At 33.4% G+C, this 288358-nt stretch overlaps 11 protein-coding genes and 1 pseudogene across 11 annotated transcripts; 11 read left to right on the plus strand and 1 right to left on the minus strand.

The window, feature by feature from the left end:
- Positions 1 to 13955: 13955 nt before the first annotated feature.
- On the plus strand, positions 13956 to 14612 carry LOC147072705 (uncharacterized; the record flags this gene model as incomplete). Its single annotated transcript, XM_085945951.1, has 1 exon — positions 13956 to 14612. A coding segment is annotated over one exon (657 nt), but the record flags the coding sequence as incomplete, so codon positions are not given.
- Positions 14613 to 16465: 1853 nt separating this feature from the next.
- LOC147072706 (uncharacterized) lies at positions 16466 to 20362 on the plus strand. Its single transcript, XM_085946259.1, has 2 exons — positions 16466 to 16471; positions 19595 to 20362. The coding sequence occupies exons 1-2, from the start codon at positions 16466 to 16468 to the stop codon at positions 20360 to 20362; spliced, it is 774 nt and encodes a 257-aa protein (XP_085802385.1).
- A 6632-nt stretch (positions 20363 to 26994) lies between these two features.
- LOC147072707 (larval cuticle protein A2B-like) lies at positions 26995 to 27588 on the plus strand. Its single transcript, XM_085945949.1, has 2 exons — positions 26995 to 27061; positions 27149 to 27588. The coding sequence occupies exons 1-2, from the start codon at positions 26995 to 26997 to the stop codon at positions 27586 to 27588; spliced, it is 507 nt and encodes a 168-aa protein (XP_085802075.1).
- A 2907-nt stretch (positions 27589 to 30495) lies between these two features.
- Positions 30496 to 42963, plus strand: LOC147072708 (uncharacterized). The gene is made up of 4 exons (XM_085946260.1): positions 30496 to 30507; positions 30972 to 31538; positions 36450 to 36971; positions 42835 to 42963. The coding sequence occupies exons 1-4, from the start codon at positions 30496 to 30498 to the stop codon at positions 42961 to 42963; spliced, it is 1230 nt and encodes a 409-aa protein (XP_085802386.1).
- A 5635-nt stretch (positions 42964 to 48598) lies between these two features.
- Positions 48599 to 49365, plus strand: LOC147072709 (larval cuticle protein A3A-like). The gene is made up of 2 exons (XM_085945948.1): positions 48599 to 48610; positions 48838 to 49365. The coding sequence occupies exons 1-2, from the start codon at positions 48599 to 48601 to the stop codon at positions 49363 to 49365; spliced, it is 540 nt and encodes a 179-aa protein (XP_085802074.1).
- LOC147072710 (cuticle protein 8-like) lies at positions 48889 to 55054 on the plus strand. The gene is made up of 2 exons (XM_085945946.1): positions 48889 to 49402; positions 54540 to 55054. The coding sequence occupies exons 1-2, from the start codon at positions 49366 to 49368 to the stop codon at positions 55052 to 55054; spliced, it is 552 nt and encodes a 183-aa protein (XP_085802072.1). The 5' UTR covers positions 48889 to 49365.
- Positions 55055 to 61671: 6617 nt separating this feature from the next.
- Positions 61672 to 62307, plus strand: LOC147072711 (uncharacterized). The gene has a single exon (XM_085946261.1). The coding sequence runs from the start codon at positions 61672 to 61674 to the stop codon at positions 62305 to 62307; it is 636 nt and encodes a 211-aa protein (XP_085802387.1).
- A 7214-nt stretch (positions 62308 to 69521) lies between these two features.
- On the plus strand, positions 69522 to 71649 carry LOC147072712 (cuticle protein 7-like). Its single transcript, XM_085945950.1, has 2 exons — positions 69522 to 69533; positions 71221 to 71649. Exons 1-2 carry the CDS (start codon positions 69522 to 69524, stop codon positions 71647 to 71649), a joined length of 441 nt encoding a protein of 146 aa, XP_085802076.1.
- Positions 71650 to 80208: 8559 nt separating this feature from the next.
- LOC147072713 (cuticle protein 7-like) lies at positions 80209 to 80643 on the plus strand (the record flags this gene model as incomplete). Its single annotated transcript, XM_085945952.1, has 1 exon — positions 80209 to 80643. A coding segment is annotated over one exon (435 nt), but the record flags the coding sequence as incomplete, so codon positions are not given.
- Positions 80644 to 87952: 7309 nt separating this feature from the next.
- Positions 87953 to 89721, plus strand: LOC147072714 (cuticle protein 7-like). Its single transcript, XM_085945789.1, has 2 exons — positions 87953 to 87964; positions 89278 to 89721. Exons 1-2 carry the CDS (start codon positions 87953 to 87955, stop codon positions 89719 to 89721), a joined length of 456 nt encoding a protein of 151 aa, XP_085801915.1.
- A 2390-nt stretch (positions 89722 to 92111) lies between these two features.
- LOC147072715 (uncharacterized) lies at positions 92112 to 233305 on the minus strand (annotated as a pseudogene).
- A 3701-nt stretch (positions 233306 to 237006) lies between these two features.
- Positions 237007 to 238206, plus strand: fd102C (forkhead domain 102C). The gene has a single exon (XM_085946262.1). It carries the CDS (start codon positions 237007 to 237009, stop codon positions 238204 to 238206), a length of 1200 nt encoding a protein of 399 aa, XP_085802388.1.
- The last annotated feature ends 50152 nt before the right edge of the window (positions 238207 to 288358 follow it).

The following is a 288358-nucleotide window of genomic DNA, read 5'->3' on the forward strand; positions in this document are numbered from 1 at the left end:
CCTAGATGCCTTTATGGATACCTCGCATTTACTATCGAGGTTTATTTAGGGATTTGGCACGAAACCTACTCTACTTGATGCTAATCAAATGGAAATTGTGCCGGCTGAGAAAGACGTCTTATTAAAAACAATTCACCTAACTGTATCGGGTATTGATAATTTAAATTCGTCCAGGGCTTATGAAATCACCTTGCAAAACCCCTGGAAAATTCTTTGTAGCGCAAAGCGGTGGTGATTCCGATGAATATTTCGTCGTATTCATTGGGAACTGAGAACTGCGATTTATAGCAGAGTTTTTCACGTGGTAAAAGCAATGTCGCAAATGACTAATATTCTGAGCATTGGTATACTTATCCTAACTTATATGACTGTAATCACTGGATGTGAAACGCGTAAATCATTATTACATGTCACCGTATATTATTTTGATTCTTTTTATTACATCAATACAGAAATTAAAAAGTACATCTCTTCCGGCCTCGTTTGCCATGGTCTCCGCAAGATTTATTTGGAAGATAATAAAACAAACAGTGGTCTAAGGGGTCGGAGCACACCAGGGTGGTGCTCCGCAGTGACTTCCCGTAGCAGTAAGCAAGTTGATGCGTTGCTTAGGGGCAGCATTAAATGAATTAAAGCCAGAAAATGAAGAAACGAAGATTTAATTTGATTTCCGCACGTATATATTAATAATTTAGTTGCTAGGACCACCCCCTTAGCAACCAATAATAGTAGATTGGATTACGGATTTCTTCCGAAATAACTTTTCATACAAAACAAAATTAACTGAAAATGAATTCAATTCTACTTAAAGATTGCTAAAAGTATTAAAATAATGCATTAATAGCTTAAACGATCAAAAATATTTGTACTTGATATGTCATATTGATTTTCATAGTAACGCACGTATATATTAATAATTTAGTTGCTAGGACCCCAGACCCCTAGCAACCAATAATGGTGTCGAAATAACTTTTCATACAAAACAGAATTAACTGAAAATGAATTCAATTCTACTTAAAGATGGCTAAAAGTATTAAAAAAAATGCATTTGCATCGTGTTCTGATATATTCTAAAAGTTTCAAATATCTAGCTAGTTGGGAAGTTAGTTAAAAATCGATTGCAAGATTTGTACTGGATAAACAACCACCGGACAAACAAAAATACGAGCTAAGAAAAACGTGGTGATTAAGGGATTCTAAGTCTGTTTAACGCTTTCGCTGCTGAATAGATAATGAGATTTTAATTGCCCCCTTTAAAATGCACGTTAATTACATCGATCGGCCGCCTGGTCATTACGCACCGTGTGCGTCTTCCGCGTCCAAAGTATTAAGGGCGCCACTCTAGCTAGGGACGTCACTGTTGATAACCACTGTATTATACACAAGTTCACACAATTAAAAATTAGGAAATTCCGTCAATCCAATTTTCTATTCGTCATGATGCCGAAAAACCTTGACTCCTGGTATGTAAGTATATTTTTTGGAAATTAATCATAAAAAATTTGAAATATTTTAAATTCCATTCGCTATTCACTGAGTCAACTTCTGATTATTAATTTTGTACCTAATATACCTGCATTAGAAATATTATGAGTGACCTATGTAACTACAGAGTGATTAATGTTTTTTTGTTGTTGTTTAAGGTGATTCTTCCAATTTTTTATTACTACGTTTTTCTTAGCTCGTATTCTTATTTGTCCGGTAGAAATCTTGCGATCGATTTTTAGCTAACTTCCCGACTAGCTAGACATTTGAAACTTTTAGAATATATCAGAACACGATGCCAATGCATTTTTTTTAATACTTTTAGCCATCTTTAAGTAGAATTGAATTCATTTTCAGTTAATTCTGTTTTGTATGAAAAGTTATTTCGACACCATTATTGGTTGCTAGAGCTCTGGGGTCCTAGCAACTAAATTATTTATATATACGTGCGTTACTAAGGAAATCAATATGATATGTCAAGTACAATTTTTTTTGATCGTTTAAGCTAGTCAAGTCAAGTTTATATGACATATATACAGAAAATTTAAAAACGTTGTATATAAAAAGTTCTTTTTATCTTGTAATTATTAACTGCTCAGTGCTACCAACTGACGTTAAAGTTAATGACCCCACCAAACTACACCCGATTTTAATCGGGCTATCATGGGAATCAACGTTTGGCTGAAAGGCATCATTTTTTTATGACTGGGAATGTTTCAAGAGCAGTTACCCAAGTCTTGGGTGTTTGACTGAATTTACATGACTTTAAGTTAACAGTACCCATAGGAGAGATGAGCACGTAGAAGCAATATTAAAAATTGTAGTAAGTAACCAAAGCTAATACAAAACTGCCGAATATTTTAAGTCAAGAGATCTTCACTTTGGCAGTATGACGCCGCAAATTTTCTAAATACAATTGGCCTTTGTGGCGACCAGGTCGGATGGTCCAACAGCTGGTTGAACCGACTCAAACACCTCTCTCCTTTCTGTACACATTTTAGGACATTCCGAGAGGATGTAGTTTGCATTCTGTATTTCTCCGCCACATGGACATGTTGAACGGGTACTGACAACGTAAAAATAAGCTGGTTGGCAGAAGTAGCTTCGTCGGTAGAGCACATGGGCGTGGGTTTGTATCGCGTTGTGCATTGTATTTTTTTCAAGAAGATTTTTTCTAATAGTTATATATTACACTGAGGTGTTTTCAAATTATGTATATTTAATATAGAATGTTACATTCTTAATCTTGTGAAATATTCATTGAATATAAAAATAATCATCATTATAGGTACCTACATTTTGTTGTTTTCATGTTACCAAAAGTTTTCAAACCTAAAATTAATACAGGTACAAAATGCATTTCGGTATCGTATGTTACATTTAATTTAATGCTATGTTAGGCCAGCATATTGATTTTCAAGCAAATTAGTCGTAATGTTCTAGTTTTCTATGAAAATTTTGAAGCTTTTTGTGGTGTCAAAAAAAACTAGAGTTAACGCTATATTATTTATTATGCGTATTTTATAAGCTAGATGCCAATTAAAAAATGCTAAATCTGACAAGAAAAACGTTCACAACGCTTTCACTGCTAATAACGAAAGGTTAACATAATATAATGGTAGTTTGAATATTTTAGTAATGTGTGATAGCTATTATTATAATATTTTAAGAGAAAATATCATTTAAACAGTGTAAATCTACGGTAAAATTCATTTAATAACTTATTGTACTTTTCTAGGTTATTTGTGTTGTTTATATATATTTAATTTGTAAGAACCCCTCTTCGGGTGAAGGCCTCCTCCAAAGTGTTAATCTATGGCCTCTCTGGTTTCTTTCTCCATACCAGTTTGATTTCGTAGCTAATAACACATAATACAACCATAGATAGATATATATACATAGTAGATATATTCATAGGAGATATATTCATAGGTTTTATATATATATATATATATATTCATTAGATATAGTCATTTAACTGTCATTCAATTTTGTTTGTAAATAAAAAGGCTTTTTTATTTATTTTGTTTATATATATTTAATTTATTACATAAATTTCAAAAACTATTTAATTTTGAAATAGTTAGTTGAGTTACACATTTAAAACAATAAAAATATTCGTTTGTCATGCTCACTATTTTATTACTTAGATATACAGCGAATAAATGAGATGAATCCCCTTAATATCATTTAGTTACTCACGTTAGGCTGTTTCATCAAGGTGAGGTAAAGGAAAAAATCTAGACCGGATACAACATGGTGGAAATGAACTGAATTCTAACCTTCAAATTTATATGAATGACCTGTTAAGTTAGATTAATCGTTATATTAACTATTTCTTATAATCTAACTTAGGTCCTGCAGTACCTAACAATTGTATTCAGTCTCTTTTCAATAGAATGAGCTACAGGCTACAGCATAGATTAGAATAAGCGCTCGCTCTATGCTAACTCATTAGCAATAATTAAAGTGCTGATGGTTGAATGAGTAGAAGTGATATAATTAAACAATATAGTTGTGGCTAGCAAGGGTGCCTGTTGAAAAATAGGATGTAGTAGGTAATTGAAAAAGTCCTAGGAAAGTCTTGTTTACAGGACTTGAATTTGAATCTTTATTATTTTACTGAATAACAAAAAATTACATTTTACCTTTTTTTTATTTGGGGTTCTCGCTGTAAAAATGTAAAGGGACGAGACCGCTGTATGAGGTGTTCAGGAGTTGATATGAGACGTCAGATTGGTAGTTGCTTTGATGAATGGAAGGGCGAGTTTTCATTGCAGCATAAACAGTCCAAACAAGAGTATGTTACTGGTCCGAGGTCCGAAGCTTGGTGGATAAGATGCTGTGTAGAGTGATACAGAGAATAACACGAAGATTACTGATCGGACTGAAATTAAACAGGTATGAAAGTAAACAGTGCAGGGTACAAAGCGGTGAGATATACTCAGTCCGGGAAGTTATGATAGAGTGTCCTGGTATATTGATAAGACTGATGATGTTAAAGGGCTGGGATTACCGAACGGACTGAGATTAAAGTTGATACTAAGGATAATCCATCAACTATGACCAGCTATTTATATACATGACTATTCAGTAAATTGCGAGTTTGCAATTGGGAAATCTGGTGGTCTCTGCATTATTGCAACTTCGAGCGTTTCCATCGAAGAATTTCACACGTGTAGAATGTGCTGACTGTAGATGCGACGATTATTCTTATGTTGTTTAAATAATGGTGACAAGGCCCGAGGTCATTGACCGCAACAGATATTACAAGAAAAAAGACATCAGGCAATGCGAACGCTACGCATGCACTGCGATGTGTTCATCTAGCGTACGAAAAATATGCCCGAATATTGACAGGGCTTATGAGATACAACACATGTTATGTTCAAAATGAACATAACTAACTTTCATACCGCTGGCAACCCCGACGATTATCTATGGTCACGTCGATGGAGCGTACGCGATTTGACAGATGTCGCTGATGGAATTTCCGGCCGCAACGGACGTCGCGAGGTGTGGAACAAGCAACTTGGCTTTTTGATTCTGACTGTCGTCTAGTATAGTCGTGCTCTGCTTGAGTTTACCCAACATTTATCATGGACGTCACTTAACGGAGCACGATTGAAGCCTCTGCTCGTTCCAGTTTGGTATTTTAAATCTATTATTTGATTCACTACTCTTCCAATGTTTCTTTTCAAACTTAGCTGCTTGCATTTATTTTAGTATTTCCAAATTTAAATATCGAGCCGCTTAATAACCTTTTAATGTATTTCTAATTTCTTGCTTTTGCTATAATATAGTTTCTGTCAAGTATATAAATTGCTCTTTTATTTATTGTTCCCACTTTATTCCACACTGTTAAATAATTATAATCTTTCACGGTTTCAAGATCGTGTGGCGTCCAGGACTTTATTATGTACATCTTAAATCATAGATTGCACGTGCCTTCAGCCGTGTAATTCTTTGTTTCTAATTAAATTTACAGTTGTCAGTTGCGAGGTTGCAGAAGTAATTATTGTTCGGCTTGAAAAAGATCAGGTAATCCACGGCCCTTGCTTATGTCTCATGCTCTCTTTGCTTTTAACTATACTTTACTTTATTCTATTCTATTTAGAAACACCTTTTATTTTGTGATTGTGACGACAAAGATCACAATCACAAAATATTAATATATCACACATCTATGAAATTCTCCTTAGGTTGAGTGTTTCTATGAGTCGTATGACCACTGTATCTATGGCTCGTGATATTATGGTGTAGTATAAAAAATAGCTAGATATAACAAACTGTAATATATCGTTTTATTTCGTAGCCTTCCGGCAAAAATTAATATTGAAAACGTTATGATTATTTCTTTTAATATTTTACTGAGTAAGTACCTACTTAATAATTCATTTTAATTGATTTCCTGTGTATTTAAATTAATTGATCCAGTTACTGTTAAGTAATAATATTTATCATTCAATATATTTAAAAAAAACCCATTCGATAATAATATAGGCATTTAATACGATGTCATTTATTATTATGACGGACAGTTTTAGATACCTGGGAATGAACATCGTGGGTTATATTATAGGTTATAACACTTCTGGAAGAGAGCTCGTTATTCGAATAGGAATCACCAGAATCAGGGGCGCGCCAAGCGGGGTCTTGAGGAAACAAAATACACGGGTGGCAGAAATCAGAATAGGATGAGTAATAAATAAAACGTTTATGTAATAAACACATTAATTGAGCGTAGTTATACGCAAAGCAGCCAGTCCACACAAACCTCAAACAGAGATAGAAGCACTTTTATGTAAATTGTGTTTCCTTAAATCCACAAAGCCTCTGTATACTGTTTATACTTTTTGATTGATAGATATTATATATATGATTTTGTGTAACTTATGAAGAGATAAAAGCATGAAATCTATGAAATTTTGGTGTTTTAGCAGTCCAGGCTATTTTGTGCAAAATGGGTTTTTTAAAATGTTCATTCTTGAACGCAGCCAACTCTTATTTTTCTAAGAAAAATCGTTATTTTTGCATCTATTATCTTAAAAAAACCTTCTAAGTTATTCAAGTATTATGGGAATTACAAAGTTCTGAAAATAATTCGAAAATCTTGTAAATTATACATTAATATTTAGCTGCCTGGCACTAATTTTTACGTGAAAAATCTATATAATATTATATTATATTTATAATAAAATGAAAACATATAATGTTATTGAGAAAATAATGTTTATTAATTGAATGTAGAAAAACACACCTTAAGGTTAGGATTTTAATAATTAGGTAAGTACATAATAATATCATGTGGCTGCTTTTTGCAGATCAAATATAGCATATTTTTAGAACGCATTTATATTACATTTTTTATGACAGCAGCTTGGTTGCTTTATGCAGATCGAAAATGTCATATTCTGTGATTTGCAAAATCTTTAAAACGCATTTATATGAGATTTTTGTATGACAGCAGCTTGGCTGATTTGTGCAGAATGTAAAACAAACGTGTGAGATTATGGAAATCACAATAACTCATTTTTTTCATAATTGTGGCCTGGCTGCTTTGTGTATAACTACGCTCAATTATTCGTACGACAAAGGGCGTCAGAAAATAAAGTGAGCCACGAAGATACATTTGAATAAAAAACAATTTGTCTTATTCAAATTCAAATTTAAATTTATTTATTTTTTACATACACATTTTGAACATTACAAATTATAAATTTAAGACGTTTACAATATGATATTTAAAAACAAAGCAATACCTAGTATCTATTCAACAGTGTAAAGAAGACAAAAATGTATGCAGTATCACAAAACAGTACGGAAAGTAAAGTAAAAGGTACAAAAATTATAAAAAATATAAATTATAAAGCATGGAAGCACACCGAATGAGCTAAGTGGATCATATTTTATGAGCTTGTTTCTCATATAGTAAGAAAACTCGCCTGCGTTGCAATTATATATCATTAATTATCATTAAATAATATTTTAATATAAAATGTGCTCGATTCGATTTTACTAAATAGTTTCACGATATACTTTAGAAAGTTATATATTTGGGTAAAATGTGACATATTTTTTTAAATATTATTCCAATAAGTTGTTTATTTGGGCAGGGGGTAATTTTCTGCTGGTAACCTTGACGCGGTCCTGGCTGGAGCATCATTCAACTCAACGAGGAATATATGTGGCTTCCAGTTACACTCGGTCAGAACAAATTATCTCCTGTGCATTACTTAACAGTAGCGAGCTATAATACATTCTGGAGACTTAGAGCCATTTCACACGGGACACCTGTGTCAAGGCATCGGTGTGTCGAGCGGCTGCATTTACACATAACTGACTGGACGCGTTCAGACGGGTACACGCGAGTGTCGCGTTCATTTATATTATGTAAATGCGGCATTTCGACACACCGGTGGCTGGACACAGTTGTCCCGTGTGAAACGGCTTTTAGGGTAGCAATATACTGACTGCAAGCCAAGCGACGAAGTTGGGGTTGCCGCAGCACCCAGGTTTTAAACACGATCCTCAGTCATGAGATTCTGACCAAGAAAAAGGAGAATGATGCTAAAAAAACAACTTCATCAATGATTATGGAGTATTTACGTTATTTAATTTTTTCTAAGATAGTTTTTGTAGCCTTTAATTTAGTATGCAATGATTTCTGCTATTACATACATACTTTTCTTTTCTGACGTTTGATTCCCTTTTTAAGATTAATGTTGGTGTTATGTATACCTAATCTAAATTTAGTGACATTCTTGAGTAAGCCACACTTTATTAAAAATATAATAATTCATTTGTTTTACTTTTTGTCAAATTCGAATTTTCTCATGGGATTTTCTTTTGTTTATTATTAAAATTCGTACATGTAAATCTACACTCTTTTGTTGGACTCCGAAAAAATAACAACTGATATATTATAATATTCTCACTTCTCTTATGTGTTAAATATGTTAATTCACAGTGGATTATAGTAAAAGAATAATATTATATAGTAATGAATTGGTTAATGGAAAACCTATTGACAATATACGATATGCCGATGTCACATGTTTGTAGTTTAAAGAGTTTTCATCAACTGGTAGAAAGGGATAATGAGGTCAGTAATTCTTATAGTTTAAAAATGAACCTCAAGAAAATAAAACTATTGCTAGTATCAAAAATAGAGACACCAAACACCAACACAAGTTTTGTCATTAACAGCAAACCAATAATTGAACGTTACATGGGGCAATGAGAAATGGAACCAGTCTCAGTAAATAAAAACTAAAATTATTGAGATCGCAAGGAGTGTCTATCTCAAAATGAGACGCTTTCTTAAGAATCGAGACCTTAACTTAGGTCTGAGACTGCGTATGGTATGTTGTTATGTTCTCTCAATTATTTTAAATGGTATGGAAGTATGAACGGGAAACGAAGAGATATCACGGAGAGTTGAAGCTTTCGAGATGTGGCTGTATAGACGCATCCTCAAAATTCCTTGGATTGAGCGGGTGACAATTAATGTTAAAGATTTCAATCTAATTGGAAAGAACTGAGAAGTTCTGCGTAGTATCAAAACCAGGAAACTATAATACCTCGGCCATATTATGGCAGGACAAAAGAACAGCAATCCCCAACTTGTCATTCAAGGAAAGATCAATGGTAAGCGTGGCAGATGACGACGCCGCATTTCGTGGGCTAAGAACCTCCGTGATTGGTACGAGTGCAGCTTCACTGAACTGTTCCGGGTAGCAGATGACAAAGCTAAGATCGCTTTGATGGTAGCAGACCTCCGCTAGGGGATGGCATAAAGAAGAATATATTATTTTATTACCTAAAACACAAAATATAACACTGGCAAGGGAAAGAAATGTATGTGAAAATTTGGTAAGAGCAATTGAATTATTCATAAGTTATGGTTGTTTTTAATGAGTCAGTAGGCACATTTTCTCTGGAATATATTATAATATTATATATATATGTGTTGTGATTTAATAGTGAAGAAACATTACCATGATCGACAGTGTCGGGCTTAGGGGCTTAGATGCCTGAGTTACTTAGTGATTTTGAGGCCCTTCATGATGAAAAAATATGAAAATCATTAATTCCTACTGGCAATATTTATATAGTAAAAATAACAACGTCGTCTCTTTCCTAGAATCACATCCTGTAACTAAAATCAATAATTATTGTTAAAGAAGACACATAATAATATTAGTGGGTTATTTTTATTGTGTTGGGTGTTTTGTGTAATATATTATAGTTTCAATTTATTAAAAATACGTATCTTTTAATATTTTTATTTATGACTGATTGGGACTGTTTCGACGCCCTCTTTAAATGTTAAACTTATCGTGTCAAAGAAAATCGCCACTGACGATCGATATTATATGTTGTATAATATGAGCTGATATTTTTCAAAATTCAGTTATAATCATTGTAATAATAATGACGTTCTGTGTCTGTTCTATGTTTTGAAAACTTTATATTATGCAGTGTCGAAGGGTGGAGGTAGGCTGTTAAGATCCGACATAAATAGTTCACGCTAAACTGTGTCAGTCAAACGTATTTATTTTTATTGAACTAAGACTATAATATTGTGTAGTGTGGATAGTGTTCGTCAGTTTTTAAAATTCAATTGAGCCCCGCCTACTCCAAGTCACGATAATAGTCAAAAAATATTCTTTTATCTATAAAAAATCTATAATTATGGCAGATATTTTATAGACAGAAGAAAATTTTTTGTCGATTATGGTTTGGTGCCTAAACTAAAAAAGGAAAAAACTAAAAGACGCCATATGTAACATTATGTACTTATTCTTAATTCAACAAAAACAAATAAATATGACTGAAAAAGTATGCACTATTTTTGTCGGATCGCCCATAGCATACCTAAATTATTATGGTTTGTTTTGGGCTGGGTTTAATTTAGTTTTAAAAACTAATCAGCACCATCTGCAAATTGTATTCTTAGTTTAATGAAAACAAATAATTATGACTGACAAGTTTAATGTGCACTATTTATGTCGAATTTTAACAGCCTACATCCACTCATCGTCACCAATATTATGTATATACCTATGTATATTTTCTATTTGATCAGTATTGTAGTATAACTAATGACTAGTATAACTAATGTAAGTTTTAATATATTTATTTTTTTAAAACCAAAGATCAAAGGACAATTTGTAAAATGGCGATAATTAATGGCATATTATGATATTAATTATTATTTTTTACGAGGAAACAGCGCGCGAAAATGTAAAACACAGGATGTGGGTGAATATTAATATTTTAAAAAAGCTTTACCTTCGCGAATATTCTGCAAATGACCAGTGTAAAACAATCGACATTTCTCGCTATGCATCTGATCAGAAATGCGAAAGCCGTGGAGGGAGGCTGTATGCAAAAGTTTTCGATATAAAAGGCTCGATTTCATTCATGTAAAGCACAGTTTGTCTCAAACAGTTATCGACAGAACACAAAATGGCATTCAAAGTACGTTTACATAAGATAATAATATTATTATATACTAGTATAATATTACATATTATTATGTACTAATTAATTTATAATTTACGTGTTTATAACGGACTGCATTTCAAGTGTTATTTAATTTAATGTACCTAATATAGAAATTTATTCGTTATGTGACATGTGATTAACGTAGCAAAATCGCTATTAAGGGTAGATAGAATAAAGACGTCCAAAAACGGATGTTGAATATTTTCATACACTTTTATGGCGAATTAAAGTTAGCTATTTTCCCAGTGCATTGGGTTCAAGCACTGGATTATTCACATATTTAAAGACAACATAGGTACTTATTTTGTCGATTCGTGGGATTAAAACATAGGTTCATAATATACGGTTCCTCTACCTATTAACTAACCATAGCATTTTTTTGATCTCTAAAAATATAATTAGTTAACATGTTAAATTTAACGTATCGTAAAATGTATTTTAATTTAACTATCATCCTATGAAGACCCACGTCATAATGTTTTTTTTAAAGTTTTGTTCGTTTAGTGTGGTTTTTTAAATTACTGACTGGTAGAACGATGCTGTGCAATATAATATTAATACATTTATTTAATTGTAGAAAACTGATCACAATAATTATTAGTACATTAATATATTTGTATCGTAAATAAGCAATATTTATTTTTGCCAATTGGGTTGGATTTATAACGCACAAACCTGTCTCCAAAACTAAAAAATATGTTTTGAATGATTCAGGCATGGAAATTGGTTACATGAAAATTCTACGTAATACATTTCACCGTAGCACAGTTCATCATGAGCTATCATAGAAGAAAGAGATAACCGTATAGCATTGAAATAAAAAAATACGCGTTGTTCATAGAACATTGCATACAGTAATGTTCAAATTGGATCAGAATAAATAAGAACCTTAATAATTTAATAGGCACGACTTGTTACAAGCTACCAGAATTTTATTTAAATTATACAATACGATTATATTTCTAATTTACTTACCTACATACATAATTTTTCTTTTGTCTTTCCCTCGTATTCGCGTGATATTTTATTACGTATTTTGTATTAAGTGTTTTATTTAGTCAAGAATTTGATCTCAATACTATACAGCTATACATTTCCAATACAATATTACATGATAAACTGTCATACGTATAAACGATATAACTTAAAAGGAGGCAGATCGAAAAATTCCGCTTTTTACCTTAATAACTTCGATAAAATGATTTAAAGTATGCATATTAAAAATACTTAAAATTATTAGAATCAATTAATTACAGATAAAGAAAATTCAAGCGTGCATAGTATATTTAAATTATATTGTACCTATTTAATTGTTTTTTTTTTTTATAATTGAATACACCTTGTATTACCTTTTATAACAATTACAAGTTGATGCATATTATAATATATTATATAAATGGTTTTAAATGTCGACAACTAGGTTGCATAATACAATAATTGTTTTATTTAAAAACAAGTACTTAATATTTATGCATCAATAACTACTTCTTCGCCAATATTTTATGAACATAATATTATATGCATACATTAGTCAAATAAAATAATACACGACTTAAATTAGTACTTGTTTCATATATTAAAAATAATGATCAGGATTACATAGAACAGTAATTCATGTTTACGTACTACCAAATATTAAAATTGTTGATAAAGCAGTTTTGTAAAACTATTGAAAATCAGCAACGTACCTAACTGAAATAAGTTATTTTTAGTAAGTTTTTTTTTGTTGTGTGAATAAAATTTTATTTAAAAACTTGCAGTTCTCTGCACTTGACAAAGTGTATTGACAAAATAGTTATAATTTTTATTCACATGTGCCACTGTTAATATTTATTATAATAATATTAAACATAAAATTTGCCCTGCTAAGTAAAAAGACAGTGTTTTTGGTTATTGTAAGAGATTTAAATTACCTTTTATGTTATATTAATTTTAATTTTATCTCTAAATACACACTTCTCTATTTAGAGATTACGTCAAAACAGTCCAATAATTTTACATTATATCAGAGGAAATGTAGTTCAAATCTCTGATAAAAATTTCATTAAAACCAAAAACACTGTCTTTTTTACTTAGTAGGGCATACAAGTTATAGTATGTAAATTGAAAGGTTGTCATCATGCATTTAGGGCTCCATTTAATATTCCCCCATGACAAATTATGCATAGCATTTTATAATAATATATCACACGTAGGTCTCCCGATAAAGTAGCATTTATATTATTCAAACAATATCGATGCAGTATACTATTACAATACCCACGGTAGCCGCGCGGCTTAAGCGTTGGACTATCACGGCGTCTCGTCTCAGGTTCGAATCCTGGGTCTGGCAAGTACACATAATATTGTTTTTCAATTTGTGTGTCAGTCAGGGTATAGACCTAATAGGTTGAGCAAGTGGCTAACATCAATTTCTCGTAAATAAACAAAATCTGTTAATACAAGCCTCTACTCTGTGGAGCCCCATATGATCCTATTAGGATCAGACATGGTAGAAAAAGAATACTATTATTAATATTGTATGAATATAGTATAAAGTCTTTTAATTGATAAGTTAGGTTTTATTAATTGGTTGCATTATAACGAAGTAACCTCATAGCTATTAATATTTTTCTTGATTGTTCTAATGTTATTATTTAATATTCATCATTTTAAAAGAACATGATGCCCAAAGCTTTAATTCTAATTGTAAAATAACAACTTTTAAAAACATTACATTTTTGTGATGAACCAATTCAGTAAACAAACGTTAATTATTTATCCAATTAAATATATCTTTAAACGAGGAAGTGAATTTTTTTAATACGTTTATACTGCATTCTTTTAAGAGTGACAGGACAAAACTAATGATAATTATTGAGAACGGAATCTATTTACTCCTCTATCCCTCAGTGTAAACAATAATTTATGATATTATTTTTAAAAATCCGTAACTGAATAACAATATAACTATTTTTTTACAGATCTTCGCCCTCGCTTGCTTCGTGGCTGTGGCCCAAGCTGGAGTCATCGCTCCAGTCTCCCACTACGCTGCCGCCCCAGTAGCTCACTACGCAGCTGCCCCAGTAGCCCACTACGCTGCTGCTCCAGTAGCCCACTACGCAGCTGCCCCAGTAGCTCACTACGCCGCTGCCCCAGTAGCCCACTACGCCAAGGTTGCCGCCCCCATTGCTCACTACGCCTCCGCCCCAGTTGCCCACTACGCTCCCCAACATGAACAATACGCCGATGGCCCCGCCGAATACAACTTCGAATACTCCGTCCATGATGAGCACACCGGTGACATCAAGAGCCAACACGAAACCCGTCACGGAGATGCCGTCCAAGGATCATACTCCCTGATCGAAGCTGACGGAACCCGCCGTACCGTAGAATACACCGCTGATGACCACAACGGATTCAACGCGGTCGTTCACCGTGAACCCACCCAGCATGCCGTCCCCGCTTACAAGCCTGTCGTCAAAGTTGCTGCCCCAGTAGCTTACGCTGCCGCCCCAGTAGCCCACTACGCCGCTGCCCCAATTGCCCACTACGCTTCTGCCCCAGTTGCCCACTACTCCGCTGCCCCAGTCGCTCACTACGCTGCCCCAGCTCAGTCATACTACCATCACTAGGAACAACCACTGATTAACGCATACAAAATCCTAGTTTTAAGTAGCAATGCTGTAAATAAATTATTTGAAGCCTAAACCTTTCATATTTTTATTTTAAATATTACCTTATGTACATTTTATATTGTTATATTATTATGCAGTAGCAAAGAGTACCTGTTGGAGGTAGGTAAGCAATGGGTAATCGAAACAATCAATACACACTTGAACAATCATATCCATGGAACTTATTACAGTTTTATTTCATCTTCAGAATTTTACTGATTAACATATTAATAAATCCGTGTCTGGAAAACTTTCCGTATACAGTTAGCAGTATCGCGAACCAAAGACCATAAAGTATTGAAAAGAAAGAGGAAAATAGGTAAATAAGTCAATTAGAAGTTAACGGCCCACGTGTGCCACGTAGGTCAAAATTGAGATTTATGGTATTTTCAGAGCATAATCCTGGACATTCCTTAAACGTTGTGGATAATCTATTTATATAATGTTGTAGCCTTATTATCCTTTAAGTATATTTATTTGATCTGCTTTAACATTTGATGACTGCTTAAAGTATTTTTATTACATAAAACAGTATTCTTTTAAATCTCTCGATCTAATGTTTTAGAATATGGTCATATTTTAGTCCATCCATGTACAGTGGTGTTAAGATTTTTTCGATTAATTAATTTTTAAACGCATTTATAATACCATTAGTAAAATTAATGTTAACATATAGTGAAATATTTACGATAAAAAAATATATTTTATAATCTCTGTGATCCCAAATTTGACAAGAATTAGGCATTTTATTATTCAAAAAATGGGCACGATTAACACATTTGAAGATAATTCTAAAGAAATTGATTAGTCTTTGAACATTCAAATGATTGTTTTATAAAAAATATTGACCTAAGAATAAGGTAGTATTTTTTTGAAATACACCATTTCTATTGGAATTTCCCAGTGGTTAAGCTACAACATACGGCCGTAGCCATAAATTGACAAACCATAAATGAAGTAGGGAGTAAGATCATGTTAACGCGCGTGTTTGAACATGCACCGAACCGGAAAAAAACGTTTTTTTATTATAAATATAATAATGTCTACAACGTTTAAGGAATGTCTAGGCTTATGCTTTGAAAATACCATAAAATCTCCATTTGGACCTACGTTGGGCATGTGGGCCCGTAATAAAATGTCTCATATTATAAAATTAAATTGTTTTTAATTCTATCATCATCATCATTAGTCAGAGTCGATTCACTGCTGAATTAAGACGTCCCCTAGCTCCTTCCTCGGTACACAATAATTCATCGCTGCCAAGCAGATCCGCCGATAGTTTTGATCCCAATTTGTTTTTCAATTATTTCTAGTTAGAACTATTCAATAACAGTTTTGGAAATGAATCCTATTTTGGTTGATCTACTGCTGGATGAAGGCTTCCCCTAGCTCTCTTCACTCTTTTCGGTCCCTAGTTCTTATCTGCCACGTATACCCACCGAACGTTCTGAGTTCGTCTATTCGGCAGGTTTTAGAGCATCTCTGCAGTCAATTAAAACCGTTTGGGTACCACAATATGATTACATTTCTCTAAAGGCTATCCATTCGCCGAAAAATATATCTGACACATTGGAATTTCATCATTTCAACGACCTCTATCACATTGCGTATATTTGTCTACCTCACATAAGAAATAATTTTATGAAAAAAAATTACCTCTATTAAAGAATTCTTGGAAATTCATGAAAAACATTGCCCGTTGAATAAGAATCAGATATTAATTTATTAGACGCAAAATGACATGATGAGTGTTGTTGAATTGTCACATATCAAAGAAAATATAAATATGTAACTGCTTTATCGTCACAAAAATGAAGGTAAGTATTGTACGTCTCTTAAAAGAATGTAGGTCTGAATAATTTGATGTATCTAAATATCAGGTAGGGGAAGGTACGCGGCGATTTTCTTTAACGCAAATAACGCAATCGATTCGTCAGAAGATTTAAAAGGGGCCTCGAAACAGATCAAACTAGTCGTATAATTATTAAATTATACGGAAATCTTAAAAAGATGCGTAGGACCATTTCTCACAAATTGAGTAGACAGTATAAAATATTACCCAAAGCATAGAATCCAAAAAGACAACATTTTCAAAGGACCTATATAACCACTCTGTCAAATACGAACATATTTACCAGGAAAATTCATATTTTTTAAATTTATTGATGTATATTATAATATATATATATTCTTCTCTTAATACTACAACTGGCCATGACGCCAAATGACAGTTGTGTGGTGAAACAGTAATATAATTAGTAATAGAAGTGAAACAATTTCAAGTAGGTACCCAGGCTTTGAAAAAATCATATAAATATTGTGATCTCACCAGGTATTGAACTTGGAACCCCCGGATGAAAGGCAAGTTTATACGTCATCACTGTCGCTTTCAATATTAATTGAATGGGGAAAAGATACATGGATGTTTTTAATAATTGTTTGTGGGGTGCCTCAAAATCAGTCAGTGCCTCGGGCCTCCAAGTTTCTAAGCCTGTCATCTAGTAGTATTTTTAAAAGCTCTGATGTGATGATGATGCACATCGAAAGTATTACGGTGATATTAAAACTAGATATGTGGTTTTTACAATTATTAATTATATTTTAATTTTGGTGATATGTAAAGCGTTGCCGGGCTTATTAAAATATGTAAGATAATTTTTCTTGGTGATTGTCATTTTGTTTTGGTAAAACCACAGAACAGATAATAAATAGAATACCGATAGGCTATATTCAATACGCCGCATGTTGAAGCGGGGTTTTGAATGTATGAGTGTCCTACGAAAATGAAGCACGCATTATGCACGTGCAATAGTGTGTGTAATACACCAACATTAAATGAGCATACATGCATAAACCGAGAGCAGTTTTCAATATTCGACGTAAAATATAAAACGTATTCTTGACACGTGTGTAAGTTTAACGCAGATTCTCCCTTACTCGAGTCGGTTATCTGCTATCGCCTTACCCGTTATGTATTTCAGTTCCCATCATTCCCTGGGTAAAACTTTCTACGTTGTTATCTACATCCTGCAGCCATGGGGTCACTGATTTGATATCAAGGATACTAAGAGCATACTCGGCGTCGCTCTAACTACGTCATATTTTCTGTCAAAAGTATCGAACTTCACGCTTATGTGGTAAGTTTATAATAAATAATTACAAGATAAAAAGAACTTTTTGTACACCATATTTTTAAATTTTCTTTTGAATCATATAAACTTGACAATTCTATGTATTATTAATTTATGACAAATAAGGCAATTGTCAACAAATCATTTTTTTGCTATTTTGCAACAGACAAACAAACAAATATAGAATACTGAAATGTCATTTTGATTTCCATAGTAACGCACGTATATATTAATAATTTAGTTGCTAGGACCACCCCCTTAGCAACCAATAATAGTGGATTCGATTACGGATTTCTTCCGAAATAACTTTTCATACAAAACAGAATTAACTGAAAATGAATTCAATTCTACTTAATGATGGCTAAAAGTATTAAAAGAATGTATTGTAATCGTGTTCTGATGTATTATAAAAGTTTAAAATGTCTAGCTAGTCGGGAAGTTAGTTAAAAATCGATTGCAAGATTTGTAATGGATAAACAACCACCGGACAAACAAGAATACGAGCTAAGAAAAACGTGGTAAAATTAACAGAATATGAAACAAAGTTGTTACAAAAGTGTGACATTGGAGGTTTTAACAGCTCAATGATGTTATGGTTAATAGCTTAAAGCTGATAAAACATAAAAGAATTGAATAATCGTCATATTAGTTAATTATTGTAATAGGTAACCCCTGATCTAGATAAATAAACCGAACTTAAAAAAAACTAATTAATATCAGCCGTTATTCATTTATAATGTTTCGGTATAAAATTTTATATCTCCCCCTAGGCAAAATGTACAAAATATAACCTAATACTACACCGGACGTTGGTGAATATTTCGAAAGGAACATCGACCTTTACCTTCAAAACTGTTCTAAAAATTAACAGCGTAAAACAATTGACTATCACCATGTGTTTGTAAAGAAATGTTCGTGTCAGGGTGGGAGGCTGTAATCAAAAGTTTTTAATATAAAAGGCTCTGCAGAATTTGTGAAAAGCACAGTTTGTTTCAAACAGTTATCGACAGAACACAAAATGGCTTTCAAAGTACGTTTAAAACAATATATAATTGTTCCTCCCTTATTGCGAGTATTTGACTAGAATATTATTGTTCGAAGTATAAATTAATGATAAAATATAATATCTTATTTACTTCTATTATACATATTTAATTTGAGTGATCGTGTTTAGTTATTTAATGTTTTTTTAATCGTGTGATATTACATCTGTGTCAGCTATTATAGACTGATTCAACGGAGAGTCAATGGCGGGCCATGGCTACCCTTTTGAATGAATTTACATTACAAAACAAATATATTTTTAATAATTCTGAATTAACTAATATTAGTCACAAATCAAGTTAATTATTAATGTTTTAATCATTTAAAGCGATAATTCAGTAGCTGTATTCTCAAATTGTTTACAGTTTTTTGACGAAAATGTTCCCGTTTATTTTTCTTATCGCCTGCGGCGCAATTTTGTTCGGATTTAATTAATCTTAAATGCAATAATTATTAGTATCTCGTTCTCTCAGAATTATTGAGTTTTACATTATTAAAGCAGCCCTAAACGCCAAAAATGTTGGACACTACATCGCTTTTAAATTCAGGCAAATATTTAAATCAGTCCCTTCTAAAGAATTTCTAGTACAGTTTGTTTACTACATATACTTTGAGGTAGATACAAGTCAATGTTGCATATTTTTTCATTAAAATGCATTCTGTATTGTATCTGAAGTATATTTTGTAAGATTAATGTATACAAAATGGTTGTTACAGAATATAATAAATTAGTTATTTTTATTAATAATAATTTAATTTTTATAGATCTTCGCCCTCGCTTGCTTCGTGGCTGTGGCCCAAGCTGGAGTCATCACTCCAGTCTCCCACTATGCTGCCGCACCAGTGGCTCACTACGCAGCTGCCCCAGTAGCCCATTACGCGGCTGCCCCAGTAGCTCACTACGCTGCTGCCCCAGTAGCCCACTACGCCAAGGTTGCCGCCCCCATTGCCCACTACGCTTCCGCTCCAGTAGCCCACTACGCTCCCCAACATGAGCAATACGCCGATGGCCCCGCCGAATACAACTTCGAATATTCTGTCCATGATGAACACACCGGTGACATCAAGAGCCAGAAGGAAGTCCGTCACGGAGATCAAGTCCAAGGATCATACTCCCTGATCGAAGATGACGGAACCCGCCGTACCGTAGAATACACCGCTGATGCCCACAACGGATTCAACGCCGTCGTCCACCGTGAACCAACCCAGCATGCTGTCCCCGCTTACAAACCCATCGTCAAAGTTGCCGCCCCAGTAGCCTATGCTGCCGCCCCAGTAGCCCACTACGCCGCTGCCCCAGTTGCCCATCACTACGCTTCTGCCCCAGTAGCCCACTATGCCGCCCCTGCCATCAAAGTCGCCGCTCCAGTAGCTCACTACGCTGCCCCATCTTACCAATCCTATGCTCATGCTGCCCCAGCTTACCAATCCTATTCTCATGCTGCCCCAGCCTACCAATCCTATTCTCATGCTGCCCCAGCATACCAATCATATGCTCATGCTGCCCCAGCTCAGTCATACTACCACCATTAGAAACAACCACTGATAATCGATAAACTCTAGTTTTAAGTAGCAATGCTGTAAATAAATTATTTCAAGCCAATATTATATTTTTTAATCAAATCTTACCCAATTGTCAAAAACTACAAAAGTGCCCTTGAAAAACGGCAGTTTCTACGTTGGAAATGATTATTTTTTTCCTTATATAACGTCTGAAAAAAAGTATTCTAAAACGTTTTTAGTAAGTATCTATTGCATTAATCTTTCACGTTATTTTACGGTTTAGTCAACGCCAGTGTTAAATCTATCTTTAATATTACATTAAAATATTACGTCTAATCCAGACCAATATAATATTATTATATAATTATTTTACCTACATACAAATTATTCAATAGTTTGTAAGCTTTACATAACCATTCATTTGAAATTTAACACATTCCACACCTGGAAATATTGCCAACAAATTAAATGCTGTTTTTACAAGTTCACATCGTAACAACTTGCGCCCTATCAAAATAACATTTAACAAGACCGCACGTTGTTATTTCCGATGAAACAGTGCAGATATTTCTTCAATATGTTTTTCATTCTTGATGGAAGTGTCATTTGTATAAAAAAAAACAATTTTACACATTTTTTATTGTTTATTGCAGAATGTATTTGAAGTTCTTAGTTTCGAAGTCGGTAACCTTCATTTTTACTATTTTAATTTTTTTCTAGTCTTTCTTAAAGACCATGACATTCTACGTCCTACGACATGCAAGGTCTGTGGTCACTGGCAGACTTGTGGCATTCATATATTTGTGATACTGTCTGTGGGGCATGTAATGTTTTCTTTAACATCCCGATGTGGCATGTCTAAAAGATTATACACGCAAAATAGATGGTGTTTATTAGTTAGTTTTCAAAATTAACAAATACTGAACAAAAAATTATTACGACTAAAGCACACAGGAAGCGGCGCGAGGGCCGCGAGGCGCTCTTTTCCGCCACGCGCGCCACTCCCAGTGTCTTCGGCCCTTAGAGATAATATAGATTATTTTAAATATTTAAAATTAAATATGATTTAACGGCGTAGAAAAATCTTTTTGAAGTTATACTTCTTTACGGGCGTTTGGTAGAGAGTGAGATTGAGAGTTACGAAAGTGCGCGACAGTATGAAGTTAGTTGCGAATCAGTCAGCTATATACAAATGCTCATTTGATAGTAGAATTGTTCCGTTGTTGCCTAGGCAAAGACTTTATTGTTGTCGGCCATTTGCTATTCCTTGCGTAAACAAACGATTAAACGTCAGAGTTAGAGAAATAATTATATAATTTAGTAATATAAGTTAAAGTGTATAGAAATAAACCAACGGTGCTCCAATAAGCGGCCCAATTTCGTGAATGTGTAATTTAACAAGATAATTAAATAATTAAGAGCTAGTCGAAGAATCTAGTTTATCACAAGTTTTACACCGATTTTTTTAAATAATGATCTAACTTTTAATTATTTTTTTGACAGCTGGTAATGAAAAGCTGCCCCCCTCTCTACTTCCTCTAAATAAACACATCGAAATTTTCAATAATAAAAAATCGAATTTAAAATATATAATATAATATATTATTATATACCTACATATTTCTAGATAAGTTTTATAATATAGTATGTCTGTACATATTCCTGCGTTAGTATTGTGAATGGTACTGTCGTAATGTGGAGTGTATTGAAAATTAAAATTTAGTTATAGGTTGTTACGGGAACCAGTGAAAATCAGCTTAGTCGATTTGTTATCTACAAGAAACCAAGGAATTACGGAACAAACGGTCATCTCTATTTTCATAGCCGATTTTGGCAAAATTCATGAATTCAAGAATGAAAACCTAACCTAACCTAACCTAACAAAAAATCCAGTAGGTATCGGCTGTTTTTTTAATTTTTTTGCCGCTGGCTTCCTGTAAACCGACGAGAACCGTGTTTCATTTAAACATGATTTTTATCTCAGTACTATGAGACCCAAAAAGACGGTCTTTAATATACGACCATTTATATTTCCGATACAACATTTGACGGTGATGTGTGATACGGCGAACTGCATACGTATACATTTCCGGACACGAGTTTTATGGTGGTTTTTCTTATTTTTTTGTTTTTTTTTTTATTTTCTTCGACTTCGTTGTTTTATGGTGTACCATGACATGAAAACAAAACTGAAAATAATTTAGGCCATCCTCTAAATTTGGTCGCATTTGTGGCACATTTTGCTGTTTGTCTGTGTGTTTAATCTGTCATTGTATCCAGTGCTCGAAATGAACCGGTGTAGACTGGAACGCAGCTTTGGTTCATCCTCGAGAACATCGCTCCGTTTCGTGGAAAATTGAGAGAAGTGTGGAGATACACAGTGCAATGAATAATAACTTGATCATGACTGTAAGCTGTTGTCATAACAATTATCTGATATTAATTTAACTTCGAACACTAAGAACACATAAGATTTCCGTTACATTTTATTCAATAAATGACGAAAGAAATGTTATTTTGCAATGTTTTTATTAGGTCGTATTCTTATTTGTCCAGTGGTTGTTCATCCGGTACAAATCTTGCAATCGATTTTTAACTAACTTCCTGACTAGCTAGACATTTGAAACTTTTAGAATATATCAGAACACGTTGCCAATGCATTCTTTAAATACTTTTAGCCATCTTTAAGCAGAATTGAATTCATTTTTCAGTTAATTCTGTTTTGTATGAAAAGTTATTTCAGAAAAATCTGTAAAAAGTAAAAGACTATTATTGGTTGCTAAGGCGGTGGTCCTAGCAACTAAATTATTAATATATAAGTGCATTACTATGGAAATCAAAATGAAATGTCAAAATGACATTTCAGTAATCTATATTTGTTTGTTTGTTTGTTTTTTATTTACTTCAAATCAAGTACAAGTTTGGGCATATTGAGCATAATAATTCAACAGAAAATTTAAACACATTGTATTTAAAAAGTTCTTTTTATCTTGTAATTATTTTTCAATTTATTCTCAGAGATATCGTGACATATTCATTTACTCTGTCTCCGTATAAATGAAATGATCCACCAGTTTTTGTTTATTAAGAGCTTTGCGATAGTTTTATATAACGTCCACAGATGGCAGTGTAATAATTAGATTTCGTTTAAAATAAAATAATTTATAACCCGTAGGTATTTAAAAAAAAGTAAGTATATAAGTAGTACCTATCCATAAATTGTTAATAGTATTTATTATTATTCACATAGCATGTCAATAATTATTCAAATGGGACAAATTATAATAATAAATACATCATGTCGTATACCAACGGCATATTCTTCTTGAGAAAATTAATACATAAGAATTTTGGATAGAGTTATGTACTAATAGATAGTTACCTTCATAATATTATAGGTAGGGTGAACATCAATTGATTTATAATGTCAAAATGGTACCGACTTTATACCCGTAAATTTAATGATACCGAAATGTGAATGCAAAATTAATTAGACGTAAGAAATAAACACACGAAAAGTCGAGTCATTATAATATTATAAATATTTTATTGTTTGTCCTAGTATACAGTATCATACATAGATGTCGTTAACATTTTATTCTTAGAGCTCTACCTATGACAAATATTTATTTAAAAAATTATCCGAACAGTAATTATTAATCTTATTAAAATTTATAAATTGTATTAGGATTAGGATTGGGCACTCACTACAAAGTAAACACGAATAAAAATTAATAAAAACACTTTTATTTAAATTTATATAACAATAATAGTATATTTTTACAATAATTAGTCTTATATTTATTTGTATTAGGTAAGTCAGGCCATAGATCGAATCTGTAATGGCTCAAATAGACTCTATGACGATAGGTCATATAGTCTATTCTATTTGAACCTTAAGTTTCGATGGTAGTGCTAGTTATTGATCATACTTCGAATGCAATGACCTTTTCAATCATTCATCAATTTAATAAAAACGTTTGTCAATTACAAACAAATAATATGGGTGGTCCCGTTTTAGTATTCTCAGAAAAAATAATAAAATTTAAAAATGATAAAATACTTAACATGAAAGCAATGAAATATCGGCAGTGGAATCAGCTACATTTTGCGAGAGCATCGATTTTTAAATTTACTTTTAAAATCTTATATCGATGGATAAATAAATCTATCTAAATGTAAGTGTGTAGGAGAGAGCGAGACAGGAAGAAGACGTATTAAAAGAGATAAGGTGGGAGAAAACACGTAAGCGCAAATTTCTAAATTTGAAAAATAAACTGACTTGCAAATAAAAGAGTCGTTTTTTTCATCGGATCGTGAAAGAGAACAAACAGCGCAGTACTTGCAGATTTAGTTGGTATGTAGAAAGTATTAAATGATATTAAAATTAATTAAATTAATGTGTGATATAAAACAAAGGTATACAAAAGTATGGTGTCGGTTAGGAAACATGATTTTGAAAATGAAAATGGAAATATAAATGTCTGCTAGAATATGATGAATTCAAATTTATGAGATTTTTTGAGTGGATACACAGTTGCGTTTAGATAAGAAATAAGCTACTTAATAAATAACAGAGTTTGAGACATATCCAAGAACATTGACAGGTGGCGCTGACACCTGGTATTTTTTTCGGTTTTCATTTAAGAGCGTACATAATTGAAACAGCAAATAATTTTCAACAGTATGTGGAACGAAATTTCGCACTCGTCGCCAATCGGACACTGACAGTCGAGGTGTGAGCACGTCAAATTATTTTGTGATGGCGTTGGAGGAATGTATTCTTAAATCGTGTAAAGATGACTAAATACGCTCCGCATGTACTTGAAAAAGAAAACATGTCTATGAATATACTATTATTATTACGAATATAATAATAAACATAACATAAAAGGACGCATGTTGAATTTTTATGACAAATTATATTTCGTTCGGCTCGCGTTATTTGCACAATCCGCGCATCGCCTAGTCACGTTCTTTTTAGACCATGCCTCAGCTGAAGTACCTATAGCCTTAGATAACTACACAAGTTTGCTGGTAACCAATAAGCGAAAACCAAAAGTTGTTTTTTACTTTTTTATCCACATTACGTATCAGCTGAGTAAGTGTTCCTTGAGATTTTATAAAATATTTTAAATGTTAATCTAATCAAAAATCTTAATAACCACTTTGATACACATTAAAAAAATGTACTCAAAAGAGACATTTTTATCACACAAAAAAAACGTAAAACAAACATTGTTAAACAAACACGAATAGTGGTTACCACGAGATTAGATCATGTTTAATTAATGATTCTTTTTAATTATTAGGAAAAATCACTTAAGTACTTATTTTTTTTCTCAAAAAAAATGAAATCACTCATATTTTAAAGGGTAGTTACATGATATAAACTTTTCTGGAGAAACAGTGTACTCAAAGATCTTTTCATTATTATTATAACAGCTATATCTCTTATATCAGTTACTGATACCCACTAATTTTTTTAAATAAAATAAATATACTTTTCTACAGGTAAGTAACTATCTGGGTATTTATTTCAATAAACTTTATTTAAAATCTAAATAAAAGTATACGTAAAATCCAAGGTATAATTTATTGCATACAACTTTCATAATACACTTGAGAGCGAATAGAGATGAAATATAGTTTTTACTACTTAACAAGTTTTTTAAAAAATTGCACATATAATAGACTTTATAAAAATATGGATATATTTAAAAAAAAATATTTTATAAATCAAGAAAAATCACTATAATATTTTTATTTTTAATTATAGCACAATTTATATATTTAAAAAAAAACCTAAAAAGAAAAATTTAAATTTCAAATACCTAAGTATAATATTTTCTCGTTGATGACTTTTTAAAATTATGGATCGATTTAATTTAAAGATATAGATATTATTTTATTAATCTATAAAAATCACACGCGTATAATATTTTTTTCATTGATGACTATTTGTTTGAATAAACTTTATGTAATATTGAAATCAAATAATATAATTATTATAGTTTGCTAACACCAGTGTCACCTTAGACGTGATTTGACAAAATGATTTTCAAAAACAATAAATGCTCCAGCGTAAGTTACTCACCTTCAGTCATGTTCGGGTAAAATTAAAGAGGGAGGTTACCTGAAAAATTAATTCACTATAAAAGACAAAGGCGTTCTCTCAAAAGATACAGTTTGTCTCAAACAGTAATCAACAATACATCAACATGGCATTCAAAGTACGTCACATACAGTTTATTTACATACAGTGCTAACCTGAATGGGATTAATAATATTTGTGAAGTTTTGAATTAATACAAATTTATAAACTTGTGTGAATATTCAAAATAACATAAAAATTTGTTCAGACACAATTTATTTGATGTCGTTACAAAATCATTTACATGATTGAAGACATCACTTGTACCTATAGCATATTTTGGTTATTCTACAGAAATAAAAAAACAATTGTTTATTTTATCTAATAATGAAAAAAATATTATTCAATGTGTGTTTCTAATATATTAAAAATTAAAATATTATACTTTTCATCAAATTTAATAGAAAATTTGCGTAATTTTACATCGTAGCAATATTAAACATTTATGTCAATAAATCACAAAATATGCCATAGGCTATATAGTGTTCGGATGACGTTTACGAATTAAATGTTTTATATTTTTCAGATCCTCGCTTTCGCTTGCTTCGTGGCTGTCGCCCAAGCCGGAATCATCGCACCCGTAGCTCACTACGCAGCTGCCCCAGTTGCCCACTACGCCGCTGCCCCAGTTGCCCACTACGCTGCTGCCCCAGTTGCTCACTACGCATCTGCCCCAATTGCCCACTACGCCCCCCAACATGAACAATACGCCGATGGCCCCGCCGAATACAACTTCGAATACTCCGTCCATGACGAGCACACCGGTGACATCAAGAGCCAACACGAAACCCGTCATGGAGATGCCGTCGAAGGATCATACTCCCTGATTGAAGCTGATGGAACCCGCCGTACCGTAGACTACACCGCCGATGACCACCATGGTTTCAACGCCGTCGTCCACCGTGAACCCACCCAACACGCTGTCCCCGCTTACAAGCAAATCGTCAAGGTTGCTGCCCCAGTCGCCTATGCTGCCGCCCCAGTTGCCCACTACGCCGCTGCCCCAGTTGCCCACCACTACGCTGCTGCCCCAGTCGCCCACTACGCCGCTGCCCCAGTCGCTCACTACGCTGCCCCAGCTCAGTCTTACTACCATCACTAAGTAGTTGACTCAACCCAATCGACGACGGAATGCAATTTAGTTTTAAGTAGGAAATTAATAAAATAAATTATTTCAATGCTCAAATTGTTGTATTATTTATTACCTGAACCAAATGATATTATAAAGCAATAATGTAAAGTAAAACGAAGCAAATCTTTTACAACGAACAAACAAAAATAATTGTTGTTATTACGACAACGTGTAATCTATATTCTTTTAATTTTGGTATTGAATAATATAATTCAAGTAGTTATCTGAAGACTATTCTGAGGTTGGTTGTTATATCGTGGAAGCAGCCCTCGATATAGAACATTTTACGAACCGGAGTGATTGACAACTTCCAAAAATATTAAGTTGTAATTGAATTCGAATGATCTTTTTGTTAAACGGGTCGGACGGACAAGTACAGTGACAGATCTTAAACATCTGACATGCTTATCCACTGAAAGTTATGGTAACGAAGAACGCATACCAGCGTTGCAGGCGAATAGTTCTACTAAATATCTTTTTTAAAAATGTATCATTATAATATTTTCTTCGATTATCTACCGCTAATAAGGAGTGCATGGTTGGCATACCCCATGGTCACTAATTTATACTTACCTATAATTATTATATTAATGAATAGAAGTTGCATCAAATATATATTTCAGAAAAATGACATGATTACTTGTAAATATATTATGATTTTTTTAGAAAACGAAAATAGATCTAGGACACTTGAATGACTGAAGGGCCGCATAGATAGAGAATATTATTTTTACATTATGAGAATGGGTCGCCAAATAAAACAGGATTTTTCAGCAGAAGCAATTAAGCTAAATAAAATATATTGGCAAAACAAAAAATTAGACATTATAAGAAATAAGTAAGTTAACGATAATACAAATTTAAAAAAATACACATGTCAGTCATTGAACTATAAATAAAATTTGGAGATGGAGCCAGTTTGTTTTTGAAATGCAATTAAACCATGCCTGAACCAAACCATTGTAGTTTATATTGTATGCTATGGGCGATCTGACAAAATAATAAACACTTTTTCAACCATTCTTATTTATTTTCGTTGAATTATGAATACAAATTACAGATGGTGTTGGTTGTTTTTTTTTAAATTCATTAAGGCCTGTCTAACCGAACCATAATCAATAAACATATACTTCTATCTATAAAATATCTAAAATGATGTATGATTTAATGTCATAATTTAAGATATGTTATATATAAACGAATATTTTGTTGACTATTATCTAATATGGCTTGGATTAGGCAGGCTTTTATTCAATGAAAAACTAACAAACACTATCTACACATTTTTGACAAATTTTAGTGTGCACTACTTGTGTAGGACCTTAACAGCCTACATCCACCCTTCGCCACAGGAATGTACACATTCAATTCGCTTTTGATCATCGCATAAGTAAAATTACAGCACACAGCAAAATTTCACATGACTTGTAAATAAAACAATGAAAATATATAGGTTAAATAACCGTCTAATCATTGGTTGGTTATTATGTATTAAACAGCTTTCTATTAAAACAAATGCATAATATAATATATACTTATTAATAATATGATTGTTGGTAATTAGTGAGCGAGCCCTATTTATTTTTATCCATATTAACATTAAAAAAAATATTTAAAAGATACATTTTTATCACAAAAAAACCGTAGATCAAATTAATGATGTTAAATAAACACAAATACAACATAAACATCATATTTTATTACTGATAATTTTAAATAGTTTTTGATTATTAGGTAAAATCACTATAATATTTTTTTATCTGTAAGTAAAATTTTTTAATAATAAAATATAACTATATGGTAATTATTTTTTTTAAACTACTAGCATGTTAAAGAGTAACTAACACACATTCATAAATATTAAAAAATATACTTGAAAGATACATTTATGTATCACACAAAAAAGTAGAATAAACATTGTTAAACAAACACGAAAACTGGTTACCACAAAATAAAAATAATATTTGAATAGTGAAGTTTTTAAATATTTTTTGATTATGAGAAAAAATCATTTCAATATTTTTTATCTATATGTAAAACTTTTTTAATAATAATATTACCTTTGTGTTAATTATTTTTTAAATGAGGCACTAATATTTCTACGAGTACATGATTTAAACTTTTCTGTAGAAACATTGTACCGAAAGATCTTTTTAATATTATTGTAACTAATACCAACTAGTTTTTTTAAATAAAATAAATATACTTTTCTACAGGTAAGTAACAACCAGGGTATTTATTTTAATAAACCTTATTTCCAATTTAAATGCAAATACATTATGTGTATTCCACGGCATATTATATACGTCATAGTATAATTTTATTGCATAAAGCTTTCATAATACACTGGAAGGCGATTAGGGTAAACTGTAGTATATATATATATTTTTTTGGCACATAGAATAGACCGTATACGAACATGGATATCACACTACATAATTTTTATTATTAATAATTATTGCACTTTTTATATAAAAATATATAAATTTAAAGTATTAGATTTTTTATTGCACATAGAATAAACTTTTTAAAAATGTGGATCAATTTAATTTAAAGATTATTGTATTAATCAAGAAAAATCACACAAGTTTAATATTTTTTTCATTGATTGACTATTCATTTGAATAAACTGTATTTAATATTAAAATCAAATTAATATATAATTGTTTGCAAGCCCATACCAGTGTCACCTTGGACATGATTTGACACAATGATTTTCAAAAACAATAAATGCCCCAGCGTAAGTTACTCACCTTCAGTTATGTTCGGGTAAAATTTAAGAGGGAGGTTACCTGAAAAATTTATTCACTATAAAAGACAAAGGCGTTCTCTCAAAAGATACAGTTTGTCTCAAACAGTAATCAACAATACATCAACATGGCATTCAAAGTACGTCACATACAGTTTATTTACATACAGTGCTAACCTGAATGGGATTAATATTAATTGTGTAGTTTTGAATTAATACAAATTTATAAACTTGTGTAAAATTCAAAATAATATAAAAAATTGCTCGGACATAATTTATTTGATGTCGTTACAAAACCATTTACATGATTGAAGACGTCACCTGCGTGTAACATTTTGGTGATTCTACAGAAACTAAAAACAATTGTTTATTTAATCTAATAATGAAAAAATATTATACAATGTGTGTTTCTTATATATTGAAAATTGAAATATTATATTTTTCATCAAATTTGATAGAAAATTTGCGTAATTTTACATAGTAGCAATATTAAAAATTTAAGTCAATAAAGCACAAAATATGCCATAGGCTATAGAGTGTTGTTCGGATGACGTTTTTGATAATTATAATTTTGGTTGAAATTAAATGTTTTAATTTTTTTCAGATCCTCGCCTTCGCTTGCTTCGTGGCTGTCGCCCAAGCCGGAATCATCGCACCAGTAGCTCAGTATGCAGCTGCCCCAGTAGCACACTACGCAGCTGCCCCAGTAGCACACTACGCAGCTGCCCCAGTAGCACACTACGCCGCTGCCCCAGTTGCTCACTACGCATCTGCCCCAATTGCCCACTACGCTCCCCAACATGAGCAATACGCCGATGGCCCCGCCGAATACAACTTCGAATACTCCGTCCATGACGAGCACACCGGAGACATCAAGAGCCAACACGAAACCCGTCACGGAGATGCCGTCGAAGGATCATACTCCCTGATCGAAGCTGACGGAACCCGCCGTACCGTAGACTACACCGCCGATGACCACCATGGTTTCAACGCCGTCGTCCACCGTGAACCCACCCAACACGCTGTTCCCGCTTACAAGCAAATCGTCAAGGTTGCTGCCCCAGTCGCCTATGCTGCCGCCCCAGTGGCCCACTACGCCGCTGCCCCAGTTGCCCACTACGCCGCTGCCCCAGTCGCTCACTATGCTGCCCCAGCTCAGTCTTACTACCATCATTAAGTAGTTGACTCAAACCAATCGTCGACAGAATGCAATTTAGTTTTAAGTAGGAAATTAATAAAATAAATTATTTCAATGCTCAAATTGTTGTATTATTTATAACCTGAACCAAATGATATTATAAAGCAATAATGTACAGTAAAACGAAGCAAATCTTTTACAACGAACAAACAAAAATAATTGTTGTTATTACGACAACATGTAATCTATATTCTTTTAATTTTGGTATTGACTAATATAATTCAAGTAGTTATCTGAAGACTATTCTGAGGTTGGTTATTATATCGTGGAAGCAGCCCTCGATATAGAACATTTTACGAACCGGAGTGATTGACAACTTCCAAAAATATTACGTTGTAATTGAAGTTGTATTCGATTGATCTTTTTGTTAAACAGGTCGGACGGACAAGTACAGTAACAGACCTTAAACATCTGACATGCATATCCACTGGAAGCTATGGTAACGAAGAACGCATACCAGCGCTGCAGGCGAAAGTATTATAGTTCTACTAAATATCTATTTAAAAAATGTATCATTATATTTTTTTCGATTGTCTACCGCCTATAAAGAGTGCATGGTTGGCATACCCCATGGTCACTAATTATTACTTACCAATAATTATTATATTAATTAATAGAAGTTGCATTAAATATATTTGCAGAAAAATTACATAATTACTCGTAAATATATTAAGGATTTACGACATGAAGTAAATAATGTAAAATTTTACTTGCGTTAAAAAGTGTAGTAACTTGATAAAATAATTACAAGATAAAAATAACTTTTTATATAGAACGATTTTTAATTTTCTGTTGAATCATATAAACTTGACTAGCTTAAACGATCAAAAAATTTTGTACTTGACATGTCATATTGATTTCCATAGTAACGCACGTATATATTAATAATTTAGTTGCTAGAACCCACTTAGCAACCAATAATATTCTTTTACTTTTTACGAATTTTTCTGAAATAACTTTCCATACAAAACAGAATTAACTGAAAATGAATTCAATTATGTTTAAATATGGCAAAAAGTATTAAAAGAATGCATTGGCATCGTGTTATGATATATTCTAAAAGTTTCAAATGTCTAGCTAGTCGGGAAGTTAGCTAAAAATTGATTGCAAGATTTGTACCGGACAAAGAACCACCGGACAATACGAGCATACGAGCTAAGAAAAAGGTTGTAAAATAAGTTAGTCGTAACATGAGCGAAAAAAACTGAACTTGACACCGCATGCCTGCTACGATTGTCGCAAGCTATATACGTGTGGATACGTAAGCAAAATAGGGCAACAATGATATTATGAAAATACTCGCAAAACCGTTGTATAATGTAAGCAGATTTCAGTTTCAGTTTTCACCTGTTTATGAAATAATGAAACTTGTATGAGCAGGAGAATTTACAAAGTCCCTCTTATTCTTCAGAAGCTATATCCGTTAGTAACTAAATTTGTATTAAACAATTTTGTCATAATTAGGTACGGTGCACTACTTAAAAATAGTGGAACACATTGACCAGAATTTGATGGATGCGGGTTCAAGTACCACCCTGCTGCAGTATTTATTTTTAAATATTTTTTTCGAATAAGTATGTTCTCGTAAATTATCGTAGAACAACAAAAATACTTCATTCAAAGATAAAAATAAAATAAAAATAATTATTGTTGACGCTCGCCACGATCGGGCGAAGGAAAAAAGACAGGTTAACATAATATACAGGTATCCTCTTTTCAGCAATGACTAAGGAGCTACCAATACTCAGTTTGATGTTTCCAAAATTATTGAACCAATCGTCCTTGTGAAGATAGGCTTATATTATCTCAAAAATATGCGATATGTGTTACTAGATTTTCAGATAATAAAATATTAACAAAAGTCCTATTAAAAAAACATTTGTTTTTTTTCGGTTTTCAGAAGAATTTTAATAAAATTAAAATGTTATGTCGTGAATTAAAAAAAATGAAAGCTCGTTTTGGTATTGTGGGGAAAAAACAATGATGAATATTAAAAAGACAAACTTTATAAGCTCTATTTACCTCTCACAGCGAAATATCAAATGAGAATATTGACAAAAAATTTCCTGATTTTTTAAAATTTACTTTTAAAATCTTATATCGATAAATAAAATTCACAATAAAAATCAAGCACTATAAAAAAAATAAAGCTACCCAGTATGCGAAAAAAATACTAGATTGCTACTCTCATGCGATATTAAAATTGTGAAAGTTAGACAATTATACAAAAATGCTAGATAGTATTGATGAAATGAGCAAAGTTATAGGTAGTTTTTTTTAATGATACCATATATATATGGAGATGTCGAGTATTGATACACAACTTTTTTTACTATAAAAGCAAATTATTGATGTGTGTATATCTCACTTATCTGGTCGTCTCGCCTCGCCGGGCCCTTCTGAGCCCGGGCCCCCAGGCTAGAGCCCTGTCAGCCTCCCCTCCTTGTGGGGGCCATGGCTATGGGCGATCTGACAAAATATTTAACACTTTTTCAGTCATTCTTATTTATTTTAGTTGAATTAGAAATACAAATTATTACAGATGGCGTTAGTTGTTTTTTTATTTAATTCATTAAGGCCTGCCTAACCAAACCATAATCGATAAACATATTCTTCTATCTATATAATATATAAAATGGTGTATGGTTAAATGTTATAATTTTAGATGTTATAGATAAACGAATATTTTGTTGACTATTATCCACTATGGCTTGGATAGGCAGGGTTTATTTAAATTAAAAACTAACAAACACTATCTACACATTATTGTCTTAGTTAAATGAAAAAAAATGTTTGATTGACAAAGTTTATTGTGCACTACTTGTGTAGGACCTTAACAGTCTACCTCTACCCTTCGCCACAGGGATGTACACATTCAATTCATTCGTGATCATCGCATAAGTAAAATTACAGCACACAGCATTAAAAATATTAAAAATTTCACATGACTTGTAAATAAAACAATTAAATATATTGGTTAAATAACCGTCTAATTATTGGTTGGTTATTATGTATTAAACAGCTTTCTATAAAAACAAATTCATAATATAATATATAATAATTAATAATATGATTATTGGTAATCAGTGAGCGAGCCCTATTCATTTTTATCCATATTAACATCAAAAAATATACTTAAAAGATACATTTTTATCACAAAAAAACCGTAGATCAAATAATGATGTTTAACAAACACAACTACTGGTACAAATACAACATAAACATCATATTTTATTACTGATAATTTTAAATAGTTTTTGATTATTAGGTAAAATCACTATAATATTTTTTTATCTGTAAGTTAAACTTTTTTAATAATAAAATATAACTGTATGGTAATTATTTTTTTAAACTACTAGTATGTTAAAGAGTAACTAACACACATTCATAAATATTAAAAAATATACTTGAAAGATACATTTATGTATCACACAAAAAAGTAGAATAAACATTGTTAAACAAACACGAAAACTGGTTACCACAAAATAAAAATAATATTTGAATAGTGAAGTTTTTAAATATTTTTTGATTATGAGAAAAAATCATTTCAATATTTTTTATCTATATGTAAAACTTTTTTAATAATAATATTACCTTTGTGTTAATTATTTTTCAAATGAGGCACTAATATTTCTACGAGTACATGATTTAAACTTTTCTGTAGAAACATTGTACCGAAAGATCTTTTTAATATTATTGTAACTAATACCAACTAGTTTTTTTAAATAAAATAAATATACTTTTCTACAGGTAAGTAACAACCAGGGTATTTATTTTAATAAACCTTATTTCCAATTTAAATGCAAATACATTATGTGTATTCCACGGCATATTATATACGTCATAGTATAATTTTATTGCATAAAGCTTTCATAATACACTGGAAGGCGATTAGGGTAAACTGTAGTATATATATATATTTTTTTGGCACATAGAATAGACCGTATACGAACATGGATATCACACTACATAATTTTTATTATTAATAATTATTGCACTTTTTATATAAAAATATATAAATTTAAAGTATTAGATTTTTTATTGCACATAGAATAAACTTTTTAAAAATGTGGATCAATTTAATTTAAAGATTATTGTATTAATCAAGAAAAATCACACAAGTATAATATTTTTTTCATTGATGATTATTCATTTGAAAAAACTGTGTTTAATATTGAAATCAAATTATATAATTGTTTGCAAGCCCGTACCAGTGTCACCTTAGACGTGATTTGACAAAATGATTTTCAAAAACAATAAATGGTCCAGCGTAAGTTAGTCACCTTCAGTTATGTTCGGGTAAAATTTAAGAGGGAGGTTACCTGAAAAATTAATTCGCTATAAAAGACAAAGGCGTTCTCTCAAAAGATACAGTTTGTCTCAAACAGTAATCAACAATACATCAACATGGCATTCCAAGTACGTCACATACAGTTTATTTACATACAGTGCTTACCAGAATGGAATTAATAATAATTATGTAGTTTTGAATTAATACAAATTTATAAACTTGTGTAAATATTCAAAATAATATGAAAAATTGCTCGGACATAATTTATTTGATGTCGTTACAAAACCATTTACATGATTGAAGACGTCACCTGCGTGTAACATTTTGGTGATTCTACAGAAACTAAAAACAATTGTTTATTTTATCTAATAATGAAAAAATATTATACAATGTGTGTTTCTTATATATTAAAAATTAAAATATTATATTTTTCATAAAATTTGATAGAAAATTTGCGTAATTTTACATAGTAGCAATATTAAAAATTTAAGTCAATAAAGCACAAAATATGCCATAGGCTATAGAGTGTTGTTCGGATGACGTTTTTGATAATTATAATTTTGGTTGAAATTAAATGTTTTAATTTTTTTCAGATCCTCGCCTTCGCTTGCTTCGTGGCTGTCGCCCAAGCCGGAATCATCGCACCAGTAGCTCACTATGCAGCTGCCCCAGTAGCACACTACGCCGCTGCCCCAGTTGCCCACTACGCTGCTGCCCCAGTTGCTCACTACGCATCTGCCCCAATTGCCCACTACGCTCCCCAACATGAGCAATACGCCGATGGCCCCGCCGAATACAACTTCGAATACTCCGTCCATGACGAGCACACCGGTGACATCAAGAGCCAACACGAAACCCGTCACGGAGATGCCGTCGAAGGATCATACTCCCTGATCGAAGCTGACGGAACCCGCCGTACCGTAGACTACACCGCCGATGACCACCATGGTTTCAACGCCGTCGTCCACCGTGAGCCAACCCAGCACGTCGTCCCTGCTTACAAGCAAATCGTCAAGGTTGCCGCTCCAGTAGCCCATTACGCCGCTGCTCCAGTTGCCCACCACTACGCTGCTGCCCCAGTTGCCCACTACGCCGCTGCCCCAGTCGCTCACTACGCTGCCCCAGCTCAGTCTTACTACCATCATTAAGTAGTTGACTCAACCCAATCGACGATGGAATGCAATTTAGTTTTAAGTAGGAAATTAATAAAATAAATTATTTCAATGCTAAAATTGTTGTCTTATTTATTACCTGAACCAAATGATATTCTAAAACAAGTGTAAAAAAAACAAATCTCTTAGAACGACAAACAAAACTCAATGTTTTTATTTCGACAAGATAATAATAAATATGTGGCATGCATACTCACGGAAAATTATAGCAGAGAAAGCATGTCAGCGTCGCAGGCGAAAATATCAAATTTCTACTAAATCGATATAAAAAAATGTAACAATATTTTATTTTCAATTATCTCTCACCCATAAAGAGTGTATGATCCGCATACTCCTACGGATATCACTGATATTTACTTATAATTAGTATACCTATTAATTAATAGATATTGCATAAAAAAAATTGCAGAAAAATAACAGGAAAAGCTCATGATTGCTTGTAAAAATATGAATTTACGTAAAGTAATAAATAATATTTTTTACTTCCGTTAAAAGAGTATATTAAACTTTATTTAGAGAAATAAAAAATAATTACAAGATAAAAAGAACTTTTTATATGCCACGTTTTTAAATTTTCTGTTTAATCATATAAACTTGACAATTCTATGTACCTATTAATAAAAACTTTTTATTGTACTTGATAGAAATACTGAATAAATATTATAGAATACAGAAATGTCATTTTGACATGTCATATTGATTTCCATAGTAACGCACGTATATATTAATAATTTAGTTTCTAGGACCCCCTTAGGAACCAATAATAGTGTTATACTCTTTACGAATTTTTTCCGAAATAACTTTCCATACAAAACAGAATTAACTGAAAATGAATTCAATTCTGCTTAAAGATGGCTAAGAAGACAGGTTAATGAAGAATGCATTTTCGTCGTGTTCTGATATAATATATTCTAAAAGTTTCAAATGTCTAGTTAGTTAGTTAAAAATCATGGACAAACAAGAAAAAAAATGTACTGGACAAACAAGAATACGAGCTAATAAAAGCGTGGTAATAAGCTAGTCGTAACCTGAGCAAAAAAAACTAAACTTGACAAATAAATACGCAAATTGTCAATATTATATAACCTCGATGCAATGTAGGCCGAGTTCATTTTTCATTAACAATATGTAATCTGTTTTCACCTGTTTATGAAAGAATGATTCTTGTATGAGCAGGGGAATTTACTTACTTAGTAACTCAATTGGTATTAAACAATTTTGTCATAATTAGGCACGGTGCACTTACCTCAAAATAGTGGAACACATTGACCAGAATTTGATGGATGTGGGTTCAAGTCCCGCCCTGCTGCAGTATTTATTTTTAATTATTTTTTTTTCGAATTCGTATGTTCTCGTCAAGTATCGTAGAATAACAAAAATACTTAATTCAAAGATAAAAATAAAATAAAAATTATTATTGTTGACGCTCGCCACGATCGGGCGAAGGAATGAAGTCAGGTTAACATAATATAGGTAGGTATCCTCTTTTCCGGTAATGACTAAGGAGCTACCAATGTTCAGTTTGATGTTTCCAAAATTATTGAACCAATGGTCTTTGTGAAGATGGGCTTTTATTTCAAAAATATGCTATAAGTGATACTAGATTTTCAGATAATAAAATATTAACAAAAAATTCTATTAAAAAGTATAATATGTTCAATTTAAAAAAAAATGTTAATTGAAAAAAATAATAAAAAATATAAAAGCTCGTTTTGGTATTCTGGGGAAAAAACACTAATGAATATTAAAAAGACAAACTTTTAAAGCTCTATTTACCTCTCACAACGAAATATCAAATGAGAGTATTGATGAAAAACCTCCTTAATTTTTAAATTTACTTTTAAAATCTTATATCGATAATTAAATCAAGCCTTACAGAAGAAAATAAAGCTATCCACTATGGGAAAAAAATACTAGATTGCAAGCCTACATACCATAATATTTGTACAAGTTAGATAATTATAAAAAAATGCTAGAAAGTATTGCTGAAGTGAGCAAAGTTATAGATTGTCTTTTTTTATAGATACCTACCATAATTGAGTATTTGGTTTTAATATTTTTGAAAACGAAGACAGACCTAGAACACTTGAGTGACTGAAGGACAGCATAGGGAATATTAATATAATATTATAAGATAGGGCCACCAAATAAAACAGGATTTTTCAGCAGAAGCAATTAAGCCAAATAAATTATATTGGCAACACAAAAAAATAAATCAATATAATAAATAAGTAAGTTAAACGTTTACAATTTTAAAATATATGAGTGTCAGTCAAGATCAACTAGTTGAAGTTTTAGAATTCTACAACAATTCATAAAAGCTTACGCAGAATTTTTCAGAAACCTGTCACTTTTTTAAAAATGAGTACAGATGTGTTTTCACTTAAACGATGATAGCATAGCAGGTAGGTTTACTTTATTCAAGGCGTTCAGTCCGATGATCGCATGTGATCAGCGCACAACTAAAATCACTGCCAATTGAATGTATCAGTGGCGAGGGGTGGAGATAAACTGTAAGGATTCGACATAAATATTGCACACTAAACTTTGTCAGTCATACTTAAATTTTGTTTTCATTGAACTAAGATACAATTTGCAGATGGAGCCAGTAAGTTATTAAAATTCAATTAAACCCTGCCTAAACCAAACCATAATAGTTTAGGTACCTATGCTATGGGCGATCCGACAAAATAATGAACACTTTTTCAGTCATTCTTATTCATTTTCGTTGAATTATTAAGGCTATACTTCAGTTGAGGCATGGTCTAAAAATATTGTGGCTAAAGCCTCAATTACATTGAGCTTCTTTACGAGCTGTTTGTTGGCGAATTTATAATCTGCCTGTAAAGTCGCCCAGTGCAATCATCGAACATGTTAGCTTGTTCGATGGTTACACTGGGCGACTTTACAGGCAGATTATAAATTCGCCAACACACAGCTCGTAAAGAAGCTCAATGTAATTGAGGCTTAAGCGATGCGCGGATTGTGCAAATGACGCGTGCCGAACGAAATATAATTTTTCATAAAAATCCAACATACGTCCATTTAATGTTATGTTTATTGTTATATTACTAATAATAATAGTATATTCATTGACATGTTTTCTTTTTTAAGTACATACGTAAAGTTTTTTAGTCATCTTTACACGACTTAAGAATATTTTCATCCGACGCCATGACAAAAACAAATCGGCGTGCAGAAATCTCGACTGTCGGTCTCCGATTAGCGACTACTGAGAAATTTCGTCGCACCGTTGAAAATTATTTGCCGTTCCACTGAAGTACGCTCTTAAGCAAGAATTTATCAAGCCCTGCTGAACCAAACCGCAATCGATAAAAATATTTTATAGATGAAGGAATATTTTTCAACTATTATCTACTATGGCTTGGATTAGGCCGATTTTAGATGAACTTGAAAAACTAACAAACACAATCTACACATTGTTGCCTCAGTTCAATGAAAACAAATATGTTTGACTGACAAAATTTAGTGTGCACTACTAGTGTATGATCTTAACAGCCTACCTCCACAATTTGCCACTGGAATGTACACATTCAATTTATTTGTGATGATCACATAAGTAAAATCACATAATACAGCATTGAATATATTAAAAACAAGACTTGTAAATAAAACCATGAAAAATTTACTGATTATATTGGTAGGTATTAAACAGCTTTCTAAAAAAACAAAGGCATAATTTATATATTATATATACTAATTAATAATATGATTTCTAGTAACCAGTGAGCGAGCACTAAAAGTTTTTTTATCATTTTTATCCATATTAAACGATGTTTATCCAATGAAAAAAATTAATAACACACATTCATAAATATTGAAATATATACTTGAAAGAGACGTCATGTTCATCACACAAAAGAAAACGTAGAACAAACATTGTGAAACAAACACGAAAACTGGTTACTACAACATAAAGATAATATTAATTTATTAGTGAGATTTTTAAATATTTTTTGATTATTAGCAAAAATCACTTAAGTACCTACTTATTTTTTTTGTAAGTAAAACTTTTATACTAGTGAATTTTATTAATAATAAAATTAACTTTATGTAAATTGTTTTTTAAATCACTATTATTTCAAAGAGTAGGTGCCTATATCATTATTAACTTTTCTGAAGAAACAGTGTACCGAAAGATTTTTTGAAAATAAATATACTTTTCTACAGGTAAGTAACTACCTGGGTATTTATTTAAATAAAATGTATTTAAAATTTAAATAAAAGTATACGTAAATTCTAAGGCAGATACGTCATAGTATATTCATTTATTCCATAAAACTTTCATAATACACTAGAAAGCGAATAGAGTGAACTGAAATATAGTTTTTAATAAAAAGTTTTTAAAAAAATGGCACATAGAATAGACCTATAAAAATATAGTTCATATTATATTTATATAAAAAAAGATATTTTTTAAATTTTATTTTATTAATCTAGAAAAATCAAACTACAATATTTTTATTATTAATAATTATTGCACTATTTACATGTTAAGAAAACCAAAAAAAATAAAATATAAATTTAAAGTATTAATATTTTTTCATGGCACATAGAATAGACTTTTTAAAATTATGGATCGATTTAATTTAAAGATATAGATATTATTTTATTAATCTATAAAAATTACACGAGTATAATATTTTTTTCATTGATGACTATTTGTTTGAATAAACTGTATTTAATATTGAAATCAAATTATATAATTGTTTGCAAGCCCGTACCAGTGTCACCTTAGACGTGATTTGACAAAATGATTTTCAAAAACAATAAATGGTCCAGCGTAAGTTAGTCACCTTCAGTTATGTTCGGGTAAAATTTAAGAGGGAGGTTACCTGAAAAATTAATTCACTATAAAAGACAAAGGCGTTCTCTCAAAAGATACAGTTTGTCTCAAACAGTAATCAACAATACATCAACATGGCATTCAAAGTACGTCACATACAGTTTATTTACATACAGTGCTTACCTGAATGGAATAATTAATAATTGTGTAGTTTTGAATTATTACAAATTTATAAACTTGTGTGAATATTCAAAATAATATAAAAAATTGTTCAGACACAATTTATTTGATGTCGTTACAAAACCATTTACATGATTGAAGACGTCACCTGTGTGGAACATTTTGGTGATTCTACAGAAACTAAAAACAATTGTTTATTTTATCTAATAATGAAAAAAATATTATATTCTTCATCAAATTTAATAGAAAATTTGCGTAATTTTACATCGTAGCAACATTAAAAATTTAAGTCAATAAAGCACAAAATAATTATGCCAAAGGCTATAGAGTGATGTTCGAATGACGTTTTTGATAATTATATTTTTGATTGAAATTAAATGTTTTATATTTTTTCAGATCCTCGCCTTCGCTTGCTTCGTGGCTGTTGCCCAAGCCGGAATCATCGCTCCCGTAGCTCACTACGCAGCTGCCCCAGTTGCCCACTACGCCGCTGCCCCTGTTGCCCACTACGCCGCTGCCCCAGTTGCTCACTACGCATCTGCCCCAGTTGCCCACTACGCTCCCCAACATGAACAATACGCCGATGGCCCCGCCGAATACAACTTCGAATACTCCGTCCATGACGAGCACACCGGTGACATCAAGAGCCAACATGAAACCCGTCACGGAGATGCCGTCGAAGGATCATACTCCCTGATCGAAGCTGACGGAACCCGCCGTACCGTAGACTACACCGCCGATGACCACCATGGTTTCAACGCCGTCGTCCACCGTGAACCAACCCAGCACGTCGTTCCTGCTTACAAGCAAATCGTCAAGGTTGCCCCAGTAGCCCACTACGCCGCTGCCCCAGTTGCCCACCACTACGCTGCTGCCCCAGTTGCCCACTACGCCGCTGCCCCAGTCGCTCACTACGCTGCCCCAGCTCAGTCTTACTACCATCATTAAGTAGTTGATTCAACCCAATCTACGACGGAATGCAATTTAGTTTTAAGTAGGAAATTAAAAAAATAAATTATTTCAATGCTCAAATTATCGTATTATTTATTACCTGAATCAAAGCAAGTGTAAAACAATTGAAATATTTTTCAACGAACAAACAATAATAATCGTTGTTACAATTATTGTAGAATACACTGGCTAGAATTTGATGGATGCGAATTCAAGTCCCACCCGGCATCCGAATTTCTTTTAAATCTTTTTTTTCGAATTTTTCTATTCTCGTGAATTAACGTTGAATAAAAAAATTGTTTTATAAAAGATAAAAATCAAATAAAAATAAATAAAATTGACGCCACGACTGCGCGAAGGGAAGTAAACAGGTTAACAGAATATATCCTCTTTTTATGCGATATCATGGGAGCCACAAATGTTCAAATTGAGTTTCTGAAATTGATCGATCCTATGGTCATTGTGAAGGTTGGGTATTTTATAGCCCTGTCAACATAAATAGATAGCACAGATATTGGGAAACAGTAAAAATAACTTGTTATAAAATCATTATAAATGAATTATTCTTCCATGTTAATTCGTTTAATCTGCCACCAGGGAAGATAAAAATAATGAGAAATGCTTAGTGTGGTAGAATAGGCTACGGATCCCGACTGTAGAAAAATGTGGACTAAATTTTAACACGACTAAAATAATATTACTTATATGTTATTTCAATAGATACTTATTTATCATAATAATATGCATTCAAATTTGTCACTTGAATATAACGCATTTTCAATATTTAGGGACAGTCAGCGCACTTTGATTGGGTAACTGGACAAAACAGAAAATGACAAAACAGAACAGTGACAAAACAGAACAGCCAGATGAAAAAAGAAACATTAATTTTTATGAAATCTATTAAGGTTAGGTTAGGTTAGGTCAGGTTAGGTCAGGTTAGGTCAGGTTAGGTTAGTTAAGTTAGGTCATTATTTCGTTGTACCTAGTCCTAGAAATTGGGTATATAATTTGATTTATTATGGCGTATTGAATATGTGTGCTATTAAAAATCTATCAACATAATAGAGATAGGACAATTTCAATATTAAATTTATATTTTTCCTTAAAGGTCATAGTTATATTTATCGTTGCTCTGTTTTGTCACTATTCTCTTTTGTCATGTTCTGTTTTGTTACTGTTCTGTTTTGTCACGGAACCCTTTGATTGAATGGTTTGACCATCATAAAGTACAGTGCTTCATAACCTTGGTCAATGGTAATGACTTTTACATTTCTAACTTATTAATCTGTACTGTGTTTGATAACTCATTAAAAAAAACATATCGAGAACATAACAGATTATTTATTCAAGGCGTTCACAACATGACGTTTAGAATGAAAATAACAGATAAATTAAGTTAGTATAAAAACAAGTGAAGACATTTACTAATCTTATAGCGAAAAAAAATGAAAAACAACAATGGACGACAATTTGCTAAACAAAAATAATTCAAGAAAAAATGAATTATACATAACACGTGGCGCATTACTAAAAAAATGTAAAGGTCTCTAGGAAGTGCATTGACCAGCCTGACAGCCACCGCTATTGGTGCTTTATAAGCCTGACATGTGTAAACAGTTGTCATATAAACGTGATCATGGCTGCGCTGCGACCACGCATGTAATTGACGGGTGCATTAAAATTCAAATTTTCCAGAAAATCAGGACTATAAACTATACTACGCGAGACCAGGAAAAAATACTTTAAGAGCAAAAGTGTCATACGAGAGCTTCAAGAGAATGAAAGGCGAGCATGCGTTGTAGAAAGCTATTCGGAAAATACTCGTTTGAAAGATTATCAAATGGAAAATAGTTATATACAATGAAATATAAATTTCTTCTGGACACGTTCTAAAACCAGCTTATAGAAAACCTCATAAGAACTTCAGAGAATGGAACCATATTCTAGAATACTACATACTGTACATTTTAATTGTCAACATTAATTTAATACATGAGTAATATATTAATTAAAATAACTGTAATATGTACGATTTACATAATTATATTATATATTACCAGGGCCTTTTTTGTAATGTAACGCGGTGGAACGGCGTTCCGGCACCCTTTTTCACGGATTTTTTTAAGTTTCAAAAGCAATTAGATGAAACATTGTTCGCGATTACATAGTACAAGTTAATTTTCCTGAATCATCTCATATGAAAAGACATATCGTGAAAAACTATCGCGTTTGATATGTGCACTGAATTCTATGATCATTTTTTCAAGTGAATGTGAACGCAAATTTTCGCAAGTGAATCTAATTATAACCATTAAGAGCTTCGTTGAAGACCAAAACAGTTTCGGCACTTTTGGTCATCAAACTCGTCGGACAACATTTGCCACTTATCATTATTCAAAATACATTGATTGGTGGTGACTCAGTGGAAAAAGACATTCGGTCATAGACTCTAACTATAAGAAAAGGAATCGAGACGATTTGTCAGACGAAAATTTGAATGAACTTTGGAAATCACCATGGCCCCCACAAAGAGGGGGCCGACAGGGCTTTAGCCTGGGGGATCGACTAAATAATTGAAATAACGCACATTACAAATTCGCTCTAATTGTAAAAAAATCGCCTGCGGCGCTAATTTCCTTCGGGTGTATTAACGTTTTAAAATATGTCGTTGTGTGATTGCATTTTTTTGTTAATGTTTGTTGATACACTGAACACCTTTAATTTTACCTCGAACACCATTTGAAAAACGATACTATAGAGCAGTGATACTCAACCTGCGGCCCGAAACACATTTATTATCAGGAATTTCGTATATCTTGAGATTGGTTTCGACTTTGACGCACAGATAATGACACCCGAAGAGGATTGTCGTTATGATCCACATCAGATCTGGTATAAGAGTGTTGCTATTGCACACGATTAATTTAAAAAACACGCAAAATTTTTAAAATCTCAAAAATGTTTTGTAAAAAAGGGGGATTTTCAGGATTTTTTTCGTCACACCAGTAGTAATGCGGCCCGCGTTACTTTACAAATATATGTATTTGGCCCAAAGAAAAAAAAGGGTGAGTACAGTGACGTCCCGTGGGGGTAGGCAGATTGAGCGTCGCTTGGGGACGGCAGTTACTCGAAGGGCGGCAAATCGAGGAGAATCATTAGGTACATATAGAAATAGGTCCCTAAACATAGCAATGACAGAAATATCTTTCCTTTAAAAATCCCACTGATTTGAAACAAAATGTATGAAGGTTTAACAGGACTGTATTTTTTTTCGGGTTTGCGATGTCTATTTTACTTCCGTTGTCCTTGGACGTCACGTCCTTGATGACCAGCAATGACACGTGTAGTTTTGCGAATTATATTTGAATTATAGGTAGGTACAACCTTAAATAATTCGTTTATACAAATATTTTTGCCAGTCACTCGCGAGCTTTGAAAGGTGTCAGGTGTATTTTTAAATGTATCTGAAACCGTGGACTCGCAATATTGTATATATTGAAGTAGAGGTGGCATTTAAATTAGACCTAGTGGTATAAATTCTGTTAGTAATGCACCCATATAACACATTTCTTAGATATTGGAGCCATGAAAGGATGATAAAAAATGCGGCGGCATGATGCCTTTAACCTTAGTGATAGGTAAGGGGCCTGTTTCAGGTGCCATGAAAATCACTATAATATACTTTTATTCCAATATATGACGTTTTTACAGTAGGTGAATTGTCTGGCAAGAAGTGAGTTCCGGCACTTAAAAAAAAACCCCTGTATATTACATATTGTGTAATTTGTGGAAGAATAATTTAATTGAAAAAAAATTAAATTGTGATTTTTTCAAATCACTAAACTTAAAAAAAATGGTTCTAACGATAATTCGCCACTATATATTGTACTATAATATTATGAATAAAGTACTGGCGAGGGGTGGAGGTAGGCTGTTAAGATTCGAAATAAAGAGTGATACCGAACATTGTCAGTCATACTTATTGGTTTTCATTGAAATAAGAATAATATAATTAGCAGATGGTGCTGGTTAGTTTATAAGATTCAATTAAACCCTGCCTAAACCAAATCATAATAATTTAAGTATGCTATGAGCGATCCGACAAAAATAGTGCACACTTTTTAAGTCCTACATATTTGTTTTTTTTTTAATTAAGAATATATATTACATATGCCAGATGGTGTTTGTTAGTTTTTTAAATTTATAAAACCTTGCCTAAACCAAACCATAATCGATAAAAAAAATATTCTTCCATCTATAAAATATCTAACATGACGTATAAATAGTATCTATACTAGCATTATTTTAGATATTTTCTAAATAAACAAATATTATTTGTCTAGTATCCAGGGCTCGAAATGAAATAGAGCGCACCGGAGCGCCGTTCCGGTTCGTAAAATTCCCAAAACTACCGCTCCGTGTCGTGAACATATTAATTTGACCGTATGAGCTAGATATGCATATAATATAAAAATCTAACACAGTTTTTTTATAAAATACACATACAATTAGATAACTATGTTAATATTTTTGTATAATGATCGAGCGCTCCGATTCGTAAAATATTCCAATTCGAGGGCTGCTAGTATCTACTATGGCTAGGATTAGGCAGGGTTTAATTGAATTTAAAAAAAAACCTAACAAACAAACACTATTTACACATTGTGGTCTAAGTTCAATGAAATCAAATATACACGTTTGACTGACAAAGTTTAGTGTGCACTATGTATGTCGAATCTTAGCCGTGTCCAGAAACTATACGTATACAGTTTGCCGTATCACACTTCACCGTCAAATTTTGTATCGAAAATATATGGTCTATATTAAAGACCATCCAATTCTTTGGGTTGTATAGTATTGACATAAAATTTATGTCTAAATAAAACACGGTTCTTGTCGGCTTACACTTTACAGGAAGCCAGCAGCTAACAAATTTTGAAAATAGCCGATATACTGTATTATTTGTTAGGTTAGGTTAGGTTTTCATTCTTGATTTTATGATTTTTGCCTAAATCAGCTATAAAAATGAATTAATAGTCATATTGAGTCTAATAAAATTAGAGACCGTATAGTATACGGTAATCTCTTTCCGATAAGAAAGCTCACGGCGAATTGTGCCACGGTGAAATGTTTTACGTACAATTTAATATGTAATAAATCTTAACAGCTTACCTACACCCTTCGCCACTGGAATGAAGTTATTAAAAACAATATTAATGACTTATTTTACTTGTGTTTTGTGTAGTAGATGAAAGAAGTTTTTTTTTCAAACCGGTAAACTTCGAAATAATATGCACCTATCTAATATCTGATAACATATAAGCGTTTTTTGTATTAGATACCCAGTAATTTCTTTCCAGTTAAAATCTAGATAATAATTCATTTGAATGATCTTTGTTTACTGTTAAAACTATAACTATTTAACCCCAATACTAATGTCTCCTTCGACATGAATTGACAAAATAAATTGCCATGACAATAAATTCTCTGGCATAACTAACTCACCTTCGGTTCTGTGTAAATAAAATTTGAGAGGGAGGTTACCTGAAAAATTAATTGACTATAAAAGACAAAGGCGTGCTATGAAAAGATACAGTTTGTCTCAAACAGTAATCAACAATACATCAACATGGCATTCAAAGTATGTCATACTATTAGTAATAAATATGTTTTGTTTTTACAAAGTTTTTTACTAGCTAAATCAATGTGAAATAATTTATCGTCAATTAATGTGAATGTTATTTAATTATAATTACATTATATTTTTTAGTAAATATCTACGCATTTCGAATTATGTACATACACGTTTGAAAACTTTGTACAAGAATATTGTGATTAATAATTATTATTTTATTTGTATCTTTATAGATCCTCGCCTTCGCTTGTTTCGTGGCTGTCGCCCAAGCCGGAATCATCGCCCCCGTAGCTCACTACGCAGCTGCCCCAGTTGCTCACTACGCTGCTGCCCCAATTGCTCACTACGCATCTGCCCCAGTTGCCCACTACGCTCCCCAACATGAACAATACGTTGATGGCCCCGCCGAATACAACTTCGAATACTCCGTCCATGATGAGCACACCGGAGACATCAAGAGCCAACACGAAACCCGTCACGGAGATGCCGTCGAAGGATCGTACTCTCTGATCGAAGCTGATGGAACCCGCCGTACCGTAGACTACACAGCTGATGACCACCATGGTTTCAACGCCGTCGTCCACCGTGAGCCAACCCAGCACGTCGTCCCCGCTTACAAGCAAATCGTCAAGGTTGCCGCTCCAGTAGCCTATGCTGCTGCCCCAGTAGCCCACTACGCCGCTGCCCCAGTTGCTCACCACTACGCCTCTGCCCCAGTCGCTCATTATGCTGCCCCAGCCCACTCTTACTACCATCATTAAATGTTTGACCCCAACTTATTTGACAAAATGCAATCTAGTTTTAAGTAGGAAATTTTAAGAAAATAAATTATTTCAATGCTCAAATTTTCGATTTATTTTTTTAACGAACCAATGACTTGACAAAAGAAAAAAAACAAAAATATATTCTTGTTGTAATAAATTTGACAATTCTATGTAATCCCACGGTGGCCGCGCGGCTTAAGCGTTGGACTATCACGCCGTGGGTCTCAGGTTCGAATCCTGGGTCTGGAAAGTACACATATTATTTATCAATTTGTGTGTGAGTCAGAGTATGCACCTAATAGGTTGAGCAAGTGGCTGACATCCATTTCTTGTAAAAAACAAATTCTGTTAATACAAACCTCTGTGGAGGCCCATATGATCTTATTAAGATCGGACACGGTCGAAAAACAAAATGTATCTGCATTAGATAAAATAAATATCCTTAAAGGACCCTTGATTTCTTTTTGATAGATCCTAAATAAGGATTATAATCCCGGGAAATCCTGGGATTACGGGTAGGGTAGGATATACACTTAATTAGTCATACGCTTTTTAAAAGAAAAAAAATATTACTATATAAATATTCATTAGAAAATTGTAAAAGACATCGAATCAGTCGTTATAAAATTTGAGTATGCGTGTACAACTCTATAACGGGTTTAGGACAATTCGGTGCCGGGACAACTAGGCGCCACGCAATCGAATGAAATTCGGAAATAAATAGACGCTCATAAATTTTAGGTATATACTTTTACAATATATATTTAATATTATTATTTATATTTAAATTATTATTCAATTAATTATTAACATATTGTTAATAATGGTTTAATTGTGAATATTATGTTAGAAGAGTTATTTTATTTTTATATAAAGCATCAGGCATGATAATTCTCAATCCGTAATAAAAAAACATTATGTTGAGACCAAAATGAATTAAATCTTCTGAGTGGTATATAGAAACTGATTAAAATGCCTTGTCTACTTTCTGTATAAAATCGTGGCAAACGTCTATGTATTTCATTCGACAGTACAGTGCCCAATTGTCCTGGCGCCCAGTTGTCCCATTTAATCAATAACCATTATTACAATGATACGCCGCGTTAATTAAGCCAGAAACAGATGGGTTCACAGATACTTGGCCCCCGGACAACAAGATGCAATGTATTTTTACGTACTGTTTAAATATGTCATAATTATACTAAAGTCACCTCGCGCTTGATAGAACATTTTTATATATAAATTTACACATGACATTTTCCAACTCACGTATCTTTATTGTTAGTGGTTTGTTCTTATTTTATGCTGTTTTGGTTCCGTTTTTAAGTGGGCGAGCTTTTAATTGAAAAATTCACGGAGAAAATAAATTCTTATAATCATAGATTATCTGTTGATATTCCGAGTTATTAATCAACAATAACAGAAAATACTTCAAACGGTACACGAAAACAGATTAACAAGATAAGATGACTCGCTCGACCAAATAACCAGATGAACTTGCCAGAGGATTTGTTCAGTTCAGGTAGGTATCACATTTGATAACTAGATACCACACTTATCACTAGAAATGAATCTCGATAGTGTAAGGTGCTTAACACATTGACTGCTGACTAGATAATTACTTTTTAATTACCACATTTAAAAAGCATGCTAATTATAGCGAATGGCTAGTCAAATGTATTTGTATACATCTAACTAAGACTGCAAAGTGTAGGTAGTGTTTGTTAGTTATTAAAATTCAATTAAGCCCTACCCTATTCAAGCCATAGTAGATAATATTCAGATAGTATACATCAACTATTAAGGGCCCACATGCTCAGCGTAGGTCAAAATGGAGCTTTTATGGTATTTTCAGAGCACAACCCTGGACATTCCTTAAACGTTGTAGATAATCTATTTATATAATTTTGAAGCCTTATTATCTTTTATATATATTTTAAACATTTGATGACTGTATTAAGTATTTTTATCGCATAAAATAGTATTTTTTAAACCTCTCGCTCTAATGTTTCAGAATATAGTCATATTTCAGTACATTCATGTGCAGTGGTGTTGCGATTTTTTGGATTAATTAATTTTTAAACGCATTTACAAAACCATTAGTAAAATTAATGTTAATATTATATAGTGACATATTTACGATAAAAAATTATATTTGATAATCTTTGTGATCCCAAATTTGACAAGAATTAGGCATTTTATTATTCAAAAATGACCACGATTAACACATTTAAAGATAATTCTAAAGATACTTATTATAAGCTATGTCTTTGACCATTCAAATGTGATAAACATCCTACTAATAATAATTGCTTTATAATAATAATTGAACTAAGAATAAGATAGTATTTTTTTGAAATACGCCATTTCTATTGGCATTTCCCAGTGGTTAAGCTACAACATACGGCCGTAGCCATAAATTGACAAACGAAAAATTAAGAAGGGAGTAAGATCATGGTAACTCGCGTGTCTATGTCGAATCTTAACAGCCTACCTCCACCCCTCGCCATTGATAGATGTTCACTAAAAATAGAAAAATGGTGATTGACATAGTCTGCCACTATAGGAACAATTATTAATAGTATATTGCGATTATTTTTAATTTACGAAGTATACAAATATGTCGGTGTTATTTGACGTATGTCGAGTTATTCATAATTTTAGGTAATACACAATAAACTTTCAATACGCCCTACGTCGATTACAATTAAGTAAATGTTGGCATTTGCAATTATTAATTGACCACAGCGCTGATTGCCTCCTGATTGGCAGAATATAAAGTACCTAAGTTAAAACGTAGTCGACAGCGTAAGGTGAAAAAAGATACCCGGCAAGTGAAAGAGTCCCACTAGGTTCAACTATTTTTCTAAGATTTTTATATAGTATCTAGTGGTTTTTTTTTAATTACAGTCGAACTTGGTTATTGAGATCAAGGAAATAGCGAGATCTCGGATGTAATGAGGAAACATTCGTTGAAATGATTTTCTCCATACATTTATTCACTTTTATAACGATCTACTTCTCGGGTATACCGAGCAAGACTGTTAATGTGTCGATCGTTTAAAAACAACATTTTCGACCCTAAGCAATAAAATCTGACCGGGCAGTTAACTAAACCGATGCCGCCGGGTTTGGATTACGTTTATGACACTAGATGAGTGTCTAAGTACCTAATTAGTGTTTTCGCCGACAACATTGAAAAAGTATCCGCGCATATGGTTGAAATTGCATGTAAAAATCCAAGCTTTGTGAAGTCAGTGGTACCTACCAGCGCCGGCGGCTCAGCACTTCATTACAATAAACGACTTCTTTTGTAGTTTATGAATGCCATGCTTGTTTCGGGAATTTTTACGATGGTTTTCAGATTTTTTATATTATATGCTTAGATAGAACTTGGCGCGAAAAATGTTATATAACGATATAACGAGTAATGCTTATAACGAGCAAATCCAATCGGTCCCATATTCCTCGTGATGACCAAGTTCGAGTGTATGTTTATTCTCTAAGTACTTAATAAAAATAATTACAAGATAAAAAGAACTTTTTATATACAACGTTTTTAAATTTTCTGTTGAATTATTATGCTCAATATGCTCAAACTTGTACTTGATATGAAGTAAATAAAACACAAACAAATAAACAAATTTAATATAGAATACTGAAAGGTCATTTTGACGTTTCATTTTGATTTCCATAGTAACGCACGTATATATTAATAATTTAGTTGCTAGGACCACCGCCTTAGCAACCAATAATAGTCTTTTACTTTTTACGGATTTTTCTGAAATAACTTTTTATACAAAACAGAATTAACTGAAAATGAATTCAATTCTGCGTAAAGGTGGCTAAAAGTATTAAAAGAATGCATTGGCATCGTGTTTTGATATATTCTAAAAGTTTCAAATAGGCGGGAAGTTAATTAAAAATCGATTGCAAGATTTTTACTGGACAAACAAGATAATGAAAACGTTGTAAAATAAACCTTGTATATATTTAATATTAAATAAAAATTAAAGTAATTTAATTATTAATTTAAACATATTTAATTTTATTTTAAAATAAAATGACCAATTACCTATTTCAGTATCAATCACCTTCGATATGAGTTGACAAAATAAATTGCCCTGACAATGAACGCTGCATATTAACTTACTTACCTTCGGTTACGTGTGAATAAAATTTGAGAGGGAGGCTGCATGAAAAATTGACTATAAAAGAAAATGACGTGCTCTCAGAAGTTACAGTTTATCTCAAACAGTAATCAACAATACATCAAGATGGCAATCAAAGTACGTCACATACAGTTTATTTACATACAGTGCTCATATTGTACATACATTATGTTTATTTTTGCAGTTTGGAATTAATACCAACTTATAAAGTGTGCAAATATTCATAATAATATTTTAAAAATGTTTATTAGGACGAAATTAACTTACATTTTTTTACATATTAAAATTGTTATCAAATTGCGTTAATTTAATAGTCTTTTCTGTTTTAAATCAAGGAATCAATCAAGTACAAAACTACGACGCTCGATGGGACATAATTACGTATCCAATGGATTCGTGCCAATATGCTTTACAAATGTAGCCACGGGTTTCCTATCTAATTACATCGAAATTAACTAGTAACTTTTTACATACTATTGAAATGCTTATCAAATTGCGTTATTTTATCTATCGGCTATTGTGTTTTAAGCCAAGGCATCAATTAAGTGCCTTATTAGCTATTACAATCTTTGAAATAAATATGATACCTGACAGGACTTGAACACGTATCCAATGGATTCACGTCAATGTGTTTTACAAATTAAGCCATAGGTGTCCTATATAATTACGACGAAACTAGCTAATAGTTTTTAGACATTGAAATTGTTATCAAATTGCGTTAATTTTGGGTATCTGTTGTTGTGTTCTAAAGCAAGGTATCAATAATTATGTGCCCTAATTACTATAATATAAGACTAATTATAGAATAAAATAAATCGTTTATATGGTGTTATGTTTGAAAATATTAATTATTCGAAATTGTTACCTAAGTACATAATATGTTATTATTGAAAAGGTTTATGCAAAGGTTTAATGCAAAGCCGAATATTGTGTTGACAATTATTTATTTAATATGTTTACAGATCCTTGCTTTCGCTTGTTTCGTGGCTGTCGCCCAAGCCGGAATCATCGCTCCCGTAGCTCACTACTCAGCTGCCCCAGTAGCACACTATGCCGCTGCCCCAGTTGCTCACTACGCATCTGCCCCAGTTGCCCACTACGCTCCCCAACATGAACAATACGCCGATGGCCCCGCCGAATACAACTTCGAATACTCCGTCCATGACGAGCACACCGGTGACATCAAGAGCCAACACGAAACTCGTCACGGAGATGCCGTCGAAGGATCATACTCCCTGATCGAAGCTGACGGAACCCGCCGTACCGTAGACTACACCGCCGATGACCACCATGGTTTCAACGCCGTCGTCCACCGTGAGCCAACCCAGCACGTCGTCCCTGCTTACAAGCAAATCGTCAAGGTTGCCGCTCCAGTAGCCTATGCTGCCGCCCCAGTAGCCCACTATGCTGCTGCTCCAGTTGCCCACCACTACGCCTCTGCCCCAGTAGCCCACTACGCCGCTGCCCCAGTAGCTCATTATGCTGCTCCAGCCCATTCTTACTACCATCATTAAATAGTTGACCTCAACTCAATCGACGACTGAATACATTCTAGTTTTAAGTAGGAAATTTTAAGAAAATAAATTATTTCAATGCTCAAAAATTATACTGTCTTATTTTTTACATTGAACCAAATGAAACCTATATTAGTAAAAAAAAAACACTGAAAGATTGTTTATTATATTTTTTGAGATTAAAATTCAACCTAAATAACAAAGAATAGGATAGGTACATTTATAATTATTTTTATTTAATTATAATATCAAAAATAATTGTGAAAAAACATAAATTCAAAGCAATATTACATAATATAACTTCATTTATTTTATATTTCTCAACGTCATCGTCAAAATTAGTATTCCTGAAAATGTCTTTTAACACCCTAAAATAATAATATACTTACTTTACTGTTTTAATTCTATGAAGAATACAGAACACTGAAGAATTGACCATTCTTTGTGATACATAGTTCGAAACCTCAGAAATATACTGATAAAAAAACTATTTTTATAAAATTTTGCTGTTGAGCGGGACACGAAACCCTGCCCGGATAAAGACATCTTATTTAAAGATTTTGACCCATATAAAAATAGAAGGTGGTAGTCAATTTCGAAAAACATAATATAATATTTTATTACTATTGTTTTACGGCCTCAGGGTGAGGCAGGTTAAAAAATCTATTTGTATTCTGGATTTTTAAAACCGGTATTTTGGTATTTATAAATACTGGAATACCGGTTTTTAAATACCGATATTGCGATCCCTAGTTATAATTTACATTAATTACAATTTACAATCATAAAGTTAAAGGAAATCAATATAGTGGATGTCACTATTTTTTAATTACCCAATATATACAGACGTATTTGAGTTGTACCTACTTCAATACCGTATCTGGAAATTTTTACGTACCTAAGCAATTGGCGGTATTGAGATTAAATCATCTCTAAAATTTAATAAAACACTGAAAAGCACCGGAATACAAGGAAAAGACAGAAGAAAATTATTAGAAATACAATCATATCGTATATATAAAATCCTGGAGGATGCTCGTAAGCATCAAGTTGTACCTGTCAAGACAGAGTTAATAATGTCACATATTTGATACCAATCAATATAAAATTAATGTTCTTTTTGAAACTAATAAAATTTGAACTTTACTATCAGCAATGCTTCACGAACGACACTATTTTTTTATCTCAATGCTACACGGTTTTCTCTGCCCGGTAAGACGGCTCACAGTAAACTGTGCTACGGCGAAATGTAATATATACAATTTACACGTAATGGTCGTGGTCATTCTGAAATGGAGTCATCTTTTGAGCGATCATTACTCCTCACAGTTCTTTCCTTCTATCAGGGCAGAGTAAAAGATACCCTAGTAAACTCGTTTACTTAGTCACTCTAGCATGCCGACGCGTTTCCTCTGCTTCATTTTACTGAAGGTCACTAAAGCCGCCAGTTTTTTTTGGCTTTCCGGTCGACGGCACGACGATCGAAACGTCCAAATAAATAATGTGTTTTATACATCGTCTCTGTTCTGGCAGAACACACTAACTGGAGAATACTAGTTTTGAGTATTTGACTTTGAAGTTGTTAAAATGTTTGAAATAATGGTCTATCATGTGAGTTTATTAAGTAATCAATATTAAGTAATTAAGTAAAGTAATGAAACTTTAAAATAAAGACTGTTTCTTTATTAAAAAGGTTTCCAGACGGTAAAGTTTGAAATAAGGAACGTTTTGGTACTAACTCAATATGTCATTTTTTCGAATTAGTGTTTTCTGCCAGAACAGTGACGACATATTTTTGACACTAATTCAGTAGCTTGCAATTGAATCTCTGTATGACGATTAATTCGTTGTATGCCGTATCGAAAGAATTCAAAGCATTTACTGCCAATACCATATATTTTAAAGGTATTTTGCCTTGCACTCTCTTGGTTTCAGGGTCCTTGACTTAACAGCGTATAAAAAAATTGACAACAATAGCAATAAAAGATAATATATTTATAATGTAAGTAGGTATAAAATATTAATGAGAAACTACAAAGTGGGTTACTGATTACTGTCCATAGTTACTAGTCAAAGATAAATCAAAATTAAAGGTATAGAAATCATGTTTTTCCCTATTTTCATAATACACATAATCGGATTGTATTAATTGAATATTTTCATATGATTAGACTGCGTCAATATATAGAAGAATTTGAGGTTTGTAGTTACCTGCTACCTATTCATAGTTATGTATCCTATGTTCTAATTTATAAAATCGACCTTGTTTAGGAAAAAAAGGCGTAACCCACACAGAAAAAATTTTACAGGAGAGGCAAAAAACATTTTTTGAATGATATTGGTTAAATATTAATAAAAAAAAATAATCGCAGACATTGGGTGCATGATGATTGACGATTTGGTGTAATATGTTTTCGATCTACTAATAATTAAAGAAATCATTCACAGAAAAATCATTCAAATTGAGGGTAAATGGTTTTTTCCTTAAATTAAAACTTAATTAAAGCTCAATTAAAACCTGAATTTAGATAATAAGTCGGCATTTTTGGCTTGCTTTCTTTTTACAGAACGTCTATTTAGTTGTACACATTGTTAATATCTAATAAAAGCACTTTTCGAAAAATCGAGGGTTACGCCCTTTTTCCTAAACACATTCGAAATGCAAATCAATTAAAAATGTACTTACCTATAACTTTAAAATTGTATGCAAAAGTTTATGTTAGCTTATTATGAAAAATCTTCTCATTTATCATTGTTTTTTTTTTTTTTTTTGATAAATCAGAGCTCGAGATGGACCGGAGTGATCGGGAGCGCAACTCCGGTTAATGAAAGCTTAAATAATATGTAAATTTATTTAGATGTCTACTTTATATATATATTTTAAAGTTTAATAAGAAACTAGTCGAACTCATGATAAAAAAAAATTATAACGCGTCGTAAACTCTGTTTTTTGCCTGCGGCGGTGATGAAATTTGCATGCCCTAATATTACATACTACAAGTTTATAAACAGGCATTCAATTTAAGTTAACCATCTGAGCTAGGTAAATATTTAACAATACACTTTAACTTACTTATTTTATTTTACAACGTTTTTATTAGCTCGTATTCTTACTTGTCCGGTGGTTCTTTGTCCGGTACAAATCTTGCAATCGATTTTTAACTAACTTTCCGACTAGCTAGACATTTAAAACTTTTAGAATATATCAGAACACGATGCCAATGCATTTTTTAAATACTTTTAGCCATCTTTAAGTAGAATTGAATTCATTTTCAGTTAATTATGTTTTGTATGAAAAGTTATTTCGACACTCTTATTGGTTGCTAAGGAGTTGGTCCTAGCAACTAAATTATTAATATATACGTGCGTTACTTTGGAAATCAATATGACATTTCAGTATCATTTCTATCAGTACATTTTTTTTATCGTTTCAGCTAATCAAGTCAAGTTTATATGATTCAACAGAAAATTTAAAAACGTTGTAAGTATATAAAAAAAGTTCTTTTTATCTTGTAATTATTTATATAATAAAACACAGAATCAATGCAAATAATATGTTTATATTTTTGGAAAACTATACCGCGCTATCGAGCCCTGATAATCCGTCTGTATTAAATAAAGTATAAAGAACTACTTTATTAAAATGTATTTTCTTATGAATAAATATTACACTGTTCATACAAACTTTTGCATTGTGAATGTATTTCATCAGACTTTTCACGAGAATTGGAGAATTAGAATCGCACACATGGGAGTAGGTGGGAGTTCGGGTCCGGACCGGACAGCTCACAATAACACATAGGTGAAAACCTTTAGTTATACCTTCAGGCTAGGTGTTTATTGCTAGACTCAAAGTGTGAAGTGTCTGAGTATGAAGAATGTAAATGAGTGCTATTCCGGACAGTCGGCGAGGTAAATAATATTATGAAACTCAGTGATGCCTGCTAGATTTTGTTATTTTTTTTTTTAAATATTTTTTCAAAATGAAACTCCTACCCCAAACCATTTTTTTGCGTGCGCACCTGATTTGACTCATTGGTTGCACGCATTGCAGTAATCATATAATTTTTAAATTTATTGAATAAATAATATAAGATTTTGAGGTACTGTGTACTGTTCGGTTATCAGGAATACAGCAGAAAACACATTTTGAAAATACCCGATATACTGGATTATTTGTTAGTTTGGGTTAGTTTAAGTTAGGTTAGGTTGGGTTAGGTTAGGTTAGGTTAGGCTAGGTTAGGTTAGGTTAGGTTAGGTTAGGTTAGGTTAGGTTTAGTTAGGTTAACCTAACAAATAATCCAGTTTATCGGCTATTTTCAAAATGTGTTTTCCGCTGTATTCCTGATAACCGAACAGTACCGATTTTGATATATCTGAGGGATTTGATCCCATTACCTATATGTCGATTAGCAAAGAACACAGTCGCTAGCCAACTGTCAGCAAAAATAATTTGTTTATCATTTTCGCATTGAAATAAGATCATTAAAATAATACTCTCATAAGCTCGTTGCCTTCAAGATCAGTTGGCGATTTTTTTTAAATGTCAAATATTATAATCTGACAGAGCAAGTAGTTATACTTTCCTCCAGTCATATAATATGTATGAAGAAAACCAAGAGGGAGGTTGTTTAAAAATTGCTTCAGTATAAAAAGCAACGGTTTGTTCTAAACAATTACAGTATATCTCAAACAGTACTAATCAACAACATCAAAATGGCATTCAACGTACGTCATAATTAGTTAATTATTAATTTAACCTATAAATGTCCATGCCGTTTACAGTGTTCTTTGGACGTGTACCTTTGTAAAGTTTTAAATTATAACATGTGTAAAAATAAATAAAGGCGTCCCCGATAAAGGGGTCTATATAATACATCATGTCAAAAAGTGATTTTATTGATTAAAACGGGTCTAAAGCATTGCTCACGATATTAGAAAGTTTTATTATTTTAACTACCAATTTTTTTGAGATATTAGCAACAATAAAATGTTTAACGTAGAAAAGGGGTCTATATATGATTATTTTATTATCCAAAATACAAAAATAAAAAAATTGTCAATGATAAAGAGTGTTTTCATGTACATAATTATAATCACAGATATATTCAAAAGTCCGCATGATCGGATAAAACGTTTTTTTTCTCTCCTGAACAATTTTGTTTTTGCATATAGACCTCTTTTCCGGGGACGCCTTCAAACATTGATTTTAATTCCATAATAATATTATCCCCATATACCTACACTATTTTCAGTAAAATTTTATTGTCGTACTCGATTTAATATTAATTACTATGGAAAATAAATAGTGAAACCCCGTTTTTAAGTTTTTGAAGGGATTGTGAAAAAAACGTAAATGCCGGGAAAATTTAGAAAATCATTCAAAATATTGCTGCTTTGTATATTAATATTGTATGTAAATATTGATGCATGCTTATATTTATAAAACTCTTTCAATGGGTATTACAAATTGATCAGTGTTTTTTTTTTAAATATTATTTAAACGAATATAAACAATAAAAAAATAGTAAAAACACAACTTAATAACACGTAAAACAATGCGACCATAAAATTCGAGACAAACCGGAAAATGTCAAAAAAAATCGTTCACCAACTGCTTTGTACAAACTTGGCATTGTGCACTGCAGCCGCGTCTATAAAAAAATATTCGCATATACCTACATCTGCAACTTTAAATGCCAATGATTGCCGTACTTTTATGTACATACAAAAGTATGTTTAGCAATCATACTACTCAGTATTAAATGAATGACACACTTTAATATTTAGGTTTTGTTGTTAAAACAAAACATTAGAGCAATAATATTTGTCAGCATTTCATCAAACATAATAGGATCAGTAGTGTTTGTTTTGATTGATAATTACGACAATATCTATAGTAGTATACCTATGTAGGTGCTGCATTAGTATAAATAAGAAGGACAATCTATGAATCCTCACTCAACTCATCGAGTCGATCACGAGACGTACTACTATTGTCAAGAATCCTTCACTCGACATAGTAATCTCTTAATCATCTCGATCTCACCAGTACTTACATCATTACCTTGCGATTATAATCTCACCTTTATCATCCTTACTATTGTATTCAGTGTATTTTGTATCAATCAATAAACTCTCAACTCAACAACCAAGCAACTACGACCTTGTATCACCTTCATATCGTTAACTTCCAAATATGACTATGTTAAGTTAAATTTAATTTTGGCTTTTAATTGAATTTTGACTAATATGTATTTCAGACACAAAATGTTGGAAATTAAAACGAAAAATCGGGAAGTAAATAAATATTACTGCAGAAAACAAGCGTAAATAGCGGGAAAACGTGAATTCGGGGCACTCAAAATCGAGGTTTCATACTCACAGTAATTACATAGTAATTTATAAGTTATATAGTTCCTCGTATAATCCTATTACGGATACCGTAGTATGACTTTTTTCAAAGCCATATTTTATTAAATACTAAACGAATTCATTCTCGATTCATTTTCATATAATTTATAACTAAAGTCTCCTTAATATGTTTAAGCATAAACTATTCTGTGAATTTCACTAAATGATAAGAGTAAAAAAGTTATCTTTTTATCATAAAAAAAATGTTAATCCTTATAATTTATAGACAACTTACAAACAAACATTTTTTATTACAACAGATCCTTGCTCTTGCTTGTTTCGTGGCTGTCGCCCAAGCTGGACTCATCGCCCCCGTAGCTCACTACGCAGCTGCCCCCGTAGCTCACTACGCAGCTGCCCCCGTAGCTCACTACGCAGCTGCCCCCGTAGCTCACTACGCAGCTGCCCCAGTAGCCCACTACGCATCTGCCCCAGTAGCCCACTACGCATCTGCCCCAATTGCCCACTATGCTCCCCACCATGAAGAATATGCCGATGCCCCCGCCGAATACAACTTTGAATACTCTGTCCATGACGAGCACACTGGTGACATCAAGAGCCAACATGAAACCCGTCACGGAGATGCCGTCGAAGGATCATACTCCTTGATCGAAGCTGATGGAACCCGCCGTACCGTAGATTACACCGCCGATGACCACAATGGTTTCAACGCCGTCGTACATCGTGAACCCACCCAGCATGTCGTGCCTACTTACAATCCCGTTGTCAAGGTCGCCGCCCCAGTAGCTCATCATTACGCCGCAGCCCCAGTAGCCCACTACGCCGCTGCCCCAGTAGCTCATTACGCTGCCCCAGCCCATTCTTACTACCATCATTAAATAGTTGACCCCAACTCAATCGACGACAGAATGCAATCTAGTTTTATGTAGGAAATTAACAAAATAAATTATTTCAATGCTCAAAAATACACTGTCTTTTATTTGTCTTTCAATCAAATGTAACCAATCTAGAAAAAAAACAAAACATAAAGAAAACGCCATTACATTGTTATGATAAACAGACATTTATAATATCATACCAATGAGGATTACATGTAAATTGTACGTTAAACATTACACCGTGGCACAGTTCAACACGAACTTTCTATGGAAAGAAATGACCGTATTGGTACTATACGGTCTCCAATTTTATTAGATTCAATATGAATATTAATTCAATTTTCATTGATGATTTTGGCAAAATTCATGAATTCAAGAATGAAAACCGAACGTAACCTAACATAATAAATAATCCAGTAGATATATCAGCTATTTTCAAAATTTCTCAAACTCAAACTGGAGTAACTTCATTAGATATATAAATATTTTTTTTAATTATTAATATTATTTTTTAATTTATGATTTAATACAATAGAACCTCGTTATAACGGACTAATACGGATGAGGGGGTGTCCGTTAAAACCGGAATTCCATTACATAAAAACACAAACAAAATCCTGTTCATTCGTCTTCAGATGATGGGTACATGTAAATTGTACGTACAAAAATTCACCGTGGCACAGTTCGCCGTGAGCTTTCTTATCGGAAAGAGATGACTATACGCTCTCCAATTTTATTAGAGTCAATATGAACATTAATTCAATTTTCATAGCTAATTTTGGCAAAATTCATGAATTCAATAATGAAAACCTCACCTAACCTAACCTAACAAATAATCCAGTATATTGGCTATTTTCAAAATTTGTTTGCTGCTGGCTTCCTGTAAAGTGTAAACCGACAAACCGTGTTTTATTTAGGCATGAATTTTATGTCAGTACTATACGACCCAAAGAGGTTGGACTGTCTTTAATATACGGTACAATATTTCCGATACAAATTTTCACGGTGAAGTGTAATACGGCGAACTGCATACGTTCAAGTTTCGGGATACGATCAAAGAGGTATAAATGCCAGATTTTCTTTTTTTACTTTATTTAAATAACTTAATATTATTTACTCTTCTAACGCAATGACTAAAGATCTCATGCACAGAATGTCGACATTAACTCTGAAACTTGTAAACGAATTACGAATGCTATGCATTGATGAAAGCGAATAATAAGAGATAGCAAAATAATCACTATAACATTATTTCGTGTGATTGCTGCCAAAAGTTGGTAAGTCGATAATTTAGATATTTAGAGTTAAGTAAGACATTATCTGTATATATTATATAAATATACTTATATGCTAGATAAAAAATCAAGGTCATCCGATAATTATTATAAAACATGCGTAGACAGTACAAAGAACATTATCCCTAATTTTCGAAGGCATGTCAAACATTAAAATGCAATAATTACGTTCTTACTCCATATAACATGATTTTGAGATTTACCAACTTTAGAAATCCCACGATTTTTAAATATTTCGCAAACTATAAGAATATTTTACCACGTTTTATTAGCTCGTATTCTTGTTTGTTCAGTATAAATTTTTTCTTGTTTGTCCAAGATCTGTATTGGACAATTGAAGATTTTTAACTAACTTCCCGACTAGCTAGACATTTGAAACTTTTAGAATACATCAGAACACGACGACAATGCATTGTTTTAATGCTTTTAGTCATTTTTAAGCAGAATTGAATTCATTTTCAATTAATTCTGTTTTGTATGGAAAGTTATTATTATTGGTTGCTAAGGGGTCCTAGTAACTATATTATTAATATATACGTGCGTTACTATGGAAATCAATATGAAATAATCAAAATGACATTTCAGTATTCTATAATATTTATTCAGTATTTCTATCAAGTACAATAAAAAGTTTTTATTAATACATATAATTGTTAAGTTTAGATGATTCAACAGAAAATTTAAAAACGTGGTATAAAAAAAGTTATTTTTATCTTGTAATTATCCTAATTGACATTCAATGGTAAAAGTATGAAACAGAATATATTAAAAATTGTAAATTAAAAATGAACATTCTCAAATAATTAAATAGGTAATGTAAACTCACACATGGCGGATATAATCTACGAGTTGGAATTGCAATAATGATATAATTTACAAAAATAATAATCAATTTATGGATTAACTGCTTGGAAGTTATTCATTCCTGTGAATATGATTGGTTTTATTTTATTATTTTATTTTGTCCAAAACTATATTTACTACTTATGTTTACGAAACGTACTAATTATTTGACGGCAGCTGTCACTTTAGTTTCAATTTAGCCGCCAGGGGTGCCACCTGTTTAATATTATGCGCTATTTCTAATAATTTATCCTAAAATCGACTGACTAAGGGCCGTATGTATGAGATTCCGAAATTATTTATAAGCTATTTAACCGATTTTCCACCATATAGCATATAGCACTGTTTGTGACGTATGCAATCTGACGTCACACATCATTCAAAATGGCTGCTTTATAATATGTCAATTTCAAATGTCATTTTAATAATGCATTAATTACAATAAACGTTTGCTTGAGGCCCTCGTTCATTTTGTAGACTCTGTAAAACATTTGCGAACTTTAAAAACAGTTCCTAGTCGTGCTGTTTATTCATTTCATTCATTCATTTATTCTTATTCCGTTTTGACATCTCATAATAGAAGTGATTGAAGTGAAGTTAGTCATAATATAACTGCATTTATTGCCACCAAATGGAAATGTTTACTAGGAATACTTTATCCTTTCGTACAGTAGAATGATAAAATAACTGATAAATTATTTAAAGTTCATAATAATTATTAAATTTATATGGTACCGTTCGCACACTTTCAGGCACATTTACAATTTCAAAATTTTAAATTAATGATCGGGGAATGAAATTTTGTAAGTTTGCCATTATATGGATGCCATGACACATTATGACGTCGCTAACCAACGGATTACATTTGCACTCATGCATACAAATGAGCAGTACGCCTATAAAGTATTTGGGAATCTCATGCATACGACCCTATCGCATGAATAAATACTTATTACTATGCATTACACCCCAATTGACTCATAAATACAACAAATAGTGCAAAAAATTATTAATGTCAATGTTAGCAATAAATTAATTTAATATAAAGTCTAAAAAATACATCAACGCCAATCTTAAACTCGTAACTAGCATTGAAATACTAATAAGGTAATGTACTTTTGAACCTGAATTATTTTAACAGCTATTTATTGGCTAATCGCACAACGAATAAAATTTTGGAATGTTTTAGATAAGTACTTATTTTTTTTATTTACGCATGCAGCTTAGGGTAAAAATATAATGTTTAAAAAATAATTGAAAAAAACCTCAAAAACATCTATTTACTTTCGTTAGTTATAAAGCTGTGTGGTCGTTCTTTGGCGGATTTTTTGCATACGCCGATTATAGATTCATAAAAAATCTCACCAGTCAATTAACGGTGTGAGCATGAACGCGTTGAGCGGGGATGTTGGGAGCGCGCAGCACTCGTGCGTCATGTTTTAGAGGGCGGCAAAATCCTCGAAAAATATATTTTTTATAATTTTAAGCATATCATAGTCGCTTTTATTCATATTATTGAATATTATATATCGACACCCACAACGAACAAAGCGGTAACTGACTTTTGGTCTTTGAGGAGAGCAAAATGAAATTTTGAAAAATTCTCATGTCGAAATGCAAAGAAGAAAATATCTGGTAATAGGGTTAAATATTATATTAGTATTTTCGTGAGATGATTTAAAATAAAAAAATATTTTTTCATGGAATATTGTTGTAACTTAACTTTAAAACCCTCACATCATATGAGTACATACAGAAAACTACTCTATTTTTGTTCTGACCACTGCAATTATCAGAATAAAATACAAACGATACACCGATGACTTGCAAAAATTTTGCCGCAGAATATAGTTGTAAATCGTTATACAACTTTTTTACATGTATGCAGTTCAATATTGAGAACTGATAAAATGGAGTAATTCAAGTAACTATTTTCTTACAGGATAAAATGCAAAAAAATAATAATTACAACCTTTTTCGAGTTCATATATCTGCAACTGGTATACATAGAGGTACAACGTTACTACAGGCAGAAAGAGTATTTTTTTCTTAGTATGATGCGCGATGCGTAATGCGTAACTCAAAACAGCCATAAAGTGAGTTACTGCTTTGTTCGTTCGGGGTGACAATATGAGACAATTTTTGTTCAACTTAATATTATGTACTTTTTATATTTGTTATCAGTGACCTAATCAATACTTTCTTTGCTAAAGTGTTTTCAAAATTATGTATGTTAAATAAATAGAATGTTACATTCTTAAATCTTATGAATTATTCGTTGAATTAAAAAAAAATCGGTGTGTACTTATGTACGCGCATTAGAAGCTATACTTCTCTGGCGTAACAAAACAAAACTAGATTCTTTCACTAGATTATTTTTTATTTGTTAAATTAGCCGTTGGTTGATTTCTATACAATTTAATTTATATTACTAAATTATATAATTATTTCTCGTTGTTTTTATTTTTAAAGTAACAACTGTCACTCTGACGTTTAACCGTTTGTTTGCGTAAGGAATCGCAAATGACCGACAATAATAAATTCGTTGCCTAGGCAACGGAATAATTCTATTATAAAACTTGCGTTTGTATACAGCTGACTAATTCGCAGCTAACTTCATATTGTCGCGCACTATCGTAACTCTCAATTTCATATTTTACCAAACGCCCCAAAAGAAGTATAACTTCAAAAAATTGTTACTTAATTAAAAATATGATAATAAGTAATGCAAACTATTTACGGAAAACGTTGTACCGACGTCTTTCACTGTTCGTTTATGGACGTAGTAGATTTCTCCAAACGGTAGGCCTATCGTGGAATTATCTTCACTCCAAGCCCGTAAGGTAAAACTGGCCGTGTATACCAGGCTTTATTACGGAGCATGTCTAATACTGCGTAACCGTTTTTTTTTTAAGTTTTAATTTGTGCAATATGCTTTAATCTCTAAATAAATTACGATCAATGATTATTTAATACACACGACTTGTATGTGCGTCCTACTTAATTTAAATGTCACCATTTTCGGCAGTTTTTTTTAGTTAGCAGCCATTTTAATTACAAGAAAAAACTGTACAGTTTGTTCATACTTTAGCTTTCTATATTAATATAATATTTTTTTATAAGTATTTTAGAATTTATAAGCTTAACCTTGAAATTTTGCTTCCCTATAAAGAAAGAACCTAATAACCGACAGCCACTAGCATCAAAACGCGGTCAATATCAACCAGAAAAACTCGTATATAGTTAGCAGACGCTAAAGAGTAATTAGAAATTTAATAGTATAAGTATATATTATTATAACCGTGCTTTTCCCTCCACACCCGTTATGCAGGCGTATACCGTAACGCAACGAACGTTAGGCGCTGTTCAAATTTGTGCCGAAAGTGTCCCAGGAGCAACTGTATTTTTGGCGACTTTTGTATTTTGGAATAGGTAGGTACATCTATTCAATTGAATATGGAGTTAGTGTCGAGTATCGACACAATAATCAAAAATTGCATCGCACAACTTGTTTTTCCCTCCACCAACCGCCACGTCTCCACATCCGTTATGCAGGCGTACACCGTGGCGTAACGAAAGTTAGGCGCTCTTCAAAGTTGTGCTGAAAGTGTCCCATGAGCAACATCCCATGACCTTGGTTGGCGTGCACTAGAGTGTGCGTGATCTCTACTTTGATATAATGTATTACGGTCAATTCTCGAAGAGAAAAAACCTTCTCGCTCGCCGTAAAATGCCGCAAACTTATTAAAGACTGAAAAATTTTCCCTCGTAGATACCAAGTCGCAATGGCCGACCGGTCCAACTGAGGGTCGAACTGACTTGAGAAGCTCTTCCCTTTCAACCGACATATGGGGACACTCTCAGAGGATGTGATCGGCATCCTACAATTCGCCACATTATAACCATTAATAGGTTTGAAAAACAGGATATTACAGTTTTTATTCGTTTTCGAAGCATATGTATATAATATAGACGAAAAGAAATTAAGTATGACCAGTGACGTCATCAGGAAAAGTGCCGCCCTTAAGGCGATACCTCTACCTACCAGAGGCACCTAGCGGAAAAATACGAAGTTTACAATTTGAGACATTTCTTTGATAATTTACAATTTAAACCGTATTAATTGATAAATATGTATCTGAAAACATTTAAATGAATAATATTTTTTATTTTAAGTCAAAGATAAACTTACAATTGTATTTTTTTTTTAATAAACTGTGAATTTGTTAAAGCCGCGTTGACACGGTCCAAGTACGATCCAAGTAGACTTGGACAGGAATAATTAGTTTGAAGATGTCTCATCCAAGTGACAGCTTCATACTATTTATTCCTATCCAAGTGACAGCTCCATACTATTTATTCCTATCCAAGTTAACTTGGATGAGTAGGACGCGGTCCAAGTAGCTTGGATAGGAATAATTAGTATGAAGATGTCACATACGAGTGCACTTGGATAGGAATAAATAGTATGAAGCTGTCACTTGGATGAGACATCTTCATACTAATTATTCCTACCCAAGTCTACTTGGATCGTACTTGGACCGTGTCAACGCGGCTTTAAGGAACCCAACTCATTATTATATATATATTTTATGGTCATAATGTATTATTAAAATTTAGTTTATTAAGTTTTATATGTTTTGTCGTAGAGATTTTTGACGAATACCTAGTTTTAATATATTTTTTTAAATTTATTTTAAAAAACATCCACTTTTATAAAAATATAAATGTGTATAACTTGAATTTAGTAATAACATTGTAGTTTACTAAGCTTGTTTGAAGCATGAACTTGTTGTACTATACACCCTGTATCTTCATGATTAATTAAAGCGAAACTTGTCTTTGTACATACACTGTACAAATTTGAATAATAATTAAAATGTATTGAATCACAGTACTGTCACACGTAATGACATCTAACATAAAAAAAGCTTATCTGCCCAAGGCGACTGAAAGCTTAGATTTGCGACATAGCGATTATCATTGCTATAGTGGGAATTACTTTGGTATAAAAAGAGTTGTAAAAATTGTCAACGGTACAGTTTGTCTCAAACAGTAAATTATACATCAATCAAAATGGCTTTCAAAGTAAGTGACCAGTGAAATATATTATATGTAATCGAAAAGTTGTGACTAATTTTATTCAGAATTACATTTTTTATGGCTACCTGTTTAATTTAATTTAATAACAGCGATAGCCCACGACTTTGTTCTCGTAAAATACGAGAAGAAAAAGTAGACAAATTATGAGGTCGATATTTCTTATATTTTTCTATTAAACCTACCGATACCGATTTACTAAAACTACCGAGCTCTATGTACACTTTACAAAATATCTGTGGTACTACTAACAGAGTTCTATCATAATCTAAAAAGATCCGTCAAAAAAAAGACTATAGTGTTTTACAATAATTGTGGCTCAGTGGCGAAGGGTGGAGGTAGGCTGTTAAAATCCGATATAAATAGTGCATACTAAACGTATTAAACAGTTATACTATATTTGTTTTCATTGACTGAGACTACAATATTTACAGATTGTGTTGGTTTAGTTTTTAAAATTCAATTAAACTGCGAAAACTGAGCTATAATAAAATATTCGTCTATCTCTATAAAATATCTATAATTATGACATTAAATCATACATAATTTTGGATATTTTATAGATGGAATAATATTTTTAAATATTCAAGGTCAAAATGGAGATTTTCTAGTACTTATTTTCAAAGCATTAGCCTGGACATTCCTTAAACGTTGTAGATAATCTATTTATATAATTTTGAAGTCTCATTATCCTTTATATTTATTTTAGATATTTGATGACTGCATAAAGTATGTTAATTACATAAAATAGTATTCTTTTAAATCGATCTAATGTTTTAGCATACAGTCATATTTCAGTACATCCATGTGCAGTGGTGTTAAGATTTTTTATATTTATTAATTTTTGAACGCATAAAACCATTAGTAAAATTGTTGTAAGCATTATGTAGTGAAATATTTACGATAGAAAAATATATTTATAATCTCTGTGATCCCAAATTTGACAAGAATTAGGCATTTTATTATTTATAAAATGAGCACGATTAACACATTTGAAGATAATTCTAAAGATACTAATTATAATCTATGTCTTTGATTATTAAAATGTGGTGAAACATCTTACGAATAATGATTGTTTTATAATAATTATTGACCTAAGAATAAGGGAGTATTTTTTTTAAATACGCCATTTCTATTGGCATTTCCCAGTGGTTAAGCTACATAACATACGGCTACAAAATACAGCCATAAATAATTGACAAACGATAACTGAAGTAGGGAGTAAGATCATGTTAACGCGCGTGTATGAGCATGTACCGAACCGAAAAAAAGCGCTTTTTACGGTTAGATTCCCTCTAAAATTTAGCACAGTCATTACACATTACAACAAAATTATTGTAACTGTTACAATACATGCTTATACTTCGATACAATAATATGAAAAACTACCCTTGATAGCTGCCGATAGCGACCGATAGCAGTCGTCTGTATAGAATAGATGCGCAGAAATATACTAGTAAAATTACAATATTATTATTACCTATGACTAAAAAGACTGTAGCAATATTTTTAGCCATTATAAAATACAACGTATATAAATGTGAACAATATAACATACCTACCTACTTAGGTTTATACTGGGGAATAAACATTATAAAACACAGTTTACAATTCAAATTCCTTCTTCTGTTTAAGAATATTTTTGTACTATTCTAATGGTTTGTTTATTATCCAGGTCCTCGCTTTCGCTTGCTTCTTGGCCGCCGCTCAAGCTGGCATCCTGGCCCCAGTTGCCCACTATGCCGCCCCAGTCTACAAGGTTGCTGCCCCAGTAGCCCACTACGCCCCACACCACGAGGAATACGCGCCAGCCGAATACAACTTCGAATACTCCGTCCATGACGAGCACACCGGTGATATCAAGAGCCAGAAGGAAGTCCGTCACGGAGACCAAGTCCAAGGATCTTACTCCCTCATCGAAGCTGATGGATCCCGTCGTACTGTAGAATACACTGCTGATGATCATTCCGGATTCAACGCCGTCGTACACAATGAACCTGGACAGCATGCTGCCTACAAACCAATTGTCAAGGTTATCGCCCCAGTAGCTCACTATGCAGCCCCCGCCCACTATGCTGCCCCTGCTCACTCCTACTACCATTAAGAATACATCCCCTGTTAGCCCACTACGATGAACATCCTATTTTAATTAGATTTTAATAAATTATTGTTTTAATTAAAACTCATGACTTTTATTACTTACTAGCTGAAGTATCCAGCTTTGTTTCGTTGATTGATATTTTTTTGAGATGTTAGTTTCAAAGTCGGTAATATTCATATTCCGACATTTTGAGATAATCGCAAAAAATCGGCAAGCACAATTAGGACTACAAATAAAATATTTTCTTTTTTGAAAACTTAATATTAAATAAATAATTTAAAAAAGCGAATAGCAAATTAAATGTCTTTACCATGGAAGTCAGAAATAATGGGAACTGAAATACCTAAAGGGACCCGTAAACGAGTATCAAAAATTGCAGATTGCCGATACAATTGTCAAAAAAAATGTTGCAAGTATTGCCCATTGCTGGGCAATGTATGACCCGTCATCAGTGTCGGGCAAGTGAGGCTGATGTATTTTGTGCGTACACGTGACAACAGCGGCCGGCAATGAAGTTTCTGCACCATATCTCGTCCTAAATAATCACATAAACAAATCTAAAATAAAATAAGGATTTGGATCGGGTCCTACTTAAACGAACGCGAAACAATAAGTAATATAAACGAGAAATTAGTTATTGATGATTATTTATTTAAAAAATTGACTTTTAGTAGGTATACAATTAGTGCGAAGAAAAAGAAAGTAGATACAGTTATGAAGAAAGCAACACTGATTACTATTATACTGCCAGTCACTCTTCGACATTTGCCAACTGAAGAATGTGGCATAAACTTAAACACGTGTCAATAATACGTCATATTACGTCGAATACTGACAACTGCTCTCGGTTTATGCATTGACGCTCATTAATTAATATTGGTGTATTGAAGGTTGCAACACACACTATTGCACGTCCATAATGCGTGGTTCATTTTCGTAGTATACTTACTCACACATTCAAAACAATGCGTCAAAATGTAGTGTATTGGAATATCGCCTATCGGAAATGTATTTATTAATCTGTTTTGTGGTCTCTAACGTCATTATAATGAATAAAAAATATGTTTAAAATTAGTCATACATTATTATAAAGATGGCAGCTGATGAATAAAAGCGACTTTGCAATCAAATGGAGCTAAATTTGATATTTTATGGATATACATTCGATTAAAAGTACTAAGTAAGTATAATATTATACTAATTAGGGAAAATATTAAAAAAGGCCTCCAACTTAGAAACTAATTGCCTAATTTATACAATTAAATTTTCCATTATGAAAGTTACTGTAGGTAAATCTAGAGTTGACATGCAATAAATGTCAAAATGAACTAGTGTAGAACTGTAGAACTGACAGCAGTAAAAGTCAAACAAAAGAACAATTAAAATCGAATCCAAAATAACCAAACTTTGTCCAAAATACCTACTGATATTTTCTAATGATGGAATGATCCGATAAAAGTAAAATAATAACAAAAAATTGATATTAAGTGGATGTTTTTAAAATAAATTTTATTTTTGAGGTTTTGGATCTAATGACGGAATTCTGGCCTGAAAACAATTATTTATAATGAATTTCGGTATTGGTACCGATATTCTATATTATAAAATACCGAAATACCGGTACCTATTGATGTTTTCATTCGGCATTGCAATCCCTAATAAAAAAACACGGAGTTTCTTCAAAAAAAAAATCAGACATGGCTGCTTTCTGCAGAATGAAGATCATATAATTTTCATGTTTTGTAGAAAGCAGCAGCCATTAAAATACAAATATATCTTAAATAATTCATTTTATATCATTGAAAGTTCTATAAAAATCTATAGATAAAGAAGTTTTCCAAATGGTGTACGCGGTAAAATTAATGTGTACATTTGGTGTTTTTTGTATATTTGAATACATCTATTTCAATTATGGAGTTAACGTGTATCGATACACAATAAAAAATTGTATCGTACAACCACATAATTTTAAATAATAATAACAACGAAGATAAATAGCGCCGCAGGCGACTTTTTTTACTATTCGAGAGAATTTGTGATGTGTGTTTAAATCACTTATTTGGTCGATTCGCCACGCCGGGCCCTTCCTGAGTCCGGGCCCACAGGCTAGAGCCCAGTCAGCCCACCCTTTGTAGGGGGCCATGATCTTAGGTATATATTATAATATGTATCATTCAAAAACAAAAATAGTACATATTATTATACATTGTGTAGAATTAAATAACCACATGTAACACAAAGTGCTTATATCTCAGTTTGTGGTTTGCGTGGAATGTCTGCTTTCTGCATAACTACGCTCAATTGTAGATGGACGCTCTTCATTGTCTTTCATTAGTAACATTCAAAATTATTATAGAAATATTTGCACCGAATGGAGACAATCAATGAATAGAGATATTTCGACGATTCGGCGCCACCGGTTAAACGCCGGATAACTGGACAACTAGACAATATGTGGGCACCGCTTCACTTGAATGGATTTCGTGAAACAATTATATCTCAACACAATTTTATACAAGAAGTAGACATTCTAAAGTCTAATATAGTTTTCAGTGTTTTATGATAGCATTTGATATAATTTTTATATCGGGATGAGCAATAATTATTATGTTTAACACTGTTAAAATATAAAAATAATCAAAATTTAAACACCCACGGTGGCCACGCGGCATGGGTCCCAGGATCGAATCCTGGATTTGGCAAGTACACGTATTGTTTTTCAATTTGTGTGTGAGTCAGGGTATGGACGTAATAGGTTGAACAAGTGGCTGACATCCATTTATCGTAAAAAACAAAATATGTTAATACAAACCTCTACTATGTGGAGGCCCATATGATTTTATTAGGATCGGACATGGTAGAAAAAAATAAAAGTATAAAACTCACTCCCCTCACTGGAATTCAAAAATATGTGCAATTGGAACATTGTTAAATTTCCGTCGTAGCCAAAACCAAATTTCAAAGAAAACTGTAACCTAAAGATGGACCATGGTATCTAATATAACACCAAGATTGTATGAGCTTTCAAAATTCATTCAACACTATAGTTGCACTAATAATAATATGAAAATGTTGTTACTAATATAAGTTCTGCAAAACATACTTTTTGGTTTTGTTGACTCGCCAAACCTACTCGAAAGGGTGTGTTTCCACTGTCTATCACGATTTACGCGAAACCAACAGGGAACTCAAAAATAAATTCTTTTCTGTGGAAACCAAGCTTTGTACCATGTTAGGCGCTCTTCTTTAAATTGCAATATGTCTTTCTCCACCGTTGATCCTTTCTGTAATACATCTGTTTCGTTTAAACGCGCTATCTCCAAAATTTTGTATAATGGATATTAACCAAATTTAAATGTATATATTATATAATATTATAACTTATTTTTGTCTATAATTTTATTATTCCTCATTTTTACTTTCTCATTTTTTATTCTTGTTAGGCCTAACAATAAATTTTAATTTATAGATGGAAACTTTGTTGGTTGCAATATAATTTCACTATTATTTTTTAAACATAGTTTTGTATTCAAAATGTAATTGTTTGTTTCCTTAATAAATAAATAAATAAAAAATAAATATAATATGAAAATGCTAAAATCTTTATTGTAAGTCTTACGTTTTCGAGATTCAGTACACAAGTGCTAATGTGGTGACTGGTGGCAATATATTGCAGTAAAATGTTAGTGCAGTATGCACTGTTTTTATAATAGGTCAGAAACCTTCACCAACAGAATCCTAAAGAGCGGTTTCCCGATTGAATATAGACAAAATGAGTGATATTACTTAAATTTTCGAGAGAATAAAACGTAAACAAAATAAAACATTATTTTACGCCATAAATCTGAAATTTCTATTAATAGAGATAGAGAGGTTTCAGGTAGAAATATACAAAACATTTTTTCAAGATAATGGAACTTCGACATTGCAAATTCAAATTCCACCAAGTACCATGGCAGGGTCGATAGCAGGGCAGGGAACACAGAATTAATGGGAACTGAAATTCAAATTTCAAATTTATTTATTTTACTTATAATGAACATGACAAATTATAAATTTAAAGCGTTCACGACATGACATAACATAAGTGTTAATACAATAAGTAATACAATAAAATAAAAGTATATGGAAGCACACAGAGTGAACTTTGATAGACCCTATCTTAAAAACTTATAAAATAACATCCACCTGAATTCACTCTCACGTAAGTGGAATATATCAATTTCCGAAGAGATTTCATTAAACATGGTTATTGCCCTCCCAATTGGCATTACTAATGGCAGGTTAGTTCTGCACCTTGAGAGAACAAACAACGGATGCCCTCGATTCCTAAGGTTATAAGAGACACGCAAGCCAACACCAACAAGAATGGCAGAGTTCACATTTACGCCGCGTATAAGTCTGAAAAATATGTAGCTAAATAAAGATCCCTTCTAAATTTTAAGCTACAATATGTAAGCATACCTAAGAGAAAGTCAGTCGGATAGAGCCACGGATAATATCCATACAGCTGAAAGTAAAGAAGTCTCAAAAATTTCTTTTGGACTCTCTCCACCACATGGCCGTACTTCAACTGATGCGATGCCCAAACGATAGACACACTCTCAAGTCTGCTTCTTTGTGGGAGGGCAATAACTCTGTTCAACCAAATCGCTTCGGATGTTGATATATTCCATCTACGTGAGGATGAGTATAGGTGGACGTTATTTTATAAATTCTTAAAATAGGGTCTGCTTAACTCATCCGGTGTACTTTCTTGTACCTATATACTTAATATTTTTTGTATTTACACATTTATTATTTATACTGTAGAATATATTATAATTACAGTATTACATAATACTGTTTTAATAATATTTCTTTGTTTCTAAATGTCATGTTGTGAACGTCGTAAACTTATAATTTGTAATGTCCAAATATGTAAAATAAATTGAAATTGAAAATTGAATCTCTTTCCGGTAAAGCCGCGGTGACACGGTCCAAGTACCATCCAAGTACACTTGGATCGAGTGCCATCCAAGTGACAGCTTCATACTATTTATTCCTATCCAAGTGCACTCGTATGTGACATCTTCATACTAATTATTCCTATCCAAGCTACTTGTACCGCGTCCTACTCATCCAAGTTAACTTGGATAGGAATAAATAGTAAGAAGCTGTCACTTGGATGAGACATCTTCATACTAATTATTCCTATCCAAGTCTACTTGGATCATACTTGGACCGTGTCAACGCGGCTTAAGCAAACTCACGGCGAACTGCGCTACGGTGAAATGTTTTACGTACAATTTACATGTAACCCTTATGTTAATTACTCTATCGATCTAATCGAATATCTGTCGGGAGATATATGAACTAGTTAATTTATTAATGTTACGAGTCGCAAATTATTACTCTAATCTGGGTCTCAGATCCAAAATTGGTGATATACCGTGCTCTAGGTAGAGTGAAATTGTTTTTGCACACACAATGTGTCAATGTGAATAATAATTAAAACGTGCCAAATACTTACAGTAGTCAATGTTACGTGTAATGGACATTTAACGTAAAAAAGCTTATCTGCCGTAGGCGAATGAAAGCTTATATTTGCGACATAATGAATATCATTGATATAGTGGGAATTACTTTGGTATAAAAGAGTCATAAAAATTGTCAACGGTACAGTTTATCTCAAACAGTAAACCATACATCAATCAAAATGGCTTTCAAAGTAAGTGATTTAACAGTGAAATATATTATGTAAATATAGTGCGATCGAAAATTGTGACAGCATTATAAGTTTGATAGCTACATATTATCTACGAGTATCTAAATTAATTAATATTGTGTTTTAAAAGTGTGATTTAAAGATTTATATAAATTTAATAATTTCAATTAATTGAGTTAGCATTTACTTGGTAGAATTCCATTTTAAAAGAAATGAAAATATAATTAATACTAAATTCTACAGGTTTTTTAAAAAGGTTTTCGATAGCTATTTCGGTTGTAACACCATTATCACCATTCGGTTGTAACACATAGTCTTGATAATGGTGTTACAACCGAAATAGCTATAGACAAACCTTTTTAAAAAACCGGTAGGATTTAGTATTAATTATATTTTCATTTCTTTTAATAATTTCAACATAATATTATTAATTCACTATATTTGGCCCACAATGGCTGAGCGGTTTACGCGTCGGCATATATAATGTCGTATGTGCCAAGTTCAAATCCTGGATCTGGCAGATACACATATTGTTTTTATATATGTATTTGGAGTCAGACTATGGACCTAACATATGTCTATGTGGAGGCCTATTATAATCTTTTTGAGATCAGACATGGTCAAAAAAAAATATTTGATCCTAAGAGGATCATAATATTATGATGGGCCTTCACAGAGTGGAGGTTGTATCAACAGATTTTTTTACGACAAATGGATGTTTGCCACTTGTTCAAAACACTAGTTCGTTTTTTTTTTAATTAGGTACTATAAATAATTACAAGATAAAAAGAACTTTTTATATAGTAACGTTTATAACGTTGACTTGACTAGCACGATCAAAAAAATTGTACTTGATATAAATAATACTGAAATGTCAAAAAATAGTAACGCACGTATATATTAATGATATAGTTGCTAGGATGCCAGACACCTAGCAACCAATAATAGTGGATTGGATTACGGATTTCTACCGAAATAACTTTTCATATAAAACAGAATTAACTAAAAATGAATTCAATTCTACTTAAAGATGACTAAAAGTATTAAAAAAATGCACTGGCATCGTGTTCTGATATATTCTAAAAGTTTCAAATGTCTAGCTAGTCGGGAAGTTGGTTAAAAATCGATTGCAAGATTTGTACCGTATAAACAACCACCGGACAAATAAGAATACGACCTAATAAAAACGTTGTAATAACTACATGCTATATTATTCAAAATACAATTGGACTTAATTAGGTACGCTATAGTGAAAAACAAGCAATAGGTAGTAGCATATCAAGAAAGCACTTGTAAAAATTAACGAATTAAACACAAATATATAAAGGGGTATAATCTTGTACCATTCTTCTGTCCGAAACAATAGAGAGAAGATGAATTCGTATCAATTATTAAGCCTCTAAATGTAACGTTTTATACTGTATTTCGTGTAGCCGAGATACTGTCGTTTCCTGGTTTTGATGCTACGCATAAGTTCTCTGTCCTTTTCAATACGTCTAAGTATCACCCTGTCAGTCTATGAAATTTAGAGGGTACGTCTACTCTCCAACAAGAACTTCTTGGCTACGTGTTAACAACTAACTAGCTCCTCCCATTTTTAACCGCACTTCCATTATAAACTAACAAGCTCCTTCCATGTAGTCGACGACAGCGACTTTGGCTTGTGTCTAAATCTTCTTGATGGACAGTATACAGCCACATCTTGAAGGCTTGAATTCTTCGTGATATTCCCTAGTTTAACCTGCATACCTCCATGGTATAATTGCATATCTATCGAAATGACCAAATATTGGAAAAATGTAAGTGGTTTCGTTCGCTTTAAGCCTACTATACCCCAGAAATAGTGAACTACCTATAAAACTATTTAATTACCACGTTTTTATTAGCTCGTATTCTTGTTTGTCCGGTACAGATTTTTTCTTGTGTGTCCAGTATAATTTTTTTCTTGTTTGTCCAAGATTTGTATTGGACAATTGAAGATTTTTAACTCACTTCCCGACTAGCTAGACATTTGAAACTTTTAGAATACATCAGAACACGACGACAATGCATTCTTTCAATACTTTTAGCCATTTTTAAGCAGACTTGAATTCATTTTCAGTGTTAATTGTGTTTTGTATGGAAAGTTATTGTTGTTGGTTGCTAAGGGGGTTCTAGCAACTAAATTATTAATATATACGTGCGTTACTATGGAAATCAATATGAAATGTCAAAATGACATTTCAGTATTCTATATTTATTCAGTATTTCTATCAAGTACAATAAAAAAATTTCAATATTATATAGAATAAAATTGTCAAGTTTATATGATTCAACAGAAAATTTAAAAACGTGCTAAATAAAAAGTTCTTTTTATCTTGTAATTATTTTTCGTATAACTTACAAATTAGAGTATGAAGGCATTATTATTTCAATCTGACGGGACTATTTACCATTGCGCAGTAGTTTTAATGAAATAGTAATAAATATATTATAATGTCTGGTACATAAACTGAGTAGCGGTTTATAGAAAATAAACCAAAGAAATATTGTAATATTAATACTATCGACCGAAGATACTTGATGTATTTTGAATTTAAATTCTAATGGATTAAAGTTTTATACTGTTCCATTGAGTCGTTTTTTAGTATTATAGTTACAGTGACAGTTGTCAGTGTGTATTTACCTTTTGGCAAAAACCGGGTCGCAATAAAACGGCTCAAATGGAATAGTACAAAACTTAAATCCATTATAATTTAAATTATTATAACACGTAATTTTTTTCGATAATGAGTAAGTGACGAAATAAATAGTCTAGTTCGTCTTCTTAAAACTTATATGCCTGAGAGTTGTCATTCTGATGGTTTAAAATTCTTTTCCAGATCCTCGCTTTCGCTTGCTTCTTGGCCGCCGCTCAAGCCGGTATCATTGCCCCAGTTGCCCACTATGCTGCCCCAGTCTACAAGGTTGCCGCCCCGGTAGCCCACTATGCTCCACACCACGAGGAATACGCGCCAGCCGAATACAACTTCGAATACTCCGTCCATGACGAGCACACCGGAGACATCAAGAGCCAACACGAAACCCGTCACGGAGACGCCGTCCAAGGATCTTACTCCCTCATCGAAGCTGACGGATCCCGTCGTACTGTAGAATACACTGCTGATGATCATTCCGGATTCAACGCCGTCGTACACAACGAACCTGGACAGCATGCTGCCTACAAACCAATCGTCAAAGTTATCGCTCCAGTAGCTCACTATGCAGCCCCCGCCCACTATGCTGCCCCTGCTCACTCCTACTACCATTAAGAATACATCCCCTGTTAGCCCACTATGATGAATGCCCTATTTTAATTAGATTTTAATAAATTATTATTTCAATTAAAACATGAGCTTTATTCCTTAAAACACAATCTTCATAACATAGTTTGCTGTAATGTCATGATTAGGGATGGCAATAGCGAATGAATATATTATCAATACCGGTATTTCGGTATTTCTTATTGAATACCGGTATTCGTCAAAACATATTATACAATAACTATAACTAGTATAATCTATTTAAAACGCTATTTTATAGCAACCAAAAGTACCTACCTACATTTACTGTATTGACCTTGTATAATAGATCATAATATATTAGAAATGCCAATTGTTATAAATACAATAAGTTTGGGTACAAGAAAATCTCTCTCAAATTCAACGTTTGTTGGATGTACCTACTATCAATTTTGGATCAATAGTTATACCTAGAATAATTGGAAATATTTACCACGAATATTTTCTTTTTCGAAATATGTCAATTCATGGCGACAAGTATATTTAAGGGTTTTTATTTTAATATTATTTGGTGTTTTCAGTCAATATATTTGCGTTTTGGCTGCGTAAAACTTAAACAATAAATTAAATATACAATAATAGTACTAAGTAATGAAAAAATTACATTAAATTCATTTTCGAAAAACATAAACGTGTAATCTCAATAACGAAAATACCGGTTTTCTGGATTTTTGAAACCGGTATTTCGGCATCGATAAATAATTGAATACTGGTTTTTAAATACCGGTATAGCAATCCCTAGTTCTGATATCTATCAATGAATAAAATGCTGGTCAACACAAATTTGCTCTAATTGTAAAAAGAAGTCGCCTGCAGCATAGTTTTACATCAAGCATATAAAAATTGTATGTAGTCATGCGGGTTTCCAGCCATGATGATTGGGCGAATATTAAGATTGAAAACGAAATCAGTGGAGAGGAAAAAATTCGTCGCGGTGTAAGACAGGGATGTATATTGTCACCTTTGCTATTTAACATGTACTCGGAAGCTATTTTCAAGGAAGCCTTACAAGGTGAATCGGTGGGTATTATGGTTAATGGCAAACACATTAACAATATACGATATGCCGATGATACTGTGCTGATTGCTGATAGTTTAAATAGTTTACATCAATTGGTAGAAAAGGTTGATGAGGTCAGTAATTCTTATGGTATAAAAATGAACCTCAAGAAAACAAAACTATTACTAGTATCAAAAACAGCGACACCAGACACCAACACAAATTTTGGCATTAACAGCGAACCAATCGAACGTGTGACCCATTATAAATATTTAGGTACATGGGTCAATGAGAAATGGGACCAGTCTCAGGAAATAAAAACTAGAATTGAGATCGCAAGGAGCGCCTTTCTCAAAATGAGACGCCTCCTTAGCAATCGAGATCTTAACCTAGGTCTGAGACTGCGTATGGTACGTTGTTATGTGCTCTCAATTCTTTTCTATGGTATGGAAGTATGGACGCTAAACCAAGAGATGTCACGGAGACTTGAAGCTTTCGAGATGTGGCTGTATAGACGTATCCTCAAAATTCCTTGGACTGACCTGGTGACAAATGTTGAAGTTCTCAATCGAATGGGGAAGGACCGAGAAGTTCTACGTGGTATCAAAACCAGGAAACTACAATACCTCGGCCACATTATGAGAGGACAAAAATACAGCATTCCCCAACTCGTCATTCAAGGAAAGATCAATGGGAAGCGTAGCAGAGGACGGCGCCGCATTTCGTGGCTTAAGAACCTCCGTGATTGGGACGAGTGCAACTCCACCGAACTATTCCGGGTAGCAGACGACAAAGATAAGATCGCCTTGATGGTGGCCGACCTCCGCTAGGGGATGGCACAATAAGAAGAAGAGTCATGCGATTCTCAAGTCGGTTGATCCTCAGTTGGACCGGTCGGCCATTGCGACTTGGTGAAGGAAAATTTCTCAGCTTTTAAAAAGTTTGCGGCATTTTACGGTGAGAGAGAATGTCTTTCCTCATCGAGAATTGACCGTAATACATTATATCGAAGTAGGAATTACGCACACTCTAGTGCACGCCAACCAAGGTCTTGGGATGTTACTCATGGGACACTTTCGGCACAACTTTGAAGAGCGTCTAACTATCATTACACCACGGTATACGCCTGCACAACGGTGGTGGAAGGAAAAACAATGGACATGAACATGTAGACATTATGAGAGTCCTCATAGGTATAAGTCAATGCAGATAATATAATAAATTGTGCAAAACAGTAAATCTAAGTGATATATTTTCTAGTATAATATTTTTAAATCGTTTGAAGCAGTAGATAATATCTTTTGGAACCTGTAAAAAATATCTAAGATGAATGTGACAAATGTGTGCTAGATAAACCAATATTTGGGAATAGCTGAATTAGAATTTTATTTATAACCAAAATAAAAATTATTAATTAAAAAAAATATCTCAAGAAAGATTATTCTACCTTGACCGCATGAATATTTTGAAGTGCGTGTCATTTCTGTATGAAAAAATTCTTACCAACAAAATTATCATACGTAATTTTAAATAATATGTACCTACTGTAATTTAAAATGAGTTTGGCTAAAAAAATCTCTATTTGATATTAACCATAGCAAATTAAATTCTCTGCCACAATGAGACATATCATTTCCAATCATCGTATATTTATAAGCGTGAAATCATTTTTGATTAATTATTACTTCAGGTTGCATGCGGATCGCACAATTCACCGTGAGCTGTCATACCGGAAAGAGATGGTCGTATAGCATTGAAATTAAAAAAAAAATACCCGTTGTTCATGGAGCATTATAGAATTTTCCGATTTAATTAGATTCAATAAGAACATTTGTTTGGTATTTGATTGGCACGACTTGATACTTACTTGCGAGCATCTACCAGAATTTTATATAAGTACTTAAATATTATACGTTATGATTGTATTTTTATTTTTCATACATACCTATTTCCTTCTATCGTTCACTTGTACATATTCCAGTGGTTTTTGTTACGCAATGTTAAATGTTTATTTAGAAATAAATTCTATCTTAATACTATACGGCCATCTTTTTCCGATACAACATCTTACGTCCACGGTGAACTGTGTTACGGCCTACGGCCAACTGCATACCTTCATATTTCCGGACACGATTCTAGGTATACTACTTAATGATAAAATTGAAGTAGTGTATGCAATGATGTTGAGTGTATGTCTTTGATTTCAAAATATTTTCATTTTGGGTATTTCTTATATTGAAGCGCACAATACAGTTTTTTTAAGTTTTTTAAGTTATACTTCTTTGGACGCGTTTGGGAAAACAGATCAGAGTGTATTTTTGGCGTGTGACAAAGTTGCGCGCGCCGATGTAACACATAATTTATTAATATGACTATATTTATTTCAGTCTCAATGGTACATGCGCATGCGCATAGTGTCATTTAGTTAGTCGTTCAATACAACCAAGTAAACAGCACGTGTTGTAAACGTAACCAATATTGTGTCATAATAAATATAATGTGTGTTTATAAACAAATTTCTGTAACATTCGACACTGTTAATTTATATTCATAAAATTTTATTTATATTGAAGTGTATATTTATTATTCATTGTAAAGATTGTTTATCAAGATTTGAGGCTATATTTATGTAAGTATTAGTTATGGGTAAAATTATATATCAATAAATAAATAAATTTTGTGAATCTTAATAATTCAAAAAATATAATTCATCATGGGCTTCGATTCATCATCGATTATAACCGCTGTATGGCAAAGATGAGTTTTGGTCCAATACAATAATTAAATTACAATCATGTGCTATATGAGACACAGATGAATCGCGGACGTTTTCATCAACGTAATCCACTGTAATATTAATAGACTCAGGTAACGGCTTATTTTGTCTTGTTACGCCAAAGAAGTATAACTTCTAACTCGAGAACATAAGTACACACACTTTCTTTATAACTTAGTAGTTAAAGTATCAGGTTTTGTACGAGGTCGGGACTTGGATTCGAACCCGGGATCCACGACATTATAACCCAACACGTTACCGGCAAGTTAACCGATGATATTTCATGGATTACTTATTGCAGGTCGAAACTGCTATCTGCTTTCAGACCAAGTAGGGCTTGAGATCGAAATTTGTAAATAATGAGAAAGTATTTCACTTATGTCGTGTGTGTTCATCACACGTAGGCTCACTATGTTTTTAAATGTTTCATGTCATGTTGTGCATGTCTTAAGTTTGTAACTGGTAATGCTAACACTTGTAAATAAATAAATGAATTCTCCATCTTCTAGATAAGGTTTTTTTCAACATCTTTGATTGGGCCGATGTAAAATAATAATGATTTATAACCTTGTAGGCCACAAGGAGCATACCTTCATAAGTATTTACAATGTAAAGCATGTTTCATAATTAATTTACTATTTAAAAATAATCACGTAGGTATGTTACATCACAGCGCTCGAAATTGATTTTTTCACTAGCTGGAGCGCTCGATTATTTTCTGGAAACATTTAAGTATGTTCGATTTTTTTTTTCTCTTATAAACAGTGGCGCGAACCGAAAAAACCTTCAAAATAAACTTTATGAAGAAAAAAAATCATCTGCGGCGCAATTATCTTTCATGTCATTCAATGTTTTTTAATAAAATGTGCTTCCGTACTCTATAATACATATTATCTATCGATTTAGGTCACTGTCAATGATAATTCAGAATTAACTATTTATTTTATTCAACGAATAATTCATAATATTTAAGAATGTACTATTCTAATTATTGAATATACACAATTTTGAAAAACACTTCTGAGAAAATATATTATAACCAATAGAAAAAATCTTTTTGAAAAAAGTAAGCCACCCGGCTGGAATCGAACCAGCATCTTTTGGGTTTACGCCCCGTCCGAGCATTATCCTCTATGCTACAAGGCAACGTACTAATTGCGACAAATTTTAAGTCTTGGCCTTTTTAATACCTGCTCATAAGCGCTCTTCGAAATCAAGCTACTTTGGCAATCGGTTTTTGCTTATTAAATCAAAGTAGGTACCTACTACTTTAATTACTAACCGACGTCACGGCTTGTACCAATATTTTTATGATGTAACTTAATTGAACTTGCTAATAATTTTTAATTAACTATTTCTTTTATTCAACGAATAATTCACAAGAATTAAGAATATACCATTCTTATTATTGAAGATACATAATTTTTAAAAACATTTCTGAGAAAATATATTATAATGGCTCGATGACATTAAGCTACTTTACAAGCTGCTTGTTGGCGAATTTACAATCTGCTTGTAAACTCGGCCAGTGTCATCATCGAACAAGCTAACAAGCAGATTGTAAACAATCTACCGATAAAAGTTGAATGCCGGGCTACTTTACACGCTACACGCTAGCGTGTGGGCCGATCTGCGTCTGCGCAGTAGAGCAATAGTGGCAAACCAGCCGGTAAAAATGAACTACTCAATACGTCCTGTCAAAATAGTACAAAAAATGATGGTTTCAAATCACTAGCTTGTTGGCTTCTGAGAGAGTGGAAAGTTTTGTGTGTCATCATCAGAATCGCACTAGCTGACTCGCCCGTTTTTAAACTCGCCGACAAGCAGCATGTAAAGTAGCTTACTGTCATCGAGCCATAACTGATAGAAAAAAATCGTTTTTTTATTGTTACGAATTTATTATTATTGGACAAAATAAAATAAAAATAATGAGAAATAATTAGGTCTATAATTTATTTAGTGATATAAGTTAAAGTGTATAGAAATAAGCCAGCGGCACTCCAATAAGCGGATATGGGGCTATTAAAACGTCAATTCTATCGAATGTCATACTTTATTTTTTGACAAATCTGAAACTGAAACATGACCATAGTGACTATAGACTTTAGTGAGTAGGGATTATTTTGCTTGGTGAAAAATATTGTTTTGCTTTGTGAATTGTAGGTACTTCCTTTTCTATGCGATTAGCTGTCGAAACTATGCTTTCTTATATTTCTAATTGTGATACGTACGTTTGGTATTAATTATTAGTTTATGTGAAAACTATTTTCTAAAATTTTTGAATATTTTTAGTTGATGTGAATTTTGACTAACGCGGTGTGCGATTATTTTGTTTTCGAACGCCAAAGAAGTATATCTTCTAACGCGCGTACATAAGTACACGCACCAATTTTTTTAGTGATTTTTAACGCGGCTGTCGGGGGTGGAGGTTCCATATATATCCCGCATTTTCCGGATACATTCCTCCTACCCAGACACTTTTCTTTTTGATTATAGCTATGAATACTTCTTCTTATTGTGCCATCCCCTAGCGGAGGTTGGCCACCATCAAGGCGATCTTATCTTTGTTGTCTGCTACCCGGAACAGTTCGGTAGAGCTGCACTCGTACCAATCACGGAAATTCTTAAGACACGAAATGCGGCGCCGTCCTCTGCTACGCTTCCCATTGATCTTTCCTTGAATGACAAGTTGGGGAATGCTGTATTTTTGTCCTCTCATAATGTGGTCGAGGTAATGTAGTTTCCTGGTTTTGATACTACGTAGAACTTCTCGGTCCTTCCCCATTCGATTGAGAACTTCAACATTTGTCACCCGGTCAGTCCAAGGAATTTTGAGGATGCGTTTATACTTAGCCTACAGCTATAACTACGGCTGCTTTACGAGTTATTGTAACCTATCGCATGGTAATTAACGACTATTCGAAAGCAAAATCATCCGAGTCACGATCCTCAGACAGAAAGTGTGATGGAAAAGAAGATGTAATATTTTATGCACCTGAATAATTTGTATTTTTCGGTCCTGGGGAGATCCGGACCCGAACCCTCGCCTTGTGTGAGCGCCTGACCGGTAAGCTCTGATCCATTTCTAGCCCTGGGTATGTATGTTAAAGTGTTTGATTAAGAAACTGCATTCAGTACTTACTACTTATTAATAAAATCTCTTATCTGATTGAAATGTGATACCGATTTTTTTAAACATTAACATTTGGTATTTAGTATTCCCAGCTGGGTCAAGGTCCATATAAATTAATTCAAATTTGAGTACCTAGGCAAGTAAAAGTGTCACGCATTTTGTCAAAATTGAAATCATGTCTCGCCATGATTGTGATATAATTCGTAATAAACAGTACTTTAATTGCCGGAGGCTTTCGAAAAATGTATCAAATTGAAAGCTCAAAGTCAACTATATAACAAAATATAAGTGGGAGAGCCTTGTATAAAAGGCTTGTAATAATTGTCATCAAGTACAGTTTGTATCAAACAGTAAATCAAAACCTACCAAAATGGCATTCAAAGTAAGTAACTACTGTGATGATTAATTACTAGTTTCTCGCTTACCCTTATTTTGTAATAAGTGTGGGTCTATTCTATACTTATCGACGGCTAAAGTGATAAAGTGATAAATAGTATCAAACTTAGGGTAGGTTTGTATCAAAATATTAGCACTTCACTAACAATTACAATAAGTTGGTTTTTATTTTTGCAATAAGTGCTATATTTTAACAGCACCTATCTTGCTGCTGTTAAAGTATAGCACTTATTGCAACTTTGATACAAACCCACCCTAAGTTTGATACTATTTATCACTTTAGCGGTCGATAAGTATATAATAAACCCACTGGTCTTTCATTTTTAAGTCACCAAATACCAAAATAAGTTCAGTAGTTTTTGCATCATTTCATGTAGAGTATTTATACGTTTTATAACTATGCACTTTTTACTACACTGATACTCCTCTTTTCCTGATTACCTCGCATAAAATTAGATCAAATGATATTCACATATTTATATATGTATTAATAAATAAATAAATAGATATTAAATGTAAAAAAAAATGAATATATTACATAATTTTCATCTTAGCGCCAGAGCGCAGAGTTATGAAGCATATTATTGTACTCTACTCTGGATCAGTAACTCAGAAACAGAATGTAGATATACATAAACCTAAATTTAATGTATCTATTCAAAATAATTACAAAATATATCAATAATTAATACATTAAAAAATCAAAAATACAAAATTGAAAATAATATTCATAACACCTTTTGGGTTAATATGTTTATCTATAATATTAAATATGATTTATTTTAAGTAACTGATATTATATTCGTTACGTATTTAGTGAATTTTATTATTACAGTGCAGTGCGTCGGGCGCTGGGCTTCCATCTGGGAGCTCTGGGTTCGATTCCCAGTGAGATCAAAGAATATTTACATAATCTGATATGTAAATTCCTCAAGCCTGGGAGTTTTGTCACAGTAATTGGGCTTCAAGGCATTGGGCATTTACAGAGCTTTTTCCCACTTTACAATAAACTAAATAAGATTAATTTGAAAACAAATTTTAGCTTTGTATATAAAATCGAAAAATTAATTCAATTTAACTTTAAAAGCTCACTCCCTAAGATTGTAGGTATTGGTTTTTGCGGTAATTGATATTAAAAAAAACTCTTCGATATGGTTTTTGTACTTTTAGGATTGGAGTATCAGACCTTTATATTATGACCTGACATAATATCGAAAATTTGTTTTTTTTTTAATTACCATGTCTTTCCATCAAGTTATTGTTTGAAAAAACTATAATATTGTTTAAAATTTATTACAGATCCTCGCCTTCGCTTGCTTCTTGGCCGCCGCCCAGGCTGGCATCATCGCCCCAGTAGCCCACTACGCTGCTGCCCCAGTGGCCCACTATGCTGCCCCAGTAGCCCACTATTCCGCTCCATCCCACTACGCCCAAGAGGCTTACGCACCAGCCGAATACAACTTCGAATACTCCGTCCATGACGAGCACACCGGTGACATCAAGAGCCAGAAGGAAGTCCGTCACGGAGACCAGGTCCAAGGATCTTACTCCCTGATCGAAGCTGATGGATCCCGTCGCGTTGTCGAATACACCGCTGATGAGCATGCTGGATTCAACGCCGTCGTCCACAACGAACCTGGACAGCACGCCGCCTACAAACCAATCGTCAAGGTTGTCGCTCCAGTGGCACACTATGCTGCCCCCGCCCACTACGCTTCCCCTGCCAATTCTTACTACCATTAAGAAATACCTGTTATTTGTCGACAACCATGCAAGTCCCTATTTTAAGTAGCATTATTGAATAAATTATTATTTATTTTAAAATCAAAATCTGTATTTTTTATAAATACCCATATTATTATGATAATGATACCTTTCTGCGATACTAAGGCACGTTTGACGTCATAATATTACTATATATCACACTCATAATTTATTTTTCAATTTGAATTTATTTATATTTTAACATATCGTGCACATTACAAATTATAAGTTTAAGACATTCACAACATGACATGAAACATTATTATAAAGAAGAAAGAAAAAGAAAAGTAATAAAAAGGGATAAAAATGAAAATATAAAAAGACTACATAATATAAACATACATAAGCAGTGAAAATACAATTATACATTTATAGAAGCTCAAAGAAGTACACCGAGTTTGCTAATGAGACCCTATTTTAAGAATTTATAAAATAGCGTCCATCTAAACTCACCCTCACGCAAGTAGAATATATCAAAACCCGAAGAAATTTGGTTGAACATGGTTATCGCTCTCCCAATTGGCATTACCAGTGGTAGGTTGGTTCTGCACCTTGCGAGAATAAATAAATGATGGTCTCTATTTCTAAGATAGTTATCAGGGACGCACAGGTCAACACTGCCCACAATGGCAGAGTTTTCATTTATACCTCGTATAAGTCGAAAAAAGTACGTAGCTAAATAAATATTTCTTCTAAATTGCAGACTGCAGTAATGTATGTAAGCATACCTAAGACAAAGCCAGTTGGATAAAGACACGGATAGTATCCATACAACCTCAAGTAAAGGAGTCACCTGTATTTTTCAACCTTTATATAATATATGCGGACTGGTAAAAATAGGAGAAATATCTCTCGGATCATTAACGCAGAAAAAATAACTATTAGTAATGCATACATTCATACGTGCATACATATGTAGCGATCATGCTACTCTGCATTAAATTGGTGGCACACTTCAATATGTAAGTTTTATTATTAAAACAAAACATTAGCAATAATAATTGTCAGCGTTTTCTCAATCATAACTAGACCAGTAGTGTTGGTTTTGATTGAAAATTACAATGATATATATGTACTGAATTTAATATAAATAAAAAGAACCATCTATGAACTAACACTCAACTCGTCGAGTCTGTCACGAGACGTAGGTACTGATCATGAGTTCTGCACGCGACATATACTTCCGTTATTCCACTCCAATCAAGTCTTTCGGTGCATTCTTATAATTAATCTCTTGATAATATCGATCTCATCAATACATAATTACCTCATGATTATAATATCACGTCATCATCCTTATTATTATATTCAGTGTATTATTGTATCAACCAATAAACCCTCATCTCAACAACCAACCAACAACGGAATTTCCATCTAACACCTCACCATAACGCTAAGGACATACATACATAAGTGCATACATATTACGTACATACAATTTGCCCGGAACAGCCATAAAAATGCTCTCGACATCGATTTAGAACTATTTTTTTTTAATTTCCGAGCTAAATTTTTTGCCGGAAAGAGCTAAAAAAAGTTCTCGCCTTTCAATCTGAGTGTCTTAAAATTTTTGATGGATTCCTTTGGGCAGGACATAATTGAATTTTAATTACTAATTAATACCATCTGCAATATTTTGTATTCTTAGTTCAATAAAAATAAATAAGGATGACTGACTGAAAAAGTTTACTGTTCACTATTTATGTCGGATCTCCACTGCCGACCTCCACCCTTCGCCACTGATATTATAATATTATTTCAATAAACCGCTTCTTTTATCCAACGAATAGTAAAATCACAAGATTTGAGAATGTAACATTCTAACTTATATTTAACATACATCATTTCAAAATATCTTATGCATATAACTACTAGAAGAAAATCCAATTAAAAAAAAAATATTATTAACGCAATTTGATAAGGACTTCGTGTAAAACTACTAGTTAAAATTGTCGTAATTAAGTATGATGCTCGTAGCTTAATTGGAAAAGTACACTGGCGCGAACCCAACGGTTATATTATGTCCCTAGGATTTCTTTTAGTGGTGCATATACCCACTAGAAAAAAATCCATTTTAGAAAAAATATTATTATCATGTAAGAACTACTAGTTAAAACCGTCGTAATAAGTAGGATGCCCGTAGCTTAATTGGAAAACCAGACTGGCGCGAATCCAGCGGTTACAGGTTTACGTCCTGTCAGGTGCCGTATTTCTTTCTAAAAATGGATTTTTGAGATGTTTTCAAATTAAGTATGTTTAATATTATTTCAATGACTTAATCATTTTTTATGTATGTAGGGAGTTTTAAAGGTTTTCAGTAATAAATATTACATATTGAAGTTTCAAATAATTTATTATATATTTACGTGCTACTTAAAACTATGGATCATGGTCGTTTTGTGGAAGGCAATAGCTTAATGATGGTAGTAGGAGTGAGCTGGGGCATGATGGTAAGCTGGGGCAGCATAGTGGGCTACTGGGGCAGCAGCGTAGTGGTGGGCTACTGGGGCAGCATGGTAGTGAGCTACTGGAGCGGCAACTTTAACCACTGGTTTGTAGGCGACGGCGTGTTGGGAAGGTTCACGGTGGACGACGGCGTTGAATCCACTGTGCTCATCGGCGGTGTATTCGACTACACGGTGAGTGCCGTCGGGTTCGACGAGGGAGTAAGATCCTTGGACCTGGTCTCCGTGACGGACTTCCTTCTGGCTCTTGATGTCGCCGGTGTGCTCATCATGGACGGAGTATTCGAAGCTGTATTCGGCTGGGGCATACTCCTCATGGTGGGGGGCGTAGTGGGCTACTGGGGCGGCATAGTGGGCTACTGGGGCGGCATAGTGGGCCACTGGTGCAGCGTAGTGGGAGATGGGAGCAATGACTCCAGCTTGGGCGGCGGCCACGAAGCATGCGAATGCGAGGATCTAAAAATTTAATACAACAACAAACTTTATATTATATTAATTTAATTACCATTATTTTTCTCTATGATAATTTCTAAGCGTAAATTCATCAGACTATTACGAGAATTGAATCATTTATTTATCCAAAGCCCTTTCTCTAAGAATCCGAAGCCAACAAATTATATTACTAACCTAACATTGGTGATGACAATTGGGAAGGCAGTAGTTGTGTTCGAATATTTATATATACAGTGAAACCCCGATTCTATGGTTTTCAAGGGACCCTGAAAAAAATTATATTTGCGGGATATACCTACCTATAAAAAAAAACAAAAAAAAAACTCGTTTTTCTCATGGATTTTTTTCGACGTCTTGAATTATATTCAATTTATCAGGCTAGAGTTTTAGTTTTCCCTCACCTCACCTCACCAATCCACCACTACTATTTGATCACTTTACCTAGAGCGTTATTTTAGAGAAGTTTTATGTTAATTACGGAACCTTTTGAGATATCAAGATGGAGGTCTACTTATTTGTAATGTAGACAATGTAGTAGATAAGCTGTGCAAGCCAAAATATTTTTTAATTATAGGTAATGCTTATTCGACCATGTCCGATCCTAATAAGACCATATAGGCCTCCACAGAGTAGAGGTTTGTATTAACAAATTTTGTTTTTACAAGAAATGGATTTCAGCCATTTGCTCAACCTATTAGGTCCATACCCTAAACTCATACACAAATTGAAAAACAATATGTGTACTTGCCAGACCCAGGAATCGAACCTGGGACACACGACGTTATAGGGCGATGCTTAAGCCGCGCGGCCATCGTGGGTGATCGGTACTGCTTAGTTATCAAAGAAAATAGTCAAAATTGTCATCAAATGATAAATATTTCGAAAACTTTTTATTTGGAACTAGCTGAATTACGAGGTCGCTTCATTGATCAAAATTATTCATTTATGTTACTTAACAAAATAACACACAATTACATTATTCACTATTAAAATATTTGTATGTAGGCATACATGTCAAAATGAAAATAATAAGAAAATAAGAAAGCTTACAGCCAAGTCAAACAAAAGAAATTAAAATCGAATCCAAAATAATATGAAAACTATATCTGCCATGAAAATTCAAATTTCGAATAGGCAGGTGAGGTTAGTTTAATAAACAATTTTTTTTTTTTTTATGTAGGTGTCATTGAGATTAAGTAGGAAAATTAAATCAAAAGAATATAATATTTTCTATGATTTCACTAAGTGACTCAATAAATTCTACACAAAAATTTGATTTGATTGCCTTAGATAATATATAAATGAATTATAGCCGATTTGATGGTCCATATATTTAAAATGTAGAAATTATTTTTGTTCCACACATCTCGATAAGCACTAAACACTTTTTTTTTTAAATTAATTACAAACAGTAAATAATTAATCAAATACCTCGAATGCCATTTTGTTGATTTACTGCTGCCTGGTAAAGTAATCAGAGCTTAACTGTGATTAAATAAACAAATCGAACTGTTTTTATAGTCACACGGTTGCAACCCCACCCAGTTTACCCTGTACGAGGAGTGACATTTTTTTCCGTAGGACACATTATCATTATTTTTTAATGACAGTAAAAAAGTTGATTTTACTCTGCGGTCGGTCGAATGTTGGGAGACCTAGATTATTCTATGGCATTGTTATGTTATGACATTTATATTAATATGAGAATTGGGTGAATGCACAATAAAATTGTATACAATATAATATTATATTATGACATGTCATTGAATTTACCTAAGAGTACAAGCGATGCTGAATATTTGTATGCTTATAGCGCCTGTACACATGCATGGAATTACTGTCGGAAATTGTGCTTATTTTAAAATGTCATGACAATAACTGTTTACACGTTAAAGTGCTGACAGTCTCTCCAATCTCATTCTTCAAGAGTAAGTGAGGCGCGATGTTGTCATTTTATACTACTATCTGACAGGTCGTATTGAAAATCGGAGCTCAAAATGAGTAATTCGTTTTTTTACCGGCAGGTTCGCTATGATCGCTGTACTGTGCAGGCGCAGATCGAAAATAATCTTACTGTCGCATTGGAAATTCAGAATTTTCCAATCTTGTTTGATTTATGCACGCAATCTTGCCAACTGCAGAATAATACATGTTTCCCCATACATTTTCTTACTGTGCACAGTACATCCATGCACGTGTAAACGGGGTATTACGCTTTTATGCCAAAGACCTAACGGTAGATTGTTTTACGTATAATACCTCGTTTACATGTGCATTGATTTACTGTTGACAGTTAAGTTGTGATCAAATTGAGGTGCATGTTGCATACATGTCGCCGCGACAAATTTAGTCTATGGTTTCGTCATTATGCAGAGTATTTTGAACGATCACCATCTCTGTAAATTCACTGAAGAATGACACTGATGAAGAGTGCCAACTATAATGTATTAGTAATTTGAATTATCATTAATTATTATTATGCATGCTAATTTCAATTAATTCTAACAGTTTCTACGTATGCGTACGTTAAAATTACTTGCAACATTGACATCCATATATAATATTTTGAACAGAACCCAACCTGCAGACCATCGATAATAGAGAACATTCTTATTGAAAATACATAGTGCCAACCGCTAAAAAAAACGTGATTTTGATATGACAGTCGAAAAGTGTATGCATGTAGAATATGATAAAAACGTTCATTGAGTCATGCAGGTGTCAATGCAGTGCAGTTCAACGTGAGATGACCTCATTATTGTTCTGGTGATTTCGGCAGATTTTGCTAACTGACATGGAAGCATCAGTCTAAAAAACGAACTACGAACAAATTTTCAGATTGACCGATTTTCACTAACTGCCAAATAGTACGAAATAGTACCATAAAACATTGCGTCTCGCTCACTCTTAAAAAATGAATTGGAGAGACAGTCAACACTTTTACGTGTAAACATGTAATGTTTACGATAGTTTAAACTACTCAATTTTGCTGCCAGTAAATACATGCACGTGTACAGGCGCTATAATGCCCACTATACATATATCCATACATCCTTGTGCAACTCTTAATTTCTGGATTTCTTGTTACTATGACTACGTCAGCATTAGAAGTTCACATTGGTTAAAAACCCTGCACTTGAGGCCATGGCCCCACATCCCGAAGCGGACCCCCAGGCTAAGATCTTTGGCGGCCCCCCCGACCCATCGCTATGGATAAAGGCAGTGTGACGCTCTACAGTAGCGTTTTCCAAATGGTGTAGGTACGCGGTAAAATTAATGTGTACTTACCCATATCTAGTGTTTTTTTGTATATTTTAATATATCCATTTGAATTATGGAGTTGAACCGTACAACCACATAATTTAAAATAATTATATTATAGGAAGGAAAATAGCGCAGCAGGCGACTTTTTTTACTAATAATGCAAATTTGTGATGTGTGTTTATCTCACTTATCTGGTCGACTCGCCTCGCCGGCCCCCCAGGCTAGAGCCCTGTCAGCCCCCCCCCCCTTGTGGGGGCCATGCTTGAGGCACAATGATACATTGCTCTTGACGTTCAGTGTATATATATATTATAAGCATGATGGAATTGCATGAAAATTAGTATTTTGTAACCTATAAGAGGCTTCTTCATATTCACTATGTTTATCCCTGTATATATATGTCAGTGGCGAAGACTCCATTCTAGGCGATTATTTAAAGTCTACCTTCTTAAGAAAAATATTTTTTAATTTGATATTGACGTATTTAAATAATCTTTTATATTCTATAAATAATTTATTTTCCAACCATACCTGTCGTATATGTGGGAATGTATTATAAATAAATACAGATCACAGCACCATTTGTTTCATTTAGCGCTGACACCGCGACTGGGGCGTTACGTTACCTGGCCATTCGATATAATTAACATGCTATTTAAATTAATAATTGCAAATTAATTAACTGGTCAGCAGTGATTGTGTTGAAGGTTTAAAAAAGATGCCACAGCTCGCCATTTGTCTTTAACATATTTATCGAATTATTCGTCGAGGAATGGTGATGTTTATTTTGTATGGACTCTATGCCACGTGACCTTAGCATGTATATAGCAATGTATGCAAAGCGATAGGCTCAGATACGTAAACCTAAAATTTTTGGGTATAAAATTATTGTCTATGACTGCAACTTTGTCCAAAATAATTAATATTTAGATAATTTAAAAACATAATTTCTATGGCATTCAATCACATGTAAATAAATAATATAGATTGTTTTAAAAACAATTTTATCTTATGATTTTTGATGTGTATAAGAAGTTACACAATTTAAACTCATCGCTCAATTTTAACTAGTCAGTGAGCTATTGAAATTTCGTCGAATTGGTGTATTGTTATCATTAGTAATTGTCCTCCGAAATAATAGAGCTAACCTGCCACTTAGGAAAGCAATAACTGAATCTAACCAAATCAAATATGATTATATTTTTCTTCACTTGCATGAGGGAGAGTTTTTACGTGTTTATTGTTTTATAAATTATTGTTATAGTATCTCCTACTATAGTACTCTTCTTTGTAATTTTTGTGAATTTGTATCTTCTTCTCATTAGGCGGCCACAGACGGACAGTTCTCGTAACAGGTTGAACATGGCACAGACAATAACTGTTCAATAACTGTACGTTGGTGGCCACACCACAGATCAGTTTAACTACCCCATTTAAATCTGTCCAACTGTCAACAGACGTGCCCATATACGTACAGTTATTGTCTGTGGCAGATCAAGTGTCAAAAACTGTGGAGGTTATGTTCGCGGAGATCATACACAGGGGTACCTACCTAGTGTTAAATTAGTTTTAAGTATGGTATATTGAACGATATTATACGAAGTTGGCGTCTGTTTCCAGACATATTTTTGTATTTAAGTAGTGGAAAATATTGTTTGCGGTACCTAGTTGACACTTCACAATATTCGTAATTATTTAATATGAGTAGCAAAAGAACTAATACGCAACAAAAATAATATACTTCTTATCGAACGAACTTAGAAGAATGACAGAACTGTCAAAATTTGCCGCCAAATCGCGCCAGCTACTCCTACTTTACGACACAGCTAGCTAACGTCACCCGAAAACTTTCGGCTAGTTGAAATTTCAACAGTTTTACAAAAACACGGGAGTGGGGGGTCGCTGGCAGTTTGAACCTGGCACACATCTGGCAGGTCGAAAACTGTCCGTCTATGGACGCAGCAGATTATCTACCAAAGATAACTGTATGGCCGCCATTACGTATTAACTGGCATGTTCAACCTGTTACGAGAACTGTCCGTCTGTGGCCAGCAATTGTGCCATACCCTAGCGGAGGTCGGCCACCATCAAGGCGATCTTAGATTTGTCGTCTGCTACCCGGAACAGTTCAGTGGAGCTGCACTCGCACAAATCACGGAGGTTCTTAAGCCACAAAATGCGGCGCCGTTCTCTGCTACGCTTACCATTGATGTTTCCTTGAATGACACGTTGGGAATGCTGTACTTTTGTACTCTCATAACGTGGCCGAGGTAATGTAGTTTCCTGGTTTTGATACTACGTAGAACTTCTCGGTCCTTCCCCATTCGCTTGAGAACTTCAACATTTGTCACCCAGTCAGTCCGAGAAATTTGAGAATGCGTCTATACAGCCACACCTCGAAAGCTTCAAGTCTCCGTGACATCTCTTAGTTTAGCGTCCATACTTCCATATTAAAGAAAACAATTGAGAGAACATAGCATTGTATGTACCATACGCAGTCTAAGACCTAGATTAAGGTCTCGATTGCTAAGGAGGCGTCTCATTTTGAGAAAGGCACTCCTTGCGATCTCAATTCTAATCGAGTATCTCTATGTTTTCATTATTATCATGCTGATTTTTGTTTAATTGTCACTAATGATACGTATTTCCCCTCATGGCTATACCACTTTGTGAGAGTCTTGAATTTATAATTTTAATGTTCGCTTCGTTCAATGTTATTAAAATACTTTGGACGCGGAAGACGCACACGGTGCGTAATGACCAGGCGGCCGATCGATGTAATTAACGTGCATTTTAAAGGGGGCAATTAAAATCTCATTATCTATTCAGCAGCGAAAGCGTTAATAAAAAAATAACAATAACATACGAATTTAATCTATCTATGTATATAATTCAAATCAAGGCACACCGATAGGCAGCCGATCGTTGGGCTATATTGTTATACATTATTTAATAAGCTCTGATTCCCCACGTGTCGACCCGTTTCTACAAATAACTACTGCACTTGGATTACCAAAAAGTTGTCTCGAAACTCAATCGCGTCTTATCTGAATAATCTGGTTTTTACAAAATTTACTTCGGTAATAATATGTTTGCTCCATTTCACCCAAAACAGGTTTTTCGCGTGGCGACAGGTTTATTAAGTAACCATATTAACTTCAATCAATACCACCTGACGGAGGCATACCTGTTACCCCCGCGGTGAAGCTATGCAACCTGGAATACGCCAGTTTCGCTGTCCTGTTCAACAACTCAATCGAGGGCATTCAAAAGACAATCTACAGGTTGCATGACAACTCATCTCGCGTAGAAAACCAACGTTTTGTGTAATATCATCACCTGCCCTGATTCCTCTCTGATTAGCGACGGACAAAACATCGAGAGCATCGACAGCTTCAAGTACCTGGGGGTACACATCACGGGAGATGACATTTTGCAGAGAGAACTCGCTATCCGAATGGGAATGGCTGGAGAAACATTCTACTCGATAGTGTTTGAGACCAAATGCCGCCTATTCGACGATTGCATTCTGACGGTGCTGCTTTACGGTAGCGAATCATTGCACTTTACGAAGGCTCAGAGCAACCGTATACTGAGCTTCAAAAACAGATTTTCGCGACGGATACTGGGTGGTATGACTTTATGAGCAACGAGGAGATAAGAAAACGCACCAAGCAGCCTCTCATCACGCTGAGAGTGAAGAGGCGACGTTTGACCTGGAACGAAGCAAGAAAACTGGCGAGCGACAGGGATTCTTGTAGGCGCCGCGTTGTGTACCCTCCAACTAAGGGGTGGATATAGCCGAAGAAGATATTAACTTCACTTATTATTATTATATACACCTACATTGTATATTTTATCTAATGCATTTTTATGAGTAAACATCTTATCTTACTCCTCCCCCCTACTCAAATCTCACAAAATGTGACAAAAATCCGAAGGAAAATACGTCATGCGCATCAGCTAATTTAGCATAGGTATAGAAATATAGAAATAATAAAATTTGTCGAGCATAATATGTTGGATTAAAGGCACCATTTCACACTGTCGCTGCACTAGCAGGAGAAGAAGCAATGTGACAGCGATTCGCAGTCAAAGCTTCGGTGTAAACAGCTGTAAAGCATCAATATGATAAAATATAACCAAAATAACAGTAACCAAATATTTTTCTTCCAGACGGAGCTTTCTGTGGTTCTCCTATAAAATTACTGAAGCATGTTCCAGCTTGAATTAAGTGCAATTTTAACCCAAAAATATTTTTACTTTTCCGAGTTTATGAAAATGAGAGGTCATTTTATCCAATCTACAGAGAAGTTTTTCTCCAACACAAAATTTCTTCAAATATATTCGACTCGAAATTTGAGAAGAAATGAAATTTATGGTAATTTTTTATATATTCTTTTGTATATAAACCTCTGAATTGTTTTTATTTCTCTACATATGGCGGTAATTATATTCATATACATATTAGTTACGATTACATTACCGACAATGTCATACTATTTATATATCGTTTGTTTCTCAAGACTAGTGAACTCAGAAATAATGGGAACTGAAATACCCAACGGGTAAGGAGAAACAGGCAACCGATCTCGAGTAAGGAAGAATACGGGATAAACTCAAACACATGTCAAGAATACGCCACACTTTGAATACTGACAACTGCTCTCGGTTTATGCATTGACGCTCATCTAGTATTGGTGTATTACACACACTATTGCACATCTATAATGCGTGGTTCATTTTCGTAGGACACTCACACATTCAAAACCCTGCGTCAAAATTTACTGTATTGGTATATATAACTTATCGGAATTCTATTTACTATCTGTTCTATGGTCCAGCGTCCATACCAATTGAGGCGTCTAATTACAAAAAGCGACAAGTCCACAATTCGATATTTTCGGGAAACAACGTTTTTATGTTTCTAGCTTCAATTATTTTTTTTAACGTGAGATTTTTTCCGTTGTATTCTATGTCGAAATTAGAACCAAATGGCAATTTGTTTCAGCCAATAAACTCTTAAATGTAATAAATATAGGCCAAATAAAATTGGACTTAGCGCTACTTGTACTTCACTTTTTAATGTATCCCGCATAAGGCACATATTTCCGTGGCACAATCATAAGTTTACCAGATGCTACAGCACGGGAGACGCCCTTTTCAATATTGAACGTTCCCTTATTTGTTGACTTAAGCACGCGCGAAATCAACCAAGCTTTAAATAATATGAAAAACGGACTTGGCGCTTTTTGTAATAAATCGAGACTTAAAATATTTTTTTTCGTAGGGTTATGTCGCGTTTTTGAGTTTATAGATCAATACATATTGTGTAAAATTATACAAAGAATACGTGCGTATTTTTTTCTCGATTTTGACCAAATGTGGACTTATCGCTTTTTGGAATTAAAGGCCTCAATTTAGGTTTCTGTCCATAAACTAATTATATAATAATTGTTTGTAAAGAAACTTCAAGAATGTCTACAACTGCAAACATATTTATCGAATTCAATATATTTTGGACAGTTCACTTCGTATTATTTTGTATAAGTGAATTTGTTTATCATTCACAGTAGAACCGTTTTAGTAAAATATAATTTTTGTTTATAAGTAGAATGATGTACTTATATCGGTTTGGACTAAGTTTCAGATAGTAACCTTATTATCTACTAATGGAATAATAAATAAAATTGAAGGTTAAATTTGTAGTAATTGCAATATATTATTATCATATTTCGCAAATTTTGGTGTTATTAAAATTATTTTTTACAAGTCAAAATTTCATCACTGGATTCTTATCACAAACCATCATTTAGTGCGAATTTTCTTCATATTTTCTTCAAATGTTGGTACGTCTGTCCGGGGAAGACTTGGGCGCCGGTTTTAACCACAGTCGGAGCGTAGGCAACCGTGTGCGACGGCGGTTCACGATGGACGACAGCGTTGAAGCCGTTCTCTTCATCAGCTGTGTATTCCACCACGCGACGGGTTCCATCGGCTTCGAGTAGGGAGTAAGACCCCTGCACGTTGTCGCCGTGGCGAACTTCTTTCTGGTTCTTCACGTCTCCTGTCTCTGCATCGTTGACTGAGTATTCGAAGTTGTATTCGGCTGGTGCGAAGGTTTCCACCACATGAGGGTGTACTAATGTGTTGACGTCGGCGTGGACTGCAGCAACAAACACCACCAATACAAGAATCTGAAACAAACAGACAACGCTTTGAAATTAAACATGTAGGAAAATCTGTTCTGTTAGACTAGTCAAGATTAGTGACATGTTGGCGTGGTTACATGTAAAATGTACGTAAAACATTTCACCGTGGCACAGTTTGCCGTGAGCTTTACCGTCTACTATATGGTATCCAATTTTATTAGATTCAATATGAACATTTCAATTTTTATAGCTGATTTTGATAAAATTCATGAATTCAAGAATAAAAACCTAACCTAACTTAACAAATAATCCAGTATATCGGCTATTTTCAAAATTTGTTTACTGCTGGCTTCATGTAAAGTGTAAATCGACAAGAACCGTGTTTTATTTAGACATGAATTTCAACTCAGTACTATACGGCCCAAAGAGGTTGGACGGTCTTTAGTATTTTTTTTTTTTACCATGTCCGATCCTAATAGTATCATATGGGTCTCCACAGAGTAGAGGTTTGTATTAACAGATGTTGTATTTTACGAGAAATGGATGTTAGCCACTTGCTCAACCTATTAAGTCCATACCCTGACTCACACACAAATTGAAAAACAATATGTGTACTTGCCAGACCCAGGATTCGAACCTGAGACCCACGGCGTGATAGTCAAACGCTTATGCCGCGCGGCAACCGTGGGTCTTTAGTATACGGCCATATAAATTTCCTGTACAATTTTTCACGTTGAAGTATGATACGGCGAACTGCATACGTACAAGTTTCTGTACACGGGTTGGCGTCTGTGTTATAGGTATATAGGTAAATGTACCGCTAAATGTAATCTTATTTGAAATAGGTATGCATTACTTTTTTATGATATTTATATTATGGGGGCTAACAGTGGCGAAGAGCACCTATTGAAGAAAGGTAGGCTGTCGTAGGTAACTAAAAAAAGTTAAATTTTGTTTCATCTTCAGTATTTTACTAATTTACTGAAAATATTTCAAGATATTTCACTAAAAAAACAAAATGTAATAACATAGATATTTTACTTTTAAAAAGATAATTTCCAACCGAAAATAGAACTTGGGCTAAAAAAATCTACGGCTTCATTAGTTGGGTTTCTTATCCAATAGGCCACCCGTACTGAGTCAACTGTACGTAAATTAGCACAGTCATATACATACATAATATGCGCAGAGATAGGTGCATTCTTTGGAAGCAAAAGGCATAAGGCATTAGGCAGTGATAAGATCGGGTTGCAAAAAACGAATTTTCAAATATAATAGTACAAAATACAGAACTGAGTTCCCTGGTACAAAACTTAAATCCATTAAAATTAAAATTTAATATTAAAACTACCCTTGGTCGATAGTATCTATAAATATTATAAATTGTATATACGAAGTGATTTTATGTCTAATTTACATATCTATCTATTTTATTTCCCTTGTATTCCGGTTTTTTCCAATTTTTTGAAGCGTTATATTTTGACATGAATTTGATCTGCATACTATACGCCCATATATTTCCGATACAACAAATCACGCTGAACTATGATACTGTCAAGAGAACTGGGCTCCAGGACAATTGGGGTCCGCACTGTCGAATGAAATAAATAGACGCTCGTTACGATTTTAAACAGAAACTAGACTTGGAATTTTAATCAGTTTCTATCTACTACTTAGTAGTTTTAATTCATTTTACTCTTAACATAATGTTTTTTTTATCGTGGATTGAGAATTATCGTACCTGAGGCATTATATGAAAATAAAAGAACTCTCTTCTTGTTAGAACTTAAACATAATATGCACAATTAAATCATTATTTACGTGTTTACATTAAAATTCTCACGAAGTCTAAGTGTGAAATAATAACATAATAATTTAAATATAAATAATACTTAATATGAAAAGTACCAATAATTCACGAACGTCAATTTCTTTTCGAATTTCATTTGATTGCGTGGCGCCCAGTTGTCCCGGCGATGAATCGTCCTGGACCCTACGGTCAATTGCATTCGTATAATCTTCCAAACACGGTTATATTATTTAACTGACTTGTTAGACTACTTAACTTATGCTTTTCAAACCTACATTTTTGTATTTCGTTTATATGTACCTATAGGTACGTAATCGGCGCATATACTTTACAGTGGCATAATATATTATGCGACATAATAATATATGAAACTAAATATGGCTTTGGAAAACACCTAATAGGTTGAGCAAGTAGCTGACATCCATTTCTCGTAAAAAATCGGTGTGTTTACTTATGTGCGCGCATTAGAAGGTATACTTCTTTGGCGTAACAAAACTTGGGATGATCTAGATTCTTCGACTAGCTCTTAATTATCTTGTTAAAGTACACACTCAAGAAAAAGGGCCGCGTATTAAAGCGCCGTTTTTTTATTTTTATACACTTTAACTTATATTACTAAATTATTTAATTATTTCTCCTTGTTTTTATTTTTAAAGTAACAACTGTCACTGGCATTTAATCGTTAGTTTACGTAAGGAATTGCAAATGGCTGACAATAATAAATTCTTTGCCTAGGCAACGGAACAATTCTACTATCAAACTTGCGTTTGTATACAGCTGACTGATTCGTAGCGAAATTCATACTGTCGCGCACTTTCGTAACGGTGTGCGCGCGCAGTTCTCAATTTCACTCTCTACCAAATGCTCCAAAAGAAGTATAACTTCAAAAACAAAATCTGTTAATACAAACCTCCAATCCGTGGAGGCCAATAATGATCTTATTAGGATCGTACATGGTCGGAAAGATGTCGTTTTAGTAGCATTGGTGATATCAATAACTAGTGATTGGTGAGCAATGTGTCAATTAATTCAGTAAATTAGACTTTTCTACCTCTTACGCAGTTCACAATCATCAAATATATACCAAATTACAGAGGTAAGGGTGGGAGTCATAACCACTTCCTGTTTTCGATTCTACCTTTTCTTTTAACTGAGTCTTTGTGAGGTTTGGAGGCATTTCCTGGCTTATTATATGTCTAGGGTTGGGTACCTTTTCCACATGTGATTTAGCTAAGTATTGGCATGGTGCTATGAATTTGTATGTGTACTATCGGCTCAAGTACACGGATCACAAAAGAAATAACGTCTCTCTATTTATGGATACGGAATCGCTTAAGGGGGAGACGCATGCCAGCAGAGAACCTAGCGGAAATATACGAAGCTTGCAATTTGAGATTTTTTTTTGTTAATTTACAATTTCAACTGAATTATTTAATAAATATGTATCCGAAAACATTAAAAAGATTTTTTATTTTTTTTTTAACTTAAAGATAAACTGGCAATTGTAAAAAAATGTAATAAAATGTGAATTCGTTGCAGGGTCAAATCTTATTATTGCATTATATTTTATGGTCATAATTATCATTAAAATTTAGTTTATTAAGTCTTAGATTTTATGTGGTGTAGATTTTTGACTAATTCATCGTTTTATTATTTTTATATATATTTTAAAAAACATCGATTTTTATAAAAATATAAATGTGTATAACTTGAAATCCTTTATATGAAATCCTTTATACCTAAAATAAAATTTGATATAAATAAAAAGGATTTCAAGTTATACACATTTATATTTTTTTTTAAATCGATGTTTTTTAAAATATATATAAAAAATATTAAAACGATGAATTAGTCAAAAATCTACACCACATACAATCTAAAACTTAATAAACTAAATTTTAATAATAAATATGGCATTAAAATATAATGTAATAATAAGATTTGACCCTGCAACGAATTCACATTTTATTACATTTTTTTACAATTGCCAGTTTATCTTTAAATTAAAAAAAAATTAAAAATCTTTTTAGTGTTTTCAGATACATATTTATTAATTACTACAGTTGAAATTGTAAATTATCAAAAAAAAATCTCAAATTGCAAGCTTCGTATTTTTCCGTTAGGTGCCTCTTTTCGCCTCTGATAGTATAAGCATCCCCCTTAATCATTTTGGACTACATGTACAATTTTATGTAGGTAGGTACTTGTGGCGAGGGGTTGGAGGTAGGCTGTTAAGATTCGACATAAATAGTGCACACAAAATTTTGTCAGTCATACTTATTTGTTTTTATTAAACTAAGAATAAAATCTGCACATGGTGATAGTTAGTTTTTAAAATTCAGTCAAACCCTGGCTAAACCCAACTATAATAGTTTAGATATGCTATGGGCGATCTGACAAAAATAGTGCATACTTTTTCGTTAAATATAAAATACATATTACGGATGCTGTGGTTAGTTTTTTTTTTAATTTCATTAAGCCCTGCTTAATTAACAAAACCATAATCGATAAAAAATATTCTTCTATCTATAAAATATCTAAAATGATGTTTATATATTTTTTTATGGATAAACGAATATTGTTTGACTATTATCTATTATGGCTAGGATTAGGCAGGGTTTAATTGAATTGTTAAAACTAACAAACTCTATTTACACATTGTAATCTTAGGTCAATAAAAATAAATACGTTTGAATGACAAAGTTTAGTGTACCCTCACCACTGATAGGTATGTACTAAAACAAGTCATTTTATTACAACGTTTTTATTAGGTCGTATTCTTATTTGTCCAGTGTTTTTTGTCCGGTACGAATTTTGCAATCGATTCTTAACTAACTTCCCGACTAGCTAGACATTTGAAACTTTTAGAATATATCAGAACACGATGCCAATGCATTTTTTTAATACTTTTAGCCATCTTTAAGTAGAATTAAATTATTTTTTAGTTAATTCTGTTTTGTATGAAAAGTTATTTCGGAAGAAATCCGTAATCCAATCCACTATTATTGGTTGTTAGGAAATAAATTATTAATATATACGTGTGTTACTATGAAAATCAATATGAGCGTCAAAATGACATTTCAGTATTATTTCTATCAAATACAATTTTTTTTGATCGTTTAAGCTTGTCAATTCAAGTTTATATGGTTCAACAGAATTTAATAACGTTGTATATTATAAAAAGTTCTTTTTATCTTGTAATTATTTAAATCTAAATTATATCATGTTTTTACTATCTTGAATTAATGACATGCAATGTCAAATGTTCAAATAAATTAATTAATGAAAAAAAAAGATCCAAAATTATTTGAATACAAGGTTAATTTGAATTTAGAATAGATGTAGTTTTTAACTGTAATGTCATTTGACTTACCTTAAACATCTTAAAGATTACAGAACCAACTTATTGTCAGATGAAGAATAAAAATTTAACTGTGCATTAAAAGATGCACTGATGCGCTTTTATAGTAGTCCATAAAACTTTAAAAAGTGGTAAATATAACCAGCGGATGTATGTATGTTCATGTATCATTAACTTGCACGGTAACCTGTTACACGCGTAATAATTTCAAGTTACCCTTCAAGAAGTTAACCATGACATTAAATGGTTAACAAAAGACCAAATTTACTCATATTAGTAGTCTGTATATATTGTTTTAACTTGTTGTCTGCTAGGTTCTCCCACAGACACGAATTATTTCGATGAATGGAATATTTCTTATTCTTTCTTTTCGTCATTACATAACTCATGACTGAAGACCGTGACCCAAATAATATCGGTTCCATGACAAAACAGAACAGTGACAAAACAGAACAACGATAAATAAACTATGACCTTTCAGGAAAAATATAAATTTAATATTGAAATTGTCCTATCTCCATTATGTTGATAGATTTTTAATAGCACAGATTTTCAATACGCCATAATAAATCAAATCATATACATAATTTCTGCATTCCTAATCGCTAGAAAGCCTCAAATAAACGGGACTTCGCCGGCACGCTTAAGATATCTCATCTTAATCAATATAATATTATGTTCAAAATGATTGGGTGACTAGGTACAACTAAATAATGACCTAACCTAAATAGATTCCACAAAAATTAATGTTTCATTTTTTCCATGGCTGTTCTGTTTTGTCCGGTTACCCTGAAGAGTGGAGGTAAGCTGTTAAAATCCGACATAAATAATTGTACACTAAACTTTGTCAGTCATACGTATTTGTTTTCATTGAATTGAGATTACAAATTGCAGATAGTGTTGGATAGTTTTTAAAATTCAATTAAAGTCTGTGTAATATTCTTCTTTATAAAATACCTGAAATTATGGCATTATATTAGGGAATCCAATCTCGAGCCATAATTCTGATCCCGGGATTTCGGAATTACAATTTGACAATCCCGGGATCCCGGGACTGGTCCCGGGATTGGAATTTTTTCCAGTGTTAATAGAAACATTTTATATTTACAAATAACATTGATAAAATCGGTCAAAAATAAATCTAGTATAATTTATACTATTTAAGACATTTATTGTTAATATTGTATACGTTCAATCTTGGAAATACATAAGTTTAATGGAGTAAATAATATTGTAATATAAATGATAGTGAAGACTTAATGAATGGGTTAGCGAGATTTTAAATAGTAAAGCAAATCATGGTGTACGTATGGCCTTTCCGCTTCATAAATCTAATTAGTCAGCCAAATATGAAACTAACGTAAAACTTTTGAGATCATGGTGGAATTACTTTGTTTATAGTGCGAAGCATTGTTTTTTCCAATCTTTCTCATTTTTATTAATTTATGTGAAAAAATAAAATGAATCGGCAACTTACACATGGGGATAAATCAAACTTCATTCAAACTCAGTTTATTTCTAATGTAGTTATTTGTTATTAAAAGTATTTTTTCTGTTTTATTTTCGTTTTTATTTTATTTTCCATAAAAATTGATAAAAAAATAAATCCGGATTCATAGGTATCGAAAATAGCTTGGGATCCCGGGATTGGAATCCCTACATTAGATCATACATTTAGATAGAAAAATATTTTTTATCTATTATGGTTTGGCTTAGACAGGGCTTAATTAATTCAATAGCATACACAATCACTGCTGACCTTTTGATTACCTTAAATAACACGTTAATTATATCTAATGGCCAACTGCTCCAAACGCGCCGGTCGCGGTGTTAGCACTAAATGAGAAACGCTTCAGAGAGTATTAAAAGCCATTAGTTAAAATTTGTCGCAATAATTAAGTATGACTTCTTTAGCATAGTGGTATATGTGCGTCGGCATGATACCCTGGAGATGCAGGTTCGAATCTTGCTTGGTGTCTTACTTTTTTCAAAAAGATTTTTTCTATTGGTGATAATATATTTTCTCAGAAGTGTTTTCTAAATTATGTATGTTCAATTATATTTGTATTAGCAAAATCTGGAAGACCCAGGTGTATGACGAGGTAATTATTTTTTTTTCGACCATGTCCGATCCTAATAGGATCATGTTATGGGCCTCCACATAGGTTTGTATTAACAGATTTTGTTTTTTTTACGAGAAACGAATGTCAGCCACTTGCTCAACCTAGTAGGTCCATACCCTGACTCACACACAAATTTAAAAACAATATGTGTACTTGCCAGATCCAGGATTCGAACCTGGGACCCACAGCGTGATAGTCCAACGCTTAAGCCGCGCGACCACCGTGGGTGTCTTTAATTGTTTATTTTTTTAATTATTTTATTATTTACTACAACTTGCAACACCGTTCACATAATACGATAGTTGAGCCGAATCAGCAACTTCATTGTTTTAATTACGTTTGACATAATAAAATGAACATTTGCAATGTGGAAACATTAAAAAAAAAAAAATAAGTACGCTCTAAGAAAGAATGCCGGCTGTAAAATTTTGATCTTTAAAAAGCATAATAAATATTTATATTATAGATTGGAATGAATAGAGTGGGCACATAAAGGTATCGCCAATCGGTAACATTAGCAATATTAATTACCCGCCTGGTATTAATTTCGTTTTTATTTTAAACGACAATCGATATGCTTACCAATGCTGTAATGGATATAAAAATAATAATTTTGTTCCATTTCTCCAAACTGGTTTCCTTACGCGCCGACATACCGTTTCGTTTGGTCACTTCTGTCATACGTTGACCACACATTGAAAGTAAGTGCGCCGAAGTACGTGAAACATGAGTTAGTATAACATTTTATCAAATGACGAGTTCTTCGTTGAACATTTCACCGTGGAATACATTTGTACGTATCTGACAAAATGCGGCGAGAGTTTGCAAATAGTACTGTTCCAATTAGATTAACCCTAACCTAACCTAACCTAACCTAGTAAAGACATCTCATAAAATTCGCCACATGTTGTAGCATACGTACAAAATTTGTATATTTAATATACTCCGCGGTGAAATGTTCAACGAAGGATTCGTCATTTGATTAAATGTTACACGAACTCATGTTTCACGTACTGCGGCGTACGAATAAGTGTTCTGCGGTGAACTGTTTACGTACAAATTTCCGGATACGGAAAGTAAGTAACCAAAATAATCAAAGATGTTGGCAAAAAAACATTCTTCTATAGAGATGAGAATAGATATAAGCATATAAAAGTAAGAAAGAACTTGGACATGCAACGACTAAGGTACATACGTAGGTATCTGAAAATTTTTATTTTGAATTTGTATTTTTTACGACTTATGCTAGGAACACATTACACAAAACGTCAGGTGAGCTCATGTGCTGTGCTAATTAGTGCTATCAATCAGAACATTCAATAATAAAAACTGACAACCTACAAAACATAGTGTCAACTATTTATTACCTGTAATTTGTTAGCTCCCTTTCAAACAACTTAAAATAAAAGGTACGTGAAAGCACGTGACTCGAAAATGTGTAAATTTTCATGAAATAGTGATGTGATATGACATTAGTGTGTTTATGATAGATTTACCTAATATCTATTATGGTTTTCTTAGGCAGGGTTTAATTGATTTTATCGCGTTTTTATTAGCTCGTATTCTTGTTTGTCCGGTACAGATTTTTTCTTGTGTGTCCAGTAGGTACAAATTTTTCTTGTTTGTCCAAAAATTTTAACTAACTTCCCGACTAACTAGACATTTGAAACTTTTAGAATATATCAGAACACGACGACAATGCATTCTTTTAATACTTTTGGCCATCTTTGAGCAGAATTGAATTCATTTTTCAGTTAATTCTGTTTTGTATGTTTCAGAAAAAATCGTTAAAAGTAATATTTACTACTCACTATTATTAGTTGCTAAGGGGTCCTAGCAGCTAAATTATTAATATATACGTGCGTTACTATGGACATCAATATGGTATGTCAAAATGACATTTCAGTAAAATTTAAAAACGTGGTATATGAAAAGTTCTTTTTATCTTGTAATTATTTAAAAACTAACCTATACCTACAATATTCTTAGTGCAATTAAAAGAAATAAGTATGACTGATTGAGTTAACTGTCCACAATTTATGTTCAATCTCCACAGCTTATTATATATCGCATATATTAAGTAATGTGATTAGTATGGTATAGATTGCTCAATTGGTAAATCAGATGTGCCAGAATATGATGGATAGCAGATTCAAATCCTGATCGATAACCATATTTTTTCCAATTAGTCCAGTTTTTACGCTAGTTTTCTTATCGATTTATAATTATTGATATTTATAAATAAAAAAAACCACACGTGCCGCTATTATGGTCACCCTAGTCTATTATGCAAGTGCAAACCGTATGTAAGTACATACGTGAGAATTTCTCAGACAGGTGGACACTGATAACGAGGTAAGTAAGCATAATTGCTCGGTTATAGAGTAACTCACGATACTTGATTGACTCATGATAGTTGGTAGAACGGTTATCTCTGAAGCCATGACTCGTAGGTTTGATCCCACGATTGGCTAAATCACATATTGGTTTTTAATGTGTGTTTGATCTAGACTCAAAGATCGAATGGGTTGGGTGAATTGATAATAACTACTATTCCACGCAAGAAAATGTGTTAATTAAGGCTATACTTCAGCTGGGGCACAGTCTAAAACGATCGTGACTACGCGACGCGAAGATTGTGCAAACGACGCGTGCAGAACAAAACATAATTTATCATAAAAATTCAACATGCTTCCATTTGTTTTTTGTTCTATTACTAATAATAATAATATTTTCATTGACATGTTTTCTTTTTCAAGTAAATGCGTAACGTTTTTTAGTCATCTTTACACGATTTAAGAATTAATTCCCCCGACGCCATCACATAACAAATTGACGTGTTCGCAGCTCGACTTTCGCTCTCCAATTGGCAGCCAGTCCGAAATTTCGTCGCACCTATAGTTGATAATTATTTGCCGTTTCACTGAAGTATGCTCTTCATAATCTCTATTTCGTGAAAAGCCATTGCTTATAACGGCTTATATTAATATGTTCAATAATTACAAAAATATCTAATAGTTACGATTACAGACCCAATAATCGCATAGTAGAGTTGCCACTTCATAACATTGCACTCCGGCTCTAGGATGAAAATGATGTTATATATTATTCAGAAAATATTTTTTTGTCCATATAATAATACTATCTATTCATTTTCATATGCAAGGTAATCAGGCAAAGATGCGTATCAGTGTAGAAAAAGTGCAAAGTTATAAAGCGAATAATCTACTTAAAAATGTCGCTTGTTCTCACATAATATAGAATCACACAGCTCGCACCATTTTTGGCAATCACTTTGTGTGTATCGTGCTTAGAAAATTTTTATATCAAAATTAATTTCCAGTTCAAATTAACGTCAAATGATATATTACTATTGAGGTTTCTTTGCTAGTTTAGTACCTATACATAATTTTGTTTTTGCATAAATCTTTCTATATAATTACATAATCTACTTTATTGTTCTATTTTATTGTTTAATTTGTTTTTTTTTTAATTATTGTTGTTTTATATTATTATTTTTTTCTATAAAATTATTTCTTTGCTTTGGTTTTTTTTCTCCACCTTGTTTTTTCTCTAGTTGATTTACTTGTACTTTTTATTCTAAATGTCATGTTGTGAACGTCTAATTATTAATTTGTTATGTGTTCAGCGTGGTTTTTTTAAATAAATAAATAATATAATATCTAACTTAATAAAATTGGAATGTCTTTCTGTCCATTTCCGTTTATTCAGTTAGGTATACGTCAAAAACTACTTGACCAATATTGATGAAACTTGCACAGGTTATAAACCACATTTTTTGTACAAATTTAATAAGTTGAGTTTTATCTCTATGTATGCGAAAAACGGTTCAAAGTTACATGCTAAAATTTCACTAAAATATGCACTATGTTAAGTGATCAGATAGCAAAGGTGGAGTGGTTAGATGAAGTGCCAATAGAGGGACACCAATTATTATTGATTAGAAAAATTGAGACTATTTCTTCTGTATTTATATTTGTCTAATTTAATTTGTAATAAATTAAAAGTGATCGATCAACTCTTTTAATTAACTTTATAAATGGTCTGTTTTTTCGCAATCCGAAGGTTGTTTATTTGACAGTATTTTTTTCCGATACATATTCGATATTGCTCGTTTATGGAGCGGTCACTTGATGTAACTACTTACCTGCATAATACCTATGTACCTACCTGGTGTCTGCCGACCCAGACATTAAACGCATTGTATAATCATCATCAACCTGTCCTATGTAGCTACATACATACATCAATAAAGTCATTATCATCGAAAATAGGTCAGTCAAGGTAGATGAATTAATTGTATACACTGACTACCCTATTTAGTGTGGTTGGTCAATATTTTCACCGCCGTTCAAGTGGGCAGGACATGTCCATTAGGTATATGAGAAACACGCGGGTTCCAAAATATTCGAGTGGTGGAAACACAGAACAGAATTTGATAATAAATAGAATACCGATAGGCTATATTCAACAATTTTGAATGTGTGGTGTCCTACGAAAATGAACCACGCATTATGCACGTGCAATAGTGTGTGTAATACACCAACATTAAATGAGCGTAAATGCATAAACCAAGAGCAGTTTTCAGTATTTGACGTAATACGTATTCTTGACACGTGTGTAAGTTTAACACGGATTCTTCCTTACTCGAGTCGGTTACCTGCTATCGCTTTACCCGTTATGTATTTCAGTTCGCATTATTTCTGAGTTCCCTGGGTGGAAAGCTAAGTGTGAGAAGTCTACAGCTCTGGTTGATTAGTTTTATTAAGGAGGAACGCTTTGGAATTTTGTAGAAGGACAATTTTTGAACAAAGCACTATGGCCCGTTGCGCAAACCTACTTCGAATAAGTACGCGAAATTTTATATTTTCTCAACCGGCACTTACGAGTGCAGATGGGATTGAACTTCATATGCTTTGATGGTAGAGGCCCTCGCAATCGTCGGTTTGACATAATATATGGTAAACGTCAGATTTTTAATGTCAGAACGTAATATAGAAAGGTTGTTTATCTATTACATGTCTTTTACATAACTATTGTCGTTGAAAGTGTTATTTTGTGTTTAAATTCTCATTTAAGTATTTATTGTGATTATATAATACAGAATCATATATGTTTGGTTGTAAAATACATCGAAAATTCCGTTCACATTACATTGTAATGTTGGAGACGTAACTAGCGTCTAAACATTAATTAGCTACGTACTTTAACAATGAATCGTTTAATCAGTGACGTCCCGTGGGGGTAGGCAGATTTAGCGTCGCTTGGGGGCGGCAGTTACTCGAAGGGCGGAAAATCGAGGAGAATCATTATGTACATATAGAAATAAGTCCCTAAACATAGCAATGACAGAAATATCTTTCCTTTAAAAAATTCAGCTCACTGATTGGAAACAAAATGTATGAAGGTTTAACAGGACTGTATTTTTTTTCGGGTTCGCGTTGTCTAGTTTACTTCCGTTGTCCTTGGACGTCACGTCCTTGATGACCAGCAATGACACGTGTAGTTTTGCGAATTATATTTTAATTATAGGTAGGTACAACCTTACCTAATTCGTTTATACAAATATTTTTGCCAGTCACTCACGAGTTTTGAAAGGTGTCAGGTGTATTTTTAAATGTATCTGAAACCGTGGACTCGCAATGTTGTCTATTGAAGTAGAGATGGCATTTAAATTAGATGTAATGGTATATATTGTGTTAGTAATGTACCTATATAACACATTTCTTAGATATTGGAGCCATGAAAGGATGATAAAAAATGCGGCGTCATTTTGGCTCTGCTGCCTAGGTGCGGCATTTTGTCTTGGGACGTCACTGCGTTTAATAATGCAACGTTAATTATAATTATAAATTAAATATGATGCCATTACCAAAATGGATAAAAAATGTTATTTAATTTCCATGAAACAACACAAAAGTCCGTGTTGACATGTTTCTTCCGTAAAAATTCTATCTTACTCTAACGCATAGAGCGGAGGTATAAGCGTGCCAAATGCTTACTCACTCGCACTTATGGTTCATTTTTATTCATGCATCGATACCATTCGAAGTGCAATATTTCCTATAAAACTAAAAATTTCACCTACTTTAATCGAAGTAGCCGCACAGAAGTCGATAATTTAGGTATTTAGAGTTAACAACGGATTGTCATGTGTCTATATTATATAAATATGTATGCTAGAAAAAAATTAAAATCATCCGATATATAGAACATGCATATAAAACATAAAGGAATTAGCATTATGCCTGATTTTAGAGGCTCTGCCAAACTTAAAATTGCAATTACTTACTCCATAACATGATTTCATGACTTACCAACTTTTGGCAGTAACTCATGAATATTATGTACGAGTAGAAACAAATTGTTAAAAAAGTGTACGATAATATTATCTTTTTTACTAGATTTAAAAGGTAATGGAATTGAATCTTGCAGCACACCAGTTTGGAAGCTCTGGTATACTTAACGTATTGAAAAAACTACCACACCTACCTACTAATACTTGGGAAAACACATATTATACTATATAATATATATATACATTATACACACAAAATGTGTAAGATGTGTATCAATCTTAATTATAATTAGACGCGTGCAAATTGAATTTATTGATTTTTTTTATATTAATCAAAACACAAAAGTTCTGTCAGGCATTTGATTAACCTAAATCAACAATTGAGTGGTTATAAATTTCACAAAAAAAAACTATGACATTCATGGCGCTCGGGTGATAGCGATGGTAAACAATCGAAAACGATATTTTGTTTTACTAATATTTGATTTAAAAATTAATCTAATTCTCAAGAATTAGATTAACTACATACCTACATACTACTACAAACATACCTACATTATTTTTGAAAACACTTGTGAGAAAATATATGTTTTAACCAAGAGAAAAATATTTTTGAAAAAAGTTAGAAGAGGAATCAACCTGCATCTCTCGGGTATCGCGCCCACGTACATAGTCCACTATGCTAACAGAGTCATACTTAATTTTGACAAATTTGTGTCATTATGCCTCAAGTGCAGGGTTTTTAACCAACGTGGGCTTTCAGTGCTGACGTAGTCACAGTAACATAAAATCCGTAAATGAAGAGTTGCACAAGGTTGTATGGATATGTGTACATTGGGTATAACACCTAAAAACAAAAAGAGCATGAAATAAATAAGGCAGCAAACGTAACGGAACGGCGTAATTTAGTATATATTCCCAACTTTTAAATGGAGATAAACCGGACACATAGTTAATAGACAAGTTTGATAATTCAGTGGTACACAAGAATAATATAATATCACCGAAAAGCTGCCGAAAAGCTTTGTACCTTGGACTAATTTAACCCGTTAAAGTTCCCACCACCACCAGTCATATATGCACAGCCGTGGATATGCACGGCCGCTTTCTATGACGCTTTAAACGTATCTAAAAGAAGTGATTTTAAGTTCTCATTCCGTCCCGAGACGGAGCCGCACGGGACTGATGCTGCAACCATGCACCGTAGTGCTTAGAGAAGAAGGTTAAGAAAGAATTAACTAGAAATATAAATTTTCGGTGGATCCAATAGTCGATCCTAAGAAGATCATAATGGGCCTCCACGAAGAGGAGGTTTGTATTAGCAGATGTTTGTTTTTACGAGAAACGGATATTAGCCACTTGCTCAACCTATTAGGTCCATACTCTGACTTCAAGTACACATTGAAAAACAATATGTATTAACCAGATCCAGGATTTGAACCTGGAATCCAGAATATTAATGACACGCGTTAGCCGCTCGGCCAGTGACGTCCCTAGACAAAATGCTGCCCCATTTTTTTTAAACAATTTTTTTATCATTCTTTCATGAGTCAAATATTTCGTCACTGTTCTGGCAGAAGGCACTAATTCGAAAAAATGACATTTGAGTTAGTTATACCAAAATGTTCCTTATTTCAAACTTTACCGTCTGGAAACCTTCTTAATGAATAAACAGTCTTTATTTTAAAGTCATAATTTTTACGATTACTTAATAAACTCACATGATAGACGATTTCAAACATTTTAACAACTTCAAAGTAAAATTACTAAAAACTAGTATTCTCCAGTTAGTGTGTTCTGCCAGAACAGAGACGATTTAAGAAATGTCTTGTATTAGATTACATTACTAACAAAATATAATTACCACTAAAACTAATTTTATTTAAATGCCATCTCTATTATTCAATGAATAGACAATACAGCAAGTCCACAGTTTCAGATAAATTTAAAAATACACATAACAACTTAAAAAACTCGTGAGTGACTGGCAAAAATATTTTTGGATACATTTTAAATTAGGTAAGTCTGTACCTACCTATAATTAAAATATAATTCGCAAATCTGCAAGTGTCATTGTTGGCCATCAAGGAAGTGACGGCCAAGGACAACGGAAGTAAGCTAGACATCGCGAACACGTCAAAAAATACAGTCATGTTAAACCTTATATGTTAATTAATACATTTTGTGTCCAACTAGTGAGCTGAATTTTTTAATGGAAAGATATTCCCGTTATAACTAAGTTTGGGTGGCTATTTCTACATATAGATACCTAATGATTCTCCTCGATTTGCCGCCCTTCGAATAACTGCCGCCCTCAAGCTTAAGCGGCGCTCAATCTGCCTACCCCCACGGGACGTCACTGCGCTCGGCCATTGAGGGCTTACCAACATCAAGTATTATATCTTACTAAAGCATATACAAATTAATTTTGTGTTGCATCAGTAAAATATTGTGATGTTCTAAATATTACGTTACACGAATAATTTATTGATCAACCGAAATGTGTACTGTTAAAAAAATCTTTGGTTCGGTTGTTGATTGTTGAAGATATCTGCAAAATAACTATATAGTATGACAAATAATCAACTATTTTAAATTGGTTACCTACGTTAAAAAAATGAAAGTCACTCGACTTAGTTATTATATTAAAATCAGCATGTAAAAGACGTTTAATTTTAAATAAGTAGGAAGGTATTTATTTATTCTGACCATGTTAACTTAGCGCTGTACATTGGCGGGTTTAAGGACATGGAGTTCTGATACACCGACTGATTTTGAGCTCCCTCCACGATATTTAACCAAAAATAAATATTATTGAGGATGGATCACAGTGATAAGTAATATTAGTGGCTTATTTTTTGTGGAATTACGTATATGTTTGAGTGGTTATGTTATGGGTCCCTAAGATGTAATTTGCAGGGATTTTCTATGCGTATACATAATAGTTTATACTCAAATAAATATTCAGATAGTAAATATTTTTAATATTATGGAATAATTTATTAATTGTATGACCGGTTTGAACTGTTTCGATGCTACTTTTAAAACATTGTGACGAATCTATTGCATCATAATATGCGTCACAAAAACTTTTCACTGTGTAGGTAAAACGTATCCTATCTTTTAAAAGTAGTAAAAAACTAAATAATGTTTGCTTCTCATATGGCATATGGAAATTCAAATAATTGAGGGGTACAATTCGGTTATGAGGATACAGCGGAAAACACATTTTGAAAATAGCCGATATACTGGATTATTTGTTAGTTTGGGTTAGTTTAGGTTAGGTTAGGTTGGGTTAGGTTAGGTTATGTTTGGTTAGGTTAACCTAACAAATAATCCAGTTTATCGGCTATTTTCAAAATGTGTTTTCCGCTGTAGTCCTGATAACCGAATAGTACCGAATATAAATATACGTCTCTACTAATACCTATTACCAGCCTTTCTTTTACAAAATCTTTTAGGTGTTGAAATCATCCCTTGAATATACCATGTAAGAACAGTACCGCGATAAGGGTGGATTCTGCCCAGGTATTGTACAATAATAAATCGATTTTGAATGATTAAAACACAAAAGGTTGAAATAATAATTTTCATCTTAATATTTATATTAAGTTTAACCAAAATTTAACTCGTATTTTTTTAAAATAATAATATGAAGAAAGATTTGCCTTTTTTACTATCCATGAAGCAAATTCATGCTATAAAATGCATAATATTTATTATAAAAACAAAGGTATATTATTAAGATCTATTTCCTGGTGCATTTTCCGTACAAAAAATACATTTTATTCTTATTATGTTAGGATACTGACCCATTCTGTGGAGACTTTGAGAAAATGCTTTTCAGTATTTTTGTTTAAAACTGCAAAGAATTACCTATAGATCGGAGATCTCGAAGTCATAAATAGGATTAGATTTATTCTTAAATAAATTTGCCACTCATTGGTAAGTATCACCATCCGTCCGTGGGCAGCATATAGGTAATTCATATTGCCATGATCATCCACTGATGGATGAAGGCCTCCCATAGCTTCTTCTACTCGTCTCAGTTTTTAGTTCTTCGCATACATCCGTCGAGTTTTATGGATTCGACAATCCAGCGGGTTTTAGGGCGGCTCTGTGGGCATTTAGTGCCTCATGGGTACTACTGTATGACGCAGTAGTAAAGGGTGGAGGTAGGCTGTTAAGATTCGCCATAAATAGTGCACATTAAATTTTGTTAGTCATACCAACGTATTTGTTTTTATTGATCTGAGGCTACATACTTCCATCCATACTTATTTGTTTTCGTTGGATTAAGAATACATATTCATATTACACATAAGGGCGGACGTGCTCAGCGTGGGTCAAAATGGAGCTTTTTTTCTATTTTCAAAACATGATCCTGGACATACCTTTAACATTGTAGATAATCTATTTATATAATTTTGAAGCCTTATTATCCGTTATATTTATTTTAAACATTTTATGACTGCATAAAGTATTTTTATTACATAAAATAGTATTCTTTTAAACCTCTCGCTCTAATGTTTTTGAATAAAGTCATATTTCAGTACATAAATGTGCAGTGGTGTTAAGATTTTTTACATTTATTAATTTTTTAACAAATTTATAAAACCATCAGTATAATTTATATCGACATTATTATAGTAAAATATTTACGATAAAAAAATATATTGATAATCTCTGTGATCCCAAATTTGACAAGAATTAGGCATTTTATTATTCAAAAAATGGGCAAGATTAACACATTTGAAGATAATTCTAAAGATACTCATTATAAGCTATGTCTGTTAACTAAACTATAAGTACTATAAAACCTAAACTAAACTATAAATAGATGAAAAAATATTATTCTAACTATAAAATATCCAATGTTATGTGTGATTTAATTGCATAATTTTAGATATTTTATATATAGACGAGTATTTTTTGACTATTATTCATTATGGCTTGGTTTCACAGGTTTTAATTGAATTTTAAAAACTAACCAAACCCGTCTGTAAATTGTAGTCTAATTTCAATGAAAACAAAAACGTATGAATGACAAAGTTTAGTGTTCACTATTTATGGCGGATCTTAACAGCCTACCTCCACCATTCGCCACTGATGACGGCATTTTTCCAGCAGTTGTCCACTCGTCCCGTAATTTGTGATACCTATCACATCGCGTACCTTTGTCTGCCTCTTTATCCATTTGTTTATTTTGTGGTCTTTTCGCAATATACCCAACATGCACGGTTCCATAACACCTTATGCTACTCGTATTTTTTTAATATCTCTTACATTAAGGGTTCATATTTCCCATGCACACGTGAGCACTGGTAGTACACATTGCTTACACACTTTAAGCTTACAACACTTTGGGAGATCACTTTTGAAACTTCTTTTGAGGCGTCCAAATACGCTCTATGTTAGTTTCGCCAATTATTGAACCGTATCCGGAAATTTGTACGTAAACAGTTCACCGCAGGACACTTATTCGTGCGCTGCAGTACGTGAAACATGAGTTCGTGTAACATTTAATCAAATGACGAGTTCTTCGTTGAACATTTCACCGTGGAGTATATTTGTACGTATGCTACAACATGAACATGTAGAGATGTCTTTACTAGGTTAGGTTAGGTTAGGGTTAATCTAATTGGAACAGTACTATTTGCAAACTATCGCCGCATTTTGTAAGATACGTACAAATGTATTCCACGGTGAAATATTCGACGAAGAACTTGTCATTTGATAAAATGTTATACGAACTCATGTGTCACGTACTGTGGCGCACGAATAAGTGTCACATGATGAACTGCATACGTACAACTTACATGTAACCTTATTGAACATGATATTATTAAAAATTGATTTTCCATGTATTTTTCCACCACCTGAAACCTGCAGCCTTGGCCCTAAGCACTTCCACGCTAGGTTTGGCCCTGCACACGTCGTATCAAATATTGACATAAATCTATAATAGCAGTTATAAGAGGAGGGGGTGTAAAGTTAGGGGTAGCAACCGCCTAGAAGCCTAAGGGTGGTTAGAAGTTAGCAGCGAGTCGGCGAAATAAAAGTGACGATAATAACAAATAACTCGATTGCTTAGTGCGGAGCCATTTTTCGGGCTATCGAGTGACTAACTCACTTTGGCCATTTGATATAGGGAGAAGATGTAGGGGGTGTATTATATGAGGGTTGATTTTGTTTTGATAAAGCACTGAATTCAGTGATGTTACTAAGAGTAGCACAACGATGCATAGTAAGGTGCATGATGGGAATCTCGTGAGATGATCGCAAAAGAACCTTTTAAGTAAACCTACTAAAACTAAACACACGGTCTTAAAGTACCATGTTCCGGCTACCAGAAACACCTAACGAAAAAATATGAAACTTTTAATGAAACATTTTACATTTTAAACGATTGTGAAAGTGGTTGCTATGTATATTTAAATTCCAATCACACCCCCCCCCCCCATTTTATCTAAGTCAACTTTTTTAATATGTCGAAAGTTAGGTACGATTTTTTTCTAACAGAACTATAGTAATAATTTGCTTAATATATAGGTATCTACCGGAGAGACGCACGTGCAGGATCCCCGACCCGTGTCCAAACCGTCCCTGCACTGAACACCTGACTCACAATAGTTGTCATGTACCTACGCGCTGCCGAAATAATAAAAGGCAATATTTTTTCCATAATCATTTCGGAATTGGACTGACTTATTATAGTTATGCTCAGATTTTTACTATAATATCTATTAATACCGATAATTTACCATTAAACAATTTATTGTTTAATGGTAGTAGAGCTGTACTACAATTATTTGTATATCCCTAGATTGCGTGATATGGTTCCAATATGGAAGCTCGATTTGATATAAATAAAAAGGATTTCAAGTTAAACACATTTATATATTCATAAAAATCGAGGTTTTTTAAAATAAATATTAAAACTATGAATTAGTCAAAAATCTCTTCATTACAATATAGAAAATTTAATAAACTAAATTTTAATAATAAATATGTAAATAAAATAATATTAATAGTTAATAATATTAATAAATATGAAACATTCTGACGAACAAAGCTCATTATTTACTATTATTAATTAATTGATTGATTTTATTGTAAGTCGAAATTTCCTAATATTCGTGCACTAAATTATCAATCAATGGAAGTATTAAAAAAAATATAATATTCACGTAATATTATTATTGAATATTTTTTGGTCGAAATAATAATAACTCGTTCATTGGCCAAACAGAAAAAATATTATATTTGATTCGATTATATTATTTTACAGCGACATCTTTTGTCGATACACAACTCTAAGCTGCAAATTATAGTTTTCCAATAAAATTGGTTCGGATCCAAATTATAGAGGGCCGAAAGCAAGGGTTACTATTTTCGATGTGCGTTTAATATAATAAATACTAAATATTCAATGATGGGGGCTATTTTGTATAAACACCGAGGGAATTACACTACCAAAATCAGGACAAAAAATATTGATTACTGTATTCTGATTTTTCCTATTATATTTAGAATCTATTAAAATAATATGTTTGTAATGTAATACATAATACGTATGTAAATAATAAACGATATTGAAAAAAGCTTGTTCTATAGAAATGGAGTCTAAATTAATGTATGAACTAAGGTTATACCTCAGTTGAGGCATGGTCTAAAAAGATCGTGGCTAGGCGATGCGCGGATTGCGGGTCGCGGGTGCAAATGACGCATGCCGAACGAAATATAATTTGTCATATAAATCTAACATGCGTCCATGTAATGTTCTGTTTATAAATTTGCAGCGTCGTATGGGGAGCGGGATAGTCCCGACTCTTCTGTAGACTCATCCATTTCAATTCGTGACACTCAGTATGCGGGTACACAAAGCGCTTAACGTCAGCGGACAGCAGAGCCAGTCCAAAAAACAAAAAAAAATCTTTCTTAGCTTTCTTCTTTAAGCACTACGGTGCATGGTTGCAGCATCAGTCCCGTCGGCTCCGTCTTGGGACGGAATGAGCACTGAAAATCACTTCTTTCAGACACGTTTAAAGCGTCATAGAAAGCGGCCGTGCATATCCTCGGCTTTGCATATATGACGGGTGGTGGTGGGAACTTTAACGTAGTATCAATAGTAACGTAGCATCACAGCAGAGCCAGTCCAAAAACAAACATTTTCTTTCTTAACTTTCTTCTTTAAGCACTACGGTGCATGGTTGCAGCATCAGTACCGTGCGGCTCCGTCTCGGAACGGAATGAGCACTAAAAATCACTTTTTTCAGACACGTTTAAAGCGTCATAGAAAGCGGCCGTGCATATCCACGGTTGTGCATATATGACGGGTGGTGGTGGGCACTTATTTATGTTCTATTAGTAACAATAATAATATATTCATTGACATGTTTTCTTTTTCAAGTAAATGGGCAACTTTTTAGTCATCTTTACACGATTTAAGAATTAATACCCCCGTCGCCATCACGAAAAAAATTTACGTATTCACACCTCGACGTTCACTCTCCGACTGCCAGAGAGTCAAAAATTTCGTCGCGCCTATAGTTTAAAATTATTTGCCGTTTCACTGAAGTATCGTCTTAAGCAAAAAAAGAGTTTTAGTTAGCTACAAGTGACTTCGCATTACAGGTGTTTCACACTACTGATATGACAATTATTCGACAATTTGTGGGCCGTATAAAGACAATCCGTCAGAATAAATAGATAAGCATCCATTTTTCGGCATTATCATTTATTTGATTGAAAAATTCTGTAAAATTTGTGTGAAACCATTTATAACTGCAATTGAGTAAGTGATCACAATGAACAATATTTGGTGGAGTTTACCAACTTAAAATTTCATAACAGAAATAACTTAAGACTTCTTATATTTTTATAGTCCAAAATCGTTGGTTTAAGATGAGGTGGAGGAGATAAAGTCGTTGTTGCTTGGATGTTTCGAGGAGACAGTTTATTAATCATTACAAGAATAAATAAATACAGTAATAAAGATGACTGCGTGGGGTTATAATTGCTAAAGACTGGACTCGAGTGCAATGACGGTTGGCTATACCTATATTACGAGTATATCGAGTGACCGGACTACATTTGAGAGTTGTGCATCGAGTGACTGACTCGATGAGTGAGTGAGGATTTATGAATAATTATTGTCCTTCTTATTTATACAAATGCAGTCCATATATTACAATAGATATTTTCACAATTAACAAATCATAATAGACCCTACTGATCTAGTTATGATCGAGGAAATGCTGACAATCGTTTTCGCGAAAAAAAACATAGGTACATATTATTAAAGTCACCCATATAATTCTGAGTGGTATGATTGCTACAAATAAATTTCTATGCTTCTTGCCCTTAACGTATATTATTTTGTTTTTATATCTTTTCATTAAGAATTTATTGATAGGTGATTAAAATAATCATAAATAGTAAATGAGCCTCGAAAAATAGATATTAATTTTTTCAAAGTATTATTTTTCCAGAGAAATTTAGACCATTAAAAGATATACTGAATATACCTAACACTGCACTAGAAATAGGCAATTTTACAAACCGAAAAGTATGCTAATTTTATGAAAATAATTAAGTGTGTCCAATATGTTTATTGTTATACTTATTTTAAATTAGATGGTAGTGTTTAAAAATTTGACATTCATAATATGTATTATCTACTGTAGATTTTACAGGCAAAGTTGGTGAACATCGCAACCGACAAAATCTAACCTTTACGAAATAAACTGTCAAAAATTGCATTATTCTCTGTTCTTCCTTTATCTGTCGCCCATAAGCAGGTATGTCTAGTCCAACGGAATGTCACTACTTTGTACTTATCTCTTCTTGGTTGTTCCCTCATGGCTGAGGATCGTGGCCATCTTTGAATTTTGTCATCTTTTAAACGACCAAGACTTACCATCCCTCTCGATCTTCTGCTTCTCTGAGGGCAGAGTGAATGCTGCCCCAGTCAGCTCATTCACCTGACCAAGGCGAAGCAGAGGAAAAGTGGGCCACTCAAAACCAATATGTCTCCAGATTGTCTGGTCCACGTCGAATAATACGTCCAAATAACTGAAGAATGCGTCTCAGACATATTATATATTATCATAGTCGAGAGCTGTTCCTTTATCTGCAGTCTCTGCATGATTAACTGATTCGTCATGAGCTTTGTCCAAAAAATACGAAGCATTCAGCCATTGATAAACTACTAGATGAGGAGTTCCCATACAAGTGTCATTTTAAAAATGTACCACAAAAGAAGATATTACGAATATCGTCTTATAATATTTCCTTGTAGGTATAATGCGTTAAGACCGTTATTAAAACAGTAAGTTTTAACACTGGCCGAGTCGCTGAAAATCAGGCGTCATTTTAACCGGTTAAGTGCCCAAAGCGTCTTTGGACGCCCTAATTACACCAATTCTTATGTTAATTACTATCAATTAACTAATTGCGGCATAGAAATGATTAAGAAGCATATGATTCATCCAGTAGTATATCAATGCATTCAGCACATCTCGAAGGCATCGAAGGCTTCAGGCAGTGACGTCCCTAGACAAAATGCCGCCCCATTTTTTATACAGTATTTTGTATCATCCTTTCATAACTCCGATATCTAAGAAATGTATTTTATGGATACATTATACATTACTAACAAAATATAGTTACCACTAAACCAAATTTTATTTAAATACCATCTCTGCTTTAATCGACATTATTGCGAGTCCACGGTTTCAGAAGCATTTAAAATTCACCTGATAACTTCCAAAACTTGCGAGTGACTGGCAAAAATATTTTTGGATAAATTTTAAATTATGTAAGTATGTACCTATCTACAATTCATATATAATTCACAAATCTGCACGTGTCATTGACATCCAAAGACAACGGAAGTAAACTAGACATCGCGAACCCGACAAAAAAATTACAGTCCTGTTAAACCTTTTATGTTAATTAATACATTATTTTGTTTCCAACCAGTAAGCTGATTTTTTAATGGAAACATATTTCCGTTATTACTAAGTTTGTGTAGCTATGTCTACATATACCTAATGATTCTCCTCGAATTGCCGCCCTTTGAATAACTGCCGCCACCAAGCGACGCTCAATCTGCCTGCCCCCACGGGACGTCACTGGCTTCAGGGACCATGACTCGACACCGTATAAAAATATGGAGAATACTAATATTTGCACAAGCATATTTTTTATGGAAATTCAAATTTTCCGATCTCCCAGTGGTAGGTGTTAACAAGAGTTGAGGCCAAGCAATAAGTACTCACACAGACGCATGGTTTACAAAAAGTATTGTCCTCTTTTCGCTATAAGCGCAATAAGTAGGCGTAAGCAAGACAAACGGCTGTTTCTCGTAGACGTTGTGCAATGCCCGTTGCCTCAGAAATGCACTAATACACACAATCTGTCGTATCTATGTTCACACCAACTCTGGCTGAGAGACCTACAAGAGCTGTCATTTTTATTTGAAAAATTGTTACCACTGATTTTCGCTTTGAATTTATAATTTGTAATGTTCATTATACGTAAAACAAATAAATTTGAATCTCATTTTTCGTAATCTGTGTGCGCCTTCTAATTTCTGCTTCACATCCGTCTTTTCCAGTAATGGTCTATCCCAGATATACAAGCTCGTCCACAATGTTTCGAATTGTAGCATTCTTAAGGTGGAGAGGCATGCCAGCAGAGAACCTAGTGGAAAAATACGAAGCTTGCAATTTGAGATTTTTTTTTTGATAATTTACAATTTCAACTGTATTAATTAATAAATATGTATCTGATAACATTAAAAAGATTTTTTTTTTTTTAATTTAAAGATAAACTTACAATAGTAATAGTAAAAAAATGTAAATAAATTTGAATTCGTTGCAGGGTCACATCTTATTATTACACTAGCTGACCCGGCAAACGTTGTCCTGCCATATAAATTATTTCTAGTGAATATTTTGGTTGTTAAATAAAAAATAACGAATGTATCGTAAGTGTGTGGGGATGGGATCTATGACAGAAAGAGGAATAGAGCGCTGTAGACGATGACCGCCGATAAAAACAAAAAAACATCAACCATTCATTTTCTCAATTCAAAATGACTAATGATGTTCATAATGAATGAATTACCTGTGACAGGATCTCGTTATTTAATGTTTATGCAATATCCGTCTTGTCCCTTCCAGAAAATTAGCGGATATTGGAGAGCGTCGTATGAACGGTGTGTGTCAGCGATGAACTCCAGATTCTTGTTTCTTCTTCGAATCACGATTTATCGCGTCGATGTGCGGTCGCCAACCATGATTCCAGCAATGTCGTCAACAACAGGCGCATTGAATCGACGCACGTGCTCTCCAGCTGGTGTTTTATCAGTATTGATGACAATTAATAGCGTGATTGTCACTTTGCAATTCGTGCATGTGTGCTTTGAAGAATTTCAATAATTCATTGTGCTCATTCAACAGAGCGTCCAGTTCGCCGACGATGCGCCTGGCATTAGGCAAATTGAGGCCATTGTAGACGCAACGTGCATCCACATGATTGATGTCCTCACCGCCCATGAAGTAGATTTGTAAAAATTTATGTGGTTCGTTTGGCATTGGCAGCAATGAGCCTACTTTGTGGTATACTTGGCCTTTGATTTTGAACGTAGAATGGAATTGTTGACCATTTGCCGCAGTATTGTGAACTATTTCTGTTGCTCCGAACGAAGTCATTTGGAAGCATGAATTGAATGTGCGAATGGACTTCAGGAACAGGTTTGAATCTGGAACTGTGCCGATGAGCAAACCGTTCAATGGTTCTGGTGGTATCTCAATTTCTGGTAGTTGCACTTTTCCTGATGCGCAACACATCCCGGCTGACTCATGTTTGAATTTGAGCGCATGACAATGGGGACATTCTTTGTCCATAGCACAAATCAGCACTTTCGGATGAGTGGAATATTCAATATCTGGCTCGTACTCGAATGCGAGACGAAGGAACGAAGCGGATATAAATGTTCGATGTACTTGTTGGCGTTGTCGGTCATTTGCTCTGCGTGTGTTAACTACGAACCGGCGCGCTTGGCTCCGTTCCAATTGTCGTTGTTGATTTTGTTCAGCTCGTGCCTCTTGTGATTGAGATGCACGCAATTGCGACATGCTTACACGCACATTTTTGTTATCTTGTTGGATTTGTTCGTCTGTTCTTTCTGCTCTACTATTTTGCATGTTTGTTGCTTTATTCGTTTGACGGCCCAAATGGCACCCCTTGCGTCTTGCTGGCATTGTGACTTTGATACACGCACATAAAAATAGATAAATTTAAATAAAACGTACAAAATTTTGCACGCACTGCGTTGTGATATGCCGAATGAAATGTCAAAATGACGCGACGCTTCTCTTGAATTCTTCTCGGACGTAGCGCTATCTGTCATTCAACAACATAAATAATTTCGTTCTGTTTGAAATACGAACGACGGTTAAATTTGTTCATACAAAAATACTATAATCGCGATTAAAAAATGGAAAGGTGGAGGTAGGAGGATGAAAATTTGTAGTTATAGGTATTTTTTTATGCCAAATAATAAAAAAAATACAAAAAAAAATTGTCAAAAAAATAAAAGAAAAATTTTCTGGATAGAGATACCCTAATCACCTAGCGGTATGAAATATACTTGTTGACCTATTCTCATACCTAACAAATATACATTAAAAAAATCATAAAAATCGGTCGAGCCATTTCGGAGGAGTTCGACCACAAACATCGTGACACGAGATTTTTATATAAATAGAGATTATATTTTATTGTCATATTTATTATTAAAATTTAGTTTATTAAGTTTTCAATTTTTCATCGTTTAGATTTTTGACTAATTCATCGTTTTAATATTTTTAATATTTATTTTAAAAAACATCGATTTTCTTCGAATCGAATTGAAATTCTTATTATTTTATTTTATGTATGGTCCCAATATTGAAGCTCGATTGGATATAAATAAAAAGGATTTCAAATTATACACATTTATATATTTATAAAAATCGATGTTTTTTTGGCGTTCCTCTCCCCCTTAACCACCAATCTTGAATAGAGGTAGTTTTAAAGTAGATAGTATTTTAGTATTAACGTTTCTCTATAAAAAGCGTCAGTGATTAACCCCTGCAATATTTTGAACAGATGACAATCCCGCTTCTAATGGACGGGTTGAAAATATTATTGCGAAACCTTTCATGTTTATTTTATTATTCGCTCGTAATAATATTTGCAAAATAACAAAGCCATGTAAAAACATCGAAGCATATAGCATCGTAAAATAATAGTTTATCGAACACATACTATTATTTTGAATATACACAATAATTAACACATATTACCTACAACCTATAAAATGGTTGTATAGTTCCAGATACAAAAAAATCTTCTACCGTGTCCTATGCGAGAGATGAAACTAAAGTCAATGAAAGGGAGTGACCATAATCTTCATGAACCTCCTCCCTTGGATCTGCCTATAATTATGACCGCATCAATGATAGTAAAGGTGGACGCAGTTAGTGGACAGACCATCACGTGGTCCGCGGTTTTCTCAGAATAGTAGTTATATTATATGAGGCCTCTAATAATAAAAACCGATAAGTTATCAATTCAACAATAGTGAGAAACTAAGTTGGTTTTATGATGAAGAGCAATATGCATATTTTTTTCCGACCATTTCCGATCCTAATAGGATCATATGGGCCTCCATAGAGTAGAGGTTTGTATTTACATATTTTGTTTTTTTTTTACGAGAAATGGATGTCAGCCACTTGCTCAACCTATCAGGTCCATACCCTGACTCCAATGACATATTAAATGGACAACTCACTTCATATCGGCGCGCACGAAAAAGTGTGCATGAAAGTCATTCACAGATGTATAGGTAGACGTCACGTGACCATATGACGTATCCATTTCCATTATGCGATACAAGCTTCGAGAATTTATAGTAATATAACCTTTATTGTAATGGCGTATTAGTGTCATTACTCATTGCGTTAGAAACAGATTCTAGGTTACTTACGACTTCTCGGAGATTAGACGTTGTAGATTGTATGGGCAGACCCAGCGGTGTCGCCAGACCGCTTGCAAGCAGAATGTTCATTTGAGCGTAGGATACCGATATTAAAATATGAATTTCGCCATCCGGCAGACCCGACACAAAGTGAGTGTCATTTTATTTTCCAGATGCTTCGTCCATAATGTCATTGCCTGACTCACACACAAATTGAAAAACAATATGTGTACTTGCCAGACCCAGGATTCGAACCTGGGACCCACGGCGTTATAGTCCAACGCTTAAGCCGCGCGGCCACCGTGAGCATATTTTTAATACCTGAATAAACCCTTTTTGCAATAAATCTATGAAAAATAAAATACGGCGTGGCCACTTTAAATAATCAATTTCTATAAATGGCTAGGTTAGGTTAGGTTAGTTAGGGACAGTATTTTTTATAACTTAAAATGTGCTATAACACTAGATAAATGAACTCGTCAAATTATTAATGCTTTTTGAAACATACCTACGCGCAACTTTACAAAATAATATACCTACATTGTTTCCAGCATTTCCAATTTGTATTCTATAGTATTGTTATTGCGTTTATAATAACAATTATATTATTTTACATTGAATGTGCAATTTGTTGGACATATTTTCCGTAATCAATGACATTTCACAGCTAGCAGACGTGTAAGTAATACGATAACTCTGGCTTAGCACACTGCATGGTGACGCTACCGTTACTATGTTATGTTAAAATAATTCATTTTCCAAATTTCTACATACCAATTATTGTTCTCTGTTTTGCTCTAAGCAGGTAGCACAGCTGTCCGAACCCACGTTAAAAACAGCTACGTCTGACAGTTCATATCCCGGGATAATTAATAAATCTCTCAGAATACGACATAGCACATTTATAACTTTTTAAATCGATTTTGAATTTATATGACATTTTGGAATAGCCCTGCAGTTAAAGATATATTATGTGAACTACTTACATTTCAAAAAACAAACGGCACGTCCACACTTCTCTCAAACAATAGAATATTATTACGATGAAAAGAATCGATTATCTGGTATCGCTGTCGTGTCATGTCATAATATTCCGTTCCGGACGTCCCGGTTAAAAGCGAGCACCGGATAATCCCGGTTGTGTGACGTATCGCGAACGTGTCCTGCGAAATTTACAATAGACTCTCTGTCCCGTTTTAGGAAGGTATTCGCTGGTCGCGTGCATTGCACACGTGCCTTATGGATAGTATGATCATGTTTGCATAGTGCCAAAATCAAAGAGATTGGACTACAACTAGAGGTAGTCTTATATATTTTTGTATTACAACACTTGTGTTCACAGCTTTCAGCTCAGAGTTCAAATTATAAGTTGAAAATCGGTAACCATAGAAACAAAATAGACGTAGGTATTTTAAACATAAATATTATAATTATTACCTTAAGTTGTGATTATATTTAGATGCACGTCGTGTACTATCACGCGACGTCACAGTAAGCTACCGCTAAGAAAAAAAAGTGTGTAATATCGTTTTTCTTCGTGTTAAAAATGTTATAAGACTGATGCTCCCATCCCGTAGCACATTTTGAACCTTTAAAGTTTAAACGAACACTGTCAGTTAGCAAAATCTGCCGAAATTACCAGAACAATAATGAGGTCACCTCACGTTGTACTGCACTTCATCGACACCTGCATGACTCTATGGACGTTTTTTACCATTTTCTACATGCCTACATATTTTCGACTCACGTCAAAATAGTGTTTTTTGTTTTTAACGGTTGGCACTATGTAGGTATTTTCTATAATAATGTTGTCTATTATCTATGATCTGCAGGTTGGGTTCTGTTAAAAATATTATCCATGGGTATAATATCGCAAGTAATTTTAACGTACCTACGCACACGTAGAAACTGTTAAAATTAATTGAAATTAGCGTGAATAATGAATAATAATTCAAAATACTAATACCATAGAGTTGGCACTCTCCATAATTGAATTTGCAAAGGTGGTGATCGTTCAATATATTTTGCAAAATGACGAAACCATAGACTAAATTTGTCGCCGTGACAGTGTGCAAGTTGACTGTTGACAGTAAGAAAATGTATGGGTAAACATGTATTATCCTACAGTTGGCAAGATTGCATGCATGAATCAAACAAGTTTGGAAGCTTCTGAATTTTCATGTTATGGTATTTTTTTTTCGATCTGCGCAGTAGAACGATAGTGACGAAATTGCCAGCAAAAAAGGTTTATGTTGACCGATTTTCACTAGCTGTCAAATAATACGAAATAGTGCCATAAAATGACTACATCGCGTCTCGCTCACTCAGAATGAATTGAAGAGACAGTCAGCACTTTTACGTGTAAAAAGTTATTGTCATGATAGTTTAAAAATGCACCATTGCCGCCAGTGAATCCATGCACGTGTAAAGGCGCTATAATCGCAACTTTAGAAACCTAGACAGGGAGAAGACGTACAGACCTACAAACTAATCTGAAGAATAGGATGGGGGAGCCACTGTCGAAACCTACCCAATCAAGACTCGTAGCTGGACAAAATCTTACATTCGTATGAAATTTTCAAAATTCGTTCGTAGTTCTATTTTTGGCCATTCTACAGATAAGTTTGTAGGTCTCTAATAAACATTATTCACTTACACGTAGGTATATATTATTCAAATTCTAAATTTAAAAAAAAATGACGAATCATTTATTTTCATCGGATCTTGAATGAAAACAAAAGTTCATAATAAATTTGACAGATGCTTACAGTGCCGTTATGGTGCCGTTATATCTAGCGATTTGAGTGTCGAGATATTATTGTGTTTTCCAAGAGATTTAAGGGTAATTATAATAAGGATAGGGTGCTGTAACCTATTGTAACCTTAGGCAACATACACAATCAATAAAAACATAGAAACATTGTGGATGAGGAAGAACCATCAGCTAATCAACGCCGTTTGACAAATGAAAAATTTCAGGGATGGCGTGCTCGGCAAACTCTACAAAGAACTCGACCAGACTGTTGCAGCACCTCACAGACTAATAAATTGAGTTACCGGAACAAAGACAGTAAGACAGAGCGTACACGAAACGTATGTGGGAGTAAGAGATAGGGAGAATAATGTCGACAGATGGTACCTACTACCTACCTACTGTCACCTGGAAATATTTGTCAGTTGTCAATATGTACCCATACAGCCACGATGGCCGCGCAGCTTAAGCGTCGGACTACAGCGTCGTGGGTCCAAGGTTCGAATCCTGGTTCTGGCAAGTACACGTCATATTGTTTTTCAATTTTTGTATGAGTCAGAGTATGGACTTAATAGATTGAGCAAGTGACATCCATTTCTCGTAAAAATAAAATCAGTTAATAAAAACCTCCACTCTGTAGAGGCCCATATGCATGGCCCCCACATCTTGAAGCCAGGCATGGCCCCTACAAGGGGGGGGGGTCTGCCAGGGCTCTAGCCTAGGGGCTCGGCGTGGCGGATCGACCAGCCAAGTGAGATAAACACACATCACAAAATTGCACTAGTAATAAAAAATGTTCAAATTCACTTCAAGCTTACTAACATTTCAAAATATCGAGGGCTTAGTTTCAAACAACACTATCTACAAAAGTGCAACTTTACAGGAGAGCCAAAAATCGTTATTTTAGATTTTTGTAACTCAACAAGGGAAATGTTTATTTAAAACCTAATATTAATATTTTATAATTTATTGTGTATTGTACATTTATCTTGCTTATGATAATGTTAAAATTTATAGGGATAGTTTTTAAAAATATGAAAACAAGGGTAACTTATGTAGTTATCTTTAAACTTTATTGACGATTTAATAAGAAATTAGAAAAGATTGACATAACGTTGTTTGACTATCATGTAGCCATAAATGTTAAATAACGTTATCTCAAAAAAAAAACACTTTTTCGTAGATAACGTTGTCTGACTTTAAGCACTTGATATGTACTAGTGTAATGCAATTTTTGATTATTGTTTCACAATTCAAGTGGGTGAATTAAAAATACAAAAAATCGTAATAAAATACCCTAAATTTTACCTTGAACACTATTTGTATTACACAACTCTAGATCGTCACACTGACTTTAACCTTAGCGATAGGTAAGGAGCCCGCCAAAGATTCTAGCCTGGCGGCCCGCTTCAAGATGTGGGGGCCATGCCCCCAGGCCAGGATTTTTGGCGGCCCCTCTACCTTTCGCTTGAGTTAAAGGCAGTGTGTCGCTTTACAGAATCGTTTCCTAAATATTGTTTCTGGTAAAATTATAATATAATAAAATCGTAAGTTGTATAAATCCACTTGAATTATGGAGTTATTACGACACACAATAATCGAAAATTTTATCAAGGTACTAGACATTTTAAAACGATTAGACTATAAAATATTCCTATTAGGGCAAATTTGCGATGTGTGTTTATCTCACTTATCAGGTCGACCCGTCATGACGGCCCCCCAGAGCCCGGTCCCTCAGGTTAGAGCCCTGTCAGCCCCCTTCCTTGTGGGGGCTATGCCCATAATATGATCTTATTAGGATCGGACATATTAAAAAATATATATATATATACCTACCTATTTGCATTCACGAGATTGATTCCAGAACAAAACTGACATGGAGCGCATTTGGGAACCTAGTATATTGCCGAAGGTGCAACCAATGTATCCTACTAGTGCTGACGTATGCATATTATGAAGCTTGGATCATTAATATAAGGAAATTCTAAAGTTACATGACTTGATTTTTCATTTTATCCATTTCTCATTAATATAGTGACCATAAAGTAAGTCAGAAATTGCAAAACATCCCGACATGCAAAATAAGTTAGTTTTACACACGGTATGCGGCGTCCAAAAATCTGTGAACCCAAGGCCTGAACAAAAACTAACCATAAGTGCAAGTGAGTAAGCATTCGGCACGCTTATATCTCCGCTCTATGCGTTAGAGTAAGATAGAATTTCTACAGCTGAATTTAAAAAAATTGATAACGTCGCCGGAAAAAATTGATTTGGCTTATTACATACATTAAAAACTGCGAGCTGAATTTATTGTTGTTGTGTTAAATATAATGTTAGTGGTAATTATGTGTAGTTATTTTAATAGAACATATTATTATAGTTCACTATGTTGTGTTTAAATTGGGCTGTTGTACTGAGAAGCAACACAATGGTATAACTTTTATAGTTAAGTTGATAATAATAAAATCGTTGGTCTACTGTGCGTTATACGCTAGAAATACGGCTTCATTTTGCCGAAAAAATAGGCCCTATCTATATTACATCATTACTCTGAGGTGAATGAATCCTTTAGAAAACTATGTTGGTACAAGATAGTCTAATATTTTGAATCAGTTTAGCTCAGCGATATCACTTATCTCCCCGATATAATCGATATCCAAGTGTTAAGCCAAGTATTATATTCCGCCTACTGACTGCATCCGCCCGCCAAGGTGTTATGGACACTCTAATCAGGGCCAGGATACGCAACCTGAGACCCGCCCACTGCTACGTCGAACCCGGCATTATCATCCATCGACGATCATCGTCATTGAGAGGCTCAATTGGATGCAGACCAGATAATTTCAAGACGAATTATTTTGATAACGGGTAGAACTGATAAGAAAAACCTTCTTCAACGTAGGACACTAAATAAAATATAGTCGCCCCAAAAGCAAAAGGGTACTTGTGCATAAATTGGGTTTTGAGAAAAACGCATTTTAAGTGTTTTTGGAGTGAAAAAAAATTGTGGAGAAGTTATTACTTAATATTTTTTAATTAAATTTGGAACACATGTGACCTAATTACTCAAAATTGAAATGCAGAATTTTTTTTTTTTTACAATTTTTCAATTTTTGATTTTTAAGAGGTTTTAAGTCACATGTTACCTTTTTCCTATATGCATTTATGAATAGCTTTATCTTCATCTTTTGATTTGCGAGCGTCCACTTTACGCTTATTGTGATCTTCCAAACTATTTATATGGGCCTCTTTGTCCGCTGCCAACATGTTTTTAAATTTTTCACAAATTTCACAAGTGCCCCTTTTCTGCAACGAAATTATTTTTTTTGTACAAAGGCCCTTACTCACTTTTAGATAATTACACTTGTTACCCTTTTCCTATATTATTTTTGTAAACATTGCACATAGTTCCTAAAATCGTGTACATGTTACCTTTTTCCTATACATTAAATTAAGATCAGTTTACAAATACACAAGTAACCTTTATTTTCTTTGCTCAATTGTGAATTCATGGGTTTTGCTTCACAAATGCCGTTTTTCCCATAATGTAGAAAAAAAATTACGAAGAAAACTGTATTCATAACTCAAAACCGTCAAAATTGCACATGTGCCCTTTTACTTTTGGGTCGACGATTATATAGAGAGATGTTACCATTATCATTTATTTATCATGTGCATTTATGTCATATAATATGTCATATCAGTGTGCGATTCTCGTTGTCCAATACGTTTGGCAAAAAAATGCGGCATTATATTATTACGGACGCGAAGATCTTTTCACTTAATTTTTGTATTTCCGTATTGTTTCAGCCAGAGCGTTGGAGCGGAGCTCGGATCAGGACCACGGAGCACTGGAGCAATGAGATTTAACCTGGAGCACGGAAAATTTGTAGTGCTCCACTGCTCCGGATGTTTTTTTTTATTATTAAATTTTCGTCCTAAAATCCAATGAAAATAGTATATTTCGACACTTTGCAATACTGGAATTATTTGAAATTTGGCAACAATGCCGAGGAGTGATAAATAACCTCACTTTTTTGAGAGAAGAGGCAAATAATGAGAGACAATTTGCTGCAGGAAATTTGTTTAATAGAATATATAATGAAAATGACGATTATTTTAAAACTACTTATTTTTTATTTTTTTAACATTTGTATACATACAATACTTATTAAAACTTTTTACCCGGAGCGGAGCAGACCCTGAAGCGGAGCCGGAGCAAGTATTAGGTCCCGGAGCTGAGATGGAGCGGAGCAACTCAAAAAAGGGTCTGCTCCAACGCTCTGGTTTCAGCTTCATCTTTGTATACGTAATAATATTTATTAATAGAATCATTATTTTCGTTAGTTCAGCGTGGACCTCTCTCCCGTGGGCATTTTTTTTAGAAAATCAGTCAAATCACACTTTAGTGCGTTGCGACCTCAGTACATCGGTACCTGTTCTTGAGATATTCCTAGGCGTAAAAAAACTGCTGATGCTTCACACAAACGTAGCGCCTCGTAATATGCTCGATAAAAACCGAGTGTGGTGTGGGGCGGATTGGTATGGAGAGGTCTATGTTTGTTTTGTCATAGTTTCACTGCTGCTACTACACTATTGTAATAATTAAGCCTCGTGGTATGTTGTATCCGCAAAATAGATTAATAAGAGAGCTAGTCACAATTGACCAAGGCATTGACCAATTGTGGTGTTTTTATTAAAAACGGTCAGACCATAAAACGCGAGAAATACAAAGTCCGCTGAATTTCTTCAAATATTCTAATATTGAATACGTATTTCGTTTATGTGACAAACAGTTAATCCGAGTGTGATACCTCACTGGTGAAGGTACGAGTAGCTTGTTACAGCCTTACCCAGAAGGTAACCCACTTACCTACCTGTTTGTAATGATAAAAAGAGAACAACGTTGCCGCGCATCACACAGCTACGTGCATCATGTAAGTATTTATAAAGCACAATGTCGGTTAGTAATTTTTAAATGAAATTTTATTTTTAGTGTTACTATTAGGTTTCTACTGCATTGTATTTTATGTTGATAAATTGAAATTGTAGATTTTTTTTCTAGTATCAGGCGTTGCGCAAATATTCTACCGAGCAAATAATTAAAACGGAACATTAGATTTACAAAGTAGAACGTCTTACTATTATTTAGTAAGATGATAAACATTTTCCCTTATACCTATACTATTATAAACGTCAGAAATTTTCCCGTAAATGGAAATATCGGTATATAATATATTGTAGACATCTGCATTACCGACCGATCGCAGACATTGATTCGTCTATTCGCCGCTAGGGACGATTTGGCGTTGCGTCACTGAGCATCATTACGAGTGTACAACAATATAATTCTGGGGTTGCCATAATCGAGACGGATGCAATTAAATGAGAAACGCATGGATAAGCCGCTGTAAGGGTTGATGGCCATGGGAAAATATTATTTTAAACAATTATAATCTATATTTTATAGCTACCATTTTTGACATCTTTAGTAGTTGCTTTAATGTAAATAATAACATTTGTGAATTTCTTTTATTTTATTATTTTATTTTAATAAAACGCAATTTTTTATCATACTTATTCCAGTATTTAGCTTTTATTTGCTAAAGATGGTGTCTTCTTCTTTTAATCATTTAAGTATATTTAAATAATCATTCTTTTAACATCATTCAATTTTTTCAAGCCCTACATTTGAATGGGAAATCTAAAATGTTGGATAAACAAGAAATCCGAAGATTAATAGGTATAAATTTATGCCTAATTCTAAATAATTGTTGAATGATCTATTGAATTGTGTGTCCTCTCCGTTACTGTATGTATCCTATATAATAATGGGGATTGTCTTATTTATTTAACATAACTTCATAGATTGTGCATTATTTATTAACTTTTGACTCATGATTTTGTTAGATTTAATACTGCCACCAAGTGGTAATGTATTATTAAATTGTAAAATTTTATAAACGAATATCAATAAAATGTATTATGTTAATAAAAGTGAATTAATCAAAATTATTTGTTTTGTGACTTATTAAATGTGTTATTAAGTAATTTTAGCGTTTATTGCTTTATATTTTTGTTTTATGTTAATAATTATGAATGTTTAGTTTTAGCTGGCTCTCATATCTAAGTTGTGTGTCCTAAACTAAAGTGTACTTTTAATGAGGTATTATTAAATATGCAAATTATTTATACTTCAATGTATTGGTTGATTGTTTTGGCAATTTTTCAATTTATTAGTATAAATGCCTGTGTGTTGAATATTCATTAGTTGAAAATGTCCCTTTGAGGTGGATGAAACCGGTAAATAAATAAAATTAAATAAAAGTGGAATAAGTAAGTACTATAAAAAATTGTGCTTTAAAAATTATAATAATACTCCCGAAGGAGCTTTACTAAGTTTAGAAGCTCTAAGAAGAAAAATAGTACTTAAGAAGTGTTTCAAGATCAAGAGACGTTCAGATAAAAAATACGTTTTATTAAATTAAATTAAAAATAGAATTTGTCTACCATACTGGCTATAAAAATGTTTGTGCCAGTCTAAGATGCTGAAATAAAACCTTCTTTTAATTAATGGGATTTAACTGTATATGTATTTATATGTCATTTGTAATTAAAGCAAAAAAGACATTTGGTCTACTTATTAAGTTAGCCACAAGTGACTTTACATTGCAGGTTCATTTGAGGAGAACTTCACACTATGACATGCACCGATTAATTAATCTCACAGGTACGTAATTCAATGTGAAGGTGAAACCTTGAATATATATAAATTCATAGGATTGGATAGTGTATAATTAAATTAGACTTCAATTTCTATATTTCCGTATGAAAGCAGATATTTAAATATAAAATATAGCTATCAATATCTGTGAAAAGCCAATAATTGTAAATAATAATATTATTATACAGGCAGCTAAAAACAATACATTAAGCATAGCATTAATAATCACGTAAAACATCTGATAAAGGCATACGTATGTCATGTATACAAAACCAGAAAATGAGCTGCCATTTTATTTTTGGAGCTGCCAATAGAATAAAAAAAATGTTATCAATACATCCACACGCACAATCGTTGGATTCGAAAATCAAACTGCCTTCAAAATTTAGGATACAGTATGCGTTGAAGACTAATAATTTTTCTGTCTAGAATCAAAATTCTTTGGTGCAAGTGGAAATTTATTCCACATGTTTACGAGGCTTCTTCTGTATATACTAAGACAAGTAATTTTCTGGCTCCAGACGTCACCTACCTACTTGATTCTGATGGTGTTACCTATTCTTCAAGCCAATCGGATTCCAACGTAAGTATGCTGGTATTCTTGGTGGCACCAGGCGAGCACACAAGGGGAGGGGGGAGTGATTTCGGGTTAGAGAAGGCTCAAACCCGTACGATTTTTATGATAAACAGCGATATTAAATGAGGCAGCCCTGTTATAAACTAAGTTGTGTTTATGTCGAGTTGTTAACGTTTAGGGCAGGAAGGCTCGTCGGGTTGAATCCGGACTGACTTCCGAACCCGCACAATTATTTATCTTCGACTTGCAGACAACAAAACGGATCGGAAAATAAGAGATCAAACAAAAGACAACAATTTACTTTTGAGGATCTTTGGATTATTATTTCGGTCTCTTAAACCTTAAACCCAGACATAGATATTTATAATACAATTGAAAAAATACATAGATAAATCTACACTGTTCCAGGACTTGAAATGGACCGGAGCGCAGTCCAGGTTCATGAAATCCCTTTCTCGTAAAAAAAAAAATGAATTTGACTGCTTGAGATATGTAGGTTATACAACGAAAATCTGACATACATATTTTTATAGGGAGGTAGGAGTCGTCGATGTGAGGGTCGATGGTGTTGTAAATGAAAGACAATCATGGTTTTTCATGATGATGGAGGAGTGAGAGTTTATTTATGGTTAGATGTACAAAGGTGATGTAGGGAGTGTTCTTTTATTGTTAGGTTTTACTATGATCAGTTTATCATATTTTATTCTGACTGTATTGCCTTTCTCTTTCTCTATGATCATTTGCTGTTGTAATTCTTTTCTTTTTTCTAGAATGTGTGAATCACCTGAAAATAGCCCCCTTCCACAAAACGATAGAAACATTCAAGCCACCAAAAATAACAAAAATAACAAAACGCTCCAACCACAGACATCTTTTCGAAAATCAAATAGCCTATCTAAAGGAGCCCCGAAATCGGAGTATGCTGGACTTCTTAGTCAACAAAAATACCAACATTATAACAAACAACCAAGTCAATAAAGACAAGAACACAAAGCAACCAACCCACCCCTCCCACGAAGATCTCATACATGAACATATTATAACAGGAAGCAAAAACCATCTTCCAATACGGCTGGTCACTGAGGAAGATCACGACCATAACCCTCCAAAGAAAAATACAACCACGCTAACAAACCTTGCATCTATCCCACCACACCAACCAAGTTTTACATAATATTAACCTACAATAGAACAAACGCCAAAGTGGGATTTCTTATTCTTATCTTATTCTTATTATATCTATCTTAAAAATAACAATAATTAATATTATATAAACTAGATAATAAGTAGATAATACAATCATAGATAGATAGATATATATATGTACATAATAGATATAATCATTAGTTATATATACATTAGATATAGTCATTTACTTTTTTTGTTTGTAAGAAATAAAATGGCTTTTTTATTTTATAAGTACAAGGGTACAATCAGTACAATAATGTAAATAAACTGACAGTACATAAACTGAGATAGTAACGGACCAGGTACTTAGATTCGATTGACATGGCCGATGAATTATTATTCGCTATTTATACAATCAAAATAATATCTACCCATTATAATTTAGGAAATAACTAACTTAATCGAGTCAGCTACTTACTGTCATTTGCGTCAATGGAAATACGAATAGCTGACTATTTTATGAAATATAGATATCGCGGTAATTACTTATTGTACTATAATTTGACACTGCGGAAATGCATATTAAAGAATTTGTATTTGCGGTGCAGTTTATAATATCGCCAATCAATCTGCTAACAGAGGTAATAAGTTGTTTATCGCCATAAATTATATATAATATTTTCTGAAAATTATCGAGCGTTCCGGTTCGTAAAATTTTCCATTTCGAACGCTGTTCTTTTTTGAACTATCATTATAGTATAATAAAATATTTTTTTAAATATTCAACGAATAATTCACAATATAAGAATGTGACATTATATTATTGAACAAACATAATTTGAAAATACTTCTGAGAATTAATATCTAACCACCAGAAAAAAACTTTTTGAAAAAATATGACACCCAGAAGGATTCGAACCTGCGCCCCTCGGGAATCGCATCCATGTCCACTAACCACTGTGCATAATAATTAAGTCTTTTCTTGTTTATGATTGTATTTCTAATTTGCTTACCTAACTATTTTCTTCTATCTTTCACTTGTATTCTGGTGGTTTTTATTACGTGCTTATTTTGACGTGAATTTTATTTTAATACTAGGTACATGGGCATATATATCTGACACAACATCTAACAGTGAACTGTAATACGGTCAACTGCATAAGTACAATCTTCCTGAGACGCTTATATTTAACTAACTTGATGAATTATTTATTTCAAGCCTACATTTTATATTTCGTTTCTTGTGTCTACATAAACGGTGCATACACTTTACAATGACATAATATATTATGCTACACAGTGGTGCACTCAGGATTTAAAATTGGGGGGGGGGGGGCAAGGAGAATATAAATTAGTCCCATAGGCTCTTTTTCTTCTTCATATAATTATTTTTAAATATTTTCTCCTAGTTTTTTAAAAAAATTGGAGGCATGTAACCGTTGAGCGTGCGAGATATTTGGCGGGCCCCCTACCTACCGCTAAGATTAAAGGCAGTGTGAAACACTACATTAACGTTTTTCAAATTGTGTTTTAGTTCAAATTAAGGGTAGGTATCTACTTATACAGTGAATTATTGGCGATTTTTAATACATCTACTTTAATAATGGAGCTGTCGAGTATGCGCGGCATAAGCGTTGGACTACAAAGCCGTGGGTCCCAGGTTTGAATCCTGGGTCTGGCAAGTACGAAAATTGTTTTTCAATTTGTGTGTGTCAGGGTATGGACCTAATAGGTTGAGCAAGTGGCTGACATCCATTTCTCGTAAAAAACAAAATCTGTCAATACAAACCTCCACTCTGTGGAGGCCCCATATGATCCTATCAGGATCGGACATGGTCGGGGGATATTGCAAAATTATAAAATTTAATATGGTTATGGCTATGAAGTATAATAGCGTCGCCGGTGACTTTTTTTACTATTAAAGCTAATTTATGATGTGTATTTATCTCACTTATCTGGTCAACCCGACACGCCGGGCCCCCCACAGCCCGAGCCCCGAGGCTAGAGCCCTGTCAGCCCTAACCAGCCATGACCTACACTACTCCGGAATACGGGACGGGTGAACACCGAGAATTTTTTAACAGTTCTATTAGGGATTGGGTTTCTAAAAAAACCCGACATCAGTGTTTCAAAATTTTTCTAAAAAAGGTGCTGGAGAATAATTACAAATCATTTTTTTGCCGTGTTTTTATTTGTCTAAGCCCAAGGTACAGTTTATTGCCTTTCAATTTCAAATCATTCTGATAATTTTCATGTTTGGGGGGTGCCAGGGCTCCTTGATCCCCCCCCCCCTGGGTGCACCACTGATGCTACATATTATATGAAACTAAAGATGGCTTTTTAGTAGCATTGGTGATAACACAGTGAACTGTGATACGCGATTGCATACGTACAAATTTTCGACCACGAAGTAACAATGTTGTGACCCGGAATCAATAAAATGTATTTACATATTTTGTCGGATTCTTCGAGAGCTTTTTGTTTTGGGGTTAAAAATAGGGGTGAGCTACACGGTTTTCCCTCTGAACACATTTGTCATGACGAATTTTCACAGTTTACCGCGCACCCTTACTATTTGATGACTTTATTAGCTAACAAACGAGGTTTACTAGTGAGGATCGTCTTTCTAATTGTTACATAATTTATATAACGAGGGTGACATGTAAGAAACTAGTGTTTTTGGACGGTTAACACGAATACGTTATAATGAAATTTTTCACCCCTGGAGGAAATTCCAGTAAACGAAATTAGTTATAGATAATTCAATACACAACTGAATAATATGTTACTTTGAATATGAAATTAATATTATTATATTTATACTTATATACTTATACATCGGATCGTTAGGTATAGATAGTTATTATAGGATCGGGGAATTTCGATTGCCACAAAAATGATGCTTGTGCAAACATTAGTGTTCTCGATATTTCTATACGGAGTCGAGTCGTGGACCCTGAAGGCAAGAGAACGGAAGTCAATTGATGCCTTTGAGACGTGGTGTTGGCGCCGAATGCTTCGCATTTCTTGGACGGAGCACAGGACAAACCAGTCAATCATCCAGAGATTGAATATAAAGGAACGGCTCTCGACGATATGTCTGAGAAGAATTCTGCAGTTTTTTGGACATATTGTCAGGCGCGGACCGGACAAGTAGTTTTGGGTAGCCTCCAGGGAAGGCGAAGCAGAGGAAGAGCGTCTGCGCGATGGAGCGACCAAGTGAAAGAGCTGACTGGGGGCACCATACATTCTGCCCTGAGAGAAGCGGAAGATCGAGAAGGATGGAAAGTCTTGGTCGCTCAAAGGATGGCGAAATTTAATATGGTCACAATGTGGTCACGATCCTCAGCCATGAGTGCACGACCAAGAAGAAGAAGAAGACTTATACATTAGTGGTTGGGCCATTTATATTCGCATCCATCCTTTCTTTCCACCAACCTCAAATCCCTAATTATTGTGACAAGACCACCACTCACGGGTCATGATCGACTGTGATGAAAGCTAAGACCGTTAGAAGAGTCTGTATTCTATAAGTTTGCGTGCACGTCACACGGAAAACATTGTGCCATCGCGTTCAACTGTTGCATGTTTTCAATGGGAGAGAACGAGATGGATGCTGAAGCGGGGGGGGGGGGAACCGGCACGCAGTTTATAGAAACCAGACTCTAATGGTCTTAGCTTTCATCACGGTCGATCGTCGTTAACTACCAAGTGACTCAAAACGTATCTGTTCAACCTTTCTCGCACTAAACCTGTTACGGTTTGAGTGAACGTCGCGTCTGTATCATCCATCCTGAACTTTTCATCATCATTCATCAACCTCATATATCATTCATCAAAAGTGTGTCGTCCGTTTAGCAGTGCGTGAGTGCGTGAACACCAAAGCGGCTCCAGCGCGTGCCAGCCCCCTCAACTTAAAGGTCAGTGTCTGGCATCCTGTGTAAACCCCCCCCTAGATCCGTTATCCACCAACCACCAGCATCACCTTCAGATTATAGTCCACTGCTAAAACGCGCAACCAATTAGTTTAATTGATTATATTCTTTACTGGCCAATGACTTTGCCCGCGTGTACGATACCAGCACTCGAAATAGAAAAGTTTATGAACCGGAGCGCTGATAATCGTTGAAAAATATTAGTGTACCATATTAATTTATATACTTACCTTATATACTTACATAATTACCTTAGACGTCACATGCAATAAGTCTTTAGACATCCGGTACAAAAACAGACGAAATACGCTGTAAAAATTGTAAGTAGCTCTTTTTCCTCATTTTATCTGCTGCTTATAAGCTATGCATGGTTTACCTACCATCACGAGATGTCACTGCGTTAAACTTACTAATAATATTCATAATGTCCAACAATTTAATTGGTAATATCATACAATATCCAGTATCCACAGACATTGATGGTGTCGGAAGGCAAATCCTGGAATACTAAACCCAAATCATATGAAATGATACAAAACTCTCAATAATTAATATGAAATTATGTTCTATTTAGATTGTCTACAAACTTTGTAACAAAACAACACAAAATCTTATTCTTGTTCGTAGAAATAAGTGGGTATAACATATTGGCGAAGGGTGAAGGTAGGCTGTTAAGATCCGACATAATAATGCACACTAAACTTTGTCAGTCATACGTATTTGTTTTCATTTAACTAGGACAACAAATTGCAGATAGTGTTAATTCAATTAAACGGATAAGAATAGTCAAAGAATATTCTTTTTTCAATAAAATATTATCTAAAATTATGTCATTAAAGCCTCAATTACATTGAGCTTTTTCACGAGCTGTTTATTGGCGAATTTACAATCTGATTGTAAAGTCGCCCAGTGTAATCATCGAATAAGCTAATAAGCAGGTTGTAAACACTCTACCGAGAAAAGTTGAAAGCCGGTCAACTTTACACGCTACACGCCGGCGTGTGGGCCTACTGCGTCTGCGCAGTAGAGCGCAGTACCAACCTCCCGGTAAAAAAACGAACTACGTTCTGTCAAAATAGTCACTGGCTTGTGGCTTCTCAGCGAATGGAAAGTTTTATGTGTAACCATCAAATCGCAGTAGCTGAATCGCCCGCTTTTAAATTCGCCAATAAACAGCTCGTAAAGAAGCTCAATGTAATTGAGGCTTAAAGCATTACATAATTTAAGCTATGTTATAGATAGAATAATATTTTTTTATCTATAATGGTTTGGTTTAGGGCGTTTAGGCAATTGTTGTAGTAAGAAACAAAAACTAAAAATGAAACTGCCGAACTATCCAAGTGAAGAGATCTTCACGTTATACAGTATATATAATATGGAGAACATTTACTCAAATTCATGGATGTATTTTTTAAAAATTGGTGCATGTACGCGCGTTAGAAGTTATACTTCTTTGGCATTATAAAACAAAATTATCGCACACCGCGTCAGTCAAAATTCACAGCAACCAAAAATATTCAAACATAGAAAATAGTTTTATCATAAACAAAATAATACCAAACAAAAGTAACGTACCTAGCTATCACACTTAAGTAAGCTTAGTTTTGACAGCTAATCACATAGAAAAAGTAGTACAATTCATAAAGCGAAACAATATTAATTTTTCACCAAGCAAAATAATCCATACGGTCTATCTATGGTCACTATGGCTGGCTATGATCACGTAATCATTGCGCGAGACGTCATGTTTCAGATCTGTCAAATAATGTATGATAGATAGAATTGACGTTTTAATAGCCCCATATCAATAAAAAACTAGAATAAAGGAGTGCCACTGGTTTATTTCCATACACTTTAACTTATATCACTAAATAAATTGTATATTTATTTCTCGTTGTTTTTATTTTATTTAGGCCAACAATAATCAAACTTGCGTTTGTATACAGTTGACTTATTTCCATCTATATTCATACTGTCAATTACTTTCGTAACGGCTCTCGATTTCACTCTTTACCAAACGCCCCAAAAGAAGTAGGTATAACTTCAAAAATTCAAATTAGATTATTAACCTTTTCTATGCCTCACGATATATATATTACTATGTTACGTTGGACCTTCACTAAACGTGCAACTGTAACAATAAAGTAACATAATATCTGCGATTTCGTCAACATCAAGATTCAGTAAAATAGAAATGCCAAGACTAACTACATGTTATACATTGTTTGAAAGAATATTAATAATCCACAAAAATTGGGTAATAATGTAGTATGGCTTCATCAGAATAATATCTACTTCTTATGAGATTATTTCTCAAAATATTCCAAGTCGTATCTTATTTATTATTTTCGTTTCTATGGCAAAGTCTTACAAGTTATTCAATGATTAGCATGTACACCCTCGACGCGGGCTTTCACCAATGAATTCCTCTACCGGAAAGGGCGTAAGTATTTAATTTTCCAATAGTAATAAGATCCTGTACATTAAAGCTGAAAGTTCAATATTTTGCAGGAGAGCCGATTTAAAATAGTTATGTAATCTAATCTAGTTAAAACACTCGCGTTTGTTCGGACTAAAACTCCGTATGTTTGACTTTTTGCAATTAATCTTTTTACTCATGTGACATTGGACTCTCAATTTTTCAGCATTAACACAATCACTGTTGAAGTTTTAATTACATTTTTATTAGAACATTTCAATAACACGTTAATTATATCGAATGGCCAACTGCTCCAAACCGGGCCTAAATGAGTTAAGGCTATACTCCAGTTGAGGCATGGTCTAAAAAGATCGTGGCTAGGCGATGCGCGGATTGTGCAAATGTGCGTGCCGAACGAAATATAATTTGTCATAAAAATCCAACATGCGTCCATTTAATGTTATGTTTATTGTTATATTACTAATAATAATAGTATATTCATTGACATGTTTTCATTTTTAAGTACGTACGTAAAGTTTTTTAGTCATCTTTACACGATTTAAGAATATTTTCATCCGACGAAATGACAAAACAAATAGACGTGCGGACACTTCGACGGTCGGTCTCCGATTGGCGACTAGTGAGAAATTTCGTCGCACCTACTGTTGAAAATTATTTGCCGTTTCACTGAAGTACGCTCTTAAGAGAACGTGAATACAGATTTAAATCTGCATACCTAACTCAGAAATGATAAAAATGTGACTTCCGCACTTTCAGCTCTAAGGCTGTTAGCTCCATTTTACTATGGGCCTGTACAGGGTTGAGGTTTGTATTAACAGATTTATTTTTTTACGAGAAATGAATTACTCAATCTATTGAGTACTCTGACTCCAAACACAAATTGAAAAACAATATATTGTGTATTTGCCAGACCTATAATTAGAATCTGGAACCCACGACATTACAAGCCAACGCATAAGCCGCTTGGCCATCGCGTGCGCATTCAAATGCCGAGTGAATATTTTTTTAAATCATAGCAACATGCAACACAAAAAAATGTTACGAGGGGTGATCCATTAAAAAAAATATTCATGAATATTTATTATTATTTTTTTAAGAGAGCGAGAGAGGGCATGGTTAACAAAATCTAACAGGTCATACTGATTTTCGTCTTTACCTCTCCTACTGATTATTATAGTTTCTCGACAATTTAACTGTGATTTTCTGGGTACATTCCCCATATTCAGACACTTCGTTATTTGAGTCTAGCGATATATACCTAAACTACAACTATAACTACGCTCACTCATCTAGAAGTTATTGGGACCTGTCGCATCCATAATTGGTTATCAAATGCACGTGGCCTTACTATCATAATTAATTATCAGGATAGTTAGTATCCGTTTATGTCGCCCGCGCCTGTCATGTTTTTTTTAACATGTCGAGTCAGAATATTTAAGCAATTCTTGGATGCCCCAGATGGTTCAGCAATTCATGAGTGTCTCGGGTCTTCTATTGACAGGCTTTAGATGTAGTTGAACCCGTTAAAGAAACTGTTTTGAAATTATGTTGGTCACAATTCTGACTCACGTGAACTCAAGTGAATTTATTGAGTAATACATAAAATCGCTAAAAATACACCGAATACCCTTTATTTTAACAGGAACACCATTTGAAAAACGTTTTTGTAGAGTGTCACACTGCTTTTAACGCCCGCTTCAGGATGTGGGGGCCATGCGTTAACATGATCTTACTCCACACTTTAGTTGTTTTATCGCAACACATCTGGTGTCTTGAGCCTTGGCCTTTGGACTCTTATACTCATTTATTTATTTATTTATTTAAGAATACAAAACATTGTGGACATAACAAATCTAAATTCAAGACGTACACAACATGAGATTTACATTATAAGTCAAACATTACCCTCACAAGAGAGAAGAGAATATAGAAAAAGAAATATATATATAACAACAATAATAATAACAAAAAAAAAATATATAATCAAAACATACTTAAGTATATTTTAATACAGAAAAATATAATTTTTGAGAACGGAAAATATACAATTTTATACAGAAAAATACAGTTTCAAAAATAAAATGCAAAGTACATCATTGAAAATGTCTATGTCTTTAGGGAGCGCATTTACTAGTCTTGCACCCCTCGCTAATGGTGCCTGATAGGCTTGACGCGAGGAAACGGTTCCAATCCAGAATAAATCATGACTGCGACCACGTAGGTAATTGACAGGCGCATGTAAACTCATAAACCGTTGGTTTCGGAGTATGGCCCCATGCTATCATGCAAATACCATAATTAATAATATTCTAAGTACAAATAAAAACTTTTAAAAATTAATCACTCGGATCTGAACGGTAATCCGGAAAAACGGTTATTTTTTCGGAATGAAAAACCGAACTGATATTATTTTTTTACTTGGACCGAAACGAAAACCGAAACGAAAAAATAGCAGTTCGAAACCCTGTATTATAATTTATTGTTATTATGTTTTTAAAAGCAAAAATTGTATTTGTAGAGTGGTGAGTTTTTGTATCAAAATAAAATTTAATGGAAATACTAAACTTGAACCAATTTGGAATTAGTTCTTTCAATTTACGAAAATTCTTTTTATTTAGATACAACATTTAATAACAATCATTGTTTTATTGACTATGCCCTTTCTGCAACATCTTATAATATTGTCAGCTCAATACAACAGATAAAATAATACTAACGCGCAAAATTGCGGTCTTTACTTTTATCCCTGAAGAATTGGATAACATCTCTCCGTAAGAATGGCACAACACCCTCGCAATATTTCGTGCGATTATGAGCTTTACAAATATTTTACGTAGGGGTTGAATTATAAAATGGGAATGCGGGGATCGGGAGCTTTATGACGAGGCTTCAATCACAAATTGGCGGGCACCCTGGGGCGAATCGCATACACGTATGTAGAATTGGAACCCTACTTTTGTAATGTTTAGGTATTAGATGCCGAACGAAAGCCAGTAAGTGTAAATTCGAATACATATTTTTATTAACTAATAATTATTTTTAAGAAAACAATAAAATTATAATTAGAGATATTATAATAACAGTGAAGTATTAGCATCAAATAAACGTTGTATAGTATTTCGGTTAAATATTTCATCACGATTCCAAGAGATGGCAGTATGTGCACAATATATTACATTGTTTAAAAAAATCGACTCAAATGAGTGTCGTGATAGTATAGCGTGTAAACACGCTAATTTTTTATGGCATTCGGTTAAGTTAATTGCTATGTTTGCTCTTTAACGAAACATATGGGCCTCCACCAGTGGTGTAGTGGAGTTGAACGCGTCGGTTCGGCAACCTGGGATATTTTTTAAGGATGCAGTGCACTTCTGCTCATTCTCAACCAATTCTCATCAATATTATGTGACACGTTTATAGAAAAATAAGTCTTCGTTATTTTTTACATGCTAAAAATGGGAGAAATATAATATTGTGTTAACCAGTAAACTAGGCATAAATAATAAGATAAAAAGAACTTTTTAAATACAACGTTTTTAAATTTTCTGTTGAATTATTATGCTTAATATGCTTAAACTTGTACTTGATATGAAGTAAATAAAAAACAAACAAATATATAATACTGAAATGTCATTTTGACATTTCATTTTGATTTCCATAGTAACGCACGTATATATTAATAGTTGCTAGGACCACACCCTTAGCAACCAATAATAGTCTTTTACTTTTTACAGATTTTTCTGAAATAACTTTCCATACAAAACAGAATTAACTGAAAATGAATTCAATTCTGCTTAAAGATGGCTAAAAGTATTAAAAAATGCATTGGCATCGTGTTCTGATATATTCTAAAAGTTTCAAATGTCTAGCTAGTCGGGAAGTTAGTTAAAAATCGATTGCAAGATTTGTACTGGACAAACAACCACCGAACAAACAAGAATACGAGCTAATAAAAACGTTGTAAAATGTAAAAGAAGTTATTAATCGGTCCAGTTTCGATGTAACATTTATTGCTCGTTTCACTTCAAGCAGTCAAATGTGATCTTTAACACTCCTCTCCAAATTTCGGTACCTATCTATTCGTCAAAATATTGGAAAATGTGATTTAGAAAATAGTGGTCTTGTTTATCAAGATTTTTAAACACAGTGACCCGGATTTTTTTATTTAACACTACACCAGCGCTCGAAATGGAAAAGTTCATGAAACGGAGCGCTCGATAAGTTTCCGAAAATATTAAAGTGTTCGCGTTTTTTGTTATATGCCTTACTTACCTACATAACTAACTAATTTAGACGGACAAATTTAATAACAGTCTATCTAGACATCCGATACGCAGTACTACTAAATATTTGGGCAGGTAAGGCTTTTCAGCGCCGCAGGCGAAGAAAAATAACTTTTGCGAAATATTCTACCAAAAATGATATTATTATTATTTCTTCCTTTATCTGCCGCATGTGAGCAGTGCGTGGTTTATTATCCCTCTCCGCAGGACTTCACTGCTTTATACGTATAAACTATGAATAATATATTATTTACCATTATTAAATTAATTCAATTAGTAATATCATACAATATCCACAGAAAATGAAGATCTCGGAAGGCGAATCCTGAAATAATAAACTCAAATCCTATAAAATGGTACAAAACTCTCATTAAACAGAATTTATGTGATATTAATATTGCCGAAGAACTTTAAATAAAAATAACACAAAATGTTATTATTATTATTGTAGAAATATATATGTACAAGCTTATTATTTAATTTTATTAAAAAATATGAATTAAAATTATAATTTTCATAATCACTCCTTAACCCAGTGACGTTCCTAAACAAAATGCCGCCGCTGGGTAGCGCCATAATGCCGCTCCATTTTTTATACAATATTTTTTATCACACGTGATCGTGTCTTTTCTGGTCACCAAGGACATCAAAGGGCAACGGAAGTAAACTAGACATCGCGAACCCATCAAAAAATTACAGTCCTGTTAAACCTTTTATGTTACTTAATACATTTTGTTTCCAACTAACCGGTGAGCTAATTTTTAAAAAAAATATATATATTTTCGTTATTAAGTACTCGATTTAGATAGCTATTTCTATATATACCAAATGATTCTCCTTGATTTGCCGCCCTTCAAGTTACGGGACGTCACTGCCTTAACCGCAGCGCAATTTTCAGCGAGACGGAACGGTAGTCTCAAGGATTTTACTAACCGGAGCGCGTTCCGATTCATTTGGAGCGCTGCACTACACTACTGAATAACACGTAAATAAAATAAACTTATGACTGTCGATAGATAGATACATTTTACTACCCCTGTCAAATGATATTCAACTAACTAAGCATTTAGAAGGGTGCCCGAGTTTAATAATGTTATTATTTGCGCTTACTCTTTGAATCCCTTTTGTACATGTTGCTACTAGCGATTTTCTCCACGCCTATTCACAGTCCCAATAACTAGAGTTAAAACCCACCCCGAAATATCACATACAGATATAACCAGTGGATTAAACTTGGATATCGAGCTTTGAGTTATTGCCTGGTTTAAATGAATAGGGTGCGACTTAGCAGCTATTATTCGCATAATCAAGAAGCATTTAGGGGTATTTATTTACCGCTTACGTTTTGTTCTGTGCTTCTGTGTGGGGAAACAGACGCTATTCTGAGGGTTGCTTTAAGTTTTGAGTGTTGAATTCTAGCTTTAAAAGCTGCTGTATTGTTTGGCTAGATTTCGAGTGTCATTCTGTGGTGATAAATAATTTACAAGTATTATTGAAAGGTTTTATTTATCAATTTAGGGTTTAGGTACAACTGTTTAAATCGCTATATTAATTTTGTTGGTGCAGATGATGCAGTTTGACGATCAAAAGATTGGAGAAAACCGTGAACAGGCTCCTCGCAAACTCGAACCGTGTAGGTTTTCATCTGAATGCGGTAAAGATCAAATCCATGTGCAGTGCTGCATGCATTGACGGCGACTCTTGTGGACACTTTGCTGGTGAACAGGTTCAAACACTTAGGTGCCACAGTTACCGACGATGGCAGTCTTTCTAGGGAACTTGGAATCCGCATGGATGTGTCGGGGTCTGCATTCAGCTAACTTGGAGTCAAAAGGAGATAAAGGCTGTATTTTGTGAGGACTTAAATGTTATTTGGTCATGGTATCTTACCAAGTTTCAAAGGTTTCGACTTTGATATAAGTAAATAAAAGGATTTTAAATTATAGCCATTTATTTTTGTTTATAAAAATCGATGTTTTTTTTTAAATAAATATAACAAATATTAAAACTATGAATTGGTCAGAAATCTCTTCATTAAAATATAGAAAACTTAATTTTAATAATATATATGACTTAAAAAAAATATTTTTCTTTTTAATGTTTTCAGATACATATTTACAGTTGAAATTGTAAATTATCCAAAAAATGTCTCAAATTGCAAGCTTCATATTTCTCCACTAGGTGACTCTGGTAGAAAGGCTAAGTAAAGACCCTTGAATAAAAAATATTTTACTTTTTAATATTTTCAGATACTTACATATTTATTAATTAATATAGTTTAAATTGTAAATTATCAAAAAAAATCTCAAATTGCAAGCTTCGTATTTTTCCGCTAGGTGCCTCTGCTAGGTAAAGACTTCGCCTTAAACCATGTTTGTGAGTAAAATGTATACAACAATATAATAGTGAATAATAATTGTTTGAATGCATGTATTTATTTGGAAAATTATATGGTGATTTTTTTATCGTAGAGAGCCTCAAAATCAGTCAGTGCGTTAGGCCTCTACGTCAGTAAATACGTCACTGCCCGTATATTCAGTATTTAATAAATGGAATTAAATATATACGTACATTATATTAATACCCCGCTTACACGTAGGTACATGGATTTACTGCTGACAGTACGTATTATCGTATAAATACGTATTATCGTGCAAATTGCAAGATTGCATGCATGAATAAAATATAGTTCAGAAGCTTCTGAATTTTCACGCGACAATTGGACCGTGTAATATTTGCGCCTGGGCAGTCAAAAGATAAAAGATAAAAGAACTACACCACGCAGAGGCTCATTTTGAGGTTCACCAATAATATCGCGTCTTGCTTACTCTTGAAGAATGTGATTGGCGAAACAGTTATTATTGCGATAGTTTAAAATACATACAATTGGTGCAATTAAATCCATGCACTTGTACAGGAGCTATAACAGAAAAACGATAGCTTTATTCCATTATAAAAAGCAATATCTACAATGAAAGTAGTGTAAGCCACTGTTCTAATACCTATAATATAATATCTGAAATACAAAAATTAAATTATGTGTGACACTGGATATCAAAATATTATTTATTCATGACGTGATTTTGGCGATTTCCCGCGGTTTTTGATATCGTTATTTATTTGAAAAACGAACTCAGTTTTGCCACGGATAATGTTGTTACAAATGCTGTCAGTACTGAGGAACATTATAATATGTATGTACAATGTTTCTATGAGTAGGTGCAATGAACATGTAAAGCGAATGGCGTACGTTAGTGCAAATTTTTAAATTGTGCGAGCATACAAACTAAGCGATATAAATATCATAATTACATAATATGCAGAGATGTTAATATTATTTCACCGTATTTAATATTGGTGTAACGAAACATCTTGTGATATGTATATACCTACAGTCGAACATGGTTATTGCGAGGAAGATGGGACCGACTGAATTTTCTCGTTCATATCAGAGAATAGGTATTTTTAAATGAGCGGTCACATAACACAGAAAGTCGAAAATAAAAAATCTGAAAACCATCGTAAAAATCCCCGAAACAAGCAAAGCATTCATAAACTACAAAAGAAGTTGTTTAGTGTAATGAACGCTAGTAGGTAGGTACCTACTGACTTCACAAACCTTGGATTTTTTACTTATTTCAAACATGCGTTGATACTTTTTCAATATTGTCGGTGAAAACACCAATTAGGTAGATACTTAGACACTTAACTATTGTCATAAACGTAATGCGATCCCGGCGGCATCATGTCCCGTTAGATTTTATTGCTTAGGTACCAAATGTTTTTAAACGATCGACACATTAACAGTTTTAAGAAAATTTTTGACGATATTTTAGCTCGATATATCCGATAAGTTACTCGTTATAACAGTGAATAAATGTATGGAGAAAATCAATCAAATGTCAACGACTGTTTCCTCATTACATTCGAGATCTCGCGATATCTGTTATCGTAATAACCGAGTTCGACTGTAATTATATATGACGACAAACTGGATATAAATAAAATGGTACAAGTCTGTTTACTGGAAGGCAGGTGGAAACAGCGGTAATTTGTACAGCTGATTTCAGCAAAATTCATTAATTCAAGAATCCTAACCCAACCTAACAATATCCAGCTATTTTCAAAATTTGTTTGCCATTGGCTTCCACAAAACAGACAAGAATCAATACAATTTTAATTAATAATGTGTGCAATTTTAACGTATCCAGAAATTTGTACGTAAACAGTTCACCGCAGGACACTTACTCGTGCGCTGCAGTACGTAAAACATGAGTTCGTGTAACATTTAATCAAATGACGAGTTATTCGTTGAACATTTCACCGTGGAGTATATTTGTACATATGCTACAACATGAACACGTGGAGATGTCTTTACTAGGTTAGGTTAGGGTCAATCTAATTAGAACAGTACTATTTGCAAACTATGCCGCATTTTGTAAGGTACGTACAAATGTATTCCACGGTGAAATGTTCAACGAAGAACTCGTCATTTGATAAAATGTTATACGAACTCATGTTTCATGTACTGTGGCGCACGAATAAGTGTCCTACGATGAACTGCATACGTAAAATTTACATGTAACCCAATTTTAATGGTCTGTATTTTACGGATTTATGTGATAAACGCGTTGTGTATTTGGAATGTGGTGAAATGTATCACTGATAATATATAATTTTCTAATTTAGCATGTCTACTGCTTTCTGCAATCCGGCTAACTTTATTATTTGCACAAATTGTTCAGGAAGGAGAAAAAAACATAACAATTTAACTATCGAGCAGAATTTAACAATAAATTCGAAAAATACACTTGGAATTATTTTTTTTACAAATAAGCAGCACTATAAATAATTAATACACTAGTTTACAACGTTTTTATTAGATCGTATTCTTGTTTGTCCGGTGGTTGTTTATCCAGTACAAATCTTGCAATCGATTTTTAACTAACTTCCCGACTAGCTAGATATTTGAAACTTTTTGAATATATCAGAACACGATGCCAATGCATTCTTTTAATTCTTTTAGCCATCTTTAAATAGAATTGAATTCATTTTCAGTTAATTCTGTTTTGTATGAAAAGTTATTTCGGAAGAAATCCGTAAAAAGTAAAATACTATTATTGGTAGCTAGGGGTCTGTGGTCCTAGCAACTAAATTATTAATATTAACGTGCGTTACTATGGAAATCAATAATATGAAATGTCAAAATGACATTTCAGTATTCTATATTATTTATTCAGTATTTCTTTCAAGTACAATTTTTTTTGATCGTTTAAGCTAGTCAAGTCAAGTTTAGAACAGAAAAGACAGAAAGTACAGAAAATTTAAAAACATTGTACATAAAAAGTTCTTTTTATCTTGTAATTATTTGATTTACTTTTATAAATAAAAATTTATATAAAGAGCGGAGTTGTTTCATTTACGATATTGGAAATTTGGCACCTGCAGTTGGGTGTTTTGTGTGAAGAACGATAACGCATTTATTTGTAGATTTGGGAGTTTAACATTTTGTGTGAGCATAGAAAACATTCTTTATAACAAAATGCCATCACAATCTCATTTTTGGTCAAAAGTGCAGTTGGCTGGTTTGTAGATTAAGCAATCGATTTGATTTCCGCACACATCACAAACATAAAACCAACCTACCCCGCAACACAGTTGATTTTAATCGAGCATATCACGTGACCTTAAGTATGGATGTAGAGCATTACGATGGTGCAGATCACAAACCTTATATGTCAAATTTTATGATTTTGACTTTATGGTATCAAAAAATCAACAAAAAATTAACCGATCTGTTGAACTTTACCTCCTATGTCAAAGAGAAAAATAGCCGAGTTTATTGATCTTTTAATCAACTCCTATGTCATATTCATCGTATTATGCTGCAAATAAATCAGTTTTAACCTTCCCCTGTAAAATCGTATTTTTTGAGAAAGGAGGTTTGTGATCTGCACCATCGATTAGCAGTTTACGCCTGGAAATGTCTCAAGAGCAAATACCTAAAAACTCGATGACATTGAGCGAGTTTACAAGCTGCTAGTCGGCGAGTTTAAAAGCGGGTGAGTCAGCTAGTGCGATAATGATGATGACACACAAGACTTCCTACTCGCTCAGAAGCCAACAAGATAGCGAGTAAATAATATGTTGTTTCTTTGGCAGTAACCATGTTTAATGAAATCGCATCGGATATTGATATATTCCACTTACGTGAGGGTGAATTTAGGTGGACGTTGTTTTTTAAATTCTTAAAATAGGGTCTGCTTAACTCATCCGGTGTACTTCCTTGTACCTATATACTTAATATTTTTTGTATTTACACATTGTGTTATGTACATAAAACTGTTTTAATAATATTTCTTTGTTTCTAAATGTCATGTTGTGAACGTCTTAAACTTATAATTTGTAATGTCCACAATATGTAAAATAAATAAATTGAAATTGAAAAATTGAAATTTAATTTGCGGAGACGGAAATGTAAATAAAAGTTCATTGAGATTTACGCCAGACCCCAATATTGAAAGGGTATAATATACTATATAGGATATACTGTATGTATCTTAAACGTCAATTTTGGTATTATTTGACAGGACGTATTGAAAATCGGTAACGTCAAAATGAGTAGTTCGTTTTTTTTTACCGGCAGGTTCGCCACTATCGCTCTACTGCGCAGACGCAGATCGGCACACACGCCAGCGAGTAGCATAGATTGTTTACAATCTGCTTGTTAGCTAGTTAGATGATGACACTGGGCGAGTTTACTAGAAGATAGTAAATTCGCCGGCTTGTAGCTTGTAAACTCGCTTAATGTCATCGAGCCTTAAGATTGAGGTTTTCACGCAATCAAGTGTGCTTTAACTGAATTTACAGAGTATTTTTAATAAAAGTGTCCATGGGAGAGAGGACCACGTTGAGCTAACAAAAATAAATGATTGTAAAAGAGTCTGAACCCCGCTGTATATAATATTATTATCTTCTTCGTCTTTTTTTGAGCATATTGGGCGCGCACACAGAAAATTGGCATGGAAGAACATATTCTGATGGCTATATAGCACATTAGCTGATGTGACGTGATGGTAATATGTTTCGAGCATAAACCTCGTCATTTTGTCTACGAGTATGTTACCGTAGTCGACAAATTAGACTCTAACGTCTCTATTTGACCCCTTTGCAATTTCTCCGTTTAGCACGCCACTGATATCGTAGCTACAGAGAGCTTTGTCATTATCAGCAGAACAGTAGCATTAAAGCCACACAGTCAATGTGTATTATTTATTCAATGCACATTAAGCAGCATTTGTGCAACGCGAGTGCAAACTGCGCGCAACTGCATTTTGAAACTTTGGAAACAGCTGTACGCACTTGTATATCTACGAAGCGCAATTCGCGGTTGAATACAAAGACGGAGTTACCTTACTAAATTAACAGAACTGATGGGGCCCATTTACTCATCCAAATTTTCCTCTAGATTTTGTTTTAACCTGGCTAATTTGGTTTTAACATGATCTCTGACGGGAAAATGAGAGAATACGAAAAACTAAGTTATATTTTTATTTGAGGATTTTTTTATCATTTTAACTGTTTACTACTCAGTGCCCAAAAATGGAGGTAGGTTGTTAAGAACCGACATAAATAGTTCACACAAAACTCTAATGCCACTACGCCATGCATTATTTTAGATAGTTTATAGATGAAAGAATATTTTATACACCATTTTTAATATCGTGAGTTGCTGCCAAAACTTGGCAAGTCGGTAATTCAGGTATTTAGAGTTGAAAACGGATTATGTGCTCGAAAACAAAAATTTAAGGTCATCCGATATAACAGGGGGGGGGGGCAAACTGCGGGCCGCATGTGGCCCGCCGGGTATTTTTTTGCGGCCCGCCATCATTAATTGTACTTCTGATTACGAATAACTTTTTTATAATTTTTAAAAAAAATTTGACCATAGATTAAAATTTGAAGAATTTGTTGTTTCGTAAATGTATTATCTCAGTACATCTCCTTGCGTCTCGTCTTACACTATGTAACCACTATTTTCTACATTGAACATCGATTTCAATAGATATTGATAGTGTGCCGACAGAGCTACAACTTGATATTATTGATCTGCAGTGTGACACTGATTTAAGAGAATTGCATCGTCGTGAAGAAATCTCCAAATTTTACAATGCCCTTAATTCAGACAAATTCGACCAACTTAAAGATTATGCAAGAAAAATATTCGTCATTTTTGGATCACCTATATATGTGAACAAACATTTTCGATCGTGAACCTCAATAAAAATTCTTTACGATCAAATATCTCCGATGCCCATTTACAAGCAGTTTTGAGAATAACAACTACAAAATTAACACCTGAATTTAAAAAAAGTTCAAAAATGTACAACAGTTTAATTCTTCACATTATTTTTTTGTAATGTGTATTATTCGTGATAATAAATAGTGTATATCTAAAAATGGTATTTTACTTGCGGCCCGCCGCTCATTTTGATTTCTTGAATTTGGCCCTCCATCCAAAAAGTTTGCCCCCCCTGCGATATAATATAGAACATACAAAGAAATCAGCACTATGCCTGTAATTTTAGAGACCATGTCAAACATCAAATATCAATTACTCCATAATATGATTTTTGAGACATGCCTACCAACATATTCTTAATTCAACGAAAACAAATAAGTATGACTGAAAAATTGTGCACTATTTTTGTTGAATAGCATACCTATACCAAAACTATTATGTTTGGTTAGGCAGGGTTTTATTGAATTTTGACAACTAACTAACACTATCGGCAAATTGTAGTCTTAGTTCAATGAAAACAAATATGACTGACAAAATTTTGTATTCACTATTTATGTCGGATCTTAACAGCCTACTTCTACCCAATGCCACACTGTTTTTTTTTTTTTTTTTTTTATTAGGTCGTATTTTTATTTGTCCGGTACAAATCTTGCAATCGATTTTTAACTAACTTCCCGACTAGCTAGACATTTGAAACTTTTAGAATATATCAGAACACGATGCCAATGCATTTTTTTTAAATACATTTAGCCATCGTATTAAATTTATTTTTGGTTAATTCTGTTTTGTATGAAAAGTTATTTCGGAAGAAATCCGTAATCCAATCCACTATTATTGGTTGCTAGGAAATTATTAATATATACGTGCGTTATTATGGAAATCAATATGAGCGTCAAAATGATATTCCAGTATTATTTCTATCAAATAAGTTTAAGTTTTTTACGAGAAATGGATGTCAGCCACTTGCTCAACCTATTAGGTCCATTACCCTGACACACACAAATTGAAAAACAATATGTTTACTTGCCAGACCCAGGATTCGAACCTGGGACCCACGGCTTTATAGTTCCACGCTTATGCCGCGCGGCCACCGTGGGCGTAGGAAAATAAAAAAATACTTTTAGCCATTTTTAAGTAGAATTAAATTCATTTTCAGGTAATTCTGTTTTGTATGAAAAGTTATTTCGGAAGAAATCCGTAATTCAATCCACTATTATTGGTTGCTAGGGTCCTAACAACGAAATTATTAATATATACGTGCGTTACTAAGTGTCAAAATGACATTTCAATATTATTTCTATCAAATACATTTTTTTGATCGTTTAAGCTAGTCAAGTCAAGTTTATATGATTCAACAGAAAATTTAAAAACGTTTATATAAAAAGTTCTTGTAATTATTTTTCTTTAAATAGGGCCCCAAAACCGTGCTTCAGGGGCCGGGAAATTTTCCACGCCACTGCAGATAATAGATTTAGTAGTTGACTACATGGTTTGTGAAGGTTTAGAAACCTGCTGATTGATAATGCCGTAATTACTATGCGAGCAGACAGTAGATAGACAACTACACACTGTCAGGCAATGCAAATAAATTATTATTTGTTATAAAGGTAATACCTACTTAGGTACATAAAAAAACGTCTGGATAGCAAACAAATATTTGTTTGTTAAGATTACATAATATTATCTTATAACTACAATTTATTAATATATGATTTTAAGGGCCCACATGCGCCACGTAGGTCAACATGGAGATTTTATGGTATTTTCAGAGCATAAGCCTGGACATTCCTTAAACGTTGTAGACAGGGCCCACACAAGGGGGGGCTGACGGGGCTCTAGCCTGGGGGCCCCGCCTCATTAGGGGCCCGGCGTGGTGACTCGACCAGATAAGTGAGATAAACACATATCACAAATCTGCTCTCACAGTAAAAAAAGTCGCCTGCGCCGCTATTTTCCTTCAATAGTGTTATTATTTAATTATGTGCTTGTACGATACAATTTTTAATTGTGTACAATTTAAAAAATAACTAAATATGTATTAATTTTACCGCGTACACAATTTTGAAAACGCTACTGTAGTGCATCACAGTGCCTTTATCCTTAGCGATAGGTAGGGGGGCCGCCTAAGATCCTAGCCTAGTGGCCCACTTCAGGATGTGGGGGCCATGGTTGTAAATAATCTATTTATATAATTTTGAAGCTTTATTATCTTTTATATTTATTTTAAACATTTATGACTGCATAAAGTATTTTTATTACATAAAATAGTATTCTTTTAAACCTCTCGATCTAATGTTTTAGAATATAGTCATATTTCAGTACATCCATGTGCAGTGGTGTTAAGATTTTTTAGATTTATTAATTTTAAATGCATTAATTAAACCTTTAGTAAAATTGTTGTTAATATTATATAAGTACTTAGAGAAATATTTACGATAAAAAAAATATATTTATAATCTCTGTGATCCCAAATTTGACAAGAATTAGGTATTTTATTATTCAAAAAATGAGCACGATTGACACATTTCAAGATAATTATAAAGATACCAATTATAAGCTATGTCTTTTACCATTGAAATTTGATAAAACATCTTACGAATAATGATTGTTTTATAATAATTATTGACCTAAGAATTAGGCGTATTTTTTTGAAATACGCCATTTCTATTGGCATTTTCCAGTGGTTAAGCTACAACCAATGACATTAATATGTCATTGGCAACAACATACCATTTTTTTTTAAATTTATAACTTAGAAACACTTTGGGCCCACGTTGGTCGCCAGTTATAGTACCTATATTTAAGTTATAAAATAGAAACACTTCCGATTTTGTATGTGTGAGTTCATAGAGATTTAATCAATAATAACAGAGTATACTTCAAACGGTACACGAAAATAGATTAACAATAACTAAGATAAGATGACTCACTCGCTCGACCAAATATCCAGATAAACTTGCCAAAGAATTAGTTAGGTTTAGGTAGGTATCACATTTGAAAACTAGATACCACACTTATTACTAGAAACGAATCTCGATAGTGTAAGGTGCTTAGTCTCAAAATATAGGACCTGTATGATCAAAAGGGTCATAATTAAACTAAACTAACTGGCTGTGAGAGATCTTTGAAAGATCTATGAGAGATATCAATTTCGGAGTCAACATAGAGTTAAATCTTAATTCATCTACATTGTGCTTGTACAGTCAATAGGCAGCACCATCTATGGGTTTTTTTTGAAGTTACGTCACTGTATATAAATTTAAATCCTAATCTGTCTACATAGCGCTTGTGATTTATTGTCAATGCGCCGTCTATGGGTCTCTTTTCGAAGTTATGCCTGCTATAACTTTACATTTTCTAAGGCCTGAAATGCGCACAAGCATTTTGCGTAGTTCCAATTTCAAAAATAATTTATTGAATGAAGTTAAATGATGACAATATTATGACAGTTGAACAAAACAAAATCGCATTACCGTCTTTTGCATAAGTATGACTGAGGATTATCAGTATTATCACCTGGATGATTTGGCTGCCTGACCACACTCCTCTCAGCATTCTACGATACACAAGACCTGTGGCCACTGGGAGACCCGTGACACTCATATATTGGTACGACTATCTCGGGTATACAATGTTTTTTTTTTTTTTTTTTTGTGATTTTACCGAGGCTTTGACTGCGACTCGCTGTCATATCGCCTCTTCTCTTCTAGAAGGGGATCCTTCGATCAGGTCCTCACTCCTATTCTGTTAAATGGCTTTATAATTATTTTGTCTAGCTCTTCCGTCTTTCTTTCTTTCTTCTTTAGACGCCAGTGTTTTATGCACCAGAATCGCTCTCCTCCGTATCCATCCCTTCTGTATTTTCGATACATCGTGTAATCATTGAATTTCAGATAGTCTAATTCAGACCTCAGCCAAGTCTCTGAGATTAATGCTATTGAAATTTTTTGTCTTATTAAGTAGAGTTCTATATCATCCTTTTTTTGCTTCATACTTCTGGCATTCCATTGTAAAATCCTAATTTGTTTTTTATTATCCATTTTGCTCCAGAACCTCCCCTAGAATTTCCTTTAAGTGTCCTTCTTTGAATTGTTTGCATACCCAGTCCACTGCTTTAATTATTAGTTGTTTAATGATCTGCTGCCAGTCTCCCCCTTTCAGCAAGACTTTCATAATTTCTCCCATCACGTTAACCTCTGTCTTCCCCTTTGAATTTTTCTTATTTTTTGTAGGCTTTACGCTACTACCTGTAGATATTATTGTTGAGCCTGAAGCTTCTACCACCGCTTCTTCTTTCTTTTTGTTTTCCTTAGTTTTTTGAATTGTTTCGCTTTCATCTCTTCCTACGATTTTTTTTTGTTTTAATATGTCAGCATAGCTATTATTTAACATATTTTTTTTTGCTTCCTTGAAAGGTATGTTCATTTTTTTCATTGCTTCTTTGCAATTCTTTTCCTCTTGCCACTTTGGGCATTTTTGGCTGTTTGCCGCGTGGTTACCTTTGCAATTGATGCACGTAATTTCCTCATTTTTTTCACAGGTTTTGTGGTTTTCACCACACTTAGGGCACGTTTCTACTGTACGTCCGCAATTGTTCGCGATATGCCCATATCGCCAGCATTTGTAGCATTGCATAACCCTGAATACATACGGTTCTACAGCAAAAGAGACTCCATATATGTAAATTGTTCTCGGCAATATTTTCTCCCCAAATTTAATACTGACTGACGAGGTCTTTGTCAGCTCTCCTGTATCACCTTTTCTTGTCAACCTCTTAAGGTTGATTACTTTTGCATCACTTTTGATTTCCATTTGCAGTTCTTGGAGGTCCATATCAATATCGACTTTTCTTATTACTCCATAAGAGCAGGAGTCATTCTCTTTGGTCACAAAACCGAGATCTTTGAGTTCTCCAGCTTGTTTCACTTTATCTGCTTCTTTTTCGTCTTCTACTTGGATGTACGTCTTTAAATTTTTATTGTAAATTTTCTGTACTTTTACTCCTGCCTTATGCAGCATCTGCGCTATTTTCAATTTTAATGGAATTTTACTTCCCGTCGCTGTCATGACGATGTTTTGGTTTCCCTTTGGAGTGACCCCAGAGTCTCTTCTGGGTTTTTTTCCAGAGGTCACCGTCTGCCATTCTTCTTCTTTTTCTCCAACCACTTCCTCTTCATCATCGTTTCTTTTCTTCTTCGTTTTTTTGGTTTCATTCACTTCCATCGTGGTGTTTTCCATTTTATTGCTTTTGCCGTTCACGCGGTCTTGGAATTCGCGCAACAGTGTGAACAAAAAACAGTGTGGACAACCCCTCGCTTCACAGCGTTTGACGCACTCCCCGCACAAAGTGCACTATCCGTGCAACAATAAATATTTTTCACTTTTTTTCAAGCACTGGCACTGATTGTCAAAATCACATGGGACCACACATGTTGAGTTTATTGTCAAATTCATTTACAAACAATATTATTTTTGTTGTATCCCGTATTTATAACCGTTCGCGAGTAACCAGGCGAATAGCGTCCCGAATACGCAAGCGAAGTTGTACAACCTCACTCCACCGCTGTTGGTTTCCGACTGTATACAATGTTTGTTTTAATATACCTAAAACACAAAACTGGGACGGCATTCTAAGTCTGCTTAAGGGTGGCACTTTGCCTAGGGACGTCACCTGCTTCTTACAACGTGGCCGAAGAATTAGACATTGCTCGATGTTCTTCGATGCTAATCAGGAAACTCAGAAATAATGGCAACTGAAATACCTAACGGGTGTGGAGTAACAGGCAACCGATCTCGAGTGTGGAAGAATATGGGATAACCTTAAACACGTGTAAAGAATAAGCTTGCCTTATGTTCTGACAACTGATTTCGGTTTATGCGCTGACGCTCATTCAATATTGGTATATTTGAAGGTTGAAACACACACTATTGCACGTCTATAATGTGTAGTTCGTTTTCATAGGACACTCACACATTCGAAACCCTTCGTCAAAATGTAGTGTATTGGGGAATAACCTATCGGAATTCTATTTATTAATCTGTTCGGTGATGCTATCTTCCAGTACATAATACCACATCTCGAACGTGTCAAATCTTTCTCCCGTCGGATTCTCTGAAAGTCGAGGTTTTAACACCGTATAGGAAGGTTGAAAATATTAACGTTTTAACTGGTAATTCAATTATTAGTAAAAAATATTACGTTTCAGCTTTCATATTTTGTCGCTAGTGGGTTTTAAATTACAAACATAAAACTACATAGGTACATAGTAAATACGAGATATTATTACCACGTTTCTCTTAGCTCGTATTCTTGTTTTTCCGGTGGTTGTTTATCCAGTACAAATCTTGCAATCGATTTTTAACTAACTTCCCGACTAGCTAGACATTTGAAACTTTTAGAATATATCATACCACGATGCCAATGCATTCTTTTAATACTTTTAGCCATCTTTAAGGGGGGACATGCTCGTCGAAGGTCAAAATTCAGTTTTTATTGTATTTTCAAACCATGATCCTGGACACTCCTTAAACGTTGTAGATAATCTATTTATATAATTTTGAAGCCTTATTATCTTTTATAGTTATTTTACACATTTGATGACTGCATGAAGTATTTTTGTTACATAAAATAGTATTCTTTTAAACCTCTCGCTCTAATGTTTTAGAATATAGTCATATTTCGGTACAGAGCTGTGCAGTGGTGTTAAGATTTTTTACATTTATTAATTTTTAAACGCATTTATAAAACCATTAGTATAATTTATTACGAGATAATTTTTGTAAAATATTCACGATAAAAAATTATTTTGATAATCTCTGTGATCCCAAATTTGACAAGAATTAGGCATTTTATTATTCAAAAAATCGGCAAGATTAACACATTTGAAGATGATTCTAAAGATATTTATTATAAGCTATGTCTTTGACCATTCAAGTGTGATAAAAATCTAATGAATAATGATTGCTTTATAATAATTATTGACCTAAGAATAAGGTAGTGTTTTTTTGAAATACGCCATTTCTTTTGTCATTCCCTAGTGGTTAAGCTACAACATACGGCCGTAGCCATAAAATGACAAACTATAATTAAAGTAGGGAGTAAAATTATGTTAACGCGCGTGTTTGAACATGTACCTAACCGAATTTTTTTTTATTTTTTTTTAAACGGTACATGTTCAAACACGCGCGTCAATATCATTTTACTCCTTACTTTAATTATAGTTTGTCAATTTATGGCTACGGCCGTATGTTGTAGCTTAACCACTGGGGAATGACAAAAGAAATGGCGTATTTCAAAAAAACACTACCTTATTCTTAGGTCAATAATTATTATAAAGCAATCATTATTCATAAGATGTTTATCACACTTGAATGGTCAAAGACATAGCTTATAATAAATATCTTTAGAATTATCTTGAAATGTGTTAATCTTGCCGATTTTTTGAATAATAAAATGCCTAATTCTTGTCAAATTTGGGATCACAGAGATTATCAATATAATTTTTTATCGTGAATATTTTACAAAAATTATCTCGTAATAAATTATGCTAATGGTTTTATAAATGCGTTTAAAAATTAATAAATGTAAAAAATCTTAACACCACTGCACAGTTATGTACCGAAATATGACTGTATTCTAAAACATTAGAGCGAGAGGTTTAAAAGAATACTATTTTATGTAACAAAAATACTTTATGCAGTCATCAAATGTTTAAAATAACTATAAAGGATAATAAGGCTTCAAAATTATATAAATAGATTATCTACAACGTTTAAGGAGTGTCCAGGATCATGGTTTGAAAATACAATAAAAACTCAATTTTGACCTTCGACGAGCATGTCCCCCCTTAAGTAGAATTGAATTCATTTTCAGTTATTAATTCTATTTTGTATGAAAAGTTATTTCGGAAGAAATCCGTAATCCAATCCACTATTATTGGTTGCTAAGGAGGTGGTTCTAGCAACTAAATTATTAATATATACGTGCGTTACTATGGAAATCAAAATGACATTTCAGTATTCTATATTTGTTTGTTGCAAAATAGCTAAAAAATTAAGTCAAGTTTATATGATTCAACAGAAAATTTAAAAACTTGGTATATAAAAAGTTCTTTTTATCTTGTAATTATTAATACTAATCTTTACTAGTCATAATAAACCAACAAACAGTTATTTTATTACATTATACGTATTATTCATAAATCAATTTATTTGTAAATCGATAAATTCTTGTTTTTGGCGACATATTTAACCCTCTCTTTGTCGTACAAAGCCAACCGTAATTCACTTAAAGGGTATTTATTTACAAAATAGAATATATCAACGATACAAATGGCTCTTTTATTGTTCCCTGGTAGCCATTGTGGCCCATGTAATCCAAAGCTTTTATTAGACGTGAGGTTTATAAGGGCGTCTCGTAATATATTGTCAACGAAAGGGTTAATTTATTTTGCTCATACATAAATTGGAAAAAACAACCAATTTTTTTTATTGCAAATATTGAAAAATTATATTTTATATCATTCTATTATAATTTCAAACAAACAGCTACTTACATATTATATTACATTGAGAATTATACCTATAGAGAAACAATACTAACAATAATAAAAGAGTAAAACAAATTAAGTGATTAAAGGTGTAAAATTAAACGATATTAATACAATATTATAAACCAAAAAAATGATTATTATAAAACTATTGATATAGGTATAATATAAATAAACAAAGTATATAAAACACCTCCTCCAGTCCCCTGGATACCTCAAGAGTACCTAAAACAGCAACTGCATTCACTTTTTGAATGCTTTGCTAATTAACTATCTCAGGCAATAGCGGCTTTTCCATGAGGTCAATTGGTCAATGACCCCCCAAAAATAAACATTTCACAATCTATGTAGGTTATAATCTAATATGTAGGTACAAGGTATTATAATAATTATCGGCTAACACGTCAAGGCGAGACGCACATGGACGGACGAACTGTGTGTATAAAATTCAAACAAAAAAAATCCGCTCGGTCGCTATACCTTGGGTCATTTGGAAATACGCCGGGATAAAATATTTCTAAATATTTCTCTTTCTCTCTCATTTTCCATATGTGAAACGGAGAAAGCACACATTTCGCCAGTCTTTTTTTAATTTGTTTTGACGCAGCATAGGCAAGATTTTCGTCATTGTCCGAGAAAGAGATAACAATACATTTTTCAGTGTGTTAAAGGAAACTGGTATAAAACGTTGTTCTGTTATTAATTATTATTGCCTCGTAATTTCATCGAGTATGTGTTGTATTACCTACAAGCATTGTTTTAACTATCTTTTAATCTAACTATCTAACAATTTATAGCACTTCTTTTATAATGTATAAAAAGCCAATTTGCTATACGTCTTTTAAGTGTACAACGAAAAGACAAATTAAAATAATATAAAATTATTTAAAACTGACCTCCCAAAATATCGAGCAACGGCCGCCAATGATCTCAGGTACTCAGTTGAACGACACTCACCTGTTTTATTAGTCAAGTGACGACCGATCGCAAACACCGTCTTCAAAGCAGATGGTCCCCAGGGGACAGACAATATAGTGAGTGACAGCTTGGCCCACACAAGGAGGGGCTGACATGGCTGTAGCCTGGAGGCTCGGGCTCAGAAGGGGCCCGGCGGGGCGAGTTGACCAGATAAGTGAGATAAACACCCATCACAAATTTGCTTTAATAGTGAAAAAGTCACACAAAGATAATGTTATTATTTAAAATTATGTAGTTGTACGATACAATTTTTAATTGTGTACCAATACTCGACAACTCAATAATTTAAATGGAGGTATTAAAATATACAAAAAAACACTAAATATACACATTAATTTTACAGCGTACACCATTTAGAAAACGCTACTGTAGAGCATCACATTCCCTTTATCCTTAGCAATAGGTAGGGGGCCCCGCTTCAGGATGTGGAGGCTTAGAATTAGCTAATAAGAGGATTAGAATCATCCAAAGGAGCTACTGAACCTGACGATTAAACTGATTTATTCAGGTGAGATGCCGCGAATGTATCCACCACAGTAGCATCCCAAACCATAGAAACATTTCTGTTCCCTCCATGGCATCATCAGACCGCTTGCCATATTGTCGAATTATTCTATTAGAATATTAGATCGTTCCATAATTAATGAAGAAATTTTAAAGTGTGTGAAATGATTCCAAGAATGATTTTAAGTTAAATCCAAGATATATTTTCCATTATTATTTTAGACCATTTTACCAAATTGTCTTTAAATATTCAATCCCTTGACGAAAGAATTCTCTCGGTTTTAAGTAGAATGATAAATCAAACAAACGTAATTTGCAAATCTTCCGTACAAAAATTGCCTTCGAAGATAATCAATGACACACTACCATCATAATTCTTAATTCAGTGTCACGGCCTAAATATAGTCAGCCTTGCTTAAAATGATTAGTTGACAACGTGTATTTAAGTATATACAAAACCGATCCTGCGCTTCTATTCAATACAGAAGACCGCTTCCGGCCGCTACGGCAGCTATCTAGTGTAGGTTTGTATCGAAGTATTAGCACTTATTTCAACAATTATAATAAGTTAGCTGTCTAAACAGTCAAACTGTCTATCTCGCTCTAAATTTTAGCATAACCAAAAGAGGTGCTGTGAAAACATAGCACTTATTGTAACAATTACAACTAACTTATTGTAATTGTTACAATACGTATTAATAGTTCGATACAAACTTACCCTAGATAGCTGCCGTAGTGGCCAAAAGCAGTCTTGTATATACGAGGGTGGGTCAATAAGTCCTTAGAAAAGCCGACAGGTGGCGCGACTAGTACTGTAAGCGGTTTGTTTTCATGCAACGGCACTACCGATTCAGTATGCTGCGAAGTTTCAATCAGATTGGTCGGGTTGTTGTTTTTTATTTTCGTACATTTAAAAAAAAAATTGCTTGTTTACAAAAATGGAGAAAATTGAGTTTAGAGCTGTTATTAAATATTTTAATATAAAAGGGTTAACAGCAAAGGAAATAAAAAATGAGTTGGATTTAGTTCACGGCATATCTGCTCCTTCACTTGCAACTATTTATAACTGGTTAAATGAATTTAAACGTGGTCGTACATCAACAAAGGATGAACCACGCTCAGGACGTCATGTAGAGGTGACTACACCAGAAATGATCAATAAAATCCACGATATGGTGTTAATTGACCGAAGATTAAAGTTGAGTGAGATAATTGAGGTTACAGGGATCTCAAAAGGTAGCGTCATTTCTATTTTACATGACAAATTGGGCACGAAAAAAGTTTCTGCAAGATGGGTGCCGCGTTTGCTCACAGTCGACAATAAACGCAATAGGGTGGTGGCCTCTAAAGCCCTGTTGTCGCTCATGCAACGCAATCCGGATGAATTTTTTCGTCGCTTTGTGACTGTAGATGAAACATGGATACACCACTATACTCCCGAGACGAAAGAACAGTCAAAGCAGTGGATTGCGAAAGGCGAACCATGTCCAAAGAAGGCGAAAACCGTAAAATCAGCTGGTAAGGTTATGGCTACTGTATTTTGGGATGCACGTGGAATTATTTTCGTTGACTATTTGGAAAAAGGAAAAACAATAACAGGGGATTATTATGCATCTTTATTGGACCAGCTAAAAAACGAAATTGAAGAAAAACGGCCTCATTTAAACAGGAAAAAAATCCTCTTTCATCAGGACAATGCCCGTGTTCACACATGTTTACGATCAATGGCTAAAATTGAAGAATTGAAGTTCGAATTGGTCGACCACCCACCGTATTCGCCAGATTTAGCCCCCAGTGACTTTTTCCTTTTCCCAAACTTAAAAAAATGGCTAAGTGGACAACGTTTTTTTTCAAATGAAGAAGTCATCGATCGGACAAATGCTTATTTTGAGGACCTTCCGAAAACTTATTTTTCTGACGGTTTAAAAAAAATTGAGAAACGTCTAACCAAGTGTATTGAGCTCCAATGAGATTATGTGGAGAAATAAAAAAAATACAAAAATAAAAACTGTTTTAATGCTTTTTTCTAAGGAATTATTGACCCACCCTCGTATAATAGATGCGCAGATCGTTATTAAAATTAAAACTGTACAAACTATTTTTTATTATTGAACGTTTTTACTGGATACATTAATATAAATTATATTTACTAGTATGTCTTGATAATTATTAAAACGTGTCAAATATAAAGTTGATGTAGCTTTTTTATCAATTAAAAATATTTTATTGTTTACACCACCACTGCATTCCGATAAGTAAGTAAGCATTTAGGTTCCAACTATACCTACTGCGTGTAATACGATCCACAAAGGGAGACATGCCACTGGATTAAATTTAACAATTTAAGCCGCAAATGAGTTTATCAAATATTTACTTCAATTGCACACTACCGTAAGTATTTGCCTGTTTTATGAAGGCCTCGATGGGCTTATCGATTTTCAACAAGATATAATAATGAATACATAGAATAGTTTATAGAGAGAAATCATTATGAATTTTAGTAGGGGGGTAGACGGAATTTTTAGTGGTTACATGTAAGTTGTACGTATGCAGTTCATCGTGTGACACTTATTCGTGCGCCACAGTACGTGAAACATGAGTTCGTATCGGTGGCGCACCCAGGATTTAATATTGAGGGGGGCCCAAGGAGGAGAATTTCTTCTTCACAGCCTAATATCTCGTTTATCGGTATTTTGTCTATTGCACTCGGTGTACCTATACCATGGACCCCACATCCTGAAACGGGCCCTCAGGCTAGGATATTTGGAGGGCCCCCTACCTACCGCTAAGATTAAAGGCAGTGTGAAACACTACATTAACGTTTTTCAAATTGTGTTTTAGTTCATATTAAGGGTATTTATACAGTGAATTATTGGCGATTTTTAATACATCTACTTTAATAATGGAGCTGTTGAGTATCGACACATAATGATCAAAACATATATTGCACAATTATGTAAGTAAGTAATTGAAAATGTTCATGGCCATGAAGTATAATAGAGCCGCAGGCGACTTTTTTAATATTAAAGCTAATTTATGATGTATGTTTATCTCACTTATCTGGCCAACCTTACACGCCGGGCCTCCCACAGCCCGGGCCCCCAGACTAGAGCCATGTCAGCCCTCCCCAGCCATGACCTACACCACTCCGGAATTCGGGAGGACACCGAGAATTTTTTGACATTCCATTAGGGATTGGGTTTATAAAAAAACCTGACATTAATGTTTCGAAATTTTTATGTTAGAAATTAAAATCTAAGAAATTTTTCTAAAAAGGGTGCTGGTGAATTATTACAAATCATTTTTTTGCCGTGTTTTTATTTGTCTAAGCCCAAAGGTTATAGTTTATTGGCTTTCAATTTCAATGTTTAAAATCATGAAAATTTTCATTTTTAGGGGGTGCCAGGGCCCCTTGCCCCCCCCCCTCCCTGGGTACGCCACTGGTTCGTATAACATGTTATCAAATGACGAGTTCTTCGTTGAACATTTCACCGTGGAATACATTTGTACGTATCTTAATATATATATATATTATTATAGCGATCATCATCATTTATTTATTTATTATTTATCAGTTTATCACCATCTGGAACATTGGACCCATTGACCATAAAGTCTAGTTTGTAACCCCAAACTGTTTATTTGTAAGATCGTAAGTTTAAAATGGTATTTCTTCTCATTAAAGTTTTATTTTTACTAAAACGCATGTTTTCGAATAAATATAGGTATACTGTTTTCAACAGAAAATATCTCATAAACGGTCAGAGATAGAAAAAAAATATATTTCACCAAAAAAAAATAGAAAATTTAATAAGCTTTAAAATTATATATAATAATATTTTTGCTACGACTAACCGTTTTTGAGATATAAGCGAAAAACAAAAAAAAAACCCAAAATTTTGCGGTTTTCCGAATTGGCCAAATCGTTTTTTTTAGTCATTATCATAATTGAGTCGCTTAGAATCATAACTCACATATTGCAATTTTGTCGTTTTTTAGTTAAATATGCCAAGTGATTCTAAATGAATTAATCTATATACCGAAAAATAGTTGAGTATTAAAAGTCAATTTAAACCATGTGAAAATCGTTGACAAAGTTCATTGTTGGTGTAATATGTCGTATATTTCAAAGAATAGAGTTTTGTCACCAACGCCTTCCTAACCAATCGGGGAGCTCTATTTCTCATAGTATGCTGTATGTCTGCAACGTTAGGAGTATTAGGTATATATATTTTTTAAAAAAAAAGTTATTCGACTCTCTCACTCATTAATATTCTAGTAAGTTCAATACTGTTCTTCTAATTACAAAAAATAGTGCTCTGTTGGTTTTTAGCGATTATCTCAAAACATGATTTTTGGAATATGTGAGTTATGATTCTAAGCGACTCAATATATACTAGTACGAAAAAAAAAATCTTCTACCTCACTTTTTGCAACCAAAAAGTACAGATTGACTGGACTAATTGCGCTAATTTGTGAAAAGTCACACGGTTGGAAACATCACTGGAACGCACCTAACAGCACCTTTCGTGGCTGTGTTAACCTTTGGGCGAGATAGACAGTTTTAACAGTTTAGGCGGTCAACTTATTGTAGCAATTATAAACCTCAATACATAAATATGATAAACTACCGCCGATAGCCGCCTTGTGTATAGAAATGACGCACAGTAATAGATTTTATTGAAGTTATACTTATTTTGGGGCGTTTGGTAGAGAGTGAAATTGAGAGCTGCGCCACGTTACCGTTACGAAAGTGCGCGACAGAATGAAGTTAGCTGCGAATCAGTCAGCTGTATACAAACGCAAGTTTGATAGTAGCATTGTTCCGTTGCCTAGGCAACGAATTTATTATTGTCGGCCATTTGCAATTCCTTACGTAAACAAACGATTAAACGTCGAGACATAATTATATAATTTAGTAATATAAGTTAAAGTGTATAGAAATAAACTAACGGCGCTCCAATAAGCGGCCTTTTTTCTTGAGTGTGTATTTTAACAAGAAAATTAAGAGCCAGTCGAAGAATTGTTTTTGTTTTGTTTCGCCAAAGAAGTATAACTTCTAACGTGCGTACACACACCGATTTTTTAAAATTTTATTATTAGCCTAAAGAAATAACTTGAAATGGATCATTCTTACATGATATGACTAACAATGAATGGGTTGAATAATAATTATCTATTGTACTTACTGATTGTCATGTAATTTTGCTTGTAGGTACACAACATTTAAGTGATTAATTCAAATTAAGACATTATTTTATTTATTTTTTCTTGGCGTTATAAGTCAAAACAATAAAATTATTTCAGTCTAATTACATTAAAACAGCATATGCTTTTAAACCCGTTGTCATCCAGTGGCGTAGAATATTTTATTTTCAATATTGTTGAATTATTTTTTATATATATTTCTGAAATAACTCGGTAACATACCTATAAGGGCGGCTCTTGTGGTGCAGTGCGAAAGGCGCTTACCTTCCACTCGAGAGTTCCTGGGTTCGATGCCCGGTCAGGACAACACAATATTTATGTGTTTTTCTCAAAGCCTGGGTGTTTGTGATTGTTCAAAATTACTAATAACCACCTACCCGAAAAAGCAAGGATATGGTTATTAATAATTCTAAAAAAAAAACATACCTATAAGACATGCGTCGCTCATGTACGACTGGCTTGAAACAGTCGTACGCCAGCTTTTATGCGCATTCGGTAGGCAGGTCATGCATTGCATAAAGGACGGCGAATACAAATATTACAAAATTATAAAATACGTTATAAAAGTATAACGTATGATAACGGCATTGCAACGTTTTTAGTTCCAGAAACGGCCACAGTGACAAGTACGTCTCGATATAGAAGTCGAAGTCGAATATTTATTCAAAGAATCTTGGATTGAGCGGGATTCGGACACTATCTTGGCAAGCGCTTATGCCTTATACCGATTAAGCTATTGACCCAAGTACTATTCGCAGATATATTCTTATAAGTACGCATCTGAGATGATGTTTTTTTATTAAGGTCAACCAACATTCACGAAAGCATATAATATTTATGAATATAAGATATAAAATAAATGATTACGATGATCACCGATTATCATGACAATGACCCCCACATCCTAAAGCGGGCCCTCAGGCTAGGATCTATGGAGGGCCCCCCTACCTATCGCTAAGGTTAAGGGTAGTGTGATTTTTTACAACAGTGTTCCCCAAATGGTTTCCACGGAACTTTAGCGTTAAGGGGATTCCGCGTATTTTTACCGATTTTTAAATAGATCCAGTTGATTTGTTGAGTTGTCGGCACTGAGCATATTATGAAGCACTGATCGTGACCTCATTTTGTCGTAGGTACCTATCCAAGTAACATGGAGCCCTTCGCCATATATTCGCCAGAAAATACAAAATAATTATATAACAAAATTCTACGCGTGAATTATCATTTAATTATATCAATCAAAATATCACATCAAATTATATCGCACAAATACATATTTTTAAATGTTAATAATCATTTAGGAAAATAGCGCCCCAGGCGACTTTTTTTTACTATTAGAGCAAATTTGTGGTGTGTTTTTCTCATTTAACTGGTCGGCTTGCCACGCCGGGCCTCCAGGCTAGAGCCCTATCAGCCCCATCTTGTGGGGGGCATGCTGACAGGGGTCTAGCCTGGAGGCTCGGGATCTGAAGGGGCCCAACGTGGCGAGTCGTCCTGATAAGAGAGTTCATCACAAATTTGCTCTTATTGGAAAAAGTCGCCTGCGGTGCTATTTTACTTTAAGAGTATTAATATTTTTAAATATCTAGTTTTGTGATACAGTTTATAATTATTTTATGTTGATATCTGAACATTACAATATAATATATTCAACTTTTAATTCAATCATATTCAACAATAGAAAATAACCCCTAAAAATATGTACATCACACTACCTTTTAGCCTAGCGATGGGTAGAGGGGGCCGCTTCAGGATGTGAGGTGCATGAGTATGACATTATATTTATATCTAATTTCTAATAATAACTTACCCACAGTGACCGAGTGGCTTAGGCGTAAAACCCACTTAACGCAGCAAGTGTGGCTCGCGCGCAAAATTTCACAAGTGGCGCGTAAATCAACGAAAATACAACGTAATCAAATACGCCAGCGCCCACTGGATTTGACGACGCATTATGCGCGCCCGCTCCATGAGTCATCGTTTTTTGGCTTCTCGGTGATACGTATGAACGAAAATACAATGCAGTCCATTCATTGAACGCGGTGAGCAAAATCACACTTAGGAAGCGTCGTTGATCGACGGGCGAGAAGCCATTATTTAATAACAGAGAACTCATTGTTTAATTTTATTGCGTGTCCGATTTTAATTACAAGCCCCGAGAAATGTAATAATATTTTTATTGCTTTGTTATGACTGTTATGAGAGACGCTGATAATAATAATTATTTTGTGCTGCTTGAGCCCCTTATTACATAGGTGAAGGGTAATGCGCGGGTGGGAGGGGGCCTACTCAGTAGTGAGCGCGTCCAGCGCTTTTTTGGTGGGCTTTATGCCTTAAGCGTCGGCCTATAATGTCGTAGGTCCCAGGTTTAAATCCTAGGTCTGGCAAATACACATATTATTTTTCAATTCGTGTTTGAGTCAGAGTATGGACCTGATAGGTTGAGCAAGTGTATGACATCCATTTCTCATAAAAAGAAAAATCTGTTAATACAAACCTCCACTCTGCGTAAGCCCATTATCATGATCTTATTAAGATTCGACATGGTAAACAAATCTAATTATTATTATTTGTACGCCACTGCCTTCAATTAAAACAGTAATTTCGCAGTGACTCAGAACAAAACCCTAACAATAATACAAAATCAACAAAAATAATAATTTATAATTACTTAATTGGCTATAAAAATAATACTTACATATAAAAAGTTACAACTCACTCAAACTAAGTGTGTTTTATGCAAATGTCGATCTGATAAAAAGCGCAAATGTTTGTTGCCTTATTTTTAATTCAATTTTTATTGTGTCAGAATTTTAGTTAACAAGTTCCCATGGCAACGATAATTGTTATTGTTTTTGAAATGTTAACATGACAAACAAGAAACAAGAATGTTGTTTAAACAGTGACAGCCACAATAACTGCGCTTCGTGAATACGTACAATATTTATTTCTATGTTATTATTCGCACCATGTCAGTGGTGTGCCTTATTAATAGCCCATCTAATATATTATATGAGTGAACAACTATTTTTAAACGTAATATTTTAATAACACTTATTATCTATATTTCAATAATCTTCCAGACAAATATATACAATACCTGATATTTCAATTAACTTAATTTACTATTTTTTAAGTATTGAAAATCGTCATCTCCTTTGAATCCTAAGGGTGCGTTACAAGATCATGACATGATGCATCACTTGACCGTTAAAATTCTTACACCTAGAGTATCCAAACCGGTTTAAAACATAACCGGTTAATCGGTTATCCGGATAACCACGCGATTCTGAACTGACCGAAAACCGGGTAATTTTACGCAGTCAACCGACAGTATTTGTACGACCAAACAATACCGCATACAAACACATACAAATTGGTCATTCCTATACCGATTCGCCGATCGCCGCATCCAAATATCTATACGTTTCGAAGGTTACGTGCGACTGTCGATAGGTAGATGTCGATAGATAGATAGGTAAGATGCAAGTAGAGTAGTTTGCGTGCCAAAGTCCTTAAGAAACCTCGATAGTAAATGGGAGGTATCCATAAAGACATCTAGAATAAAAAAAAAACACCGGATCGACATTCTTGGAAGGTTTGATTTATGGCTGTGCGGCAGATGAAGCAAGTTTAGATGTGAGAGCCGGCTAAATGTTTTTTCAAACCAAAAAGTCGCGTTCGACCAATCTGCGGAACTCCATTTGGGTGGGTTTTGTGAATCACGATGACGTCACATCGATGTATTCGACACGTTGCAGACGGACGAGTTTTGATGTGAGAGCCGGCTAAGACTGCAAAAGCACTGACAATTATCAATAATTTATTATAATATAGTCAAACGTTAAATAATGTTGATAGTCGTGCATGATAAAGTTTATTATGTGAGCAAAACACGTGTCGTACATTAGCTTTTATAAACACTGTTAACATGTAAACACTTGAAAATATTTGCATATATGCATACATATTATATTAAGGGGGAGAGGCATGCCAGCAGAGAACCTAGCGGAAAAATATGAAGCTTGCAATTTGAGATTTTTTTTTGATAATTTACAATATCAACTGTAATGATTAATAAATATGTATCTGAAAACATTAAAAAGTTTTTTTGTTTCTTTTTTAAATTTAAAGATAAACTAACAATTGTAAAAAATGTAATAAAATGTGAATTCGTTGCAGGGTCACATCTTATTATTAGATTATATTTTATGGTCACATTTATTATTAAAATTTAGTTTATTAAGTTTTAGATTTTTTGTCGTTTAGATTTCTGACTAATTCATCGTTTTAATATTTTTTATATTTCGTCCTTTACAAAAATCTAAAGGACAAAAAATCTAAAACTTAATAAACTAAATTTTAATAATAAATATGACCATAAAATATAATATAATAATAAGATGTGACCCTGCAACGAATTCACATTTTATGACATTTTTTTACAATTGCAAGTTTACCTTTAAATTAAAAAAAAAATAAAAATCTTTTAAATGTTTTCAGATACATATTTATTAATTAATATAGTTGAAAATGTAAATTATCAAAAAAAATCTCAAATTGCAAGCTTCGTATTTTTCCGCTAGGTTCTCTGCTGACGTGCCTCTCCCCCTTAAGAGCGTACATAAGTGAAACGGCAAATAATTTTCAACTATAGGTTCGACGAAAATTTGGACTCGCTGGCAATTGGAGAGCGAAAGTAGAGCTGTGAACACGTCAATTTGTTTCGTGATGGCGACGGGGTATTAATTCTTAAATCGTGTAAAGATGACTAAAAACGTTACCCATTTACTTGAAAAAGAAAACATGTCAATGAATATATTATTATTGTTACTAATAGAACAATAAACAGAACATTAAATGGACGCATGTTGAATTTTTATGACAAATTATGTTTTGTTCTGCAGGCGTCGTTTGCACAATCTTCGCGTCGCGTAGTCACGATTGTTTTAGACCGTGCCCCAGCAGATGTTATAACCTTAATGTTTATTTTGTCAGCATTTATTATTGTTGTAGGTATTAAAAATATATATATTTTAATCTCAAGGCGAAGTTTGTACCGGTGTTTATTGATTAATTAGTATGCGCTGAGGCATCTGTTGAAAGCGGTCCGAATTAAAATGAATTAACACTTCTCGTCGTCTCAAAGCGGGGGGTGGAGAGACAACCTTAAAACTTTACCCAATGGTTCGTGACGTTTGATAAATAATATTTCAAAACAAGTAACGAGGCTTTGGGTACAAATAAATAAAATACTGCGACGATTTTAGGCGTTTTAAAATATATTTTTTTTTAACTCTAACTTCTTTAAGCACGGTACACCTAATTTTCCAGTAGACTGTATGCAGGTGAACAGTAAGTTATGAAAAGGCAACAAGGTTTAACTAAAAAATGACAATTAATACAGTATGCTATGCGGGGCAGTGCTATGGGGAATGGGACAACTGGACGCCAGGACAATTGGACGCCGCACTGTCGTAGATACGTAAACAGAACGTAGATGGTGAATTTCAATCAGTTTCTATCTACTACTTAGTAGTTTTAATTCATTTTACTCTTAACATAATGTTTTTTTTTGCGGATTGAGAATTACCTTGCCTAAGGCTTTCTATAAAAATAAATAACTCCTTTTTCGTTGGAACTACACATATGCAGGATTAAATCATTATTTACGTGTGCATATATAAATTCTCACGAATTATTAAATCATAATAAGTATAATAATTTAAATATAAATATTAAATCTTTTTTTTAAAGTACGTATAAGTACATAACGTCTATATATTTTCGAATTGCGTGGCGTCCAAATGTCCCGGCGCCAAATCGTCCTAGACCCGTGTTCGATTCGATTCAAATGTGTCACGCTGGGTTAAAGTCACATGCATTCTGTTTGGAATTTTTACCTATTGGAACCAATAATAGTGGATTGGATTACGGATTTCATCCGAAATAACTTTTCATTCAAAATAGAATTAACTGAAAATGAATTCAATTCTACTTAAAGATGGCTAAAAGTATTAAAAGAATGCATTAGCATCGTGTTCTGATATATTATAAAACTTTCAAATAGCTAGTCGGGAAGTTAGTTAAAAATCAATTACAAGATTTGTACTGGATAAACAACCACCGGACAAACAAGAATACGAGCTAAAAAAACGTGGTAAAAAATTGACGTATTTTATTATGTGTTATAGCAAAAATCAATATTTTTAATCAAAATCAATAAAATCATATTTTGCTCAAGTTTAACGTTTAACGTACATGTCATGGTTTAAAGCACATCGGCATGTAAAAGCACACCATAGACTACTCTATCGTCGCTAATTTTCTACAAATATATCTATTATTTGTAGAAATCTCAATTTTTGTCAGTTTTGAGTTGTTTGATGTAATGAATTCAGAATTTGATTACGCACATATTCCACTAACACGTATCTCAAAACATATTTCACAACATAATAGATTTAGAGAAGCAATAAAAAACTCGTATCACAATAAAAGACTTTTATAAATATTATAAACTCGTACCTTGAGTTACGTGTTTGTAAGTATACAGAATACTGAACTCCGACAGATAATTGTACTGAAGCTCTTTCTCGTAAGCCAAGATACGTGTTTGCTGCAGTAATATACACAGTAAAGTTGCAACGCATTCTCGTATCTCCGACAATATGACTGATCGGTCAAAAGTATAGTGCGATAAATTGAAGAAACACAACATTTTTTTCATGAAAATATGTGTAACTATACTAAATGGATATTTCCTAGAAGACATTTTATTTCTAAATTAAAAACTGAGAGAATAAAGTTGTTATTTGCCTCTCTTGAAAAGTTGTGATTTTTGAGATACGTGTTTGTAGAAAATTACAGACGCTATGGCATAGAGCAGGGTTGGTAAACATTTTTACGTACGTGTGCCAAAATTTTCCAAATATTAACTGTTTGACGTGTCGAGCAATTATAACGAAATAATAGTTTTTAAAAATTCTATTTAAAAAAAATGCACATGCACATAGCACACATATAAATTTATCACTTTTTTTCAATTACGCCATACATAATTATTATTATCGGACCACCAATTTTGAAACTATCCATCAGAATAATTACTACTACTTCACCAAGTTTTTGTTCCTTATTTGGTGCGGTAATTTTTTGTAGGTAGAGATGAAATCGTTTATTAATTAATGTATTAATGAGTTTGGTTATCGATGCACAAATTGACACCAGAATTGCTCCAATCAGATGATGCATTCTGTCGCTACAGTGACCTCAAGCAATAATTGTAAATCGATGAAAATTAGAGGTTCGCGGTGCGGCATTCCCCACCGCCTGATGAGGTTAGTGTTATAATATTATATGTGACGCATAAAGTCTAAGGACCGACCTATTCAATTACGTATATAAAAGCTCACGGAAGCTCACAGCGAACTGTGCCACGGTGAAATGTTTTACGTACAATTTAATTTTACCATCACTCATATAGCGAGAATCTAACAAAAATACGTAGGTACAAAAATATCATTTATATGCCATTTCACACAATTACCTTATATTATCAAACAACATTACTTCAAAAACCCAACGATAAATTTACAGAAACCGATCACTTAAAGTGATGTACATATTATGTACATGTTAATAGTATGCTAAATTTAATTTTTCATATATTTGTTGCAAAAGTGTATATATCACCTAGTAGGAATAATAATTACTAGATAAAAATAACTTTTTACATACAACGTTTTTAAATTTTCTGTTGAATCATATAAACTTGACTTGACTAGCTTAAACGATCAAAAAAAATTGTATCATTCATATTGATTTCCATAGTAACGCACGTATATATAAATAATTTATTTGCTAGGATCCCAGACCCCTAGCAACTAATAATAGTGGATTGGATTACGGATTTCTTCCGACATAACTTTTCATACAAAACCGAATTAACTGAAAATGAATTCAATTCTACTTAAACATGGCTAAAAGTATTTAAAAAGTGCATTGGCATCGTGTTCTGATATATTCTAAAAGTTTCAAATGTCTAGCTAGTCGGGAAGTTAGGTAAAATCGATTGCAAGATTTGAACAGGATAAAAAACCACCGGACAAATAAGAATACGAGCTAAGAAAAACGTTGTAAAAATATACTTATCTCACTTATTTTTATAAAATATACCTGCCTACTTACATATTATAATTAGATACTTAACTATGTTAATATTTTCGGAAAATTATCAAGCGCCCTGGTTCGTAAAATTTTGTTTGCAAAAGCGCTGTTGTTATCGCTTTTATTTTTTCTTCTATATAAAAATATGGCTTAAGGTGTAAACAGACACAATGACAATCTGGCACATATATGCTAAGAGCGTTTTAGTATCTATAATCATATCTATGCCATTCTGACATAATATACATGTATATTATATGACACAAATGACAACGTATTTACAATGACACAGGATGCCAACATAAGAAACGGATTTTTCGGCATATACCTAATATTATCTGCCAGATCGTCGTTGTGTCTGTTTCAACTATTACTAATAACTTCAAAATTATTTGTAACTACACAGTTTTATAAACTATTTCTATTTTCGGATAACATTGTTCAGATTCACAGAAATTGCCTGTGAAAACAGTGAATTTATCAAAATTAAATTATCCAAAGTCGCACTGCGCGGTGCTGGCCATTCGGCGCACTTTCTCCGTCGGTATTTATTCAAATGGCATTTCGCTGCCGCCGGCAATTATGAGAAATTTACATAAATTTTATTTCTCCCATTTACCCCACGCGAGCGGATTGCCCCCGCCTACCCTGTTTCGGGGAAAAACATAATTAGAGATGCCGCACCGCGCACTGTTGCAAACATTCGGTGGTCATTTTGTATCCACGCTATTTGCAAATAAATAAAATGTATTCCGACTAAATTAATGAATACTTAGATACATATAGAATGGATACAGAAAAAAATGAGGGTTACCAAATCAATATTTAGTAAGTATATTGAAAAATATAATAAATATTCGTAATAATATGATTTTCCCAGCAACCTACCCCGTTCTACTCATTACGAATTACCTTATAACAGACTTGGTCAAACTTTTTGGATGAAGGGTCACATTAGGAATATAAAATGAACGGTGGGCCGCAAGTAAAATACTAGATATAAGCACATTATTTATAATCATTAAAAAATACTTTCAACACAAAAAATAGATAATTTTCTCTAATAACCAACAATTTAAAGAGAAGAATGAATGAATTAATTTCAGGTGTAAATTTTGTAGTTGAAATTCTTAAAACTGGTTGCAAATATACATCGGTGAGCTTGATCATAAAGAGTTTTTATTGATATTCATAATTGAAAATGTTTGTTCACTTAATGGTCGAGCAGAATCTTTAAGTTGTTCGAATCTATCCAAATAAGGTTGTTGTAAAATTTGCAGATTTTTTCTCGACGGTGCATACAATTATTCAAAATGAAAGTTATCTATTAAATTGTCTCATGTTCCTCTGGTAAGCGACGTATTCACAATAACAAGCACATAATTCTCTATATCCACGTGATTCAACAATACTGTGCGTAGATAATGATGAGAACTGTTTTAAGAAGTGTTGAAGCGAGCTCTGTCCTGAAAAAATACCCTCCACTACACCACTGGTTTAAACTCGTTTTTTTCTTTAAATTATTTTTTATATGTTGGTAGTTACTATCCTTTACTAGGTCCTCAACTACACTTCTGCAGTGTATAAATAATTAGGTACAAGATAAAAAGAACTTTTTATTTACAACGTTTTTAAATTTTATGTTGAATCATATAAACTTTACTAGCTTAATCGATCAAAAAAAATGTAATTGATAGAAATAATACTGAAATGTCATTTTGAAAATCATATTGGTTTCCATAGTAACACACGTACATATTAATAATTTAGTTGCTAGGACCCCAGACCCCTAGCAACCAATAATAGTGGATTGGATTACGGATTTCTTCCGAAATAACTTTTCATACAAAACAGAATTAACTGAAAATGAATTCAATTCTACTTAAATATGGCTAAAAGTATTTAAAAAATGCATTGGCATCGTGTTCTGATATATTTTAAAAGTTTCAATTGTCTAGCTAGTCGGGAAGTTAGTTAAAAATCGATTGCAAGATTTGTACCGGATAAACAACCACCTGACAATAATAAGAATACGACCTAATAAAAACGTTGTAAAATTGACACCAATTTTATTCGGTTTACTGTCGTTGGCCACCCTTTTAATCATCGGTAGACACAAAGCATAGACAATAAACCTGTATGTGCAATTTCCGATAGCTGGTCGAATTTTGTTTTTCGATTGTCCGTAATTAAATTTGTTTAACGTTGGTGTTTTATACGCCATGCCACGTGCGCAAAATAAAATACATCCAATGTCATAATTATTTTATTTACTTAAAATCTTTGGTGAAATGTAATAATTATTAAGTATTTATGACAATCGCCTTTGGCTCCATAACCTAAGTACCTACTCAAGTAGTTAACTCCGAATTCGACGTTCTGTTGCTGTCAACCATCATCAATTCTCTTTGACGCAGATGATGCAATCGATTCGTCAGAAGTTTTAAGACTATAGTTGGTTGAGGCATGGTCTAAAAAGATCGTGCCTAGGCGATGGGCGGATTGCGCCGCGTGCCGAACGAAATATAATTTATCATATAAATCCAACATGCATCCATTTAAGGGGGGACATGCTCAGCGTACGTCAAAATGAAGATTTTATGCTATTTTCAAAGCATAACCCTGGACATTCCTTAAACGTTGTAGATAATCTATTTATATAATTTTGAAGCCTTATTATCCTTTATATTTATTTTCAATATTTGATGACTGCATAAAGTATTTTTATTACATAAAATAGTATTCTTTTAAACCTCTCGCTCTAATGTTTTAGAATATAGTCATATTTCATTACGTCCATGTGAAGTGGTGTTAAGATTTTTTATATTTTTTAATTTTTAAAAGCATTTACAAAACCATTAGTAAAATTTATGTTGACATAATTATAGTGAAATATTTACGATAAAAAATTATCATAATCTCTGTGATCCCAAATTTGACAAGAATTAGGCATTTTATTATTCAAAAAATGGGCAAGATTTACACATTTGAAAATAATTCTAAAGATACTGATTATAAGCTATGTCTTTGCCATTTAAATGTGATAAACATTCTACGAATAATGTTTGCTATATAATAATTATTGACCTAAGGATAAGGAAGTATATTTTTGAAATACGCCATTTCTATTGGCATTTCCCAGTGGCTAAGCTACAACATACGGCCGTAGCCTTAAATTGACAAACGATAAATGAAGTAGGGAGTAAGATCATGGTAACGCGCGTGTTTGAACATGTACCGTTTTTAAAAAAATATTTTTTTTTCGGTTAGGTACATGTCCAAACACGCGCGTTACCATGGAATTTTTAGTCATCTTTACACAATTTAAGAATTAATTCCCCCGATGCCATCACAAAACAAATTGATGTGTTCACAGCTCGACTATCGCTCTCCGATTGGCAGCCAGTCTGAAATTTCGGCGCACCTATAGTTGAAAATTATTTGCCGTTTCACTGAAGTACGCTCTTAAGTAGGTACTTAAAATCTTTGGTGAAATGTAATTATTAAGTAATTATGACAATCGCCTTTGGCTCCATAACCTAGGAACTCAAGTAGTTGACTCCGAATTCGACGTCCCTTTGCTGTCAACCATCATCAATTTTCTTTGACGCAGATGATGCAATCGATTCGTCAGAAGTGTTAAGAAGAGAATCCACATAAAACTACTCGTACAATTTTTAATTTATACCAATATATTAATTTCTCACAAAACCCAAAGCAAAGTATAATCCAAGCAACTAAGATAATATAAAAATAATATACCTAATATTAAACAATATATATACCTATATATTACATATTATTCTTTTTAACACTACAACATGCCTTGAGCCCCAAATGACAGTACATAGTGTATTTTGTAATGGAAGCGAAATAATCACAAACACCCAGACTTTGGAGAAAATTACTTAAATATATTGTGTCCTAATCTGGATCGAACCTGGAGCTCCCGGCTGAAAAGCCGGCGCCTTACGCACTACACCACTTGTACACAGATAAATAATATACTAAAATATTATTATGTGTTATCACTGTCATTTTTAATAATAATTACTTTTGGTTACAGGATGTGATTCTAAGATAGAGTTATTAAATTATGGTTTTTATTTTATTTTTTATCGTAAATGCCTCAAAACCAGTCAGTGCCTCAGGCCTCATCGTCTCTTAACACGCCATCCCGTCTACAGTACCCTCGAAATTAGTCAACGACAATGGCATTACATGTGCTTTACACCGTCACTAACATAAGCTCTTCGAAAAGCTCTAGGTATCTACGCTTAATTGGTAGCTTTATACACCTATGTTTTTGAATGGAGTAACAAAATAATTTGTCATAGGTATAGTAAAATTCCTAAACTCAAACTGTCAATACTATAAGCAAATCTGTTTCCTCTATTAACAATATTGTTCGGATTGCATACACTGAGAAAAAGTATTATTATTAATTGGCAACATTTACAACTTAATAAATACAATAAAAGGATACGTGGACTAACATGGATACATGATCATTTCCTTTACATTGTACACTAACCGGAAACGCGGAATTCGAGACGCACGTCAGATGGGCCAGTATAAAAGCTTCTCGCTTTAATTGACCACGTGGCGCTGTTACCGAGATTTTATGTATTGTATCAATACAATTAAGTACTCAGAATGATGTAATTTAGATATTTACAATACCTACTCGTGACAATAACTATGACCTTTCAGTAAAAATATAACATTTTATATTGAAATTGTCGTATCTCTATAATGTTGATAGATTGTTAAAATTATTTATTAATAATATACATTCCTGTTATTCATCAGCTGTCCAGGTCAGACTAGTCCTTCACACAAAAACCGGTGGTAATATGGATTTTCACATTGACAAACGTCCTAGTGTATTTACTATTTATTACCTATGATATTATAGACAGAAGAAGTTTACTTACTTTGATCATCACTTCCAATTATTAATAATACAGAACCACTAAATCAGATGAACTCCAAGGTCTCCAAGATACGTTAAAATAATCTGAAAGATATCTGAAACTAAGAATACTCTGACAAGTGAACACGACAGACGCGTCAGTATGAGCACTCTATAGACAATGACAGGTCATCCATAGACAACGGGAGGGGCGGAAAGGTAGGACCAGTCGTCAGTGTATCGGCTTTCTCTTCAGTCGGCAATGCCAATGCCTATACAGGTCACCTTGAAGTTATAAAGAAAAAGTGTAAGACCCTTAGTAATCGAGTGGCAACAGTAAAGTTGTGCATGATTATCAAAATCAAACAGATAAATTGAGGTTTTTACGCCGAATAGCCAACATGCAGTGATTACATTATAAAGTTCTATATTATATAAAAAAAATCATTATTTTCAAATAACGGTTTTGTAAAAAAATGTACCTATATATACATAATAAACAGTTGATGATTTCACCTAAAAATTGAAAAATATTAAATATGTATACCTATATATCGTTTAAAAACTTAAGTTTTATAAGTATTTAATTAATAAATAGATAGGTACGACAAAAGTGAATGTTTTATTTTTCCTCTGGCTGTTCTGTTTTGTCATATTCTGTTTTATCATGTAAACTAGTACATCTCAAAGAGAATATAAAAAAACATATTGCTTGCCTTATTACTCAAATGCATAAATCACTCAAATGCATTTGTGTTATTTTTTTTTTGTTAATTGTGTTAGTTTTATTCCCCAATTCCTAGCTGCTACAAAAATTTCACTCATACTATTTTATTAATAACCATAGCTAAGCTTTCAACATCATGGCACCCACAAAGGGGAGGCTGACAAGGCTCTAGCCTAGGGGCCCGGCGTAACGGGTCGACCAGATAAATGTGATAAAACACATCTTAAATTTGCTCTAATAGTTAAAAAAAATCGCCTGCGGCGCTATTTTACTTCGAAATTGTTGCCATTTCAAAATATATAGCTGTTGTGACATGTTAAGTAATACTCGACAAGTCCATAATTCGATGTGTTAAAAAATCCCTAAATTACACTGAATTTTATTTGGCCTCGAACACCATTTGATAAACAACACTGTATAGCATCAGACTGCCTTTAACCATAGCGATAGATATTGGGGCCCGCCCAAGATCCTGGCCTGGGGGTCCGCTTCAAGATGTGGGGGGCCATGTTCAACATAATTCATGCTTTTAAAGTTTAAAAATATGTTACAGTATCTATAAATAGTTTACTGATTTGTATCCTGGACTGGACCAAAAGTCTAACTTTGTAGGTACTTTGTATTGAAAACTAGTCTTATGTATCACTGATGTTTGATATTATTTTAATACAAAATTTTGCAACACGGCCAAAGGTATTGTATGACACTATTATTGTTAATACAAATAATATACTCGTACATACCACATTTTTTTCTTTTGCGTGTCTTTGACCAATGTCCAAGCACAAGCGAGGGCGATCCCGAACCCGATCCCCCGAGATCGTAATCTGAAGCGTTTACCCTTTACTCCACTATTCATTATTGACACGTTCCAGTCGAATATTTTGATTTAATCTTTGAAAATAAAGCACCTATTTAGATAAAGTTTCTTGATAATAATTATTGTGTTAAACGCTGTTATTTAATTTTATCTTGGAGAGTTTTTTTTTTCATAAAATTTCAAAGAATAAATAAATAGGTAGGTATATATTTACGTATTTAATATTATAATATCTGTGGGTCTATTCTATACTTATCGACCGCTAAAGTGATAAATATTATCAAACTTAGTGTAGGTTTGTATCAAAGTATTAGCACCTCTCTTGCTGCTGTTAAAATATAGCATTTATTGCAATAATTACAAATATCTTATTGCAATATTGTTATAATAAGTGCTAATACTTTGATACAAACCTACCCTAAATTTGATATATAATATTTATCACTTTAGCCGTCGATAAGTATAGAATAGACCCACAGAGCAAAAATATATATGTCATCATCATCATCAGCCTGAATCTATCCACTGCTGGGTGAAGGCCTCTTCAAGCTGCTTCCACTTCTCCCGGTCCTGTGCATTGCGCTGCCACGTACTTCCGTAGAGCTTTATCATTTCATCGATCCAGCGGCCTCTAGGTCTACCTTGCGGACGTTTTGTACCTCTTGGATAACACTGGATGCCTAAATTTGTCCAGCGATTGTCTCTTCTTCGAGCTATGTGTCCAGCCCATCTCTATTTGATGCTTTTAATGAACTCTATTACATCGCAAACCCTTGTCTGCTTCCTTATCCACTCATTCCTCTTTTTTTTCGCGTTATGCCCAGCATGCACCTATCCATACCACGTTGTGCTACTCTAAATTTATGGATCTCTCTTTTACTTAGGGTTCATGTTTCACACGCATATGTTTACCCCACCAAACGCGGTCTTAATCGAGCGTATCACTGCCACCCGACAATAGTGATTTAAAATCAAGTAGGTACCTACAATTTATTAATAGAAACAATTACCTATTGCTTAGCAGGCGACTTTATTTGTCCTCCAGAATTTAATTTATATATTATATTATGTCTATACCTACTTTTATATTTGTGTTTTTTTAATTCATAGTTATTATTGACTTTTTTTAAATACCAGATGGCAGTGCCACTGGTCATCATTCTTAAGTGAACTCATTAATTTGTCAAAAGGCGATGCTTAGCTGATGGTTCTCTTCATCCATAATGTTTACATTCTTTGATTGATTGTGTATTGGATGACATAAGTTCTAATTTATTATCTAAACGCCGCTTTGTAGATTTTTTACACTTTATTTTTGATTTATCCAATCTCAAAAAATAGAAATTGACATTTTCAGAAATATATAATTTTCAAAATCCTGTTTCCTATCCGACACCATACTTCTTGATACCCTTCCGTCTGTCACAAATCAATTGTAATATTGTTTAATACTGTCTATAATATCTCTATATACTATCACTGCACTGTGAACAACTGTCAAACTGTTATGAGAGTATTGAACCATTTGTCTTTTTACGACCTGATTAAAAAACGATTACTATATTTGCGTGTCAGCTGATTTTTCAAATTTAGAATTTGTCTTTTCCCTCACGTCTTCTGCCTGTCTCGCTCTTGTGTACATACTTTGATAAGTTTTCTCTCATGCGTTACAGACAGATAAATCAAGACAAATATATATAACGTAATAATACTCGTACAATATTTGCCAAGAGTGTTCAATTCAGGAATATTGAATATAAACGAAAAATATAATATATTAAAAGGTAGGGGCTGAATTATTAGATATTAAAAAAAACACTCAACTTATACCAACAGTATTCGTAACGAAAATAAGCATGGATCGGGCAGTCGATTGTACGAAATTCTCACTCTATTTTATAACAATGTGTTTTCAAGAACCCACCCACTTAAATTTGCAAAAAAAAACACACATTAGGGATAATTTTTATTGTGTTATTGCATATTTTATTTTTAACATTTTTTCGATTAACCACTGAAAATATAATAATATATACCCTGTACTTGTATTACAATATACAATGGATATATAGGGGATTAATAAATATAGCCCTAAATCATAAAGGGCAAACCATTGGTTGCTTTAAAATTAACAATAAAGTAAAATTGGTACTAGTCGGTTATCCTGGATACAGCGGTAAACACATTTTGAAAATAGCCGATATACTGGATTTTTTATTAGGATAACTTAACCTAACCTAAACTTACAAATAATGCAGTACACCAGCTGTTTTCAAAATATGTTTACCGCTGTATCCAGGATAAACGTATAGAATTGTAAAATTAAATTTAAACAAGTTTACATGGGCCAGTGAGACTTATCAGTAGTTAAAAATAAAAACTGGACTTTCCCATATATACCTAAAATGGAGGCACAGGAACAACTGGGCGCCAGGACAAGTGGGTGCCACACTGTCGAATGAAATATATAGACGTTCGTAACGATTTGATACAGAAAATAGACGAGAACTTTTAATTTAATAAGTTTCTATCTACTACTTAGTATTTTTAATTCACGTTGCTTTTAACGTAATGTTTTTTATTGCGAATTGAGTATTATTATGCCTGACGTTTTATATAAAAATAAGAGAGCTCTTTTCTAATTGGAAATGAACAATTGCACAATTAAATCATTATTTTCGTGTATATATTTAAATGCTCAACTAGTATTAAATAATAATATTATAATATATAAGTATTAAATATATATTTTAAAAGTACCTATAATTCTCGAAAGTCTACTTATTTTCGAATTTCAGTCAATTGCGTAGCGCCCAGTTGTCCCGGCGCTGAATCGTCCTAAACCCAAAATGAGTTATTAGTGGAAAATAATTTTAACAATACACACATCTAGTTGACTTTCAACAATAGACAAAAAATATCTATTATATATTGGAAAGAGGCTTAGAAAATGGGATCACAATGAGATATCTCCATTTCAGCCAATGTATTTAAAAAATGTTATTTAGGTACGTAAGTATATTATCTCTAGATCATTTTATATTAAACATTGTGTTTATTACACCATTTGGGGAAAATCGAATTACAGAAAAGTTAATTTGTTTTTTAATGTTCAATAGTGAACACGTCCAGTTTTGATTAATTATTTTATACCTACATACTGTGCGTGGACGGTGACTACGTTTGGTTGTTTTGTGACTATCACTGTCACATTTTAATGGCAGAATTGAGCAACGCAAGTGGTAGCTGTCAAATCGAATCAAAAATATATACAAACGTAAATAAATCTGAAACCAATAATTATTATAGTTGGTATTGTATTTTGTTTGAATTTAAATCAAAATTCTGATTCCTCTCATTTTTCGTGTGAATGCTGTTCAAATTTGGCAGTTACTCTCTAGAACCTCATGACTGAAGATGATGATTTAGCTATCAATCAGCTTTCTCAACAGCTTGACCCCACTGCTCTCAGCATTCTACGATACGCAAAGCCTACGTCAATGGAATATTCGCGGCACTAATGAATTGCTGCAACCATCTGGGGCATCCAATATTTGCTTTAATATTCTGACACGGATTGTCTAAAAAACAAGACAGCGCGGACGACACAAAGGGACACTAACAATCCTAATTATTATAACTGCTATAATTATTATTTAGACATGGGTTTGATGTTCCTAATACTATACGGTCATATATTTCCGATACAACACTCACGGCCAAGCGTGTTACGGCCATCTGCATATTTATAACATAACCTTACACAACTCATTAATAATGTTAGATATGGTTGTTTACCACTGTCCACACACTTCTACTAATAACATTAGGGCCGCTTTGTTGTGACATTCTCCACAATTTCTGCATTGTCGCCATTCATGGGTGCTTATGAAAATATTTAATGTTTCCATTCTGTTTGAGGAGATTTCAGAGAAACGTGGCGGAAACCGTTCCAGGTAGCCATACAGTTGCCACCAACATTGTTTTCGAGACATAGTCCCACTCAAACTGGAGATAATCCTATTTGACACGTTATATTATAATAAAGATAAGTAAGCTATAATCCAGTGGTTCTAATGCTATGAGATTTATATTGAAAATAAATAATATCCACAATTAATGCTATTAGGTATCTGACTTAATAGAATTAGAATTTAATTTCCAATTTTATTGATTTAAGGGGGGGACATGCTCAGCGTAGGTCAAAATGGAGCTTTTATTGCATTTTCAAAGCATAATCCTGGATATTCCTTACACGTTGTAGATAATTTTTTTATATAATTTTGAAGCCTTATTATCCTTTATATTTATTTTAAACATTTGATGACTGCATAAAGTTTTTTTATTACATAAAATAGTATTCTTTTAAACCTCTCGCTCTAATATTTTAAAATATAGTCATATTTCAATACATAAATGTGCAGTGGTGTTAAGATTTTTCACATTTATTAATTTTTAAACGCATTTATAAAACCATTAGTATAATTTGTGTTGACATTATTATAGTGAAATATTTAGGATAAAAAAATATATTGATAATCTCTGTGATCCCAAATTTGACAATAATTAGGCATTTTATTATTCAAAAAATGAGCAAGATTACCACATTTGAAGATAATTCTAAAGATATTGATTATAAGCTATGTCTTTGACCATTCAAGTGTGATTAACATGCTACAAATATTTTCGAAAAAGAATGGAGCCCTGCTTGGACCATTAACTTTAAAATATTATTTATTGACTTTTCAGATATTCATTGCCTTTATAAAGTTAGCACTTGGAAAATTGTTCTTTTAAATAATATTAAACAATCTTTCCGACACACATATTGAGAAGCATTCAGAAGTTTATTGAAAAAATAATCTTGCAAATTTCTTTTCACTCCTTGATTTATTAAGAAGGTCTTAATTTTGTAAATACTCATGTTAAAAATATTGACAACAAAGCGTACTTCCAGAACATAATTCATTATTAAGACGAGATAAACACTTTTTCCTTTATTACCATAGAGAATTTTGTAAGTGGCTTAAGATACTATTATAGTGGTACTAGCCAACGTTTACAGCAGTCTCAAAGTAAAATTAAATTCACGTGATTGGTATGTTCAAATATAGTATTTTTCAAGCATGATCAATCGATTGAAAAAGAGGGATGAAAAATATTAATAGGTATGAATTATGTATTCAATTTTAGGAGCAGGCTGATACCAGTGGCAAAGGGTGACTTTTGGAAAGAGGTAGGCAGTGGATATCTGAGAAAAAGAGCAGGCATACTTACGGGAAATTACGAAATGAGAAGATAATACGATATTACTACTAATGAATAGGTTAACACATTAATGACAGTGACCAGTGATGCCAACCGTACTATAATTATAGTATAATACTATAATTTTGATTTCGCGAAAAATGTAAAATACTATAATTTTACGCCAAATATACCAAAATACTATAATTTTGAAGGATTCAAGACGAAAAATGTTACTGTACTATATATTTTTCGGAAATACTATAATTTTTACGCCTTTGTACTATATCAGCATAGAAAAATATGGCAACACTGACAGTGACACACTAGTTCAATGAAAATTCAAAAACTCACTGACGACATAAAATTGATCGATGAGTTTATATTACGTATTTCGTAAACATTTATACGGATCAAAAATCATTACATAAAATTATTTTAGCATAGATACATGCTTTTGGGCGGATTCGTTACGAAAAATCGTACAAGCGTAACGAAACATAAAATCACAAAAGTAGCACGGCCGCGAGAGACTCCAGTCAGCCGCGATCGGCGCTTCGGGAATAACGTGTAAACCCGCGCCCCGCAATTTATTTTATATTCTTTCGAATTTGGACAACCAACATACAGAGAATCAGTAGGCAAAGCATGTTTCTATGTTTAATAATTTTAACCGTCAGGATCAAATTTTTTACACATAGTATTAGCTCTATTTTATTTATATTTATGTAGGTATATTTGATTAAATGCAATAGAAACATATTTTTTTTAAATTATCTAATTATTATATATTTTGGACAACATGACAACAATATTATACGCAAAGATTTTAAGCTTCGTGGTAGAAGTCTACCATATTTCATACAATGACCTCAGGACTTGACGTAAAGTCCATACGAAAAAATATCACAATTCCTTGACGAATAATCCGACATTCATTTACGTTAACACAGATGGCGCGCCGTAATGTGTTTTTAAACATTGGCAGATTGTTTTGTATATCTGTACATTCTTACATATACGACAAAGTATCGTTGGTAAATTAAATTATTTTTATAGAATATAAAATATTCAAGTGATTCTATAAATACGTCGATATGCAATTAAACAATATTTTTCTTAAAAAGGTCGGCTTTAAATAATCACCTAGTATGGAGTCTTTGAACTGGCTGGTACTATTATATTATAGGTAGGTATTTACTGAAATTAAAAAAAAATGTATATCTTTTAATTCTTTAATGAAAATTGCACTATAGACTAAATACGAATAATCCAAAGCATTCATTAGCGTTAGCATTCATTATTCAGAAAGTATGTCACTTAAGATAAATCTCAGAGAACATATTATTATTATCGATTAGAAAAATAAAAAATTGAATAAATATAGAATACGACTCGAACCTCATATATTTCACTGTCCGGGTGACTGCTCATGTTTTTTGACCTATTGGTATGTTTATTGCCGCATTCAAATAATTAACGTTTCAAGAGGTTACGTGCGATTGTCGCTAGGTAGATTGCGCGGTCTTCATATGCAACATCGAAACGAGGTTCATAGAAGGTTTCATTTATGGCTGTACGGCAGAAGAGGCGAGTTTATATGTGATACCCATGGGTACATTGGTGCGACCACGTTACAAACATTCGAGTTCCTAGTACCAATTTTATTTATTATTCTTTGCCCTACTGCATAAAGTGCAAAGTAAGCAAGGCAAAAAACTATTTTTTTATTTGAATATAGGTAAGAATAATTGTTAAGTGCTTTTGCTCTATTAAACAAAAGTTAAAAATTTGTAAATTTACAACCTGTGAAAACATTTAAACTCCAAGAAAAACAAAATCACAATAGGAACAAAAGAAAACAAATGAAAATATGAAAGGTTTACATAAGTATGTACTTAACTCCTTTCTTATAAAATATATCCTACTGGTTTTACACGTTCTTACAATAAATAAATTGAAGGTGTCTAAATAAAGATTAATCTATTGAGGTACCTAGCTACATATTTTTTTTAATTTGCTTATTTTTTTTAGACAGGTTGAAGTAAGAATACACCATACTGAAGAAGTTTTAAATCACAAACTAGTGAATTCATAATATTGTTATGCTACCAGCCAGAAAACGGTACTTGGTAACATGTAAACTGTACGTATTATATATTTTCACCGTAGCACAGTTTACAATGAGCTGTCTTACCGGAAAGAGATGGCCGTCTAATATTTTCTTGTATTTTTAAGTGTTTTATTGATACATGAATTTGATCTTTTTACTATACGGCCATCTAATTCCGATACAAAATTTCACGATAAACTACCCCCTCCCCACCCAGGATGGTGACTCTAATGACTGGTTGTCGAATGGCTTTCTCAACGGGTTGGCGCCCCCCCCCATTCGGCACTTTACGACACATAAAGCATGAGTCAGTAGAAATCATGAATTTGTCCAATCATGAGATGCATCCAATATTTTCTGTAATGGACCGAATGCGGCATGTCCAAAGACAAGACAGCGCGGACGACACAAATGGATCCTAATAATCACTAGCATTCAATAATAAGTCTTGGATGCGACCGGTCGCAATAACACGTAGCTGGAAGCCAACTGAGAATTGCTATACTCAAAGTGAGGAATGTCTGGGTATAGAGAATGTACTCGGAAAACTACGGGGGGTTCACGGTTGCAGCGACGAGAAGCTGTACCTACGTAGAAGGAGGGGTAAGACGACGCGCATTCGATAACCACTTGTGCATGAGACAGGTCAAAATAACATGTAGGCAAGTGAGCAGAGTTAGTTATATATGTAAGTCATGTCGTCTAGATGCAAAATGCTGAGTATCTGGGTATGGGGTATGAACCCGGTAAGATGCAGGGGTCCGTGGCTTAAGAAATGAGAAGTTATAAGTAGTTGGATTTGTAAATGCGGAAGTCAGTGCCTCCCGCTAGGTTTGTTAACTCTCCCACCGCCTTAAAAAAACAATAATAAATTATTATGGATACTCCCACCCCAAACCATTTTTCTGTGCTCCTGATCTTTTATTATTTCTAATCAAAATAGTACTAAATTTTATCGCTGGATGACATCCTAATCTAAACCTGAAAATATTTATTTAGGTAAATCATGTGACTCAATATTCAATATTTAAAATATAAATATATTATTTTTTCTATATTCACAAATATCTTGGAGAGGTAGATAGAAGTATCTTATAACAATATTTTCTTTGATCGTCACACAATGGTTTCAATAAATTCTAAAAATGGCCGAAATCCGATGACATAATTGTTAATTTATTCCGAAATTGCGAGGTGTTGATTTACCCCATACAAAAGAACTGAAATGTATCAAAGATAAACAAATTTGTCCACAAAGGCGTGCTCGAGATTTTCGATAAAAGGTGTTTTATTAGGATCTAATTTCACGGGAGCGACCCCCTTGATCAATAGAGATATAAATGTGTCAAATGGCGTAAATGGATGTGCCAATTTACGTCATATTTCCATTCAGTAAAATCTTTTATCATATTTTATTGCACTTGAAGGAAAAATGAGGTTAAGAATTTGCCATTTAAATCTTTTTTTGTACCCGTATTATTTATTATACATCATTATATTTAAAGCGACAAATTTTAAGCGAGATAAACATTAACTGAAAATGTTCTTATGATGTCGTAGGTCTCGAGTTCTGATCCCGTGTCTGACAAATACACATGTTGCATTTTAAAGTCTATTTATGCCAGAATTGTAGACCTAATATGTTGAGAAACATCAAATTCAGTTCAGATTAGATATTAATAATAATTTGACGAATTATGGCACAAAGGCTCAGAGCAACCGTATACTGAACTTCGAGAACAACAGCTGATGTATGACTTTAGGAATAACTAGTAGCCGAAAATGACGAGGTGACGTTAGACCTGGCTCAGCCACGAGATGCGGATGCCAGAAGAGAAACTGAACCTGGCGTACCTGTTCTTCAAGCCAACTGGGTTCCATTGTCATGGAATACTGCTAAATACTACCAGCGTATACGGTAGAGCTACAGGATGATTATATTACTTGGAATGACGTCAAAAGACTGGCGAGCGAGTTGGATTCTAGAAGGCACCGTATGGTGTCCATGTGCTCCAGCTAAGGAGCGAACATTGCCAAAGAAGTTGGTGACTTATCTTGTCAAAAACATAGATGAGTGTCTGCCTATAGCGTCGTGGGTACCAGGTTCAAATCCTGGGTCTGACAAGTACACATATTGTTTTTCAATCTGTGTATGAGTCAGAGTATGGATCTAATAGGTTGAGTAATTGGTTGACATCCATTTCTCGTAAAAACAAAATTTGTTTCTCCTCCACTCCACTCTGTGGAGGCCCATATGATCCTATTAGGATCGGACCTGATCGAAGAAGAATATGCCAAGACGATTTTTAATTAATTAATAGTTCTTTTAGCCAACGTAATATCTGTGCCAGGATGTATTATAAATTTTATAATATAATCCCCCTATGATATCAACGGTTATAAATCCGTCTAACTAAAGTATATCAGTTTCTTTTCACTGGCCATACAGCTTTATTAACAAACGTGCTTAGATTTTCCAATCCCGCCCACAAAAAGGCTCTCCCGGTGAAAATCTCGCTGGGTAAGATTTTCCGGATACCGCGGCCTCGGAGGAAATTCGATTTCGGGGAGCATTACACCGGCTTATTGAGTTTTCATAAGCGATTTTCCAAAATTCTAAAAAACTTGCCAAGCGGATAGGCTTTCATACCTACATAGATGATAATAATAATAAAAGATTTAGTCGGAATATTTCATAATGATTCTTATATTTATTCATAATAATATTAAGCTTGGGTGTTTACTAAATAATACATTTTTAATTAAAACGACAGTTGGAACAAGCAGTGGCGCACCCAGGATTTAATATGGGGGGGGGGGCAAGGAGGAGAATATAAATTAGTCCCATAGGCTCTTTTTCTTCTTCACAGCCTAATATTTCATTTATCGGCCTTTTGTCTATTGCACTCGGTGTACCTACATCATGGTCCCCACATGCTGAAACGGGCCCTCAGGCTAGGATATTTGGCGGGCCCCCTACTTACCGCTAAGATTAAAAGCAGTGTGAAAGATTACAATAACGTTTTTCAAATTGTGTTTTAGTTCAAATTAAGGGTACTCATACAGTGAATTATTGGCGATTGTGCGATCATGAAGTATAATAGCGCCGCAGGCGACTTTTTTACTATTAAAGCTAGTTTATGATGTGTGTTTATCTCACTTATCTGGTCAACCTGACACGCCGGGCCCCCCATAGCCCGGGCCCCCAGGGTAGAGCTTTATCAACCCTCCCCAGCCATGACCTACACCACTCCGGAATTCGGGTGGACACCGAGAATTTTTTGACAGTTCCATTAGGGATTGGGTTTCTAAAAACACCCGACATTAGTGTTTCGAAATTTTTGTGTTAGAAATTAAAATCTAAGAAATTTTTCTAAAAAGGGTGCTGGAGAATAATTACAAATCATTTTTTTTTTGCCGTGTTTTTATTTGTCGAAGCCCAAGGTATAGTTTATCGCCTTTCAATGTTTCAAATCATTCTGATCATTTTCATTTTTGGGGGGTGCCATTTTCATTTTCAGTTAATTCTATTTTGTATGAAAAGTTATTTCGACACCATTATTGGTTGCTAAGCGGATGGTCCTAGCAACTAAATTATTAATATATACGTGCGTTACTATGGAAATCAATATGAATGTCAAAATGACATTTCAGTATTATTTCTATCAAGTACAAATTTGTTTGATCGTTTAAGCTAGTCAAGTCAAACAGAAAATTTAAAAACGTTGTATATAAAAAGTTCTTTTTATCTTGTAATTATTTTTAAAACTAGTCAATACTTTCTTATGAAGCGACCGTATCATCTGCGTCATTGAAAACTGCCACTGCTCCCAAATACTGTGATGTTTGTATTTGTTCATTCATTCTGCCCTTTATAATGTGTCGCCTCTACGCAACGCATGACCTACCTAGCCTCTTCAGGATGTCACTGGCATTGCATTGTATTAATCAGTATTATTCAGATACGGTAACTTCTCATTATAAAACTACTGTAGTAGGAAGGGGATTATTTGGATGCTGGGATGGGAGGAAGGTTAAACAGGGATTCTAGGCACTAACCTTTAATGTCGATAAGGCGGGAGCGCTGAGCTGGCTCCATGTTCCCGTACGCTCTACTAGTACTATCACTCTCGCGCGATAATTTCTTGTTGAGTCACTAATTGTGTCGCGGTGATCGACGCTCAAAACTTATGCCACTAATGATGACCACTGACTAAATTGTTTATAACATGCCTGGACGCCTGGAAGGTAGGTTAGGAATTTGTATGGGATTATTGCTGATTTGAGTTTCCCCATCTCCACCTGCCATGTATATGCAGCCGTGGTTTGTGCTAGGCCGCCTTCCATGACGCTATAAACGTGTCAGAATGAAAAGATTTTTGTGCCACACTTTCTTGTCCCGAATCGATGCTGCACAGGACTGTTGTAGCAACCATGCACGTTAGTGCTTAATGAAAGAGTGCCGTCATTTATTTTTAATGACAAGTGTCTTCTGTTAGTACCCGTGTACTGAAACTCTGCCGAAACAGAGGAGTCAGGAGTTGAAATTGATGAATCTAAGGAGGGATCGGAACTATCCCGTCATCCATATGACGCTGCAAATTTTTCAAATACCTCAAAGTTGGCCTTGGTTGATATCAAGTCGTGTGATTAGGGCTGCCATAATTGGCCTCAACAACTACTTTTTTTTTTAAAAAATATATATATTAAATTCACTTGCATAAAATTAATATACCTAACATAAAAATTCGCACATTCCAATTAAATTTATTAAACCGGAATAAAATGAGTTTTTGAAGACCCCAAATACGTACTAGCACAGAACTCTTCCAAGTATAAATCCAGTCCTGCTGAAGAGATTTGGACAAAATTTTAAAAGGGTTTATGAAGTGTAGTTTAGTATTTCACCAGGAATATTTTCAATCCATAACGTTTTGGTAATGTTTCCGATTAGGTACTAAACGTTACTAAATAAAGAATACGTGTATTAATTAAGGCTCTAAGTACCAAAAACAAAAAAACTGACATTTTTATAGAAAAGTGTTCTACATACTAACGACAATAACTTCAACTATAGTCTAAATGCCTCAAGCAAGTCAAAAAAATACAGCAAAATATTTAAACCTGTTGACGTTATAAGTCCGTTGGCCTGTATTATTTATAATGGTGTAAATAGCACTACAGTGGTCAACCTCATTCAATATAAAATGGCTGACGATGGTGTGTTGACACTTGCGAGTTCTTAATACCTAAAATTATAGAAGCTGGCGTGATTGCTTCACACTGTAAATTCACATTTTTCAAAAGGTCCTCTTCATGAAATTTTACTGCAATGACTCGGTATTTTGTAACTACAGGCAATACTACTTTTTGGTACTTAGAGCCTTATTTAATACACGTATTCATAGTTATGTATCTACTAATGTATTATATTTTGAGTAGATAGGTTACGAGCAAAGTAAATGTTGCTTACCTAGGCCACGTACCTAATAGCTTGAGCTAGGAACTGTTTTGTAAGCAGAATCACAATCTCCGATCCATATTATACAATAATGCAAGCGTGCAAATAGAAAGCGACTATATTTTGACGTCATTGACGATTATTAGTATTTATTATAACAAATTATACTCAACTATTTGTTTTATTCAAATAATAATTCACAAGATTTTAAGAATGTACCATTCTAATTATTGAACATACATAATTTTGAAAACACTTCTGACAAAACATATTATAACCAAAACAAAAAATCTTTTTGAAAAAAGTAAGACACCCGGCAGGATCGAACCTGCGTCTCTTGGGTTTACGCCTCGTCTGTCGCATTTACCAATATGCTACGCAGTGACATACTTAATTGCGACAAATTTTTACTATTGGCCTTTTTAATACCTGCTCACAAGCACTCTCCAAATTCAGTTATGGTAGGCGACAGGTTTTTGTGTTCTAAATTAAAATATTTATTACTTTAATTACTAACCGACGTCACGGATCACTCCAATATTTTCTGTTGTAACTTACTTGAACTTGCTAATAATTTGAATTAACTATTTCTTTTATTCGACGAATAATTCACAAGATTTTAAGAATGTACGATTCTAATTATTGAACATACCTACATAATTTTGAAAACACTTTTTTAATATAAGTATAATAGAAAAATATTTTTTATTGGTTTATTTTTATTTTTATTTCTCCGAAGTGTTTTCAAAACTATGTATGTTCAAATTACACTCATTTAATAACGAAGGTTTGGACATATAGATAGGTAGATCATGTCTTTAAGTTGAAGATACATAATTTAAAAACATATATCGTGCTATTTTTAATCTGGACACAGGATATCGACTCCTGTGGCCTATAAGCAAAATTAAGACCAGTGATGCCAACAGTCATTTATAAAAATATGCAAGATAGCAGAAAAAAATTTGGGTTTTCTGAAATATAAAAACATGTTTGTTGATTTATTTAGAAAAAGAGTATTATGACATTCAAAACGAATGCGTCATAATACATAATAAATACAAAATTGATTTAATTACAAATAACTACCTAGTACCTACTATCACTCCCCTCCATTTTGGTATGAGAATTTCTCAACTGTCACTTTTATTTTTAGTTTCTGGTTTATCGTCTGCGTTTTAGGATTTGGAGGTAGATAATTGATACACCGGAATTATGATGGAAAGCGGCGAGTTTATTTACGTTAATATACTATATGGTTACATTTTTTAATAATTTTATTCTACGGAGGGCGAAATGTACGCGTTCGCGATTTTGCTGCTTGTCGCGATCTCCGCGCCATCTTGTGATTTTTTCCAACGAGAGCCGTTGGCGAAAGAAGGCGACGTTGCAAATCGTCAACGGTTAAAATTATGGCATTGTTGCCAGCAGATATTCAACATTATTTATTTTCGTAATCAGCGCTTTATTATTTGCTGGCTTCGATACCGATTCGGGCGTCTCCAGATACGGGACTATACGGGGGTGTCACACTACATAGTACGATGATAAAAACAATTATAAATTTAACCTGTTTAACACATCCACGAATATTATTTATAGAACATACATAATTTGAATACATCTAATGCATACCTATACACACTATAAAAAATCTTTTCTGTAGAAAAAAATACTGCTGGATTCGCGACAGTGTACTTTTTCATTTTCGCAATTTGATAAGCATTTCTTGTAAGAACTACTAGTTAAAATCGTCATAATAAAATAGGATACCCATAACTTAATTGGAAAAGCACATTGGCTAACAAGTTCAAGTCTTGTCGGGTATCATAGTTTTTTTATAGTGGGTTTATGCATAAGATGTTTTCAAATTATGTAGGTATGTTTAATATACAGGCGGAGTTCGGGAGTATGCCAAGAGTCCAGAAGTCTCACCACAAAAAGTTTGTGCCTGGATCCATAATTATTGTATATGAACTCTACTCCACAATCTAAGTTTCCTCAAATACAGTCCACAATAGTATAGCCATAAAATTGGTACTTCGAGCCGGATTAAAAATTCATGTATGCATGTATCTAAGGCAGGGGTTCCCAACCTTTTTGTACTCTAGAGCACATTCTAAAATATCGGTAGGGTGGCGGGCACCACCTATTTTTAATCGACAAACTCCTTCCATAACTTCTTCTTTGCGTGTGTCAGGCTAGCGTGAAAATTCTGTTTCTGTCGAATAGTGGCGGGGACATACGAATCGTTCCGCGGGCGCCATGGTGCCCGCGGGCACGGAGTTGGGAACCCCTGATCTAAGGTATGTGATTATAATCGCGGGTAATGATGATGTACTGGTGAGATCGATGTGATAAAGAGATTGGCTATATTAATGAACTGAGAAGAACTCGTGACAATAGTAGTGCGTCTCGTGACGGACTTGGTGAGTTGAGTGAGGATTCGTGCATTGTTTTTCCAATTTATGTAGTACACATATTACAAGAGATATTGCCGTAATTAACAAATCAAAACAGACCCTACTGATCTAGTTATGATTGATGGAATGCTGACAAATATTATCGCTATATTATTTTGTTTTGACAACAAAACATACGACATATTAAAGTGTGTCACTCATTTAATACTGAGTGATATGATTGCTACAATACCAATAGTCTATAATCTTGCAAGTTTCATCAATATAGTAATTGTAACCGAACAAGTGAGAATGAACAGAAAGAAGATAGGTATTGATATAGAAAAGAGCTTTTTTTGTAATGTATCAAGAGCTTTCAATTTTCTTAGGTGAACGTTCTTACCGAGATATCTAATATTGCCTTCAGAGCTTCACAGACCAATAATAGGTACGTAGCAACATCTTATTTTGTACGCGATTCCGTACAAGTTCGCCCTTTCAACAGAAATATTGTATTGCAGAAAGAAATGCCATATACAAAAATATTATAGGTAGTTTACTTACATTGATATAGTACAGTGGCAGAGACCTAGTACAAAAATATCATCCAACGAATATACTGCCCTTATTAATGATAATTTTGAATTATTGAAAATAAATAACATGGAAAATCCTTCGAAACCAAGGCCTGAACAAAAAAGCTAACCATAGGCTGGCTAACCACGAGAAAGGTTTCAGCATGCATATTATTTCCGATATACCCATTAAAGTAAGATAGAAGACATATGCATAATTGATTTAGTGCAGCTAGAAGTGAAGCCGGTAAATATTGGTTTGACTTATATGCTTAGGGCAAAACCGGGGATAGGTACGTGTAGAGTTGGGTTTCGGGAATTTTCGAGAAATTTTTGAGATTTTCAATCCCGAATCTCGAGAGTTGAGATTTTTAACATTTCGGGAAATCCCGGATCCCGAGAATCTTTTCTCGAGATTCGAGATTTCTTTATTATAAAATATTAATTGAAAAAAAAAAAACGATTTTTCTATATGAAAAAAGTACACAGAAAACAAAAACGTTCAAAGACTGATCGGGGCATTTTACACAATTAAGCCAACTTCAACTCAAAATGAGCGCAATTTTCAACATCAGGGAATTTTGTGTCTCAAAAACGTACGCGATTGTCAGACGCAGCGATTGAAAGTCTGAGTTTTTTGAAATTCTATTTCGTATATTATTAAGTATTTTTTTGAATTATCTTTGTTTTCTTACTTCTATTTGTTGTTCTTCTTACATAAATGAAAAAACATATTTTTTGGAATTTGTCTGTTTTTACACTGATTTTAGGATTTTTTACAGGCTTTTTTTAAATTTCCCGAAATCTCGAGAATTCTCGAGAATTCTTTTCTGGAAATCCCGAATCTCGAGATTGAGATTTTTTCAAAAAATACCCAACTCTAAGTAAGTGTTGCTGTTTATGCGAAACATAAAAAAGATTGTTAACTGTATTACTCTCTACTTTGCGTCATACGCGAAGAAAACAAACTTTTATATAGACGGGCAATAGGTACCCTCCCTTTTTGGTATTATTGCTCTGAGTCTAAAACATATTTCCGACATTCAGGCAATAATGTCATATCTGATATTTATATCGGAATTGATATTTAGATGAATAGGTAGTTAGCCAATCAATGTAACGTGGATGCTCTTTATCTTGTCTTGAGAATCTTCAAGAAATAATCAGAAAGGTGGATCTCGTATCTCAATATTAGTAAATTTTTAGGACATTCTGAAGGTTTTGTATTTCTCGAGTTCTAATGGCCTGGCTGTCAATAAATCATGGCTTCACATCTCTATCGTTCAGTGGTGGTGTTTTTTACTCAAATAAAGCAACCAATTCGTTATAAAAATTAAAAGGGTGTCTCCAAATATTAAAACTACTTAAATTCTAAAATAGATGCATGTGTCTAACGGTATTGAGCTCCAAAACTTATGAATGATATTAAAATGGTATGAATATGTATTTTGATTTATAAAGAAAATAAGTCTTTGAATTAATGTCTTTAAATGCAATCAACCAATGTTTAATGTAATTGATACAAAATAAAAATTATAAATCGTTTGAATTAGGGATTCCAATCCCGGGATCCCGAGCTATTTTCGATACCTTTGAATCCCGGGATTGATAAACATAATCCCGAAACTTTCGGGATTGATTTTTTTTATCAATGTTTATAGAAAATAAAATAAAAACAATATAACAGAAAACATACTTTTAATAACAAATAACTACATTATAAATACACTGAGTTTGAATGAAATTTGTTTTATACCCATGTGTAAGTTGTCGATTCATTTTATTTTTTCATATAAATTAATAAAAATGAGAAAGATTGGAAAAAACAATGCTTCGCACTATTAACAAAGTAATTCCATCATGATCTCATACGTTTTACGGCAGTTTAATATTTGGCTGACTAATTAGATTTATGAAGTGGAAAGGCAATAAGAACACCATGATTTGCTTTACTATTTTAAATCTCGCTAACCCATGCATTAAGTCTTTACTATCAGAAACAGCAATCGCATATAAAATTCACATTATTATTTATATTACAATATTATTTACTCCATTAAACTTATGTATTTCCAAGATTGAACGTATACAATATTAACAATAAATGTCTTATATAGTACAAATTATATTAGATTTATTTTTGACCGATTTTATGTTGTTATTTGTAAATATAAACATTTTATATTAACAATGGAAAAAAATGGCAATCCCGGGATTGTCAAATTGTAATCCCGAAATCCTGGGATCAGAATTTTGGCTCGAGATTGGATTCCCTAGTTTGAATGCATGGATTTATTTATAAATTAAAATTTTATTATTAATTTGTGTATAGTGGACCTCAAAATAAGTCAGTTCGTTGTGAGTTTACGTTACTATACACGCCACTGGCGTATCACTAACGCAATAAACTAAGTTTTATTTAAGGTTTAAAATAATAATAACTGGCAGAACAATGCACCTTGTAATGCTAATTTCCTAAATTTCTTATCTTAAATCAATAAACCTCAATATAACTGCGTCCTTTTGACTTGTTACCCTTAATATATTGATACTAGACTGGCATAAAGCATTGTACAGTATCAGGGGGACATAACATGTAAGGGATGAGAGAGTTAATAATTCCCAAAGGACATTAGGGCTTATGCGTCCCGCTTTTCCCCTCAACAGTTTTTAACTCTCCGAGCAGGATGTAATTAAACTTCCAGTCGCATATTGTACGACACAATAATATATCTCCTACTCCTACTGTATAAGTAATAGAATTTTTCATACCTACCAACTCTTTCTGCTAGCCTAATACCTGGATATATTTAACATTGATAACTATTTCTGTTAGAGTGGCCGCCACCCAACCTTGCCATTTGGAATAGATTTTTTGGTACTGTTCGGTTATACGGAATACAGCGGAAAACACATTTTGAAAATAGCCGATAAACTGGATTATTTGTTAGGTTAACCTAACCAAACCTAACCTAACCTAACCTAACCCAACCTAACTTAATCTAAACTAACCCAAACTAACAAATAATCCAGTTTATCGGCTATTTTCAAAATGCGTTTTCCGCTGTATTCCGTATAACCGAACAGTACCGATTTTTTTAATAAAACGTGAGTAAACCGTGCTTGGAATTTACTAATACAATTATACGGCGTACGTGAGTAAGCCAATCAAGTGCCTGGGTTTCACTAATACAATTATACGCTCGCGTATACACACAAATCCTTGTCACTGTGTACAATAGCAAGGTTATCCGGAGGATACTATATTTCATTATTTTCTCAGATACAAAATATAACTGTACCCATGACGCTGAAGCCGTGGTATGCGTGTTTGAATCGTACCACGCCTAATAAAACGTACATTAGAAGTCGGTTTATACTTACAGGAAGCCAGTTGGGAACCGCACTAATTTTCATAGCCGATTTTGGAATAAAAACCTAACCTAACCTAACCTAACCTAAGGGTGTGGAATCACAGGAAACCGATCTCTAGTGTGGAATAATAAGGGGTAAACTTAAACACATGTCAATAATACGCTTGTCCTTCAATTCTGACAACTGCTCTCGGTTTATGCACTGCCGCTCATTCAATATTGGTGTATTTGAAGGTTACAGCACACACTATTGCACGTCTTTAGTGTGTGTTTCATTTTTGTAGGACACTCACACATTCATAACCCTGCTTCAAAATGTAGTGTGTCGTGTCCGGAAATTTGTACTTGGTATGCAATTCTACATACCACACTTCACCCTAAAATGTTGTATCGGAAATATAATACGGTCGTATAAAAGACCGTCCAACCTCTTTGGGTCGTATAGTACTGAGATAAAATTAATGTGTAAATAAAACACGGTTCTTGTCGGTTTACAAGAAGCCAGCGGCAACAAATTTTGAAAATAGTCGATATACTGGATTATTTGTTACGTTAGGTTAAGTTATGATAGGTTAGGTTAGGTTTTCATTCTTGAAGAATTATCTGCAATGCTCCACCAACAAACGCGTATTTTTTTCATCTCAGTGATATAGATATGACCCATCTCTTTCCGATAAGAAAGATCACGGCAAACTGTGCCACGGTGAAATGTAATACGTACAATTTACATGTAACCGTAGTGTATCGTGGTAAAGCCTATCAGAATTAGGTAAGTATACATATTTATTAATCTGTTCTGTGGAAATTACGTATTGGGTTGAGCGAATGGATAACAACCATTCTTCATTCAAATAGAGACCATCAGTTGTTTATTCTCCCAAGGTGCAGAACCAACCTGCCACTGGTAATGCCAATTGGGAGGGCGATAACTATGTTCAACGAAATTGCTTCGGGTGTTGATATATTCCACCTACGTGAGAATGAGTTTAGGTGGACGTTGTTATATAAATTCTTAAAATAGGGTCTGCTTAACTTATCCGGTGTACTTCCTTGTACCTATCTAATTTATCTACTGATCTATCTCTTTTTTATGTAATACTGTTATATGTATATATCTTTGTTTTTAAATGTCATGTTGTGAACGTCTTATACTTATAATTTGTAATGTCCACAATATGTTTAAAAAAATTGAATTGAATAAAGTAAGCTCCGATTAGGAGTGATAATGGTAATTAAGTACAACTTCCTATAGAAATGCTGGAATTAATAACTATAGTAGAAGTAGGTATTATTAATTTACCCATTGTATTTCACATAGGTATTCATATATCATTGACTTTGATATAAATAGCAGGTACCGTCTTGTTTATTTCAATCAAATCACATGCATATAATTTCTAAATCATTTCTTTTGTGAAATAGGTAGAAAGTAGAATAGGAAGAAAGAAGAGTACCTAATCGATGAGGTATCAATATATTTGCTCATACGGTAGATTCTCAATGACATACAACTACCCCAATACCATAAAATCAAAATAATATGTAAGTATTTGTTTTTGAGTTCTTTTTTTAAATCATGATAATCATTTTGGTAAAGACTATCAAATCCAAAAATAAACAAGGCAACTGTATATTTTTTACAACGTTTTTATTATTTTATTAGCTCGTATTCTTATTTGTCCGGTGGTTGTTCATCCAGTACAAATCTTGCAATCGATTTTTAACTAACTTCCCGACTAGCTAGACATCTTAGACATTTAGAATATATCAGAACACGATGCCAATGCATTCTTTTAATACTTTTAGCCATCTTTAAGTAGAATTGAATTCATTTCCAGTTAATTCTGTTTTGTATGAAAAGTTATTTCGACACCATTATTGATTGCTAGGGGTCTGGGGTCCTAGCAATTAAATTATTAATATATACCTACGTGCGTTACTATGTAAATCAATATGACATGTCAAAATGACATTTCAGTATTATTTCTATCAGTACAAATTTTTTGATCATTTAAGCTAGTCGAGTCAAGTTTATATGATTCAACAGAAAATTTAAAAACGTTTTACTTATATAAAAAGTTATTTTTATCTTGTAATTATTTTTAAACCAACTTACTTAGTTAAGGGTTGTTAAATAATTTTCGAAAACATAAGCGCAAATGCATCCGTCGGCGGTAAAAATGTATCCCTTACATTCATTTTTTTTTTGTTGTTTTCTTATTATTTTGTTTCTATCTCTGATGAGGATGCTTTATTATTAATACTTATTTGGTATATAGTTCTAATTTCAATATCGTCCCTATCAATGGCGTAGAATAAAATGAAGATGGAGCCTAAATATATGAAAAAAGATCCAAATAGTTTTGACTACTAACTAATGATTATAATATTTGCTGCGACTAGGGATTGCAATACCGAATGAAAATGTCAATAGTGATTTTGCGGTATTTATTATTGAAAACTTACCAGTATTCGTTAACATATTTTAAAAAAATAGTAGCACTTATCAGTAAAAATAGCTATTAAAATTTCTTTGAAACATTATTTTATAGCAAAAGCCTACCTGCCTACATTTATTATGTTGACATTTAAAAAAAGTATTGTAGAACTGGTGATTTTACAACGTTTTTATTATCTCGTATTCTTGTGTGTCCGGTGGTTGTTTTTCCAGTACAAATCTTGCAATCGATTGTTAACTAACTTCCCGACTAGTTAATATATACGTGAGTTACTATGGAAATTAATATGAAATGTCAAAATGACATTTCAGTATTCTATATTAAGTTTATTTTTCATTTACTTCATATCAATTATAGGTACGTACGAGCATATTGAGCATAATAATTCAACAGAAAATTTAAAAACGTTGTATATCAAAAGTTCTTTTTAGTAATTATTTACAAATAATTTCAATATACTAATTGATAATTTTAACCAAAATTTTCAATTAGAGGGGCTGTTAAAAGATAGCACTTTTCGATAGTTCAGACGTTTAACATATTACAATAGTTAACTGCCTGAATACATAAAGTGCTGAATGTGATATATTTATCACATTCAGCTCTTTATGGATGTTGAGTGATGTTAGAATAAACTAGCAAATGCAAATAAGTCTGGCTGCAGAAAAAGTTTTTAAATTTAATGCTTGTACAGTCATCAATAATCAAGGAATCAAGGTTAGTAGGTACCAGTGGTGAAGTGTTGAGGTAGACTGTTATGATCTGACATAAATATTGCACCCTAAACGTATTCATTTTCATTGAATTAAAACTACAAATTATTGCAGATAATGTTGGTTAGTTTTTAAAATTTAATTAAACACTGCTCAAACCCAACCAATAGGTAATAGTTTAGATATTTATTAATGAATTAATATATGTTTGAAACTAAATAGTAATTAATTTATTAGATAACATTCACTTGTCTATTTTTACAAATTCTACATATTACGATGTGTTTGGATAATAAGCCGACTTCATAACAATGTGAAGTTGCCGACGGCTACTACAAAATAGGTATTAAAATACTAACACAACCCGATTGTTTTTCATCTAACTTTTATTGGTAATACTGAATCTACATATTAATATGAATTGATTGGGTCAAGTTATGTATAATTCAATTATAATAATTTAAAAATACATGGACTAGTATAAAATTTTGGTAAGTACCGTTGAACGCGGTGTAGGTATAGGAACAGCTCCCGGGAAAAAGATTCAGAGTGCTACAATTGCCAAAATGCTACTGTTTGCATTCCAATATGTATGTTATTTTTAACAGAGTTTTTTGACCGTTTGTTATTCATCACTATCAGACTCTACTCAGTAAACACGCGCGTTACTATGATCTTACTCCCTACTTTATTTATCGTTTGTCAATTTATGGCTACGGCCGTATGTTATAGCGTAACCACTGGAAAATGCCAATAGAAATGGCGTATTTCAAAAAAATACTACGTTATTCTTAGGTTAATAATTATTATAAAGCAATTATTATTCGTAGGATGTTTATCACACTTGAATGGTGAAAGACATAGCTTATAATCAGTATCTTTCAAATTATTTTCAAATGTGTTAATCGTGGCTATTTTTTAATAATAAAATGCCTAATTCTTGTCAAATTTGGCATCAAAAGATTATTAAATATAATTTTCTATCGTAAATATGTCACTATATAATGCTAACATTAATTTTACTAATGGTTTTTTTAATGCGTTTAAAAATTAATAAATGTAAAAAATCTTAACACCACTGCACATGGACGTACTGAAATATGACTATATTCTAAAACATTAGATCGAGAGGTTTAAAAGAATACTATTTTATGTAATAAAACACTTTATGTAGTCATCAAATGTTTAAAATAAATATAAAAGATAATAAGGCTTTAAAATTATATAAATAGATTATCTACAACGTTTAAGGAATGTCCAGGGTTATGCTCTGAATATACCATAAAAGCTCCATTTTGACTTACGCTGAGCATGTGAGCCGTTAAGGAAAAAATACAGATTCTACTTTTTAAATAAATATTTCTTTATTTTATAATGTATTTTATTAAAATTTGCAGCTTTCCCTTCCCGTTTCGCTGATAAATAGGAACTGGCCATAATTTTAGGAAAATATTGATGGTGAGTGAATAATGAGCATTTCCGTTCACCAAACCATACTGCTTAATTGCAAAGACAACTTTTGGCAAGTAAATATTTCAGTTATCCTGTATAGGGTTTAAATTGAATACGAGATCTGAAAACGTTCTATCACCCCGTTTTACCATACCTAAGTAGTTTTTTGTGCTCTTCATTTTCCTATACAGAAAATTGTACGTATTCAAGATATGCATTGGCCGTTTACTGTGAGATATTGTATCGGAAACCGTAGGCAGGTCATGCGTTGCATAGGGGCGGAATATTATGAAGGAACGAATACAAATATTACAATTGTCAAGAAAAGTGGTGGTTTTCCATGAAGCAGACAATGCGGTCGCTTCATTATAAACTATTGACATCTTAGTATACCTACGATTAATCGAAGCATAATGCTAACAACATAACTATTGTTGTATTTAAATATGATTGTAATGATTGTTGTACAAGGGTGCCTCCAAATCATCGCCACAGACTTCCACGTACCTAGAACTACCACTGTTTTAGAGTGGGTTCCGTGGAAATGTTCTAATTCTCGGTAGGTATATGATGTCAATTTAAAGATTTTTTATGTAGGTATTTGCCTGTTTAAGGTGACCGAAAATAACTTAAGAGCATACTTCAGTGAAACGGCAAATAATTTTCAACTATAGGTGCGACGAAATTTTGGACTCGCTGGCAATCGGAGAGCGAAAGTCGAGCTGTGAACACGTCAATTTGTTTCGTGATGGCGACTTTTAATTCTTACATCGTGTAAAGATGACTAAAAAACGTTACCCATTTTTTTGAAAAAGAAAACATCAATGAATATATTATTATTGTTACTAATAGAACAATAAACAGAACATTAAATGGACGCATGTTGAATTTTTATGACAAATAATGTTTTGTTTTGCACAATCTTCGCGTCTCGTAGTCACGATCGTTTAAGACCGTGCCCCAGCTGAAGTATAGCCTTCACTAATAAAATAAGTAAGTGGGTATATAGGTAGGTACCTTAACGAATTTGCAGATAATTTGAAACCAAACATAAAAGGGGACGGTATTCTAAGTTTGCTTATGACGTTACTGCCAATAGCAGTACGCGGGTCTAGGACGATTTGGCACCGGACAACTGGACGCCACGTAATTCGAAAATAAATAGACGTTAGGTACTTATAGGTACTTTGAAAAAAATATTCAGTATTATTATTTATATTTCAATGATTATATTTTGATTTAATAGTTGGTGAGAATGTAAATATGCAGACGTAAACAATGATTTAATCGTGCATATGTTGAAGTTCCAACGAAAAAAGAGTTTTTTATTTTATATAAAGCATTAGGCATGGTTATTCTCAATCCGCGATAAAGAATACATTATGTTAAGAGTAAAGTGAATTCACACTACTAGGTAGTAGATAGAAAATTTAAAATACTTCGTCTACACGTGTCTACGACAGTGCGGCGTCCAATTGTCCGGAGGCCAGTCGTCCCATTCTCCAGTACGGTGTGCGGCATTGAGATCAAATTCATGTTTAAATAAAATCCAACTTAAAATACGTAATAAAAACAAACGGAATACAAGGGAAAGACAGAAGAAAATATCTACACAGGTAATCAAATTAGAAATACAATCATATCGTATATATATATTTATATAAAATTCTGAATGAATCAAAAGTGGATTAGCAAGTATCATGTAAGTATCGAGTCGTATCTACCTATCAAATATCTCATAATAATGAGAGCGTTATTATCAAACATAGGTATTTATATTTGATACCAATCAATATAAATGTTCTTATTGAATCTTATAAAATTGGAACACTGTCTGCAATGCTCCATGAACACATGAACAAATTTTATATGATATTAATGCTAATAATGCTATACGGATATTTATGTCCGGTAAGACGGCTCTCGGTGAACTGTGATACATAGAAATTTAAAACATATAATTTACATAATTGTGTCGCTACATTTAAAAATCAACCAAGTCCACCTTTAGGTATTTTTACCTAAAGAACTACTGCTTTCTAACATTTATGTATTATCAAAATGTGGAATTTATTAATTTTAAATATTCTTTACTCGAAATAATATAAACTTCACCCTTGTGACTGTGTATTTGAGAAAACAAAAAGCTGTTTTTCTCTTATTCATCTATTATGGACTTGGCTGATTTTGAAAATCTACCGATACATATAACCTGGTGGAGTGACACCATCAAGAAAGCGACTGAATCAACAATAACTGAAGCAAGAAGATTAGCACAGGATCGGTCTAAGCCGGCTCTCACATCAAAACTCGTCCGCCTGCAACGTGTCGAATACCTCGAAGTGACGTCATCGATATTCACAAAACACACGTTGCCAAATGAAGCTCCGCAGATTTGTCGAATTCGACTGTTTAGTTTGGAAAAAAACATCTGCTGTTGCAATCGACAAGTTGCACGCTTCTCGAAGACTCCAGGACGCATACAAACACCTATGAATTGGTCATTCCTATACTGGCTCGCCGATCGCCGCATACAAATATCTATACGTTTCGAAGGTTACGTGCGACTGTCGCTAGGTATATCTGCGCGGTCTTCATATGCAACACCGGATCGATGTTATTGGAAGGTTTGATTTATGGCTGTGCGGCAGACGAAGCAACTTGTGAGTGTGAGTGTAGTGTGAGAGCCGGAAGTGGAAAGAGATTTCTTGGCAACAGTATTTTCAGTGATCACCATCCTCAGTAATGAGGCAAAGGATATAAGTGTTATTCACTGAATTATTTAAACTTTTGTCTTGAATATAATAATCACCGATTGTAGTCAAATTTTTAAAACATTTTCTGTATTTTCCACAAAGAAAAATACGCTTACCTAATTGGAAAAAATATTCTTTGTAGAAAATTTGTATAGCTAAACAAAGGATATTAGATGTGTTTTTATGGGCAACATGCAAATTTTAAATGAAAAACATAATGGGAAGCTATTCTCTTGGGGCTTATTAGGTATTCAGGGACGTACATCTATTGTTTTCTCTAACATCAAAGCCTCCGTCAAAAGAGATTTCATTTAGCGGGGTTACTGAGGTGGATTGAGACATTCTATAAATTAATTAATATAAAACTTGTTTTATTTTTACCTTGTTAATAAAAAAAAATTCAACACAATAATTTTACGTAAGGACGAATTAAAAGTTGTTATCTTCCTCGCCATGACTGTAAATCGTGATCAATCTAGAATATTGACAAATTCTTGATTAGCTTTCTCCATCCTCGAAAGAAACCTTGGCTTATTAAATGACGATTTTAGTATAAGTCAAATTAAAATTAAAATAATTTTAAACGAAAAATACTAATAAAACCATCATAAACACATTATCTTCTTACTCTTCTTAGATAATCGTCATTGGACGTGATATAAGTACCTACCTACCGTTTACCAAGACATAAAGTATGAGATGGGAGCAAAGAATATGTTCTTTTATTCCGTGGTTTCACTGCCAAACTCACTGAAGCTTCCAGTTTAGTGTAGGTGTCAAATTTGTATTGATACGCAGGCGCGCACAAGAGGTTAATTTTCGACTTTGGACCCCCCCCCTTTCTTCTTCGGGATTTCGTTACTGATGATCATGACCTGGATAATTTTTCTATCGAACTGTCATCTAAAACGGTTGGCTTTACTCTTCTTGGCATTCTACGACACGCAAGGCTTGTGACAGTGAAGACCCATGCTCATAGCTATATTCAAAGTGCGGAATATTTGAGTATAGGGAGTGTAACTACCATGGCCCCCACATCCTGAAGCGGGCCCCCAGGCTAGAATCTTTGGCGGGCCCGCTGCCTATCGCTAAGGATAAAGGGATTGTGATGCTCTACAGTAGCGTTTTCCAAACGGTGTACGCGGTAAAATTAATGTGTATATTTAGTGTTTTTTTGTATAGTTTAATACATCCATTTGAATTATGGAGTTGACGAGTATTGGATACACAATTAAAATTTGTATCGTACAACCACATAGTTTTTAATAATAATATTATTGCAGGAAAATAGCGCATATAAGTTGTGATGTATGTTTAGCTAACTTATTTGGTCGACTCGCCTCGCCGGGCCCTTGCTGAGCCCGGGCCCTCAGGCTAGGGCCCTGTCAGCCCCAGTCTTTGGGGGACCATGGTCTACCCATAAAAATGCGGGGGTCCTGTAAAAGTGATAGATTTTGATACACACTATACCCTCCCGCCGCCTTAAAAATCAATAATGAATTCCCCTTTTGGCATTTTACGATACGCAAGGCTTGTGACAGTGAAGATCCATGGCACTCATTAATGGATAGCTATATTCAAAGTGCGGAATGTCTGAGTATAGGGAGTGTACCTAACCATAAAAATATGGGGGTCCTGTAAAAGTGATAGATTTTGATAAACCCCATACCCTCCCGTCGCCTTAAAAATCAATAATTAATTATTATGGATTATCTTTTAATGTGGAACCCCCCCCTCCCATATTATCATTTTACAGTGCCTGGAAATAAGAAACATACAGCCTGAAAACCCTTAAAGTTTTTATGAAAATTAGAGGTCCAGAGGTCTTAATTTTGCTTCACTTTGATACTGTTAGGTTTCATTTATATTCAAGAAGGTTTAAATTTTTTAAATATTTTTATATGTTGTGTTTAAATACCAAAATGATGGAAATATTTTATCTATAAATTACCAAGTTGTACCTATCACTGAATGCATAATCTCTTGAAAAGATTACCAAAACTTTTCAAAACCAATAAAAAGAAATCCACATTCGACTGTGTTTAGGAAAAAATGCGTAACCCTCGATTTTTAGAAAAGTGCTTTTATTAGATATTAACAATGTATACAACTAAATACACGTTCTATAAAAAGTAAGTGAGCCGCAAATGCTGATTTATTATCTAAATTCAGGTTTTAATTGAGATTAATTAAGTTTTAATTTAAGGAAAAAAGCATTTACCCTCAATTTTAATGATTTTTCTGTTAGTTAATATATTATAATTATTATTAGATCAAAAATATCTTACACCAAATCATCAATCATCATGCACCCAATGTATGTGGCTATTTTAAAAATAATATTAAACCATTCAAAAAACGTTTTTTGCTCCTCCTGTAAAATTTGTTCTGTGAGGGTCGCGGTCGATATTAATTGATTAATTCGAAATATTATGTGCGTCTCAACGAACCAACCTTCCTCTTTGTGTAGTACATAAGTAATTTATTTTCATGAAAAACTTGGGTAGAAGAAAACGCGTGCCTCATTGCTCGTTCTTTGTTGTGAAAAATATTTTCAAACCCAAATCTATGAGGAAAATAATCGCTCCTCCATTATGAAAGTTGGTAAACTTGTCAAAAGCTACCAACCATCTTGTTTCAGACGTTTTAAGAATATAAAGAAGACGTTTAGAGTACATACTTCCAATAAAGGTAAGCTATAAAACATTTTTTCCATAAAAACATTTTCATTTTAATATAAAATAAAACAGGAAAATTTGAATGTCAATTGAATGAAAAAATATTATGAACTCTGTATATAAAAATTTATATATAAATATCTAGATACATGATACCTATAATATTATGAAACCACATTTGTCCGCAAGTATGATAATAACCATTAAGACGTTATTCTATTAATACTATCGACCAAGGGCACTGTTTATCGTGTCCGGAAACTTGTACATATACAGTTCGCCGTATCACACTTCACCGTGATATATTGTATCGGAAAAATATGGCCGAATATTAAATAATTACAAGATAAAAAAACTTTTTATATACAACGTTTTTAAATTTTCTGTTGAATCATATAAACATGACGTAACTAGCTTAAACGATCAAAAAAAATATATTTGATAGAAATAATACTGAAATGTCATTTTGACACTCATGTTGATTTCCATAGTAACAACGCACGTATATATTAATAATTTCCTAGCAACCAATAATAGTGGATTGGATTACGGATTTCTTCCGAAATAACTTTTTATACAAACCGAGTAAATGTGGGAAAGACCAAGTATTTGAAAATGACAAGAGGCATTGAACCCTCTGGAAACATTGGAATAAGAAACTCCTCGTTCGAGAGAACCTCTCTCTTCAAGTACTTGGGCTCCAACATTACCTCTAAAAATGAAATGTCCCTAGAGCTCTCTGACCGACTGAGAAGTGGAAATGCAGCGTACTTCGCGCTGAGTCGTCTGTTCAGGTCCAAAATGCTGTCCATCAAAACGAAATTCCGGGTGTATAACGTGGTCATCAAGCCAATCGTCATGTATGGATGTGAAACGTGGGGTTTAACAGAAAAACAAGAAAAGGCGCTCCAAGTGTTTGAAAACAGAATCCTCCGGAGAATACTTGGACCCGTCAATGAGAACCACCGGTGGCGCATCCGCACAAACGCTGAGCTCTTCGACCGATACCAACCTAGAATCACTAATATTCTGAGGTCAAGAAGGCTCAGATGGGCGGGCCACGTTGTACGATCTGAACGATCTAGAACTCTCTATAGGATTTACAAAGGCACACCAGCTGGCACTCGACCTCTTGGCCGCCCTCGACGGAGATGGGCGGACAACATTCAAAGGGATGCGGAAAGGCTGGGGATAGTCAACTGGGAAGAGAGAGCGCTGGACAGAGATGCCTGGAAAAACGTTGTGCAGTCGGCCATGGACCTGAACGGCCCCTAGCGCCAGTTTAATAATAATAAAATTAACTGAAAATGAATTTAATTCTACTTAAAGATGGCTAAAAGTATTAAAAAATACATTGGCATCGTCTTCTGATATATTCTAAAAGTTTCAAATGTCTAGCTAGTCGGGAAGTTAATTAAAAATCGATTGCAAGATTTGTAGCGGACAAACAACCACCGGACAAATAAGAATACGACCTAATAAAAACGTTGTAATAAAATCGTCCGACCTCTTTGGGTCGTATAGTACTGACATAAAATTTATGTCTGAATAAAACACGGTTCTTGTCGGTTTACACTTTAGAGGAAGCCAACAGCAAACAAATTTTGCTATATGAAAAATATACTGAATTATTTGTTAGGTTATGTTAGGTTACCATTCTTGAATTCATGAATTTTGCCAAAATCGGCTATGAAAATTGAATTAATATTCATATTGAATCTAATAAAATTAGAGATCATATACCTGCCTAGTATACGGTCATCTCTTTCCGATAAGAAAGCTCACGACGAACTGTGCCACCGTGAAATATTTTACGTACAACTTATTCATTCGTCATGTGCACTACATCTCAATATGGATCTTGGTCGCATCCGAAACATGACCTCCACTTACTTTCATCTGCTTCAAGTTCCTTCCATTACCTTAGCATCATCAATGAAGAGTCTCATTTTACATACCTTTCTACCGTCATCCTTTTCCTTTTTGGTATATTACAGAGGTTCCTCATCATGGCCCCCACAAGGGGGTATCTGACAGGGCTTTGGCCTGGGGGCCCGAGCTTAGGGGGCCCCGGCGTGGGGGTTCGACCAGTTAAGTGAGATAAATAGGCACCAGAATTTTTGCTCTAATAGTGATATTATATTATATTTTAAAACATATGGCTGTGCGATGCTATTTAATGAGGTATTATTGATATCTCGAAAGATTCAAGTCTCCGTGGCATCTCTTGGTTTAGCGTCCATACTTCCATACCATAGAAAAGAATTGAGAGAATATAACAACGTACCATACGCAGTCTCAGACCTAGGTTAAGATCTCGATTGCTAAATAGGCGTCTCATTTTGAGAAAGACGCTCCTTGCGATCTCAATTTTAGTTTTTATTTCCTGAGACTGGTCCCATTTCTCATTGACCCATCTATGTAAATATTTATAATGGGTCACACGTTCGATTGGTTCGCAATTAATGACAAAATTTGTGTTGTATAGACGCATCCTCAAAATTCCTTGGACTGACCGGGTGACAAATGTTGAAGTTCTCAATCGAATGGCGAAGGACCGAGAAGTTCTACATAGTATCAAAACCAGGAAACTACAGTACCTCGGCCACATTATGAGAGGACAAAAATACAGCATTCAACAACTTGACATTCAAGGAAAAATCAATGGGAAGCGTAGCAGAGGACGGCGCCGCATTTCGTGGCTTAAGAACCTCCGTGATTGGTACGAGTGCAGCTCCACTGAACTGTTCCAGGTAGCAGACGACAAAGATAAGATCGTCTTGGTGGTGGCCGACCTCCGCTAGGGGATGGCACAATAATAAGAAAAAGATTGATATAATTAAATGAGAATTCACGTGTAGAATTTTATTTTAAAATAATGTGTTTCCTGACCAATAAAATGGGTATTTATCGAATATACGGAATGTTTCTTGGCTTCCATAAAAATGGATTGCGATCAGTGCTTTATAATACAATATCGAGTGCCAACAACTCATTAAGTCAAGGATTTATTGAAATATACAAAAAAAAATCTGGGGTTCCTTGGAATAACCATTTTGCGGAACTCTACTATATAACATCAAACTGCCCTTAGCCTTGTCGATAGGTCGGGGGCCCGCCAAACATATTGGCCTGGGGGGCCACTCCAGGATGTGGGGGCCATGTTCAGCATAATGTTTGGTTGAGTATCATCCATTATTAAGACACACCTTGCCCAACAGTCATCTCACTTTCACGTATGAGATACCAGAGGAATCACAGCTTTTGGTATATTATATTATTATAGTTTCATGGCTCGAAATGACCGGAGCGCCGTTCAGGTTCATGAAATCGATAAAATTATCGCTCCGTCTCGTGGAAAAAAATGATGACCGTCTAACTAACACACTTTTATAAAATACACATAAAATTTGATAACAACGAGTACCTATATTAATAGCTTTTCCATTTCGAATGCTGTGTAGTTTATGTTTATGTAGTTTATTTGTGTCACATATCTACGGCTCCAAAGACCTTCTCGATTTCTTCGTTTAAAAGATATTCACATTCCTATCATATTTTTGTGATATGGCCCAATGGCAATTTTCTTTGACGCAGATAACGATTTATTACCATATTTAAAAGGGGGCCTCGAAACAGTTCAAACCAATCATATGAGTAAAAATAATAACTTGATAATATCTAGTAAGTAGGAAAATATACTTAGGTAATACTAAATTGCCTCGATTCCGTTGTTTTAATTAAATACCTCCATATCAATATCCACATATGTGCCCCAACGCACCGGACGTCACTGACAAACTGCATATTCCAATACCCAGTAAATACCTACCTGGTCATGAATAGCACAGCCTGTATTAGTATTACGACATGATTTTGATATTATTTTTTGAATTTGATATTTTTATTGCAGCGTTCGTGATTTTTTGAATTGCCTCAAATAACAAAACCCTGTGTATAACTACAGCTGGGAGTGGCAAAACTAAACCGTTTAATATTTTTCCACGCCCTTAATATTCTCGTGAATACTCAATGACGACTCGTGGAGGTCAAATAGCAAAAATGATTTAACATATTATTTCGAATACAGGTAAATATAATCTACTTGCTTTTCCCTCCACCATTCGCCACATCTCCACACCCATTATGCAGGCATATACCATGACGTAACGAACGTTAGGCACTCTTCAAAGTTGTGCCAAAAGTGTATCTTAGCCGGCTCGCACATCACAACTCGACTTGTGTGCCTGACGGCCATAAATCAAAACTTCCTAGACCCGCCGGTCAGTGTTGCATGACACAACCTCGGACATCTCTAGCGACTTCGACATTCGCCGCATTCGCGCATAATCTCCCGAAACGTCAAAATATACTCTAGCTAGACGACGCCATTGCGCAAATATGTCATCAGACGCGGAAACAGCGATTATTATGTATTGGTACTGGATACATTTAAGGAGAAGTCTCGCGTCTGCCATTTTTATTGTGTTGATTGTATGAACAAACGTCAAACGCGGTGATCAGCGATGAGCGATGAGAGACAGAAATGGCCGATTGTGCGGCTGTGCGCATGCGCGGAGTCGACATTCGTCGACATCGACATGCAGGCTCTAGCAAACGCAACTCGTCGCATGCAGGAGCGTCGCAGCGTCGTAGTTGCATCGGCCAATCTGCGAAGCTCCATTTGATAACGTTTGTTTCTTGGTTTACGATGACGTCACATCGACGAATTCGTCGTAAGACGCATGCGGCGAGTTCTGGTGTGCAAGCTCTCTTAGCGTGCACTAGAGTGTGCGTGATTCTTACTTCGACATAATGTATTATGGTCAATTCTCGACGAGAGAAGACCTTCTCGATGCCGCAAACTTTTTAAAGGCTGAGAAATTTTACCTCGTAGATACCAAGTCGTAATAGCCGACCGGTCCAACTGAGGGTTGGACTGACTTGAGAAAGTCTTCCCTTTCAACCGACATATGGGAACACTCCCAGAGGATGTGATCGTCATCCTGCAATTCGCCACGTAACCAAGTCGGAGTTACACCAAGCTGACAGAGCTTTTAGGCAAAACCACCTTATCCGCTTAAGAATACAAAACACAAAATAAATCAAGTGGATTTACAATGAACGATTACTTAATTACCTACAATACTTATTACCTAATTTAAATTAAGTACATATAAATTGCATTTAATATTTCTATATGATTTTTTATATAGATAGACTTCGACTTCTATATAGACATACACGTAGAGTTGGGTTTCAGGAATTTCCCGAAGTGAATTCTCAAGATTTTTTTCTAGATTCTCCATCCCGAATCTCGAGAATTTAAATTTTTAACATTTCGGGAAATCCCGGATCTCGAGAATCTTTTCTCGGGATTCGGGATTTCTTTATTATCAAATATTAATTGAAAAAATGATTTTTCTATATGAAAAAAGTGGACAGAAACAAAACGTTCAAAGACTGATTGGGGCATTTAACACAATTAAGCCAAAGTCGACTCAAAATGAGCGCAATTTTTCAACATCAGGGAATTTTGTGTCAGACACCAGCCATTGACAGTCTATGTTTTTTGAAATTCTATTTTAATAAGTAGGTAATGTTTTGAATTATTTTTGTTTTTCTACTTCTATTATGTTCGTCTTCTTACTTAAATTTAAAAAAAACATATTTTTTTGGAATTTGTCTGTTTTTACACTGATTTTAGGATTTTTACAGGTTTTTTCAACTTCCTCGATATCTCGAGAATTCTATTCTGGAAATCCCGAATCTCGAGATTTAGATTTTCTCGGGAAATACCCAACTCTACATACACGTCGCTGCGGCCGTTTCTAGAACTAAAACCGTTGCAATACCGCCACCATGCAAAAAGCTCGTGGCCTAATACTTAAATCACAAACAGCGCCATGACATAGACGTCAATATTATATTGAAGCCGAACTGTACTCAACTGGCTCTTTAAATAAATTGTACCACTATTTTCTTAATACCTTAGAAGTACTTACATTAAAAATCATTACAGAAAATTGAGTACTAGGTATCTAATACGTTACGAATTATGAAAGATAACAGTGAAAAAACTATTATAAGTCAAAGTTATATTCATAAGTGCATTGAAAACTTGCAAATTTGCGTATTTCACCCACGTACCCTCTTAAATAATGTAAAAGCGCCTGTACACGTGCATGGAATTACTGTCGGCAATTGTGCTTATTTTAAACTGTCATGACAATAACTGTTAACACGTAAAAGTGTTGACTGTCTCTCCAATCTCATTCTTCAAGAGTAAGCGAGACGCGAGGTTGTTATTTTATACTTCTGACAGGTCGTATTGAAAATCGGATCTCAAAATGAGTAGTTCGTTTTTTTACCGGCATGTTCTCTATCGCTATCTCGCTTTCTATCGCTCTACTGCGCAGGCGCAGATCGAAATTAATCTTACTGTCGCGTTGAATTTGGAACCTTCCAATCTTGATTGATTTATGCACGCAATCTTGCCAACTGCAGGATAAAACATGTTTCCCCATACATTTTATTACTGTGCACAGTAAATATATGCACGTGCAAACAGGGTATAACGCCACTGCGCATTGATTTATTCACTGATAAATCACAATAGTTACTTACTTACACAGGGGACCTACCTTCAAACTATTATATACAGCCCTATAGGTAGTTATAAAATGCGAAGCCATTATTGGCATTTAATATAATAATTTTATTATTGTGTAGAATAAGAATAAATTTAGCATTTTCAAAGCAAGGAAAAACATAAATATATTGTATACTTTATACAAGGGTGGTACCTACCCACTTAACTATTTATTTATTCAACCAACTACCTTCGTATATTTTTAATCGGTAGATACGAGTATTATGTACAAATGCGTATTACATAGCCATAGTGAGAATGCGATGAAAAATCCAGCAGTTTTATTTACATTGCGGTTTTTTTTGTAATAATCAATAAATATTTTGAGAAACAAGTAATATTCTCTCTAATTTTTCTATTATGTATAGTCAGGGAACTCAGAAATAATGGGTAAGGCGAAGCAGGTAACCGACTCGAGTAAGGAAGAATCCGGGTTAAACTTACACACGTGTCAAGAATACGTTTTACGTCGAATACTGAAAACTGCTCTCGGTTTATGCATTTACGCTCATTTAATGTTGGTGTATTACACACACTATTGCACGTGCATAATGCGTGCTTCATTTTCGTATGACACTCACACATTCAAAAAACCTGCATCAAGATGCGGCGTATTGAATATAGCCCATAGGTATTCTATTTATTACATGTTCTGTGTGTTTACTGTATGTAGATCATAAACTCATCCGAGCAGTAAATTTTGTACAAAGAGAATACACCAGGAAACACAGAATTAACGGCAACTGAAATACCCAACCGTTGCGGAGTAACAAGCAACCGATCTCGAATGTGGAGGAATATGGGATTAACTTAGATAAACATGTATCAAGAATACGGCATTCTATGCTTGCCCTTCATCCTAACAACTGCTCTCGGTTTATGCACTGACGCTTATTCAATATTGGTGTAGGTACTTGAAGGTTGCAACGCACACTATTGTGTATTTCATTTTCGTATGACACTCACACATTCAAAACCCTGCTTCAAAATGTAGTTCATACCTATATAAAACCATTCTAGGTTACAATAATTATTCAGCTTCTCGACTCTGCAGAGCCCTAAATCTTCACAGTGATTGAATGGATCTGTTTTGTTCTCATGCTTCTTTCAAATTAAGTTGCTCTAAAATCTAGGACTAATTGCATCTTGACGACTGCTTTTTTATTATATTTTTTTTCTAAATTACCAGTCCTATCTACCTATACTTTTTTATGTTTTTTTCTTCTCTATTTTTCTTATGATTATTAGGTACCATAGATCCACCAGTATAAGTTGTCCTCTGATGAGCTTAGTTCTAAATTTGAACACCTGACGATATAATTACGATGGTACCTATATCAGCTTAATGTGTTGTCTCCAATTATTATATTCATTACAGCTAATATTTGATCGAATTTTATTTTATAATAAGTTTTTTGTGTCCATTGGGACCATCACATACTTATTAATTTATTCTATAAGTACTTAGTATTATTAGATACTTATTATATTTATTTTCTGTGATTGATCCTGTTGGTTGATATAAATTAACAAAAAAAAAATACTTATGAGATTGTACGTGACTGTAAATTAATTGAACACATTTTACAACATTTTTATTAGGTCGTATTCTTGTTTGTCCGGTACAAATCTTGCAATCGATTTTTAATTAACTTCCCGACTAGCTAGACATTTGAAACTTTTAGAATATATCAGAAGACGATGCCAATGCATTTTTTAAATACTTTTAGCCATCTTTAAGTAGAATTAAATTCATTTTCAGTTAATTCTGTTTTGTATGAAAAGTTATTTCGGAAGAAATCCGTAATCCAATCCACTAGTATTGCTTGCTAGGAAATTATTAATATACCTATACGTGCGTTACTATGGAAATCAATATGAGCGTCAAAATGACATTTCAGTATTATTTCTATCAAATACAATTTTTTGATGGTTTAAGCTAGTCAAGTCAAGTTTATATGATTCAACAAAAATTTTAAAAACGTTGCATATAAAATGTTCTTTTTATCTTGTAATTATTTTTCTTTGAAGTTAGTCAGTAGCCTACCTGACTTGTTACTTATTTCTAGAATAAATAATGAATCCCATATTCTATCGACGATTATTTTTATTTCATCAAATTAAAAAACGATCCACTAAATAGAAAATCCTTTTCCTCAAGTGGAAATTAATCCTGCAATCTTCCGTTTTCCTGAATATCTTTAATTTCTCAAAGGAATCGAAATGTGAAACAGCAATCAAATACAACAAAGATGGCTCATATAATGGGCGTTGCACAAAACATCGCGGGCTTTTCACTAAATGTATCGCTAACTCATTTTAACAGGCGAAATTTGTATAATTCTTCACCCTTCTAACGCTGCCGAAGAAGACAACCTGGCGGGAAAGTGTCTGTCTCTTTTTGGCTGACGGGAAAATGTATTCGATTGGATAGTTCGGTTTCAGTCGTTATGGGATTGTTTATCGTTGGCGCGAATGTATTTTTCTCTTTCTGGCGTACTGTGAGTGATATACTGATTTTTCATTCCGTTTCAGACTACATCAGTGATTCAAAATCAAATTGAATAATAAATATGCAATTATTAGTAATTCGATTTCATTGAACAATTTGAAATCTGGGACTATCAAATGAGTGAAAAATATTAAGAATTTGGACTCTAGATAGAAGACGCATTCCGTTAATTTGAAGACAGTTTGAATTGAATCATTGTATTCATGGCCCTCACACCCTGAAGCGGGCCCCCAGGCTAGGATGTTTGGCGGCCCCCTACCTATCACTAACGGTAAAAGCGGTGTGACACGCTACATTAGCGTTTTCCATGGTGTATGCGGTAAAATTAAGGTGTATTTTTAGCGATTTTTTGTATTTTTAATATGTATATCTATTTGAATTATGGAGTTGTCAAGTATCGGCAAACAGTTAAAAATTGCATTGTACAATCAAATATTTCAATTATTAATAATTATTGAAGTAAAATACCGGCGCAGGCGACTTTTTTTTACTATTAGAGCAAATTTGTGGTCTGTGTTTATCTCACTCATCTGGTTGACTCGTCACGCCGAGCCCTTCTTGAGCCCGGGCCCCTAGGCTAGATCCCTATCAGCCCCCTCCTTGTGGGGGCCATGATTGTATTAGTAACAAGTTCATTATTTTTCTTCTTCTATTGGTAGCCCCGAAAACAAAATGGCGACTCCGTTCGTGAAGAATTTTGCTTTATTTACATAACATATGTATTTTACTGTTTGTTTACGTATACCTACTTATATTCAAATTAAAAATACTCAATTGCTTTGGGATGTCTGACATAAATTCACCATATGATATTCTTTCATCTACAATCCTATGAATATATTAATATTATTAATATATATGTAAGTACCTATTCAAGTTTTGTTTAGCAATATCTGCATTTAGGTACTATGTAATTACATACAAGAGGTAGTTTATTAACTACCTACCTAATTGGGTGAATCTATAATTATAGCATAATGTCATTGTAGAATTAGTGTAAAGTTCTCTTAGGTAAAATGAATCTGCAATGCGAAGTGCAAATCTAACTAAAATAAGAGACAAATTATTAATCCGTTGCTTTTTCAACGTGTATGTTTTTTCAATCATTCAAGATCAAATTGGTTATGTCTGTTTAAAAACTTCTTCGGATAGTTGGTAGATATTTTTTGTAATGTGTTCATTTTTAAACTAACTACTTTTCGCATTTTAAGTTCGTATAAGCGCTAAGTGAATTTTAAATTGAGGAACATTTAATATTATTATTCAAACTAGATTTTATCGGTTATGTAATAGGTAGATAACATCATTGACGTAGGTACCTATTAGATATTCTAAATTCAAATAAGGTGCATTATTGATGATAATCTGCTTTCACGTCTTCGCGGCATTGTTGTCGTATTCTGCTATCGGATCCACAATAAAATGTTATAATATATTTATATATTATAATAAAAAATTAACTAGGTACATTCCAATAATGGTGATAATTGCAGATGCTTTTGACCTATTTCAGGAAACTTGTCCACTTTAATATTGTGATTTTGTATATCGGTGTGTATAGGTGCAGAGCTGAATTATTAACATAATTCGGCCTTGGGTGCAACGCTTGAAACGGAATATTTTACGAAGCGGAGGGATCGATTATTTTTCGAATAACTATAAATATTAAAAGGGGTCTGGTTATAGATTAAGAAAAAAATAATGTAAGTATTGTAAATAAATTAAATAAGTATTTTCTAATAATAATAATTAACGTACCTGAATGCAATTTATATACTTTCCACAAGACAGAGCGATAGTTTCGATGGTTTCGTGGACCGGAAATAAGTTCCAGTCCACTCCGGTTCACTCCAGTCCATTTCGATCCCTGCAATAATGTGTGTGTTTATTGTGTCGTTGACAAGCTGCTGCCATATGAATAATATATACCTACTGGTATTCATCGAGTTTAACCTTTGGCAGACTGACAAAGTTGATTGTGCAATTGTGTTTTTTACGCGAAATATTGACCTTAAATCCGATGCCTTGTATGGTACGCATGCCAACCGTTGGCCACTATCGAGGTGGGATGTGACACGGTAGATTTCCCCGTTGGCTTGTGTGAGTTTGTGTTGTGAAGTTGTGATATCTCCAAATAACAGAGGAGCGCTTTTACTTGTTCGAATCCCAAGTTATTTGCAACAATTTCTTTTTCACGGCCTGGCTATAAAAACATAAATAGGTTCTTACATAAAGGTATCAAAATCAACAATTTTAAATTCTATGTTCGGTATTTATTTTCTTTTCTTGTGTATTCTTGTCTTTTCTTTCATTGTGATATTGGTATAAGATATTAGTGATGATAGTTATTGATATAAGGTACTTATTGAAACAAATTATTATTATAATAATTTACTTATTATAATCTAAAAAATGACTTTTCGCCTGATTATTTAATTTATATTATGTCGCCTCCCGGGGGGTCTGAACTAAAGCCCTTTTAGCCCTATCGTAAATCAAAACCTGGCCAAGTCAAGGAAATGATTTAACAAGAAATTGACCTAGTTTTAGGACGATTAGACCGATTGGGACCAACATGACATCGGGCGTCGCAAAAAAAAAAAACGAAAAAAAAATTTATGTTACATTGAAGTAACTTTTTAATAGCTATCAAATGTTTGAACGCAATGCCTTTGTGTAGTAGAATCATATTATTATAGACCTTAATGCATACACACAAATATTACCAATACAGATGAGAAGCAATTTTAGTGTACAACAATGTCTCTGTAGAGTGTTTTACCTATACTTACCTAATTCCTGGGAAAATCGAGTAGATTCAAATAAAGCTATTCAAGAACTAAATTTTCAAAAATCTAAAATTATTCTGTTAGTGAAAAACTTAGAATATGTTTAAATTTGAATAATTTTGTCAAATTTTCCGATAAATAGGTAAGAAAATAACACCTTGATTAGGTAGGTAGGTATTATCAAAATGCCCTTTAAATTTTTATGTAGGTCATTTGTTGATTAAGATTTTCAAAAACAGGGGTTTCAAGTTAATAAACACACTGATAGATAAAATGGTTACCTACATGTAAATTGTACGTAAAACATTTCACCGTGGCACAGTTCGCTGCGAGCTTTCTATCGGAAAGAGATGACCGTATACCCACAATTGACTATACGGTCTCCAATTTTATTAGATTCAATTTGAACATTAATTCAATTTTCATAGCTGATTTTGGAAAAATTCATGAATTATTCAAGAAAACCTAACCTAACAAATAATTAAGTAGGTATATCGGCTATTTTCTAAATTTGTTTGCTGCTGGCTTCCTGTAAAGTGTAGGTACCTAAACGTAAACCGACAAGAACCGTGTTTTATTTAGACATGAATATTATGTCAGTACTATGCCACCCAAAGAGGTTGGACGGTTTTTAAGGCTATACCTCAGTTGAGGCATGGTCTAAAAATATCATGGCTACGCGATGCGCGGATTGTGCAAATGACGCGTGCCGAACGAAATATAATTTGTCATATAAATCCAACATGCGTCCATTTAATGTTCTGTTTATTGTTCTATTAGTAAAAAATAATAATATATTCATTTAAGTACATGTTTTCTTTTTCAAGTTAATGGGTAACGTTTTTTAGTCGTCTTTACACGATTTAAGAATTAATACCCTCGTCGCCATCACGAAACAAATTGACGTGTTCACAGCTCGACGTTCGCTCTCCGATTGCCAGCGAGTCCAAAATTTCGCCGCATCTATAGTTGAAAATTATTTACCGTTTCACTGAAGTACCGTCTTAATATACGACCATATATTATTTCCGATAAAACATTTCACATTTCATTTTTCTACTTAGTTATAAATAAATAAATAGATACCTAATATATGTAAAACAAATATTATCCTTAGAATAATATATTACATCATTTTCATCCTAGCGCCGAAGTGCAAAGTTATGAAGCATAGGTATATTATACTCTACTGAGAGCTTTTAGATATTCACCCCGGCGCAATATTCTTAAAAATATTTTTTTATAGCCATGCCCTAAAACAGAAACCTTTCGACATTGTACCAACCTCCCTCTCCACCCCATCGCTCGAATTCACCCCCTTCTAAAAATCCCCCTCCCCCCTCCAGCTCGCAAAGCAGCATCATAGACTGCTCGTCGCAAGTAGTCATCTAAACAAAAACATGTATACCAACAGAAAGGCGCGTCGCCATTGGCCGGCGTTGCGCCTCGTCCGTCCCACCGAAAGCTTTTCAAATATTTCTCAACAAATAAGTGTTGGCTTGTGTGCTCGAATAGTCATCCCGCCGCGTACCAAGCGAGGGTCTACTTCTCGTGGCTTGGCTGACGCTATGGTGCGACTGCCTACGATGTCATTGTACAGTATTGAGGTGACTTCACAAGACTTGATCGATGAAAAATAACAATAATTATAACCAGGAGCGGCTCTATCTTAAGGGTCCATAGGGACCATCCCCACATCGTTATCATGTCAAAAATACACGTCCGATATTTGTTTTATTGTCATAATATACCTACCTACTTACTTAATTACATGATTGAATGAACTAAGTATTAATATATTTTATCCCTCTAAACCCGTCGTATTTTATAGAGATATTTATTATTATTATTATTATTATACAAATAAATAAAGCAATGATTGTAAATTATGTAATAGCATGATAACGCGATATTAAAATAATTAACTAAATTAAATATGCCCTATTTCACGGTTATACCTACGGACAAATTAAGAAAAGCTATGGCGTCTATTTTTCGCTGATCGGGGTCACTCAGTCTCATCCTATCACCGCGGTACACATCTCGTTCTACAAAGGATATGAATGCATTACCGTTAGTATACGCATACTGGGGAGAGAATCAAATGACCCCTAGGTGAGTAAAAACGCTCGCTGTATTTTGTTCTTCAAACCTGATGATGGTAAATCTATAATAATCATTATTATTAATTAAGTTAATATTTTAAAGCATGATTTTAGGTGTGATTAAGTAACTCAGATAATCATATTATTTATTCTGAAAAAAATACTCATTTCCTCATTCATAAAATTATATTATTATAAGCAGCTTGGTACATAATGTATAATATGAGATAGTAGGTAGACGTATTTCGTATTTTTAATAATTAATGGCTAAACCCCACCACCTAGAAAGTCGTCGAGCCATCACTGATTATAGCGATAGCTCTAGTACACGTATGTCCAACTTCAAGTAGGCTGTGATCTATTGTAACTATCCTGTAACTGGCAGCAATCCACATTCTCTCGTTGTCATTCTCATACTTATTAAGCTTTTCTGCGGCACTGCGGCATCTTTAACGGCCCACGTGCTCGTCGTAGGTCGAAATTGAGTTTTTATTGTATTTTCAAACCATGATTCTGGACACTCCTTAAACGTTGTAGATATTCTATTTATATAATTTTGAAGCCTTATTATTCTTTATAGTTATTTTAAACATTTGATGACTGCATAAAGTATTTTTATTACATTAAATAGTATTCTTTTAAACCTCTCGGTCTAATGTTTCAGAATATAGTCATATTTCGGTACATAACTGTGCAATGGTGTTAAGATTTTTTACATTTATTAATTTTTAAACGCATTTATAAAACCATTAGTATAATTTATTACGAGATAATTTTTGTAAAATATTCACGATAAAAAATTATATTGATAATCACTGTGATCCCAAATTTGACAAGAATTAGGCATTTTATTATTCAAATAATCGGCAAGATTAACACATTTGAAGATGATTCTAAAGATATTTATTATAAGCTATGTCTTTGAACATTCAAGTGTGATAAAACTCTTATGAATAATGATTGCTTTATAATAATTATTGACCTAAGAATAAGGTAGTGTTTTTTTGAAATACGCCATTTCTTTTGTCATTCCCCAGTAGTTAAGCTACAACATACGGCCGTAGCCATAAATTGACAAACTATAATTAAAGTAGGGAGTAAAATTATGTTAACGCGCGTGTTTGAACATGTACCTAACCGAATTTTTTTTTATTTTTTTTTAAACGGTACATGTTCATAACTAATAACTAATCAAATAACTATAAAGGATAATAAGGCTTCAAAATTATATAAATAGATTATCTACAACGTTTAAGGAGTGTCCAGGATCATGGTTTGAAAATACAATAAAAACTCAATTTGGACCTTCGACGAGCATGTCCCCCCTTAACAAAGAAATACTCAATTTTTCATTCGTCGTAAAATGATAAGTAAGTTTTAATCTTCTTTTCGGCAATCATTTAACTTATTGTCAAACTATATGCTCAAAATACCATGTCTTTACTTATCACTAGCGCTACCTATGATGTAGAGGTGTAAGCTTGTTGGCTTGTGTTGTCTATGAAAGGAAATAAATTACTTCTCTTTTTCATCTTGACAGCCGAGCACGTTGTTTCTATTCATATAAAATTCTAGTAAGTGCTCGTAAGTATCAAATCACACTTATCAAATCATATTTATTCATCAATCATCATACATCAATAATAGTCTTATTGAATTTAATAAAATTGGAATATTAATTACTGTCTGCAGTGCTCCACGAACAACACTTTATTTTTTGAACATGCATAATTTGAAAACACTACAGAAATATATAACTAATAGAAAAAATCTTTTTAAAAAAAATACGACACCCAGCAGGACTTGAATCTGCGTCTCTCGGGATTCGCGTCCACGCGTATTGACCACTGTACTATAGGCATCTTATCTAATTGCGACGAATTTTAACAACTAATGGTACTTACAATACTCTCTGAAGAGCTTTCTAAATTAAGTTAGGTACTATTGGGAATTGGCTTTTGTATTTTAAATCAAAGTAGATATTAAATTACCTTAATTACTAACCGACGTCACGGATAAATCCAAGATTTCTTGTCGTGTTTTGCTGTTTCTTGTGAATTATTCGTTAAATAAAAAACATAGTTAATACTTTATTTTTAACTCAATGCTATACGGTCATCTCTTTCAGGTGAGACTGTAATAATAATATGGTGAAATGTAATGCGTACAATTTGCATGTAGGTAACCTTTTTATCACTCACCTCTACTCATGTCAAGTATGATCGACGTAACCAGGCTAGGAAAAGTAAATACACTCCCCAGTTCACCTAGGCCTGAAGGCAGTGAGAGTTTGTGAGCAGTTTTGGGGTGGTCTCCAGCCTCTAGTGGAGTGGGGGCTGTAGGAGGTTCCGCACCATGATTTATGGCTCACGCGACAGAGACACTCTGCCTTCCATCACCGGAGGCTGTGCTTTCGCGGATCTGTGATTTATAAGCTTTTCGCAACCCCGTGTTTTTCCGACGTCAAGTCAAGCGATTTGAACTTTTCACATAATAATTAATATCAGCTGATTTAAGTGTAAAGTGTCGTGTGTGTTATTCATTCATAAATCATTTCAGTTGAAGTTTCGATAATAAAAAATGTGTAATATCAACAGTCATGTTTTTAAAAATAAATACATCTAAGCACTTAGTTTATAACACATAAAAAATAATTGATTAAATTTATAAAAAGACAAAAGACTTTTAAGTATATTATTATATTGAATGAACCAAATAGTTTGTTAAACCAGTGAATGAATTGTTCTAAAATTGTAGTTACAATGGTTTAAATAAGTTCTACTAATAGATACCTACTTAATATTTTATGAACTTTAAATATGACACCAATAACAATGAAACATGAATAATAAATTAGACACTTGCAAATTTAATTTAATTTAGGAGATACCTACGTACTTAATATTTAAGTATAAGTATATATAGAAAAATAATTGTGAACAATCAGTGAATTGAGGAGAAGAGTGTTTATATAAATAGCAAAGATGTGTAGTAATGGTGACAGCCCGACAGGGCCTGGAACAACGGTTCTTCCGTATCCATTGGCATCTTTAGCCAAGCCAAACCCTGGAGGAAACACCGGATCAGGATCGACGGCGCCTTCGTTACCACCAGGACTTCTACCGCTCGACCAGTACCGTTTACAACTGTATAACTATGCCATGGCTGAAAGACTTCGTTTTTCTCAGCTGCACCATTACCCTGGACCTGTTCCACTGTGTCCTGCATATCCAGGACCATACGGCCCTCGACTGGCGTTGTCAATGTCGCTTTTCCACCACAGAGTTTTACAACCAGAAGAGCCAAAACCTCAGCATAGTTATATCGGTTTAATTGCTATGGCCATTCTCAGCTCACCAGATACAAAATTGGTGTTGTCTGATATTTACCAACATATTTTGGATAACTATCCGTACTTCAGATCACGGGGTCCAGGATGGAGGAATTCAATCCGGCATAATCTGTCGTTGAATGACTGTTTTATAAAAGCAGGAAGAAGTGCTAATGGGAAAGGACACTATTGGGCGATACACCCAGCAAATGTTGATGATTTCCGCAAAGGTGATTTTCGTAGGAGAAAAGCTCAAAGAAAAGTTCGAAAACATATGGGATTGGCTGTTGATGATGAAGGAAATGATTCTCCTAGTCCTCCGCCATTGGCTGTGACACCACCTCCAGGGTTGCCAACCTTGCCACATTTCTGGCCACCAACCCCAACTGCAGTATTCGCCCCTCTTCCCGGTATCACAAGAAAGCGCCAGTTCGACGTAGCATCTCTACTTGCACCGGACGATGGTCACATGCGTCATGAAGAAAAAATACATAAAAAGCAGGCCACTTACGCCAAGACGTACTTCAACAGCAGCGGAGACGAAGATAACGGTGATGAAGATATAGATGTAGTTGCGAGTGACCAAGAAGATAAAGACCTTTCTTTAGAGAACTCAGAAAAAGATGTCCACCAGAATAGATTCTCAAATGATCAACCAGGAAGTTCTCCGCAGGGGTTACAGTATCCTCTGCTGAGTCATTGGGGAGTGTTTCCAGGATTGGCGATCGATCAGGCGCTCGTTGGAAGGTATTATGAACATCTTGCGGCAAATCAGCCACTACGACGTGGTCAACCGCTATCTAGTCCCAATCACCATCACACAAATGATATTGCAAATAACTCTGAGTTATAGAATAATATTAATTTTAATTAGAATGTTTAATAACATCAATAATTTAACTTCAACTAGAAATCATTTTAAGAAAGATAGGTATGTTGGTAATTAGGAAGAAAAATATTAATTGATCAGTTTAATTGAATGGGTATGTATTTTTTTCTTTCAAGCAACCCTTATAGGTACCTACATAAATTTTATATTAATTGTAAATATTTACCTACCTAGTAACTACATTATTTTTAATGTAATTATGTACCTACACTCCTACACATATCTTGAATATTACATAAGTAGGTACTTACCTACTTGAAGGTGTTATTTTTACTTTCTTATTGAAAAGAGTATTTTTACGATCATTCTAAAATCTAAGCACTGAATAAAATACTGAGGTATCTATTTGTACCTATAAATAATTAATCTCTAACGTAGAACAGCGATGATTCTTTGAGCTTATTAAAGCTTGTAGATACTTTGAAATAATTCCTACCTACCTGACCGTTTATATAAAAAAACGATTATTCCAAACACAAAATACCTACTTACCAACGTATTTATGTATATATGTACCAAAATAAATTCGAATAATAATGCAGAAAAAATAATCTTGAAATAGGACTTATTGCCTACTTTATTTAAATAAAATTTGTTCTAAATAATTGTGTAAGTATCGTTAAAAAAATATTTTTAAAACAAGGTATTTTTTCGATTGTTTTAATTTTAAGAATAAATACTAAATTACGAAAATACCTACTTACCTATTTATTACTGACATCTGTAAACGAGTGTCTATCGATAAAAATACAGGAAATAGATTTTAGCATTGCAATAACTATATTATATAGAATATTACATCTTTTGTTTATTATAAATTATGAAACTGAATAAAACATTCCAAATGCGCTTAATCGTACAGTTCGTATTGGATTATGTATTGTTATATCACTAATATTGTGGTTACTTAGAAAATATTATAATAACGAAGAATTTTGGACACATCGGAATGGGAAGAGAATTAAGTAAACTCTACTCTACATAATAATTGATGTTAATTTTACCCAGACCGCAGGATTTGAACCCTGATCCTTCTTATAGAGACCGCAGTATGCAAGCTTTGTATTTTGGCGGAAGTATTGTAAAAATGTGTACCTTACTTAATTTTATTTGGTAGAAAACAACCCTTAAATTAATATACTTAATAATAATGTAACCGTTGTTGTAAGTAGAGAAAAAGTAATAATATGTAAATAATTGAGTCCGGAACATCTTTCGCCCACAATTATTATTATCAACATAATATTCTTATTAGGTATTGAAATAAATATCTCTGATAAATGTGACGCATTTCCAATAAATTAAAATGACATTTTTGTGGACAGTTTTACGTTTGTTTATTTTCTGCTTCTTTTAAGTTAATTGTTGTTTAAAATGTAGATTTATAATCTGATGTTTACTCCTATTTTACAACGATTTTCTTAGGTCGTATTCTTATTTGTCCGGTACAAATCTTGCAATCGATTTTTAACTAACTTTCCGACTAGCTAGACATTTGAAAGTTTTAGAATATATCAGAACACGATACCAATGCATTTTTTAATACTTTTAACCATCTTTAAATAGAATTGAATTCATTTTCAGTTATTTATGTTTTGTATGAAAAGTTATTTCGACACCATTATTGGTTGTTAGGGGTCTGGGGTCCCAGCAACTAAATTATTAATATAGGTATACATGCGTTACTATGGAAATCAATATGACATGTCAAGTACAATTTTTTTTGATCGTCTAAGCTAGTCAAGTCAACTTTATATGATTCAACAGAAAATTTAAAAATTTTGTATATAAAAAGTTCTTTTTATCTTGTAATTATTAATATGTAAATACCTAATGTTTTCTTGAAAAGGGGTTGACACTCTTCATCTTGTAGACGAATTTAACCCAATAGTCTGGTAACGATATTATAATCCGTACCCCAATAATTATCATATAATTTAGTAATAATTTGCGTCAAAAGTTAATTTTAATTAATTTCAGCCATGTTTAAAAACCAATCCCAACATAATTTGACTTGATTCGTTTTGAAATGTTTACCAGCACAGTACAGTTTACTGTGAACCTCAATAGTAGATATACATTTAAAATGTTACTCAATTTTTCCTACATCTAAATTGAAACGTTTGTTTAATAAATTCACTTTGTTTTTTTAAACTTCATATTATAATATAGGTACCTACTGCTCTACAATACTTTCATATCCTTGCTTAGTGACATAGAGGCCCGACTAATTGACTGATTTTGAATCCCATTCGAAAAAGTAAAAACTATCAAATTTTAATTTTCCAAATACAATGCATTCAAACGATTAATTGTTTTTTTTTTATATACATTGTATACTTACTTAAATTACACAAACATTTGACGGGTTTCGAAACGAAAACGGCAATTTCTATTTTCGTAAAATATTAACGACTCATTAAAAATGTCTCATATCTTTCTTATAGGTAAAATTTCTGAAAAAAAAGTATTTATAAATATTTTTATATAACTAATAATAATATATAACATTTTAGAATACATTTTTTATAAATTATAACTCTAAAAGAGATACGAGAAAGTTGAGTTGACTTGCCAATATTTTTCATAAATAGGAACTGGCTTTTTTGTTTCTAGAGCTTTGATTTTATTAAATTTACTCGCATAAATAGACGCATTGTTTTACAAGAGCTTTCTACCAATCATTTATTGTTAAACAGCTTTCATGAATTTATATTCTCAGTTCGTGATTAATACCTAGGTACGCATTTTTTTTTGATTTTGGTATAATTTAATATCTTTATGACTATTTTGATCTATTTGGAGGCTCCCTTTCAATTTTCAGAGTCATTTGCGTTAAATAAAATCGTCATTGTCTACACGGCTTTCAAACACACCTACCGATACAAATTGTGGTCGAAGAATGTTCCATATTTGACTCATAAATAATATAAATGCAAATAGTAATGTAATAATATGGGTACAGAGGAACACTTGTAAGATGTTATTTTGTTTAAAATATCATTTTAATAACTGTGAAAACTAATAATCCTTAGTGTGTAATAATCATTTGTTAGCCAGAATAATAAACATATCGACTTATGTATGTACATGTTAATGCTAATAAAAGCTAATCCAAAAGCTTTGGTATCAGGATTTCAGAACTAAAGAGAGATAATCTGGGATTGCAAGCCTACGTTTGTGAAATCAAATCCGGACATATATCAATACTACACTACAGCACACCTCATCCAAGATACAACACATAATATCTGTATAATCATGCATTAATAATTATTACTGGCAATTCTCACCAGTACCTACCAGCGGCGAAATGTGGAGGTAGGCTGTTAAGATCCGACATAAATAGTTCACACTTAACTTTATAAGTCAAACGTATTTGTTTTCATTGAATTAAGACTACGTGTAGAAAATGATTGTTAGTTTTTAAAATTGAATTAAACCTTGTCTAATCTAAGCCATAGTAGATAATAGTGAAAAAATATTCATTTATCTATAAAATATCTATAATTGCATATAGTTTATTGAAGATTTTTTAGGAATATTATTTATATTTGGTTCAAGCAGGGTTTAATTAATGAATTAAAAGAAACTAAACAACACCATCTGTAATAAGTAACTATTATTAATTCAACTAAAACAAATAAGTATGACTGAAAAACTGTGCACTATTTTTGTCGGATGGCCGATATAATACTTAAACTATTATGGTTTGGTGTAGACAGGGTTTAATTGAATTTTAAAAATTAACTAGCACCATCTGCAGATTGAATTCTTAGTACAATGATAATAGATAAGTATGACATACAAAGTTTACTATTTATGTCGAACCTTAACAGCCTACCTCCACTCCTCGCCTCTGGTACCTACCCATTCTAGATTTTTACACCTTTATTATAATATCAATTAAAATAAAACACACAATAGTTTTAGTAGTAAGTAAAACAATTAATAACCGTAGTGGGATAGTTTAATATTTAATCATTTTTGGCAACTGATTACCTATTATTGAAATATTGTACCTATTTACAGTAAATTTTCCTATCTTGATTTCTACATTCATTAATAATTTATTGATTATCATTCATTTTTTTGCACAACACAAGTATAAAATGCGTTTTCCATTTGAGTTAAACATTCCCTTCCAAGCGGGCTAAGCCGTTCCTAATATTTATTAATTTATTTGAATTTAGAACCACTATGGTATTGTGTTTTATTTTAATTTAAAAAAACCTATTGTCTTTGAGATAATAATTTTGAGAATTAAACACGGTGAAAATGATTTCATAATATTAGCTAGATAGGTATATCCAGCTGTCAATGATATTGTACCCAATTTAATGATAATAATATGATCCAATTATTTTTATAATATATATTATAATTATATTAATTCTTTCTGTTTTTAAGACAAAATAAATTTTAAAAACTTTTATATTATTCAAGACACGTCATAATTTTGAATTATTTTTATATTCGCTTTTAGACAAAATATGAATTGTTATCAAAATATGTTCAACTATCCTATACAAGAAGAAAATATTGGGAATTATATCCATTCCATAGAGATTATAGAACGCTGTTTAAATTTAGAATTATTTTAGGGGATTATTTTTGTTCCTCACACTTGCAACATTATATATAATAGATATAATATCATGAAAAAATATTGTACTAAACATAATATATTATTATGAGGTTTTCTCTTGATGATTTATAGCAATTATACATCGATACAGTGCATGAATTGGTACCTACTTCATGTTTTTAAATAATTACCAGTATGCATTTATATTCCCAAAATCATTACGAATGATTAATTTAAATTTTTAGTCACCAACTGGTGAAATATTTAAAAAAAAAAGTTTATCGATTGACAGCTAGGTATTTTGGCTACCAAAACAACACAAGTCTTGATACTTTATAGGGTAGTAAGTTACACTTTTATTTAAAATTTTAATATGGTACGTAAATATTGTAAAATGGAATTTTTCCAATTCGTTGTATTAAATTGCAAATCTCATTTTTTTTACAAAATGTATTTTTCCGCTATGTCTAAAGCATCAAATCTTCAAATCCGACTCTTTTCGCTATTGAAATTATGTTTTAAAAGTTAGTTGATATTTTATAAAACAAATATGTGTTTCTATTTTATTTAAATGTGTTTATGTCAATGTAATTCGCTCTTATTTTTATGCCTAGTCCAAACTAAGATACATATTGTGCGCATGAACGATTAATGAACATTGTGTATAAATAATATATTCGAATAGATATTGTACCTACATTTAAATTTTTTAATATTGTTTCTTTTATATTTTGCTGCTAATGGAAAACATGTACAAAAATACTGTCATACATGGAAGTGTAGCCATTTTTGGGGGGAAAATTGTACTGTTTTATTGAAAGTAGCGACGTGAAATGTTTCGAATATATTATTATTATCCACATCTACAACGTATAATGATTTCTCAAACTACGCATAGATGTATCTTCGTTTGGACTGAAGATCTTTTAAACGTCAATTCTGTGTCCGTTCAGTTTTGAAACGGTGGTGTATTTAAATGATCAGTCTAGTTGTCCGTTCATTCTCAGTTGACAGTTCAGCTGGGAAATGGCAATGTATATTAGTATAATTATGTATCCACTAACAATTTTAATTATTAATATTATAACTTTTTAAATATGTTAGTTTGTATAATGCAGTAATATACTTAACTGCTTTGACTCCAGGTTATTACACCAGTAAATTCTTGACTGGGCATTCGCTGGCAGGTTTTTTGAACTTATTCTTGTTTCCATGCGGCGGAGAAATACAGAATGCAAACCGCATCCTCTGGGATTATTCTAAAATGTGTACGGAAAGGGAAGAACTACACACGTCAGTTCAACCAGCTGTTGGGCCCATCGGACTGTCCAACCTGTTCGCCACAAAAGCCATTTTTATTGCATTTACAAAAATTCCGGTGCCATATTGTCAACGTGAAGACCTCCTCACTTAGAATGATCGACAGTTTTGTATTAGCTTTTATTACTTAATACATTTTTTTATATTGCCTCTACGTACTAATATCTCCCATAGCTACAGTTAACTTAAAGTTATGTAAATTTCGTTAAAGCGTATTTGAGTGCATGGCGACTTGGCTAACTGCTCCTGAGATATTTAGAGTCATTAAAAATGATGCTGCACATCCAAACGTAGAGTTCCGTGATACGTCTAATTAAGACTGAGTGTGGTTTGGTGAGGCCAATAACTTAAAAAAATAATTACGAATAGTAAAAGATAAAACGAACTTTTTATATACAATATTTTTAAATTTTCTGTTGAATCATATACACTTGACTTGACTAGCTTAGACGATCAAAAAAATTTGTACTTGATAGAAATAATACTGAAATGTCATATTGATTTCCATAGTAACGCACGCATATATTAATATTAATAATTTAGTTGCTAAGACCCACTTAGCAACCAATATTAGTTTTACTTTTTACTTTACTTAAAATAACTTTTCATAGAAAATATAATCAACTGAAAATGAATTCAATTCAACTTAAATATGGCTAAAAGTATTAAAAAATGCATTGGCATCGTGTTCTGATATATTCTAAAAGTTTCAAATGTCTAGCTAGTCGGGAAGTTAGTTAAAAATCGATTGCAAGATTTGTACCGGACAAATAAGAATACGACCTAATAAAAACGATGTAACGTTGTAATAAAATAGTACCTACCTACATAATGAAGAAATATTAATGTTTCAATCGAAATAAGAATAATAGTATGAAAAATACGACAACATAATAATTTACATCTTAATTTAACTGGAAATTCTAAAAACTGTTACAATAACCGGATAACTGATGTAAAACCCATCCTGTCACGTCTCCGTTTCGGTTTCTGTCGGCACCTTCAGTTTTGCTGAAACGGAGACTGATCGAACAGTAAAACTGATCGTTTAAAAGCACCTACTAAAGTGGTAAAATACAAACCCTATGCATGCACTACTTATTATGTTTATTCAAGTAATTATTATCGTATTTCTGTTTATGACAGACGATTTGTTGTTAATATGTGTCTGAATAAAACTTTAAGAATGTAACTGACTTGGCAACAAGTTCCTTCACTCATTTTAATAGTGAAACATTATTATGGTAAAGAATATTATTATCTACTGATATTATGACATTTTATTTTAAATAATAATTACGTATATCATGCATAATCTACATTGAATTGATGTCGTACAAAAAAACATTGTAAAATTACGTAACCCCGTGTATATTATGATAATCTGTACTAATTAATAAATGTTTAATAATACCTAAGTGTGTCCTCAAACCCTCACGACTGCCATCTCTAGTAATTTATTGTTAGTCTTTTTAGTTAACTTAAGTGTTTTTGTATATAATACATATTGTGTTGAACCCGTAGGTTATGTAAATGATTATTAGAAAACATATGATTTTTCCCGTTATCAAATGAATAAAAAATATTATTAACGAATACATATTTGGCTTATCAATTATTTACCCAATTTATGTACTTATATAATACTATTATTATGTATTTTGGTAAAAATGCAACGCTCACCATATAATATATAAGCAGTGGCGATGGGTGAAGGTAAGTTGTTAAGATCTGACATAAATAGTACACACTACACTTTATTAGTCATACTTATTATTTGTTTTTATTAAACTAATAATACAAATTGCAGATTGTGCTGATTAGGTTTAAAAATTCAATTAAACCCTGCTTAAACCAAACTATAATAAGTGTGTCGCTAGATTTCAAAATCAGCCAAGTCTATAATAGATGAATAGGAGAAAAACAGCTTTTTGTTTTCTCAAATACACAGTCACAAGGGTGAAAGTTTATATTATTTCGAGTATAAAATATTTAAAATTAATAAATTCCACATTTTGATAATGCAGAAATGTTAGAAAGCAGTAGTTCTTCAGCAATTCACAAAAAAGTCAAAAATACCTAAAGGTGGATTTGGCTGATTTTGAAATGTAGCGACACAATTTAGGTATGCTATACACGATTCGACGAATATACTGCACAATTTTCAAAGTCATAGGTAGGTAGATACTTGGTTGTTTTCGTTGAATTAAGAAAACATAATATTACAGATGGTGTTAGTTAGTTTTTTTTAAATCCATTAAGCCCTGTCTAAACCAAACCATAAAAATAAACTATTTATTTTATTCAACGAATAATTCACAAGATTTTATAATGTAACTATATATATTGAACAGACATAATTTGAAAACATCTCATGCATAATCAACACTCAGTACAAAAAATCTTGGTACAAGTCGGTTATGTGGAAGCCAGGCGGAAACCACGCTAATTGTCATAGCCAATTTTGACGAAATTCATGAATTTCAAGAATGAAAACCTAACCTAACCCAACTTAACCTCACCTAAAATAACCCAACCTAACAAATAATCCAGTTATAGGCTATTTTCATAATGTGCTTGCCGCTGGCTTCCCCATAACCGAAATCTTCTTTTAGAAAAAAAAATATAACACCTGACGAGACTTGTGCTTTTCCAATTAAGTTACGGGCATCCTACTTACCTAATTACGACGAATTTTAACTTGTAGTTCTTACATTAAATGCTTATCAAATTGCGTTACAATGTTGGCTTTTTGTTATCGGCTACAAACCTAGAAGAATATTTGGTACTGTTCGGTTATCAGGAATACAGCGGAAAACACATTTTTAAAATACCCGATATACTGGATTATTTGTTAGTTTGGGTTAGTTTATGTTAGGTTAGGTTAGGTTAGGTTTGATTAGGTTAACCTAACAAATAATCCAGTTTATCGGCTATTTTCAAAATGTGTTTTCCGCTGTATTCCTGATAACCGAACAGTACCGAATATTTTTATTTAATCCACCCTCTTTTAGTTTAGATAAAAAAAATCATAATTAACATAAGTAGGTAAGTCAGTCAATAACCAAAGCCAAAGGTATAAACAGAATCCATTTTTTTTTTATTTAAATGCGATTAGTTGTGCCAACACCTCGAATATTAAGAATATTATTATCACAAATATCACACATTATTGTAGTAAACTGTTATAGGTATGTATAAATATCATAATAATATGATAGTATTGCCCATAGCTAGTTATAGTCCACTATTTTCGAGATATTCTTTTCTTCTTCTTCTTTCGACCATTTCTGATCCAAATATGATCATATGAGCCTCCACAGAATGGAAGGTTTATATTAATTTTACGAGAAATGGATGTCAGCTAATTGCTCAACCTATTGGGTCCATACTCTGACTCATATACAAATTAAAAATCAATATGTATACTTGCCAGACCCATGATTCGAACCTGGACTATAGGCTGACACTTAAGCTACGCGTCCATCGTGGGTAAAATCTTATTCATATTATTACATAAGACTTTGTAGAAACCTTTTTAAGATAGCTCGCCAAATTTAATGGTAGATTAATCTAACTAGGCATATATACAAAATTCTTTTATTATGTCGTCTTATCCAGCTAATCGTTCCAAGAGATCGTGGATATCTTCAAAATGAAATGCCAGACCACCAGGGGACTCTCTAATCTGTTTAAGTATCGTGTAAAGGTAAATCTCTGCGCATTATGCACACCACTCACTCAGGTAATGTGTCAGTATTTTATTGTTAAAAGCAACAAAAAAAAATAGCCAAAATTAAGATGGTCACAACGTGTCATATGGACTGAATTTAACAATGAAAGAAGCTCCTGTCTGCATTGTCAACACTATAATAAAAGAGATTATCTATTTTGTGGCATTTTTTTCTTTTTCTTAGTGTAAGTATTTGCAAATAGTAAGAATTATTATATTGTAGACGCCACCATATTAATACAGGTATTATTATAAAATAAGCAACTATGTTTCTATATACCTGTAGATAAATATACATACAGGTACAAGGTATTCTTACATCTTGTTTAGTAGGAGTTTAGTAGTTATAAAGGTGTTGGCTTGTGTGTCTCTGATAATTACCTTAGGAATCGAGGACATCCGCTGTTTGTTCTCCCACGGTGCAGAACTAACCTGCCATTAGTAATACCAATTGGAAGGGCAGTAACCATGTTTAATGAAATCGCTTCGGATATTGATATATTCCACTTACGTGAATGTGAATTTAGGTGGACATTGTTTTATAAGTTTTATAGGGTCTATCAAAGTTCACTCTGTGTGCTTCCATCTACTTTTATTTTGTTACTTATTTTATTTATGTTCTTATTTTATTTCTTATTTTATTACTTATTCTCTGTATTTTATCTTATTTTATGTCATGTCATGAACGCTTTGAATTTATAATTTGTTATGTTCATTATATGTAAAATAAATTTGATTTGATTTGATTTGATAACATTGTAGTTGATTGAAATAGCCAATACCTACGATTTTTTTTTCTTTTCAAAAGATTTAATCCAGAGTTTTCTATTTAGAATTAATTGGCCAGAGTGCGATGATGCCGGTTAAAGTCATGGTTGCCAACCAATTGCCAACAAATATTTTTTCTATGAAAATACTAATTATTTGAATTAGGTACTTGATTACTTAATATAAATATAAAGTAATCAAGCCAAAATTGCCAAAATATGCGTCCGAGGTGGCACCTCATCATTTGCGACCATCTTCTGCCGTTTCTGTAATAATGTAGGTAATTTAATCTTGATTTCTAAATGACAGCAGTATCAGAATTTTATATTTAAAATGTGTAGGTAACAGTAGCAAAGGGTGGAGGTAGGCTGTTTTGATCCGAGATAATATAGTCTACTACAGTACACCAAACTTTGTTTGTCAAAAGTATTTGTGTTCATTGAAGAATACAATGTGTAGATAGTGTTTGTAAATTTTTAAAATTTAAATAAACCCTGCCTAGTACCTAGACAATAGTCAAAAAATATTCGTTTATCTATAAAATATCTAAAAGTATGCAATTAAACCAAGCATAATTTTAGTTATTTAATATACTTATAGATGAATATTTTTATCGATTATTTTTGACATAGGCAATGCTTAACGAATTTAAAAAAAATAATCAACACCATCTTTAATATGAATTCTTAATTTAGTGTGCACTATTTTTCTCTCATCGCCTAATAGCATATCTAAACTACGAGTATTATGGTTTGGTTTAGACAAAGTTTAATTAAATTTAAAAAAACTAACCATCACAATTTGCAAATTGTATTCTTAGTTCAATGAAAACAAATATTTATGACTGACAAAGTTTAGTGTGTACTATGTATGTCGAATTTTAACAGCCTACCTCCACCCCTCGCCATTAGTAGGTAGTTACTAGCATTTGCTAATATTTTTTAATAATATAAGTACCTACACTATTTTTATTCAATGACAAGACAATGAAGAAAATGTAGTATTCATTTTTGAACAAGTATAATTTGGAACATGTCATAAGCATAGATTCTTAGGTATTAGGAGGAAAAATTTAATACAGATACATAGGTATTTGCGTCAAGTGGGTCTTTAAAGGGAGATTCACCTGCATCCATAATTTTCATAAAATTTGTGTATTATTAATTGATTAAAACAATATAATAATTTATTAAAATATACCTCGTATTCATTAATAAAAACAATTTCAAATATACACGTTCATTAAATTGTATTTAATGGCATGTTTTGTAATTCCGTCACTAAATGGGGGCAGACAGGGCTCTAGCCTGGGGGCCTCGGCTTATGTGAGGCCCGGTGTTGCAGGTCGAGCAGTTAAGTGAGATAAGTATACACCACAAATTTGCTCTAATAAAAAAGTCGCCTGCGGTGCAAAATATTAACATTTTAAAATATGTTGCTATGTGATGCAACTATGTGGTGTGATTGATATTCACATATAGAATTTTATGTTATAATTATTTGTAATGTGTTTCCTGACTGATAAAATGGTTATTTTATCCAATATGTGCGAAGGGTGACATGTTACTTGACTACCACAAAAGAGGGGCAATCAATGCTTCATAATTTGATGACAAGTGCCGACTACTCAATAATTCAAGTGAAATTATTTAAGAATACAAAAAAAACGCAAAAAATACTCTTCATTTCAACTCGTGGGGGGTTCCGCGGAATACCATTTGGGGAACACTATTGTGAAACATCACACTGCCCTTAACCTTAGAGATGGGTAGGGGCCCCCGCTAAACATCCTGGCCTAGGGGCCTGCTTCATGATGTGGGGGCCATGATCACATCATTATATTAGAGAATCCAAAGAATATTGCAACAAGATTTATCATTGATGTTAATTTTAAAAGGTTGATATACTTTATATTATAAATTTTAATTGATATTATTTTAAACTATTCTATAGGAATGGCGATCCGGGAATCACTAGGGCTCACCGGGCTCTGCATAATATGGCAGTGGCGAAGGGAGGAAGTAGGCTGTTAAGATCCGGCATGAATGGTGTGCACTAAACTTTTTCAGGCATAGGTATTTGTTTCAATTGAAATAAGACTACAATTTACAGAAAGAGTTGGTTAGTTTTTAAAATTCAATTTAACCCTGCGAAACCAAGCCATAATAGATAATAGTAAAAAAATACTCGTTTATATATAAACTATTGAAAATTATGTAATTAAATCATACATACTTTGTATATTTTATAGATAGAATAATATTTTTTTTATCTATTATAGTTTGATTTAGGCAGGGCTTAATGAATTTTATAAAATGAACCAACAATATATTGTTATGTATTCTTAATTCAACGAAAACAAATAAGTATGACTGAAAAAGTGTACTCTAGGTACTTTGTCGGATCGCCCATAACATACCAAAATTATTATTGTTTGGTTTACGCAGGGTTCAATTGAATTTTAAAAAGTAACCAACACCAACTGTAGATTGTAGCATTGGTTCAATAAAAACAAATACACGTCATGACTAAAATTGTTTTACGTGCACTATTTATGTCAGATCTTAACAGCCTACCTCCACCCTTCGCCACTGTAATATGGTAAATATATAACTGACAAAGAGTTACATACTCTGGATACATAGATAATATTCTAAATTACCAAATTAAATTATTATAAAAATTACATTTATGAATTCCTCAATTTCAAATGTTAAAAGTTATCGGACACAATAACGTAAGGTAGAAATAAGTATTCTAAATATGAACACGCCAAGCGAATGTGTTATAGGTGCGAAATACCCAAGCGGCAGGATTCAGAAGGCGGCCAAAATCCGATAGAAACATTTCAAATCATATTGTTCTGAAATATTTATGTTATTTAATTTCGCATTTCTCTTTCATTTCATGTAAATAATATTCATTTATAAATGCTGCCGTCGTAATACATATATCTAAGTATATCGATTTAAGACATTTTAGTTATATTATAATAAGTCTAAAATATGTTGATATCTTGATGTCAATAAAATAATCGTTTCATCTTTTCTTTGACTTCTGTCATATATCCAATAATAAATAGTATTTATTTTGTGGGGTTGCAATTTTGGGCTGCCACCAGGGCGGCAACTACCCTTGGCGTGTTCTTAATTCTAAAGTATGATATTATCTGCGTTAAAAAATAACTTTATGGGTATTTACTACATACTTCGTGGGAGCGAAAATATCACGTGGCATATGAAAATGCAGAGACTACGCTGGATCGGCCACGTGCATAGAATGCTGGAGGATATACCGCAACCCCTGGTGGCAAGAGAAGACCTAAATGTCCGAAACTGAGATGGCTGGACTAAAATTCTCGGTCAAAGCAATTGTAGAGTGTCGGCGCTGGATCGTCCAGGATGGAGGAGGTTTTTAAAGAAGGCCAAGAGAGTTGTAGTGCCATAAATAATGACCACGATGGCCGCGTGGCTTAAGCGCCGGTCTATAGTGTCGAGGGTCCCAAGTTCGAATCCTGGGTCTGGCAAGTACAAAAATATTGTTTTTCAACTTTTGTATGAGTTAGAGAATGGACCTAATAAGTTGAGCAAGTGGCTGACATCCATTTCTCGTAAAAAATAAATTCTGTTAATAGAAACCTCCACTCTGTGAAGGCCCATATGATCCTACATGGTCGGAAAAAAAATGATATTGATGAATTAATAACCAGTTGCAAATTAAATTCTTCCTGGTTTCCACCATTTCTTGTTATTCTCATGGAATACTGTGCACTACACTAAACTGATACGCCTCTTTGTCTGATTACCTCGCATAAAAAGAGATCGAATGATATTCACTTGTATTAACATAATATGTTTAAATATTCATAAAAAATATTTATAGAATGTATTAAGTATATCATTTTCATCATAAATCCGGAGTGCAAAGTTATGAAGTGCCAACTCTACCTAATCACAATCGACTGTAGGTATTAATTTTCTAATCGGTATACTAATGTGTCGTATTTGTTTTTAATAATCCCCTTGAAAAGGTATTGACTAATTTGGAGCCGATCCTAAGAAGGGCCTCCACAGAGTGGATGTTTGCAGTAACAGATTTTTGTTTTCACGAGAAATGGATGTCAGCCGCTTGCTCAACCTATTAGGTCCATCCATACTCATACACAAATTGAAAAACAATATGTGTACTTTCCAGACCCAGGATTCAAACCTGGAACCCACGACACCATAGGCAGATGCTTAAGCTGCTCGGCCATCGTGGGTTAACTAATATTGCCTATATATTTAATTTCCGTCTCCTTCACATATTGATCGGTAAAGTGCTTTCTTTGTAAATACGAAATTGTTTATATTAGAATATTATTTCCTGTTTTAAAAATATCGTTAAGTTATTTTTCTCAGAATATCTACAATCGCTAATCCCCTCCGTCGCACACTTTACACATTTGTTTTGGATTAAAATTGATTAGAATACATTGCAGTTAGTATTGGACAAGCGCCGCAGGCTTTTTTTAAATTTCTTAAAAACACATTTACAAAATCCTTGATAAAGAAAAGAACAAAGCTTTTGTGTACGTTTATGAATGAACAACTCGTGCTAAATGAGTGGTCACTATACAAAGAAATGTGTTGGGACAAATACTATAATCCTTTAAATAAACAGGAAACTTTAAGATTAGGTAATGCCAACTTATAAAAGCTCTTTTTTTAAAGCTTTGAAAATAATAAACATCTACATTTATCATTAGGAAGAGGAAGTAGGTACATAGGAGGTATATTATTAAACTTTCGCATGGATACCTACTAATCTATTCTTGTGGTGAAAATATTCTGTATATTTATGGCATTTTTAAAATGATTTTGGGAATAAGAACCAACACATACCTACTCCCCTTCCAACATTTCCACGTGTTCACTACTTGTCTGATATAAGCCGTGACGTATCACATACAAATTATCCACAAATTTAATAGGTACTGAGAGCCAGGCGCGCACACACAAAAATGGTTTAGGGAGAGAGTCCATTACAAAAAAATATCCATAAAAAATTATTATTGATTATTAATAAGGTGTTGGGGCTACTACTTATCTTCTCGTCGCTTCAACCACGGACCTGCCGTACTTTTACGGGTAGGTGCATTCCCTTTACCCAGATACTTACATTTGGAGTCCAACTATAAACATCTTTCTGCAGGTATAACTAATAGTGCTCGTCTACGAGTTATTACGAGCTATTGCAAACACAAGTGGTTATGTAATGCGCGTGGCGCAATAGTCCTCACTTATAGAATCGTCAGTGTCCGTTTGTGTTGTCCGAGTTTTTTTGTCTTTAATACATGCTGCATCATAATATAGTACCGAGGGTCGTCCAGTGGCCACGTAGAATGCCGAAAGGAGTGAGACCAACCCTAATAATTATTATGTTATATTGAATAATTTATCCACGATGGCCGAGCGGCATAAGCGTCGGCCTATAACCTCATAGGTCCCAGGTTCGAATCCTAGGTCTGTCGAATATACATAATGTTTTTCAATTTGTGTTTGAGTCAATACAATCGTAAATACAAAAAATCTGTTAACACAAACCTCCACTCTCTTCTGGGGGCCCATACAATATTAATAGTATCGCACATGGTCAAAAAATATATATATTTCTGTGTGCAATTCAAATACAATTGTGTTATGTTTAAATACCAATTATTAATGTACCTATGTACCAATATTCAGTAAAAAGTAAATGAAATTTGAACCAGAAAAAATTTAGGTTTTTTACGTCGCCTGAAAAATATAAGTATTATGTTTTTATTACAATCCACCACTCGTTTTTCTACTATATTTTCGGGTACATATTTATTTTTAATATTTAAATCCCAACGCCGTGGGTTACTACTAGGGAATCCAATCCCGGATCCCGAGCTATTTTCGATACCTATGAATCCCGGGATTGATAAACATAATCCCGGGATTTCGGGATTGATTTTTTTATCAATTTTTATGGAAAATATAACAGAAAAAATACTTTTAATACAAAATAACTACATTAGAAATAAACTGAGTTTGAATGAAGTTTGATGTGTAGGTTGCCGATTCATTTTATTTTTTCACATAGATTATTAAAAATGAGAAAGATTGGTAAAAAAACAATGCTTCGCACTTTTAACAAAGTAATTCCACCATGATATCATACGTTTTACGGCAGTTTCATATTTGGCTGACTAATTAGATTTATGAAGCGTAAAGGCCATAAGTACGCCATGATTATTTGCTTTACTATTTTAAATCTCGCTGATCTATTCATTATGTCGTTACTATCAGAAATAGCAATCTCATATTAAATTCACATTATTATTTATATTACAATATTATTAATCCATTAAACTTGTGTATTTCCAAGATTTAACGTATACAATATTAACAATAAATGTCTTAAATAGTATAAATTATACTAGATTTATTTTTGACCGATTTTATCAATGTTATTTGTAAATATAAAAATTTTATATAAACAATGGAAAAAAATCCCAATCCCGGGACCAGTCCCGGGATCCCGGGATTTTCAAATTGTAATCCCGAAATCCCGGGATCAGAATTTTGGCTCGGGATTGGATTCCCTAGTTACTACTCAACACCTGCCAATAAAACACTGGTAAGTAACATTTTTATTGAAACTCTAAACAAACAATCGGTATGTTTTATTTATACACTGAACACTCACGCGGTGAGGCTTGCGATAATGAATCCTGTAAAAAGCGATCACGCTTCGGCGAGCAGTTCACACCTCGTTCTCAAGAACCACTGGTGCAGTTTTGATGCGATTTTTTCAGTGTCACTGCACCTTTTAGTGCAGCGTGCGCCCCCTCTGGTGTTTAGCCTTGTATTGTGTTTTGCAACACGTTGCTAAATAGGAATAAATTTATACGAGTTCATTATTATGAAATCATTGTAACTGTCGAAATAGAGAAAGTCACTGGTTGTGTATTTTGCATATTTTTTTTTCCGATTATGTCCGATCCTAATAGGATCATGTGGGCCTCCACAGAGTGGATGTTTGTATTAACAGATTTTTACGAGAAATGGATGTCAGCCACTTGCTCAACCTATAAGTTCCATACTCTGACTCATACTCAAATTTAAAAACAATATGTTTAATTGCCAGACCCAGGATTCGAACCTGGGACCCTTGACTCTATAGGCCAGCGTTTAAGCCACGTGCCAATGTCATTATTCATAGGTACTCCACGTTTGTATCTAATTATCAGTCATCTTTAAAAATTCTCCGTTATTTCATATTGCACTCCAAAATCCCGTGTCCTGAAATTCGTACGTAACCTAACCTAACCTAACCTAACCTAACAAATAATCCAGTATATCGGCTACTTTCAAAAAAAAAATCTGCTGGCTTCCTGTAAAGAGAAAACCGACAAGAACCGTGTTTTATTTAGACATGAATTATGAATAAACGTACCTATATGATTAAAATGACGCGTTCAGTGAAGGTCCAATGTAACTGGTTGATTTTTAACCGGTGCTATGCCTTCAGCAAGTTTTCTCGCTCTATGAAGCCGTGTTCGACGGTTTTTTTTTTTTTTGAATTATTAATAACCATGTCCTTGCTTTTTCGTACAAGGTGGTTTGTTAGTCATTTTGAACAATCACAAACACCCAGGCTTTGAGAAAAACACATAAATGTTTTTTTTTTTTTGTCATGACCGGGAATCGAACCCAGAACTCTCGGGTGGAAGGCCAGCGCCTTATCCACTGCACCACGAGAGCCGCCTCGTGTTCGACGGTTACACGTAAATTGTACGTTAAACATTTCACCGCGGCACAGTATGCCGTGAGTTTTCTTATCGGAAAGAGATGACCGTATACTATACGGTCTCCAATTTTATTAGATTTAAATTGTAATGTATATTATATTTTAACATTAGATATTGAATCTAATGAAAATTAGATTTAAATGGTCATCTCTTTCCGATAAGAAAGCTCACGGCGAACTGTGCCACGATGAAGTATTTCACGTACAATTTACATGTCATCATCAGGGGCGCGACAACCCGGTGTGGGTCCTGGCCTCCTCCAACAGCTCCCTCCACCTGTCCCTATTCAGTGTGGCCGCTTTTCAATTCGGTATCCCCAGAATACGGCAGTCACTGGCAGCTCCATCCAACCAGCGAATCTTTGGCCTCCCTCTTCTTCTACGTCCTATTGGATTGCTGGACATCACTCTCTTTGCCGGTTCATTGTCATTCATACGTTGCACATGACCTAGCCATCGCAGTCTCCCAATTTTAATTGATTGAACTGCGCTGCAATCTTCGTACAGCCCGTAAAACTCAGCATTATATCTTCTCCTCCATCCCTCATCGGTCCATATACGGCGGAGAATTTTTCTTTCAAAGATGTTCAGGGCTTGTTCATTCCGCAGAGTTAATGTCCAGGTTTCCGATGCGTAGGTGAGCACTGGCTTTACAAGTGTCTTGTAAAGAGTGCCTTTAGTTCGGCGAGATAGTATGCGGGACTTAAAATGTCTTAACAGGACAAAGTAGCATTTATTCGCAGACATGATTCTCTTGTTGATTTCTTCTGTAATATCATTATGTCGAGTTACAAGAGAACCAAGGTATATGAAACTGTCGACCGTATCAAACTTGTATGCACCAATATCTAACTTTGGTGCGCCTTCTCGTGGTGTGACATAGACAGGCATGTATTTAGTTTTTGCCTCGTTTATTGTAAGCCCATTCTTTTGGCAGAGGCTTCTAGTGCTGTGACAATTTACATATAACCATATTTATTTTATTTAGCTATTTTATTTAATTTTTCTCTCTTATTAATAATGTCAATCGAATGCAGAATAATGCATTCAATACTCTACTAAGTTTTACAATCCTTGATAGCTGCAATATTCTAGGTAGCTAAAAGTAGCCAATACGTTGAGTAAACACAATCAAATTTGCTGGTATTTACCAATCAGCCCTCAAGTGAAAAGGTTTTTAAACGCTTGCGTGCGCCGCAGAGAGGCGATGTATAATCGGGAGAACGGCGCGCAATTCAAAAAAATAAAATAAAACGAAATAAATAAAAAAGGGGGCCCAGTTATAATAATTGAGTGTTTTGATACGAAAAGTCGCCGACTGTTTTTGAAAAAAAGTTTTTGAATTTGCGGGAAGGGAGTAACAAATAAAAATATAAAAGTCAAAATGTGTACATTTACTTTCCTTTCTTATTTGACCACAACTTATATTTACATATAAAATAATTACAAGATAAAAAGAACTTTTTATATACCACGTTTTTTTGGCAATTCTAAATAAATACTTTTTTTTACTTGATAGAAATACTGAATAAATATTATAGAGTACTGAAATGTCATTTTGACATTTCATATTGAGTTCCATAGTGACGCACGTATATATTAATAATTAGGTGCTAGGACTTAAAGATTGTAGATATTCTAAAAGTTGCAAATGTCTAGCTAGTCGGGAAGTTAGTTAAAAATCTTCAATCGTCCAATACAAATCTTGGACAAACAAGAAAAAAATTATACTGGACAAAGAAGAATACGAGCTAATAAAAACGTGGTAGAATACAAAGTTTGTTTGTTCAAATTACGTTTCCTGCCAATTCAAATTTACGAATTTTCACGACAGATAAATTTAGCGAATTTCGATTTTAATTTTATTTTTTTTTGTTTGATATTTTATATTCTGAATTATAACGTGAATCAACTCGAAATGGTCGATACGTGGTGACGCTGGTGTGGGTGATTGGTGGACTAAGAAGGCACAGTTTTATCAAACATCGAAGAAAAATACGCCGCAGGCGACTTTTTTAGTTTTTACTATCCATAAACCAAACCAATGAAACGAATTGTTTGTCTTGGAAAGATTTCTCTTTATGACTCTCATTGTCTGGTGCCTTTTGTTGAACACAGAATTATATTTTGTAAAAACGTTATTTGGCGGTCTCGTTGTAGATGTAGACTGTAGAGGGACGGCGGTAGGAGGATGACCAGGAGTAAAGACGCAGAGTGTAGATTTGGTGGTTGTTCCGATAGATGGAGGAGCGAGTTTTATTTTCAGTCGGTACAAGAGCAATGTTACAATACTTATTAAGTATACTGTTCCGAGGTCCGAGGATCGGTATAGTATTAATAGTAGTATAGTGTGTACTTATGTACGCACGTTAGAAGTTATACTTCTTTGGCGTAACAAAACAAAAAAAAAACTTGTGATTACCTAGATTCTTCGACTCTTAATTATCTTGTTAAATTATACACTCCAGAAAAGGGGCCGCTTATTGGATCGCCGTTGGTTTATGTCTGTACACTTTAACTTACATTACTAAATTATAGAATTAATTCTCGTTGTTTTTTATTTTTAAAGTAACAACTGTCACTCTTACGTTCAATCGTTTGTTTACGTAAGGAATTGCAAATGGCCGACAATAATAAATTCATTGCCTAGGCAACGGAACAATTCTACTACCAAACTTGCGTTTGTATACAGCTGATTGATTCGCAGCTAACTTCATACTGTCGCGCACTTTCGTCACTGTGTGCGCGCGCAGCTCTCAATCTCACTCTCTACCAATAGCCCCAAAAGAAGTATAAGTTCAAAAAGCAGCATTACGTCTTTCACTGCTAAAGACGCGCCAGGCGCGTGGCCATTAGATACTTATACTTTCACTGCTGACCAGATAATTAAAACATTTAATCATCATGCTAATTGCTACGCGCCAGGCGTGTCTTTAGCAGTGACCGAGTTGTGGTAATTAATTGGCCAGGAGTGAATGTAAATTGACACTTCCAAAAAGTGTAGACCAAAGACAAAATAATTACAACATAAAAAGAACTTTTTATATACAACGTTTTTAAAATTTCTGTTGAATCATATAAAATTGACTTGACTAGCTTAAACGATAAAAAAAAATTGTACTTGATAGACATAATACTGAAATGTCATTTTGTCATTTATAATAAGAAATGTCATTAATAATTTAGTTGCTAGGACCCCAGACCCCTCTAGCAATCAATAATAGTGGATTAGATTACGGATTTCTTCCGAAATAACTTTTCATACAAAACAGAATTAAGAGAAAATGAATTCAATTCTACTTAAAGATGGCTAAAAGTATTTAAAAAATGCATTGGCATCGTGTTCTGATATATTCTAAAAGTTTCAAATGTCTAGCTAATTGGGAAGTTAGTTAAAAATCGATTGCATGATTTGTACTGGATAAGCAACCACCGGAAAAATAAGAATACGACCTAATAAAAACGTTGTGAAAAATGGTTCGAGATATATAGATATAAGTATTTAGCATAGATTACCATTATAAATGTGAGAATAGCTTAATATAAAACTTGATTATTTGCAATCGTACTGACATATTACTATTACCCATAGACATACGCCCGGGCGTTGGGCGAATTAAAGAATGCCATAGAAAGTCGCCGGTCGTTCCGCAAGCAACAATAGACGTTGCATTAGCAGAAATCATTCACGTCGACTGACATCCCGTTACTAAATGTTTCTATTGACGGTCACCCAAGTGAGGTTATTTAATTGCGACGATTTTTTTACAGCTCGCCGCACAGGCCGACCCACCCCCGGTGAACGGAATAATACCGGGTCGCGCGTTTAGGGGGTTAACATATTTAAGACGTCTGTCGTAATATTAAAAAAATACTTTTAAATGTCTTATTGGGCACTAAGTAAATAATAAGATTCTTAAAATTATTAATTTATAAGTTATACAAGCACCACTTTTTCCTCTATGCAGAGCATAGGTACAGTTTTCCACAAAGTGTAGGTTATATTACGACAAATGGTTGCCAGCAAATTAATAATTAATTTTAATGAATGCTATTGTTATATGCCATATGGCATCCGTTTTAATCAAATATATTCTGTACTGCGATCATCCAGGGATTTTGCAAGGCGGTTTCATAGATCCTGGCCCAGAGAACTCAGAAACAATGGGAACTGAAATACCCAACCGCCAACCATCTGACGGTGCTGCTTTACGGTAGCGAATCATGGCACCTTACGAAGGCTCAGAGCAACCGTATACTGAGCTTCGAAAACAGATGTTTGCGACGAATACTGGGTGTGCAGTGGTATGACTTTAGGAGCAACGAGGAGATAAGAGAACGCACCAAGCAGCCTCTCATCACGCTGAAAGTGAAAAGGCGACGTTGGACATGGCTCGGCCACGTGCTGTGGATGCCAGAAGAGAACTTTAACCTGGCTTGCCTGTTCTTCAAGCCGACCGGATTCCGGCATCCTGGAAGGCCGCTAAATACAATCTACAGAGTTTATACGGCGGAGCTACGGGATGCTTGTTTGACCTGGAACGAAGCAAAAAGACTGACGAGCGACAGGGGTTCTTGGAGGTGCCGCGTGGTGTCCATATGCTCCAGTTAAGGGGCGGATATGGCCAAAGAAGAAGAAGAAATACTTAACGTGTAAGGAGACACAGGCAATCGACCTCGAGTAAGGAAGAATACGGGATAAATTTAAACACGTGTCAATAATACGTCATACGTCGAATACTGACAACTGCTCTCGGTTTATGTAATATGTAATAATATGTAATATTGGTGTATTACTTAAACTATTGCAACTATAATGCGTGGCTTATTTTCTTAGGACACTCACACATTCAAAACCCTGCGTCAAAATTTACTGTATTGGTATTAGCCTATCGGAATTCTATTTATTATCTGTTCTATGCTCTGGCCGAATCCAAATTAGTAATACCCGATGCGGGTACCTAGTCGAATTGATTGCAATAAGGCATTTTTCCTCAGCCGACACAAATTCCCTTTGACTTAGCATCAAGTAGAGTAGTTTGCGTGCTAAAGTCCTTGATAGTAATTACTAGGTATCCACAAAGGCATCCAGACAAAAATGTATTAAAGGACGTCATCGCAATTGCAAATATGTATTAAATAAATTATTATTAGTGTTTATTCAGTACTCATTATACAAAGTTTAAGGCCTTGTCCAGGTGGCGCGTGTTTTACCGCGCTTTACGCGCGAATACCTAATATGTGCTGCACCAGATAGACCGACAACTCAATCATGAGACACAACTCATTTAAGATTTAATATGTCGCGATATACAGACAAGATATAGGTATTATTGGCATTGTAAACTTGACAGTGTGTACTTGACATGCGAAAGATGACACGCCGCGAGTGCATGTGGACGACTCAGTGAGGTCACCAGTACATCAAAAGCGCGCGAGTCAAATCGTGCCATCTGGACAAACTCTAAGAATGTTAGATATATTCCAATAAAAATGCATAATTATTCTACGATAATGTAATATTATTCATTCATTACCTTGGTTTAATTACAAATCTGGTGACCTTTCGGTATCGTAGTTGTTAGTATTAGTTTGCATTATTCATCAACGAATCGATAGCTAAAGGAGGTAGGGGTTCTACAGTTAGATGAAATTTAAAACATTTTAAGATAGTTTACATTTTATAGTGTTTAAATTAAATAATACGCCCCTTCGTTATTTGTCCGTCGATCACCCGATGTTTATTAGTTATCTTTGAATTATGAAAAAAATGTATTTTGAATATTTTTAGATACATGAGATTCATTACAAATGTAAATTATTATCAGAAAATTGTATTAAATTACATGTTTCTTATTCGTTTACTAATAACCAATTGTAGAATTTCCGTAGCAATGTACGTCGCCCGAACATTGGAAGATGTGAATTCGAATCCGGCTTGGTCTAACTTTTTAAACTATTATTTAAGAAGTGTGTGGGTTTTTTCAAAATTTGTTTTTCCTTTGTGTAGTTAAAAAATATTTCATTATTTAACTATTCATTAGATCAATATTGGTTATACTATGTAATTGTAGACGATCAGACATGTCGTTATAAATTTATTAATAGTTAAAATCAATGTAGGTATATATCAATAAATTACATTGTTTTCATATGGCCACTTCGTTTTCAGCATAACATTCTAAAATTGTATTAATATAATGTAGTACCAATTTTATTTAGTGACAACAGTTGACTATGCAACCTGCCAATGGGCGCCAAAAACTCCATACTAAGCGATTATTCAATGCCTAAATTATTAATAAAAATAGATTTTAATCACCTATAGACAATCCAAATCTAAAAAATATCTACATAACCATCTGTTTTATATTAACTCAATTGAATTAAAGATACATCCATACGTCATATTATATAGATTGTATCTGAGTCTATCGAATCATCTACTAACACAAAGGCTTATTATAAGACACGAGTCATGCTTTTGAATACTACGCCTTTGCGTGTATAATAACATAAGTACATAGTACTTATGTTATTTTACGCGCAGTGGTCACTCTTCTGCCGATGCATTTGGTAAGAGGCTTAGCGCAAGTTCGATTCGCGGTTGGCACGCCATAAATATGACTATCCTAGATTTTTTTTTTAATTACTTACCACAGCCTTCCTTCAACAAACACCCTTCGTCATTGTGACCTAACCAAGACTAGAAATAGGTAAATGCATACATGACTTTTTTTAGAAAAACAAACTCAAAAATTGTGAATTTTCTCACGAATTTTATTATTGTAGGACAAGAAGGAGGTCGATATAGAATCTAGATTCTAGCTGATACAAACAGGTAGATTATGAAACCACCACGCCGAATAATAATAAAATTAAAAATCAAAAACACTTTCATATCATTCGCCGCATGACGAAAAGTTGCTCTACTGTAATCGGAATAAATTTTCTGAAAGTCGATCCGCTGCTAGATGAGAGACAGCCACCAGTGGTGCGTTTAGGTACAGAGATAACCGAGGCACTGATTGATTTTAAGGCCCTCCACGATCAAAAATAAAATAAAAACCGAAAAATTCTAGCTGCCGCTTACCTAGTAAAATATCAATGTATGTATTTTCTAGAATCAGATCCTGTAACCTAACGAAAAAAAAATCATTATTTATTTTTTTATTTAATATCGAATATACACAACGTTTTAAAAATGTTCGATTCTTTATTAAGTATAGAAATATCATATTTTGAAAAACCTTTTGAAGTACCCCAGTTTAAACTTAAATATAAGAAATAACTCGCATGAATCATAGACGGATCTATGGCTTAGAGGCCAAAGCACTCACCCGGAAAGTGAAAGACGTCAGTTCGAGTCCCACTCGGTCCAACTTTGTTTTCAAAATTTTCTTCTAATATGTATGTATCTGAGATTTTCAAAATAAGTTGTTTCAAAAAGAATCATTATTGAAGATGACTGAGTACGTATCTGTTTGAGTATTTATGATAGTTACAGGTATTTTATTATGCTTTGGGTAATATTATACTTATAGGCACTCAACCTGTTACAAATTGGCTTGAGAGGTCATAATTTTGACAAAAAACAAAATGTTATCGAAGGGGCGCCGAACGAGAGAAAGCGGTACATTGTTTTGAATTTAACTTGGAATAACCCACGATAGCAACAGAAACAATCACATTAACCCCGCGTATAGTAGAATAAATCACATCTACGCATGTTCAGTGATGTATCTAGCAAAGTGCATTCTTTAAAATCACTGCTGAAGTTTTAATTACATTTTAATTACCACATTTAAATAACACGTTAATTTTATCGAATGGCCAACTGCTCTAAACCGCACCAGTCGCGGTGTTAGCACTAAATGAGTTAAGCAGACTGAGAATTCGGCCTCTTTTCAATTTCACCATTTTGAAAAAAATGACTGTGTAAAATACAACATGTATCACATTGGGTATTAGAATACAATTAAGCGCGACTTATATTATGGTGCATATCGCTGACTATCAAGTGATGTCACTGACGTCACAGTAAGCTGTCGCTACGGGAAAAACTGTGTAATGTCGCTTTTCTTGATGTTTAAAATGTTATCAGACTGATGCAGCCATCCCGTACCACATTTTGAACCATTAAACTAACATTGTCAGTTGGCAAAATCTGCCGAAATCACCAGAACAATAATGAGGTCACTTCACGTTGAACTGCGCTGCATCGACACCAGTATGACTCAATGAACGTTTTTATCATCTTCTACATGCGTACACTTTTCAGCTGTCATTTTAGCGGTTGGCACTATGTATTTTTCTATAAGAATGTTGTCTATTATATATGGTCTGCAGGTTGGGTTTTGTTCAAAATATTATCTATGGATGTCATATCGCAAGTAATTTTAACGTACGCATACGTAGAAACTGTAAAAATAATTGAAATTAGCATGAATAATTAATAATAATTCAAATTGTTAATACATTATAGTCGGCATTCTTCATCAGTGTCATTTTTCAATGAATTTACAGAGATGATGATCGTTCAAAATATTCTCCAAAATGATCATGAAATTTGATTCGCACTTAATAGTTGTAAAGTTATAAAGAGGATTTTGTATGCTTCCATTATTTTTTTTAAACTGAGTTGACGATACTTTCTAATGATGCGAAAACGGTCTGTTTCATGGAAACCAGCAGTGCTCTCAACAGTTGAGTATTCGTTCCTTCATTCACCGCCTTTTATAAAGTGCCGCCCCTATGCAACGCATAACATGCCTACCCACACGTGACGTAACTGCACATATTCGATTCTAAGATTATCATATTAATTATGAACCTAAACAGATTTTTGTTTTTACGACAAATGGATGTTGGCCGCTTCCTCAATCTATGAGATCCACACTCGGGATTCGAACCCGGATCCACGCCAATAAAGGCCGACACACTACCGTTCGGCCATAATAATTGCCTACAAAACATAACTGACAACACTCTGGTGTATAATCTTTTCGTGTTGAATGATCTGTGCATAACGCATTCAAAACATTGTTTTCATATCGAAAAACTGAAATCACAAAGTTTGTATGGAAAAAATTCTTGACAATGGAACATCTTGTATGTTCAACTAAGTCCTGCAAGCCATCCGCTTCTCAGAATCCTTTTTGGAAAAATTAACTAAAAATATTTTTATAAGCAGGTATGTAGGGTGTAAGTGTTTACCTTACTTTCGTGAATATTGAGAGCTTATTCAGGGGTAGAAAATGTTTTAATATTAAATACTTTATATAATATTAAAAACTTATCTACATTCAACAAAAAATGCGATATTCCAGTGGCGCACCCAGGATTTAATATGGGGTAAATTCTCGTTTATCGGTCTTTTGTCTATTGCACTCGGTGTACCTATACCATGGTCCCCACATCCAGAAACGGGCCCTCAGGCTAGGATATTTGGCAGGCCCCCTACCTACCGCTAAGATTAAATGCAGTGTGAAACACTACATTAACGTTTTTCAAATTGTGTTTTAGTTCAAATTAAGGGTACTTATACAGTGAATTATTGGCGATTTTTAATACATCTACTTTAATAATGGAGCTGTCGAGTATCGACACGTAATAATCAAAAAATATATTGCACAATTATATAAGTAATTGAAAATGTTCATGGCCATGAAGTGTAATAGCGCTGCAGGCTACTTTTTTACTATTAAAGCTAATTTGTGATGTGTGTTTATCTCACTTATCTGGTCAACCCGAGACGCCGGGCCCTAGAGCCCTCTCAGCCCTCCCCAGCCATGACTTACACCACTTCGTAATTTGGGTGGACACCGAGAATTTTTTGACAGTTCCCTTAGGTATTGGGTTTCTAAAAAACCTGACATTAGTGTTTCGAAATTTTTGTGTTAGAAATTAAAATCTAAGAAATTTTTCTAAAAAGGGTGCTGGAGAATTATAACAAATCATTTTTTTGTCGTGTTTTTATTTGTCTTATCAATTTCAATGTTTTTGGGGGGGGCAAGGCCCCTTGCCCCCCCCCCCCCCCCCTGGGTGCGCCACTGCAATATTCTATACTATTTATTATGATAGCAAGAATGCCTGGCATCAATGTTAATAATTAACTCGTATACCTATGTGTATCAGAATACCTTCAGAACAGGCCTGAACAAAAACGATGCATAAGTGCGAGTGAGAAAGTATTCGGCACCCTTATAATCTCTGCGACACGCGCTAGAGTAAGATAAAAGGTTTACAGATGTGTGAGATAGTTTGCTATGGTGTCGCCGCCAAATCTTAGTTTGTTGCTTAACTAAGCGTCGATAACTTGCGAGCGCATGTTGCTAAAATTGCTATTTTTTGTGTTAAACATATAAGTCAGTGGTAAATATTTTTAGTTAATAAAGTAGAAAAGATGGTTCTGTGTGTTGTATTAAAATGTGGTAGCCGTACTGATAAGCAAGAAGATGGTATTATGTTTCATAGGTAAGTTGATACATGTTCGTGATAATTTATTTGTATATTATTATTATGTATTTTAATATCAAGTGACCTAGTGTTTCTTTAAAATAACTTAAATTATGGATATTTTTACCTAATGGTTGCATTTTGACCACTTAAAAATACTATATAACGTAAAAAAAAAATAGAAAATAGAGCGTCTAATGCGAGCACTAGCGAAATGGTCTATGGTCTAAAACATTTGTATACGAATGCGTTCGCTCGTCAACAAACCAAACGCACGGCATCGCAGCTTCATTTAGAAATGCAATGGGTGGCGTCTAGATGTATTATATAGTCTAAGTTCAGAACAGTATGCAGTAACCTAAAAATAAAAGCGACAGTGATCTTAGATCGGGAGCATCAGTTGTTTGTTCTCCCAAGGTGCAGAACTAACCTGCCATTGGCAATGCCAATTGGGAAGGCAATAACTCTGTTCAATCAAATCACTTCGGATATTGACATATTCTACATACATGAGGATAAGTATAATATTATAATAGGTGAATATTGTTTATATAATATATATTATTTTTTCTCTGGTAGGCCTCACAAAAACTTTCCAAAAATGCCACTAAAATCATATAAGCCCCTCTCTTGTTATATCCAATTAGTGAGTTAAACTATTCCATTAGATCGGTGTTACCCAAAGTGTGGTACGCGTACCCCCTGGAGTACAGGAAGAGTTTGGTGGGGGTACGCGCCAAGCATTAATACAACATCAATACAACATCCATGCTAGAAGGTTTATCGCATGCGGATGAAGAGCAATTGTTGGAATTAGCTTCAGACGGATTCTTGAAAAATAAATATAAGGAGTGTACTTTAATAACATTCTGGTTGCAAATGCAACATGCGTATCCAATTTTAACAGAGAAAGTCCTGAAATACATCTTGCCTTTTCCTACTTCATATAAGTAAGGAACAGGCTTTTGGATGTGAAACCGAAGGGAACCAAATTACGATGATCTGTCGTCTCAACATAAACATTTCCATCCTTCTCATAGATTATAATGAATGTTATTTCAATATAACTTGTATTTATTTTATTTATATTTTATTATGAATGAATTTTATTTTTTGTTTATTATATTTTACTACAATTTTTATTTTAGTACTAAAAAGGGAAAACATTAATATATTTTGAATATTAATAAAGTACTTGTGCAATTTTTTTTTTGACGAGGGGTACTCAGTGTTAAATTGTGTGAAAATTATAGAAGGGGTACACAGATGTCGAAAGTTTGAGATTATTAGAGTGTTTACTATATGTTGTTAACTGTGAATGTGTGAATGAAATGCCATATAGGTACTTATAATAAAAATACAATCAATTAGCTATTACTTGTATTGCGATAAGCACTGATAAAATAAACCATCCAAATGAATTGATAGAGGCCAGGTTATTTGATAATAAATATGTAGTGAACGATTATTAAAATTCCGTTTTATAATACCTGAATACTTGGGTACCTTAGGTACCTACCTACTTATAATTTTCGAGATGTCTTGGACATACTATATTTGATCTTCACACCCTTTCGACGCAAATCTCATGCACAATATTACATCAAGTGACATCACAATAAAGATGCTCTTTTGTTTGCTAACTGAATGATGCAGTTTCGAATTACAGAGTGCAGCAAAACTTTAAACTCTTTCGAGATACTTATCTACAATATTTTCGTATTTCCGTATGTCAGTAGTTAACTACAGTGTTTCCAAAAACGACGGCTAGAAAATATGAATAATTTAAAATGATACAAAATATTTAATTTAATTAACCATTTTTTTTATTCAAGGAATTATTCACAAGATTTAAGAATATAACAATCAAATTATTGAACATACAAAATTTTGAAAACACTTAAGAGAAAATAAATTATAACCAATAGAAAAAATCTTTTTGAAAAAGGTAAGACACCCCCGCAGGAATCGAACCTGGTATCTCTCGGGTATCACAATGCTGAAGGAGTCATACTTAATTATGAGAAATATTAACTAATGGCTTTTAATACTCATTGAAGCGCTTTGTATATTGAGCTACTTATTGGCAATCGGCTTTTGTATTTTAAATCAATGTAGGTACCTATTACTTTAATTACTAACCGACCTCACGGATCATTCCAAGATTTTTTTGTTGTAACTTACTTAAACTTGCTAATAATTTTTAATTAACTATTTTTTGTACTCAACGAATAATTCACAAGATTTAAGAATTTAACATTCTAATTATTGAACATACATAATTTTGAAAACACTGAGAAAATATATTATAACACCAAGGCCTGAACAAAAACGATGCATAAGTGCGAGTGAGAAAGTATTCGGCTCCCTTATAATCTCTGCGACACGCGCTAGAGTAAGATAAATGGTTTACAGATGTGTAAAAGATTTTGTTGTCGGCGTAGCCGCCAAATAACTTGCGAGCGCGTGTTGCTAAAATTTATATTTTTTGTGTTAAACATAAAGTTAGTGTTAAATATTTTTAGTTAATTAAGTAGAAAGGATGGTTCTGTGTGTTGTATTAAAATGTGGTAGCCGTACTGATAAGCAAGAAGATGGTATTACGTTTCATAGGTAAGTTGATACGTCATGTTCGTGATAATTTATTTGTATATTATTATATATTTTAATATCAAGTGACCGGGTTTCTTTAAAATAACTTAAATTATAGATATATTTACCTAATGGTTGCATTTTGACCGCTAAAAAATACTATATAAAGTAAAAAAATAGAGAAATATATTTTAATTCTGAGCGTCTAGTGCGAGCACTTTGGGTGAGAACTAGCGAAACGGTCTATGGTCTCGAACATTTGCATACGAATGTGTTCGCTCGGCCACACACCAAACGCACGGCACGCAGCTTCATTTAGCAATGCAATGGGTGGCGTCTAGATGTATCTATAGTCTAAGATAGAAAAATGTGTTTGAAAAAAGTAAGACACTGCATGGTCAATATGCGTGGGCACGTTTAGGGAATCCAATCCCGAGCCAAAATTCTGATCCCGGGATTTCGGGATTACAATTTGACAATCCCGGGATCCCGGGACTGGTCCCGGGATTGGCATTTTTTCCATTGTTAATATAAAATTTTTATATTTACAAATATCATTGATAAAATCGATCAAAAATAAATCTAGTATAATTTATACAATTTAAGACATTTATTGTTAATATTGTATACGTTCAATCTTGGAAATACACAAGTTTAAAGGAGTAAATAATATTGTAATTTAAATAATAATGTGAATTTAATAGGAGATTGCTCTTTCTGATAGTAAAGACTTAATGAATGGATTAGCGAGATTTAAAATATTAAAGCAAATAACCATGGCGTACGTATGGCCTTTCCGCTTCATAAATCTAATAAGTCAGACAAATATGAAACTGCCGTAAAACGTATGATATCATGGTAGAATTACTTTGTTAAAAGTGCAAAGCATTGTTTTTTTCCAATCTTTCCATTTTTAATAATTCACGTAAAAAAATAAAATGAATTGGCAACCTACACATGGGTATAAATCAAATTTCATTCAAACTCAGTTTATTTATAATGTAGTTATTTTTTATTACAAGTATTTTTTCTGTTATATTTTCGCTTTTATTTTATTTTCCATAAAAATTGATAAAAAAAATCAATCCCGAAATCCCGGGATTATGTTTATCAATCCCGGGATTCATAGGTATCGAAAATAGCTCGGGATCCCGGGATTGGAATCCCTAGGCACGTTAATGTTGACTATCGGTTTTTTTGTTATTAATCTATCAATATCAACAATCTAACTGTCTCTTTTACATTCTTAAAACTTGTGAATTATTAGTTGAATAATAGAAATTGTTTATTAAATAAATAAAACATTTTCCTGGCCAGGGTGTATGTGCACATTATGCATATATTTGTATTCGGCATACCACAATATTATATTATTATTTTGTTGCATTCATCTGACGATGCTATCTTTCAAAACAGTCGCAAAATATTATCTTTTTCGAAATCATTGCAAATATTATTCCCCGCACGAATATTTATACAAAATACAGAAAATATTTAAACTCCTTTGTATAGTTTGTTATAAATCTTTTGTAAAATTTTATATTATTAGTTGTTAAAATCTGTACAAGAAGCTTAACGTACCCACAGGTATATTATAATCTTAATCTTTATACAATTGCACGTTTTTGTAAAATGCAGCAATTTTAGATATTACAACATTATCAAAGAGGTATTGATGGAAAACTTATTGTGTATAGGTGAGTTGCCTAGAGTGATAACTCACATATTTCAAAAATCGAGTTTTGAGATAATCTTAAAAAAACACTAGAGCACTGTTTTTGTAATTAGAAGAAAAGTATTGAACTCCCTTGAATATTAATGAGTGAGTGAATGCTTTTTTTTTTTAAATAATATATAATATAATACTCCTAAGGCTGCATAGACACAGCACACTAAGAGAAAAAGAGCTCTCTGTTTGGTTAATTAAAAGTATTGACGCCCGTGTTTGAACATGTACCGTTTAAAAAAAATAAAAACAAATTCGGTTAGGTACATGTTCAAACACGCGCGTTAACATAATTTTACTCCCTACTTTAATAATAGTTTGTCAATTTACGGCTACGGCCGTATGTTGTAGCTTAACCACTAGGGAATGACAAAAGGAATGGCGTATTTCAAAAAAACACTACCTTATTCTTAGGTCAATAATTATTATAAAGCAATCATTATTCATAAAATGTTTATCACACTTGAATGGTCAAAGACATAGCTTATAATAAGTATCTTTAGAATCATCTTCAAATGTGTTAATCTTGCCGATTTTTTGAATAATAAAATGCCTAATTCTTGTCAAATTTGGGATCACAGAGATTATCAATATATTTTTTTATCGTGAATATTTTACAAAAATTATCTCGTAATAAATTATACTAATGGTTTTATAAATGCGTTAAAAAATTAATAAACGTAAAAGATCTTAACACCACTGCACAGTTATGTACCGAAATATGACTATATTCTAAAACATTAGAGCAAGAGGTTTAAAAGAATACTATTTTATGTAACAAAAATACTTTATGCAGTCATCAAATGTTTAAAATAACTATAAAAGATAATAAGGCTTCAAAATTATTTAAATAGATTATCTACAAAGTTTAAGGAATGTCCAGGATCATGGTTTGAAAATACAATAAAAACTCAATTTTGACCTACGACGAGCACGTGGGCCGTTAAGTTACGTTAGGTTATTATTTATTGAATTATGTGAGTTATGACACCAACAGTCAACTGTAACAACAATTTAATAGCCAACTATTTTTCTTTATAAAGCTTAATGCTTTTAAAATCACTTGTTATATTTAACTTAAAAATGACACAATTGCAAAATATGAGTTATGACTCCAGGCGACTTATGTATAGATGACGCCTAAACGTATGAAAGTAAGACAAACACTTGGTAGAATGGTAATGTAGGCGACTAATTTGGTTATATGTAAATTGTACGTATTACATTTCACCGTAGCACAGTTTTCCGTGAGCTTTCTTCTTATCGGAAAGAGATGACCGTATAGTATACGGTCATCTCTATAGCACCAAAATGAAAAAAATACGCGTTGTTTGTGGAGGATTGCGAAAAATAATGTTCAAATTTATTAGATCTTAATCTAACCTAACCTAACCTAGACTAACAAATAATCCACTATATCGTCCTTTTTTTTCTAGTGGGTATCAGAAGCGAAGGGTGGAGGTAGGGTGTTAATATCCGCCATAAATAGTGCACATTAAACTTTGTTAGTCATCCGTACTATTTGTTTTTATTGAACTAAGATTACAATAATTATTTACAGATGGTATTGGTAAGTTTTTAAAAATCAATTAAACCCTGCATAAACCAAGCCAGAATAGTTTTGGTATATTTTGGGCGATACGACAAAATTGTGCACACTTTATCATTCATACTTATTAGTTTTTGTTGGGTTAAGAATAATTATATTACACATATTGTTGGTTTATTTTTTAAATTTATTAAGCCCTGCCTAAACCAAAATATAATAGATAAAAATATTATTCTACCTGTAAAATATTCAAAATGATTTAATTGCATAATTTTAGATATTTTGTAGATAGACGGGTATTTTTGGCTATTATCTATTATGGCTTGGTTTCCGCAGGGTTTAATTGAATTTTAAAAATTAACCAACACCATCTGTAAATTGTAGTCTTATTTCAATGAAAACAAATACGTATGACTGGTGGATTTTAACAGCCTACCTCCACCCTTCGCAACGTTTATCCTATATCAGTAGAAGATAATATAAAATTAGGTATGGGTTTGAAAATTTAAAAAAAAAATCGTTGGTGTATTTTACAAAACGTCCGTAAGTGTAGATGCAATACATAATAATATTATGTAAATCAAACAAGACTTTTAGTAGGTGATAGAAAAACGGTGTCATATTACAATATGCATATACATTTCGAGTCGATTTCCGACCGTTTATAAAAAGTAAACAATCATTTTTCGCCGCCACTGTATTCGAAGTTTTCATTTCGAATTTTAAAAATATTTAACTATTCAGAAATAGAGCGAACTGATAATAGAGGGCATTTTCGTATTACGATATTCGAAAACAAATCCAAAATGGTTCAATTGATAATAATCAGTGACCAGTTTAGACACGATATAAAAAATAAAAAAACAAATCAAATGCCTTAGTAAAAATAGTTGTTGAGAATGATATCTTCTTCGTCGTGTCGGGTCTTCAATAGCTACAATGTAGCCATTTTCCTCGGCTTGTAGGATCTCGTCTAAATTGCAGCTTACTGGGCAAGCCTTGCATGAAAAAAGGTGCTCCATGCTTTGCATTTCACCGCACTCGCAGGTTTGGTCAGCTTGGTCAGCAGGGCTTTCCATGTACAGTAACGAAGACTGGCTCCGGGTGGTAGATTCTCTGCTGGCTTTACCCAATCTTCGAGACCATCAAAAGCCTCCCATGCGGATAGTCTATCTTCTTCGGGTGGGACGGTCAGAGGTTTGGTTGTCGCCATAAAGCTCTGGATTTTAGCCTTGTTTTGCATATTTGATACCCATGCATGACGCGAGAATGATATAAATGACACACAATATAATAAATATTAGTGTTCTTTTGTTGTTGTACAAATACATATCTATCTGAGTGGTTAAGGTGATACACCAGTGAAACGGCAAATAGTTTTTAACTATAGGCGCGACGAAATTTTGGACTCGCTCGCATTCTGAGAGAGAACGTCGAGCTGGAAATACGTCACTTTGTGATGGCGACGGGCGTATTATTTCTTAAATCATGTAAAGATGACTAAAAACGTTACCCATTTTCTTTAAAAAGAAAACATGTCAATGAATATAATATTATTATTAGTAATATAACAATAAACATAACATTAAATGGACGCATGTTTTGGATTTTTATGATAAATTATATTTCGTTCGGCACGCGTCATTTGCACAATCCGCGCATCGCCTAGCCACGATCTTTTTAGACCGTGCCTCAACTGATGTACAACCTTAATATGCACAGAACAGATTAATAAATAGAATTTCTGTAGGCTGTATTCCAATACACTACATTTTGACGCAGGGTTTTGAATGTGTGAGTGCCCTACGAAAATGATCCACGGATTATAGACGTGCAATAGTTTATGTTCCAACCTCCAATACACCAATGAGCGTCAATGCATACATCGAGAGCAGTTGTCAGTATTCGACGTATGACGTATTCTTGACACGTGTTTAAGTTTATCCCGTATTCTTCTACGCTCGAGATTGGTTGCCTGTTTCTCCACACCCGTTGGTATTTCAGTTCCCATTATTTCAGAGTTTCCTCTAAATCTGTAATGAACACCATTGATGCTATCTGCAGAGATTTGGTGATTCTTTAAGTTTAGTTAAGATTTTGGTATAATTTATTAATTGTGTCAGCAGTTTGAATAATTTCAAAGTCCCCTTCTAACGAATCGATTGCTTCATCCGCGTCAAAGAAAATCGCCTCTCATAACAATCTACTTCGTTAAATTAAAAATTATTTATTTACATATATTATATTGTATTATATTGAACATTACAAATTACATAATCTTCAAGATGTTCACAGCATGACATGAAAAATAGTATTAGAAATAAAAATTATAAGTACATACAAATGAGCTAAGTAGACCATATTTTAAGGATTTTATAAAATAATGTCTACATAAACTCATCCTCACGTAGATGGAATACATTAATATCTAAAACGATTTGTTTGGACACAGTTATTTAACGCCCAATTGCCATTACCAACTGACGTTTCCGTTTTCTTAAATATATATATATCAGAGACGCAAGTCAACACTACCAAGAATGGCAGAGTTCACATTTATATACCGTATGATTCGGAAAAAGTAAATACCTAGCAAAATATAAATGTCAGCACGAGTCATATGATATAAGCCTGTCACGTCACTGTCCAGCTTGAGTGCGTTGCAGTTAGGGATTGCAATACCGAATGGATATATCAATACCGGTATTCGTCAAAACATATTATCGAAAAAGAAGTACCTGTGAATAAATTTTAATATAACTATCTAAATCTATTTAAAATACTATTTTATACCAACCTAAAGTACCTACCTACATTGATTATGTTTACCTTTGTAAATATGTATAGATTATAACAGCTAATTTTTACAAATACTTAAGTCTGGGTAGAAAAAAAGTCTCTGTGAAATTCAACGTTTTTTGGCCGTTCTATCAACGTTGGATCAATAGTTATAGGATAATTGGAAATATTTTCTATAATAATTCTATAAAGTAAATTTGGGGATTTGGTTTTAATATTATTTAAAATTAGTTGTTTGTTTCAGTCAATATATTTACGTTTTGGCAGCATAAAACTTACACACTAAATTTAATATACAATACAGTAGTTAGTAATGAAAAAATATACAAGTGTATGCTTTCTTAATATCGGAAATACCGGTATTTTGAATTTTTTAAACCGGTTTTTCGGTATCGATAAAAAAAATATCGGTTTTGAAATCCCTAGTTGCAGTGTATTACCGAACTACCTCTAGATGTCACTACTTGCCGATGACATCCCATGGGTGTAGGTAGGTCATGCGTTGCATATGGGCAGCGAATGAAGGAACGAATGCTAACATCACAATTTTTAAGAGCAGTGGCGGTTTTAGATAAATCAGACGACGCGGTCGCTTCATTAGAAGCCATCGACAGTTTGAAAAAAAATATTGATCCGTAACAAGTCCTGACAACTTAAGTATATTGCTGTATTGTAATACCCACTGTAATATTTATTGTAAAGGCGATTTATCGCATATGATTTTTTTTTTCAAAAGGGTGCCTCCAAACCTGTCAGAATCATAGATCCCCACGTATCTAAAATCATCACTGTTTGAGAGTGGATTTCGTGAAAATGATCTGATTCTCAGTAGATGGTATGTACCTGTGTCAATTTAAATATTGGTTTATTTGTCTGTTTAAAATAACCGAAAATAAATAACAATTTTTCAGACTATTTGAAATAAAAAAAATAATGGCGATGGCATTCTAAGTCTGCATAAGGGCAGCAATTTTTCTAAGGACGTCACTGATTCCTTCCTAAAATGCGGTTGCCTACTTACCTAAAATATTGTGTAACACTATACTGTGTACACATTTGATATAATATATTAAATATATTGCCTCTTATTTGTAGAATACAAAAAATAATTTGTTTACAAAGGATCATAATATATGAAATGCATACCTATGATATATCTCCCCATACCTACCATAAGAAGCGATTTCCCAAACGAAAAAGATAATAGTATAGAATAGGCAGGCGGAAAGAAAGATCATTGTCCACAAAAATCACAGAATGAGATAATGATGCCATCTTGTGGAGAAGTTTGTAAGCTATTAAATGGCATACTTAGAAAAAAATAATAACAATTATTGTCGATGAGTTCCCATGTCGAAACACTACCTAATGCCAGAAAGAAAACATTGAAATTCAAAATAAAGATCATTGTCACAAACATTTGACAAAGAATATTTCTTATTCGGCCATATCCACCCCTGGGTCTAGGACGATTTGGCACCGCGAACTGGCCTCCGGCGATTGGCCTCCGGTAATTGGCCGCCGGTACAATCGGACGCCGGCCCATTTGGACGCCGACCCAATTGGCCTCCGGGAGGATTGGACGCCGCACAGTTGAATTAAATGCGCAAAGAAATAGACGTACGTTACGACTTGTTGGAGTAAATAAGCAAGTCAGTTTAATATGCTTCTATCTTCTCAGTAGTTGTACCTTATACATTTCGCGCTTGACACATTTTTAATATAGATTGAGAATTATTATTATGCCTTATGATGTTTATTAAAAGAAAATAATTCTTCCCTCGCTAAAACTTAAAGATGTGCATAATCAATTAATTGATTGTGTATACATGGGTACTTATTTATATTTACAACAAATATTAAAAATAATGTTAGATGTAAGAATGAAAATAACATTATCTTTCAGCGTTTTATCGACTTAATATTATAATAAAGCTTAAACATGTATATTATTATGCATAAATGCGTATTTTAAGATACGAGTAGTATGAAGAATTGAAGAATAGGTAAGCCATGTTGAGGTTCTCTTCTGGCATCCGCAGCACGTGGCTGAGCCAGGTCCAACATCGCCTTTTCACTCTCAGCGTAAAAACTACATATTATAATTATTGTATAAAACTATACATTTAAGTAGAGTGAATTGTGATTGTAATTAATATTAAACTGACATGTAAGATAACTTTTAATTTTGAGGTTAATAAATAATATAACAAGGAAGTTGTTAAGTTTTTCACATTATCTCAAAACTGCATTACCTATGTAGAATGTGTGTGTAATTATGATTTTTTTTTTAAATATTTTTGTTGCATTGTCTGTTTAATATAGCCGAAACTAAAGAGGTAATACAATAGGTAGGAATTGACTTAACAAATTTACACACAATTCGATATTAAAAATGTAAGGAGACGGCATTCTGTCTCCCTTGGGGGGAGGGGGCACTTTACCTAGGGACGTCACTGGCTTTGGGTAATATGTTATACCAAATTTAGGAGAAATCATTTAATAATTGGATGACTTGATTAAACTGTTTTGAAGCCCCTTTTTAAACATTCTGACGAATCGATCGCGTCATTTGCGTACCGCTGCAGATCAAGGTGACTCAATATGAATTATATTATAGTTGCTAAATAAAAGAGCTGATTGGTCATTTTAATGAATTTGTTTCAAGATAGTTACGATCCTCAACTATGATAATATACTGATTGGGAAGAAGAAATATTAGGATGGTTAAATAATCAGCTTTATTATTATTCTTGACCCAATATGACTGGAACGAAGTGGTGAAGAGATTATAAATAAGTTTCCAAAAACTTCCTGTTGATTTAAAGGATTAGGCATTATCGTAGTTGTATTTCAATAGGTAGGTACAATGCATTGTACTGTATGTATTTTTGTTTTCCATTCATTTGGCACGAGTCCTAAGTTCATTCATAAACCATAAAGCACTTCGTTATTTTTTTATTCTTCAGTAGGTATAATATCCACCATAATTTCTCAAGAACCAAAAAAGCATTACTATAAACATACCACATAAGCGTGAAGTTCGATAGTTTTTACAGAAAATATAACGTAGATAATGCGACGCCGAGCTAGAGAAAACGATGTAATAGGCTTCATGTAAGAATTGTCGGAAATAAAGACGGTAACAATAGTGTTGAATTCACCTTATGTGATTCGTGCGCAGTAGAAGAATTTGCAGTCTGCGCAATTTTAAGGTTGTATTGTTCCACTATAATCACAAATGTAACATTGTTTGCAACGAAGCTATGTTCAAGTAGAGATCCTGTCAATTTTTCAATAATATATTATAAAACATGTACTCACTTAGCTAAATTACAAACTCCTGAACTAACATAATAATATCTGTGTACCAGATGTAAACTATTGTAACTCCAAAAATCGTGAAATGGAGTTATTGTTATATTGTATCTTCATTACGTATCCTGCATACGTGATAAACAGCTGTAACTGTTAACATATTACTCTTATTATAAAAGTTAAAAATGTCATTGTAACTCCATAACTATTAAATGTAAACAACATTATAATCGAACTACAGCGGTAAACAAACAAAAAGGTTTTGATAAAAGTTGAAAGTTCCAAAAATCACAAATTCGTCTCTCCTGTGAAGTTGTCATTTTGGATTTACCGTAGTTTACCTTTGGTATACAGATATATCATCATCATCATCAGCCTGAATCTATCCACTGCTGGATGAAGGCCTCTTCAAGCTGTTTCCACTTCTCTCGGTCCTGTGCATTGCGCTGCCACGTACTTCCGCAGAACTTTATCATTTCATCGATCCAGCGGCCTCTAGGTCTACCTTGCGGACGTTTTGTACTTCTTGGATACCACTGGATGACTAGATTTGTCCATAATAATATATACTATACAGCGCTCGAAATGGAAAAGTTTACCAACCGGAGCGCTCGGCAAATTTTCTGAAGATATTTACATAGTCATCAAATCGTATGTGTATTTTATAAAAATAAGTGTCATATTTTCTATTCTATGGCCTATCTAGCTCAGACGGTCAACATATTTTTTCCATGAGACGGAGCGATAATTTTACAAAATTCACGAACCGGAACGGCGCTCCGGTGCTTTCCGTTCCATTTCGAGCCCTGATACTATATAATAATATATACATATATCAAATATAGCACTTAACTAATGCATTATCATTTAATGATAATTCTGTAGTACCTACATGACCACGTGATTTCAGGCGCGCACACTGCACAATTGTATAGGCCCTATAATAGAGGGTCTATTTTGAAAAAAAAATGAGTGGGGTGACAAAATCTAGCAGGTGCTAGTGATTTACAAACTACATTGCTTCTCGTCCTAGCACTTTTCCCGTTACACTTCGCAAGTTGAGTTTAGCGATGAATATATGGCCTGCAGCTATGATCCACGAGCTATTGCGACCTATAGTATCCACAAGTGGTTAATGGATAGACGTACACGGTCATAATAATTATTACGATTATTAGTGTCCATTTATATCGTCCGCGTTGTCTTGTTTTTTAGACATGCCGTCTCAAAATATTAAAGCAAACATTAGATGCCTCAGATGGTTGCACCAAATCATGAGTTCCACGAACACAGGCTTTACGTGTCATAGATTCATAAGAGTAGAGGAGTCAATCTGTATAAAAGATTTTGGTACGGTTCGGTTATCAGGAATACAGCGGAAAACACAATTTGAAAATACTGGACTATTTGTTAGTTTGGGTTAGTTTAGGTTAGGTTAGGTTAGGTTTGGTTAGGTTAACCTAACAAATAATCTAGTTTATCGGCTATTTTCAAAATGTGTTTTCCGCTGTATTCCTGATAACCGAACAGTACCAAGATTTTTTGACAGCCAAATCATTCGTGTCACGATCCTTAGTCACGAGGTCCCGACGAAGGAAAATAAGTATTTTTTTAATTACCTAAATAACTTTTAAGGTATTTTTTCGTTGCTGGGGGGGGGGATCCGGATCCGGATCCGAAACCCCCCTCGCCCCTTGTATGCGCGCCTTGTATGTTTCGATCAAAACAATTAACTAAAAATCAAAAATTATAAAAATGCGTATATTTCTTATAGGAATGATTCAAAAGAAATATTATACAAGGTGGTCCAATAATTTAAGCATTGCGCTAACGTTATCCATAACAAACACAGAGCAAATTATTATTTGTTTTGTTTCATTTCCCTCTCGAGCCTGTCACCGATCTACCATCTACCCACGGTTGATGATACTGTCCACCACACTCTTACATTGTTGATATGTATACTAACTTAATGTTTGCAAGTCCTCGACTAACTTCCACTTTGTCTGTCACGTAGGTAGCTTCAACACTGTGGGTAAGCTTGAGTACACGAAAAATACCTGCAGTTAAATACTTGACTACTTTTGGGCCACACTGTCTCAAAACACATCTCTTTGTTCTATGCGTTATTTGGTTAGCTTTTTTCCTATAAATATGTCACTGCATTAAGCCAGCATTTTTTAACCGGGAGTCAAATGCCAGAAACCAACAGTTGGGGCGCCACAGCAAACTCCAGCAGATCTATAGTTTCTACAGTTTGTCAGTTATACGTAGGTATTTATTTTCATTGAATGAAGATGGTGTTGGTAAGTTTTTAAAATTCAATTAAACCATGCCATAATAGATCGTAAATATAGTGGCAAAAGGCGATAAGTCAAAAAACCTTGTGCTGAAGTAATCGTCTTTTTCCAAAATCAATACATTCCTACTTCTATAAATATTTATATCTTGGCATTATTAGCGAACTTTAAGGGGGGACATGCTCAGCGTACGTCAAAATGGAGCTTTTATGCTACATAAAATAAAATTCTTTTAAACCTCTCGCTCTAATGTTTTAGAATATAGTCATATTTCAGTACGTCCATGTGAAGTGGTGTTAAGATTTTTTATATTTATTAATTTTTAATAGCATTTATAAAACTATTTGTAAAATTTATGTCGACATTATTATAGTGAAATATTTACAATAAAAATTTATATTGATAATCTCTGTGTTCCCAAATTTGACAAGAATTAGGCATTTTATTATTCAAAAAATGGGCAACATGTACACATTTGAAGATAATTTTAAAGATACTGATTATAAGCTATGTCTTTGACCATTCAAATGTGATAAACATTCTACAAATAATGTTTGCTTTATTATAATTATTGACCTAAGAATAAGGTAGTATTTTTTTGAAATACGCCATTTCTATTGGCATTTCCCAGTGGCTAAGCTACAACATACGGCTCTAGCCATAAATTGACAAACGATAAATGAAGTAGGGAGAGTAAGATCATGTTAACGCGCGTGTTTGAACATGTACCGGTAAACGGTACGTACATTCCTACTCCTATAAATATATATATATATATATGCGCATTATTAGCGAACTAAGCGATTTATGAAGTTTATTGATCATTTAAGAATAGGATTAATAGATTATCTAGTTATGTTTAAAGTAATAATAATTAGTTATTTGAATTTATTAACAAAAAGGCAACTTATTGTCTTTTGCCACTTGAGTTTGGAGCTAAAAGAATGGTGAATACAAATATTTATGTTGCAGTTAAGTAGCATGATACAGGATTTTAAAAATTGATTATCTGCTTTATATTTTATATTTTTATAAAAGGTTAGTATTGATAAAAATCAAATCAAGAGATTCTACCATTATCTAATTAATATACCTACCCAATTTTGTGCAATGGATACGACACTTTTGTATAAAATCTGATTATCGTTTTTTATTTAAAAACGAGTATCAATGAAATAAAAACTAAAGACCAAATTTATCTATATCTGTTGAATAAAATATTTAAAATTTTCAATTTTTAAGTGAAATCATCAATTATTTATTAGGTGTATACATTTTTTTGTGAGATCGTTATTTTATTGTATTTGGGTGAAGATTTTTTTTATATCATTTTATTTACAAAATCATTGGATATGACAAGAGAACAAACAGGAATAGAAATAAATTGGAACATAAATTAGACAGAAATTTAACATAGGTAGGTAAAAAACAATCAATGAAATAGAAAAGTACTAAAGTCATATTTTATTAGGTAGATACATACAATGAATATAAAAGCAGGGTATTTTTCGATATGGCTTTTTATAAAATTTACATCGTCTGGATGTGTTTTATTGGATGGGCTTTTTCGGCATCTCATATCCATTCCATTAAATCCACCTTGTTCAATGCACTTTAAACGTGTTTGTGATCACAGTGTTTGAAATACAAAGCGTTTTTAGAAAAAGTTTTGGCACACTCTTTGATTTAATTGATCTTGATAAAAATGGTATACTTTGGCATCTTTCCGTTCTTTTCCTTCTGCAATTCTAATCCTTCGGGTTTTTGGAGTGCTACTTTCAACATTTCTTAAAATAAATTCTCTTTTCCATCAAAGCACCTTAACCCCCAGTAAATTTCACAAATATGTCTTCGATGCTCCGGTGTAAAATTTTCACTACATTTAAACCGACATGAAGAGCAATCAATTGCTTTAGGAAGTTTTGGCGATTTCTTAATACCACTTCTGTCTTCATAAGGTAGGCACGTACTCATATTCTCCTTTAGTACACTTCGTTTCCATCCTGCAACATTACGTTTCTTCCAACGACTCCTTCTATCAACTGAACATTCAGGTTGAGATACAACATGTCGTCGCTGTAGGATTGGTTTGTCGAATAGATCAAATGTCAAATGTTCAGGAGACGAAAAACAAATTGCATTAACCTGTATTTAAATACATGGAAGTATTAAAAATGTTGTTTTTACAGCATATGTAAAATAAATTCTGAATATGAAATTCCTAATTCTTAAATCGAAATTCAAAATTCAAAAATTATATTCGAAATTCAAAATACAAAATTCTTAATTCCATATTCGAAATTCAAAACTCAAAATTCTAAATTCAAAATTAATACAAAATGTTATATTCTAAATAGTAACTTCTTAATTCTAAATATGAAAATCCTAATTCTTATTTTAAATACAAAATTTAAAATACGAAATTTGAAATTCAAAATTCGAATTCAAAATTCAAAGATCAAACTTCAAAATTAAAACAACATCTTAAATATTCTAAATTTTTAAATTCTTACTTCTAAATACACAATTCTAAATTCCATATTCCATATTCGAAATTCTAACCTCAAAATTCAAAATTAGAACAAAATGTTATATTCTAAATTCTAGCTTCTAAATTCTAAATATGAAATTCCTAATTCTTAATTTGAAATTCAAAATTCAAAGATCAAACTTGCACGAATAAATGGCACGGGAGCAAGTGAATAATATCCATTTCTCGTAAAAAAAAATGTTACAACAGCCCTTCGTGAGGCTGCCAAGATTCACAATGGATAGTAGAGCCAATTAAAATAATTAAATTATTTTATTTTTTAATAATATTTATTATTTAATACAAATTAAATTTCTCACTCCACCCGTTACAAATCCATATATTTATTACGGATTGGTTAAATATTTCTGAAAAACACGCAGCTGTTTTTAGAAAATATTTTAGATGGAACAACTTTGAAGAGCTCTCCCGCACCGAAACCGTGAACGCTGGCAATAAACTCCTCGCCACAATGCTGATGATGACCACAGTGGTATCCTAAAGCACTTCACAATCGTGTGAGAAGGGTATCAACTAACATGGACAAGTAAATAACGTGGCGTGATATTAAGTGTTAGGTATATGAATTTGTGTTGTCGATTTTCCACGCCTTTTATATGGCAAAGATGCAATATAATATGTGATTTAAATTATACCCTTAATTATTACCCTTTCCCATGTGACAGATTATTGCGTCATGCTTTAAAAAGCGGGAAGACTTTTTATTGGTTGATTTATAACGGTTATTGTTTTAAGGTGCAGGTTTTACACACAATGTCAACAAGGTTGTGCCAAATTTATTTGTTAATTAATTAACAGTATTTATTTAAATCCCGCAACAACGGTGGCTGGCGCCCGAATGCCAGCCGCAAGATATTAGATCAGTATTATTAAATTCTGTTAATTAATAGTAGCCAGACACCATCGAACTTAGTATTTATATATTGATAGTAAGTGTGCATACCGACAAGTTTTTAATATTATGTAAAGAGCGCATTTTTCGTTACTGCCATGGGCGCTAAAATACCTTGCTGCACCACTGCCAGAACATCAGTGGTTTATTCTCCCAAAGTGCAGAACCAACCTGCCACTGGTAACGCCAATTGGGAGGGTGATAACTAGGTATGTTCAACCAAATCGTTTCGGGTATTGATATATTCCACTTGCGTAAAGGTGAGTTTAGGTGGACGCTATTTTATAAATTCTTAAAACAGGGCCTCCCTAGCAAACTCGGTGTACTTATTTAGAACTTCTATAGCTGATGTATAATTGTAACCATGTTTAATGAAATCGCTTCGGATTTTGATATATTCCACTTACGTGATGGTGAATTTAGGTGGACGTTGTTTTATAAGTTTTTAAGATAGGGTCTATCAAATTTCACTCTGTGTGCTTCCAACTACTTTTATTTTGTTACTTATTTTATTTCTTATTTTATTACTTATTCTCTGTATTTTTATTTTTAAATTTATTAACACTTATTTTATGTCATGTCGTGAACGCTTTGAATTTATAATTTGTTATGTTCATTATATGTAAAATAAATAAATTTGATTTGATTTGATTTGATTTGTATTTTCACTGCTTTTGTATGTTTATATTATGTTCTCTATTTATATTTTCATTTTTATCGCTATCATTAGTTTTTTCTTTATAATAATGTTTCATATCATGCTGTGAACATCTTAAACTTATAATTTGCAATGTCCACAATATGTTGAAAAAAATTTTTTTTAATTAATCTCAATAAGTGTCAAAATATACATGTTAACAAAATAGATCAGACATGAACCCAAATTTGCAATAGTCACTCCTTTTTTACTACAGGCATAGTTCATTGTACACATTGTAGCGGGCCCCTAAGCTATGATTTTTGGCGGGCCCCCTACCTATCGCTAAGGGTTAGGGACGCGCTGCCCTGCTGGTAAAATTAAGATGTATTTGTGGGTACGATGGCTCATGAATACATACCCATTAGAATAAAAATATGAAACGAACAAAGTATCTACCTATTCACCTGTATAAAATAATGTTAAGTATAACACAAAATATCATCTATTCTTTAATACGCATAGGTACAATAAACGGTTAAATCGTTCGGGTCACGATCCTCAGTCATGAAGTCCTAACGAGAAAAAGACTATTTACACTTTACACTTCAGCAGAAAACATAAAAATAAAAAAATATTCAATATTTTGATGTAAATATTCAAATACTACATACCTATTGAGTTTTATTGAATTTAAAACAATGTCTTTCCACCTTAAATTGATATTTAACATTTATATCACCAATAAAAAAAATAATATGACGATATTATTATAAAATTATACCTGGATACCTACCTTACATATTAAATGAATTTTATTTTTTTCCCAACCATGTCCGATACTAATAGGATCATATGGGCCTCCACCATTGATATACTACTGGATGAATCATAATTTGCTTCTTAAAATGACGCCCGATTTTCAGTGACTCGGCCTTTGTTAAAACTTACTGAGTAAGCCCAACTAGCTTGCATCTTACTCTAACTAATAGTCAGCGCATGACGACTTGCTCTGTCTGCTTTGCGTTGCAGCCACCCTTAGGTTCACTATTCCAAGAACGCAAATTTAGTTTTACAGCCAGGGCAATACGGGTGAAATTCGGGAATCCATGTTATCGGTCTTAACGCATTATACCTGCAAGGAAATATTATAAGACGATATCCGTAATATCTTTTGTGGTACACTTTTAAAATGACACTTGTATGGGAACTTCTCACCTAGTAGTATATCAATGGCCTCCACAGAGTAGATGTTTGTATTAACAGATTTTGTTTTTTACGAGAAATGGATGTCAGCCACTTGCTCTTATATTTACATGTTAATAATTAATCAAGCCACCGATGCATTGAAAGTAGGTACAATATATTACTTACTATTCGTAATTTAATAATATTTTGTTTTATTCTTCTGTATAAAACTATACTTATGTTTATTATTATTATTATATAAATCTCATGTTGTAATCTTATATTGAAGATACTTTTTTATTTATAATACATACGTTTAATTGTACTGTTTTAAACCTAGAAGACGCTGAAAGAATCAAATAATTGTTGTAAATTTAATATAAAATCTCGCAAATATTGATTGATTTGTAAAATATATTTAATTACACCTAACGACTAAAAACTTCCTTTATTTTAATAAACATCGTAAGGCATAATATTTCTCAATCTAAATCAATATTATAAGAAATGGGTAGGTAGGTACCTGTCAAGTAAGTACCTAAGTAGTTTATCAATCAAACTACTGAAAGATTTATACTTAGCAGATAACTTACTTCATATTTTGTTTGTAATTGCATACTATCTTAAAATACGCATTTATGCATAATAATATACATGTTTAAGCTTTATTATAATATTAAGTCGATAAAACGCTGAAATATAATGTTATTTTCATTCTAACATCTAACATTATTTTTAATATTTGTTGTAAATATAAATAAGTACCCATGTATAGACAACAAATTAATTGATTATGCACATCTTTAAGTTTTAACGAGGCAAGAATTATTTTCTTTTAATAAACATCATAAGGCATAATAATTATTCACAATCCATATTAAAAATGTGTCGAGCGTGAAATGTATAAGGTACGACTACTGAGAAGATAGAAGCATATTAAACTGACTTGCTTATTTACTCCAACAAATCGTAACGTACGTCTATTCCTTTGCGCATTTAATTCAACTGTGCGGCGTCCAATCCTCCCGGCGTCGAATTGGGTCGGCGTCCAATTGTACCGGCGGCCAATTACCTGAGGCCAATCGCCGGAGGCCAGTTCGCGGTGCCAAATCGTCCCATTCCCGTGTTTATGTCACTTATCTGGTCGACTCACCACGCCGGGCCCTTCTTGTGCCTAGGCCCTCAGGCTAGAGCCCTGTCAGCCCCCCCCCCCCTTGTGGGGGCCATGAGTATATGACATCAATGCTGTAAATAAACTCAGATTTGCAATAAAGATACGTAATATAGTATCTTCATCAAGTTATTAAATCCATACTACACAAACACACATTGAAAAAAATGTGAATTCGCCAGGCCCGGGATTCGAATTCAGGATCAAGACATTATAACCTGACACGTTACCGCTCAGTAATGGTAGCCATACAATATAGTAAAAGCACATTCATCTGTAAATATTTATTTATCTGTTTGATAGAATTTAATGTTTATGAACAGCCTGGTCAGTGAAGTAATGTTAAATAAAATAGTGCAGGGTTACTGTTTTTTAAATACGAATCGACCCATTCCCTCCCCAATCTACCCCGACTTTTCTTAAAGCGCATTTCTCAAATTTGATAATAATATATAATGCAGTGCCAAAGGGTGGAGGTAGGTTGTTAAGATTCGACATAAATAGTGCATATTAATTTTTTTCAGTGATACGTATTTATTTTCATTGAATAAAGACTACAATCTACAGATAGTGTTGGTTAGTTTTTAAAATTCAATTAAACCCTCTGTAAACCAAGCGATAATAGAATTATAATAGTTAAAAACTATTAAATCATACCCAAATCATTTATGGTTTATCACTATTATGGTTTGGTTGTCAAGGGATTAA

Source organism: Rhyacophila brunnea, unplaced genomic scaffold (genome assembly GCF_057557595.1).
Source record: "Rhyacophila brunnea isolate RB1 unplaced genomic scaffold, BYU_Rbru_1.0 scaffold_19, whole genome shotgun sequence".
Classification (NCBI taxonomy): Eukaryota; Metazoa; Arthropoda; class Insecta; order Trichoptera; family Rhyacophilidae; genus Rhyacophila; species Rhyacophila brunnea.

Excerpts from the sequence above, each read along its gene's own strand:
- LOC147072707 (XM_085945949.1), top strand. The coding sequence starts at position 26,995 with ATGTTTTATATTTTTCAGATCCTCGCTTTCGCTTGCTTCGTGGCTGTC. Across the intron at positions 27,062-27,148 it reads CGCCCAAGCCGGAATCATCG|ACGCATCTGCCCCAATTGCC; the intron begins CACCCGTAGCTC and ends CAGTTGCTCACT.
- LOC147072708 (XM_085946260.1), top strand. Across the intron at positions 31,539-36,449 it reads CAGCTCAGTCTTACTACCAT|ATCCTCGCCTTCGCTTGCTT; the intron begins CATTAAGTAGTT and ends AATTTTTTTCAG. Across the intron at positions 36,972-42,834 it reads CTGCCCCAGTCGCTCACTAC|GTTGCCCCAGTAGCCCACTA; the intron begins GCTGCCCCAGCT and ends CAAATCGTCAAG.
- LOC147072710 (XM_085945946.1), top strand. The coding sequence starts at position 49,366 with ATGTTTGACCCCAACTTATTTGACAAAATGCAATCTA. Across the intron at positions 49,403-54,539 it reads ATTTGACAAAATGCAATCTA|CCGGAATCATCGCTCCCGTA; the intron begins GTTTTAAGTAGG and ends CTGTCGCCCAAG.
- LOC147072711 (XM_085946261.1), top strand. The coding sequence starts at position 61,672 with ATGTTAATCCTTATAATTTATAGACAACTTACAAACAAACATTTTTTA.
- fd102C (XM_085946262.1), top strand. The coding sequence starts at position 237,007 with ATGTGTAGTAATGGTGACAGCCCGACAGGGCCTGGAACAACGGTTCTT.